Genomic DNA, 288,358 nt, shown 5'->3' on the forward strand with positions numbered 1-288,358 from the left:
TATTTGAGTTAAAACTATTATTAGAAAGCATAAGTTATAAATGGATTTTTAAAATGTAGCTAGAATCTGTTCATACAGGACAAGCTTAAAAGAAAAAAAAAGTTGCAACAAAAGAATATAAACATGTAACGATTTGAAAATGGCTCAGTAACTACTTTAAAGGATCCTGAGTTCTTGACGGCTGTAAGACCCTCCCAGCCCTAGATGGCCTACGTTTTGAAGAGAGAGAAATAAATGTGTGTCTTGCTTAAGCCACAGTTATTATCGTTTTATTTCGTTTTTATCACTGGATGCTAAATATTCTTGTAACCAATACATACTATGAGATATTAAAGCAGATAAAGTGCCTATTCCTCCCTTATAAAAGGATTGATCCACAAAGACAATAATACTCATGAATTTGGATGTAGCTAACAACAGAGTCTTAAAATAAATCAATCCAAATAATGAAAAACAAGGAGAAGTTGAAAAATTCCCAGTTCCTAGTGGGGAACTTTAACATGGTGTTCTCATATACTTACATTTCAAGCAAGCAAAAAATAAATAAGAACACATAGAACTGAAATAACCAGGTTTGTTACTAAAAAATATTTAATAGCCAAAGTAACAAAGGCACTGATTAATCATATAAAGGTGTCAACAAAGTAGAAGAGATGTTGGACTTTAACAATCAGTTTGAAGTGCAAAGTCTGAATGAGCTGAATATCAACCATGGGAATAAACAAAAAAATAAGCTGCATATCTGTACCACACAAAGAGAAAACACTTATTATCGTCAATCCCATATTAAATATTATCAATCCTATATCAATACTGACCAGCTACTAGAACATAAAATAATCTTCAATCAATATTACACAAAACACATTCCCTAACTAAAATTAAATAAAATTAGAAATCACATAAATTCATCTGTCCCACTTATCTGAGATATTGGAATACATATGTTTCTTTAATTCATGATTATATTAGTTATATATTGCTGTGTAACAAATTACCCCAATATTTAATAGCTCAAAAAATAAATACTTGTTATATTATGGTTTCTCTGGGTCCAGCATTCAGGTGCTTCTTAGCTGGGTGCCTCTGGGTTGGAGTCTCCCATAAGGCTATAATCAAGGTATCATCTGGGGTTATAGTTATCTGAAGGCTCAACTTAGGGGAGAATCTACTTCCAAGTTCATACAAGTGGTTGTTCCCAGTTCTCAGAGAATCCACTTTCAAGTCCATTCATGTGACTACGGCAATCCTTAGCTTCTCACTGTTTGCCAGAGACATCAGTTCCTGCCCCTGCCATGGGGGGTTCTATGTGGGGAAGCTCACAACATGGCAGCTAGCTTTCGCTCAGAATGAGGCAACGAGAGAGACTGAGCAAGACACAGGCCAGTCTCTTTGTAACATAATCGCAGAAGTGGCATCTATAATGTCAGAATTACTATTTATTTGAAGGATGTCACTCAATGAAAGGAGAATACACATGGGCATAACACTAGGAGGCAAGAGTCTTTAGGTCCATCTTAGAGGTTTCTTGCTACAATGGTTTAAGAGAAAATAAAAGTAGAAAATATAAATTATTTATGACTGAATGACAACAAGAGCTTTACATATCTAAAATTGTGGATGTAGCCAAAGCAGTAGCAGGGAAAAATTCTTTCAAAATGTGGAAAATTAGAATAAATCAGCTAAGTATTAAACTCAAAAAGATAGAAAAAGCAAAGCAACTAAAGAAAATTGAGGAGAAAAACTAAAAAAGGTAAAAATCAATGAAATAGGAAAAAACGTTGAGCAATTAAACAGTGGTTGAAAAGATGAACTAGACAGTAAATGGTGTTGGAAAAACATGATAAAAATAATTTTAAAAACCCTGTTTATACCTCTTCCCATATACCAAGAAGAATTCTATATGGATAAAATACATAAATAAAAAATAATCTAACTTTTAATAACCTATATGAAAACATGGGGGTATTTTTATAATCTAAAAGTGAGGCAATCTTTCTAAACTATAGCATAATTCAGAAATCTCAGCAAAATCAAATATGAAAAATTCAATCTCTTAAAACATAAAAATTATAGTAATAATAATGATAAATTCAAAAATTATGATCTAGGAAAAGTGCCTTAATTCATCTTTTAAAAAGGCTAATCTACCTAAAGTTAAAGAAAAAGATCAACTACCAAAAAAAATGGGCAAAGGATATCAACACTCTTTTCAAAGAAAGAGAAATATAAATGGCTCTGAAACATATGCAATATTTCTAATTTAACTCATAAAATAAGAAACACAATTAAACTATATATAAATTATCCTTTGCATTTATCAAATCAGCAAAATTCTTAAATCTGGTAACATAATCAAATTCCATTGGAGAATCTGTGTGCAAACAATTTCATGTATCTTTAACCCAGCTATTCCACTTGTAATAAATTCCCCTACAGACACATCCATGCTATGTGAAATGATTTATGCTCAAAGTTATTTACTGTAACATTCTTTGGAAGAGCAAAAGAATGGAAACATCTAAAAGAGAAAGAAAAAAGAATTCAGTGAAGAAATTATATTATATTCAGACAATGGAATGTTATATAGATGTAAAAGATAAGAAGTCCTTTATGAACTGACATAAAGATTTCCAAGATATATTGCTATGTGAAAACAGTGAATAATAGTATGTATATGTAACCAATTACATAAAAAAGTGGGAAAAAAAGTAACATATATTTGCATTGGTTTGAAATGAATAAAATTACCTGGAAGGATAAACAAGAAGCCAGTAGTGATAGTTATGTGCTAAGGCTATAAGAAGTGTTCACGTGAAAACAAAACCGGGAAAAGACACATTGTAGAAGATTTTAAATTTTGCAATGCTCAACTTCCAAATTAAGTGGGCAACATGATTATATTATTGAAAATTGATATGCTTTAAAAATGTTATTTTTAAAAAATAGAAATAAAGTAGGAAAAACGTTAAGGTAAAAGCAATAAATTAAACAGAAAATACAAATATGTTGGCTAAAACGTTCCACATTATCAAGAGTTGGCCAGGGCGTGAGGAAAGGCAGAATAGGCTAGTATCAATATATCATTGGTGGGAATATGTAAATTACAGCTACTCTTGAGAACAATTTGCAGTACTACTAAAACGGAAAATTACCTATTTCCCATACAGTTTTCTTCTAGATACATATATTAGAAGTATATTTACACATATGCACAATAAATTAGGCACAAATATGCTCACTGTGGCATTATTTGTTATAACAAAAAACGTGGTAGCAATCTAAATGTCCACCCGAAGAGAAACAAATAGTGGTATACCTCAAAATGGAATGATACATCAGTTAAAAAATAAATTTGAGCTACACATGTCAACCTGGAAAATGTTCCATCACTGCAATAATTCCCTTTCATCCACCTTCACCTTCCTTGCCAGGCTATCCCTCCTTAGCACTCGTATGCGAAAGCCCAACTCTCCCTCTATTCTCCTTTCACTAAGGCAACTCAACCTGACTAGAGAAAACATGTAATCTTTGTGACTAGTTAATTTAAGTTTACTTATCAATTCGCACTGCAATTCTGTTATCAATTAGTAGCAATTCTGCTATGTATCTGTATTCCAATTAATTGCTTACTCTCCTAAAGGATATTTTCACACTTTATTCCCTGTCCCCAAGCTTCAACTATTTTCACACTCAGCTGATTATTTTAGCCCCTATTTCACTGAGAAATAATAAAATCTGCAAAGAATTTTATCATATCCTTATCGCATCAACTAATTTGCCATCATTTGTACCAATACACTCTGCCTTCTCTTCTGCTACTGTATAAGTTGTCCATGTAAAGCCAACTCAACCATTCATGCACTATACCCAATCATTTTTTTCCTGCATCATTTTTTCCCATCAGCATACAGACATCTTAAAAAGAAAAGCCCTCACAACCTCTACATCTCCTTTAGCTAATGCTTTATTTTCCTGAACCCCCTTTGTATTAATTGTCTATTAAAACATAATTGCCTATTTTAAAAGTGTGCCTTAAAATATCATAAACTTAGTGGTGTAAAACAAGACAAATAATTATATCACAATTTCTGTGGGTCAGAAGTCAAGCATAGGTTAGCTGGGTTCTCTACTCAGGCGCTCAGTGGATTGAATCAAGAGGTCAGCTGGGACTGTGATTTCAAATGAGGGGTTCACAGGTATCCTCTTCTAAGCTTACTAGTTCCTGTCAGAATTCATTTCCACGGAGTTGTAGGACTGAGTTCCATGTTTTCTTGCTGGGTATTTGCTGGAGGCCCCTCTAAGCTCCTAGAAGACTCCAGCTCACAGACTCTCTCAGAACATAGCAGTTTGCTGTTTTTTCAAGGCCAGGAGACGAATTTACCTCACACATTGAATCTCTGATTTCTGGAGATGCCTTGTCCCTTTTACAGCTCATTTGATTACGCCAGGGCCACCTGAATAATTTTCTTTTTGATTATCTCAAAGTCAACTGATTTGGTACCTTAATTGCAAATGCAAAAATGTCTTCACCTTTGTAATATAAACTAATCATGGGGTGAAATTCATCATATATGCAGTTACATCTACAGTCAAGGAGAGATGACACAGGGCCTGTACACTGAGCGCGGGTGAACTCAGATGTTTCAAGGATGATTTCTGAATTTTACCTACCACACCTCTGACGTAAAATTCTTTTAAGGATTGGTCTATACCAATTGATTTGTCACCAATTCACTTAGCCTTGACTCCTCTCTAAATAGGCTTTCATCCGTACCACTCCATTAAATTGACTCCTGTAAGAGTTATCAATGATATTCATGCTACTAATTCTACTGGTCAGTTGAATCCTCATTTTACTTTACTTACCTTCAGCATTTGACATATTTTATCATGTTCTCCTTCTTGAAACACTTTCTTCATTTAGATTTCAAGGCGTCACATTCTCCTGGCTTTCCTCCTATCTCACTGAGTGCTCCTCCTCATTCTCTTGACCGGTTCTTCATTCTCTCCACAAAACCCTTAAATGTTACAGTAACTCTGGGCCTTGTCCTTCTAATCTGCACTCATGTTCTTAAATACTTCATCTGATGTCATGGTTTTAAAGAATCTCTATATGTTGATGACTCCCAAATAGATGCCTCCATTTTTGACCTTTGAAATCCAGATTCTTATATCTTGCTTCCACTTACCATTTTCATTTAGATTTCTTTCTAAAAAGCATTAATTAATAAACTGACCAAAAGCAATATCTTAGTTATCTCAGTTCTCAATATGTTTTCTCTATTCCTCAACTCAGTGAATTTTAAGTTCAGTATTCAAATTGCTTAGGTCCAAACCCATGGAATCATCACTGACACTTCTTTTTCTCTCATACCACATTCAGGACACTGAGGGATGCTTTTGGCTATATCTTAGATATGTCCTGCATCCAACCACATCTTAAAATCTCCACCACAAATGTGGGTGAAAAAAAGAGAAAAAATAATATAATTTAAGGGTTTATAAATCAATCTACCATACAAATCCTAGTCAAATACTTCCTTGTTTAAAATTATTAATACTCACATTTACTTTAGGATAAATTTAAATTATTTTTTATGACCCCTATCTGGACCTTATTTATCTTTTTAGCTTTGTCTCTGGGTACCTAACTTTATAGCTTACACATAATGACACTGAATCTCTCATATTTCCTGGAGCAGGTGGAGTTTTCTCTTCTAGAAATATCATCACCCTAATCCCTCTTTTCTATATAAATCCTAATATTCCTTCAGTACTCTGCTCATTTGCCACAAACTGAAGAACCATGGATCATACAAATATATTAGTCTTCCAACTCATTCAATGGCAAAATAAAATAGAAAAATGATAAAAGTCCATGTTCACATGTGAAGGATGTCTCAAGGCATTGTATGTGAAATAGGTTTTCATTAGTGGCCTCTTGTAACTTATCAGGGAATAAGATTTCAAAAGTACCATGAAGATCAACCAAAACTCTTCTAGAATCTATTCGATTTTCATATGTACACTGATCTAAAGGCAGTATCAAAATTCATTAAGACCAAATACAAATATTACTACTGTCAACTACATAACTTTGAGGCATTTAATTATTAGCACTCTTGTCTTAAAGAAGAGAAACTCATTTGAGATATGTAGAATAATGGCTCCCCCAAAGATGCCCATATCAATTCCTGGAACATATGATTACGTTATGCTACACAGCAAAAGGGAACTTTGTTCGCAGATAGAATTAAGGGTGTAACCATCTAACTTTAAGTAAAAAATGTTAACCTAGAATATCTGGGTATGCCCAAGGTAATCACAATGATTCTTAAAAGTGGAAGAGGGAGGCTGAAAAAGAGAACGTGATGACAGAAACAGGGAGAACAATTGCTATTTGGCATAAAGTCTATTGTTCTAATTCTTTTCTGAGGTCTGATAGTATCTCTCTTTTCTAATTTGTGATATATTGTTATATTCTTACAGTAAATCCCCCAAACTCACCTACTTTTGCTTCAGATAGCTCAAGTAGAGTTCTGTTATATGATTCCAAATAAGTCTGAACTTTTAACATGATCTAGAGAAAAAAACAAGAACATAAACATGTAAATCACTAACTGGGAGGAAAACGTTTGGAAAAAATACATCTGACAAAGAACTTGAATCAAGAATATATAAAGTACTCCTACAACTGAAAAATAAAAAAAAAACATAAAAATGGGCAAAGAATTAAATAGACAATTCAAAAGAAGACATATGAATAGTCAAAAAGCACATAAAGATGCATAATCTCTTTAGTTATCGGGGAAATGCAAATTAAACCACAGTGTGATACCATTACACATCAGAGAGAAAAGCTAAATTTAAAATGACTGTCAATTATGTATGCTGGCAAAAAAGTGTAGCAATTGGAACTCTGATACGATTGCAAATATGCAAAAAAAAAAAGTAAAATCACTTTGTCAGGGTGTTTGGCAGTTTCTTGTCATCTTAAACATACACCTACAATATGATCCCAAAATTCCATTCCTAAGAAAATTAAAAATTGTGTCCATAAAGACAAACAAATAAACAAACTCAGATTTGAATGTCCATAGAGACTATTCATAATAGCCCCAAGATGGATACAACTCAAATGTCCATGAACAGGAGAATGAATATAAAAAGTTGAGTTATTTTCTTAAAATAGAATAATATCCAAAAATAAAAAGGGAAGAATTAGTGTTATTTGCAGTAACACAGATGAATATCAAATTTATGCTGAGCAAAAGCAGACAGACAAAAAGAGTATATATTGTATGATCCCATTTTAATGAAATTAAAAGGCTGAAGAACTTTCACAGATTGGGGGAGACTAAGGTGACACAACTAAATACAATGCAGGATTTTTGATTGGATCTTAGAACAGAAAAACAGCATTATGGGATGTCATTAGTGAAACGCTAATAAGGTCTTTTAAGTTAATAATGTTGTATCAATGTTTAGTTAATAGTTAACAATATTGTATCAATGTTAATTTCCTGATTGTAATATTTGTAATGTGGTTAAGCAAGTTGTTAACATTTGGAAGAAACTGGGTGAAGGGTATATATACATGAATGCTCTGAACTATTTTTGTGACATTTCTGTAAATTTAAAATTATTTCCATCCTTAAAAAACTAAAAATATAACTACCATATGACCCAGCAATCCCACTACTGGGCATATACCCAAAGAAGACCACAATTCAAAAAGACACATGTACCCCAGTGTTCACTGCAGCACTATTTACAATAGCCAGGACACGGAACTAACCTAAATGTCCATCAAAAGAGGAATGGATAAAGAAGATGCTGTACATATATACAATGGAATATCACTCAGCCATAAAAAGGAAACAAATTGGGTCATTTTTAGAGATGTGGATGGACCTAGAGACTGTCATACAGAGTGAAGTAAGTCAGAAAGAGAAAAACAAATATCGCACATTAACATATATATGTGGAATCTAGAAAAATGGTACAGATGATCTTATTTGCAAAGCAGAAAAAGAGACACAGACATAGAGAACAAATGCATGGATACCAAGGGGGGTGGGGGTGGATGGGATGAATTGGGAGATTGGGATTGACATATATACACTATTGATACTGTGTATTAAATAGATAACTAATGAGAAGCTACTGTATAGCTCAGGGAACTCTACTCAGTGCTCTGTGGTGACCTAAATGGGAAGGAAATCCAAAAAAGAGGGGATATATGCATAGGTATAGCTTATTCACTTTGCTGTACGGTAGCAACTAAACACAACGTTGTAAAGCAATAAAAGTTAATTTAAAAAAAAGAGTAAAAACAATTATTTCCAAAAAAATTGTTTTAATAATAACAGAACGATCTAGGATCTAACAATCTCCCCTCTGGATCCTCAAAGCATTTACATCACATCTTTTTCCCAGCTCATCCTTCAATTTAGTATTTCCCTATTTCCCATTCTACAACTATGCAGCATTTGTAGAATGGAAGAATGGCCAATCTTATTTTTCTGAGAAGCAGAAAGCTTTACCTGTTGCTCTACTGCTGATTCTACTTTGGAGGAGCAAGCTGCTCCTCAGACTGATAAATACCTCAGAGTTCTACCTCTAAAACACGACACCTTTGTAACATCCTTGAGTTCCCGACCCCCTACCCTCTCCTCACTGACCCTCTCCACACACACACACAATGAAATGGCTGTAAAGTTGGTGGAATTTGTTATTCTCTACAGAACAAAAACATTTTATATTACTGGTCAAAAATTAATGCTTTCAAAATGAAACTTTAGTCTGACTAGGAAACCCCTGAAGTCAGGTGTGTCCAACTGTTCAACAAACAAAGGAGCAAGTAGATTCTGAATAAGTCGGTGAAGATCTGCCTGAGAAAGTTACTACCTTCAACGGGAGCAGCTGTGGTCCTGAAAATACATCCTGTCTCGACCAGCTGCCTCTAAGAGCAAACCTACCCTATTTCTCAATATTTTCATCATTCCCCCAAGACCTACCCATGTGAGTTAAAAATGATCACAACCTTCTCTAAACTTTGTTCATACAGTTTACCTCTACTGTACCATGTTTCAAATATTGCTTTGAAGTCTCATTACATATGAACTTATCTTCTCTAGATATCTAGAATGTAAGTTTCTTGAGAGCAGCCCCATGTCTTAATCACTTCTATTTCCTCATGATAATTAGTATCATAGCAAATGTCACATGAGAATTTGAGGAATTATTTATCTTGGTTTTCACTAATATATTAGAATCCATTTATTCGTTTTTAAAAATTCATTCAAATTATAGAGCACTAAAGACAATTTTGTGTCTAGTTTGAAAATATCCTTGAGATTTTTCTCAGTTTGAAACTTTATGAAAAAGCAGTTCTCCATACAGTTAGCGAGAACAGAAACTCTCTCCTGACATGGTTCATTGAACAAAACTGGAACGTAGGTCAACTAACCCATTCTATTCCATGAAGATAGAATGAAAAGTCATATGAACTTTCCCAGTTAGGACAACCAAAAGAGAACTGTAGATGACTCATTGTATCCAAACAGAGGACTAGCTTCAGCATAGGTTTCCTCAGATTTGTTAATTCTGAAGGCCTTGTGGTGATTTATAGGACAGATTACATTTCCATGAAAGGAAAATGATGTACATAAATCCTGAACCCAGAAAAGTATAGAGAGTCATATCACCTCTGGGCTAATATGTGGGAGGGAGGGAGGGAGAGAGGGAGGAGGGTGGGGCAGGTCCAAAGTCTTGTCTTAACATCAAATGCCTTGCAGTAAACAAGTGATTTCGTAATACCAACACACACACATTAAACATTAAATACTTGGGCTTCCCTGGTGGTGCAGTGATTTAAGAATCCGCCTGCCAATGATGCAGGGGACACAGGTTCGAGCCCTGGTCCAGGAAGATCCCACATGCCGTGGAGCAACTAAGCCCGTGCACCACAACTACTGAGCCTGTGCTCTAGAGCCCGCGAGCCACAACTACTGAGCCCGCATGCCACAACTACTGAAGCCCGTGCGCCTAGAGCCCGTGCTCTACAACAAGAGAAGCCACTGCAATGAGAAGCCCACGCACTGCAACCAAGAGGAGCCCCCGCTCGCCGCAACTAGAGAAAGCCCGCGCACAGCAGCGAAGACCCAACGCAGCCAAAAACAAATAAATAAATAAATAAAATAAATTTATTTAAAAAAAAAACATTAAATACTCATAGAATTTTTCTAGATTTCTGTGGTGCTTTATGCATATTATTCAAACACTAATGGTGTTAATGGAAAAAGCATTCCAACGCTAAAATGAGTAATAAATAATACTTATGACTTCTTCAGATAAACTACTGAGGTTTTCTTAAGTACAGAAGCAAGTTGAGAACAAGCAAATTTGTTTTAAAAAATTAAAAATCCACTAAAATGCCTGATAATTTTGGCAACTTTGCAAAACAAATACTGCATAGCACCAAGACTGGATGCTATGAAAGTGATGTTCAAGAAAAGATGATGTCCAGTGTTTAAAAAGGAATTACTCTGGTATATGGCTTCTAACTGCACTGGTAAATTATTTTTAAACTGTTATATAAATATGGCATGTCCTCAGTGCTAGGAAGTTTCTGAAACTGTTTTGATACCGTTTATTTTCTTTCTCATTTACACAGGGAATAAACCAATTTTTACTAAGCTGGATTTGAAGGACATCCAGTTCCAAGCAGAGGAGATAGTCCAATTTTTACTTAAGGGCTGTGCTTCTTACATTTACTCAAATAAATTGCTTTCAATTTTGGAATACTCCAAATTAAACTCATAGTAAGGTAGGCTTCAAATGAAAAATACATAAATAAATATAACGAGATTTACTTACATTTTTTAAAGTTACTACTTTTTCACTATTACATATGATAACTTTAAAACAATATTCTATGCACTTTTAAAGACGTGTAGAGTGAGAAAAGATGGGGTTTAACACACAACATGATTAGGAAAGAAGCACTGTGATGGTTAATTTTGTGTGTCAACTTGGCTGGGTCACAGTGCCCAGATATTTACTCAAACATTATTCTGGATAATTCTGTGAGGGTGATTTGGATAAGATTCACATTAAAATGGGTAGGCTTTGAGTAAAGCAGACTGCTCTCCATAATGTGGGCAGCCAGTCGAAGCCCTGAACCGAACAAAAGACTGGACCTCAGCGAGAAGGAATTCTCAGCTTGATAGCCTTTAGACTTGAACTGCAACATCAGCTCTTTGCTGTATCTCCATAATTTGTTGGACTTGCCAGCCTCCATAATTGTTATGAGCTACTTCCTTTAAAATAAATCTCTTTACACACACACACACACACACACACACACACACACACACGGCCTATTGGTTCTGCTTCTGAATAACCCTGAGTAATAAAAGTTATATCTGAAATGCAGCCTCAACATTAAGGGCCCTGTTATTTGAGGTTATTTGAGATATGAGGTAATCAACATTCTTCACAGGACGACAAAGATCCTGTTGAAATAAGAACAAGAAATCTGCTTGGAGATCATTGTAAATTCATCCAGAGCTGGTGAAAAGAGAAAAATCATCTAGCCTCCTTTATTTGAGAAAAACCATTCCTCTTATGACAGTTTTTCATATTCTGCACTTAAAAGATGAATAACAAATGGTGATGAATAATAAACATTCCACTAAGTTATCCAATGATACCCTACTGATAACCAAGTCCAGAGTTTTTCAACCCCAACTTGACATTTTGGACCAGATAATTCTTTGTTGTGGGTACCCCTCCCGTGCATTATAGAATGTTTAACAGCATCCCTGGCCCCTCCCCAATAGATCCCAGTAGCATTTCCAAATTGTGATAATAAAAAATGTGTTCAGATATTGACAAATTGCCTTTGGCTGAGAGGAACAGGCCTGCACCAAATCTGCTATCTTAGTCTGCTCAGGTTTCCATAAATAAATACCACAGTGTGGGTGGCAGAGACAACAGAAATGAATATTCTCATAGTTCTGGATGCTTGAAGTCCTAGATCAGGGTGCCAGCATGGTCAGTTTCTGGTTGTTCTCACATGGTGGAGAAAGAGAGAGAGAGAGAGAAAGAGAATATGAGAAAGAAAGTTCTGGTGTCTCGTCTAATGAGGAAAATAATCCCACAATGTGCCCACTCTCACAACATCATCACAACATACTTACCTTACAAAGTCCGCATCTTCGAATACTAATACTGTCACGTTGTATGTTAGGGCTTCAACATATATAAATTCGAGGGGACATAATTCAGTCCATAGCAGCTGCCCTTGGAAAGTTTGAAAGTATTTGAAACCTCATATTTCATGTCAAGTTGATATTAAAATTCTTATTATGTCAATGTTTCTTTCTAACATAAAAATGAGGATTCTTTGATAAAATCTTTAAGGAAAAGTAAGATTACCCTGGGGCTCCCTTCATATAACTCCAAGAAGAGGAGTCCCAAGTTCCAGAATCACAGGCATAAGGAGACTAAAGATGAGGATCTTACTGTGTGCTTTTTACTATTAGTATCTCCAGCATTAGTATTTTGTAGAAATGTCTTTGTAGAAAAAAAAATAGACTAGATGATTTCTAAAATTTCTTCCATTTCTTAAAAACCTGCATATCTGTGAATTTTTAAAAAATGCTTGCAGAAACTTGGAGTGATTCATTATTTTAAAAGGACCTTCTAAGTATACAGTAGATAGTTTAAAATATGTGAGAGGTTACCAAGTAAATGAGAGCTTATTGTTTCTGTGTACTTCTAGAAAGCAAAATTAGGACTAATGGGTTCAGGTTACAGACAGGTGAGGGGTACAGATTTCAACTCAATATAAAAAAAAAAAAACTTTCTTACACTCAAAGCTGCTAAAGTGGAATGAGATGTTTGATGAGGCAGTAAGTTCCAAGTCATTTAAAGTGCTTGAGCTTATAAATCATTTTAGTGGATGAAATAAAGGGATTTATGCATTAGAGAAAGACTAGATTGCTTCTGAGGTGTCTTTCAGCCTTAAAATTATATGATTCTGAAGAGATCCTTTAAAAAAATAATAAGGTGAAAATAAAACTGTGTGTGTGTGTTTTTTTTTTTTTTTTCCTAATTTGCTACACAAAAACAAGCAAAGAAAAGAAAAACACTAAGTGCCAAACATGGCAATTGTTCTCAACTAAAACAATGCCCTTGGCAAAGTAAGATTCTCTCTGTGATGTACTTTCAAGGAAGTGAGGTCAACAATCAGGGTCACTTGGAATCTCTCTCACATGAGTTTAGGCCGAAAGTCATGGTGGGGAGCTCATGCATCCGTCCTCTCTTCTGGCGCTGCACACTTGCCTGTTCTATGCCCACAGAGAAGAAGAGAGCTGCAATCAGTCACAGTGCGAGAAAGGTGACCCCAGCAACATCAATTCTGAACTTCCTATTTCACAAATGAACAATCAGGGAAGTTTCACAGGTTCATCTGATCCCTAGATAATCAGCTCACGTACAAACTCCTTCACTTTCTCAGCCATTCACCAATTTGTGACACATCAATCACACCATTTCTAAGTGGCTACAAACTTTTCAGTGACCTCTGGTTAAATTTTTTAATGTGAGAGTGTTTTAGGACTAATTAATTATAGCCAAGGAATTCCTTGGTTGTGTTCACATCAAGATCGATATGATAACGCTTTGAGACCTCTGGGAAGCTATCAATATCAAATGCGGATGAAGCATCTTCTTTCCCTGTTATAAGATAGAATCCAGTGGCTGAAGAGAAGTAGGACTTCAGTTGAATTTGAAAGTCAAAGGCAAAATCTGAATGCCTAGAAAAAAGACTGGCTCAGGGTGATATCTTACAATAGGGCAGATTTATTTTAGGGTTTTCTATTCACCCTCTCATATTCACTCAACAAATATCTATTGACTGTAGACTACATAAAAGGCCAAGTCCTCCCAGTATTCAGAACCTAATTCTGCCTTTCTCCTCCTGTCCAAAGACAAGGACCTTGAGATTTCCCTAAAGCCCTGCTGTTTAAGAAATTAATCACATAGAAATAATTAACATGGCTACTTGCAGGTTTGGATTTTTCTTAAAGGATGCTTCCAAAAGACACCAAAGGACCAAAGTTTTAGTTTGTACTACCTATACTGGGAAACTGTATCAGGTCGAGAGGGTATAAGTGTCCTTTCAGGCTCCCCTAACTGATGGCAACATACAACTCTGACTTATTCTGTATAAATAGGGTTAGTTAGCACAATTCTTTCCAAAACTGTTTTAAGAAGAGTTATTTTAATAAATTTTTGTTGAAAGAAGGAATAAATGAATAAAGAAAAACAAACAAAAACCATATAGCTTCTTCAGCAATAACTTTTTCTTAAAACCATCATTAAAACAAAAATGCAGAGGAGCTTCAAGATGGCGGAAGAGTAAGACGCGGAGATCACCTTCCTCCCCACAAATACATCAGAAATACATCTACGTGTGGAACAGCTCCTACAGAACACCCACTGAATGCTGGCAGAAGACGTCAGACCTCCCAAAAGGCAAGAAACTCCCCACGTACCTGGGTAGGGCAAAAGACAAAAGAAATAACAGAGACAAAAGAATAGGGATGGGACCTGCGCCAGTGGGAGGGAGCTGTGAAGGAGGAAAGGTTTCCACACACTAGGAAGCCCCTTCGCGGGCGGAGACTGCAGGTGGCGGAGGGGGGAAGCTTCGGAGCCCCGGAGGAGAGCGCAGCCACAGGGGTGCGGAGGGCAAAGCGGAGAGATTCCCACACAGAGGCTCGGCGCCGAGCAGCACTCACCAGCCCGAGAGCCTTGTCTGCTCACCCGCCGGGGCGGGCGGGGCTGGGAGCTGAAGCTTGGGCTTCGGTCGGATCGCAGGGAGAGGACTGGGGCTGGCGGCGTGAACACAGCCTGAAGGGGTTAGTGCACCACAGCTAGCCGGGAGGGAGTCCGGGAAAAATTCTGCGGCTGCCAAAGAGGCAAGAGACTTTTTCTTGCCTCTTTGTTTCCTGGTGCACGAGGAGAGGGGATTCAGAGCGCCGCCTAAACGAGCTCCAGAGACAGGCGTGAGCCGCGGCTATCAGCGCGGACCCCAGAGAAGGGCATGAGACGCTAAGGCTGCTGCTGCCGCCACCAAGAAGCCTGTGTGCAAGCACAGGTCACTATCCACACCGCCCCTCCCGGGAACCTGTGCAGCCCACCACTGCCAGGCTCCTGTGATCCAGGGACAACTTCCCTGGGAGAGCACATGACAGGCCTCAGGCTGTTTCAACGTCATGCTGACCTCTGCCACTGCAGGCTTGCCATGCATTCCGCACCCCTCCCTCCCCCCAGCCTGAGTGAGCCAGAGCCCCCGAATCAGCTGCTCCTTTAACCCTGTCCTGCCTGAGCAGGAACAGACGCTCTCAGGTGACCTACACGCAGAGGCGGGGCCAAATCCAAAGCCGAACCCCAGAAGCTGTGCGAACAAAGAAGAGAAAGGGAAATCTCTCCCAGCAGCCTCAGGAGCAGCGGATTAAATCTCCACCAACAACTTGATGTACCCTGCATCTGTGGTGTACCTGAATAGACAATGAATCATCCCAAATTGAGGCAGTGGACTTTGGGAGCAACGATATATATATATTTTTTTCCCTTTTTCTCTTTTTGGTCTTGGTGGTCCGGCTGGGTGTCAGGCCTGTGCTTCTGAGGTGGGAGAGCCGAGTTAAGGACATTGGTCCACCAGCCTCCCAGCTCCACATAATATCAAAAGGCGAAGATCTCCCAGAGATCTCCATCTCAACACCAAGACCCAGCTCCACTCAACGACCAGCAAGCTACAGTGCTGGACACTCTATGCCAAAAAACTAGCAAGACAGGAACACAATCCCAACCATTAACAGAGAGGCTGCCTGAAATCATAGTAAGGTCACAGACACCCAAAAACACACCACCAGACGTGGACCTGTGCACCAGAAAGACAAGATCCAGTCTCATCCACCAGAACACAGGCACCTGTCGCCCCCACCAGGAAGCCTACACAACCCACTGAACCAACCTTATCCACTAGGGGCACACCAAAAAAAACAGGAAATATGAACCTGCAGCCTGCGAAAAGGAGACCCCAAACACAGTAAGTTAAGCAAAATCAGAAGACAGAGAAACACACAGCAGATTAAGGAGCAAGGTAAAAACCCACCAGACCAAAGAGGAAATAGGCAGTCTACTTGAAAAAGAATTCAGAGTAATGATAGAAAAGATGATCCAAAATCTTAGAAATAAAATGGAGAAAATACAAGAAACGTTTAACAAGGACCTAGAAGAACTAAAGAGCAAACAAACCATGATGAACAACATAATATATGAAATTAAAAATTCTCTAGAAGGAATCAATAGCAAAATAACTGAGGCAGAAGAACGGATAAGTGACCTGGAAGATAAAATAGTGAAAATAACTACAGCAGAGCAGAATAAAGAAAAAAAAATGAAAAGAATGGAGGACAGTCTCAGAGAACACTGGGACAACATTAAACGCACCAACATTGGAATTATAGGGGTCTCAGAAGAAGAAGAGAAAAAAACAGGGACTGAGAAAATATTTGAAGAGATTATAGTTGAAAACTTCCCTAATATGGGAAAGGAAATAGCCACCCAACTCCAGCAAGCACAGAGAGTCCCATACAGGATAAATCCAAGAAGAAACATGCCAAGACACATACTAATCAAACTAACAAAAATTAAATGCAAAGAAAAAATATTAAAAGCAGCAAGGGAAAAACAACAAATAACATACAAGGGAATCCCCATAAAGTTAACAGCTGATCTTTCAGCAGAAACTCTGAAAGCCAGAAGGGAGTAGCAGGACATATTTAAAGTGATGAAAGGGAAAAACCTACAACCAAGATTACTCTACCCAGGAAGGATCTCATTCATATTCAACAGGGAAATTAAAACCTTTACAGACAAGCAAAAGCTAAGAGAATTCAGCACCACCAAAACAGCTTTACAACAAATGCTAAAGGAACTTCTCTAGGCAGGAAACACAAGAGAAGGAAAAGACCTACAATAACAAACCCAAACAATTAAGAAAATGGTAACAGGAGCACAAATATCGATAACTACCTTAAATGTAAATGGATTAAACGCTCCAACCAAAAGACATAGACTGGCTGAATGGATACAAAATCAAGACCCGTATATATGTGGTCTATAAGAAACTCACTTCAGGCCTAGGGACACATACAGACTGAAAGTGAGGGGATGGAAAAGGATATTCCACGCAAATGGAAATCAAAAGAAAGCTGGAGTAGCAATTCTCATATCAGACAAAATAGACTTTAAAACAAAGACTATTACAAGAGACAAAGAAGGACAATACATAATGATCAAGGGATCAATCCAAGAAGAAGATATAAAAATTGTAAAAATTTATGCACCCAACATAGGAGCACCTCAATACATAAGGCAAACACTAACAGCCATAAAAGGGGAAATTGACAGTAACATAATCATAGTAGGGGACTTTAACTCCCCACTTTCACCAATGGACAGATCATCCAAAATGAAAATAAATAAGGAAACACAAGCTTTAAATGATACATTAAACAAGATGGACTTAATTGATATTTATAGGACATTCCATCCAAAAATACCAGAATACATTTTCTTCTCAAGTGCTCATGGAACATTCTCCAGGATAGCTCATATCTTGGGTCACAAATCAAGCCTTGGTAAATTTAAGAAAATTGAAATCATATCAAGTATCTTTTCTGACCACAACGCTATGAGACTAGATATCAATTACAGGAAAAAATTTGTAAACAATACAAACACATGGAGGCTAAACAATACACTACTTAATAACCAAGAGATCACTGAAGAAATCAAAGAGGAAATCAAAAAATACCTAGAAACAAATGACAATGAAAACACGACAACCCAAAACCTATGGGAGGCAGCAAAAGCAGTTCTAAGAGGAAAGTTTATAGCAATACTATCTTACCTTAAGAAACAAGAAACACCTCAAATAAACAACCTAACTTTACAACTAAAGCAATTAGAGAAAGAAGAACAAACAAAACCCAGTTAGCAGAAGGAAAGAAATCATAAAGAGCAGAGCAGAAATAAATGAAATAGAAACAAAGAAAACGATAGCAAAGATCAATAAAACTAAAAGCTGGTTCTTTGAGAAGATAAACAAAATTGGTAAACCATTAGCCAGACTCATCAAGAAAAAAGGGAGAAGACTCAAATCAATAGAATTAGACATGAAAAAGGCAAAGTAACAACTGACACTGCAGAAATGCAAAGGATCATGAGAGATTACTACAAACAACTATATGCCAATAAAATGGACAACCTGGAAGAAATGGACAACTTCTTAGAAAAGCACAACCTTCCGAGACTGAATCAGGAAGAAGCAGAAAATATAAACAGACCAATCACAAGCACTGAAATTGAAACTGTGATTAAAAGTCTTCCAAAAAAGAGAAGCCCAGGACCAGATGGCTTCACAGGTGAAGTCTATCAAACATTTAGAGAAGAGTTAATACATATCTTTCTCAAACTCTTCCAAAATATAGCAGAGGGAGGAACACTCCCAAACTTATTCTATGAGGCCACCATCACCCTGATACCAAAACCAAACAAAGATGTCACAAAGAAAGAAAACTATAGGCCAATATCACTGATGAACATAGATGCAAAAATCCTCAACAAAATACTAGCAAACAGAATCCAACAGCACAGTAAAAGGGTCATACACCATGATCAAGTGGGGTTTATCCCAGGAATGCAAGAATTCTTCAATATACGGAAATCAATCAATGTGATACACCATATTAACAAATTGAAGGAGAAAAACCATATGATCCTCTCAATAGATGCAGAAAAAGCTTTTGACAAAATTCAACACCCATTTATGATAAAAACCCTGAAGAAAGTATGCATAGAGGGAACTTACCTCAACATAATAAAGGCCATATATGACAAACCCACAGCCAACATCATCCTCAATGGTGAAAAACTGAAACCATTTCCAATAAGATCAGGAACAAGACAAGGTTGCCCACTCTCACCACTATTGTTTAACATAGTTTAGGAAGTTTTAGCCACAGCAATCAGAGAAGAAAAAGAGATAAAACGAATCCAAATCAGAAAAGAAGAAGTAAAACTGTCACTGTTTGCGGATGACATGATACTATACATAGAGAATCCTAAAGATGCTACCAGAAAACTACTAGAGCTAATCAATGAATTTGGTAAAGTAGCAGGAAAGAAAATTAATGCACAGAAATCTCTTGCATTTCTCTACACTAATGATGAAAAATCTGAAAGTGAAATTACGGAAACACTCCCATTTACCATTGCAACAAAAAGAATAAAATACCTAGGAATAAACCTACCTAAGGAGACAAAAGACCTGTATGCAGAAAAGTATAAGACACTGATGAAAGAAATTAAAGATGATACAAATAGATGGAGAGATATACCATGTTCTTGGATTGTAAGAATCTAAATTGTGAAAATGACTATACTACACAAAGCAATCTACAGATTCAGTGCAAGCCCTATCAAATTACCAATGGCCTTTTTTTTACAGAACTAGAACAAAAAAATCTTAAAATTTGTATGGAGACACGAAAGACCCCAAATAGCCAAAGCAATCTTGAGGGGAAAAAATGGAGCTGGAGGAATCAGACTCCCTGACTTAAGACTATACTACAAAGCAACAGTAATCAAGACAGCATGGGACTGGCACAAAAACAGAAATATAGATCAATGGAACAGGACAGAAAGCCCAGAGATAAACCCATGCATATATGGTCACCTTATCTTTGATAAAGGAGGCAAGGATATACAATGGAGAAAAGACAGTCTGTTCAATAAGCGGTGCTGGGAAAACTGATCGCTACATGTAAAAGAATGAAATTAGAACACTCCCTAACACTATACACACAAATAAACTCAAAATGGATTAAAGACCTAAATGTAAGTCTAGACACTATCAAACTCTTAGAAGAAAACATAGGCAGAACACTCTATGACATAAATCACAGCAAGATCCTTTTTGACCCACCTCCTAGAGAAATGGAAATAAAAACAAAAATAAACAAATGGGACCTAGTAAAACTTAAAATCTTTTGCACAGCAAGGAAACCATAAAAAAGATGAAAAAACAACCCTCAGAATGGAAGAAAATATTTGCAAATGAAGCAACTGACAAAGGATTAATCTCCAAAATTTACAAGCAGCTCATGCAACTCAATATCATAAACACAAAGAACCCAATCCAAAAATAGGCGGAAGATCTAAATAGGTATTTCTCCAAAGAAGATATACGGATTGCCAACAAACACATGAAAGGATGCTCAACATCATTAATCATTAGAGAAATGCAAATCAAAACTACAATGAGATATCATCTCACACCAGTCAGAATGGCCATGATCAAAAAATCTACAAACAATAAATGCTGGAGAGGGTGTGGAGAACAGGGAACCCTCTTGCACTGTTGGTGGGAATGTAAATTGATACAGCCACTCTGGAGAACAGTATGGAGGTTCCTTAAAAAACTAAAAATAGAAGTACCATATGACCCAGCAATCCCACTACTGGGCATATACCCTGAGAAAACCATAATTCAAAAAGTGTCATGTACCACAATGTTCATTGCAGCTCTATTTACAATAGTCAGGACATGGAAGCAACCTAAGTGTCCACCAACAGATGAATGGATAAAGAAGATGTGGCACATATATACAATGGAATATTACTCAGCCATAAATAGAAACGAAATTGAGTTATTTGTAGTGAGGTGGATAGACCTAGAGACTGTCATACAGTGTGAAGTAAGTCAGAAAGAGAAAAACAAATACTGCATGCTAACACATATATATGGAATCTAAAAAAAAAAAAAAAAAAAGATCATGAAGAATCTAGGTGCAGGGAATCTAGGGAATAAAGACGCAGACTTACTAGAGAATGGACTTGAGGACTTGGGGAGGGGGAAGGGTAATCTGGGACAAAGTGAGAGACTGGCATGGACATATATACACTACCAAATGTAAAATAGATGGCTAGTGAGAAGCAGCCTCATATCACAGGGTGATCTGCTCGGTGCTTTGTGACCACCTAGAGGAGTGGGATAGGGAGGGTGGGAGGCAGGGAGACGCAAAAGGGAAGAGATATGGGGACATATGTATAACTGATTCACTTTGTTATAAAGCAGAAACTAACATACCATTGTAGAGTAATTATACTCCAATAAAGATGTTAAAAAAAAAAATGCCTCTGTCGTCTCATTAATCACACCCAAATATTACGGGAGTGACTGACAATGCTCTCCCAAGCTGTCTCTAAACTGAAGTACAAAATTAGTGGAGCTCCCCAAATATTGGGCATTTGTTTGCAGGTAAGACTATGAATCTGACAAGGAAGTCTGTAAGGAGGAAGAATAACTTATTTTCAGGGGAATTCAGATGCAATATTGTATTTTCTGGAATACTGGAAGAGCAGATGGTGAAGGATAAATTTAATTCTATAGAAAAAGCAACCCCATCTATCAAGGGAAACCAGCTACCAGCATGTAAAATGTGTTGCCCTTTTATTTTTAGTGTGAACTATAATGTAATTCCCGGAAATAGCAGTGCTGCTATCATAAATATCCTGTAACTATGGGGTTTTCTCAGTGTGTGACCAGAGAAATCTGCATGGATAGCTGGAAATAACCAAGGCATGCTTGCTGCTTTTGAAGGTCCTTTGCCATTAGAAAAAAAAAAAAAAAAAAAAAGAAAGAAAAGAAAAAAAGAAAAAGAAAGAAAGAACAAAATAAGCTAAAGTCAAATGGTACCAAAGCCATGTATTATGGAAGAGATGGTTTATATTCATGTGAAAGGTGAAAAATAAATGCATGAAGGTTGCAAGGCCTAAAAGGATGAAAGAAACATTAGGTAAAAGATTCCACTTTGAAACTGTAAAAGGCAGGCAGACATCTCCTTTATGCATCACTGACGGGATGAGAAGCTTTTCAGGCCCTTCAATAATAATTCTTAGTATATGATTTCACTGAATCTCTCATTATTTTAAATGTCCTTGGTGGTTGTTACATACAAGCTTACTGAGAATTGAAGTGTAAATTACTACCATACTAAAATGAACTATGATGTGTCACTTATATTCACTTTTACTAGTAGTAAAGGTTGCAACAGCAAGTAATGCCTACTTTAATCCAGAACATAAATTCTATTTAAGGAACATTTATTAGATTTTTAAGCAATCAATATATTGAAATATATATCCTTACATAAAGAAATTACAGAATAGATTTACTAAGTTTCATGTAGATTCCACCAGTAGAAGGTACAATCTTGCCCTCAAACAGAATACAGTCTAGACTAAATTAGCTTTAACAAATTCTGGCATACCAAGAATGTCCATATTCACAGTGGTATAACAGTGCCGGGATGGTTTTTTTTTAATGTTATTTTCCAACAAATAGTGCAATCAATAGAGAGCTAGAATTCTTGGTATTCTGATACTGAAAAGAAGCTTTTTCCAATTTACTAACTGAACAGTGTATATTTCTTCAATGTGCACCTAATCTATACTTTTACATTTAATAAACCTCCTTAAATAAACTCAGTGTTCATTATGTTTCCTTAACGTCCCTCAAGAAGTTATTTTAGTACATTAAAACCCATACAGATACTTTCATGGCAGGAAGGGAGATTTCTCTTCTTGAGCTTTCTTTTTCTCGAAATGGCTAATTTACAAATGTTTATGCCTTCAACAAATATTTATTTTGTCCTATAATGATGCCAATGACAATCGCAAGGATAGGAAAAGGGAGGAGAACAAGATGGTGAAGTTCTTGGTGTTTGTGGAGCTTAGATTTCATTGGGAAATTCAAGCCATAAACAACTACATAAACCACTTAATATAGCATTAGATACTGATACATATAATGAAGAAAATAAAACAGGGTAATCGGCTGGGGGTGGGACGGAGTAGGAGTGGGGAGGGTGGTTAAACACATGGTTAGGAAAGGTTTTCTAAGACGGTAACATTTAGACACAGACCAGGACACAGAGAAGAAGCAAAAATCTAGATAAAGAGCTTATCAAGGAGAGGAAGTATCAAGAGGAAAAGCCCTAAGTTGAAAAGACTTTGTTTTCTAAACAGCCAAGGGGGCTGGTGAGACTGGAGCTGTATAAGCAACGAAGGTGAAGGTGTTTATGAGACAGTCTGGCAGGACCAGATCTTGCAGGGTTTGGGAGGGCAGCCTGTGACGTGAAGGTTTTACTTTAAGTTCCATGGACATTTATTAGAGGATTTTAATATTATCTCTCTGGCTGCTGTGAGAAGAAGGGTATTTAAAGGTATTTAATATGCCAGGTCAAATGGACTTCTGCACCCTCTTTAATTATCTTGGCATACAAGGTTCTGTGTTTGTGATATTTCACCTTTTGTTCTATTTCCATAGAAACTGTTCTTGCTGTACCAGGTTGTAGGAATTATTTTTCATTTTTTATTTGTCTACTTTTCCTTAGGCAAATAGTCTCACTCCCCTGTGCTTTATTCTATTGAAACATAACCTCTTTATATACTTCTGTCAATGTCAATTAAATATCTTATTTTTTTTCCTCTAGGACTTAACTTAGGCTTCTTCACCTGCTGTTATCAATATATTTAATATGTATGCTCTCTATTGAATTATTAGAGCTTTTGATTAAAAAAAAACATAACCAGTTTATAAAAATAACATTTAGATAACACCACCCAATACTACTCTCACCACATATGCTGCACTCCCCCTCCTCCATAAAAACCCAAATGTCTGGAAAAGAATTCTGTCCATAATAACAAACTTTCAACAAGTTTTTTTCCACATTAAAAAGCAACATTTTTTTCCTTTTTCACAAAATGGAAACAGATCAGTCTGACATTATTCATTTGAGACATAAGTGATCTTCCAGGCAGTGTTGAAAACTGGCTTTATTATTTTTCCATACTCTATTTTGGGAGGCTTTTTAAAATACGTTTGATGACTTCATGCTTATTCTTCATGCCTCAAAAATAGCCAAAGGCATCTCAGTTTACTTATGTCCAACAGACAATTATCATATACTATGACAGAGGAATGAATAAGCCATTTTCCCTTCTCCCTAGTGTCTCACAGCTAACAATACAGTCTGAAATTCTGAAAATTAATCCAAGAATTTAAAAAGAATATGATGCCTATTCAGATACGGGGCTCAATGAACACACACAAGAACTATACGTGAATTAAATTCTAATTTCTCTTCTTTCTGATAGTGACTTTTTTCTGTGCAGATTCAGCACTTTCCATCACATTCTTATGCTCACTCCTACTCATGCTTTTCCTCTCTTTCTTCCTTTACCTCATGGACCTCTCTCCTGATTTCACAAAACATTTGCTTCTTTCCTGTACCAACTCAGATATACTTTAAAAACGAAAACACCCGAGTGATTCTTTAATGCATCTTGCTAGAAATAACAGTTCTGATAGTGGTTCTTAGAAATTATTATCCTTCTATTCAAAAGTGAGCAGAAAAAGGAATTCTGTCCTGACCTTTCGTGAGAAATGTTTGTATGAATGTCACTGATATATTTGTAGGCTCTGAAAGGTCATCCACGATTAACATGACACATGGAAGGTAAATTTTTTAAAAAAATTCTAGGCCTTCTCTGGTGGCGCAGTGGTTGAGAATCTGCCTGCCAATGCAGGGGACACGGGTTCGAGCCCTGGTCTGGGAAGATCCCACATGCCGCGGAGCAACTAGGCCCGTGAGCCACAACTACTGAGCCTGTGCGTCTGGAGCCTGTGCTCCGCAACAAGAGGCCGCGACAGTGAGAGGCCCGCGCACCGCGATGAAGAGTGGCCCCCACTTGCCGCAACTAGAGAAAGCCCTCACACAGAAACGAAGACCCAACACAGCCAAAAATAAAATAAAATTAATGAAGTGCACAGTTCAGTGACATTAAGTAGATGTATTTTTAAAAAATGTGAATATTAAAAAAAAAAAGAACAAATGGTATTACAATATTCATATGTTTAGAAGATATAATCACACAGTAGATACAGTATAGAAACAGACAAAAAAAGCAAGGTGCATATTTAAAAAAAATTCTAGAAGTCATCTTATTTTAATTTTTTTTCAGAAATGAAGGGAATTTCTGATTATATAGTTGAGAGTTGATTTTTTAAAAAAATAACAAATCCCTAACAGGTAGTAAGTGATAGTAATTTAGTTTTTTCTCCCCTTCTTTTTTAATTATTGCAAACTATTTCAAACTACAGAATACCAGCGAGACAAATGGGAACACATTTTTCTCCCTCAGAATCCACATATAGTTTCCACAAAGACATCTAAACTTCTCTTCAACCAAAATAAAACAAAATAAGATAATGTTTATTTATATTTTTAAGAGTCGGAGTTGGGAATAGAACATTCCAACGGCACAGAAGGACTGGCAATTTCTGCATGTGCTTATGTTTCTAATAAGATCTATTTTCTTTCAAGATATCTAGAAGTGCCCACCCATATTGAATCTATAATGTCAAGTTGTTTCTTCTACTAACTTCCACTATTCTCATTTCATTTTCATGGAAATAAAAAACAAACATCACCACCACACACACACACATCTGAGCTGCACACCCTAAGTAACAACCTAGAAGCAAGATGTCTTCCTTAAAGCTTAATGTAGCGGGCTTTAAGCAGTAATTTCAAAGTTCTGCCTGGGCCTTGGCTGTGCGAAAGTGGTCCTGAGCTCCATTTGTAGACAGGGGATATACAAAGTTCATACAAATTTTCTTCATAAAGAAAATTTGAGGATATTTTCCTCTTAAGAGATATGAAAGAGAGAAGAGAAGGACTGAGCAGAGAAAGAGTAAAGTAAAAGGACTCAATTCTCATAATGGATAAGATCTGAATCAGGGATAAGAGTGGACTCAGAGTCCTCTTGTACATCACCTCACTGTCTTCTGGGCCCGCATTTTATCCAGCCATGGCCATAGCAACTAGCATCACACAGGTGTACCTGGAAGCATCTCCCTTCAGCTGCACTGTGGAGCTCTTGCTTTCTGCCATGAGGTGTCTCTGACTACCTGACTAGAATGCTTGTGAAATCCTGCCAGGCTCTCATGCAAGTATGGCCTGGATATGCATGAGAGTGAACACCTCATGGAGCAACACCTGACCAATGCACCCCGTGGATAAAGTCTCTGCCCTTCTGTCTCTTGGGCAGATGATTCTGAAATGCATTCTTTGGGGTTTTGCAGAAGGTCCCAGTGGATCAAGTCCCAGGTGACTATCTGGAGAACACACTCTTATATGCTGTGTAGGCTTAGTCTTCTTCCACTTCACTCTTCCTTAGTCCAAAATGACTATTTCCCTTCAAATCTCTCCCAAATAACTGAAACCCAAGCTCCACCTGTATCAGCCTAGTGCCTAGCATAGTTATCAGGCAGATAGTGTTCAGGAAATATTTACTGAATGAACAAATCAATGTCATGAGATAGGATAATGTATATAAAATGTATGCTTAATGCATGTAACATAACAAAGGCTTTTTAAATACTTGAGTTGTAAAGAGTCCTAAAATATCCAAAGAGCACTTCTCAAAGGATGACGGTGACAGCTGATGTCAATTTAGAGTTAGAAAGGACTTTGAGTTTATCTAGGACAAAACATTTCCAAGATAGGAATTCCTCTCCAACATTCTGGACAGATAAAATCCCAAATTTAGTACTCTGTGTGTACCTATGAAAAGAAATGTAGGACTTCAGAAGGAAGCACACTCTATTTTTTAACATATCGGTTCATAAATTTTGTTTCTATCAGTATAATTTGCTTCATACAACTTCCAATTGTTAGTCTTACTTTGCCTTTCGGCTAACATGTTTCAGTTGTCTTATAGTCTTCTATTTTGACTGAAAGGAGAGAAAATTTCTACCACCATCTTCCAAGGCTTCTCTTGACTAAACTTTCCACAGAAACCTTTCTAATGCCCATCAGATGACATGGTATTCCACTGTACTCAGATGCTTTATGAACTTGTCAATATCCACTGATCATACATCAGTTTGTCAACGATCTTAAATTATGTCATCAAAACCAATATACAATATTTCGGTAGTGTTCTGGCTAGCCTGGAGTACAATGGGATTATAATCCTTATATTCTGGAAACAATTCTTCTTCTTTGGCATCTTGAAAATATTCACTTCAAAAGATCTATCCAAATTTTAGGGCTCCTTTCACTGGATTCAAAGCTACAATCATGATAAACATCCCTGATGCAGACCATTTGCCCTGATGGGGTCCTCACGTTCATATACAGGAATAATGTTAAGAGGACTAACGCAGTTTTAAATATACCTAAAACACTATTAATTAGTATTGTTATAGTATTACTAATAAAACAACTACTATTTCAGTATGGGCCTTGATTGGATTTGAGGGTTTATTAACTATCATATAGGACCTAATGTGTTATTTCTCTAGTCTTCCATTAGTTGAATCAAAATTTGAGAAGCCATAAGAAACACAAATTCTACACTAAGATTCAGACCTAATATTTGCTTTTATCAGCTTACTTACAAAATCATTTTTCTCCTTACGTTTTAAAATGTGGATTTTCATCTTACTGTATGGATTTCAGCAGGATACATTATAGATGGATATCACTTTTATAGCAAAGCATGTTGACACAGTTTTTCTAATGTTACAGTCAAAGATCTAGGGATTTGCCAACACATTTGTTCTCAAGCTTTATTTTTTTTTTTTACTCAAAAGAAAATGATGCCTAGAAGCATAAACAAATAAACTAATAGAGCAGACCTGCTCTGGTAGAATGGTATGATGCTTACCATCTCTCTCTTTTGCTGTGGGTGCTCATCATTGAGGGACCTATACAGAATTCCTAGAGCTCTTCAAAGCACAGTTTTAAAGTTATTGTCTTTAAGTAGTAGAGAGAGAATAATGATGCAGCAGCAAACTTTTGGAGACTCAAAAATGAGGATGAGAGGCAAAGAGTGGGAAACTTAAAGACATCTGAGAGACTTTCTACCGAAACTGAGAGTATTCTTTTTAAACCATGAAGTACACATTCACCTTACACACGAATTCTTTCGAGTGTCTTAACATCCTTCCCCCGAGTGTTTTATATTTGGAACACAAGGCTTTTTCTGTCAGAGGTAAAAGACGCTGTGTATGTCATAGCAATTCTAATTTTCACTTAGCTACTATTTAAGCTATCTCTTTCAGCTTCCCTAAAATTTTCAAAAACAAGTCATTCTTCCTTATCACCTTTATTTCATCTATAGCTTAACCAGTATTTCCACTGAGGAAACAGTAGATCCAAACAGGGAGATTTTCAGTAGGCCCTTACTCATATAGTACCAAGATAGAGCCATATCCTCCTTTCCCTTTAATTCTCTAGCATAAAGTATCCTGAGAGTGTTTTGAGATTTGCACTTGCAAATCTATTGAAGAGGGCCACCTAGGAAAACTTTCAATTCCTGCTGACCTTTACCTTTTTTCCTAGATGACAAATAAGGATTTAAGTGATATTTTTGATGTCCAGATAGCTAATAAGCCAGAATCCTCTAGAAAAGGTTCAGTGCTCATGATGGTGTATTCTATTTCAAAAGCTAACTAGAATTCACAAGGCTGAGTTGGAGTCAGTCACACTGGAAAGCCCTGTTTTTTCCATCTTCCCAGCATGTGTCCTGCTAGTTAACAGTACACGAGGTGTTCTGCTACTGGGAGAGGGAAGTAGGAAGGCTGGAACTGGAAGATTCCTGTGAAACTCTGCAGGATGTGACTCTATTGAATCATCAAATATACGGATTCTTTCAGCCTACTGGAATCACCCTGCTCCATAATATTAAAATTAAAATTCCTTGCTAAAACTCGTTTTTCACACTTAGATACACATACATAATGAAATCAAAATACTTGGCGATTCTCTGGTTGGTTGTCTGGTTGATTTACTCCTTCCACTGAATTGTGTGTGTGTGTGTGTGTGTGTGTGTTTTCTGACCTCTTTGTTCAGTATACTGAATGAACCCATTTATAGATTAGATTACTCTTCCTTGATCCTGCCCCTGCCCCAGACACTAGTCACTCAGTGCAGAGTAAAGGCAAGAGGCACTGGCAGGGCAGGGTGGGTGAGGGGTCAGTGGGTAGAGAGGTAGCCAGGAAACAACTTTAAATTAAGTGGAGAGCATATATTCATATACTTGCCATCATACATCCCTAACTCTGGCAACCACTGAATCTATTCTCCATGCCTATACTTTTCAACAATGCTATATTCACGTCTACATATAGCATACAACCTTTTGAGATTGGCTTTTTTCACTCAGCATAATTCCCTGGAGATACATCAAATTGTTACATGTACCAATAGTTTGTTCTTTCTAATTGATGACTAATATTTCATGATATGGATGTATCACAGCCTGTTTAACCATTTGCCTGTTGAAGAACAGTTTCCAGTTTTTGGCAAATGGAAATTATAAAACTTAAATATACAATAACCAAAATAAAAACTCAATGGACGGGCTTAATATATAGTAGAGTAGAGATTACAGAGGACAGAATCAGTGACCTGAAGGACAGATCAATAAAATTTACCCAATTTGAACAACAAAGAGAAAATAAAATAGAAAAAAAAAAAAAAAAAAAACCCACCACCACCAACAGAGTCTCAGGGACCTGTGGGACCATAACAAAAGAGCTAACATTCATATTATACTTTCTTTCTAACATCAGGACCAATGCAAGAGTAATGAGTACTCTCACTACTCTAATTCATCATAGGACTAGAATTTCTAGCTACTGCAATAAGGCAAGAAAAAGAAATAAAAGGATATTCAGCTATAAAGCATGGAACTGGAGGAATGAGGCTACTCTCACTTGGCAGAAACTGACTTTCCAGTCTTCATTTATTTTTACATTTTATTCATTTTTCATTAAAATCTGATTTTTTCCCCCAACTCACACACCTTTAAAATAAATGAAATAATTCAATCATACAGAAAAATACAGAAGACAATGTAAGGAGCACTGAGCTTTATCAAATCGTAATATGTCACATGGGCTTTTTGTCATTTGAAAAGAAATAAAACATTATAGACACAGGTAAACCACCTCTCTAATCCCATTCCTCTGCCTCCATCCCATGTAGGTTTTTATACTATAACAATAAAATGTATCTATATATAACCTACATACAATACCATTTGAAGTTTCCAAACTTTGAATAAATTGTGACGGACAATACATTTTCTCTCCTAAACTGCTTTTTTCCTTAAAAGTAGAATGGTATGGTAGTTTACTTAAAAGGCTAAATCCATGCTTATAAATGAAGTTCAGATGTAATTTATTTTCTTGAATTGTCACTATTCAATTTTAGTATTTATACTATTGAGACTTCATGTTAGGCGAATACCGGTTTTTTTCTATTTATTCAATTCTGCCTCTTGTTACTCTTATTAGCATGTTTCTGAACTGCTCTTTCATATTTCTATCTTTATTTTCTTCATTCTGGGTGATTCACTCATATTATCTTCTAATTTATTCATTCTTCAGCTGTGACTGGTCTAATGGTTATCTTATTTTATTACTTTTAATTTTAATTAGAGATTATTCCTTCATGCATGAACATCTTAAGTATGTCATTTAAGTTTTTTTTTTTTTTAACATGCTGTCTCCTAAAATTAATCTTGAGTAAATTCAAATTCAGATTGTTGATTTTGCTGGTGGTCTCTCATTTATTTATTTATTTATTTATTTATTTATTTATTTATCTATCAATCATTTACTCTATAACCTTGGTGTGCAGGTTCATTCTGAGTAGTAAGATTTCATTGTTCTCTCTTTCTTCCTTGACTTCTTCTCTTCTTCTATGTACACCTACCATTACCTAGTAACTATAGAGTTGCCTACCCCTACATTCAGCCCCCAGTGTCCCCAATTCTTATGATGGTATTTCAAAACTTCATCCTTGTGATTTCACCGAAGAAGTCATTGGTCAATCTGATGGGCCAGAGAGTGGCTTGATTTTGTTCCTGATCGCCAGAAGTGTCCTTATCCTCTGCTTTCCTAGACCTACTGCTTGTTATAAATTTGAAGATCAGGGAATCAGGTAAAAAAAAAACACTACTGTTTTTATTATTTTATACATCTGAGGAAACTGATCTTAGCTCTGGATGCAAGCAAGGAGCTTGGTCCTGTGTCAGACTTGACCTGGAGCATGTTTAGTCCCCATTTCCTACAGAGGATAGCTCCTGCCAAGCTGGGTGTGGCTTCAGCATCACACACTGCTTTGTTTCTCTTTTCCATTTCTGATCTCTGGAGACGTTTATCCTTGTTTTGAGTTCAGCTATGTTTTCTTAATTTTCCCCTTAATTTCTCTCCAAGATTGCTTTGTGTTTGCATCAGAGGAGAGCATCAAAGATGAACTTACCGCGCCACTCCAAACCGCCCTCCACTAACACCCTATTCTTGTTCTTCATAACTTAATTTAATGGCATATGTATTTAAAATGAAACCATTGCAGGAGCAATCAAAGGCTTTTTACCCACTCTGGCTCTGCAGTTCTTTTAATGACACGAGAACAATGTTTGTCATTTAAAGTTTGACAACTGTTATACATAACATTTTAAAAAATCATCTTTGTGTGTTTCATGTACACACACACTAAATTCTAGAAATCCTGCCTATATGTAGAACATATATAAATAAGAATCTTAAATTTTGGTCAGAAAAAATTTGTTGTACTTTCTTTTAAAGCCATCATTAAAAAGTTGCTAATATTTTCCTCTCAGAATTGGGCCTTTTAATCCACCACTCCATGAAAGCTGCTTTCAAGCTTAGTCTGATTAGTCTTTTGAGATAAAATTCAAACACCAATGCTAGCCACCAAAAATTTTAAATGTTTAAATGGATTTCTCCTGTTTTCATTAGTAAGTCATGCTAATTTTTTAAGATTCCATGTTTCAAACAAATTCCAACTATCTTTCTTATGCTCGTTAAGTAGGGGGGAAAAAAGTCCTAAAAAAATAGCTATTTGAGTTTATCTGAAGGAACAACTGGATGATGGTATGGCTAAAAGAGTTTACATATGAATTTTGCCCCAAGTGGAAGCCAGTAGTGCATATGTAGGAAGCCCAGAGTGTGCGTCTGAATATGCTAGGAGGGAAGAGATCACGGGGAAGTCATGAGCATATAGCCCTAATGCTTATGACCCCAGGAACCTGGGTCAGTGATGACCCTCATCATTTAAAGGTTTAAGATTCTGAAGGGCACAGATAGACACCTCCTCCTGAGAAGAGTGATTGTAATCAGAGAATATGAGATGGTATCCATCCATGTGTGCTGCTGAGAGGGCTTCAAAGACCCCCACTTTAGTGGCTGGACTATGCAGCCTCTGAATGAAGACTGAACCACTTCCATGACATGGAGAATATGAGTGCACTTAGCAAGCATAATTTTGGCAGAAACCTAGGGTTCCAAGTGGGATTGGGATATGGGTGGGGAGTAAAATTTTTTATAAACCCCCAAAGTAAAGTATGCTCTTAATCCTTTTATATGAGACAACCTACACAGCTAAGACAGATTGATGGCAAGCATTATGATTTCTATTCTAAAGGAAGAAGCAAGACTGACACAGGAAATCAAGGAACTTGTCCGAGAGATTATATCTCAAAAGCAGAAATGACCCATGGTTAAATATTCAGTAACAGAAGTATGACTTTTGTCAATAAAGAATAGAAAGATCGTCATACAGATGTGTAGGGGCTATAAGCAGAGTAAGGATTTTAAGTTACGTTTTCAGTGAGAAATGGTTTAATGATCTAAGGTTTCTATCCAGTTGTGTACATGCTGTCTCTGGTAATGAAATCAGTGGTAATCTCTTATTTATTCTCTAGGTATTCAATGAGATAAAACATGATACTGGAATGGGGTAGTTACACATTGGAAAGAAAAAACTTAATGTGCACTTACCTTTAATAAAATGCTAAGTAAAAAAGGTAAGTTTTTTAGTCCATATAATAATCATTTTAAAAAGAAATAAAACTATTTAGGTAGAATTTTATTCTTGCTCCAAATCGAAATGCAATTTGTATAAGCTGTTTATTATTTCTCATAAAATAGTTCTAGTAATGCAACATTTCACCTTTTTTAAACAAACTGTTGTAGAAAAGAAAAATAAATTGTTACAGAAAATAATTAGTAGATAACACATATACTGGCACTCAGAAACTCACACACACACTTAACTTCAGCTTACTGTATACACAACTCAATGCTGAAAACAAATTGCCCCACATAAAGTAGACACTCAACAATTCTGACTGACTGAATGAATTAAAACATATTCTGAAGGAGTACAGGAAAAGGAAGTTTGAAAATGAAGTCATTAAACGGAAGTCTCATTCAGCTCAGGCAGGAAATGCTTCTGAAGTCACAGCATTGCAGTGGTCTGCCTGTCAACCTTGCTTCTTAAACCCAAGTCCGGAAAAAAGAATGTTAATATTCGTTGTTATTTATCTTCCCCTAGAGGAACTTAACAATTTTCTTGAATATTTATTTTGTATCATGTGCTAGAAAGAAGTACTTTCAGCACAGAAACTGTACTGCTGAGTGGACATAAGTACAGTGAGATGAACTGTGCAAGACTCTGCTGTCTATAGTGGGGGACAGAGATCAAAGTCCTTCACTTAAGTCACTGGCACAAAGGCTTTTGGAAGAGTTTGTCTCATGCACTGGGCTGGGGTTCATTCTGTGGGGGAAGAGAGGGCCTTTCATTAGAATTGTGAGGCTGAAAATAAAGCTTACATTCCTTTCTTCTATGGGAATGCTCCAGCAGGCTAATACAAGTAATATCCGGTGCTAAACTCTGTAATGTTATCTGATGGATTTCTTCACAAAATGCTTACTCCCTTTCCCTTCACTGCTATAACACTTCCCCCTTTCTCTACCTCTTATCACTTTGTAATTTTTTTCTCACAAAGATTATTTATACAGGACTTATATCAGTCTGGATCTCTACTGAGACTTCCAGGACAAGTAATAAATACATCTTTAATATTTAAGCAGTTTACAAGCAACAATGAAATTGTCATTGTTGTCAAAATCTTCTAATTTTAGCACACTGTTTTGCAAATCCGAGAAAAAAAAACAACTATCAGATTTTTAAAATACTTATGTGTAAAAGTATTGTATGTATTAGTGAAAATAATGAAACCAAAACCCATTATAAAATGCTCATTATATTACTTTAAAGATAATGACTAATTAATGTTTTTAAATGTAGCAGTTATATAGAATAAAGGCTTGATAAAAACATGGTTTACTTATTTTAGTCCTATTGTTTATTTAAAACTGCAAATCAGAACATGTAACAATTGTGTTTTCACTGTTACAATGATGTGCACTTGCTCTTAGAATAACAAATTCAACGTGGCTACAGAACCCTCTAGGTTCTGATTTGGTTGTCCAAATTCATCTTTCATAACTCTCTTAACTCCCTCTTGTTCCTTTATGATACAGCCACATTGACCTTTTGCATTCCTGAATGTATGTTCTTTTCTGCCAGAAAATTTGCATTAAGATGTTTGCATATATCGTTTCCTTTGCCTAGAATGTTCCGTCCCTTAGTAGTTGGAAACTTCTTTTCTTCCAGGTCCCAAATAAATGCAATTCTTCAGAAAAACATTCTGCAGTGGTCTGCCTGTCAACCATTCTATGCTGTGCTCAGACTCAGCTGTTCTCTCTTTCATGTTGCATTGTTTTATTTTATTCTCAGACTTTACTGTTGTCTGAAATCATCTTTCTTTTTTCATTCAGTTGATTTAACTACTGATAGTTCTTGTCACTAGAAATGAAAGTTCCACAAGAGCAGGGGACATTTTCATCTTATTCACTACTATATTTTCAGAGTCTAGAATAATAAATGACTTAAGATGGCACATGTTCTATAATTAAATGAATCTTTCAATAGGAGAGTCAGGTGGGGGATTTAATAAAAAGAAAAAATGCAAAATATTGTAGCTTTAAAGATAAGGACCATGCTCTGATTTTTTTTCCCTTGAAGAAGTTAAGTAAGCTCAGTAGAAGATTAAATGTTCAAGTATTTATTACCACCATTTCACACATCCCCAAAAAGGTTAATAAAACACAAAGAAAAGTTAGAAAAATAAATGAAACTCTTGTCTTGAAATTGCTGAAGAAGCAGAGATATGTTTTGCTCTCTCTAACCCCATCTATTCCTATATTAGCACAGTAGTCACTTGCAGAGCACAAGGAAGCTGGCAAAGAATGTATGTAAATGATTGAAAAATAAACATCTGGGTAATGGAAGAAGTGATGCTGAACCTTAGATTAATCATATTTTAAGGAATTTCAGTGACCCAACCTGAGTCAAGTTTAAAGAACAAAATCTACAATGAAACGGCACTGAAGAAATTGAATGGGTTCAGAAAAATGGCTAGCTAAAAAATAGTCTTCAGCAGCCCTTGTTCCTTGAATTGTTTCTAACTATCAATGCTAGACATCATGTATATGTCCCCACCTTCTATACTTCTCCTACATGTCAGGAACTGGACCCCTTTCCTAGGCTCCTTTGCCTGATGGGTTCTATAGTTTAGTTACACCAATGAGAGGTACTCTTAAGAAATTTGAAATGTGCAAGAGGGAAAGAAGCCCTTATTCTCCTCCAGCAGTTAGATGTGCTGGTAGAGAGAGTATGATAGCTGCAGTGGCTTCCGTGAGCTCCTGCAAATGCTATATTTTGCTGATACAGGAAGCTGTAATCTCCAGCATCAAGTTTCTTTGTTTGCATATTTCGTGTTTTTGAAGGCCAGCAATAGTTCACTTTCTGAAAGTCAGCAGTAGCTCTTCCTGATCTAATTTTCTTAGTGGAAATACCTGCAGGAAAGAAAATCAGGCAGGGGCTGGAAAGGCTGAGAAAGTCATTAGACCATGACACAACTGTGATCCAGAGTTAAGGAGAGGGAACTAAGGGTGGGTGGAAGTGCCCTAGTCCAGGAAAGATTAAACATAGCCATTGGGAGTCCTCAAACCAAGCCAGCTACTCTGAGGAGTCTCCTGTTACCTAGGAATGAGGCTTCCTTCGCATTCCCATGATGGATGTCAGAGGAAGCAGCTGGGGTCCTCAGTCAATTAAGCTCCCAGCAGTTGGAAATATGCCAGGTGCATTCTCATGGTCGTCACAAATAGTCACCCAACTCCCTGGGGTCTCTTTGTTTTCATTTGACAAAGGGAAATAAAAATACCTACCCTATCTCATAGGGCCCCTGTGAGGATCCTACAAGTGAATTCACTTCAAAATATTGAAAATGGAAAATGTTCCATAGTCAATAAAGGGAAGATAAAGGGAAGACTTAATGGAAAGGGAGAACAGATACCTTTCAGATATGATCTAACGTGCTGTGGTAAAGTAATTCTCTATGGAAAAAAGAGATATGAAACCAATTAGTACTCCAGACAGTGCTCAGTTTTACCAGTATTAAGAGATACTCAGCAGGATCCGAAACAAACAAACAAACAAACAAAGACAAATACGAGCAGTACCCACAGATCTATACCTTGGTCTTGATACCAAATCTCACTTGGCTGGCTCGGCATCTCAAACCAAGAAAGAAAAACTGACATAAAAGGTCAGTTCTCAGAATATGCATATCTTTTAAAAACATCAATATTCTTCTGATTTAATAGCTAATTTAATTTAATAATTATATTATTCTGCTGCTTGTTAAAACATAAGGCCCTTTGTACTTAACTGATAACAATATTCCCATTAGTGGTATATCTTCTAGAATGTAATCCCAAACTGCCCACTGCTCCCTTTTTTAAGATTAGAAAGAAACTATGTTCATAAAAATTTGCCTTAAGAATTGATAGCCCAGGGCTTCCCTGGTGGTGCAGTGGTTGAGAATCCGCCTGCCAATGCAGGGGACACGGGTTCAAGCCCTGGTCTGGGAAGATCCCACATGCCACCGAGCAACTAGGCCCGTGAGCCACAGTTACTGAGCCTGCGCGTCTGGAGCCTGTGCTCCGCAACAAGAGAGGCCGCGATAGTGAGAGGCCCGCGCACGGCGATGAAGAGTGGCCCCCGCTCGCCACAACTAGAGAAAGCCCTCGCACAGAAACGAAGACCCAACGCAGCCAAAAATAAATAAATAAATAAATAAATAATTAAAAAACAAACTGATAGCCCATTCTCAAATCTATCAGTGAATAAAGAGAAATGATCAGTGAGCTAGTTACCCCTGGATCTCATCACACTGTCCCATCACGGAACTCCCTTGTTCTAAGGAGGCCATCAAGTACTTTGGCGAGGTTACAAAAAAGAGTCCAGTAGATCTCATCACTGACTTTGCTGTAAGGAATTAAGATGCTTTCCATAACCTTTCTATGAGAAACCTCAGAAAAGATTTCTCCCTGATCTTAATACAAGTAGTCCTCACTTTGCCTCCATGCAGGATTGTAAAAATGACTATTAAAGCTACAACTGTGCAAAGCTCTCTTAATAATCAATAGAAAATGTTTTTCTATTGTTCTGTAAACTTTAAAAATTTTTCTCAAAACATTAATATTCTCTTAGACTTAGGGATAAATGTATACAGAATTAAAAATAGCAAAACTAATATTGATTAAGTGTACTATAATTTAAACCATAAGAAACATTGAGAATTAAAGTGTTTTATCTCTTAGTTAAAAAAAAAAAAAAAAAACTTATCAAGAGTAGTTTGAACAGTGCTTGCCTTCCTCTTGCCTTATAACTTAGGATAGGGAGCAAGCACCTTTTACATGCCTTGACAAATTGTTATATATTACTTTCTAAGTTTGCATCAGCTTCCAACACATTTTCCTCTTTATGCTTTCAGTGATGTAAAATAATTTCAGAAAGTTCCATTAATGTGAAGTTTTGCCAGCATCACTTCCTCTGCATCTTTTTTAACACAACCACTTTCCTCATTTATGTCTATAAGTTGGCTTTCACTAAGTTCCCCTGACTGCATATCTAGGTTTCTCAAATGATGGCAGTGCCAACATCTTCACAATCAACTATTTCTTTTATAACTCCATATACATTTAATTAAAATTTCAGTTCCATTGTTATGATTTTTTGTTTATTTATTGCACTTTATCTTTGTTGGCCTATACTCTCTTTTGATTATTCATTTTGTAAAGTGTCACATGGGTTATCACTTGGAGACAAGAAGGCGACACAAGTACATGCTTTACTGTCTATGCATGCTGTCTGAAAACAGATATGCAGTAACCAATCATCAAGAGACTGAGAAGGAAGTGTCATGATTGGTCACTGAACATGGTGTACCAGATATTTGTGGAATGAATAGCTAGCAGTGAAATTTACACTTTATACAATAACTCATAGTTAATATGCCATGGTAATTAAAATTTGGATCATGTGTTGGAGGACTAGTGTTAGCTAACTAAACTAATAGAAACTGAAATCCATGCATATCAGAACTATGCAAAGTGAGAACTGCCTGCATTAGGAATAGTAGTGATTTCCTAGAGTAATGAAATTGTTTTACCATATGGACCAGTGGCGTCCTAAAGAAATATAATGAATTACAATTGCAAGCCACCTATGTAATTTTAAATACTTTAGTAGCCACTCTGAAAGTGAAAAGACACAGGTAAAATTAATTTTAATAATATATTTTACTTAACACAATATATCAAAAATGTTATCATTAAATATGTAACCTCTATAAAACTTATTAATGAGATATTTACATTCTTTTTTTATTCTAGGTCTGAAATTCAGAGTGCATTTTATACACAGGACTTTTCAATTCGGACTAGCCACATTTCAAGTGGCTAAGTCACATGTGGTTAGTGGCTACTTTATTGGAGAACATGAACATAGATACTAAATATTTAATAATTATTTTTTCCTCTTTCTATTGGATTTTCAAGAATGTATGTCAAACACAGGTTGCTCCTTGTAAGTGCATTTGAGTTGATGGCATGGATATTGGGAACTAGGCATGCTCTGGTTCCTGGGCCCTTGTTTAATCTAATTTATTCTTCATTCATTTTCCTACTTATTTAAACTTACTTTATGTTGTTACATTTTATACATATTTGTAAGTCATTTGTATCCTTTTTAAAATAAAGAAGGACATAAATTAGAATGAATATATAAAATAAAGTGGGATATAAACTAGAAAGTATATAAACCAAAAAATAATCTGATCTAACTTAAAATAAACATAATTAAAACCTTAAAATGTTTGCTTCTGTTGAATGGGTATGTGTACCAAAACCACACTTAAAATATCTCATTATAAAAGTATTGCATCTTGGACTTCCCTGGCCATCCAGTGGTTAAAACTTAGCTTTCCAACGCAGGGGGTGTGGGTTCGATCCCTGGTTGGGGAGCTAAGATCCCACATGCCGCGGGGCCAAAACAAACCCCAAAAACATAAAACAGAAGCAATATTGTAACAAACTCAATAAAGACTGGAAAAATGGTCGATATCAAAAACATCTTTAAAAAAAAAGTATTGCATCTTACCTGGTATATTGGTGAAAAATAAAAAGGAGAAAGAAAATATACAATATGTAATATGGGAAGAAGATAATTACTCAATTTCCACTCTCATTTTTTCAGTGCAAAATTCTGGTAAATGGGATCTAATAATTAATGCTTCTGAGGAATTACTCACATAAACAGAGAGGACATTCTTTTTCCAGTCCCTAGTTACACAGAGAGTCTAGAAGAACAGAGATTACTTTCTGGAGTTTTAAGAGTAATCAATATGTTATTCCACCAAATCTTTAAGTTTCAGAAAGAAGCCTGAAAAAAGGGATTGTTTGCCAATAAACAATTTAAATCCTGGTAATCCTGAGCTTTCTTTTCCTTCCTGAGAAAATGTACTGATGTGTTCTTATCTGGTACATCACTTTATGTACTCTATACATTTCTTGACAGCATACATGATTCTAATATTCTTTTTCATTCAAATAGGAAGCTGTCTTTTTTTATACTCTTCCAACAACAAGGTATAAAATTTTTTTGAAATCTTGAAATGTTTGATATGAATGTACCTAATTCATATCTTGAGGGTGTGTAGGTCTCAAGCTTGTCTTAGGAGTAGGTAAAGACTGTTTACAAAGGGTTAATGAAACAGTCACACAAGAAGCTATATATGTTTTGGTTGTCCAAAGTCAAACATCACAAGACCAATTGAACTATTTTAATAAAGACACATAAGTCAACTTGTAGTTCAGGACTTTTTGTTGCAAAATGTTTGAAATTAAAATGAGACAAAATTAGCCTAATGGGAGAATTATCAACTCATATAAGTAAACAATAATAAGGGCTTCAGGGACAATTGGTCATTGTAACCCCCAAACCATTGGACGGTCTTTGTGAGTCACTCTATCTGCTCTATTCCTGTTCATTGTTTTATACCAGTTTTCGCTTAAACATTAAAATCACAGCTGCTACCAAGTCTTACCTCATGTTTTCCAATTTTCAATACTAGAAAGCAATGGTCCTTTTCTTAGTACCAATTAAAAATCACTTTAGGTAAAACTCTGACTTCTGATTGGGTCTTTGTGCTAACCGCCTGGACAAATCAGGAGCAAAGGTTGCAATTACTACCCTAGTTTGGGTGAGGGGATAAAGAGTAGAGAGTGACCAGGGAGGTGAAGTCACTTAAAAGATGATGACACTCCTACCTGGAGGTGTTTGAATGAGATGGGAATGGATCTGCAAAAGCTGGTGGGAGAGGCAGGGTAAGGGTGCTATTATTAGAAGAAAGAGAGAGTTGTGCAAATGTTTTTCACTATAATGTACAAATGCAAGATTTTTTTTCACATTTTTGTCCTGTTGTTTTGTGCTATTTACAGACAGCTATAACCTCACTAAGTGACTTGTGTATGTCTAAATGGCACATCCTTTAGATATGAGGTATAGTAATAATAGGAAACTGAAGAATATATAACCTGACTGGATATGTTATAAATTTCATTCAAGTATGAACAGCAGAGCTTCCTAAAACAATAACTTAAATAAGGTAGTTTCTTTTTTACATAAAAAATAGCCAGGCATAGATAAAACAGAATGAGCATGGCAGCCCCATCTTCCTCAGGGAACCATATTCCTTTAATCTGTCTGGCTCCACCATTCTAGCTTGTCTAAAGTCCCAAACAATTTCTGCTTAAGTTATTTGCTAGAATTTGGTCACATCATGACACCTACCTGCAAAGGAACTTCAGAAATGATGATTTTTTTTAACTGGACACCCTGTTGTATTAAAAAAGATCATCATTCTGTTACTAAGAAAGTATAGTTGATGGAATTTGGTGATCTCTGCCTCAATGAGCATGCTAAGTTTGAAAGCACTTAAAATGTACAATAGACTCAGAATGTATAAAGGCTATCATTGTTTTAAAGCTAGTTTCCCTTTTAAAGGCAAAACCAAATATATCTATATCTATCTATTTGCAGTTGACCCTTGAATAACACAGGTTTGAACTGCATGGGTTCATTCATATGATCTTTTTCAATAAATACTACAGTACTACACAAAACATGGTTGGGTGAATACAAGGATGCAGAATCACAGATATGAAGGCCAACTGTAAAGTTATAGAGATTTTTGATTGCACAGAGATGGGTACCCCTAGCCCCTTCCAAGTACAAGGATCAACTGTATATATGTATATGTATATAGATAGAGATACAGATACAAATATAAATATAGATGATATATAGATTAAGACTTTGGAGTTAGAAGCAAGAGATTTTTGCTAATATTGATACTCATTTACCAAGAAATGAATACATATGAAACAGAATAATCTATTTTGTCTTTCTATTTTGGAAAGAAAATTAGTAGCTATCTGTTCATCTCACTGAGCTGTTAGACATATGGATAGCATCTTGAATAACATTTGAAACAAGTTCCTAAGTTTTAATTTTAATGATACTATTTCAAAGTTAAAAAGAAAAAGCTGACCATTTAGTTAGTCTTTCAACTAATTCATCCTTTTCTATATAATAAAATAAATTAATGAGAATATCTTCTGGAACAGGGGTAATCTAAAACTACCAAATGCTTTAATCATTGAAGATCACACGTATTTGTAATATTTCATTCAAGTTCACTCTTAAATCTATCCCATGTATTTAGAGATTTTCCTAGGGACAGTAATAATATTATATTTACTGCTTAATTTTAGTAAATGAAAATAAATAACACAGTTACTTAAAAGTAATTAGAAACCCAGTGCTAAGATAAATAAACTGCGTTACCAAGCAGAAGCTTATTTCTTTATCATGTCCAACAGACAAATTAATTAAATTTGATTTTAAATTTTTAAATGTTCTTAGCATAAATTATCGATATTATTATAAAATTTGCTATATGATATATTGAAATGCATGATGTTCCCCAGCTAAGTTGACAGAAACTTTAAGGAAAAGGTAAAACTAATTCAATAAAAATTTTAGTTTGACTAATTCCCCTTGCCAATACATTGCAAATTGTACTACTTTCATCCCATAGAAATGCATCAGGCAGCTTAATCAAGCTATATTAATTGACTATAATCATATACCTTTGTGTTGTGAAAGTAATTCTATGATTTTACCCCTCATAAAGATTTGATATTCTCTTTCCTCATTAGGTAAAAATGTTAATTGGAATAAAATTTAACGGAGAAGTAGAAGATAAACAGTGTCATGCTGACAAATGTTTAACATCCATTTCTCTGAAAATTAAAAAAAAGTACATATTGTAGGATTTGGTGAATTACATGGGGTAAATACTCCCACCATAAACAATTTCCACCTATCAAATTGATAGCTTTCAAATTTCCTTAAAATTCATCCATCAGTTCTTGTGAGCCAGTACAAGCTGGCTTCGGCAAATTAAATAGATGATTAACGCCACAGTCAGAGTCACTAAGATGTAAGAAGAAGGGATGCAGATGTAGAAGATTTAGCCTTGGTTGGGAAAAAGGAAACCTCTATGATTTTGTTAGCAGAAAGAAGTACATGATGGGTATAACTGTAATTTGGTTTATGGATTTAGTGTCCAAAAGTCAACACCTTGCTGATATCTATTTTCTTTGCAAAGTAAAAAAAAAAGTAATTAATGAGAGCAAGGTGGAAGAAGAGAAGATGTTAAGAAAAATGTAAAACATAGAAAATGAGAAAACAACCTAACTAGAGAAACACAGGAACGTAGCAGAGCAATGTTGAAACCCAACTGATGTTAGTGACCAGGAATTGTTGGCAATTCCAAATAGATAGGTGGTGTTCTGGTTAGAGCCAGAAGCCCATGTTTGGAAAAAAGAACGCAATTACCTGGTTTCATCCATAGTTGAGCATTTGCCAAAGCAGTAAGAATAAAAGTATAATATAGAAAGGGAATGCAGAAAGGGAATTTAGGATATTGGGAAAAAGTGGTCAAAATGATGTAATATGAAACTTAATCTGAGGAATGAGGGAAGTAAATACAACAGGAGACTAATGAATAGGAATAAAATAGAGGGATCAATGGACAGAAGTTCCAAGGGGGTTTCTCTCACTGAGATAATGGTTGAAATAGTACTAATAGATGTCAGCAAAATGGCAGAAGTAGGTAGCTCCACACTCCCATTATCTATTCACAGAAACGTCAAGGAAACAACCAGAAAATGTCTGAATTAATTTTGTCAAATCCAGAAACAATCAAAAGTTCACAGCAATCAAAAGGACACTGAATCAAGAAAAATCTCACTTAAAAATCTAACTTTAGGAAGTCTTTGGATATTTTATCTGTGCTTTCTCCAACCCCTCTCCATGTCTACAGAAGTCTTGAAGATGGTAGTCATGTTCCCAATATGAGACTCTAGTCCTTGGATCTGGAGGGAACAGAAAAATCTTATTTGTAAGTTATGATGTTTGTTATAAGCTGTCTGGGGACCTGAAGGATTGATGCAAGTTTCTTGTCACTGTTTCGTCTATCTCGGAATCCATTCAGTGGATACTCAGGAATATCCACTCAGGAAGGATATGTTGTGGGTATTGCACAAAAACATTGTAAGCCATCAAAATAACCACATTTGCTTGGCAAAAGATTATGGTTGAGATACACAAAAGTCCTTCTAAATCCTGGAAGAGTCCAGGAGAGAATTTCTTTGGGAAATTAGGGAGGACATTCAAAGTACTTGATTATACTGGGAAAAAAAGAGAGCCACAGTGCATGCTCAGGACAAGGTACAAGCTTAGGAAGAACTGAGAAGACCCTAAGATTTCACTACTGGCTAATCTATAGTCTTAGTGCAAAAAGAAGTGAAGGCTGAGGCAGAATCGCAAATGGCCTGGCTAAGTGTTAAAGGAGTGTCCTAGCCCAAAGCCTACTCACAAAACGTAGAAGAGGTGGTTTAGTTGTCATTGCTACTATTATTTAAGACTCCCAGGATTCAAGGAAATCTCAGTCAAAATACTGGCAAAACACAAGCTAAACATTCAGCAGTCAAGAACTGCTAACCCTGAGGAAGGGGAGAATCTGATTTGACAAGTTACCAAACTGTAATACTTGAATGCCAGTTTTCAACAAAAAAGATTACAAAGCATACAAAATAATAACAAAGTATGGTCAATTCAAAGGAAATAAGCAAATTGATAGAAACCATCTCTATGAAAGCCCAGACATTGGACTTACATGACAAAGACTTTAACTCAATTATCTTAAATATACAATATGCTCAAAGAGTTGAAGGAAACCATGGACAAAGAACTAAAATAAGTCAGGAAACAAATGTGTGAACAAAATGAGAATATCAATAAACAGAATTATAAAAAGAAACCAAGTAAAATACTGCAGCTGAAAAGTATGATAATTGAAATGAGAAATTCAGTAGAGGGGTTCAGTAGCATATTTTAGTAAGCAATTAAATAACTGTATGTCAACAAATAACCTAGATAGATTGGAGAAAATCCTAGAAACACACATGTCCTCTGAGCTGACTCAAGAAGAAATAGAAACTCTCAACAAACCTATACAAAGAGTTTGAGTCAGTAGTCAAAAACCTCCCAACAAAGAAAAAAACAGGACCAGATGGCTTCACTGGTGAATTCTAACAAATTATTAAAGAATAATGAACACTAATGCTTTTCAAACTCTTACAAAAAATAGAAGAGGAGGGAATACTCCCTAATTCATTCTATGTGGCCAGCATTACTCTGATACCAAAGTCAGACAATGACACTATTCCAAGAGAAAACTACAGACCAATATCCCTTATGAATATAGATGCAAAAATCCTCAACAGAATACTAGAAAGCCAAATCCAACAGCATATTGAAAGATAAACACCAACATAACAGGGCCACTATATGTGGTTCTGGTCCCCAAATAAATAAAAATTTGAACATTTCCTGTAAGCCTGAACTATACTAGTCACGCCACTTCATTCTCAACTTTTTCAGTACTGATGATTGAAGATAAATCACAACGTTCATAGATACAATATACTAGTAAAAAAAAACATCATTTCTTCCACTGTGAACTGATTAATATAGAGTTGGCACGCTTTGTAATAGTGTTTTTTCCTCCTTTATGTATTTATGTTTGTACTTAGTGATTCTTCTAGAATCTGACATACCTGTACTCTTTGCAAATAAGCTTTTTGTTTTTAGTCAAAAGCTATTATGGGAATCAGTTGTAAGGAAGCATATCAGGTGTATATACACATTATCTTAAATCTGGAGTCTCATTTCATTTTCTCAGAGTCTATTGAAAATAGATAGCTATATATATACTTTTCATTTTACAGATGCAAAAGAAATTGAAGAACTTGTAGAAGGGCACTAGGCATCTTTGTGCCGGATACATAAATCCTACTCCTAGTTTGTTGATTAAACGACACTGGGATTATATGTCAAACTGATGGGTGCTTGCAACTGTAAACATGCTAAAGAGACATACTTTACTTTTTATTACTTTATACTTCAGGGCTCTGGGTCATACCTTGTCCAAATGAAGACTGCAATTCTTATCACCTGTACAGACTCATTCAATATTTTCAGCCTGTATCTAAAAGAATATGACAACACACATGTGGTCAGAATTTACCTTGTGCCTATATGCTTTCAATGTAGCCAATAAGAATGCAATTCACACAAGTAAATATACTCTATTGGAAATAAACACCTTATTACAGTGATTATGATAGTCCTTTAGAATTGTTATCTTTACTCCGCCTTCCACTCTCCTTAATGATTCTTCCAAGTGTTTACACTGAGGAGAAGAGAGCGAGCATCCTCTGAGAAGAAAATGCTCATCTCTCCTGTGGCAATTCAAGTAAAATTAAGTTGCTCCATGTGAGCTCTGGCTTATTTCACACTTGGCATATACCAGTGAGGTAGCAGAGCACAGTGGCTGCAAGCTGAACTCGAGTTGCCACAACCTGGGTTCACAATCTAGTCCTGCTACTTACCAGTCTCTCTTTTTTAAAAAATTATTTATTTATTTATTTTTGGCTGCACTGGGTCTTTACTACTGCGCGTGGGCTACTCTTGTGGTGCGTGGGCTTCTCATTGCAGTGGCTTCTCTTGTTGTGGAGCACGGGCTCTAGGCGCGCAGGCTTCAGTAGTTGTGGCGCACGGGCTTAGTTGCTCTGCGGCATGTGGGATCTTCCTGGACCAGGGCTCAAACCCGTGTCCCCTGCATTGGCAGGCAGATTCTTAACCACTGTGCCACCAGGGAAGCCCTGCTTACCAGTCTTTATAGTGTAAATTTTACTTAAAATAACCTATAAAATTATAATGTTATTACCTTTCTTATGGCATTAATTTGAAAATTAAATGAGTTAGTAGTGAATCATATAGCATGTTCCATAAATATAATTGCTAAGTAAAATTAATTTTCTGTCTCATTCTTGATTATGACAGTTTGAGGCCAAAGATTCCATCTGATTCATATAAATGGGCAAATATTAAGGTGCTTACTTGTTGTTTTTATGAAATTTAATTGAATGATGCGGTCCAGAACCAGATACCTTTCAGATGTTTAGGACAGACAGATTCTGGGTCATAGGGATGATAGGGACAGAGTAACGGGACAATGTAGGTGATTAAATAGCTAATCCCACTAGGGGATTGTAAGTAGAAAAAATATGGGAGACCCCTGTAAGTTAATGATTACTCAAGAAAGCAGGTTTACTTAACCACAAAACCAAACAGGCTTGCCTAGAGCAACAAAACCATGCGACAGAAGCATGAGACACGCCCCCAAACAATAAAACAATGGTGGCATGAGACCCACATCCTGCCCAGTGAGCTCAGTAATTAATGATCCCTAGGATATGCTCTCTGCACACATAAGAAACAATAATTTATGGAAAGGTGCTCATTGTACAGAGACCTGAAATAATTTTTACAGTCCTGGCTTGACCATGTCAGGACAAAAAAACTCCCCTGCCCATGGGATGATGTTAAACTCAGTGTGTCACTGAAATGGTGACAGAAATACATCTACACCATATTTAAAGAAAGATCATATGCCATGGGGGCATGGTCTCTTAAGGAATTTTATTTCTTACTATGCTTCATTTTGATAGTATGTTTGCATGTATATTGCATAAAGCATCATTACTCTATATGTCTTACCCCTGTGGCTACAGATAAAAGAATTAATTCATTTATTGCTTTGGGGAACTATAAACACTTTAAAAGCATGCTTGGCATATATGAAAAGAATGACTATACTATTTGTTAGATTTAGACAAACTGTATAGAAAAATATGCACATGTTCATCTGTGTAATAGATAACTTATCCCCAACATGAGGGGAGATACAGCTAGATAAGAATAAAGAATTAATGTTACTATCTACATAATTCAGGCCAAAATACTACTTTGGCCTCAAGTATCCAAATAAAAAATGCTCTACATATTTTAATCACATGGATAATTTTTTAATCTCTCCATTGTGCTCAGAATAAGTATTTTAAAAAACATTAAGGAAAATCATGTTTTTGCGTCTTCTTAAAAATCTATTGGGAAAATTATTTTGAAATCTAGATAAAGTATTTATAAATAATTAAAGGCTATTATTTCCAATGCATTGAAAAGGCAACAGACCTTCAATGACTGAATTGTATATCTCACACCTAAAAAAGTGAACTTTAAAAATGAAATAAAAAATGTATTCTTAACTGGATAACTAATGCATATGGAATGCACATTTTTCTTCAAATGAAAAGTAACTGATGAAATCCTTTGTTGAATAGTTGACATGCAGTTAAGATTTGCTGAGATCTTTGATCAATGAGTAATAGTATTTCCCAGCTATCTGAGGAGAACTACTGACTGGCTCAACTGTACATGAATGTAAAAGATCACTAGATTTATAATCACTATGAAGACAAAAACAAAACAAATTTAAAAACTCTATACATTATCAAAGCTACTTCTGACTCTTCAGTAATACTGAAGATTTACTTTGCATTTGATTTTTTTTTAAGTAGCAAACTAATAGAATGATAGTGCTGCTACTTTTTAGATTCTCTAATTGTATCTTTTATTTCTCCTACCAAGAAGCAGAGTACTTACACGCTATTCACTGTATAACATTTTTGTAGAGACAACACGATTAGTAGGTACCATTAGCAAGTAAATTTTATTTGCAAAGCTGAAAATTATGAAGTACTATATAATGTTCTTGAGGTCTTTAGTATAAATAAGTAGCTTACCATATATCAAGAACTCATGGATTTTTTTAAAAGTCTGGAAATATTTTGCTTTAGGAAATAACAATGTCTACATCTGGTGTCTGTCTCATCAAAATGTATTTTCTGGAAGAATAATTTTCCTTGCATTAGCAAAATATGTGGACTGTTCTAAAGCAGTTTGAAAAAGGATGGTTCTTGTTTGAAAATAATTTTTGGCAGGAAGAACATTTGACACTTCTTTACAAAATAAAGAGTTTTTAAATGAGCAATATGTTTTATTTTTAACTAAATCAATTACCAATTGTGAAGGTTACAAAATATTATTGATTGAAATATGTAATTTAAACTGATTATAAGTTACATACTGTTTAGACTTGTAGATTCTAATATTTTACTCTTAAATAATAACTTCTGACCAGATATTTCTTGGATAAATATATGCTTTTCTATTTTTCTGAATTGTTGAGCCAAGATAACCATGAATTTAAACTCAAAGAAAGCTCTTTATGAGAATTTTTAATTCAATTTTTTGACTAGGTGTAAGTACTTTAAAGACTACATTATTTAATTTTTTCCTTCTAGTTTTATTGCAATATAATTGACATATAGCACTGTATAAGTTTAACATATACAGTACCATGATGTGAGTTACATACGTTATGAAATGATCACCACATAAGTTTAGTGAACATCCATGATCTCATACAGATATGAAGAAAAAGAAGAAAAAGAAAAAAAATGTTTTCCTTGTGATGAGAACTCCCAGGAGTCATTCTCTTAACAACTTTCATATATATATAGCAGTGTTAATTGTATTTATCATGTTGTGTATTACATCCCTAGTATTTATTTATCTTCTAACTGGAAGTTTGCATCTGTTGACTACCTTCATTCAGTTCCACCTCCCCCACCCACCACTTCTGGTAACCACAAAACTGGTCTCTTTCTCCATGATTTAGTTTGTTTGTTTATGAATTATAATTGACCTACAATTCTATGTTAGTCCTTGGTGTACAACACTGTGAATCAATATTTCTATACATATTAAAATGATCAATCACTGTAGAAATCAAAGAGGAAATTTAAAAAACACCTAGGAAAAAATGACAATGAAAACATGAGACCCAAAACCTATGGGATGCAGCAAAAGCAGTGCTAAGACGGAAGTTTATAGCAATACAATCCTACCTCAAGAAATAAGAAAAATCTCAAATAAACAACCTAACCTTACACCTAAAGCAATTAGAGAAAGAAGAACAAAAAAACCCCAAAGTTAACAGAAGGAAAGAAATCATAAAGATCAGATCAGAAATAAATGAAAAAGAAATGAAGGAAACAAAAACAAAGATCAATAAAACTAAAAGCTGGTTCTTGGGGCTTCCCTGGTAGCACAGTGGTTAAGAATCCACCTGCCAATGCAGGGGACATGGGTTCGAGCCCTGGTCTGGGAAGATCCCACATGTCATGGAGCAACTAAGCCTGTGCACCACAACTACTGAGTCTGCACTCTAGAGCTTGAGAGCCACAAAGACTGAGCCCATGTGCCCCAACTACTGAAGCCTGAGTGCCTAGAGCACATGCTCAGCAACAAGATAAGACACTGCAATGAGAAGCCCGCACACCGCAACGAAGAGTAGCCCCTGCTCGCTGCAACTAGAGAAAGCCTGCACGCAGCAATGAAGACAAAATGCAGCCAAAAATAAATAAATAAATAAATAAAATAAAAAATTCAAACCATAATTACAATTTAATATAAAAAATAAATAAATAAAATAGAAGCTGGTTCTTTGAGAAGATAAACAAAATTGATAAACCATTAGCCAGATTCATCAAGAAAAAAAGGGAGAAGACTCAAATCAACAGAATTAGAAATGAAAAAGGAGAAGTAACAACTGATACTCCAGAAATACAAAGGATCATGAGAGACTACTACAAGCAAATATATGCCAATAAAATGGACATCCTGGAAGAAACGGACAAATTCTTAGAAAAGCGCAACCTTCTAAGACTGAACCAGGAAGAAATAGAACATATGAACAGACCAATCACAAGAAATGAAATTGAAACGGTGATTAAAAATCTTCCAACAAACAAAAGCCCAGGACCAGATGGCTTCACAGGTGAATTCTATCAAACATTTAGAGAAGAGCTAACACCCATCCTTCTCAAACTATTCCAAAAAATTGCAGAGGAAGGAACACACCCAGACTCATTCTACAAGGCCACCATCACACTGATACCAAAATCAGACAAAGACGCCACAAAAAAAGAAAACTACAGGCCAATATCACAGATGAACATAGATGCAAAAATCCTCAACAAAATATTAGCAAACAGAATTCAACAGCACATTAAAAGGATCATGCACCATGATCAAGTGGGGTTTATCCCAGGAATGCAAGGATTCTTCAATATACGCAAATCAATCAATGTGATACACCGTATTAACAAACTGAAGAATAAAAACCATATGATCATCTCAATAGATGGAGAAAAAGCTTCTGACAAAATTCAACACCCATTTATGATAAAATTCTCCAGAAAGTGTGCATAGAGGGAGCCTACCTCAATATAATAAAGGCCATATATGACAAACCCACAACAAACATCGTTCTCAGTGGTGAAAAACTGAAATCATTTCCACTAAGATCAGGAACAAGACAAGGGTGCCCACTCTAACCACTATTATTCAACAGAGTTTTGGAAGTTTTAGCACGGCAGTCAGAGAAGAAAAAGAAATAAAAGGAATCCAAATTGGGAAAGAAGAAGTAAAACTGTCACTGTTTGCAGATGACATGATACTATACATAGAGATCCTAAAGATGCCACCAGAAAACTACTAGAGCTAATCAATGAATTTGGTAAAGTAGCAGAATACAAAATTATTGCACAGAAATCTCTTGCATTCCTATACACTAATGATGAAAAATCTGAAAGAGAAATTAAGGAAACACTCCCAGTTACCATTGCAACAAAAACAATAAAATACCTAGGAATAAACCTACCTAAGGAGACAAAAGACCTGTATGCAGAAGACTATAAGACACTGATGAAAGAAATTAAAGATGATACAACCAGATGGAGAGACATACCATGTTCTTGCATTGGAAGAATCAACATTGTGAAAATGACTATATTACTCAAAGCAATCTACAGGTTCAGTGCAATCCCTATCAAACTACCAATGATATTTTCATGGAACTAGAACAAAAAATTTTACAATTTGTGTGGAAACACAAAAGATCCCAAATAGCCAAAGGCATCTTGAGAAAGAAAAACAGAGCTGGAGGAATCAGGCTCCCGGACTTCAGACTATACTATAAAGCTACAGTAATCAGGACAGTATGGTACTGGCACAAAAAAACAGAAATATAGATGAATGGAACAGGATAGAAAGCCCAGAGATAAACCCACGCACATATGGTCACCTTATCTTTGATAAAGGAGGGAAGAATATACAATGGAGAAAAGACAGTCTCTTCAATAAGTGGTGCTGGGAAAACTGGACAGCTACATGGAAAAGAATGAAATTAGGACACTTCCTAACACTGTACACAACAATACACTCAAAATGGATTAAAGACATAAATCTAAGGCCAGACACTGTAAAATGCTTAGAGGAAGACATAGGCAGAACACTCTATGACATAAATCACTGCAAGATACTTTCTGACCCACCTCCTTGAGAAATGGAAATAAACACAAAAATAAACAAATGGAACCTAATGAAACTTAAAAGCTTTTACACAGCAAGGGAAACCATAAACAAGACAAAAAGACAACTCTCAGAATGGGAGAAAATATTTGCAAATGAAGCAACTGACAAAGGATTAATATCCAAAATATACAAGCAGCTCATGCAGCTCAATATGAAAAAAACAAACAACCCAATCCAAAAATGGACCGAAGACCTAAATAGACATTTCTCCAAAGAAGATATACAGACTGCCAACAAACACATGAAAGGATGCTCAACATCACTAACTATTAGAGAAATGCAAATCAAAACCACAATGAGGTATCACCTCACGCCAGTCAGGATGGCCATCATCAAAATATCTACAAACAATAAATGCTGAGAGGGTGTGGAGAAAAGGATACCCTCTTGCACTGTTGGTGGGAATGTAAATTGATACAGCCACTATGGAGAACATTATGGAGGTTCCTTAAAAAAATTAAAAATAGAATTACCATATGACCCAGCAATCCCATTACTGGGTATATACCCTGAGAAAACCATAATTCAAAAAGAGTCATCTACCACATTGTTCACTGCAGCACTATTTACAATAGCCAGGACATGGAAGCAACCTAAGTGTCCATCAACAGATGAATGGATCAAGAAGATGTGGCACATATATACAATGGAATATTACTCAGCTCATAATTGTTGGAGGAGTCTGAGAAGATGGAAATTACGCACAAAAAGAGCAAGTGCAAAGCCAAACTTAAACATATATTCATTTTGTGGAGGCCTAGGTCTTAACTGACATAACTGAGGAAACCTTAGATTGTGTAAACAATAACAGGCCAATTTCTGTAGAGAAATAAAATGCACACAAGAATATATTTAGAAGGCAATAAAAGACTTTATCTGGTTTCAACTTTATTTTACTAGACTTATTTCTGCCTATCAAGTGCAACGTATCTGGGAAAAATAAGTCATTGTCTTACCTATTGTACAACTCCCTGTATAATACAATTCATAATATGTTTGGCAAATGAGGTTATCAAGGCTTTTGAACATTTCATGTTCTGTTCCCTTAATAGACACTCAATAAATAGCTGTTGAATTGAGTTGAACTGAATTGTTCCAGTGAATGGAGTTCTCTTAGTTATTCCTTTTATAGTTTTTTTTTTTTTTTTGCAGATTATTATAAAAATCTTCTAAGACAAACATTGATCATTAGTCTACTCCAAAGTTGGTTCAGAAAAGTTTTCTATACTTGTCATTTAAAACTTAGATGATGTTGAGAGTAAATGAATCCACAAATATCACTGCAAGTAGTAGTCTTATTTCTGGTTGCTTACTGTCTTGCCTTCAAATATCTAGTCACTCCAGAATACTCTTTCCAATCCATTATATAATTTATTACATTTATATTATATGCTATATTATATTATAATTAATATATAATATGTTATCATATAATACTTAAATCTATGTCTCTCTAGATAAATTTAATAAGCTCCATTTAAACTGGATCCCTGTTAAAACCAAGGATCTGTAAGGTGCTGAGTTTATTGATCCTCCAAAAAGTCAATGATGCAGTGGTTTCATACTAGAAAGAAGATGAAGTAAGTTGGAAACATACTCTTTGGAATTAAGCCAAGGAATACAATAACCCTATCACCTTGACTGTGCCAATTTGTGTTGTTCATAGTGCCTCTGATATCCTCAAAATTAAACTTTATTAGTGCTTCCCAATTTTTTTCTTGTCATGGCACACAGAAAGTGATAATATTCTTATGGTAAACTGATGCAAACTGAAGGGAATTTGGAGGCTTCTATAGGGACACCAGTGGGGGAAAAATAGTATATTTTCTTACACACACACACACACACACATTTAACATGCATGAAGTGAGATTAAAGTTGGCTGCTGCCAAGATCTGTACCTGCCAGGAGCTCCGCCTGCCTCACTGTCACCTCCTCCATCAGCCTTAGCTTGGCTTGCTCACAGTGTTACCTGGGTTCTTGGATTGCTATTCCAGCATCTCATCAGGCCCCTTATACTCACTGGGCAGTTGAGCCCTAGGTAGTTGCAGCTATATTAGATGTTCAGATGGGAGAGCTTCTCTTTCGCCTCACTAATAGTACAGGAGGGCAGCAAATTCATTCATTCTCTTTGTACCTGTTGTTGACCATGGGTTTTGTTTTTAGACTTCTCTGATCAGACTGTCTTTGAAAGAAATTCAAAGTTATTTACAGACAGAGATATAAGACAAGGCATCTCTAGGCACCTAAGCTCGACCTTGTCTCTAAGGGAACAGAGGGGATCAATGTCTTGTCACATACCTGCAACCCCTTCCTGGTACCCCCATAAGGAAGATTTGAATTATTCAGTGGCAGAAATTACATTGCATCCTAAATAAACTATTTTTCTGGACTCCATAGATTATAAGAGTGAGGAAAACCTTGTGGGTAATCCAGACATATGATACTTGTAAGATATCATCAAACCACTGTAATTCAATTAAATACAACTATTACAGTAGGGTAGCAAAGTCAACAAATTATATAAAGTTTAGTTGCTTAGAGTCAAATATACCCTCATCCATTCAGATGTTCAAAAAAACCAAGTCACATGAAGGAGCACAGCACAGCATAACAAACCAAATGAAATGCACTATTAAGCAATGTCAAATTTACTAATGACCAAAGTGTACATCTCATACCATGAATCAGTGTGATATCACTTTTGGCCAATGGTCTCAAAGGTGTTTTTTAGCTTTTGTTGCACATTGCAATCATTTACATAGATTTTTAAAAGACTAATTTCAGGGACTCACCCCAGAAATTATAACTGAATTGGTCTGGTGTGAGACTTGGGAATCTGTATAAAGTTTCCCAGGTGATGCTAACAGGTAACAATGTTTGAGAACCACTGCCTCTGACTTTTCTGTTCTCCTCTCTTTCTGTCTCTACCAGGAAACAACTGGATAGTCTCATATCTCTTTTTTCCTGCAATGTTCCAGCCACTGTGGCTTCAGGATACCTTCTTCATGTTCAGTGACATGCTTCGTAACTGTGCAGTATGGTGGCTTCTCTTTTTCTCAATATCCTAAGTATTGTCAGACATATAATTCCTCCAGGCCAAGTAGTTTGTTAGGGTGCTGCAGGGTACTACATCCTACCAAAGGAAGGCCCCTGTCCCAATCCACACACCTTGCCCTGGATAAGAAAATATTTGTTGAATTATTGACATACACAACAAAATTAATTTGCACCAATGAGCTTTTATTCTTTCTGTTTCCTTAACTTGACCTGTAGTACCAGACTGGCCACTCAGCTCCTGAGGTACTGGCAACAGTAAAACACCATTTATTCCATACTAATTTAGGTGCTCTTTTCTTTTTCTTCAAGCATATACGCATAAATCTCTGAGAATATACATGAAAAAAAAGAGAAGACTGGAAATGATCTCAGGGCAGAATAGAGTTTTTCATACACAAGTGCTAAATGGTTCTGTAATAAACAGACCAGATCTATAACAGAAATACTGTTACCACACTTTCAAGACATCAGTTGTAGAAACCAAGCATTTAAAGTCTGACTTTCCCCAACATTTCACAATTCAACTGCCAGATGGAAGGAAGGAAGGAAGGAAGGAAGGAAGGAAGGAAGGAAGGAAGGAAGGAAGGAAGGAAGGAAGGACGGACGGGAGGGAGGGAAGGAGGGAGGGAGGGAGGGAGGGAGGAAGGAAGGGGGGAAGGAAGGAAGGAGAAAAGAAAGGAAAAGAAAAAGAAAGAAAAATTTTACAGATTTTAAAGTATCCAAAAGGATATGATACCTGGATTACATGGACTTATTAAACAATGTCCTGTTAAACATTGAGAGTATAGTCCTTGGTAATTCAAGTCAAATAAATAATGTGCATAAAAGTCAGCAACTGAAATTTTCTAGATTATGGTAAATCTACACCAGTAAAGTGTTTTGTATCGCCATGGAAACCATGCTCAAGCTCTCAAAATTATTTTCACTCAATTTTTTTACAGTTTATAAAAACACTTACACTAGTTGAAAAATGGAGAAATGAATCTGTCATGTAGAGTGGAAGAAATAATAACAAATGCAGTGCTCTATACATATACATGTACTACATATTACAGCTGTGAAATGCATTCCAACGATGAAATCATGAAAAAAAAATGGGGACACCAATGATCTACTTCTAAGGTTTGTATGATCTTACTTTTTCATTTAGAATAATAGTTTCAGAGCACAGCAACTGATTTAAGAAAATTAAATTATTGCCCTGGAAAGAACTATGTCTTCTGAATAACATTTTATAACACTCTATTTTTTGTTTTATGATTTGGGAGAAGTATTACGATACAAAAAACTATTATGTGGGGCTTAAATGATTGACCAGTTATTTTATTTTATAGAGTGTATAGTTCTCTATGCTTTAGACAGATTTTGTACTCCTCAAATTAGTAAATAGCGATTTTTCACGAGGTAAACAGCATGATCTGCAAACATATAGTCGGAGAGGGCTTCTTTACCTATTGCACTTTTGCACATGTTCATTTTTATTGCCAATATTCTTTGAACCTTTGACTTATTGAAGATGCTACATTTGTAACAGTATTAATTTTTGTGCTCTATCCTATAAGTTAAATTGAAAAGTAGAGGAAAAAAATTAACTATAATGAATTATTTCTAATATTGTAACTGTTGTCTGGCATATATAACTCTCAAAAACCTTAGAATTCAAATAGCCCCAGATATCTGCCTTGAATAAAATGTCTGAATTCTTCTGATGTAGTCATATATCTGTGCAATAAAATTGATAATTATGTAGAATTACTCCTTATTGGATAAAAAAAATTAACCTCTTCAATAACAACTGAATGGCATAAACCTTTCTGGAGCCATTCAGAATTGTATCTCCTTTTTTTAAGGAAGAAAAGACAAAATGCCACTCTGAAAAGTAATTGTCTGAAATGCACTGTAGAAAAAAAAAACAAACATGTTCAATGTATTCCATGCCATTGCTTCTATGTATGCAGGTATTTACTCTTTCTAAGCTGTCATTGTTACTTCTGTAGTTCCCTGTCATATATAATGAAGACATTGCTTTATTTTTCTGATACTGGTATCCTACCTGGGAAATGTTACAGTATGAAACTGTAACTTGGATCTGTAGAGACAGCTAATTAAAGATCACTGGAAATACCCTAGTTTCCCTGAGAATGTTCACATCTATTTGGACAAGGAAGACAATTAGGGGATCTGTGTCCCCCATGGGAAGCTAAATACTTACTAAGACTCCATAAAGCAGCAGTTTCAGGACAGGACACTAGAGAGCTGATATGTTGTCCAACTTGTGAAATCTGTCTGAACCTCTATTTCCTTCTTCCCATAATTAGAGATTTTGATTAGGTAATCGTTGAGACCCCTTTCATCCATATTTTTCTTTATTGATTAAAAAAAAAGGGGGCTTCAATCCTAAATTGCTTCAGATAATGTTGTCCTATATCTATATCCCTTCTGGAAGCCTGAGGCACATTGACAGACGTCTTTTATCACAATGTTGAATCTTGAAGAAAATCGCATAGTAATTTCTACTGTCAACATTTTAAGTTCATTTGATATGTGTTGATTATAGAAATTCAGAAAGGCAAAATGTCTGAATAGAAAGAATCCTAGACAGAAAACAGAAGTTAATTATAGTCTGGTTAAAAAGGCCAAAAATACTTTGCCAAGTCTCATTTGAAAAGAACAAAGTAGAAAACAGAATAGGGTCCCAGAATTTACCAGTTTGAAAGAAGGAAGACACCTGTCTTAAAGAGTTGAATTATAAAGGATAATTTGTATATCTAAGAAGACAGCTACAGCTATAAATTCCCTAAATATCCACACAGGAAGGTTTTAGGAGAGAAGATGCCTCAAATGGTGATAAAGAGAATAAGAGAGTCAATGGCAGATTTTAATCATATTTTACTAATCTAGTTTCTTTGTGCCTGGTGGTATTTTTCCAATAATATTATAAAAATAAAGCCAGAAATTAGAGACTTAGTTTTTAAAAATCTTAGTGTATGGAGTCATCTAATTATGTATAAAATATGAATAAATGTAACTCAATAAAAACATGTTTTCAAAGACATTTTTCCCTCTATCTCATGCTAGTGAGTATATTGTAAGTTTAAGTTGGCATGAACATATTGATAAAAAATAGGAAGTTTGTACCTTTCACACTTCTGTTTTTTTTCAAAAATTTATCTGCCTGAACAGAAAGGGATACAGTTGAGAACAGAAGGAGTAATTAAATAATTCCTGTCCAAATTTGCTGGTCAAAATCATCAGACATTAATTTCTCATTAAAAAGGATTTTTAATTGCAAATTAACATGTGGCTTTGGTGTGTTAAAATCTATTGACTCAGCAATTAATACCATATTTCCTTTTGTGTACTGATTTTTCTCCATCTGCATTCTGAATAATGCAGCTCAAAGTAAGCAACTTATGCAATAAATATAAAATTATCTAAGTTACTAAAACCTGCTAAATTTACATGGCCAAGTTTTTGTATTAACAAAACAACAAGAACAAAACATTTTCAATAAAAACTCTCAAACTCTCAAACATATTTTAATATGTCCTAGGCTGGATAAGAGCTTGGGAGAAACAAATTAAAGCAGTTGGCCTATGGTTCATTTGTCTCTTTATAACTGGTGGGTGCTCCACATTTTCAAGACAATTAATCATATGGAAACATTAAAAGGTAAAGAAGTAAAATATAGTCTCTGACTCTGAATTATAGTATTAGAAAATCTTTTGACCTAATATCAAAGTGTTAAAATAGTTAAGAACATTTTCATTGGGTTAATCTATATTATTGAATTAGGACTTAAAAGCAAATTAAATGCCCAGTAAATGAAAGCCATTGCCAGAAAAAAAATTCATATATTTAGAAGTTATCTTATTATTTTTGGAAAAAATTTCCATGAAAGGATTAAAAAGGAAAAATAGTCATGGCAAGGCAACTACTTTTATAATTCCCTTCTCCATGAAATTAGCTAAAGTATTATTTTCTACCCATCTCATTCCAATGCTTTTCCCTCATCCTCTATCTTTCACCCCTACTGCCCACCTCTCATCACTCCTCCTCTGAATATGTAACCAGACTAAGTCCTTGCTGGCTGACTTGTCCCATAAGAGACTTTTCATGTATAATTACTAGACTCAAAAATATTGAATTCTTGGACTTCCCTGGTGGTGCAGTGGTTAAGAATCTGCCTGCCAATGCAGGGGACACGGGTTCTATCCCTTGTCCGGGAAGATCCCACATGCCGCGGAGCAACTAAGTCTGGGCACTACAACTACTGAGCCTGTGCTCTAGAGCCCGTGAGCCACAACTACTGAGCCTGCGCGCCACAACTACTGAACCCTGAGTGCCCTAGAGCCCACGTGCTGCAACTACTGAAGCCCGTGTGCCTAGAGCCCGTGCTCTGCAACAAGAGAAGCCACCACAATGAGAAGCCCTCACACCGCAAAAAGAGTAGCCCCTGCTCGCCACAACTAGAGAAAGCCCACGCACAGCAACGAAGACCCAACGCAGTCAAAAAATTAAATAAATAAATAAATAAATAAATAAATAGTTTTAAAAAATGCAGGAGAAACACTCATTTGGGACAGTAGTCCATATTGAAAAAAAATATATTGAATTCTTCATTTAAGAAATCCATATTCCAGAAACATATTTTATATTTTTCCTGTGAATTCTTAACATACTTTGAGGAAGTTCCTTTTTAGATCAGATGAGTGAAATTTTAGGAAAAAAAATAAGTGGAAGAATAAATGATACACATTTTTTCAATTCATTAAAATATGTTCCTGAGTATGACATAACTGGAATTTTCGCTACAAAGTTTATTCCTCTACAAACTAGTAAGCAGTTTTAAGTTCTCTTAATACCTGCTGAGAAGCAGTATTTCTCTGTGATTTCTCAGCCAAACATGGCATACTTCAGAAAAAAAAAAAAATAGGCCTCTCAAATTTTTCTAGCTAGAGGTTTAAAATATTCCCTTAACTAGAAGTTGAACTAACTACCGTGAAATAAGAAAAAGGCAAAAAGGATATGGAAAATTTCTTCTCTGGAGTTGTTATAAAGATTTGAATATCTGTTTCTTTCTCATTTCCAGAAACTGTTCTGAGGATACCAAGGTACTTGGAAATTTACAGCTTTCTGGACTAGTACTGCTTTCACAGTAGAAAGATGGTGGTCTCACTAACTGCTATCTCTGACAACAAACTGACTCAGAGACTGTCCAAGGCAAAGCAGTCTTTGGATAATTCCTGTTTTACACCCACATGTACAAATATCAGGTATCCTTCTGCCATTTCTGGAACTTCCATTAATTACTCCAAACCAACCGATCTATAAATCAGGATTTTAGCATATTCCCTGATCTTATTATGTGTCTAGTGGAATTTAATTTGAAATTTACTTGCTTTCTGACCAATCCATCCAGGCACTGTTCTTGCTTTTAATCTTTTAAATTATATTTTCATAAAAATTCTTATAATTACTCTGGAAATATTTAAATTTCAAAATAAGTTTTACCACTAAAAATTTACCCAGAATTCCACGACATAAGCATATTTTATTTAATCCCAAACTTCTGGGACTATTTGTAAATAGTCAAATCAAGCATAATCAAAATACTATTTGAAAAAATATCATCCATCATTGAATAATGTTAGTAAGCTAATTGTTCTTTTTTAGTTTATTCTAATTTTTAACTTAAATTTATTTAATCAAATTTATTTAAATACTTTAATTTTATTAAAATTCTAACTTACCATTGCTGATATGTAGAAAAATCCTATAATTGTGTGTTAATTTTATATCAGCTAATTTAGTAAGCTCTCTTGGAAACGATCTGAGTTTCTCAGTTGATCTTGTAGACTTTCCAGGCAGATGATCATACAATGTGCTTGCCTATAGAAATGACCTATTCTTTTAACTAGTGATGTACTTACTCTGAGCCTGAAATTAATGAGAGTGCTTCTAGTATAGTCTATTTAATATTTGGTTGTTATTATTCTAGATAAATATGATTTATCATTTCAATAAGCTTATTTTACTTAGATGAATTTGTAAATACCTTTTAAACATCTAAATAGATGTAAAGGTTTTATTTTGTTTTTTTTTATATCTTAAGACTACTTGATATAGATGCAATTACTATGTTGCACCATTTTTATTTTTTAATATAAAGCAGAATTTGGGTTACATTTTATTTAGGATTTCTGCACCTGCCTTTGTGAGCTTGATCTCTGTTGTTGTGTTGTTTTTATTCTTGTAATTAATTCTTTTGGTTTTTACTATTAATGCTGTGAAATAATTTTTAAAAGAACTGGAAAGTTTTCCATCATTTTATATTGGTAACAGAGTATATGGAATGTAAATCATCTCATCTTTAAAAAGAGAAATATTTAATGTGTGTGTGTGTGTGTGTGTGTGTGTGTGTGTGTGTGTAGAGGGGTGAATACCAGAAGTTTCTTACCCAACATTTAAAACTAGATATGTCTCATAATACTTGTGAATTACTGAATACATCAAGAGATAGCAGTAGTAAGAATGTACTGCAAATGTAAATTTTGTGGAGTTATAAAAATAACTGAGATAAATAATGGGAAATAACTCACCATATTACTGTCTGGATCCACTGTCTTTTGTTAGGAATAAGGGATGATTGTCTTCTACATTATTATGCAATGACTATAACTCTGCTACATTTTATACTTCATTTTTTAGTTATATTTGTTTTAATAAATGTATTTGAGCTTCTACTTCTAAATGTTTTAATTATTTTTCTTATATTTTTAAAATTTTTATCAAAATATATATACTTCATTAAATGGCATGCCATTATCACATACCTTAATAACTACTATATCTATACTACATTACCTTTTCTATTATTATTTTTCAATTTGTGTTTTTATGTATTAAACTATTTATATCTTTCCTATTACTTTACCCTCCAAATAACCAGATCTTGTATTCATTCATATTATGGGCTGAACTATATCCTCCAAAAAAGGTATGTTGAAATCCTAACCTGAAGTAACTCAGAATATGACCTTATTTGCAAACTGAATCTTTATAGAGGTTAATAAAGTTAAAATGAGGTCATTAGAGTGAGCCCTAATCCAATATGACTGTTGTCCTTATACAAAGGGGAAATTTGGCTACAGACAGACAAACACAGAGGGAAAACAACATGAATACAGAGGGGAGAATGCCATGTGGAGATAAGGTAGAGATTGCAGTGATGCATCTACAAACCAAGGAATAGCAGAGACTGCCAACAAATTTTCAGAAGCTACAAGAGAGGTATGGAACAGATTCTCCCTCCCAGCCCTCAAAAGTAACCAACCATGCTGACACCTTAATTTGGGGCTTCTAGCATCCAGATCTGTGAGAAAATAAATTTATATTGTTTAAGTCACCTGTTTGTGTTACTTAGTTGTAGTAGTCCTAGAAAACTAATACTATTCATGTATTGTTTTTTTCTGTTTTCCAGTTTATTAATTTATGCTCTTACATTTGCTAATTAACTTTGTTCTGCTCTTCCTAAATTTGTTTTCTTCTTGAGTAAAAACATTTTTCTCAATATAGGAATATGTAAGTCTAAGAAAATATCTTGAATCTAGTTTTGGTTATATTCTGTAACTTTAATGTGTCATACTTTCATTTTCATTTTATTTTTCTTCTAAAATTCTGTTTTGATTTCTTTGATGACACTGGAGATGTTTTAAGTTTTTTTCTTTTTTTTTTTTTAATTAAAGGAAGGAGCTAGAATGTCTTCTCTAAACTCTTATTATTGTTTTCTATTCTTTTTGTAATGTGTCAAGAGTTCTGTATCTGTGATGTTTTCCTTTTGTGATGTACTACAGCTTATATTTTGACCGTAAGTATGATTATCTATTTAAGAGTATATTTTAAAATGCTATTTCAAAAAAATACATATATATACACACATATGTATATGTATATATGCATATACAGAGATATTTGAATACTTCTACTATATATATAATTGATGTATTTTACATTTTTTGTTTTTTTTAATTTTGCTTGATCTGCTAAATGTATAAAATGTTATTGTTCCTCTCCACTTCTTTTATGTAACAGATTTGTTTCAGCAATTACTCTGTTATGTGGTTTATGTGCTATTCCTTTTATATCTGTAAGAACTTGAAGTAATCTTAGCTTAAATTTGATTATTGTTTATTTTTCAGTTTAAAAATGCAGTTGAGCTTAATCCTATAATTTTCAAATTCAAAAATACATATTTTTGAGTGCAAGATTGAGATAAATAATTTAGTTCGCTTATACCGTATTTGACAAATTTAATGAGATTATAAAGCTCAATTGTTATATTAAATTTGTTTTAACTAATGCCTTCTCTTTAAGAATCATTTTAGTAGATTTGCCAAATTACGTATCAATATTTAATATAAAATTGGCATAAGTACACATATTTGACTTGGTTCAATATTGGCCATTATTTTTATGTTAGATCTTCCCCTTTCTTGATATTTTAATTTTAATTCAGTTCAGCTGTAGTACTTCAACTAAACTTTTTCATAAAGTTATGAGTCATGTATTCTCAAAAATTACAAGTCATGTATTTTCAAGTTATGAGTCATGTATTTTCAGAATTTTGCTATATCTGAGAAGTATTTCCTAGCACATGTTCCCAATAAGGTGCTATCATGTGGTTAAAAATATATAACTTCGATCAAACTTCAACCACCAAAACTGTTCATGCTGCTTCATTGTCACCTCGTACTAAATGAACTGGAGAAGCAGATTGAGGAAAACTCTAAGTGTGTAAGATTTTACTTTGCCTTTGAAATTCAAAAATGTCACAGGGATTTTTCTAAAAATGGGTTCTCTTTCTATTAATTATGCCTGCAAATCATGAAGGTTTTTAATCTATAGAATCTGATTTTCACTTCAGAAAGCTTTTTGCTCTTTTTTTTTTAACCATAAATTATCCCTATGTTTTTTGTTTGTTTGTTTTGTTTTTTATCCCTATGTTTAACTTGTTCCAGCTTCTTTGGAAGTACCTCAAATAGTGTCTTACTTCAGGCTGCTTTTAACAAATACACCATGACTGGGTGGCTTAAACAACAAATATTTATTTTTCACAGTTCTGGAGACTGGGAAGTCCAAAATGTAGGTGCCTGCAGATTTGATGTCTGGTGAGAGCCCACTTTCTGGTTTGTAGATGACTGTCTTCTTGTATCCTCACATGGCAGAGAGAAGAGAAAGAGCAAACACTTTGTGTCTCTTATAAAGGCACTAATCCCATTAATCAGGGCTTTACCCTCATGACCTAATTACCTCCCAAAGGCCACACCTCCAAATACCCTCACATTGGGGGTTAGGATTTCAACATGAGATTTGGGGAGACACAAATATTCACTCAATTGCAAATAGTATCTATTCTGCTGTCTATTCCTTTCAATCTAGTTTTAAATTCCTCTATATTGTATTTGTTTCATTTTCTTGTAGACTTTTCTTCTTTTACTGAGTTTCCATTACATATAAACCTGAATTCACATATATTTGCCTTTTAACCCATCCAAATCTTTTCTCCTTATTTTGAAAACGAGGCATTATTTATATACAATAAAGTGCATAACTCTTAGTAATACAGCAAGATAAACTTTTATATTTTATTCACCCATGTAAACATGCTTTCTTTCATTGAGACAAGATTTGTTTATATCATGACATGATAGGTCTAAAATTTTCTGTCATGCTCATAAGCAAATCATTTCCATGCTCTGTTTACATAATAACCTCCCCTCTTTTGTTATCAACTTTTTTCTTCTTTTTAGGTCTAGTCATTTAGAAATGCCAAACTCATTCCTATAATTTCAGTCATCATTTACTTTAGTAAAGATAGAGCCTCCTCAGATCTAAACCAGTGTTGTTTTTTGTTAAACATTTTTTAAAAAATTATACAATTTTTAAAGGTTACTTTTGTTTACAGTTATTACAAATTATTGGCTATGTTCCCCATGTTTTACAAATACATCCTTGAGCCTATCTTACACCCAATAGTTTGTGCCTCCCACCCCCACCCCAATAGTGCCCCTTCTCTCCGTCTTATTAGTTTCAGGTGTATAACATAGTGATTCAATATTTTTATAGATTATATTCCATTAAAAGTTATTGCAAAACAATGGCTATATTTCTCTGTGCTCAACAATATATCCCTGTTGCTTATCTATTTTACGCATAGTAGTTTGTGTCTCTTAATCCCATACACCTATCTTGTCCCTTCCCCCATCCCTCTCCCGACTGGTAACCACTAGTTTGTTCTCTATATCTATGAGTCTGTTTCTGTTTTGTTATGTATATTTGTTTGTTTTATTTCTCAGATCCTACATATAATTGATAACATAGAGTATTTGTCTTTCTCTGTCTGACTTATTTCACTAAGAATAATACTCTCTGCATCCTTGCCAACATTTGTTGTTTGTGTTCTTTATGATGATAGACATTTTTCATTAGGTGCGAGGTGTTACGTCATTGTGGTTTTGATTTGCATTTCCCTGATGATTAGCAATGTTGAGCATCTTTTCATGTGCCTATTAGCCATCTGCATTTCCTCTTTGGAAAAATGTCTATTCAGTTCTTCTGCCTATTTTTTAATTGAGTTGTTTGTTGTTGTTGTTGTTGTTGTTTTTGATGTTGAGTTGTATGAGCTATTTAAATATGTTGGATATTAATCCCTTATCGGTCATATCATTTACAAATATTTTCTCCCATTCAGTCGGTTGTCTTTTTATTTTGTCAATGGTTACTTTTGCTATGCAAAAGCTTTTGGGTTTAATTAGGTCCCATTTATTTATTTTTGCTTTTATTTGCTTTAGGAGACAGATCAAAAAGAAATATTGCTACAATTTATGTCAGAGAGTGTTCTGCCTATGTTTTCCTCTAGGAGTTTTATGGTTTCCAGTCTTACATTTAGGTCTTTAACCCATTTTGAGTTTATTTTTGTATATGGTGTGAGAAAATGTTCTAATTTCATTCTTTTACATGTAGCTGTCTGGTTTTCCCTGCACCACTTATTGAAGAGACTGTCTTTTCTCCATTGTATATTCTTGTCTCCTTTGTCATAGATTAATTGACCATAAGTGCATGGGTTTATTTCCAGGCTCTCTATCCTGTTCTATTGATCTATGTGTCTGTTTTTCTCCCAGTACCATATTGTTTTGATTACTATAGCTTTGTAGTATAGTGTGAAGTCAGGGAGCATGATTCCTCCAGCTCTGTGCTTCTTTCTCAAGGTTGTTTTGGCTATTTGGGGTCCTATGTGTTTCTGTAAAAGTTTTTAAATTATTTGTTTCAGTTCTGTGAAAAATGACATTGGTATTTTGATAGGGATTGCACTGAATCTGTAGATTGCCTTTAAAACAGTGTTAAGAGTTGATCCACAAGTACTTTTGCTCAATTTTTCATTTTTTTGTATTAGCAATCACTTACCTACTGATAATCTACCATTTATTTAATATTTTATAACTTTTCCACATCTCATATTATGGAGTAATCTGAACTATAACCCACTAATAAAGTGTCTCAAAATTAATCTCTGACCAAAGGGACAGCAATAAATTATAGGCTGATCTTTACATGAAGTTTATTAACTGATTTTCTTTAAAATAAAATATAAAAATGAATAAAGTTATTTCTAATGAGCTTATATAAAAATCTTCAAGGTACAATGGTAGTTTGTGTATATTTTAAAAATCATGATTTTTTTTTAGTTTTGTAAGCTCATCTGAAGAACAACAGAATGACACCTAGAGAGATCTTAAATACAAGAGTAATTTATAGCTATGTGCATGTCATTAAATATCAGCTTTCACTGAAGTATAAAATCCTTAATTATAGTTTTCTATGAAGAGTTTGCAATAATATTTTTATGGTTTTATTACAAATTGGAGGTATATCTTATTCAGTATTTTTCATATTTATTTCTGGCTTTGTTTTAATTTCAATTTTAGGAAAAATACCATTTTTTCTCTGTTATTTCAGGAAGAAAGTTATTCTAGCTTTTAGAGTTATTAGCACCAAAATGTGATGTTGTAAGTTTATTCCTGGTCTTTAAAACTTAACCTCATAATCATTATTTGAAAATTTAATATAATAGTCTTCTTACAATTACATCGTTAATTAAGCCATGTTAGATTTGCCATGGTTTCCTAACGTGATTAAAGAAAAATTAGATGAAAACATTAGGATAAACACTAGTCCTATTGAAAGGGCAGTCTTACATATGCAAATGTGTACATGGAAACACTTTTATGTAAAGTCAGAGCTGATTTTGGAAATACAGAGCAAAAGAAAGCCAAATTAAAAGTACATTCATGGATGTTGTTGTGGGCCAAATGCTAAACATTTCCTCACGAAATAGCTGTTCAAAAGTGATCTTGAACAAAATTATGTTGTGACTTTCTTCTTTTTAAGTATAAGTATCGCACTAGAAATCAGAAACTTAAGATGTAAGACATAACTCTATCATTTTCCCAGGGTCATAAACCATAAACTTGGAAAATCACTCTATGACTTTTCTTTTCGTAGCCTTTATTCTTTCACCTGTCAAAACTGTTATCATTATACTTAACTTGGAGGTGTAGGGGTAGGTTCATATATAAAAGTAACTTGTGGGTTTTTAAGCCTATACAAGCATTTATTATTGTTGATAACATCCCTCTCTATCGACTAGTATACAAAAATGTAAGCTTTCTTTTTTTCAAACAGAAAAATGCTTGCTATTAGAATGTCTACAAATAATACAAAAAGAGCCAATTAATTAGTGAAAACGTAATGAATTTAGCAGATGGGGGCAGAATGGGAAGCTATTTAAAACTATTTGGTACTGTGTTTGCCAGAAGATCAACAATTTTTTAAGCTGAAAGCTTGGGATTAATGAAGATTAAAAATATATACACATTTTATGAACAAAATTTTCTTTAGAAATGCACAGAAATATCTAAATGAAAATTAAAATTTATATTGCTTTTTCTGGTTAACCTCATCTGTTTTATCTTATTCTGATTATATAAATAGCGCATTGATTTTACTATGCAGAATAGATTTCATAAGAGTTTAAAGGAGAAACTACCATCCAAGAGTTTCCTATGACTTAGGAAATACACGATATCACTAAGGAAACAAAGGTTACACAAATAGTATAAAATGTCATTCTTTATTAGTCTGTAGATGATTTAAAATATAACTAAAGATCACATTTTCTAAAATATTAAAATTTATATTATATATTTTTAGAAACTCTTCATTCAAGCTGTTCTCCAAATGTCTACTTTTATTCTTTTGTATGTATTATCAATTATCCTAAAAAGATAGTCCTCTCTAGGAATGCAATCTATGGACATATCAAATTATTCTTTAAGTTTTTCCCAGAACCAAACGACAAAAAGATAGGTTCCTGGATTATGGTACTATTCTTAGGAACTACAAATGACTTCTTGAAGACTGTATTCTGTCTTGTGATTATTAAGTGAGTTCAACTTCATGGTTCCAGTCAGTGATCATTGAAATCTCTTCACTGATCTTCGATGTCCAATGTTTCATTGTTTGAGATTGCATGCACAGTGGCTCTACAATCTCTATCAAAATTATACTCCAATAAAGATGTTAAAAAAAAAAAAAAAGAATCACCCCAAAACAAACAAACAAACAAAAAAACCCAAAGCATCAACAATATCCACTTCTGGGCAAGATGGAGTAAGAGGGACCAAATTTACCTTCCTTCTTGAAATAAATTAAAAACAGATAAAACATATGATACCACAGTTTTCAAGGCATAATAAAGCACAATCCAACTATATGCTGACTATAAGAAATCCACTATAATTATAAAGACACAAATAGGTCAGAATTAAAATGGTAAGAAAAGATATACCAAGCCAGTGCTAATCAAGAGAAGACTTAAGTGGCTACATTAATATCACATAAAGTAGATTTCAGAATAAAGAGTATTATTGTGGTAGGTGATATATATTGTAGTAGACACAAACTATCAAAACTCACTCAAGAAGATAGATAATCTGAATAGTTCTATATCTATTACCGCCCTCAAAGTAAACACAAGCCCAATGGCTTCACTGGGAAATTCTAATATATATATACATGGGAAAAATAATACCAATTCTACAAAAGTTCTCCAGGAAATTGAGAAGTAGATAATATTTTTAGTTAAAAAGCTGTCCACAGATGTTTACAGCAGCTTTATTTGTAATAGACCCAAACTAAAAACAACCCAAATGTCCATGGAGAAACAAATTATGTTATATGCATAGAATGGAATATTATTCATCAATTTAAATAAATACTCTACTGATAGATGAAACAATGTGGATGAACCTCAAAATAATAATGTGAGCTGAAAGAATACATACAGAAAGTTTGTTTACATAAGGTTTTAAAGAATGCAAACTAATCTCAATGGTTGCATAGGAATGGGGGAGGGGAAAACCAGTAAGGGGAGAGAAGGATGGAATGAAAATGGGGGCATGAGGAAACTCTGGGGGCAATGGTTAGATTCATTATATTGATGGTGATGATGATATTTACATATATACATAGATGGCCAGATAGACAAATACACACAAATATATGTCAAAACTTATCAAAGTTTGTACTTTACTATATGTTAATTATACTATAATAAAGCTAATTCCTTGCTCTTTAGGACAATTTCAACGATCAGTCACAATATATTACATATTATATCATATCATATATTTATATAATTCTATATAATTTATATCAATATATAATATACAAATATATATTATAGGGTATGCAAATGATTTTTAAATAATGAAAAAAATCCAAAAAGAAAAATGAAGTTTTGAAGCAATTCATTAAAAAATTCTCATCTGAATAATTATCTGAAAACAATTCTTTGAATAATATTCAGTACCTATCTGAGTATCTGAAAATATTAAAAATTAATTCCTAAATTATATCTGATTTTTTTGGGTACTGCCCAGAGACTCCAGACTCTTTTCCATACCATTAACTAAGGACATCTAACCAGTTTCAAAGATTCCTTCTCCTGAGTAGTTTTTGAGCCTAGAGTAGTGGAGGAAGAGAAGTGCATTGGTCTCCAAGGGCAAGTTACCTCTCACTGCTTTGTTAGCTTCATGCAAAATCTGTCTCTAGTTGAGATAATAGTTTACCATAGGTGCATCTGGGATAATGCCTGTACATAATAAATATTCACTATATACTTGTAGAATGAATAAATCTGTTTTATAAGTGGTAATGTCATTATCCAAGAATGGAACACAAGAAGAGAATAGGCTATGAGGCGAGATTATGAGTTTAGTTTGAATCTACTGAATTTCTCTTACCTGTAAGAAACAAGATTAATATATCTGTCACATACCTGGAAACGTGGATCTAAAGATGGATCTCTAAGATAGCATTTATAATACATTAGCACAGAAGGAGTAATTAAAGTTGCTTGAGAGGATGGCATCTCCAGGGGAGAAAGGGCCCCAGGAACAAAGCCCAAAGGACACAGAGGAAGAAAAGTCCATGCTGGAGATAAATTGTGGAGGTCCAAAAAATATCATTTCACAAATGTTGAAAGAATAATTTTTTAAAAAAATTAAAGAAATTAATGCCCAAAGAAGGATGAATAAGGAAACAAGTGAATTGCATCCAATCCAATATTTCATCAATAAAATCTAGGCAAACTGATACTTAGTTTAGGTCTATCATATGTAAATCACACGGATAAGTGAAGTATCAGTTACTCTTAATGGGTTCTTGTTCACAGTTGAAAGAATAAGATGGGGCTTCCTTCCACAGTTCAAAAGCATGCAGATTTTAGTGACCTGGCCATAATTTGCAGTGAGCAATGAGGCTCGAATAAATGTTATCCTATTTGCTACATGTCAGAGGATTAATTAATCAGTGAATAAAAACAAATGTACTTAAATTGCTGTTTGGAGGACTATAAGATTTGTTGTCATATAATGAAATGTTAATTACCACTTTTAGGAATCTGAGTTTGTGTTAGAAATAGCGTACTTTTCAACACAGCCTCCCTCTCTATATGCCTTGTATTATATATGTTTGCTTTCCACCTCTCTCCATCCTCTCCCCTGAAAAAAGATTTTCATCTCTGAAAATAATTTCCATGGCAGTCTTCTACTATATATAGATACAAAAACACACAGACACATTTACATACACATGTACCTATGTATTTCACTTTATCTCATTCTAAATAACACTCTGTTATGTGCTACTGGATTTCCTAAAGCAAAAAAAAAAAAGATTGTTTCTCCTTTCAAGGAAAGTAAACTGAGAATTGAAAGTAACTAAGGGAAGTAGAGGTTATGTTTTCCTTTTGGTGGTGAGACATTTTATCACCTCATATTCCCTTAACATCAGTTAAGGATCCTGCCACAGAACTTGATTCAAGGTTATAAGTAAACAACCTGGTCTCTTACTTAGGACAGAAAGAGATTCATAAGAGAAGTTTACTGGACCTTTATTAAATGTTCCGTCATTCTAAAGATAAAGATCATGATGTCAAGAATGCACTGTCTGAAGATACATCTCCTCCTTTTGATGTGGAATAGTGACCAGTGAAGCATTTGGGATTTCATTTCATAAAGACATTTGTAATGAATGGCAATATGATTTTACTTCTATGATATTTTCTTTAGGTATCAAAACATAAATTCAAAATTCCACAACACTGGTATTGTCATATCTTTTAAATTAATTTTGAAAAATTTGAGAGCATTTGGTTTCAAATTTGCACATGTTCCCATATCATTTATTTTTAAACTTCAGAATATTATTTGATTTGCTCATTAGAAGTCCTCTCCAAGGTTGATAGTGAGGCTTGTGAAAACAATTCTAAGCCAACCAGCTGTATCCAAATTTAAAAAACAACAACAACAATTACAACATCAAGTAAGGAACTTATTTTTAGGAAGATTGGCTGAATTTTTTTTTTTTAACTTTTCAGGTAGGTGTTTTAGTGTTTTGTAGACATAAAATAATTTAGGACCAAGCTGTCCATTATGAATTAAACTTATTACCCAGGTTATTTCACCTAAGCGTATTGTAGCATCAAGCAGTAATAACTTCCCCACAATCTCTTCAGCACCTAGAGTCCTGTTTCTCGTCCTTATGTAAGACCCAACAACATCTGCACAGAATTATCGACAATGCCTACTCCCCCAAAGCCAGTTTTAAAGAACTGCCTTAGATTACCTGATAAAATTTATTTTGGAATCTTTCATCCTGTTAATTCTATGAATGAATGGTAGGCCACGTTTTTCTTGATGATGGTCCTAATGTAAGCCTTCTTCTTTACCCCCAAGCCCCAGCTCTCTCATCCATCCTGTCACCTGCATGCTTATGGGTACTTCTGCTCTGTTGTTCCATCCCCAACTGCTGATCATTCTCTGCAATCCCCATTTCATCTTACCCTCTTCTACATGCTCAAATGTTTACATAAATTCCCCACACCCACCCTTGCTTCAGCAGGATTCTTTCTTAAGAATAATTTTCCTCTGTACATCTCTTGAGCACAAAATTTGGAAAAGAGACTTAGATACACAAATATTTCCTTCATCACTTTTAGACCTTTTCACTCCACTAATATGCACTGTTCACTCATTCTTTTAGGCACAAAGCATCCATCTTTACTATTCCATATGCATTCTTGCCCATATTATCTACAGACCTCCTGGGTACTCACATCTAGCCAAGTTTTAAACATCCATCTCAGCAGCTCCCCACCATCCTAAATGTCATTGTCACCTGAGCATTTTAGTAGGACCCATTCTACACCTGGAGCTGCTTGATTTCAATGACTGTCATTCATTGTCCATTTTAGGAACCATGAACACACTTTTGACCTAGTCATCATCTGAGACTGTTTCCCATCTAAAAATCTCAGGTACTGGTGTTACATGTTACATGTATTTGCATCCCACCCAACCCCTTTTCCCATCATTGTAGAGGAAAAAGAGTCTTTCTTCCCATCAAAGATTAACACATCCAACTGTTCTTAGTATCTTAGCCACTGCCATCATCTCTGAAACCTGAGGCTATCAATTACCCCTATTTCTGGAGTCATCTTTCCTTCTGCATATAATCATGGTGAAGCAATTCACAATTAGAAGAAAAATCTTCCAGCTACCTATCACTTCCTCTTTGTCCTTTCACAGCTGAAATTTCAAAATCAGCCAGCATGCTCCATATTGAATTACTCACTTGAATTTATTACTTAAACTGCTTCTAAAATCATTCTCAATTATTGTTGTACTCTGCTTCATCTGACAATCTTGACTGTCCAAATAAGTGAACTGGGCTTGAGGCTAAAAACTAGTATAAGATGTGGATACAAAGTGATATGGAGAGGAAAAAGTCAGAAAATACAATTCCAAGATGAGTCTACAGAGAGCCGAGACCACATGTCAGAGAGATCAATTTCCAACACCTCATGCCAGAGAGAAACCAATTTCAAACAACAAGCTTGAAAGGTCAGATAAAGGATTTTAAGTCAGTTATATTCAACAGAGCCAAAAGTTTATCATTTTAAGATCAGACACCAGAGTATCTGTCCCCCAGACTACCTTAGGAGAGCTGCAGCAAGATTATAGGATTTCACATATTCATGGCCACTCTCCAATAATCTTCTGGTGTTTCTCTCTCTTGGTATTTCTCTTCCATGCCCCTCTCTCATCTCATCTCCTCTCAATGACAGATAGGTTAGTAGGTCAGTAGATGGAAGGAGGGAAGGAGGGAAGAAGAAAGGGAGGAAGGAAGGAAGGGAGGGAGGGGGGGAGAGAGAGAGAGAGAAGGAGAGAGAGAGAGGGAGAGAAGAAAAGAAAAGAAAAGAAAAGAAAAGAAAAGAAAAGAAAAGAAAGAAAGAAAGAAAAAGAATTAGGGTTCTCCAGAGAAAAAAAACAATAGGATGTATCTATATCTATGTCTGTATTTTATATCTGTCTATATAGAGAGATTTCAAGAAAATGGCTCATGCAATTGTGGGTACTGGCAAGTCTGAAATCTGCGGGGCTGGTAAGCAGCCTGGAAATCCTGGGAGGAATTGTTGCAATCTTGAGTGTCAAAGCCTCTGGAGGCAGAATTCCTTCCTCAGGAGACCTCAGTGTCTTCTCAAGGCTTTTGACTAATTGCATGAAACCCAACCACATTAAGTAAGGTAGTCTGCTTTACTAAAAGTTTACTAATTTAAATATTAAACACATATAAAAAAATACCTTCATGACAACATCTAGACTGATGTTTGACCAAGCTGTTGGGCACGACAGCCTAGGCAAGTTGACATATGAAAATAACCATCATAGATAGCTAGATATAGTAAAGTAAGATCAAGATACTTTAGCATGAGTTACACAATTATTTACCATCTTTCTCCTGCTTAACCATCTTCTGATATTCTCCCCTATGAAGCTTAAACTCAAATTATAACAAACAGAAAACATCATGTTCTCTCCTGCCTCTATACCCCAGGTACCTTTTGTCCTCTCTGTCAATACTCCCCTATTTTCTTTAATTATCAATTTTAACTACTAAGTCTCATCTTGATTACTGCTTCTTCTGTGAAACTTTTCTAGAATTTCCAAGGAAATTTCAGATATTCCTCATTCTAGCCCCTCATCTGATTTAACATACATTTCCAATTACCATATGATTTTGTATTTTTTGTTTCTTTGTTTACCTTCCTACTAGCCACACACAGGACAGGGTTAGCCATAGGCTTTACTTAGGGTCTTAACTGTAGGGTCAGCGTTGCAGCCCTGGTATCCAATATAGTACTTGGTTGAGGATATACATAAAATACTTCTTGATTAAAAGAATAAGTGATGGAACATTTAAAAAATGGTGCTTTTTGTTTAAAACAAACTCACCTTACAAACAGACAGTGTGGAATCAAATGTTTGCTAATAAAATTATTCGAAACACTGAGTTCATGTGTGAAATTAACTCTACTACCTGGTATTAAGATAGTTAACAATGTAATTCCATTGTTACCTTTGACATTTCCTAGTCAAAATATGTACACTAATGAATAATAAGACCTTTTAAATTTGTTTATCACCCTAATGTTTCTGCTTGTTATGCGTATTACATATTAGCTTTGGTCCTTATGAGCTTAATTACCATACAAGTAGCAATGATACTTAAACTGAATGATCTTTCATTACTAACCCATGCTACAAACTGCTACATTAAAATATGAGAATCTATAGTATCTAATTTTCATAGAGGCAATGACAATAAATAATACTAATGATTTTTGTTAATCCTTTATACTTCTAACTAGCCTAATTATTAAAATAATTTTATTGGTTTATGCAGTCAGAGAAAAGCCACAGACATTACTCTGCTTCTCCCTTTATATATTCTAAAATCAGAATATCATTACTACAATATTACTATTGAATGGTCAAAATTGGAATATTTGTGTATGGGGAAGGCATAACTCACTTGAAATGGGACCATAAAATTACCTGTTGCTTTATTAAATATGTTATCATATAGATTTAGCTCTTTTAATTTAAAAATTATGGAATTGGCATAGAAATATCCATGTTAGAAAGACTAACATTGAATGAGTTTTCAATACGAGCTAGCACTTTTCCTGGGTGCTTTACATTTTTTATCTAAAACTGTTAAAACAAACTTTGAGAAAAGAATAACTACCTTCTTTTTAGAGGTGAGTACAGTGATGTTAAACTTGTTCAAAGGCATATGAAATAAAAAATCAAGTTACTGTTAAAAGCAAGACCTAAGCTGTTTTCTTCTTGTTATTAGTCAAGAAATAAAACTGATTGAACCAGAAAAGAACTACCAATACTGGCAGCTAAATTTAGTGTGTTATGGAGCCCATTTTCAATGATAATTGGGACATATCATAGGTGTTCAAACACCGCATCATAGAAAACAAACAATGGTTTCACATATAAGGCCCAAATCATTTATACTCAGAAGTCTAATCTCATTAAGTTAATGTCTAAAACTTGCCACTTACCACTCTTGTTGAGCTCTGAATTGGAAAAGTGAGAAAAAATATATATTCTGTTCCAGTAAAGGTCACATAGGAGCCAGTTACTGAGCATCCAGGGTCACTGACATTTCTTCTAATTGAGCAACATTCAGAAACCAGACTTTTAAAAAATGGTCTAAAACACTACTTTTCCAAGCCACTTCACTACCTCTGTGTTCTCAACACACACATTCTTTTAACTATACATACTTAAGTTAAAAAATAAAGATGGATCTTACCAGGCATGTTTATCTTTAAAGCCTAGAATGCATATTTTAACAGAATCTCTGAATGCCTAATGTTTACATACCAAGGCTAAATTACAGTCTACAGGCAAGTAAAACATGGGAGTTACCTGCTGTATCACCGTATGCTGTAGATAAGAGAGGAGAATATTGCCTACTCCAAACTCTCACATCCCTGAGCTAAGCTTTTGGGACTGTAATGCATTATATTTCTATTGTCTTTTCAAAGATTATCAAAATGCTTTTCATTAAGCCTAATGTCCTTATTCTCCTCAGTTACTCTACAGAATCTCTGGCTATCCAGCCAACCCTTATCTTTGCATTCTCCTTCCCTTACTTCCTTAGATTGGCCCTAATTTTCCTTAGCTCTCTTTCACAAACATTTCACTCTGGTTTCCTCTAGAACTTTCACCTTGTAAACTGTACATGTCTATATACTCAAGTTGTTCTCAAAAACCTTATTCTCCTCTTTTCTGAACTGACACAGGATTCTCTGTTTTATTCCTGACAGCCTTCTCAATTGGCAGGATTACTTTCCTCTCCCATCCTAAAACATCTCTGGTTCAAGAGGTATTATGGGTATTCTCTCTGCTCCCTTTTGCTTATTCCAGATGTTTTCTCCACCCGTCTTCTGGAAAATATCTTTCTCTTTAATGTTTAAAGTATTTGGCTATATCAATTGCTCCTCTTGCTATTACTTTTGGGTAAATTTTCATTTATTGAAGACTTGGCTTCTGGTTTATAGATTTCCAATCCTTCTCCACTTTGTTATCTTCCTTGTTATCTTCAGCATCTAAAATATATCTTCTTCCAACACTCTAGCTACTACATTTCTTGACCTTCTCATCTTTACCAAAATGTTTTCTCTACTTCAGACAGTCAATTCCATTGTCACTTATTGGAATTTCTAATGGCCTCTGAGATTATTAATTTGGTCATCCTTCTGTCTACACACAATCTTCTCTTCATCAGTCTTTCTGGTTCTATTCCACCTACTAGGAGTATGCTTTAATTGTTTTAGACTATTCAGTCAATTAATATCCCTACTTTTCCCAATGAACCGGACTCTTATTCTTCACACTTTTTTCTTAAAATTCATGGTCCATTAATTCATAAATTATTTTATTAATAACATAAAATCCCTGGTCCTTTTGGCTTTTTTGCCCATTCCACATGGAAAAACTACAATCAGATTAGAAATTATGGAAACTGTCACCCAAGAGGCCAAAATAGCTTTCACTAATTACAAACCCCAAATGAGTACAAAAAGCATTATCAAAGTTATTCAAAATATATGGCCATGGCCGTCAACCACTGGATGTGTTCTCACTCTCAGCAGATGATCTAATCTTTTACTTCAACCACTGACTGCATCTTTTCATCTTTCTGCTATGAAATCACAAAATTACTCACATCTGTACTCATTCTAAGTCCTTTAACCCTCATAAATAAAAAAGCTTTCTACCTTTCATCTAAGACTAATCTTTCCACCTATATATTAGGTCCTGTTCTTTCCTATAGTTAAAAAAAAAATTCTATACTAATTCTCTTGTATAATCAACCTCTAATACATTCCCACTGACTTTTAAACATGTTTAAGTTCAACTTCCTCTCTCTCAAAAATAATAACAGATAAAACTAAACAAACCAGTAATAATTTGATGTCACATTTTCCTAGCTATGATGTAACATGTTGACTTTCATATGAAAATACCTTGAAAGAAGTAACCTACATTCTATTTCCTCACCTCCCTGTTTCCAAATCTTACCCTCATTCGAAGGCCTACTCCAGTGAGGCTTCAGCCCTGTCATTCCTCCAATATAGCTCTTGCTGCTGTCCACAACTATCTCTACAGAGCTAAACCCAGTGGACATTTTCATCCTGATATTTCTTGAACTCTCAACAGCATTTTACCCTGTTGATGCTTCTGCCCTGAAATTCTTACTTCCTAAAGTTTTCCTGGGAATGCAAGTTGGATATCTTCCTGCAAATTCACTTATGGCTTGTCACTGTTCTCTTCTACAGAGTCAACTACCTTTGCACCTGTTTTTCACTCTTCCTGGAATTTCTTAGCCAATCCCTCTACTACACACACACACACACACACACACACACACATACACACACACAAACACACTCTTTTTCTGGTTGGCAGCCATTCTTCTTTAAATTCTCATATTTTTTCAGGAATTTTTTTTTTTTTTATATCTGACCAAGTAGCTTTGAAATTCCCCTCAGCTTGACTAAACTTTAGACAGGTTTCTTCCTGACTATAAGCCTCTGACCTCCCTTTTCTTGGAGCATTTACTTTAGACAACTTACAATTGAAGATTCTTTTTCTTTCCCTTTGAAATGTAAATCTTCTCTCAGCCTTTTGTCAATTTTAAAACCTAGAAATGTCTGTCTCAAGGACCTAGGAGCCATTCCTTTGAAATGTAATCATCAAGAAAAATAGTGCCCCTATCGCCCAGGCTCTGTGGGAGGGTAGAAGCCTAACTTCTGATAAGTGACAATTAGCAAAAAAGGACGGCATAATCACATTCACCAAACTTTCACCTAACATCTTCCAGTACTTTTCCACCTGCTCACTTCAGTGCTTAAAAACTCTCCTGTCTTTTATTTCAGAGGGGTTGAGTTCTCTTTTCCCTATTGCAAGAGTCTTGAATAATGACTTCCTTGCCTGTTTAATTCTGTCCAGTTCAATTTTTTTTCTTTGACACTCCCTATGTGGATCAAATTCCCCTGCTATAATGTTTTCAGTGTATCACAAAACACTCCTGTTTAACTTAGGTGTCTTTTTGTTTGGTGTGTTTGTGTATTTCTCAGATCACCATCTGCTTAGACTGTAGGTTCCAAAGCCAGTCTTTTTTTTTTTTTCTCCTTTCCCTATTTTCTGGAAGGGTATCTCACCCATAATAAAAATTCAATAAACGTTAGTTGAATGAGTGAAGGAATTGACTACACCTATTTCTCAGTATCTGTCCACCTTTACCCTGTCTTCCTTCAGATTTATTTTAAATTGAATGGTCTGCAATAGTTTCCTCCTTAAAAATATCCTTAATTTTTTGGCTCTTCTGTCCTGTCATCACACTCACCTAGCCAGACACTGAGCCCAGTTCATTCCAACCATTTTCTATCTGTGTTAGAATCTGAGCATATGAACACTGACGATGAAACTCATACAACTATGGCTTTATTTCAGAAAGTGATCACAAAACTTAATAGTGTGTACTGGTTGATGGTTTATAATTGTCTGTAAATACTAGGGTTTTCAAGATTTATTTTTGAAATACTTTCCCTTCTTTGTCCAACACTCTCACTAGACAGCCACATAAAAACATAAGCCTTTAAATACCATTTATATTCTTCGGTTCTCAAATTGAGATCAAGTAATCATTCACCTATTTTCTTATACTTCTGCTTTGGTTTTTAGTTTCTTGTTTGTTAGGTTTTTCTTCCTTTTAATTATTTGACTCCTACAATACAGATTATGTTGCAATTTTGGTATGTGACTTATCCCAAGAATTTAAACTATTGTACCATCATGAATCAGTAAATATTGGTAATTATCCACTATACTGAGATTTTAAACTTACTTGTGTATAGATGAACAGTCTTCCTTTATAATACATTTTATTGCTTCCTCTCTAATGAAATAACCTGAAATAATTTCTACATTTCTAAATTTATGTCCCTAGATTTTTTTCTTGTTTCCTTGACTGCATTGGCCATATATTGTCAAAATTATTACCCTCAAAAATTCAGTTCTTGGATTTATCAACTATATTGTTTTTAATATTTTTAATATATTAGCTTATGCTTTATGTACTATTCATAATTGCTGGGTAACCTCAGGGATATTTTTTGTTTTATATATTATAGTATTTTGATTTAAATACTTCATTTGGTAATTTTTATTCTTCATTTTTCTACAAGAATTCAAAACTACTGAATTTCTTTACAATATCTACTAAGTTAAAAATTATAAAAGTTTTAGTCAAAGCAATTAAGATTTGAGAACTTGTGCTTCCTCTTAAAAAAATGTAAAAACTCATAATCCCATTTAAAAGCATTTCAAAATGAATTAAATATTGTGATTAAATACAAATAAAAATAATAAAGTGAAATGATCATTTTCATGTGGCAAGTTATTTCTTTAAATATCAATCATATGATAATAATGTCTTGATATTATTGTGACCCAAGTTTTCTCTCCTAGTTTCATATTAAATGGGTCAATTTCTCTGTTAACTTTCTAGGTCTGCTTTGTTTTCAAAGTGAAAAATCCATAAAAGAAGTTTTGTTATTTCATGTTACCATAAACAAGGTATGGGGGGGAATAATAGCCAAAACAAACAAACAAACACCATGTGCATTTATTGGGGATAAAAGGAATATACTCTATGGTGCAAAGTGATATATTTTGCAACTTACATTTGGCTACTGAGTCACATTTTAGTTCCTAAATTCCTCTTGAGACTCTTCTGTTAAATATCATTAAAAAAAAAGATTTCTTCCAAGCTTCCAAGGATATTTTCAAACATGAGGTCAAACTAAAGCTTGAATACATATTCTACACAAGAATGTAATACTTGATTTGCCTTGTGAAATCGATTAAAAAGAGTACTTTTCCTTAAGAGCATAATTGGGTAAAAATTAGATAACTTATCTTTATAGCTACAATTCATAATATCTATAGGAAGATTTGTGCTCAAACTATTCAGAAGATAAGAAATATTAGAATTTGTCCTTTGAAACCTCAGACTTTTTACTCAGATGTTCAAATTTATCTGCCGAATATGCTGGGTTTAGCATAAAGTTAAGATAATTTAATTTTTGCAGTATTTTCTATTTCTATATAGAGCAGCAGCAGTCTTTGACTTATAAATTTGGCCAAGCATTTTTTTTCCTAACAAAGCCAACAAATTTCAGCAAAAAACACTTTAACTACTTGAGCAACATCATCCTAGTCTTCAAAATATTTAAACAAACATTCCTCTCAAACCTAATAAACAGTACAAAACCAAAGAAAAAGACATGAGAAGAAAAAACACTATGACTCAAATAGCAAAAACAACAGACAAACACATACATAGCACTTCACATACTAAAATTATCAGACACGACTATAAACTAACTACATACACCTCCTTGTTGAGATCCTGAGATTCCTCACTGCCCCGCATATACCCTAGACAGGGCACTAGAGACGCCTTTGACACAGAACAGCCAAGAGATACAGATAAAAAAAGCTCCATGAAAAGCCTGTTCTACCCACCGCCTGCGCCCCCCCACAAAAAACAAAACAAAACTGGAAAAGACTTGCTATACTGCTGTGAAACACCAATGGGAAAACTGCAGACACACACACACACACACACACACACACACACACACACACCCTGCCGTGGTTCATGGTTTCATTAGGGGCAAAGAGTCATCTGCTGAGTGGTGTCTAGCAGTTCTGAACATGGAGTTAATCTTTCAGGAAATAGTAAAGTTTTTAAAATAACTCTCTGATGATGAGACTATGTCAGTGGGACACAGAGAACTGACAGAGTTCCCAATATGCAAAGCTAGAAAAATCTGAGCAATAAAATAAAGTAGTAGCCTAGAGGGGATCCTAGAACAGAAACATGAAATTAGGTAAAGAGTAAGGAATTCTGAATGAGGTATAGCATTTAGTTAATAGTAATGTATCAATATTGGTTCATTAAGTGGTTCATTTTTTATGTACCACACTAATGTTTAATGTTAATATTAGGAGAGACTGGATGTGGGGTATATAGGACTCTCCGTGCTATTTTCACACTTTTTTTGGGTAAATCTAAGTCCATTCTAAAATATGAAGTGTAATTGAAATTATAGAACTGAAAAATATAATAACCTAAATGAAAAACTTACTGAATTGTTTCAAGAGTCAAGTGGAGATGAGAAAGGATGGAATCAGTAAACTTGAGGAGAGATTAATATATAATTTATAGAATCTGAAAAAGAGAAATAATAGGCTGGAAAAAATGAACAGAATTCCTTAGATAAGTTTAATACTGTATTAAAAATAGCTGAGAGAAAAGTAGTAAACTGAGATATAGATAAGAAACTACTTACAATGAAGTTCAGAGAGATTAAAAGTTAAAAATTAGAAAAGAGAGACTAGCAGACAGTGAATAAAGTGAGAATATATAACATTTATTTAATTGAAGATGAAGAGAAAAGAAATGAAGCAAAGGAAGGCTTGAAGAGGTAATTAATGCCTTAGGGATTTCCAAAACAAATGAAATACATTAATACATCCAAATGAGTTTAGTTAAACAGGAATCTACTCTTACAAATGTCACGGGAGAGCTATAAAGAAAGAAAAGAGAAAAAAAGAGAAAATCAAAAGAGTGAAAGACTGACTGCAGGCTTGTTAACTGTAATATTGGAAGGTAGTAGTAGTTAGAGGAATGACATCATAAATGGTTTGAAAGAAAGTAACTGTGAAATCATAATTCTATAAGTCTCAAAAATACTTCTAAAGAATGAAGGTAAATAAAGCCATAAAACTGGGAGAATTTCCAGTCAGCAGATATGCACTAAAAGAAATTATAAAATGTGTACTTTAGGCTGAAGGTAATATGATATCAGATAGAAGGTTAAAGAAGTAAGAAGGTAAGAAGAGCAAATTAATGGTAAATATATAGATAAATATAAATATGTATTGTATAAAACAATGATTTGGGGTAAATATGCATATGCACACATACATTTATATATGTGAATGCACAAAAACAAAAGCATATAAGTCAGTAGGAGGTTAAAAATAAATTTTCTAAGTTCCTTGCATTTCCCATGAGGAGAGTTAGGTAACAATAATCAAATGACATTAGATTTTGATAAATCAATGATGCACATTGTAAAAGCCCTCCAATGTGAACACTAGAGGAAAAGAAAAAGGGTGTATGGCTTTAAAACTAGTAAAGGGGGGGGAAATCAGTGAAAAAGGAATCATAACCAGTTCAAATAAAGACAAAAATGAAGAAAAATAAATATAATACAGGTAGGGCAAAAATAAACTTACACAAATGGTAGAAACGCAAATATGTCAATAACTACAGTAAATGAAATGGAGTAAATATTATATTTAAAATTCAGAGTCGTATTTACCACATAAAGATACAAAATAATTGAAAGTAAAGCAATGGAAAAAAGATAGAGCAAGAAACCATGACTGAAAGTTGGTTTGATAGATAAAGTAGAAATTAAGGAAAAAATCATTACAAGAGATAAAGGAAGGTAACTCAGAATGATCAACATTTTAATTCACCAGAAATATAGAAGTATAATTGTTAATATAAGTACATAAAACATGATCTCAAAATACAGAAAGCAAAATTGAAAGCAAACCAAGGAAAACATTAAGAATTATAAAATAATAAAAAATACTACATATTAGAATTGTGGGGTATAACTAAAATAATAATTCAAACTAAATTCATTTCAAATTAAAGATAAAATACTAAAGTCATCCATCTGAGCATCCAAATAATCCAATTAAAATATGGGCTAAGGACTTGACATTTCTCCAAAGAAATAGCCAACAGGTATATGAAAAAATGCTCATAACTAATCATCAGGGAACTGTACATCAAAACCACTGCAAAATATTACCTCACACCTGTCAGGATGGATATTATCAAAAAATAAAAGATAACAAATGCTGGTGAGGATGTGGAAGATTTAGAACCCTTGTACATTGTGGTAGGAATGCAAAATGGTACAGTTGCAATGGAAAACAGTATGAAGGTCCTCAAGAAATTAAAAATAGAACTACTATATGATCCAGCAATCCTACTTCTAAGTATTTATCTAAAAGTACTGAGATCAAGATCTCAAAGAGATATTTGCACACCCATGTTCATTGCAGCACTATTCACAATAGCCAAGATATGGAAACAACCTAAAAGTCCATGGACAGATGAATAAAGAAAATGATAAAATGGAATATTATTCAGCCTTATAAAAAGAAGAAAGTTTTGCAATATGTGACAACACGGATGAACCTTGAGGACATTATACGAAGTGAAATAAACCATCACAGAAAGACAAATACTGCATGATTCCACTTATATGAGGTATCTAAAATAGTCAAATTCATAGAATCAAAGAGTTAAATGTTAGCTGTCTGGGGTTGTGAGGGAAGGGTAAATGGGGAGTTACTAATCAACGGGCATAAGTTTCAGTTAAGCAAGATAAATAAGTTTTAGAGATCTGCTGTACAACATTATACTTACATTCAACATTACTGTGTTGTACACGTAAACATTTGTTAAGAGGGTAGATCTCACACTGTCTTTTTACCACAATAAAATAATTTTTAAAAAAAATTTACAAAAATCCTAGATAGTTCTAGAGTCACTAGAATTATTGAAAAAGTAGTTAAAACATCTTATCTTTAAAAAAAAAAAAAAACTCCAGTCCCAGACAGTTTAATAGTCAATTTTAACAAACATGGAGGAAATAACGCTAATTTTTTTTTTAATTAATTTAAAAAATTAGTGGTCTCTGTTACAACTGTTCAAATCTGTATCATGGAGGCAGCCACACACAATATATAAACAAATGAGCATGGCTGGGTTTCAATAAAACTTCACTTATGAAAAAAAAAGCAGGCCAAATTTGTTCCACAGGCTGGAGTCTGTAACCCTTGCTCTACACAGGTGGACCCCCCAAATTTTACAGATGTATTATTAGAATTAGTAAGAGAGATTAACAAATTTTGAATACAAAATGAAAATACAAAAATAATTGTATCTCTCTACACTAGGAATAAATAGAAAATATAACTTTAGCAACCAAAATATAACATACCTAGAAATAAATCTGGAAAAAAAAATACTCAAGGACTTTATAGATCAAATGATTAAATTTTATTGAAAACCATTAAAGAACACCTAAATCAATGCATCTAGGTATTTTATATGTGGATTAGAAGACTTATGATTACAAAGATACCACTCCCTCAAAAATGGATCTACAAATTAGTGATTATTCTAATTTTTCAACAAATCACTTTTGGGGGAGGAATTTTAAAAGCTGGTTGTATAATTAATGTGAGAAATCAACTCTTCTAAAGGAGTCTGAGTGTTTAACAGGAAGCAAAGCAAGTAGGGTTCTTGTCTTATCAGATGTCAATTATTATTACACTGTATTAACTTAGTATTGTATTGACGCAAGAATTGACTAAAGGAACAGAAAAGTCTGGAAGCAAGCCCACAGATATACAAAAAACATAATTTGTAACTAATCTAACATTGTATGTGATGGATTCAATGATGTCCTGTTATAATATAGCAGTATTTAGATTTAATATTAACAAATATAGGATAGTAGTAAAAGAGCTTTTCCTCTGTTTTTCCATCAAGATCAATATTTATGGGAAGCTACATAAAACTGGGCCTGAACTAAACACAAATGATGAATTACGGGAAAAATTAGACTTTTCATAGAAAACCATGTCTGCTGTTAACGGGCATTACCAATGACAATTGCTGAATATATTGATAATATATCCAAAATTAAGATGGATCATTTGTGAAAATCAGCAAATGTGCTCCAAAATCAATCAACTATACATCACATCTCATTAATCAAATGGTGTCTCTCCTGTCAAGGACTCTATAGGCCACATGCTTTGTGCTTTATCATCCCTTCAAAATGCTTAGACAGAAAAGTTTTGTGTCAAAATAACAGACACCTCTGCATCTGACTAACAATCCCATGTCTCTGCAGGATCTCATCCCATTTCAAGGCTGGCATTTTTATTTTACTCTATCTACTTCTCTGTCCAAGCAAATTAATCACAATACACTAAAATACCTAGTAGACAACCAGGACCATTCTATTAGAAAGCTGACCTACTAATAGTTACCTAAGGATGACAAACAACATTAGGTGGAAAAATCTCTTCCCTAATCCACCACTAAAATCATTCAGAAAGCAAATGTTGCTAACATACTTCTGCAACTCTACATTGTTTATTTTAGTGATACAAATATTTAACACTCAACTGTAAATACTCTGCTTTATAATTTTAATATTAGAATTACCATTGCTATTTTTATTAGTACATAATAAAGTTTTATAGACCTTTCTATGTCTTGAATTTTATATCTTTAGCCTCACCTCCATATGCAAATATTGCTTTGTTTAATCATTACTAAAGGTGTGTGGGTTTTTTTAATTTAACTATAAAATTTGAGAGCCTCTGTTGGATAAGAAGAGTTTTCTGTGAAAATGCTGATTAGATTTACAAACCAAAAACTGTCATGGTTCCTTCATGTACACATATGAGCACTCCTATCACTGAGGATTTAGTATGATTATATACAAAAGAAAACCTGAATAACACCAAATTAGCAAATAGGAATGTATTTCTCTCTTAAATAAAAGCCCAACGACGAGTATTCTGGAATTAGACATGGCTACACAGTTTTCAGGGTCCCAGGCATCTTTCGGGTCACCACTCTCCCTGACATCACCAAGGTGGCCTAGAACTCAGGATCCAAGGTGCTGCCAGATTCAGGCAGCAGGATGGAGGAAGGGCAAAGAAAAAGGGGCAAAGGAGTGAATTAAACATTGAACACACAATAGATATTCAATGTTTGCAGATGGATGGAAGATAACCCATGAAATTAGACAAAGAAGTGCATTTAGTCCATGACTCCCCTCTTCTCTCTTCCTCCCATTCCCCCCCCCCCCCACTTCTTTCCTCTCCCTCTCCCTTCCCCTCCCCCCATGTCTGGAAAAGTGAAACTCCAAAACTTTCCACAGTTGTTACCAAAACTGTGCTTCAGTAAACCAGTAACTCAATTGGTAGCTTTATCTTCTTGACACAAATGATGAAAATGACTTGTCTTCCCACGGACTCTTCTGACTCAGGAAGTTGTTTTGGCATTAGCTTTATAAGTGGGAGACAGTCATGTTCCCTGTGCTCAAGGACTTTGAAGTCACATTTGCTTATAGCAGTCAATAGCATCATTTCTGAACATAAAGAAACATGCCTGACAATTCTTGGGGGGGGGGGAGTAATTCCAACTAGTATTTTCACAGAAATTATTTATTATCTAACCGAGACATAGACATAAATTTTATACTTATTTTCTTCCTTTTTTTCCCCACTGGCTGCCTAAATAAGCTAAAGCAATGTTCTGTTTTAGAGCTGGAATTGGCCATATTGATGATCACACTCATTGATTCACAATTAGGGACGTCTATCACGATCATCAGGGGAGTGTTTAAAATTCAGGAACCACCCACACATACTCCGCCCTAGATACAGACCCAAAAGAATGCTGTGGGTTTGGAGAAGTAAGGAGGTATAAGTCTGTCATGTGTACTTTGGTAAAAGTCCCAAATTATGCTTAAATACTCCTATTTCCCCTACTTGAGAACCACTGATCTGGTCAAATTCCTCTTTTGAGAAATATAACCACTTTGAGAAGTATACTTTGAGAAGTATAACAGAAAAAACAGCCTGCTCCATCGAGGACTATAAACACCATGAGGTAATACATATTTCATTAAATATCATATCCTCAGCATTCGGCACAATGCCTTTCACAAAGCAGATAGTCAATTAAAAAAATTATGTTAAAGCAGTATGTTCAAGTGGCTGAGAGAAGCAGACATTTGTCTCAAAAATTTGGGTGAAGGCAGAATGAAGCTCCTCTGAGCAGGAAGCAAACTGGGTGGTTTCTTAAGTGTTTAAATATATTAATCACTATATGAAACTCCATTTGTCATTCATTTTTCTTAACCGTTGTTCACTGTCTCTCCCTTACTAGACTATTAGTTCCTTAATATGGATGCAGTGGCAACATCCAGAACACTTCCTGGTACAGAGTGATCAGGCACTGAAAATTTGCTAAATGATCGTTAAAGGAATATATTAAAAGGTTCCCCATTTGTGGATTTAGATTAAGAAGATGTCCTTAAAAAATAAAAGTAGCTTTTCACTAGAAGGATAAGACATGCTACTTGAAAAATTAAAAAAAGAAAAACATGATATATGAAAATAAATATAAATACCATGTGACATTTCATTAAAACTGCTTTTAATAATTTGGTGAACAACCTTCCAGCTTTTTCTATGTGCATATGTCTTTGTGTGTATAATTTTGTAGAAAAAGGCTGATAGTTAAATAATGTTGTGTTCACTCACAGCTTTACTAAGTAATATGCCATGCACACTTTGCTTCTTTATGGTCATTTGTAATTATGCATGGTAAAACATCAACAGTATAAACATTAACATAATAAAATGGAAACTATTTCCAACTTCAGACATCTTGTACTATTCAAATCGAAATTCTTTTTTAAAACACAAAAAAAATACAGAAAACAATATATAGATTCACTTCATTTTTTCAATGCTTGTAAAATATACTAAATGAATGCACCATAAATTATGTAAAAATACGCATATTGATGGGTATTTGAATTGTTTCAAGTGTTTTGCTCTTAGACAATTAATGTTCCCTTTCATGTATCTATTCATATAGACATGTATATTCAGAGGTCATGTTAGTAGAAGTAAAACTGTTTTTTAAAAAAATACACTCATTTCATATTATGATGGCTATTGCCAAATTATCTTTCAGTGAAGTCTAAACAATTAGGTTTCTACAAAGAGGAATGTGTACGCACCTTCACACCCTGACCACTGTAATCTACTACCAAAATTTTAAACTTTGTCAGTCTCTTGGATGGAAGAAAAAGTATTTCACTATCTTAATATGTATTATTTTAATTATAAATGAGGTTGAGATTTATTAATGAAGTTTATATGTTTATAAGACTTTTGTATTCCTTTTTGTGTGAACTATATTTTCTTATTCTTTGCACATTTTTTCCTTTTGAATAATTAATCCTTGATTGATGTGTAAGAACTCTCCATACATTAAAAAAATGTGTAATTTATTAAATGGGTATTTTCATAGATTATATATTAAGAACCCTTTATCTTCACCCTTTATCCATGCCCTTCATCCTGTAACTCTGCAATTCCTATATTATTTCCTCATTTCCTAAATCTGAGCAGCCTTTGTGACTTGCTTTGGCTGTTAGTAAGTGGCCGAAGCTATGGTGTGCAAATTCTGCATCTTGGTCTCAAAAGGACTTCTGTGTTTCTGTTGTTGTACTGTTCTCTATCATTGTCACAAGAAGGACATGGCCAGACTAGCCCACCAGTCCCAGCAGAGGATGGATGTCAGGTGGAACACACCCAAACCAACCCAGTTGTCTCAGATGAGGTCAGTCTAGATAATTCTAGAACCATCCAACCTACAGTCTCTTTAGAGAGACCGTGGAGACGAGCCCATTTTCATGACCCAAGAGCCATAATAAATGATTGTGGTTTTAACCCTCCAAGTCTCGGGGTGGTTTGTTATGCAGCAACATGAAACTAACTCAATAGTCAAATAAGTCCTCAATGTTTCAGCTCTCTTTTGTTCCCTTCCCTTCCCTTCTTCCTTTTTTTCTCTTTTTTCTTTCTTTCTTCCCTCCCTTCCTCTTTCCCTTCCTTCTCTCCTTCCTTTTTCTTCCTTCCTTCCCCTCTCCCTCATTCTTCCTTCCTTTCTGTCTCTTTCTTTCCTGTACTTACCTATGGCAAAATTAGTACCCTCTAATTATTCTTCATTTAAAAAAAATTAGCTCACTTCATATTTTTACTTTTGTTGGCATTTTTGGTTGGAAATCCCATTAAATTTATTCATAAATGTAGATAAAACACTTAGCACCTTTCTATTCTAATAAATATTGAACTATATCATCTTTAACTGTATCATAGTATTTTATTACATGGGTTATTTTCAGTTCTTCATGCTTATAAGCCATGCTTTCTTGAACATCTTCCCTATATTTTTCATACTCAGTTTCCAATTACCACTCCAGGAATCTCTGGAGGTGAAACCGCATGGTACATGCATTTTTAAACCTTTATAAGTATTAAACTTATTCCCAGGAAAATTTGTATAGAGTTAGACTCACACTAGCAACTTATAATGATGCACGTTTCCTATACCCACTGAACACTTTGAATATTAGCAATATTTTACATATTTATCCACATGAAAAGTAAGGAATGATAGAAGTGGGTAGTATAAATTCACTGTGTGCACCTATACTTAGGGAATACCAACAAAGAAGTCATGTCATATGTGATTAATTGTACTCCAAGGAATGTTTGCTTCTCTGGACTTTCATGTAGTCCTTGCAAAAAGTAAGTATTTTGGGAATGTCTGTGATCTACATGGTAACAGCACATTCATGTTTTCCTCATAATTATTATGGTCTCCCATTTTGTTTGCCAGAAATCACACTTTTCTTTTCACATTTATCCCCTGTTCTCTATGTGTTGCAGAGTCTTAAATAGGATCAAATGCTATAATTTTAATAGTTTTCCATAACCTTTAATTAATTTTCTTTTAAATGCCTCTGAAGATTTGTTTCTAGCATACTCACAACATGAAAGTTTAAAAGTGCATAAAAAATTTAAAAGACCTTATTTTTCAAGGCAAGATAAAATAAATTCCAAAAATACAATGAGAAAGTTATGCCACTTTAATACTAGGACGGGTTTGCTTTCCAGCAAACAAATACTTCTGGCTCTTCCCTCTGCACTCCCCTGAGGAACAAGAACATAGGCTTCTAAAAATTTCCAAAGTTTCATTCAACATCTGATTTCCTTTAAACTTCTCTTACTTTATAAAGAGGAAAGATGTATATCTTTGGTGTTATGATATCATTCTTCAACCTGAAAGCCACACAAACTGTGTACCTTGAAAAGTAATAAGGTTAGTGAAGTTTAGGGGATACCAGACTAATCTGGAGGCTCTGTGCAGGTTAGGATTTATACTAAAATTACTTTCAACATTATGGGCAGAAGTCTAGCAATGCTATTATAAGAACTGAATGTATCAAATTCAGGACTAGCAAGAAAAAAGAAGCACTTGTTAGATAGTTTGCTTGTCTTCTTGACATTCTACTCAGTCTAGCCCCTCTTTTACCATTTAAGAACTGATCACCCAGAACTCAAGGTGACCCAATTACTCCTCTTAACAGTTACTGCTTTAGGGATGGATAATAAATCGGAGCCTACATTCATGGCAGTTTCTTAATTTGGTCCAAATTGGGTGGTTGAGTGAAAGAACCCCTCTTTCTCTCCCAGTGAATATAAACACAAAATCCTGTTGCCCTAAAACTAGCAGTAGCCATCTAGGTACTTTGAGACAAACCCCCTATAGGACAAAGCCAGTACCCCTAGGAGGAAAGAGCATAGAAAAACGGGGTCTCAGACTTGCAAACATGTTAAACAAATTAAATCCGATGATTTATCTCTGGGTGGTTCAGTTATGTGAGCCAATAAAATAGTTATTGTTTATGCCACCTTGGGTAGGGTTTTTTTTTTATTATTTACAAGATAAAGAATCATATTCATATAGAATATTCCTTAGAAGGACAGTAAATCAAATTCTTGATATTTGGTACAACAAAGGAAGTTCATCTGGCGTTGCAGTTGCAGGAAAGATTTAATATACTGTGATAGAAAAAGATAGTCAGTCATTCCAGAGGAAAATATGTTTTTTAAATCTCTTGAACGATGGGTTATTCATGCTCTACCCCAAAACACAGTGGGTGAAGCAGATTTTTCTAATCTCTGTGTTTGATGTTAAATTTGCTGAATGGAACATCTTTGACTTTGAAGGTTTTAAAAACACTGCTTGGAATGTGGGTCACAGCTATCCTGTCAAACAAAATACTGCAATGACTTGTGAATAATTTTAAAGAAAGATCCCTTCAACAACCAAAAAAAAAAAAAAAAAAATCCCCAAACAAAACAAAATTTAAAAAATTTGGAAACATTTTCACCATGCTAATGTCTAGGATAAAGACAAAATGTCAGCTAGAATGCAAGTAGGGACCAAATTAAATTCATGAATTACACTGTGTTTACACTTCAAACATGGATTAAAATTGTTTATTTAGCTAACAGGCTCAGCCTTGATTACATATCATTAGTGTCCATTATAACTTCAACTGTGCTTGAATTTCATAATTCATAAGCCTGCTAGAAAATTACATTCTTATATTTCAGAGCTAAAAATAAAATTAATGTGGTATTTTGGCTATTAATACCTTAATCAAGTTAATCATTGCTTGAAGAATCTAAATTTTTAATTTTCTAGGAATAAAACAAAAATTAAAAGTAATTCTTCAAATTGCTAATCAATACTTGACTTCCAGTTGGCATCAATATAGCCAGCTCCACACCAATTGGCTATAGCTCTCCTGAAACATAATTATAATTTTCTCTGTGAAGTGCTGGCCTTGGTTACTATAGGATTGATGTACTTAATCCGCAGTTTATTTCCTTCTTCATTGTTTGAAGCACCTTAGGACACTTAAATGAACACATACCCATTTATTTCTAGAATGATCTCATAGTTGAATGTCAATAGAACTACATCACTGTTTCACTCACGCCATTTCTTATAAAAATGGATAAGTTTTATTTAGGAATGAATAGAAAGGGGCACTAGAGATTTACGTCATCAGAAAAGCCACAGGGAAGCCCAACCTAAAAGGATTTAACTTTCTGATCAAGACAGTAAAAGTGTTAGACGCAGAGGAGAAAAAAAAAATTCCTATTCAACAACAGAGATTTTTTCTCTCCCCAGAGACTTCAGAGAGGGGTCATATGATTTTCTCCATCCTGTGAAATTGGTAGAAAATCTAGACACACAATTGCTATTGCAGGGTCTGTGGCTTCTCAGAAGGTTATAAGTGGAGGTGCCATTTGTACTGGGAATGGGAATGAGGAGAGTATTGCCTCTAAAGAGAAATATCTGTGTGTGTGTGTATATGTGTGTATGTGTATATACTCTCTTCAGCCTTAATTCTTAGTACATAGTAGACACTGAACACATACTTCTGAAAAAAATGAATGAGTACATGACACAGAGACAGTATCACTGGACAGATCTGTCACTTTCTCTGAGACAGAGATGAAAGAGGATCCCTGAAGAATTCTGAACCTCAGTCTTGAAGTGAATTTCAGGGAATGATGAAAGGTTGAACATAGATGCAAATTCTCCCCCATACCTGCTCAGATTATGTGAGAAATGAAGTATCAGAGGACTGGGGGATATGAGATATTAGAATTGGGGTATATGGATTTTTTACAGATCAGAAGCCCAGGATTTCTGCATGCCCATATACACCCTAGAAAACTTATTTTTGATCTTCATTTTAGGTATTATTTTCTGATAATCAAGCCTCTTAAATTAACAATGGGGCAAAAGTGTGGCAGAGACACTATTTTTTATTCACAGAATCATCCTATTTTCCAACTGGGAACACAGTTAATGTACATTTTCCAACCCCGGTGCATTTATTTCAGGGTCATGCAACTACATTCCAACAAATGGTATGTGGATAAAAAGTGGCCCCATAAAAATCTTTTTTGCGTCATCCTTTCTCCTCATTCAGGTTTAATCTTATGGGTCATGTATAGAAGATAACACCACAAATAGAAAGACACTGAGTCCCTGAGTGATTGAAGCAGAGTGTTTCCCATGCTCTCCTCTCCCCATAACCCCCTCAACTTGTTTTACATGTGCCACAAGTAAGAAAGGAATTTGTATTGTGTTGAGTTAAACCACAATAGTTTGGAGTTGTTTGTTACAACAGTTAGCCACCCTGACTAATCAAGTACTGTACTTGGTTATTGCCAACAAAACTAAAAAAATTAGGGGCTAGTGGAAAGAGGTGAGATGGATCTCTTAACATTCTGGGAAACAATCATCAGGAAGATATCAAAAGCAGTTGGGTATCACTGGTAAATAAAATAGGCACCTGTTTACTTATATTTCATTGCTCCTTCTATTTTTGTAAATATCTTGGAGATAGGTCCTCATTGTCTTATTTTGTGATTTCCCCAAAATCACCCAGCATAGTGCTAAGCTTTGGGGGAATAATTCATGAATGTTTGATAAATAAATGAATTATTTGCTCTTTCATACCAAATGTATTACAATATAATTGAAAGATGTGGTATAGAGGAAAAAGCATGGATTCTGGAAGCAAAAAATTCCGGCCATGAGGCCTCATCCACCACACCTGGGCAGAAAAGGGTATGTCTACACAGCTACATAACTAGCTGTGTAAAAAGGGGGAATTTACTGGGTATCTCTTGTCTTTGATTTTCTTACCTTTAAGAGGAATATTATAAGTATTCACTTAACATAGGATTAAATGGGATAACATACATTTAGTTCAACGCCTTGTAACTCACATAAGCAGGTGGTTGAAGTATGCTTAATTGATATTTAAGTGAAAAAAATAGTATTCTTCTCAAGTCATTTACAAGCTAAAAATAAATAACTCAGAGTGGTCTTTTTCTTTGGTTTTGCTTTTGTTTTATAATGTTTCTAAAAACATAAGTAGAGACCATCTTTATGCAGGGATAGAAGTGAACTGTTAACAGAACTCTTATCTTCAGATTACTTTTATTTCATTGTTTTTCTTTCAAACATATTCTGGCACCAATTTTTTCCTCAGGCAAAGTCTGGAATTAAGAATATTGTTCACTTTATCTTCTGATAAGGTGATAGAATTGGAGTAAAAATAAAATATATCTATTAATTATGTGATTAAATGCCTCAGCATTTATTCATTATCGAATTATGACAAGAGACAAGTATAAAGCAGAACATTTGGTGGGTAGTCAGCATATTTAACCCATTTTTTAGAAGAGGTAAAATCTTTTCTAGGAAATTTGATAATATATCAACAACAAAAAAAATTTACCTTAAAATATTCTCTCTTAACGATTCATTTCCTATTTTCCAACTAAAATTTTAAAAGTTAAAACTTGATTTGGATTGTTTATCTTATAGAAATATATGAAACTCTCCAAATGTTCACTATTATATTTTACAGTGAAATATCTCATTGTAGTGCATGGGCAGAAAAATAAGACATAGTGCTGCCCAGAGACAAGAGCCAAAAGACCATATAGTACCTTCACTTCAAAGTTTAGTTGATGAATTTGCAAAACTGGTGTGTTTTATGAATGTGAGACCCCCAGGAATTTCAATGGCCAACTCGGCCATGTTTTTTCCCCTTTTTTCATTATGTTTGACATTTCTAAGGCAGGGCTTCATTACAGACAAACAATCTATGGCAACAGACTGGGGAAATGAGACTTAGCAGTAGATGTGGAGAAAGAGGAAGAGGGCAACAAAAATGAGCACTGAATTGGAATAGGGCTTCGGAGGTCCATCACAGCTTGTGATGTGTCTCTGTGAAATATTACAGACTACCAGAGAAGGCTCTTAAGATTCAAGAGCAAACTAATCTGTTTTGATTTGTTACTCAGGATCAATAATCTGGCCCAGTGGCTAATACAAAAAGGAGATGACAAAATTGATAAAATATGCTACTTTTTACTGCATTCTATATACTTTGGTGCTTATGTACAGCTACAAAGAACAAAAGGCCAAGGTGTGCCTAATCAACAATTAGGAAAAATCTGTAATAATAATAATAATAATAATAATAATAATAATAATAACTGCTCAAATAATAGAAATAATTTTTCCAATTATTATTACTTTTTCCTCAAATTTCTTCATCTTATTCTGCTTTTCAGGGAACCCAAGCTGTGACAGGATATCTAGGAGAGGGCAGCAGACAAAGGATTAAGATGGGGTGAGGGGGCTGAAATTTCTCCTCCCCTCACGATTGAGCAGGAGAAAATCCAACATCTACCCCCAAAGTGTCACTTTCTTGATGGATTTGTTATCACCCAGGGTTAGGCTCTCTGATTTTGCAGGGTTCTATTGTTGACAGGCCTAGAGTTGATGAATCAAGTTAATCAAGTTTATTAATCTGTAATGGATAATATGACTTTAACTAAAAGTACTAAATCATAGTACTCATGTGAAAAGCAGAATGAAACTTTCCTGTTTTCTGACAATTTAGTATATTGAATTAGTAAACTGAAGTCTTTAATAAAGGAGAGGTGAGTTCTCTGGCAACTTGATTGATTATTCCCGACCCACACAGATTATTATTTTCTTGTGACCGTACCCATGTTCACCAGATTCATGGTCTCTCCTCCAGTTACTGATAGAATAATGCTGCTCACTTCTGGCTCTTTGGGCTTTCATACTCTACATCAGTGGCTCCAAATGCAGGTTCATTAACAAGGCACAAGGCTGGCTACATAAGGATCCATTAAGGATCTGTTTAAAAATATAAATTTGGGGGACCCATTCCAAACCTACTAAAATAGAATCTCCAAATGTGGGGCACTGGTATTTTTAACTTTCATAATCTTCCCAGAACACTCTGATAAGTAGTTTACTGTGGGCCACTCTCTAGGCTAAAACCCAAATGTACTATATGGAAAAATATCCAATTTCTCACCAGAGAAACTGGTGAGAAATTGGATATTTTTCCATATAGTACATTTAAATGGTATGCCAGTGTGTCTTTACTGAGGTTATAACTAGGTCACCTCATGTTGGTACTGGTGGTAATAAAAAGTATTGCTAGTTTCTAGACACTTTGATCACTTATTTAAGTTTTCCTATTTCCCTCTCATATACAGCTGATAACATCACTTGTGGATAGATTTTAATAGTTGAACTTCAGAATCCCTTTTCCCAAATTTGGAGTGTAAAAGATTAGATAGAGCTCCCCATAATAGTATTAATAATGCATCTGCTATTGTTTCAGTTAAAAATTATCATAAACTTACATTTTTCAAGCTTTTAGGATATTGGTGATGACACTAAAATCCCCCTTTTGTAGAAGAAAAGGGCAAACCAATTATGTTGAATTGGACATCATTTCTAAAGCTAATAGCCTCTTCCTGAGAGAATGCTTATAATGTTCCACCCTCTGTGAGTTTATTTTTTGTCAGTTGAGAATGCCAACTCTTGTGAAAATTTCTGGAAACATTAGGGTATAATATATGTTACATTTCATAAGCCAGGTTTCTATTATGATTCATAATTTCTTAAACAGAAGTACAGAACAAATCAGTTAAAAAAAAAGTGATTTGGGAACTATTCTATTTGTATTATGATTTAGAAGAAGAAAACTTCCCTGGGACATTACTACTCAGAATTACAGATAGAAAATTGTCAAAGATAATTCATTATAACGTAGAAATGGTACAACAGTTAAGTGACATCTGCATTAATTGTCTGAATATTCTAGATGAACATTTTCCAAAGTGCATCCATGGTACACTCATCCTGCAGAATGCTCTTCCAAAAAGAAAAATGACGCTGCCGTAAAATACATTGTACTACTCTGGCTTGGAGATTCATTTTGCACATTAGCAAATTAAAGGATCTGAAAAATTCTGCAAAAAAGAAACCTACCTAATTCAGCATTTCCTAGATATATTTGATGACAAAATATTTCCATATACTATCTATTAACATCTGAGGCCCACAGAACACACTTCAGGACACACTAATGTTTAGGAGATAAAACCTGATTGTTAATGATTAATCATCTTGGATGGATTTAGGGTGAGTTATGGAGGAGAAATTCTTAATGGAATGACATGAACAAGACATTATGTTTCTTCCAAAGTGACCATTGTATACTGTAAAAATATTTATAATTTCCTAACGATAGCTTGATGAGAACTTGGTAACCAATTAAGTCAAAGAATTCATCTATAGATCAAAGATAGTAGAAAGTATTTAAGTGTTTTATTCATTATCATGAAAATCCGTCTCACTGACAGTGAAAAATGTACACATTTTTCTTTAACTACAATCATGCTTGTACTTTTGCTTAAGTACAATCATGGAAATTTAAAACCTATATTTAATTAACTAAAACAGTTTGGATGAATCAGAAAAGGCAATGGCCATTGAGACTATAAAGTCTCTCTAGGAAATTCAACTGAAATACAAATATAAATTGAAGAAAATAAGCATAACAGTTCTGGGCAAATTGAGCTCTTCAGATAATAGTAAGACAATATACCCATATTTATAGCATATGAATTATAAAATAATAATGGAAATTTTGTGTTAACTGATCTATAACTATACATAGGTGTATAGCTATTTTTGGAAATAGTATTCATTTCTACATAAATGGCTTATTAAGTTATAAATAATGTAACAATGTTTTTTCTTTGTCCATAAATGAGTTCACAAATGAGGAAACAATTCTTTGATGAACCACAGGTCCAGACAATTGTTTCTAAAAATATAATCAATGTAACTATGCCTAGTTTTCTTAAGTATAACAATATTAACTGATTATGTATATTTTTTTCTTTTAGACTTCATTTTTTAGAACAGCTTTAGGTTCCCAGAAAAATTGAGCAGAAAGTACAGAGAGTTCCCATATACTCCCTGACCCTGCACATGCATAGCACACCCCACTATCAACATAACCCACAAGAAATGTACATCTGCTGCAATTGATGAACCTACACTGATACATCATTATCACTCAAAATCCATAGTTTACATTAAGGTTCACTCCTGGTGTACACTCTATAGCTTTAGACAAAAGTAAAATGACATTAACCTACCATTGTCATATCATGCAGAATAGTTTCACTGCTCTAAAAATCCTCTGTGCTATGTCTATTCATCTCTCCCTCCTTCCTGACCTCTGTCAACCTCGGATCTTTTTACTGTCTCCAGAGTTTTGCCTTTTGCAGAATGTCCTATAGTTGGAATCACACAGTATGCAGCCTATAAAGATTGACTTCTTTCACTTAATAATATGCATTTAAGATTCTTCCATGCCTTTTCATGGCTTTTTATTTAGCTCATTTTCTTTTAGTGCAAATAATATTCCGTTGCCTGGAAATACCACAGTTTATCTATCCATTCATCTACTGAAAGACACCTTGGTTGCTTAACAGGTTACATTTTAACCTTGTTAGAATCCTAATAAGCAGAGAGAGCCGAAAAAATGGGTATGTTTAGGTTACTAAGAGCCATGATATTATTTTCCACTTCTTTTGAAACTACTGTTCTTTTTCCATAAAAATAAGTAATGAAAAGAACAAAAGTTCCTGTAAATAGGCTCAATTAGAGCCTTATATGTAACTAAATAATGCATAACATGAACATATACATACACAAACATTACATCAGTGGCATAATACAAGTAGTAAATTTATACAATGCAGTTTTAACCTGCTAAAATTGTTATTGCCACAAGAAAAAGTTATTCTACTTCCCAACCTTGTTTCTGCCTTCTTTTGCTTCTTAATGAGTGATGTGTTTCTTTTGTGATTAAAGAGACACCAGAATGTTTGTTCAATAATTTAATCAAGTGATTAAGGAGTAGCCTTCATCTGATACTTTTAGCATTCTTAGATTTGATCAAAGTCAAATTAGTCTTTGTTTATACACTATAAATAAAATGATAGAATGAAACAAAAAACAGACTTGAGTTCCTGTAACCTAAATCATAACCTATGTACACCATTTTTAAAGTCACTTAATGAAAAAAGAATTTAGATAATTTTTACTTGATAAATAACATATCTGTTTATGTAAAAGCCATTAGATTTGAAATAGGCATACATTTTTATAGTGTTTCTTTCAAGCAAATTTTCACATGTCTGAAGTCTAAGATCCAATCATTTTGGTTTGACTGGTTTTGAGCCTAACTTTGAGAAACATTTTCTAATGCACAAATTAAAGTCATTGAAACAGAAAGAATCTGCCAGGAGGAGTGCACAACAATATGTACTTCTAAAAGATCACAACAAAATAGGTTTTTTTTTCCATTTGACTTTTCATCCAAACAGCCAAGACATGAAACATCATTGAGATAGTATCTTTTTCTAAGGAAATTTCAGTCCTAAAAAAATACGTTGAAAGATTCAGTGAAAGACTTCTTTTGATTTCCTTTGTATCTATGAAAACAAGAAATATTGAAAGTAAAGTTTAGGCAAGATAGATATTTGGGGGCCTAATTTCATAGTGAGAAGATTTGGATAGAATGCCTGAGCCTATTTATTTGAGCGAAACAGTGAAAACAATCAGAGAGTAACTTACTAAAGGAAATTTAAATCTTTTTATTACTTGAGCCTTTACACTCTCTCTCCTAACCATTTCTTCCAGTGAGATATAGAGGGAATAAAGCTACTTGGGAAAAAGTTTATTGTTTAATGGAAGATTCTTTTTGGTGAGGGATTAATTATACTATATAATAATTATTATTTTATGAATAAAAGAAAGAAGACACATTAGCAATAGCCCATCATGGCATTCTCATTCATTTTTCTCTTGATTAGCTTTGATGTTCACTCTTATTTTGCTCTCATTCTAAATTCATGAAATATCTTTTTCTCTTTCATTTTATTTATAGTTTTAGTCACACTATGAGTTGATGAAAATGATATTTTTACTATAATATCTATTTAGTCCGGGAGACATGTGTAGTGGTTACTAGACCTCTGATTACAACTCCAGATAATTGGGAGAAAGGGGCCTGGCCACTGAAATCCACTTGATGAAGGGTATAGCAGGAGTCTGGAAGGGACACGAGATGGAGCTGCCACAAGTGAAACAGAAGAGCTAGACCGAGATAGCAAAACTGAAATAAAGACCAAGGCAGACAGCCACATCTATGTCGTCGATCTAAGACAGCAAGCAATGGCAAGGAGGTTTCATCTTACATGCTAATGCCTATCACTTGCTAGAAGTGATAGATGAAGAATGTGAGGTGGTGAAGAATGAGAGGTTACAGCCAAGTTCAGGGTGATACAGTACTACGATTGATTACCCATCACCCTCATGGATATAAGAAGAGAGAGCCATGACAAATGTGCCAAATGTTTGTGTTCTCTTACCTCAACAAGGAGAGAATATGTGATGGAGACAAAGGAACCGTCAGCTTTCTACGTGGGTGGGCAGTATTTGCGCCTACATTAAAAACAGAGAGAGTCTCTACTTGGTTGCAGAGCATCCCACTGAGAAGCCATGGACGCAAGTCATCTTACCCGCTAGTTTACACTTTCAGCTTCCTCTTTGCATACTGGAAATAACTTCTGATCAAGCAATAGTTTCCCACATACTAACAGGCTGATGAGGTATCAATCCAGGGATACCAGGAATAAAAGGTTGAATTTCTTTGAAAGTAAGTTCTCTGAATGGAGGCACAGTGAGAAATAATGAGTAAATCTTATAGAAACTCCATGCTATTACCCAAGGCTCTCTCATTAGCAAGTGCCCAGTTTGTATACTTCCAGTCACTGATCACTCAGAATGTCAAAACCAGAGTAACTGAATCTAGATACCTGATACCTTGACAGCATGTGGTGAGAGAAGGTCTTATTGATCAATAGAATGACAGAGTTTGGTGGGTCAATGTCGAAGATAAAATGTGCTATATTCAGTGGAGTGCCAACCATCACTAGGGCAACGTTGCCAATATTTGAGCCAGGTAGCTTGGAGATTAGGTTTGGATGAAGAATATTCCAGGAACACGTAAAGGATGAAAGGATGGGCCACAGCCTCTCAAGTTACCTGAAACTGTGACTAAGGACCAACACCATAGGTGACGGTATATTGTCACCAGAAATCTCTGAAGGTAGTCTTCAATGTTTTAAACATGTTCTAAAGGATAACTGAAATACTTCGATGCCAGCTTTTGCAAGTGAGCTCTTGTTTTTCACATGTCATTTTAGAGGAGGCCTCCCTAGCTCTTCCTGGTGTACAGAATCACACAGTGGTTAAGAACCTGGCCTCTGAAGTCAGACAACCCTTGGATCAAATACTAGTTCCATCAGGTAATACTTAGATGAACTTTTAACTGGTTATGTGACATTTCTAAGCCCGGATCTCCTCATATGTAAAGAGGATAAAGCAAACATAGCAACTCAGCTGTAAAGATTAAACATGATAATATATGCAAAGAGACTAAGACAGTACCTGTCATAGTTAAGTGCTCAGTTAAATATTAGATTTAAAACAAACAAATGAAAATTGCCCTCAGGTGCTCTGAATTTTTAGGTCCTATAATTATTACTGATGTACCTGCTAACCACATGAAGTGCTTCTGCTGGCTTCAGCCTAGGCAGCAGGACCCGGTGTGAGCTAAGCTTTTGGCTCACCACAATTATTCTAGGCCAGATCTCACTCTCATGAGGTATCTGGCTTTTTTGGAGGTAGCATCTCCAAAATTAAAAGTGGGTGTGATAGTAAGAATTCCCTTTCCCACTGTCGCTTCCAGAGCCAGCTTCCAAGTAGACATGACTTTGAGACCCACTAGGTTCACACACTTGAATAGGAACACCCTATATCCCTGCCCCTAGCTCTAAGTCTGGACTGGGGCAGGGTGAGATAGTAAACTAAGACTTTAGCAACTAGAAAAGAGCAGCTACCTACAAAATTTAAAAACAGTTCTCTCTTTTAAAGTAAATGTTTATTGGGAAAGTCAAGTCTGGTGAATTTACAATGATTTGCTATTAAATCATCATGAAGCTTAAAATCCCCAGAGGTCATGCTCATCTTTTCATCACACACATTGCTTTTCATTTTCAGGAGGCCTAGACAGGCTCTGAAAAGTAGTTCATCTCACTGGGTTTCACATCAGTAGGGCCAGGAATGCAACCTAAAGCTCCTGGTAGAGCTCTACCTAAACAGGAGATCATACCAAGATCAAATGTAAGTGCTTCATTTCTTGAGCTTTAGCCATTAACTTAAGACAAGCAAAAGGTCAAAAGTCTCTAGAGATCAGATTGTGTCCAATTCCTCCTCCAAGAATAACAGGAATCTGAGGTCAAGAAGTTCTAGCCTGGGGGATTCATTACAGTCAGGAGTTGTAATGCAACACGCTGACTTAGATAAACTGAATGCCAAAATTTAAAAGCCTAGGTCCAACATCCAAATGCATCACCAGTCCAGAGAGGCCAGGCAGAGAGCAAGAATCCATGCGTGACTTAAAGGGTGGAAATGAGAAGAGAGTGAAGGTTCCAAAGTATGATAAAGAAGGGAGTTGTTAAAAGCGTTGGGCAGCATGAACACCATGTTTCACAAATCATGAAACTGAGTGAGGGTTTTGTTTCCAGTGTGGCATAACATAGGCAGGAAATGTGGTATTGTGTTATACAGTTATGTGAAAAATCCCTTCTAATGAGGGGATTCGATCCTTACTCACGTCCATGCTGACTAGTCAATCTTACCATGTCCATGCAGACTTTATTTCACACTAAAAAAGCTTAGTGTGAAAGTCAAAACAAGTTTCCCACTTCTGCCAAAAGTTTCCCTTTTCCAAAAGGTCCCTGTGTCTCCTTACCATGCATGGCAAATTTGAATTACATAAAATAATTTCCACTAGCACTACATTATAAAAAATACAACTTAGCGATGAACCAACTGTTGCAAAATATCACAAGAAAAACACATGGTTGGGAACTCGACGCCACATCATCATTCCTGATGATGAACCAATTCATTTTTGTCATTGTAGCATACCAGGCAAGCTCATTCCCCGTTATTCTGATCAATTCACACTAAGGAGTAGAGTCATAGTATTCTGTCAAGGGAAGGGAGTGGAGTAGATGAAATGCCAACTTAGATGGGGATCAGTACTAATAACAAGTGCTGATTCAGTGCACAAGAAACTGCTGTATGATCAATTCAGGATCAAAGAGACAGAACTACTCTTTCCTGTAGTAAACGTATTTCTAGCCCATTAAACTATAATTTATAATGCCGGATAAAGCAGCATCACAATGGTTCCACTACAGGATTAACTTCAATAACAAAATCATCCACTTAGCCAGATGCAAATTTCCCTATTTCTATAACAGAAGGGTAACTGAAAGCTCCAAAGCATTCTTCACAGGTAACATTGAGCTCTTAGAGAATGTTCTTTGTCATAAGTTCAAAACAAGATAAAATATTAGAAGCATTCAAAAGCATCTTATCTATTAAACATCAGTCTTCAGAACAAAAAGTTATTGAATTTCTAAAATATTTTTCAGCAAAGAAACGGACCAGAATGATCCAATACTCGCCAGCAGGGCAACTATGCCTAATAAAAACCAGTAGGTATTTAAAAAAATTACACATAAAAGGATATTTTTTTCATAATTAGAAGTGTATTTCCACATTCAAAGAAATTAAGAATACGCAGAGTGGACATGAATTTCTGACGTAGAAGCTTCCAGTTTGGGGGACTTAATACTGTACAAATGATCAGCTAGTTTTGGAAAAAGAGAATGGCCATCCATTCCAGTGATATCTGATGTCCATTTAATAGCACAAGACAAGCAGGCTGGGAAAACACCGGAAGGAGCAAAGCAAAAGAAAAATAAGTGTGCTATAAACACACATTTCTCAAACTTTAATGTTCATTTTAAACACTTGAGCGTCATATTAGAATGCAGATTCTGATTTGGTAGGTCTGAGAGTCTACATTTCTAAATGTTACCATGTGATATCTATGCTGCTAGTCTGGGGAACACTCCTTGAAAAATGGCTATGAAGAAATAAAAAGGTAAATCAGCATCACACAGAGAGGAGCTTGCTTTTTCAGATTTCTCTAAAGTTCCTCTTAGTCTGAACTATCCTACATCAATGGTTTTTAACTTGGCTGCACATTAGAATCACCTGGGGAGTTTTCAAAACTCCTGCTGCCCAGGTCACATCCCAAATCAATTAAGTCAGAATCTTGAGGGGTAGTGCCCAGCACCCGTGGTTGTTGAAGGTCCCCAGGTGATTCCAATGTGTAACCAAGAGTGAGAAACATTGGCCTAGATTGACTTTTAATGACTTAACAAACAAAATTTAAGCTCAGCTCTTCCTAACTTTAGCTCAGTAAGCAAGCACTTGAACAGATGTCATGACTGCTAAAAACATCAACACAGGAAGATCAAGCAAAACCCTTAGCTGTTTTGATTATTTTCCACTGGGGTTCTTTAGGCAAATTTGTGAGGACTTTTTAGAATAAGGTCCATAGATGCCCTCTCATCTTTTCTCTTAGTTGGATGCACATTTTGCTGGTCCTATTTCACTACAGTCTTAAAGAAGGAAAAACACAACTTTCTGAATATAAATTTTCTTTAATTCACACATGCACACATTGATTGATAATTCATAGTGAATCCCAACTTCAGCTTCATGCTGAATATGGAAACAGCTTCAATCTCCCCATTATTACAGAAAAGTAATACTTTATATAACATCCATATCTGTAAAGGAAAAAGATTCTGATAGCAGCTGCAGCAAATGAAAACAAGATTAAGTTTTAATTATGATACTGGTTGTCAATATCTTAATCTGCAAGTAATGCAGTACTATGGAAATAAACTTCAGTTGGGCTTAAATTCTCCATACCATTATCACAATAAAAACTCATTATGGATCTGAAACATTTTACATACTAATGCACATTCCTCTATAAATGTGCATGATAATTAATAAAGTAAAGATAATCTTGACCAGTGGCATCTCCAACACAAATTTTTAAATGTTTACATATCAACCACAGGTCAAAATCCCTTCTTTCAAAATTCCTCCTAATATTGATTGTACCAAAAGAAATCCTCCCATATCCTAAGTATTTGGTCTCTTATTCTTTCAAATTAAAATTTCATTCATGTCTTTATTCCTTCATTCAATATCCCTTTATTCAACTAATTAAATGCTAGTGTACTATGCTACACTGTGGGTATAAGGTGATGAGCAAAACCACATATAGTCCCTGTCTTGTTAGAGTTTATAACATAGAAGGGCAGATAGACATCCCTTAAAAAACTACAGTATCACAAACCACTGTGTATAAAATAGATAAGCAACATGGATTTACTGTATAACATAGGGAATTATACCCATTATCTTGTAAGAACCTATAATGGAACAGAATCTGCAAAAATACTGAATCACTATGTTGTACACCTTAAACTAACACAATATTGCAAAGCAACTATACTTCAATTTTTTTTTTTTAAAAAAGGTATGAAGCATACAGGTTCATGAAAAAGAAAAAAAATACAGAATCAAGTATAAAATCATAAAACTGCAGCTATGACAAATGCTTTTAAAAAAGCAAGGAACACTGTGATATGGGACTCTAAAATAGAGAGTTTGACCTATTTAGGGAGGTCAGGGAAGAATGTCCTGAAGAAGCAATATTTGAACTGTAATCTGAAAGATGGTCAGTTTTTTATCTTTTTTGAAAAAGCTATATTGAGGTGTAATTGATAACATAAAACTGTACAAATGTAATGTGTACAATTTGATGCATTTGAACATGGGCAAACATTTATGATACTATCACCACAATCAAGGTAACAGACGTATCCAACACCCAAAGAGTTTCCTTTGTCCCTTTGTTTTGTCATTTTGTTTTGTTTGGTGGTAAGAGCACTTAACATGAGATCTACCCTCTTAACAAATTCTGAAGTGCACAATATGGTATTGTTAACTATAGGCACTGTGTTGTACAGGCCATCTCAAGAACTTATCTGACATAACTGAAACTTTGTACCCTTTGAATAACAACCCCTCAATTCCTCGTCCTCCAGCCCTTGGAACCACTATTACATTCTCTGCTTCTATGAGTGTGACTATTTTAGGTACCTCATATAAGTGGAATCTTATATGGAATCATACTGTATTTGTCTTACTGTGACTGGCTTATTTCACTTAGCATAATAACCTCAAGGTTCATCCAGATTGTTACAAAGACAGGATTTCCATTTTTAAGGCTGAATAATATTCCATTGTATGTATATACCACTTTTTTTCTTTATCCATACATGTGTAAATGTACACTTAGGTTATTTCCACATCTTGACTATTATGATTAGTGCTGCAGAAAATCTTTGAGATTTTTATTTCAATTATTTTGGATATATACCCAGAAGTAAGATTGCTTGATCGTATGATAATACTGTTTTTAATTTTTTGAGGAACTCCCATACTGTTTTCCATAGCTGCTACACCATTTTGCATCCCCATCAGCAGTGTACAAGGGTTCCGATTTTTCCGTAACTTTACCAACACTTGTTATCTAACAGGTGTGAGGTGATATCTTATTGCAGTTTTGATTTGCATTTCCCTGATGATTAATGACACTGAGCATCTTTTCATATACTTGTTGGCCATTTGTATGCCTTCTTTGGAGAAATGTCTGTTCAAGTCCTTTGCCATTTTATCTACCTGTCTGTCTGTCTATTTATTTATTTATTGCTATTGAGTTGTAGTAGTTCCTTATATATGTTGGAAATTTAACTTGTTATCAGATATATGATTTACAAATACATTCTTGCATTCCAGAGGTTGCCTTTTCACTCTGTTCATTGTTTCCTTTGCCTACCAAGATTGAGTCATGAAGAAACAGAAAATCTGAACAGATATTTCAATAATGAGTAAGGATATTAAAGGCATGCTTACAGAAATAGAAAAAAAACAATTCTAAAACTCATATGGAACCACAAAAGACCCTAAATAGTCAAAGCAATTTTGAGAAAGAAAAACAAAGCTGGAGGCATCACATATCCTGATTTTGAAATATATAACTATATTAATAACTATAATAATTAAAACAGTGTAGTACTAGCATAAAGACAGATCTAATGATTAATGGAATAGAATAGAGAGCCCAGAAATAAACCCACACATATATGCTCAATTGATCTTTGACAAGAGTAGCAAGAAGACAACCAATGGGTAGGGGATAGCCTCTTCAACAAAATGGTAATGGGAAAACTGGATAGCCACACACAGAAACAATGAAATTGGACCCTACCTTACACCATACAAAAAAATCAACTCAATAAGCTGTGAAACTGTGACATTTTTAAAAGAAAACCTAACAAATAGTTTTTGACATTGGTCTTGGCGATGATTTATTGGTTATGACGCTAAAGGCATAAATAGACAAGTGGGACTACATCAAGGATGGTCCATGTTAACTTGATGAAAAGGAACTAGAAGAACATTCCAAGTAGAGGGAAGAGCTTGGACAAAGAAAATATGGCAGAAGGAAGCACTGCAGGTAGGAGGAACAGAATGGGACCACCGAGGCTCTGGCTGGAGCAAAGAGGGAAGGAAGTATGGTGTGCAGCTAAGCTGTTCTTCTAAATGGTGCCACTACCTGCTTCTTGGATTTGGGAAATGTCTCTCACGATGATTATGTACACTTTGATTAGGGAGGTGATAGTTACAGAGTACAATTAAAACAGTCAAACGCTATAAACTATATAGAAGTACAGCTGTTCCTACAGGGAATAGGAACACTGACCCTCCATGAAGTGGAAAATCCAAGTAAAACTTATAGTTGGCCTTCAATATATGCAGTTCCTCTGTAGCCATGTTTCCTCCATATACGTGGTTCTGCATCTGCGGATTCAATCAACTGCAGATCATGTAGTACCATAGTATTTACTATTGAAAAAAATTCACGTATAAGTGGACCCATGCAGTTCAAACTCATGTTGTTCAAAGGTCAACTGTATATTGTAAATATAGCCTCCAATTTACAGTTCTTCCTTCTCACACTTCTACATCAATAAATATATTAGAATATTATAAGAGGTGACGTTAAAATTATCCTAGGGATTAGACTAGTACAATAAGAATAATATCCTAGGGATTAGACTAGTACAATATATTTTAAATATACTAACTCTATGTTCTACACTTTCCTATACTTTGCAATAATTTAAATTCCATGACACATCTTCTATAAATAGATAGGAAAAACCTTGTGATAAAACTTGTGAACCAAATGGTAACATTTGTTTGTATATACCTAAATATATATGACCATAAATGGAGACTATAGAAAACAATTTTAAAATAAGAAAAGTTTGGTTCCAGGGTAAGCAAACTATAGCCAGTTGGCCCAATCCAGCCATGGCCTATTTTTGTAAATAAAGTTTTCTTTGAACAGAGCCACATGCATTAATTTAATTGTCTATGGCTGCTTTCATACCACCTTGTCAGAGTTGAGTGGTTGCAATAAAAACCATATTGCCCTCAAAGTCCTTTATAGAAAAAGTTGATCCCTAGTGTGACTACAGCCAGAGTCAGTTAGACTCCACGCTAAAACATCCTCTATATTACATTTTCCCAAGGATTTTAGAACCTCCTTTTGCAGAAAGTTTTCAAGAAAGTAAACAAATCTCTCCAGTAGGGTGACCAACTGTTTCTGTTTCCCTGGGACTCCTGGTTTTACCATTGAAAGTCCATGTCCTAGGAAATCCTTCAGTCCTGGGAAAACCAGGACAGTTATTTGCTTTATGACAGCCCACCTAGAATTCCAACCAGGCGGCAACTTACCCTGAGACCTTTGTGAGTGAAGACTGTGTTTTCTGCATACTTTTAGTTGCATCCCCACACCTATCTCTAGCACAGGTGCTAATAATTAGGAGAACTCCAGCAATGCCTTCATATTAATTATGGAATGATATATCATCTGCCGATCTGGCCCCGAATATAAGTCCCCATGGAACCTCCATGGGGACTGAACCTCCATGGGGACTGAACCTCCATGGTCTGAACGGCTCTTCAGACTATGAGGATCGTATCCATAAATGTAAAAGCGTTTTATTTAACAGTATTATTTCTACTTCTCAAACAGCCTGCCTGGAAGAAAACTCATTTACAACGGCAACAATTAACAGCTTTGTTAGAGGTGATATGAGATGAAGAGGACAGAAGCAATGCCGCTTTCCCGACTCCCTTAAAAAATAAAACAAAACAAAACCAACCAATTAAACAAACAAAACACTACTTGGGGTTTAAAAAAAACACACAAAAAAAACTCTAGGCCTGTGATTCAGCTCAGGTCTGTGGGCCCAAGTGTGAGGGCAGCTAACAATTACTGGAAGCAGCATCCCAGGGAACAACCCCAGATAAAGCCTGTAAATCCAGGACAACCCATGCAAAGCCAGGCCGCTGAAAAGTTAGGAGGGATTAAGAGAGGACAAGTTCTTAATAAATAGTATGTGTTGGGGGAGGGAGTTGTGGAGGAGGGAAAAGGCAGAGCTACCTGGAGCAATTCCTGACCAAGGGTCAGTGAAGGTTCAGGATCCAATTTCCACAGGGTAAAGTTTGGGTGAACCAGGAGATGCTTGAGGGAGACAGCGTCGGAGTGAACAGTTATCATTTTAAGTGAACCAGAGTACTTGGGTTTGTTTCTTTGTCACGGTAATTTAATTTCCATTTTTTTATTGGTAGCAGCTGGAAAACGATCTCAGTTTAAACTGTGGACATAGTTGCCAAGTGTTGCTTTCATCGGTGTGTATGCTTTTAAGTAACTAATTTACACCCAAACACAGTGGTACTTGTTAAAAATGGTTTTAGGTACTGTACCCTAGAATAGGTACCTGCCTAGAATAACTTTTCTATAAGCTACCTAGGCACAGGTTCGCACCCAAAGCAAGAAGCATGCATCATAAAAGATGGAATGTTGATTCCTAAATTTGTGTTAGCACTCCGCTGACCATTTTTCAAAAGATCTGTGAGCGTCTCATGAGGAGTAAACTGGTATTTTAAAGCTGTCAAAGTGTGCATTAGACAATAAATGCTCAGGGCATGGATGAGAAATCGTCATAAAGATAAGCAACACTCTTGCTTTTTTCTTTCCTGGGGTGGGGGGAAGCGCTTTTATAGGCATTTTAGTTATTTCATGGTAAAGGTAAATTTTATTCAGAATGGACATTCAAGACAAACAGATAATTCTGCATAATGCTGCGAGAGGCTGACTTCATTGTGATTACCCTTGTATCATTATAGGGATTATTATGAGGTTGAATGGAGGTGAAAACATTTCTTCCTTTCTTTGGAAAAAGCAGGGAGTGAGGAGTCTGGATGTGAGTAAAGGAAAGATGCATGGGAGCATCTGTACAGTTGAGTGAGGCTCCCAGCTCTAAGCTAAGGAGAATGAGAAAGAAGGACATCTCAGACAGAGCAGCATGGCCTGTGCCTAAGGAGATTATTATATCGGCAAAACCAAACTTAAGTTAATAAAATTTTTAATATGCCAAGTTTAAAAAGGTGCCTCTGAGTAAAAAAGTAGCAGGGGCATCCAAACCAGAAATGCATGGCCCATGACTAAGTGAAATAGAACCCTACTTGAAATTTGTATTTCTGTCAGTTCTATGATTCTTCACCTTATGCACAAGCTCTCAATACATGGTTTTTACTTTTTGTTAAATTGTGATATGTATCTTATAATTGTGCAACTCAATGAATTCTCACAAACCAAACATACCTCTGTAGCCAACACTCAGATCAGGGAAGAGAACATTAGCTGCCACCACTGTCCTTCCTGTAAGCCACCATCCTAAGCTTGGCTTCGTGCATCCTTGTTGAATATCACTATTTGGTCTTAGCCATATTTCTGGGTCTTGGGTCTGGGGATCATGCTTCCAATGGGGTGAAGTCCAGGGACAACTGCTCAGTTCTGGAGGATCCGGTGAGGGGACAACACCAGAGGCAAAGCAGGGGGGCCTGGAGCCACTGTATAGACCATAGGTCAGCAAACTTGTTCTGTAAAGGGCCAGATAGGGAACATTACTGGCTTTCTGGGTCATAATGTCTTTGTTAAAACTCTAAATGAATATCAGTGGCTGTGTTCCAATAAAACTTTATTTATAAAAACAGGCAATGTTTTTGTACTTTGTTGACCCCTGGTATAGAGAAGCAATATCTGTGGAATGTGGGATATTTTGTGAAAACATCAGAAATACTTCAGGAGGGGAACCTTTAAAATCTTGTACCTCACTCTAAATAAAAGGCAGTTAACTCAGACATTTGTTATCTGGACTCCTCAAAGCAGGATAACTTGAGCCTTATAGCTTATTTTTGCTTATTTCTATCATTAGTCTAGTTTCTAACTTTCAAAATAATGCTGTAGTCAGCAGGAAGACTGCAAATGTCTAGAAGCAAGACTATTTGTTATACTTAGCAACATTGCTTAAGGAAAGCACTCCGGATTTCGCACTTATTTTTAAATTTCAAATTCATTAAAAGCAAAGTTTTGTTCCAGTAAAATAGTCCATGAACAATGGAATTTGTATAAATCTTGAAGGTTTTTATATTTGACAATTTAACCATTAGTTAAAAGTTCATTATATTATAAACTGAAAAGAGGGACACAGTTACACGTAATAGCACATTTCTTTCACTTTTAAAAAACCACGGGTCATTTTAAGATACTTCCGTTCAATTCTGTTTCCAGAAAGCTATTGTTCTGGGATGTAATGAAATGGTTTCCAACATCTTGAACTCAATGTGTTGGATCCTTTGTGGTCTTGGCAGAGGGTGTTCTAATGTCTACTACAGAAATACCAAACATGAGAGAGAATAGTAGAATTTCTACAAAGTTCCTGCTTAATCTGCTTTCTATTTTCCCTTCAGAAAACTATGAAAACATATAGGGAAATGTGAAAATTAATGTGCTTTGACAACAATCATATAACCATTGGCCATCACTTGATATTTATCACATACCCATTGAATTAATTTTTGTGATTATGTTTTACAACTGGGAAATTACCCATATTCTTTTCTCGGTCCACATAGTAGATATAGCATCAGATTTTTGGTTTTGTTTTGTTTTGTTTGCCCTCACACTAAAACTCGTAACATCACCCCACCAACGTGTAGACCATCTTTGACTCCTCATTTTCTCTTTTCCTATATCCAAAATATACTATTCTGTATATTGTTCCCATTAACCCTACTGCCTACATTCCAGTCCCGAACACCATCATTTCTCAATTGGATTATTGCAATAGCCTCCTAGCAGTCATCTTGCTTCCACAATTACCCCCACCACAGTCTATGTTGCACACAGCAGCTACAGCGATACCTTTCAAACACAGACTAGAGGTTGTTATTAATCAGTTCAAAATCCTCCCACAGCCTTCACACCCTTCCTTATTTTATCTATAAGTTCATATTTATTTGTTATGTATTTTAATGACCTTTTCTATCAACTAGAATAAACTCAATAGGAATAAGGAAAGTTGGGATGCAGGAAAGGAAAGGGAAGGTGGGGTAGAAAAATTGCCTTTAATTTATTAGATATCTACACATAAGACCACACAGCAGAATTTCTCATTCATTTGCAATGTCAATTACATTAAAATATTCTAATATGCCTCAACTATAATTCAAATACTGTGGATGAAATTACTAAGGTGATTTTAAAGAGGAAGTAAAATAAACGACGTGTAAAGTTTTTCTGTGGTCATTTTGATGTTAATTATTATCAGTAAATATTGAACTTTAGTGGAAAGCATATTTTTCTTGTTACTGTGGGAGTTGTATCACATAAAGAAGTTCTCTCTTAAGTAGTTTACGATCATTGTCAGAAGAAAAGAGAAAAAGACAATACATATTTCCTGTGCATGCTACAGAAAATAGTTTAAGGTAAATAGTTGTTTTAATTGATTATAAAATATCACTAGCATTTGAAATTTGTCATCCTTTTGATAAACATGAAGTATAAAAGAAAAAATACCAATTTATTTCCTCCTTAGAAACTGTCAGACTTTTTATTATCAATCTTCACTGGAATTCTTCACTAAAATTTATTTTTATATTATCATAAAAGAGTTGGACCTGGGATTGCAGCCTGTTGTTGAAATCCCTCTTCTAAACCTACGCCTCTCCTTATTTGACAATTTGTTATTGTTAGGAAGCAATCTGACCTCCTTATTGCCTTATGAAAGAAACTGGTCTCCTCTCACCTTCAAAGGGCATGTACTTGAATGGATAAAAAAGGGTTCTAAGCAGAATGTGTTACAATAGATACATTTATTTATTCTTGGGGATAATTCCTAACAACAAGAAAATACTCACCCTGTCCTTACCCCTAGACACACATATACAAGTCTTTCTCCAGGTAAAGTTCTGTCTTTAAGTCCACTGTTATTTTTAGACTTTAAGGAGATTCTAAAATTCTAAAATGGGTAAAATCTTACCCATTGTCAAATTGAGATCCACTTCACAGTTGGTTCAGGCTGCTATAAAAAAATATCAACAACTGGGTGGCTTAAACACATAAATTTATTTCTCACAGTTCTGGAGGCTGGGAAATTCAAGATCAAGGAGTCAGGTGATTTGGTTCCTGGGGAGAGCTCTCTTCCAGGCTATGTCCTCACATGGTGGGGAGGGAGGGAGAGAGGGAGAGAAAGAGAGAGAGACAGAGAGAGCTCTCTGGTGTCTCTTCTTATAAAGGCTCTAATCCAATTATGAGGGGTCCACCATTATGACCTAATTACCTCCCAAAGATCCCATCTCTAAATATGATCATACTGGGGATCAGGGTTTCAACATATGAGTTTGGGGTGTACACAAACATGCAATTCATAGTAGAAGTCCACTGAAGATTCCCCATAATAGGATAAAGCAAAAAATATTTACACAAACATTTTAAAAAAATTAGTCTCTAAACTCACAGCACTAGTTAAAAATAAAAATAAAAATAAGAAAAAATACTATAGGATTGTATTTAATATTTAAGACTTTAACTTTGACCCAAATTAGAATAAGCAGGGTCATATATACAATCAAAAATAATGATTGCCTTCACACCTACCAGAATGGCTCTAATCAAAAATACAGATAATATAACGTGTTATCTGGGGAGGAAGTGGAGAAATTGAAGACTGTGACCCTCCTAACAGGAATGTAAAATGTTGCAGCCACTTTGGAAAATAGTCTGGCAGTTCCTCAAACAATTAAACCTAAAGCTACCATATGATCCAGCAATCCCACTTTCAGGTATATATATTCAAGAGAAATGAAAACATACGTCCATGTAAAATCTTATATGTGAATGGTCATAGCTGCATTTTTCATAATAGCCAAAAGATGAGAAAAACTTAAATGTCCATCAACTGATGAACGAATAAATAAAATGTGGTTTATCCATACAGTAGAATGTTTTTCAGCCATCAAAAGGAATGAAATACTAATAAGAGCTACAACATGAATGAACCTTGAAAACATTATGCTAAGTGAAAGAAGCCAGTCATAAAACACCAGACCACATATAGTATGATTCCATTTATATGAAATATCTAGAACTGGAAAATCTATAGGATATAAAGAAGATTAGTGGTTGTCAGGACACTGGGAAGATGGAGGGAGAGGGGATCGCTAAGGACACAGGGTTTCTTTCTGGAGTAATGAAATGTTTTAAAAATGGTTGTGGTGACAGATGTACAACTCTATGCAATAAGCTGCACACTCGATTATTTATTTGGCCGCACTGCGCCACTTGTAGGATCTTAGTTCCCTGACCAGGGACTGAACCCTTGCCCTCAACAGTGAAAGCTCAGAGTCTTAACCACTGGACTGCCAGGGAATTCCCTAAGCTGCACACTTTAAAAGGTGTGTTTTAAATAAACTATCTATGTATTTAAATTTTACATAAGTTTATTGATGTATGTTTTATATAATTTTATATACATTTATATTTATAGTAGATATATTTATATATGTTCATATTATATATTTTATATATTCATATTATATTATATATTTATATTATTTATATTTTTGATATATACTTTTATAAACTTTTTAGATATATACATATATTTGATATGAAATATATCAATAGAGCTGCTAAAAATATTGCTTATGCTATTCCTGAAGAAAATGCCATCTTTGTTTCCATGGGGCTTATGTGGGGAGAGGGTAAAGACCAAAAATAAATCCAAATATAACCTCACATAGCAAAACATAATATGTTTTTAGATAATAAAAATGCTAGAGAGCAAATGAATCAGAGTAAAGGTACAGAGTTTGGTGGGTGGTAGACAGATATTTTAGAGATGATAGAGGAAGCCCCTAGAAAGGTCACAATTGCATTAAGACCTGAGTAACGTGAAGGAGTAAAACATAGAAAGGTGTAGGAGGAAGGTGGTCCATACACGTATAAAGGCCCTGAGTACAAAATAAGCTTGGCATACACTCAAAGAACCACAGGGAACCACTGGGGGTTAAGGGAAGGAATGAAGCCGTGGACATCACAAACGGAGGTAGGCAGAGGAGCCATACCTTGTTCATCTCCAACATTTTTATTAGAGATATCCAAGAGGGAAAAGTCATATTAAATGCTTAACAGTATCATTTTATAGTATGGTAGTTCAGCTGAAATCATGTCTTGTTTGCTTCTTTAAGTTAACTGTGAAATCTCTCAAAGAGTTTTGATTTTGGTTGGCATTAGGGAATGGGTTTTTATAAAAGCATCACTCTCTAGTGGGAATAAAAGTTACAATTCCATGAATAACATTAAAATAATAGTTAAAAATTATATCAACATGATTTGGCAATGTCAAGAACATTTTCTATTTTCAGAATTTATTCCACTGAGATTAGTGTATCAGATAAGGCACGAGCAGGAAAGAGAAGGCACATCAGATTGAATAATTTAAGGGACATTTAGTAAAGGAACTGTTTTTAAAAGTGTGGGCAGGGTTAAGGGAGACCTCAAGAGATTGAAGGATCCCAGCCTAGTCATATCAGGGAGCTGGACACCATCGTCATCTTCAGTCCTGATGAGGGGGAGGAGAGACCTGCTATTGGAACCTGGGCAGTGGGGGAGAGATGGGGAGTGACAGAATAAGCTCTTTGTGTAGATGGCCACCCGACAGAGCTGTGATCTTCACTTAAGGATTCAGCCAATGACAGAGCTACTAGAGTGAGCTGGGGGAATAAATGTCCTGACCTCACTCTCCTCCCTTCTTTCTTCAGATCTCTTGCCAGAGTTACCCACAGACCAAAGCTGATGTAGTCCAGAGAGCTCAACCTCTTGGAGCATAGCACAGAGGGGAGAAAGGTGGAGACTGAGTTTGGAAGAACAAATGGGGGACTTCTCTGGTGGCGCAGTGGTTAAGAATCCGCCTGCCAATGTAGGGAACACCGGTTTGAGCCCTGGTCCGAGAAGATCCCACATGCCACGGAGCAACTAAGCCCATGTGCCACAACTACTGAGCCTGCACTCTACAGCCCACGAGCCACAACTAGTGAGCCTGCAAGCCACAACTACTGAAGCCCGCGTGCCTAGAGCCCGTGCTCTCTTGTTGCAAGAGAAGCCACCACAATAAGAAGCCCGCGCACCGCAATGAGAGAAAGCCCATGCGCAGCAATGAAGACCCAATGCAGGCAAAAATAAATAAATAAAAAAAAATTAAAACAAACAAAAAAGAACAAATGGAATAGTTGTGTGATATACAAGCAATCAAATACAATTAGAATTTGCATTATCTGCTTATGGTACTGAGCAAATAAATACCTAAGTGTCAAATCATTATTCATTTACTTAAACAAGTCTGCAAAATGCCAGCCACTCCACAAGTCACTGAAAACTTATGCATAGCCCTTACTTTCGAGCTGATTACTTATACTAATAAGAAGTTCATTAAGTTAACAGAAGACTTATACAGTGTGTCAGTAGTGTCAGTAGTGAAAGTACTATGATCAAGAGAAATGTTGATTTTTCTATTTTTTCTGTGATATATACATACATATACACACACATATATATAATTTTAGAATTATTGACCCATAACCTGTATCAGTGATTCTATAATTTTACACCAGAACACACACATATGATATTAACTATACAACACTTTTGCTCAAGTGCTTACCCAGGATTACGACCAATTCCTTGTGTTTGCACTAATATTTCAATACTATGTTTCCCACTCAAAAACTGATATCGGAATGCAAGGGAAAATGGTATAATTAGAAAAATAATCTAGTAAATTATTACAGTTTGATTTGATTGTGCATTTTTAGTAGTTTATATGTTATAAGTAATTTATTTCTTGTAATACAGAGTTGGACAGCGAGTCTCAATTCCATTATTGGGAACAGCTAACTTACACTGCCCTATGACCTATATTCCATTAGATTATAACCAGCAAAGTAGACACAAACAGACTGTCAATCTTCCTGACATGCAAATGGCAAGAGTCCCCTTTTGTTCCTTTGTCTTCAAACTCTTTTCCTAGTTGCCAAAATTGAAACTTGAGTTAACATAATTATTAAAATGATTCAGAAGCATAAAACTTGCTGTGAAGTGTTGAATCCAGGAAGAGGAAAAGCCAAGCAAAACATTAAAATAATGGTTTTCCAGCTATTTCAAAACATCTTCATGATTGAAAACCTGCCTATGGAGAATATGTGCAAAAAATGTTTGCTGGGTGGAGAGTAACCCTTTCATCCACCCTATCAAGAGCCTCACATTCATGTTCCATAATGTAATTAGAATTATAAAAATTAATACCATTATATTGCCTTGTGGATTAAAGCATGTACATTTTATCAAATGATTCAATTTATCAAATATATTTCATTCTGCTTTGCCTAATTATAGACCATGAAGAAATATAAAAAGAAAACACACAAGATGAACAAGGTTCTACCTCTTCTCTCTTCAGTTGCTATTGTTAGTTCCAAGCATTCTAACATTTGTTTATTCTGTACATGAAAGGGTGTAGCAAAAATACTTTGTGTTAATTTGTCCAAATTGGTGGTAGAATAAAACTCAAAGAATTTATGGTACACATGCACAGTGCCTGTGTATGTGTGTGTGTGTGTGTGTATGTGACAGAGAGAAAGAGAGAGAGACAGAGAGAAAGAGATACTTCACAACCAAAAAACTTTCCCCAAGTCATGATGTTGTGAGTTTTTGGTTTGTGTTAACAGCATACTTTGAAACAGTGGAATGTAATGAAATAAAGGAGTAGCTATTAAGGCTGGCTGGCCATCTTCACAGTCTTCCAGAAACACTGAAACCCCTCCCTGGTAGAATTTGCAAACTATTAACATCTTACAGTATTTGTCTTTCTTTGTCTGACTTATTTCACATAGCATAATGCCCTCCAAGTCCATCCATGTTGCTGCAAATAGCAAATTTTCATTCTTTTTTATGGCTGAGTAGTATTCCATTATATATATATATCACATATTCTTTATTCATTCACCTGTTGATGGACCTTTAGGTTCCTTTCATACCTTGACAATTGTAAATAATGGTGCAATGAAAATTGGGGTACATGTATCTTCTCAAATTAGTGTTTTTGTTCTTTTCAGGTATACTGCATGATATCACTTATATGTGGAATCTAAAAAACACAACAAACTAGTGAATAAAACAAAAATGGTAGATAGCCTCATCCACCGGAGGGCAGACAGGAGAAGGAAGAACTACAATCCTGCAGACTGTGGAACAAAAACCACATTCACAGAAAGATAGACAAGATGAAAAGGCAGAGGGCTATGTACCAGATGAAGGAACAAGATAAAACCCCAGAAAAACAACTAAATGAAATGGAGATAGGCAATCTTACAGAAAAAGAATTCAGAATAATGATAGTGAATATGACCCAGGACCTTGGAAAAAGAATGGAGGAAAAGATCAAGAAGATGCAAGAAACGTTTAAGAAAGATCTAGAAGAATTAAAGAACAAACAAACAGAGATGAACAATACAATACCTGAAAGGAAAAATACACTAGAAGGAATCAATAGCAGAATAACTGAGGCAGAAGAACGGATAAGTGACCTGGAAGACAGAATGCTGGAATTCACTGCTGCGGAAAAGAATAAAGAAAAAAGAATGAAGAGAAATGAAGAGAGCCTAAGAGACCTCTGGGACAACACTAAATGCAACAACATTCGCATTATAGGGGTCCCAGAAGGAGAAGAGAGAGAGAAAGGACCCGAGAAAATATCTGAAGAGATTACAGTCGAAAACTTCCCTAACATGGGACAGGAAACAGCCACCCAAGTCCAGGAAGCGCAGAGAGTCAACGGCAGGATAAACCCAAGGAGAAACACACCAAGACACATAGTAATCAAAGTGGCAAAAATTAAAGACAAAGAAAAATTATTGAAAGCAGCAAGGGAAAAACGACAAATAACATACAAGGGAACTCCCATAAGATTAACAGCTGATTTCTCAGCAGAAACTCTACAAGCCAGAAAGGAGTGGCATGATATACTTAAAGTGATGAAAGGGAAGAACCTACAACCAAGATTACTCTACCCAGCAAGGATCTCATTCAGATTCGATGGAGAAATCAAAAGCTCTAAAGACAAGCAAAAGCTAAGAGAATTCAGCACCACCAAACCAGCTCTACAACAAATGCTAAAGGAACTTCTCCAAGTGGGAAACACAAGAGAAGAAAAGGACCTACAAAAACAAACCCAAAACAATTAAGAAAATGGTCATAGGAACATACATATCGATACTTACCTTAAACGTGAATGGATTAAATGCTTCAACCAAAAGACACAGGCTTGCTGAATGGATACAAAAACAAGACCCGCATATATGCTGTCTACAGGAGACCCACTTCAGACCTAGGGACACATACAGACTGAAAGTGAGGGGATGAAAAAAGATATTCCATGCAAATGGAAATCAAAAGAAAGCTGGAATAGCAATACTCATATCAGATAAAATAGACTTTAAAATAAAGACTGTTACAAGGGACAACGAAGGACACTACATAATGATCAAGAGATCAATCCAGGAAGAATATATAAAAATTATAAATATAAATGCACCCAACATAGGAGCACCTCAATACATAAGGCAACTGTTAACAGCTCTAAAAGAGGAAATCAACAGCAACACAATAATAGTGGGGGACTTTAACACCTCACTTACACCAATGGACAGATCATCCAAACAGAAAATTAATAAGGAAACACAAGCTTTAAATGACACAATAGACCAGATAGATTTAATTGATGTTTATAGAACATTCCATCCAAAAAGAGCAGATTACACTTTCTTCTCAAGTGCTCATGGAACATTCTACAGGATAGATCACATCTTAGGTCACAAATCAAGCCTCAGTAAATTTAAGAAAATTGAAATCATATCAAGCATCTTTTCTGACCACAATGCTATGAGATTAGAAATGAATTACAGGGAAAAAATGTAAAAAACACAAACACATGGAGGCTAAACAATACGTTACTAAATAACCAAGAGATCACTGAAGAAATCAAAGAGGAAATCAAAAAATACCTAGAGACAAGTGACAATGAAAACACGATGATCCAAAACCTATGGGATGCAGCAAAAGCAGTTCTAAGGGGGAAGTTTATAGCTATACAAGCCTACCTCAAGAAACAAGAAAAACCTCAAATAAACAATCTAACCTTACACCTAAAGGAACTAGAGAAAGAAGAACAAACAAAACCCAAAGTGAGCAGAAGGAAAGAAATCATAAGGATCAGAGCAGAAATAAATGAAATAGAAACAAAGAAAACAATAGCAAAGATCAATAAAACTAAAAGCTGGTTCTTTCAGAAGACAAACAAAATTGATAAACCATTAGCCAGACTCATCAAGAAAAAGAGGGAGAGGACTCAAGTCAATAAAATTAGAAATGAAAAAGGAGAAGTTACAACAGACACCGAGAAATACAAAGCATCCTAAGAGACTACTTAAAGCAATTCTATGCCAATAAAATGGACAACCTGGAAGAAATGGACAAGTTCTTAGAAAGATATAACCCTCCAAGACTGAACCAGGAAGAAATAGAAAATATGAACAGACCAATCACAAGCACTGAAATTGAAACTGTGATTAAAAATCTTCCAACAAACAAAAGTCCAGGACCAGATGGCTTCACAGGTGAATTCTATCAAACATTTAGAGAAGATCTAACACCCATTCTTCTCAAACTCTTCCAAAAATTTGCAGAGGATGGAAAACTCCCAAACTCATTTTATGAGGCCACCGTCACCCTGATACCAAAACCAGACAAAGATAGTACAAAAAAAATTAGAGACCAATATCACTGATGAATATAGATGCAAAAATCCTCAACAAAATACTAGCAAACAGAATCCAACAACACATTAAAAGGATCATACACCATGATCAAGTGGGATTTATCCCAGAGATGCAAGGATTCTTCAATATATGCAAATCAATCAATGTGATACACCATATTAACAAACTGAGGAATAAAAAGCATATGATCATCTCAATAGATGCAGAAAAAGCTTTTGACAACATTCAACACTCATTTATGATAAAAACACTCCAGAAAGTGGGCATAGAGGGAACCTACTTCAACATAATAAAGGCCATATGACAAACCCACAGCAAACATCATTCTCAATGGTGAAAAACTGAAAGCATTTCCTCTAAGATCAGGAACAAGACAAGGATGTCCACTCTCACCATGAGTATTCAACACAGATTTGAAAGTCCTAGCCATGGCAATCAGAGAAGAAAAAGAAATAAAAGGAATACAGATTGGAAAAGAAGAAGGAAAACTGTCACTATTTGCAGATGACATGATATTATACATAGAGAATCCTAAAGATGCCACCAGAAAACTACTAGAGCTAATCAATGAATTTGGTAAAGTTGCAGGATACAAAATTAATGCACAGAAATCTCTTGCATTCCTATACACTAATGATGAAAAATCTGAAATAGAAATTAAGGAAACACTCCCATTTACCATTGCAACAAGAAGAATAAAATACCTAGGAATAAACTTACCAAGGGAGACAAAAGACCTGTATGCAGAAAACTATAAGACACTGATGAAAGAAATTAAAGATGATACCAACAGATGGAGATATACCATGTTCTTGGATTGGAAGAATCAGTATTGTGAAAATGACTATATTACCTAAGGCAATCTACAGATTCAATGCAATCCCTATCAAATTACCAATGGCATTTTTTACGGAACTAGAACAAATCATCTTAAAATTTGTATGGAGACACAAAAGACCCCGAATAGCCAAAGCAGCGTTGAGGGAAAAAAACGGAGCTGGAGGAATCAGACTCCCTGACTTCAGATTATACTACAAAGCGACAGTAATCAAGAGAATATGGTACTAGCACAAAACCAGAAATACAGATCAATGGAACAGGACAGAAAGCCCAGAGATAAACCCACGCACCTATGGTCAACTAATCTATGACAAAGGAGGCAAGGATATACAATGGAGAAAAGAGAGTCTCTTCAATAAGTGGTGCTGGGAAAACTGGACAGCTACATGTAAAAGAAGGAAATTACAACACTTCCTAACACCATGCACAAAAATAAACTCAAAATGGATTCGAGACCTAAATTTAAGACTGGGCACTATAAAACTCTTAGAGGAAAACATAGGAAGAATACTCTTTGACATAAATCACAGCAAGATCTTTTTTGATCCACCTCCTAGAGTAATGGAAATAAAAACAAAAATAAACAAATGGGACCTAATGAAACTTAAAAGCTTGTGCACAGCAAAGGAAACCATAAACAAGACAAAAAGACAACCCTTAGAATGGGAGAAAATGTTTGCAAATGAATCATCAGACAAAGGATTAATCTCTAAAATATATAAACAGCTCAGGCAGCTCTGTATTTAAAAAGCAAACAACCCAATCCAAAAATGGGCAGAAGACCTAAATAGACATTCCTCCAAAGAAGACATACAGATGGCCAAGAAGCACATGAAAAGCTCCTCAACATCACTAATTATTAGAGAAATGCAAATCAAAACCACAATGAGGTCTCACCTCACACCAGTTAGAATGGGCATCATCAGAAAATCTACAAACAACAAATGCTGGAGAGGATGTGGACAAAAGGGAACCCTCTCGCACTGTTGGCGGGAATGTAAATTGATACAGCCACCATGGAGAACAGTATGGAGGTTCCTTAAAGAACTAAAAATAGAATTACCATATGACCCAGCAATCCCACTACTGGGCATATACCCAGAGAAAACCATAATTCAAAAAGACACATGCACACCAATGTTCATTGCAGCACTATTTACAATAGCCAGGTCATGGAAGCAACCTAAATGCCCATCGACAGATGAATGGATAAAGAAGTTGTGGTACATATATACAATGGAATATTACTCAGCAATATAAAGGAACAAAACTGCATCATTTGTAGAGACGTGGATGCATCTAGAGACTGTCATACAGAGTGAAGTAAGTCAGAAAGAGAAAAACAAATATCGTATATTAACGCATATATGTGGAACCCAGAAAATGGTACAGATGAACCGGTTTCTAAAGCAGAAATTGAGACATAGAAGTAGAGAAAAAACGTATGGACACCAAGGGGGGAAAGCAGCGGGGGTGGTGGTGGGATGAATTGGGAGATTGAGATTGACATGTATACACTGATGTGTACAAAATGGATGACTAATATGAAAAAATAAATAAATAAAAAATAAACATTAAAAAAAAATTTGAAGCCGACTCACAGATACTGAGAACAAACTAGTGGTTACCAGTGGGGAGAGGGGAGGGGGAGGGGAAATATAGAGGTAGAGGGAAAAGGGGTTATTGTGGGATTATAGAAATCATGTGTGTGAAACTTTTGAAAATTGTAAAGCACTACAGAACTTAATGAATCTTTCATTCAATAAAATTTTATATACCAAAAAAAAAATATAAACATCTTTCATGGGTCAAGTGTTTGGGCCTCCCTAAAACTTAGAGCACTGTTGTCCCAAGTGGAATTCATTAGCTTAAAATAGAAATTTTGTGCCAAATTGCTTGCTTCTGTGAGCAAGCAATCCTACCTTGTTTAGTCATAAATGCTAGAAGAGCAGTTAAACATCTGCAAATTCAGATGATGCTTACAACAAGTGATCCACAATAATCAGTAGCTCAGGACACAGATAAATCCAAATTGTATAATCTTTCCCAGAAATCAACATAAGCTAATCAAAGGAAACCCTGAACTGAAGTAAATATTTAATGAATAATTAGGCTTTAATTATTTTTCAGTTTTGTGATGTATTAATTGCATGTGATTTCTAAAGGTTGTAATTTCAGCCTGTTTTTTTTCTTGAGACTTAAAATTAAACTGAGTTTTTGAAATTGACATTTTTATTTTCATTTCAAATAGAAGTATAAACGATGTCAAAAAGGCATTTTTTTCCAACTATAAATTAACAACTTTTGGACCCTTACAATTATTTCGTACCTAGAATTCAAAACCAAATCATTTTAATACTCAGCCCAAATTGTTGGCACGTGAATAGTGACAGCAAAAAATATGTCTCACGTCACAGAACACAAAGCAAAGAACATGGGCTAAAAGGACCTGTGCCAGTTTATAGTGCCCTATTATAGGCTTGCATGAACAATCATGTAATTTGCATCTCCATTGTTTAAAGTCACTTTAGGAAAACCACCTCCACTTTGTCAGTCAAAGTATTATTTCGGGATTTTTTTCTTAAGTATTAGGTAGTACATGTGAAGATTAAAATCAATGCACTACTATCTTTCATAAATAAAAAAATCATGTTTATATTTTGAGTTTAATGATTCACTGATTATTTTATATCTACCGTCTTCAATAAGAAAAATAAACTTAGAAGAGTGTGCTGAGCTTCAAAAAGTCATGTATTTTACTTCTAATTATTATTTGATTTGTAAAGCTTTTTAATCGAGCCCTTTGTATTCTCCAGCAGGATATAATATGTTTTTATGCTTAAAATTCATTATATTCTTCTATTCAAAACTTGATCCCTAATTTATCTATAGTGAAAATTGTTCGTCATTTAAATTTAGTTTTAAGATATATTTTTTTCCTTGCTTGCAAAAGAACTTTTAAAAGCTTTGAATTGAAACAATTACAAGAAGTTTGGCCAAATCTTAATAGGCTCCCAAACAAAATTGGGCTTTCTAATGTGACAAATAAGAGTAATAAGACAAATGGCTATAATTGTATTGACCTGTTCACCTAACAGAACCATTTAAACTTGGTTGCCATGGAAAACCATGCTGAGAAAGAAACAGCAGGAGAAATCTAATTTAGTGCTAGGGCCAGTCAGTACCTCCATGGCTACTTTCTAGTCGCTTTTCCTTGGAATTGTTTCTCAGGGTCACCAGTTGTATCCCCACATTTGCCCCAGAAAATTGATGACGCTTCAGAATGTTCTGCACACAAATATATTTTCCCTCTCTTCACCATTAAACAAGTGTGGAATAAAGCACCCTAACACTTTGACATGAACAACAGATCATTTTGGCTGCCTGCTTAATTACATACACTATTTGCAGGAAGTTGCCATTTTACAGTCTTTATTTTTCTTGACTTCTCAGTAGGATTCAATACTGCTAACCTCTGTCACTTACAAGATTCTCTTTCACTGATATAGATAATGTTATGCTCTCCTTTATCAGTTTTACAGACTCGTCCCCTTGTACTCTCTGGGTAATTAAAAACTCAGACTTAGCCCTCCTCTTTTACCATTCAAAACTTTTCTCTCCATGGGATCTCATCCTCACTGAAGGCTTTGATTACCACTCATGTACTGATGAGTCTCAAAATTTTATCTCCATGCTAGACCATTCTTCAGAACTCTAGGACTATACATTCCAATCTCTGGGATAAGTTAATGACCCATATCCAAAACTGCTCTTCTCTTTCTTAGTGTTCTCTACATCAGTGAATACTATCAACTTCAATCAACAACTATCAATTATACAAGTCAGAAACCCACGAAGTATTTTGGAGTCCTTTTTCCCCTTCAAGTCCAATCCAGTAGCCCATCCCATTGGCTCTTGCTCCAGAATTTATGCTACCTCTGTTCCTTTCTTCTTCCATTTCTACCACCCTATTGAAAGCCACCACAATCCCTCACCTACCCTACTGCACAGCCTTTTAATTTTTTTTATTTTTATTTTTTTAATTTAAACATTTTTTTTTGACCAATTTACTTTTAACTGGCCTTCCTATGTCTACTCTTATCCCCTTCCAGAAACTGTTCCACCTATAGACAGTTATTTAAAAATTATGAACCTAACTTTATGAGATCTTACAATCATCTCTTTATTAAAATAATCCACTAGCTTCCTACTGAGTTTCCAAGGAAGACCAAAAGTCTTTCCATGGTCTTCCAGGTCCTATAAGGTCATGCTACCATTCCTCATCTTAACATCATGGTCCTCTCAGTTCTCTGCATTCTAGTCACTCTGGCTACTTTAAGTTCTTAAATAATTGATGTCCCTTACACCAGGGGTCCCCAACCCCCAGGCCGCAGGCCGGTAGTGGTCCGCAGGCTGTTAGGAACCGGGCCGCACAGCAGGAGGCGAGCAAGCCAAGCTTCATCTGCTGCTCCCATCACTCCCCATCGCTCGCATTACCGCCTGAAGCATCCCCCCCATCGCTCGCATTACTGCTTGAATCGTCACCCACCCTCCCCCCTCCCCGGCCGTGGAAAAACTGTCTTCCACAAAACCGGTCCCTGATGCCAAAAAGGTTGGGGACCGCTGCCTTACACCACAGAATCTTTGCACAGGCTCTTGCCTTTGTTCACTTTTCCTAGAATCCTCCTCCCACCCAGCCCACCATGTTCTTCCTTCATATATCAACTCATTAATAATCCTATCAGAGAAGTCTTTCTTTTCATAAGGGAGAAACACCATCAAATTCTTTGCTGAAACAAGGGTGAGAAATAAAGATTGCAAGACTTATATTCAACACATTGCCATTATGAGTTTAGTTTTTCCAGTTTCGAAAATTAAGCTTAGGAAATGTGTCTGCTCTTGCGCATAACTGCACATCTTATTAGATACAAATACTTCGACTCTAGCGGTTTGTTAATAAGTATTTTAATATAGATGAAAAGCTTACATTTGTAATAATACAGTTACACACTGGGTATAGATGAGTCATGTATTTTTTGCATTTGTTTTCTAAGCAGGACTTGGTGTTAGCATAGAAAAGAAAAATAAAATAAAAATAAAAATAAAATAAAATAAAATGGAATTGAAATGATTTATGGTCTCACTTGGAAGAAGAATATAGTGGATGGTGGAATCCTTCTGAAAGAGAGCTAGGTGACTTATAGAGGAGGCCGTAAAATAATACTTGGCTGCAAGTCAGAAGATCATTTTATTAATAGTTTCTACTACTAACTTGGTAGGACTTCGGCTAAGTCACAGTCTTTATAAACCTGGTTTTCCACTTAAAATAAGGGATACAGATTGACTAAAATGACATGTATAAAAACACATATTACTGAACAGCCTTGACTACAATTCCCTTCCCCTTCCTTATCCAGCTAGAAATTCTTCTTAAAGCTTTGCCCCAGCCAGGCATGAGTGGCTCAAAAGGACACAGCAACCTGAAGCAATATTTGCCAGAGTTATTCCTAGCCACCACATTTCAGGCCTAAATGTAATTCTCTGCTTTTCTTCTAGGCCTCACTTCTTCATTTTTTAAATTTTGGTTTATTTGTATTTTCAGCTAAAAAGCTTGGCAATTTATTTCTCATTTCATGACTGTTTTTCTGACTTGCTGTAGTGGGTCTCCTTTGGAGACAACTTAGATACTAATCCCATGTTATAATGGTCTTGTCCCCATAGGATCCTTCATAGTAATGCTGGACCTTCACAGAATCTAACCCCTCCTCCTCACCTTTGGCTCTAGGGTTTCAGGGTTGGAGACTGGAAAATCTTTCTACCTCTTACCATTATTTCAAGCAGTGCCCCCTAAAAAGCTTTGCTCTTTCTCCCACCTACTTTTTTGTAAACAATACACCTTCAATGTCAATGCAGCCTGATTGGACAGATTTATTTTCTGTTTGTTTATCCAGTGCTGTGCTGAACAGAACCAAAGTGATACATTTATATAATTCTTTTCTGATGCTAGAAATGTTAGTTTAATAAAAAGGCAAGTCAATGGCCAAATTTAAAATACTTGTAGTAGGTTTGAGCTTAGATTCCATGAGTCTTATGTGAGTAAGTTTTCTATTCACACTATCTCCAACTACTGGAATTTAATCTCTCAAAAATCAGGGACTTGGCTCTTTTATTGACTACTATACTCTCCAGAAACAAGAACAGTGCCTGAGACATAGTACCCATTTAATGAGTATTTGTCAAATGAATGAACACCATTACAAATCTAGGTATGTTTTTTAGAAGAATTCAAGAAAGTGCTACCATTGTACGGATAATCTGATAGAAACTCAAGATACATTAACACAAGTATTTTATTAGCTTATAGAAAGACATTGTAAACAGTTATGCACCACTAATTAAATACTAAACACAGTGTCACCAGGCAACCTGTCATGCAAAGAGGGTACTGAGAAGTAAAAGAAGTATGATGCTAATCATCCTTTTAATAAAATGTCACCTAAGAAAGTAAAACACTTAGTGTATGACTTCTGTGAAGCTAAAACTGAGTATGCACATACATACATACACTCACACAGACACACACACACAGACACACACAGACACACACACACCCCACACCCCTCAAATAAAGTTCACACAAAGTCTGGCAATATTCTTGTTTAATACATTAGTAAAAACGATGCTTACGATATTAAATAATTTCCCAAAGCTAAAAAATAGATGAGATAATACCCAAGTCCAATGCCTCTCGCTTCATTTCCAGCGTTTTTAATTTTGACTGTAAACTTGAACTTGGAAAAGTCATATATAATAAAAATTCTGAGAGAAATGAAGAAGGGCAGGTTAATACTAATACCCGATAATCATTTGAATCAAGCTAGTTTGTTAAACACTCTTTATACATAAATGGGATTTGCCTTAAGGCTTTAGATAAGGTAAGTATATTAAATTCCCCAAACTTTGTTAGGAAATAAAATACCTAATTTCTGTGAACTAAAGTTTCTACCAATAACTTTCAAAGCTTTATGATCACCAAAACAAACCACCTAAGCATTCAAAAAACATCTTCTCCAGATGCCATCTATAGAAATTCTGATTTACTATACCTGGGTTTGGGGTGAGAATTGGTGATTTTGATGATAAGCTAGGTTTGGCTGACAAAATTAAAAGGGAAGCATGCTGATGGTATGAGCACTACTTAATGAAAATGCAAAAGATTATGTAAGGTACCAAGAAGCACCTGTATTTCGTGAGGCGAAGCTGAGTTTTTAAAATTATCCTTACAATTTCTTTCTGATTTCAGTTGGTCAGTGATATATCTCCTTAATACTATATTTTGAGCAAACTCTGTCCGTTTTCCAACTGTTGCATCCATTACTCACTTTTCCAAAATTGTCTCTATGTATTTCTCAAAATCCCAGCATATAAAATGGTATTTAATAGTTCTATTTTAATCACTGTAAAAGGGCAGTGTGGCATAGAAAATAGACCTGCCTAGACTTATCTACTTTCATTAACCCATCACACAACTGTTTATTCCTCCTTGTATATCTCCTCTTTCTCTGCCATTTTTTCTCTGTAAATATCTTTCTTTATTAATCAATTAACTCCCAGCATCATATGTTATTTCTCCTTGATATCAGCAGGATTCTTAGCTGCAAACAAAAGAATACACTTTAAATAGTTTAAGTATAAATTAAACATATTCATGATATTTGCTCATTCTCAAAATCTCTGGTATATCCAGAGAATTAGGTTTGAAGTACCTAGGCAGTTGTGAAGTCTAATTTCACTATGGCATTTCTCTAAATTAATATCACAATATCATGCCACCACATACCCACTGGAATGACTAACATAAAAAAGATTGACAACAGTACTGCTGAAGATGTAGAGCAATCAGAAATTTCATACATTGCTGATAGAATAGTGAGTTTAATAACTGGGAGGAAGTATGTTAGGGGCTCTTGGAGTATTTGCAATGTTCACTTTACTGCCAACAGTGGTGATCACACAGGCATTTTCACATGATAATTTATTGAGCTGTATACTTACTGTGTTGTTTTTCTTTATGTATCATATCCAATAAAAGAAAAAGATTTGGGGTGGTCAAAGAGCATGACAAACACCGCTACACCTTCTCTCCAGCTTTAATATAGAAGGCTTTGAGTTGGGGTGGTGAGGGGACCGATATAGACTTAACAGCACTCTACAGGTAGAACTAGAGACTAAAGGCACACTGCTGATCTATGGTCAAGCAATTTGAGAAACCAATTATATTTTGCCATTGCCAAACTTATATCAATATAATGAGGCCATCACTATATACTATTTGGTTATAATATTTTCACTTCTATATATGGTTACTGTAAAATGACCCTCCAGTGGACGAGAAGAGGAAACTACTACCCAAAAGGTAGCCAACAAGAAAAATGAAAAAGTCAAGCAGTCTTAATTCTGAGCCACATTCATGAACATGCATTTAATCACATTATAAAAATAGAATTTTCAGCAATGATTCTCCAGAAAAAGTACTGCAGAGTGACTATTCCCAAGAGATATCCCTGTTTTCTCAGTCTGATGTCCATATTCTCCTTAAATGTTTAAAAATAAAATGACTTTTGAACATCGGACCTGAAATTGTATTTTAATTTTATGATTCAAATTGATATTAAGTATACTATATTATTATTGATGTAATTAGTCTTGATATGCCATATCATTAACAAATAAATTCAAAAGCATTGGAGAGATTATAGCCTGTGAACCAGATTTAAGGTCATTTTTTCCTTAAATTACATTGCAAATTTTAACTTTGAAAGCTCCCTGTTTGACTAACGAGAATTCTTAATTCTAGATCTAGTTTTCAGCTGCCAAAAGACTTCAAAGGATTGCTGGGGCACTGTTGTTTCATATACAGAGCCTACCCTTGGTCCTGCCTACCAGGGTAAAGGATGGTTGGAAAACATCACCTGAAACTGAACTCCTTGATCTTGGCACTTTCCAACAATGTTGAATCAAGGTCAAGGTCACCACTACTATTTCTAAATTCAACACCTAGCAGCAGCACAGGAGCTCAGCACCAGGAATTTCCCCCAAGATATCTAATAAACCAAGTGAAAATGCTCAGGAAAAAAGCTGCATCTGTAATTGCAATATACATATCCATAGTCATCTGTACCTTAAATCATCAGCTCTAGAGGTTCTTTGTAAAGTACATAGTCCAGTGAACCAAGATGGACTCACTCTGGCAGTTAGCTCATACTGTTAGAACTCTCTGCTACTGAGGAACAAATGGCAGCTAGAGGCAATTAGATTGTCTCTATTTCATGGCTATAGGGTTCACTGGAACCACAACCAGCTCCTTTCCAAGGGTATGCAAAGTGGAAGCAGCAAGGTTCCAAGTGTACATTAGCCCAAGTCCATATTTCAACACAAAGTCTGTGTCTTGATAAATGGGAGCATTAACTTCACATGGAAGGATGAGCACAATTGATATCTGTCTCTTCTTTTTATGTGATTTCTATAGTTCTCCTGGGTTTACATGTCTCACTCCCTAAGGGCAGTATTTCATGGGCCCATCACTATAATTTTGGTTTCTTGGTGGCTCTCAATCTTACCAAACATGTGTTGTTCCAGGAAAACTTTCCTATCAGATGAATTTGATCCACTGGCTAAGGTTTGCTCAACCTTGCTTCAGGGAAATCAGTACTTTTAAAAAAATTTAGAAGTAAAGACAGTGTAGTTTTGATGTAAAGATATATAAAAAGACAAATGGAAAAGAATAGAAAGCCTATATACACAAATGGTTAATTTATGAAAAAGAAGGTACAACAAACATATGATAAAGCTGTTTCTGGGTAATTGGACATTAGATATGGGGAAAAAATGTTGTATGACTTCATATCATACCAAGAATTATATTCCAAGTGATGTGAGAGTCAAAACAATAACAATTTCTAGAAGATAACACAGGAGAATAACTTCATAAAATTGAATTAGGAAAAGAGTTCTTAGATATACTAAAAATGCCCTAGCCATATGGCAAAAATAGATAAATAGGGCTACATTGAAAGTCCATGAAAATATACCTTTGGAGATGTGAAGAGGTAAGCCACACATTGGAAGAGGATATTTGCAATAAACAACTGACAAAGAATTTGTAACCAGAATACATAATTTTGAGAAACTCTTACAAATCCAAAGGAAAATACAGAAAACTCAATGTAAAAATGGGCTGAAGACTTGAACATACACTTCCCCAAAGATATATACAAATGGTCAATAAAAATATGGAAAACAAGCTCAAAATCATTAAAGGAATGTAAGTTAAAACTATATGAGGTATTACTACTACACACAAGAATTATGAGAAATAGACAGATGGCCAAAAACAAGTCTTTGAAACAATGTGGATCAATATATACAATTAAACATTAATCTGGGGAGTATAAATTGATACAATCACTTTGAAAAGCTGATTGGCGTTATTCTGTAAAATTCAACTGTCTTACAACTTTTGAATCAGCAATACCACCCCAAGGTATTACCCCAGAGAAACTTTTGCACATGTGTACCATAATACATGTACAAGGATGTTCATAATATCATGCTTCATTTTATATATATATAACGAACATAAACTACCCAACAATATGAATGAAGGATGACAGCATAATATTGAGAGAGAAAAACATGGTCCAAAACACTGCACATAGTATGATACTACTTATAAAGTACTAGTCAACCACACTAAGCAATATAGTGTTTACTCATATACAAATATGTGATAGAATAATTTTAAGCACAAAAGGAATTGTGTTTATAGAATGTAGGAGAAAGATTAATTCTAAAGAGGAGAGAGGGTTCATTTGGGAGACAGCCACAAAGGAAGATGAAGTAGATGGTAATGTTTTATTTTCTGGGTTGGGTGTTGATTTACTGTTCATAGTATTATTTTGCTCTAGAATCTACACTATATATTATATATGTTATACATATAATCTTTTATGTTTTAGATGGTATACCAAAAAGAGTTAATGAAGAAGAGTAAAGAAATAGCATTGCAGGCAGAAGGAAGAACATGTAAGACAGCCCCCAAGGCAAGAAGCAATATGAAATGATAAAAGAATTAAAAGAAGGCAACTGGACAGCCAGGAGCAGAGAGAGGAGGGGACCAGAATGGGCTGAAGAGGTTAGAAGATGTTTTCAAGTTCATTATGTTATTTCATGTCCATAACCCTCCTGGGAAGAATTCCAGTTGGGTGTTATTCTTCACGTATTGCAGATGAAGAAATAGAAGTAAAAGAAGGGGAAAAGGTGGATGGAATCTTTAGCAGAGCTGAGAAAATTTAAAAATGCTTGCTTAGAAGGAATCCAGCCAGAAGCAAGCTGCATCTCGCTGCAGAATCTCTTGAGGATGAACTTCTGAGCTTAAAAGATGCTGGTGAACAAAGTGCACGCAAGAAGTTAAACCAGTCAGACCTTTTCCTCTACATTTGTTGGCCAGGTGATCATCCTTAAGAGACTATAAATGTATTCTTTGGAGAAATTAATCTATAGGCTCCAGACTCAGGAAGAGGAAAGGGAAGAGTGAGGGAGATATGCTCTATTAAAAACAGTGGGAATAAGTGGAAGTCTGTGTACTGAACATGTAGGCTTCTTGCCCCTTTACGTAACTCTGACCCAAGAGGGTTGTCATTCAGGCATATATCCCCCTAGGCAGGAGAGCAGAAGTTTCCTCTCTGAACAAATAAAGAAGTCACAGAAAAAAATACTTGTAAATTCTAATATTTGGGACTGTCCCAGTCAAAAGCCCTGATCCTAATGTGGTCAGTCTAGACAAATAATTTATCAGTTGACATAACTTCCATTTAGCTTTTAATGCCTTGGTCTGAAATAGAAACAGATAATGTTCAAGAAGACACTGCAAAATGAAAGACAAAAGGAAGTGAGATTAAAATATATGCAATGCAAGAAAGATAAGAAATCTTTAAAAGATACAAGTAATATTCTCAGAGAGGAGAAGATATTGTACACATGAAATAAGAATAGAATATCAGGTAAACGGAACATTTCTTGAAAGAGTTCTTAGAAACAATAGGACATTATGACAGAAAGAAGAAGTCCAAAGAAATATGGGGTGTTAAAAGTTGTGAAATTAACCTATAAGTAAATGAAAAAAAAAAAACAAAGAGAAAGATAATAGAAATGCTCCTCCTTGAGAAATACACATCAGAAAGCTCAATCCTTTACACTCTCATGCCTTTATGAAATGGTACATGATTAATGAGTCCTTCTCTGATGAATCTACTTAAAATTGCAACCTACCCTCTTCCCTCTGGCACACTGTATTACTCAAACTTACTTTTGCTTCCCCCCATAGGTCTTACGGCATTATATGTACATAACATTTTTATATTGCCTGTACCCTCCCACTAGACTATAAACTCTATGACATGTTTGTTTATTTGTTTGCTTTGCTTTGTTCACTGCTGTACCTCCAGCAACTAGAACATGGAGATTCTAGGCGAGGAGGGGAAGGCAAACAAAATCTAAGAATACAAGCTATTAAAGTTAGATTTGGAAGGGAAGGAATGGTGGTGAGAAAAAGTGGATGAATGCGTCATCATTCATATCAAAGTCTCATGCTATTAAAAGAAATAGAAATGTGAATGTATTTCACAAAGGACTCGATAAAGATAAGCAGAATAACTACAAACCTTAAAATTATCAGTAAGAAAACCCCCAAATACAAATGGAACTGTAATGGTTTTATTATGGTTAGTTTTATACTGATAGGTAATAATCTCCAAGATGCATTTTAGTTGAAAACAGCAAAATTTAGAGTGTATATAATATGCTATACGGCTGTTTTAAAAAATCCATATATACATGCTCATTAGATGCAAAGAATATTTCTATAAATACACGCAAGTGTTGATAAGAGAGGATCCTTCTGGGTAAAAATCTTCATAATCTTTTGAATTTAGTACTATAGGCATGCGTTCCAATATGCATGTGTTAGCTTTTTAAAAATTTTTAGGTAAATGAGAACCTATTTTGTTCTACAAAACAGCCGCTTCCCTTCTTGAAAAGCTTATTTCTGGTCATATCTTTTTTTCTTTTTAACATCTTTATTGGAGTATAATTGCTTTACAATGTTGTGTTAGTTTCTGCTGTATCACAGAGTGAATCAGCTATATGCATACATATATCTCCATATCCCCTCCCTCTTGCGTCTCCCTCCCACCCTCCTTATCCCACCCCTCTAGGTGGTCACAAAGCACCGAGCTGATCTCCCTGTGCTATGCAGCTGCTTCCCACTAGCTATCTGTTCATATCTTTGATGATTTCTCTTCCAGGCAGTCTTTTGCCCTATCACCTATGTCTGCTCATCTGTCCCACTTGCAGGACCCAAGAATATCTTACATTGGCTCTCTCATAGCTCTTACCACATTATTTCATGGCTGTCAGTTAAAAGGATTGTTCCCCTCAGTAAACCATGGGCTCGTTAAGGGTAGAAATATATTTATTTTAGAATCCCCAATAGTTAACACATAGCTTTACTTTTATATCTATATTGGCTCGCCACATTTTACCATCCCTCCAAACTACAGGCACCTAATAAATAACTTGTTGCCTGAATGTATGAGCATTTTAGAGATTCTCTCTATTCTAGCTTCCCATTTGTCCTCAGAAATTTTCCCATTCTCTCTTTTTATCATAATTTTATTCAAGTATAAGTTATATGCTACAGTAAAAATCACCCTTTTTTGGTATGCAATTCTGTGAGTTTGGCAATCACATAACCATCACATAACAACATCACCACCAACAAAGAGACGATGAATATCATCATCAACTCCCTAAAACCCTCTCGCATGTCACTGTAGACAACACCTTCCACCACCATAAACCCCTGGAATTTGATTTGTTTCTTTCCCTTTAGTTTTGCCTTTTCCTTCACAGAATGTCATAAAAATAGAGCATACACATGTAGCCTTTTAGATGTGGCTTTTTTCAGTTTCTAAACATGAATTTTAGATTCATTAATGTTCTTGTCTGTATGGGTAGTTCATTCCTTTTTAATTGTTGAGTATTATTCAATCATATGGATGTGTTACATTTTGTTTATCCATTCACCTGTTGAAGGACATTTGTGTTATTTCTAGTTTTTCGTTATTATAAATGAGGTCATATGTTCATATAATGATTCTTGTGTGAACATAAGTTTTCAATTCACTTGTACAAATACCTAGGAGTAGGATAGCTGGATTGGAATGTAAGTGCATGTTCAACTATAAGAGAAACTGAAAACTGATTTTCAAAGTAGCCAAACCATATTTTAATTTTCACCAGCAATGTCTGAGATTTCCAGTTGCTCTGCATTCTCAACACTTTACATTGTCAGTTTTTTAAAGCCATTCTAATAGGTATATATCTTTGTGATTGTAGTTTATATTTATTTAATGACTAAAGATGTTGAGAATGATTTCATGTGCTTATTTGCCTTCCATATAGTTCATTCAGTAAAGTGTTCATATCTTCAGGCCATTAGTCATTTCTTAATAAAAGATATCTTTACTTGAATAAAATTCTAGGTTGGTAGTTTTTTCTTTCAGTAATTTCAATATATGGTCATTCTCATTAACACTATTTCTGATGAGTTATCTTTCTTTTGCTTCCTCTCTATATATTGTGTCCTTTTCCTCTGGCTGCATCTAAGATATTCTCTTTATCACTGCATTTGCCTTGGTGCAGTTTTCTTCATGTTTCTAGTTGTTGTTGAAACTTCCTGAGCCTCTAAGAACCTCTGGGTTTGGAGTTGCCATCAAATTTGGAAAACTATCAGTCATAATTTCTTAAAATATTGTAACTGCTCTCCCCCACTTCCTTCAGGGGATCCAATTACACATATAATAGGTCACTTAAAAATGTCCCACAAGTCATTAGTGCTTCTTTAAAAAAAAAAAATCCTGTTTTCCCTTAGTGTTTCATTTTAGATAGTTTCTATTGCTACATCTTTAAGTTCACTAATCTTTTCTCTAAGTTGTCTAATCTGTAATTAATCAAATTTAGTGTATTATACATTTCATACATTCTATTTCTCATCTCTAGAAGTCTGATTTGGGTCTTTTTTATATCTTCCATATCTTTAGTTTATAAACACATTTATAATAAGTGTTTTAATGCCCTTGTCTCCTGTCAGTCTAGGATTGTTTTCCATTGGTTTATTTTTCTCTTCATTTTTGGTCATATTTGCTGCTTCTTTTCATACTGGTAACCTTTTTGTTGTATGGTGATATTAAAGATTTCATGTTGTTTATTGACAGATATTTTGTATTTCTATAAATATTCTTATGCTTTTATCAGAGATGCAGTTAAGTTACTTATAGTTTGATCATTTAGGGTCTTACTTTTTAGTTTTGTGAAGCAGGCTGTATTAGTCGGTTCTCCAGAGAAATAGAATCAATAGGATATATGTGTGTATATGTCTGTGTGAGTCTGTGTGTGTGTGTGTGTGTGTGTGTGTGTGTGTGTGTGTGTGTGTGTGTGTGTGTGTGGAGAGAGAGAGAGAGAGAGACAGAGAGGTACTTAGTATAAGGAATTGGCTCATGCAATCATGGAGGCTAAGGAGTCCCACAGCCTGCCACCTGTGAGCTGGAGACACAGGAAAGCTAGTGATGTAATTCAGTGAGAGTCCAAAGGCCTGAGAACCAGGAGTTCCAAAGGCAGGATATCAACGTTAAGCAATCAGGCAGGAAAGGTCAAATTCTTCCTTCCTCTGTTTTTCTGTTCTATTCAGGCCCACGATTGATTGGACTGGGAGATACCCACCCATGCTGAAGAGGGCAAACTGCTTTACTGGGTCCACCAATGCAAATGCTGATTTCATCCAGAAGTACCCTCATGGAACACCCAGAAATAATGTTTAGCCAAATATCTGGGCACCCTGTGATCCAGTCAAGATGAGGCATAAAATTAACAATTATACAGGCCCACAGCCATGTTTGACCTAGGACAAATTAGTCACTACTAAAGAGGCAAAACCCTTCTGAGTACCAAATGTCTTTTGAATCACGAGGTTTTTCCAGTCTGGTTGCAGGAACAGACATTATTCCTGGTCCTGCATAAGCACGAGGTCATTCCCCTAAGAGCTCTCAGTATCCCCTTGGGTAGGTTATTCACACACAAGTGCTAATCAGTACTCAGCTGAATACTCCACAGGAACCCTCTGCATAGATACAGAGTTACCTCTTTGTAAAGATCTCTCCTCTCTGGGACTCTGTCTTATGAAGTCAAGCCTTGAATATTCCCAAATTATCAGAGAGTTTGCCAAGGTACACTTGAGTCCGTCCCCTCTGTCACAGCCAGGATATTCTCTCAAGGTATAAGGGGGCAACAAAAGCCATCACTTCATCATTTCCTGTATCTCAGGGAATACTGTCTTTCTCACCTGAAGTCATGTGTCTCGACAACTACTGTTTCATATATTTTGTCCATTTTTTTTCAGTTGTTTCAGGCAGAAGTGTAAATCCAATCCCTGTTACTCCATCTTGGCAGACAATGGAAATCTCCTCTCAACCTCTCAACTACCTTTTAAATATTAGATCCAGCAATAAAAAGAACATTCTGATACATTTATCCATGTAGTAACTATTTTGGTGCTTTTCATTCCATTGTTTAAATGCAGATTTCTATATGCTCTCATATTCCTTCTGACTGAAGAACTGCCTTTAAAATGCCTTTAAATGAATGTCTACTAATAATGAATTCTTGCCATTTTTTTATGCCTTTAGAAGTTGATTTTGACTTCAATTTTTAAAATTGAGATATAATTCACATATCATAAAAATTACCTCTTAAGGCATAAAATTGAATGGTTTTTAGTACAACCTTTGCCACTATCTAATTCTAGAACATTTTCATCACACCCAAAAGAAACTCATATTTATTGGCAGTTATTCCCCATTCTTTACTCCCAGCCCTATAACCACTAACCTACTTTTTGCCACTATGATTTTGTCTATTTGGACATTTCATATAAATAGAATCATACAATATGTGGCATTTTGTGTTTGACTTCTTTCACTCAGCATAACAGTCTCAAGTTTCATCCTTTTTGTAGCATTTATCATTAACTTTCATTGTCAAATGTTATTCCAGTGTATGGATACACCACATATTGTTTATCCATTCACCGATAAACGGGCATTTGGGTTATTTCCACTTTTTGGCTATTATGAAGAATGCTATTATGGACACTCCTGTAAAAGTATTTGTGAGGACATGTTTTCAATTCTTCTGAGTATACAACTAGGCGTGAAAGTGCTGGGTCATATGGTAATTCTAAGTATTACATTTGAGAGAACTCTTTAACTATTATTCAAAGCAGTTGTATCATTGTTTATTTCCATCAGCAGTGTATGAGCAATTTCTCTATAAAGTCACCAATACTTGTTATTGTCTATCATTTTTATTATAGTCATCCTAGTGGGTGTGAAGTAGTATTTCATTGGGGTTTTGATTTGCATTTCCCTAATGACAAATCACACTTTTTATTTTGTGTGCTTACTGGACATTTTTTACCTTATTTGGAGAAATAGCTACTCAAATCCTTTGTCCATTTTTAAATTGGGTTATTTCTGTTTTTATTGTTGAATTTTAAGAGTTTGTTAAATATTTTTGAGACTAGTCCCTTACCATATGTGTGCTATTTTCTCCCATTCTGTGGGTTGTCTTTTCACTCTTTTGATGGTATCCTTTGAAGCACAAAAACTTTTAATTTTTGTATTTCTTGTAGGTCAGCATCAAAGGTCTTCTAGCATCAAAGTCTCTCAGTTGTCATTAGCCTGGGAATGTGTTAATTTCTCCTTCATATTTGAAGGATAGTTTGCTGCTTAAAACATCTTTCATTGACATCTTTAAAGCATCTTTTTTTCCTAGCACTTTGAATATGCCCATCCACTGCTTTCAGTCTTCCATGGATTCTGATGAGAAATTAGCAGTTAGTCTTATGGAAAATCCCTTATACATGTTGAGCCACTCCTCTCTTGCTGCTTTCAAGATTCTCTCTTTGTATTTATCTTCAAAAGTTTTATTTTGATGTTTCTAGTGTAGATTTACTTGAAGTTTTTGAGCATAGAGTGTGTTAAGCCTCTGGGATATGTATATCAGTATTTTTCATGAAAGTTGAAAAGCTTGCAGGCATTATTTCTTCAAATATTCTTTCTGCCTGTTTTCCCTCTTCTTCTCATATACATACTCTTAATTATGTGTATGTTGGGACACTTGGTGTCCCACAGGTCATTGTTCATTTTCCTCACTTTTTTATTCTTTCTGTTCCTCAGATTAGATCATCTCAATTGACCAAATTTAAAGTTTGCTGATTTTTTTTTCCTGCCAGATCAAATGTTGAGCCTCCCTGGTAAGTCTTTTCTTTCAGTTACTATACCTTTTAAATCTAGAATTTTTATTTGGTTATTTTTCATAAATTTTATCTCTTTATTAAAATTCTATTTTTTGAGACATCAATCTCATACTTTCCTTTAGTTTTTATGTTTTTTAAAATATTTATTTATTTAATATTTATTTATTTATTTTTTGGGGCTGCTTTGGGTCTTAGTTGCGGTACGCGGGATCTTCATTGCGGCATGTGGGATCTTTCATTGCAGTACGCAGGCTTCTCTCTAGTTGTGACGTGCAGGCTCCAGAGCGCATGGACTCTGCAGTTGTGGCGTGCCGGCTTAGTTGCCTCACGGCATGTGGGATCTTAGTTCCCCAACCAGGGATGGAACCCATGTCCCCTGCATTGGAAGGCAGACTCTTTACCACTGGACCACTGGGGAAGTCTCTCCTTTAGTTTTTAAATATGGCTTCCTTTACTTGCTTAGTCATATTTAGAATAGCTAATTTAAGTGATTTCTCTAGTAATTTCAACTTCTGGGTTTCCTTAAGGACAGTTTCTATTGATTATAGTTTTTCCTGTGAATGGGGTATATTTCTTGTGTCTCTGCACGTGGCCTAATCCTTGCTGAAAACTGGACACTTTAAATAATAAAATGGGCAGTTCTGGAAATCAGACTGCCTCCCCACAACCACCAAGGTCTTTTGTTGTTGCTGTGTGTTGCATCGACTTTGCTGCACTTTTGTTTGTTTGTTTTGTTTTAATGACTTTCTTGAAGCAATTCTATAAAGTCTGTATTTTTTGTTGTTGTGTGTGGCCACTGAGGTTTCTTCTAGCTTTGCTCAGGGGTCAGCTAATCATTGCAAATAGCTTTTTTTAAATGACTGGAACTAGCAGGTCTCAGAGCCTTTGCTGATAGACTGTGTGTGTGTGTGTGTGTGTGTTGGGGTACAACTTCTGTGCTCAGATAAGCCGTCTACAGCTCTGCCTTAGTCTTTACTTTCTGCTTCTGCAGGAAATCTCAAGGTCAGCCAGAGAGGTGTTTAGGGTCTTCTCCAGTTTTCTCTAGGCAAACATACAGCCCTGGCCAGGCGTGCTGCCCTGTTTATGTTTGTGGTCTTCTAGATTCCCATTGTCCAGGTCTTCTTTCAAAGGTTTTTTTGTTTTGTTTTTGTTTTTTTGGTTTCTTTTGAGCTACCATTTGCCCCAACTAGTGTCACTACCTCAGGCAGCTGTGATATTCAACAACTGTCACTGACAAATACCCCCAGGGAAAAGACTCTTCACTCAGAGCACATCTAAATATGGTCAAAAAGAGATAAATCTTGTACATGAATGCTTCCAGAGAACTGTCTGACAGCATAACTAATGACAGTTCTCTAAGAAAGGTGATTTTGGAAGCTCCAAACCTTCTCTGACCTCTCTAGTGCCTGGTAGGCTTCTGCTTTTATCCAAGACCACGGGACTGTTGCTTTTCAAAACTGCTTTGGAGCAGGGAGAGGGATATGATAATAGGGAAGTTTAAGTACCACAAATCTAACTGTTCTTACCAAGATTTAGCCATTTTTCTTGAATAAACACTTCTCAGATTGTTCAAAGACTTAGATTAATCTCCAGAGATCTGAAAAAGTTGCTTTTGACAAATTTTGCTAATATTCTCATTTCTTTTATGAGAGGTGGATTTTTGGAAGTCCTTCCTCTGCCATCCCTGATAAAATCACTCACCTCAGTTTTAAGAGTAATATTACTTCATATAAAAGCATGATGTCGGGATTATTTCTTTTGATACATACAGATGTTGCGCCACTGTCCTTTCCCTTGCATTGTTTCCGATGAGAAGTCTACAGTCATTCATCTCTTTGTTCCTTTGTATATAATTATCTTTTTCCCTCTCTGGTTTCTGTTAAGATTTTCTGTTTATAACTGGTTTTAATTAATGTAATTATGAATAGTCTTATGTAATTTTATTCATGTTTCTAGTGTTTGTAAATCTTGGATCTGTGGTTTTATAATTTGCATCAAATTTAGAAAAAAATCTAGCCATTTTTTCTTCAAATAAGTTTTGTCCCCCATCCCAACCTCCTTTGAAGCTCCAATTATACATTTTTTAGGTTTCTTTAAGTTGTCCCACAACTCACTGATGCTTTCATCATTTTTTTCCCAGTCACCTCTTCCTGTCTATTTTATTTTCTATCATTTCCATTGCTTCCTTTGTTATTCTCTATATAATTTGATTTTTCCCTGGATACCTTCAAGGTTTTCTCTTTATTGTCGGTCTTTAGCAGTTTGACTATGATGCACTTGGTTGTGGGTTTTGATTTTTTTTTCCCTTATTTCTTTTTTTGTTTGCCTTTGTTTTAGTATTTATCCTGTACAAAGCTCACTGAGCCTCTTGGATTTTTTGATTAATGTCTTCCATTATTCTCCTGCTTTACACATCTTAAGCAGTAGCCACACTTGCTATTTAAACAACCATGAAACAAAAGTGATTGCTTTTTATCCAAAAAGTAATGTTGAAGTATAATTTCAAGGGGGAAGATGGAAGAACAAACAAGTGTTACTTATTTTAAGATATTCTACAACCAGCTTATTCCAAATTGTGGATCAACTCTCTTTAGTAATGCCTTAAAAATAAAAAGGATATAACCCAATGTGTTAAAGCCATGCTCAGCTTTCATCATCTCTAGGAGTGAAAATGTGATGCAGGGGAAATTTTTCATTTTTCACATTAGCCAGTTACATCCCTAGCAAGATAGAAACAAAATTCATGCTTCAATTTCCCATTAAAACTATAAAACAAAAGTTAATTACCATTTAATGTCACTGAATTACACATCATTCCACTTGGTAATCTAAAATTATCGTATACTACTCATCAGGGTAAAACTTCCTCACAAAGTAATTCCATTATAAGTTAAAAAGTCTTTGTAAGGGTAACACTGAAAACTAACCAACAATTTTAGGATTATTTGCACCCTTCCTTCAAGTAACATATGAGATAAAGAAAAGAGAACTTTGGAAAGTATAAAATGGCATATACATTTAAGATGATAACTTTGCTGTTTCAAATTCTAAATAATGCATACACATCCTGTTTCATACATCATACACATTAATTTCAAGTAACAACTGTTAGGAAAATACCCAAGGTTACACAAAGTGAATTTCTACAAGGAAAGTAGGTTTCATTTTATTTTATAGGTACTCTACATAGACTGAATTAGTGAGAAGATTGCTAAATCTCTTCTTTACTTTGTGCAGTTTAGGTGGAACTACATTACTAATTCATACCAAAAAATCACTTATTGAAGGAGAGGAGAATTAGCCTCAAATGTCACACGTAACAGCATTAGTTCTCAAAATACCACAGTTGGTTATGAAGATGAAATATATCACAGATGTCCGCAAAACTTACCTAACCATACAAACATTACAGTTCAAAAGAGAGAACAATTGATTTTCTGAAGTAAAAGGCTTTTGAGAACAGGACGAACCTATTGAAATGCAAAATCTTTACTAATAATTAATAGCCCAGAGGTTCTCAACTCAGCTATAGCTAAGAAGCAAGTAAAGGTCAGTCTTAACAGAGTATCTGCCAACTGCCTAATAGTTCCCACCAAGAGTTAGTAAAAAAACAATAAATATTGTTTTATTTGTAAAATGTAAAGAACTTCAGTGCACTTGAGATATGAGATTTTCTTCTTGTGGTGGCATTTTATTAAAAGTATTCTATAGCAGGTAAAAATCAAAATACACCAAAAAAAATGTATTCCCTCATTTTCATATAGATATGCAGCATTCCTATGGGAGCAGCAGTTTGTGTAATTTTCAATTAGGTGGCCTACTCTGACCATTACACAATTAAGTCAATAACTAAAAATGAAGAAAGTACCTCTACTTCACATTTTCTTTGGGGTGTATCTGCTGTCTCCACGGGCAACATGAAATACTTTTTTATGTGTTAAGTTTGTATTATGTAATGTTGATACATACACACAGAAACACACACACACATATACGTTATATACTATAGGATAAAAACTGGTCATTACTTAGCTGAACAGCTAGAATATTAAAAATACTATTGAAACTCCTGTGTGCTTTCTCCAAATTCAGTTCATCTACTCTCCCAGAGCTCCATTTCTACTAGAGGCAATTGGTTTTCACTTTTTAAGAGATTTACCTTCAGTGTATTTATCTGTAAACTATGTATTCTTTTATTTTACTGTTTTTGCAGTTAACAAAAGTAGTAATACTGTATGTAGTTATCTGAAATCACTCATTTCACAAAATATATTTCTAAGATTCATACAGGTTAATATACATAGGAGTAGTCTGTTCATTTTTACTGATGAATTTATTTCACAATGCTGTACAACAATGTATTTATCTATTCTCCTGTCAATAAACATATGAATTGTTTCCAAAATTTTGTTTTTATAATACTTGCTTCAGCGAATTTCTTTGGAAAAATTTTTTATTCCTACTGATGTGTATGTGCAAGAGTTTCTTCAGGGTGAGGCTTTTCATACTGTGAGTCACATCGTAATGAAATCAACATAGTTACTATAAACAGGTTTTCATGTTTTTAAAAAGAATAGAATAGAAATATTGTTTCATGAAAGCTGGTTCCAGTTATTTCTATATACCTATACACATGTATACTTATATATTTATGACAGTAGTGGGATCAAAGTGTACAATGTAATGTAATGTGGGTCTGGTTCCTAAAAGTTTGAAAAAGCCATATAATAACAAGTGAAATTGCTGTGTTACAATATATGTTCATATTTAGTTTTACACATTAAGGCCAACATGTTTTCAAATTGCTTATGGCAATATACAGACTTACTTGCTCTGTCCAAGAATGTACACATTTTCTGTATCCTCACTAACACTTAGTTGAAATGGTCTCTTATTTTGGTTTTTAATTTGTATTTTCTGATAACCATGAGATTTATTATATATTTATTAGGCATTTGCTGTACTCCTGTAAAAGACATTGCTTCATGATTCTGTATACTTTCTATTAGGTTTTCTCTGATTGATTAGTAGGAGTTTTTTAATTTTGACATGAGTACTTCACGTATTATATGTGTTGCCATAGTTTATGACTTATTTTCACTTTCATTATGGTGTATTTTGATTAACAGAAGTGCCAAATTTTAAGGTAGTCAACTTCATCAATCATGTTTCATACCTTGTTTATGGTTAATCATTTCTTTTATGCTTAATACCTTGATTAAGAAAGTATTTCCCAACCAGAAGACATAAAATTATGATCTAATGATTTTATCTAAATGTTTTAAAGTTTTACTTTCACATTTAGTTCTTCAATCTATATTGGATGAACTTTGTGTATGGTACATGGAGTGGAATGAATTTTACTTATTTCCAGAGAAAACTCTGTCCCACTACCACTTACTGAATAGACCATCCTTCTCCCGTTGCTCCTGGTCTCTAATGCTTTCCCTTTTATCAAGTCTACAAATATTTGTGGTTTTGATTCTAGGTTTGCTACTTGGTTCTATTGTTGAATATTTTCCCCAGAACTGATAAGACAATGTTATGTCTACTTGAGGTTTAGAAGATGTTCTTACACCCAGAAGGGCAAGTATCCCCATCTGATTTTTCCCTTCTTAAGTGATTTGGTTAATGAGTTTCTGTTCTTCAGGTAAATTTCAGAATCAGGATAACCCAGAAAAATGTAGTAAGTAGTCACTCAAATTTCTCAAAAACCTATGGTGAAATTCTGGTTAGAATTCCACTAATGTTAAAATCAGATTGATTCATATAGATGTAATAAATTATTTTTCAAATCTCTTAAAATCTATGTCAGCAACTTATCAGAATTCTATTGAACCTATGAATCAATTTGGAGAGAATCAACTTTAGAATATTGAGTCCTCTAATCTAGAACCATATGTGACTCATTATATTGAAGCCTCTGTAATTCTTTGTAATCAAGTTTTTTGACAGATATGGCACACATTTTGTTATATGTATTTCTTGTTACCTCACTTCTTATTGATGTAGTAAATATTTTCCATTTTAATTATGTTTATAACTTATTTTGGTGGCATATATAAATTGATATTTTATATGTTTATCTTATGACTAGCCAATTAAAATTTTTCTCTTATTTATTCTAAAGACTTGTCAGCATATTACTTCTTGGTAGACAATGATATTATTTTTAAGTAAGAGTTTTGTTCCTTCTATTTACATTCTTGCACTATCATTTATTTATTTACTTACTTATTTTCTGCTTGCTGTGCTGGCTAGAACAATATGGTACTCAATGTTGAATAGAAATAATGACAGTGGATAATCTTGCCTTGCTCCATATTTAATGAATAATACTTTGACATTTCATATTTTTACAGGTGTTTGCCATATGTTTTGTATAGTTACTCTTGATCACATTAAGGAAATTTTTTTGATTGACAATTTGTCATGAGTTTTTTTTAACCCAAGAATGATTGTTAAATATCTTCCATATCTATTAAAATAATCATTCATTTTGCTCTTTTAAATATTAATGTACTGAATAACATTTATAGATTTTCTAATGTTAAACTATCCTTGAATTTTATGATAAATTTTGTTCATGATGTAACACCTTTTTTTAAATACTGGATTTGGTTGTTTACTATTTGGTTTAATATACTTACATCAATGTTCCTGACTAATACTGGCCTATCAATTTTTGTTCTTTTATTGTTCCTTTGCCTATATTAGACTTGGGTATTCTGGTTATTATCGCTATGAGGAATATGTTGGGTAGTATTTACACATTTCAATTCTACAAAAGAGTATTTATTAGATTAAAGGATTTTTTAACTGAAAGTTTTATATGAATAATTTCTAAAACACATGGGCCTATAATTTTTGTAGAAGATTTTATGCCATTTATTTAATTTACTTAATATGCATAGGGCTATTCACAGGCTATTTATTTCTTGTTTGCAAATTACATTTTTCTAAGAATTTGTCTATTTAAGTTAAAGTTTTATGCTTCTTCCCATAAAGACTGAAAATTGAACAGGTTGAAGACCATAGATTTTGAGACAAATTTCTAGAGTTCAAATTCCATCCCTATTGTACACTGTCCAAGTGATCTTGAGTAGGTTACTTATTTCTTTGTTGTTCTTGTTGTTTTTTGGTTTTGGCTGTGCTGTGCAGCTTATGGGATCTTTGTTCCCTGGTCAGGGTTTGAACTCGGTCCCTTGGCAGTGAGAGCTTGGAGTCCTAACCACTGGATGGCCAGGGAATTCCCAGTTACTTATTTAATTTTATGTGATTTTTTGGTAAGTTATTAAACCTCTTTAAATTCAGTTTTCCCACTTATAAAATAATATTTAAATCATAGGATATTTGGGAGGCACAGAATGTAAGTAAAGCTCTCAGAACTGTGCTTGGCACACAACAGATATTATGTATATTTGATTTTGTTTTCATCACTATTTCATTCCATTAATTTCTACATTTTTATTTATTTTCTTTTTGAGTTCCTTTTTCCTTGAGTCTATTCCTTCTCCCCTCTATTTTAAGTAAGATACTTAGCTTATTACTTTCACCTTTTCTTCTCTTCTATTTAAGGTAAAAAATAATATTCTTCCCCCTTTACTTTTAAGTTAAATACTCATCTTAACTTTTCACCTTTTCTTCTTTTCTAGTATAAGCATTATGGGTCTCCTAGACTTCTATTTTTCACTCTGTTTCTCGCACAAATATTTTTTTTAATAGAGGTTAGAGTTACGTGCAAAGAGATGCTCAGATATTGAATATGATATTCAATAAGTTTTGACAAACGCATCATCAAACCACAGAACATTTTAATCACTACAGAATATTCGCTCATGGCCTTTCTTAGTCAGTAACCCCTCCTGAAATAGTCACTAATTTCATTTCTATTTCTATAGGTTTATTTAATTATTCTAGAATTCCATGTCAATGGAATCATATAGCATGATTGAGTCTGGCTTCTTTTACCAACATACCATTGCTGGATCCATCAGTTCATTTTATTTTAATACTGAGTAGTCCATTATATACATAGACTATCATTTATTTACACATTTCCCTATTGATAGAATTTAGGTTGTCTCCTGCTTTTGGCTATATTGAATAAAGCTGCTATAAACATTCTTTGTAGGGTGCCTTTTGAGGCATTTTTTCTTTTGGCTTAAAATCTAGAAGTGGAATTGTTGGGTCATATGATAAGTAGGTGTTTATTTTTAAAGAAACTACCCAACTATTTTCCAAAGTAGTTGTACCCTTTTGCACTTCAAAGAGCAATGTATGAAAGTTCTGTTTGCTTTATAGCCTGTACAACATTTGGTGTTGACAACCTTTTGTTATATTGACCATTCTTTCAGATTTATAGTGATATCTCATTGTGGTTTTGATTTATATTTCCATGACAGTGAATAAGATTTGGCACTTTTTCCTCTGATTTTTAGATGTTTTGTGTATTTTATTTTGTGAGATGTTTAAGTCTTTTCCACATTTCATATCTCCTTACTGAGTTGTGAGAGTTTCAAAATATTCTTAATAGAAGTCCTTTGTCAGATACATGTGTTGTAAATATATTATTCCTTTCTGTTTAATCTTACTGGCTGTATAATTTCTGGATGGTGTGTTTTGATGAGCAAGTTTTTAACTTTCAGGAAATTTATATTATTAATTTATATTTTATGGTTCATTCCGCGTCTTCTCTAAGAAAACTTGTCACCCTCAAAGTTGGACAGATATTCTCCTATGATGTTTCCTAGTAGCTTCATAATTTCAGTTTTTATACTTAGATCTCTGATCTGCCTTTAATTCCTATTTGGTATGACATGAGGTAGAACTCAAGTTTCTTTTTCCATATGAATATTTGGAAAATATTTTCCTTCCATACTGAATTGCTCTATCAGGCTTTTCATCTATTCCTAGTTCACTGAGAGATTTTTTAAAATCATAAATAGATATTATATTGTGTCAAATATGTATGCATTTATTAAAAATGATTTTTCTTTAGTATATAAATGTGATGAATTACATTGACTGACTTTTGTATGTTAAAAAATACCTTGGCTTCCTAGATTAAATCACACATCATGGTGTAGTATTCTTTTTATATATTCCTAACTTTAATTCCATAAAGTTTTACATAGGATTTTTGTATCAATGTTCAGCAGGATTATTGGTCTGGAATTTCATATTCTCTTAAAGAAGATCAGTCTGATTTTTGTTTCACAGTTAAGTGGCCTCATAAAACGAGTTGAGAAATTGTTCCCTCATATCCTATTTCTGAAAAAAAAAGAAAAGTTTGTACAGGATTAGTATTATCTCTTTACTAAATGTTTGGTAGAACTCACAAGTGAAAGCATCTAGTCTGAGGGTTTTTTTTTGTGGAAATGTAATTTTGTTCAATTATAAATTATATTCTTTAGTTGATAAGTATATCTAAACTTTCTATTTTCTCATTTCAACTGTGGTAAGTTGTATGTCTCAAGAAATTTGTCCACTTCATCAAATTTATTGACATAAAGCTGTTCATAATGTTCCTGATTGAGCTTATTAATCTCTGTGGGATCTGTAGGTTGTCCCCTTTTTCTCCTGATATTTTTGATGTGTATTTTATACTTCTTTTTCTAAATTAGTCTTAGAATCAACAAATTCTATATCTGTTGATTTTCTCCATTGTTTCTATCTTTTCTTTTTTATTGATTTCTGTTATTTTTATTATTTCCTTTATTTCACTTATTTTGGGTTTAATTTGCTCTTAATGTTCTAGCTCTAAAAGTGGGAACAGTCCACTGCTTCCTTTCTCCTTTTCTAATATATGCATTTAAAACTACAATTTTTTTTCTGAGAGATACATTTCTTTTGCCTGAATTTTTGCTATTGAGCAGGCTAATTTCAATCTCATTACCTTCCATTAAAATTACTTGCCATTTTCCTTGGATGCTTTTAGGATATTTTCTTTGTATTTTGGCATTGTGTGGGATCATTATAGTGTATATTTGTATATATTACTTTTTGTTTATTTTATTATATACTATATTGCCTCCTATATCTCTTGTCAGTCTGAAATATTCTCATCCATTATCTCTCTGACCACTGTCTTCTTCCATTCTATCTATTTCAGCTTCTGGTAACAGAATAAACATGTTTTAGATATTCTCATATTATTCTTTGCCTCTTCAAATGTCTAGTAATTTTTTACCTCTACGAAGAAAACTTCTTTTCCCCTTTTCTCTAGTTTCTATGAAGTGGGACCTCTATTAATATAACACTTCTGGCCTCTATCTCCTCACTCAAGTCTCCTCAAGGGAAGGAGAAAATAATCTGAGTGGTAATTTGGAGCAGGATCAGATACAAAGGTTCAGCACTTTTTAATCTCTCTTTTTATGCTCTGTCTTGCTCTGGACCACCCATAAAGCTCAGGGATACAGATTCTTTACCTGCAAGGAGCGGCTTAAAAGTGTCCAGTGTTGCCTGTGCTGAGGTGTATAGGTCTTTAATTCTGGACTTTGGTAAGACACCCCCTTACCTAGATGTTGTTGACAATAAAGCACATATTTTCATTTCCATCTGTTTTTATACCTCTTTGCTGTTTCATATTTAGACCCGAAACAAGGAATTTATTTATTATTCCGATAAATTCCCATCACCTTTCAGGTGGTTGTTTAAATATTACCCCTTCTGAGAGCCCTTGCCAGATCATCCATTTATTTAGCACCTACATATTATCTTTATTTTATTTTTTTTTTCATTGTGCCCTGTTTGTCTCTATTATAGTGATTAAACAAACTGTAATTATCTATTAGGCTGTAGCATGCATTAGTATATTTTTATGGCTGAATGATATTCCATTGTATGAATATATCATATTTTGTTCATTTATTCATCAGTTGATTTCCACTTGTTTTGGCTGCTGTGAAAAATGCCGCTATGAATATTGGGTACAAATTTTTGTGTGAATAGATGTTTTCACTTCACTTGGGTATCTACCTAAAAATGGAATCACTGGGTCATACAATAACTTTGTTTTACTTTTTGAGAAACCACCAAACTGTTTTTCCCAGCAATTAAGCCATTTTATATTCCCATCCTCAGTATGTCTCCATCATATTTTAAACTTCATGTGGACAAGGACTCTATTTTGTTCACCACTATATACCCAGTACTTAGGGCATAAAGCCTGATACACAGAATATTCTTGACATAGATATAGAGGATTAAACATAGGAATAAATAAATGAAATGGTTTAGATGCTTTTCAAAGGTATATTCCTAGTACATATAGACAGGTTTGGTAAATGTTAAAATTACATTATTATTACCTTTTGAATTTGCACTAATTTGAGCCCCTGTCTGTACCATAGAGTTAAAACTGGTTTGAGTTATGTAAGTGTCTGCTGATTTCAGGGAAGAATGACTGATAAAATTGACCTGACTCTTACTGGCAACTACTCAGCTTGCAATAAGAAATATTGGAGTATTGAATGATTTGCCAGTCCTCCAAACTGCTTACACTTACATGAAATGAACAGCAGCATAAAATTGTGGCTCAGAGGAAATAACTCTAGGCCTCAGCACCTTCTTGGATAGACAGTGGAGGTGAATGATCAGCTGATCTCAAAGTTCCCATCCAGTTAGGTGATGCGGAAATTTAAGCATGTGTTAGATAGCACAGTATTCTACCCACTCCAATAGGCTGCCAGTCAGTGGCATTTTCCAATCCATCCTCCGTCCACCAGCCCAAATTATCTTTTATCCCACTTTGCTATTAATATCTCTCAGTGTACTTACCATTGCTTTTAGGATTAAGTTTAAAACCTTAATATAGTCTGCAGGAACTATATAAAGGCATTTTGTGACACAGGTTTATGGAAATAGCCTATGGAGTTAAATAGCCCTGATTCGTATTTTGGTTTTACCCCTTCCTAGCTGGTGAGTTAAGGAGATAAGTTATCTGAGTCTCAGATGTTTCATCTGGAAACTGGGATAACAGTAGCAATATCTGCCTTACGGATTTGGCTCCTGTTTACCTTTCTAATCTTTTCTCATGCCACTCACTTAACTCTTGCTATGTTCCAGTGATACCAGACTTCTCTTTGCTCCTCAGATATACCAAGGTTTTTCCTGTTTCCTTTGCCTGAGGTGCACCCTCCATCCTACAGGTGGTTAATATCTCACCACCAGTCTCATCTGATTCTTCCCCATGGAAGTCTTTTCCTTCACAGAAGTTTTCAAAATTATAATTACTCAACTACTTGTATAATTATTTGATTTCTGTCTGTATTACTTAACTGAAAACTCCCTTTTGAACCGGCACTGTATCCCTTCTGCTAAATGGATGAATGATTGAATGGAAGTCATCACATGGATATGTTTTGAATGAATAAATACAACATTTAAAATCAACTATACTCCAATAAATTTTTTTAAAAAAAATTTTAATAAAGCAAGCTTTGCCTATGGCATCATCTTACTGACCTCAGAACATGTCCTGAGCCCCCGAAGATCATTCTTGCATTGATCCTCCCAGGGTCTCGTCCTATTCTCCTAGTCATGGACTTCTCTGACTCAGTGCTTCTCATCCACTTACTCCTTTGCTTTAGATCATTTAGCACCAACTCTGACTTCTATATCCTAGAACTCTTTTTTCATCCTATTTGTTTGGTAAAATGTTTTCGGCAACATTTTTGTTCTAATACAACTTGGCTGCTTACATCCTTGGTAAATCTTGGCACTGTGCTTTAGTTTGCACTTCCCATGTCCACATCTAAACTCTCTCCCTAGGAAAATCAGTTCCAGATGTACCAAGACATAGCCTGACAACAAAAGGAACATGGAAATAATTTCAGAGTTAGCAATCACAACCCAGTTACCAGATCTAAGACAGGTGACATGATTCTAAGCCCCAGAAGGCCAGCTTTGATTGACACTGGCTCAGAAATTGGATCTAAACATGGGCTGTCAGTGGAGCATATAAGGCAGACTGAGAAATTTTGGAGGGACTCATGTAGGTCAGGCTATGCCCCCAGCAAATGACACACAAGCATATATAACACAACTTTTTCTCCCTCACAAATTGGTTTACAGCTGACCCTAAATATATCAGCTTCAAGCAGAATAGTGAACACGGAATCTCATTGTCTGAAGCATAACTCAAATCTGACAGTAAACATAGTACATGCATACAATCTGTGATAAGGGATTTTTCCTGAAATGTTTCAATCTCTGGATATTTCTCATACTCATGTTGTCTTAGGAGCTTGGAGGGCTCTTGTCTCACAAACCAGCCTGACACGCTTTGCACAAATGATTTTGCCTTTGTTTTTGTTTTTAATATTAGAATCCTTGCCTCAGCCTTACTGGGATGATGTTCCTTGAGTAAAATAAACCTGTTCAAAAACTCTGCCGCAGACACTTTGATTCTATGGTCTTGGCAAGTCACTTCATTTTTTTCTTGGATCTTAGTTTGATTCGCCTTTTTAAAAAATTAATAGTAAAGGTAGTTATCTTGCAATATAATTGTGAAGATTTATTAACTTAATAAAAGTATATATTTAAAATTTCTGTGGCAGGGCCTGCAACACTAACCATAGTAGTGTGATAAACTGTCAGGTATCTTCGAGCAAATACATATTTGAGTGCAGACTAGGAATATGATCTTGTGAGGATGATAAGGCTGGCTGATCCATAAACTCTGTCCTGTGGAACTTTTGGTGCAGTGACAGATGTAAGACACATATAAAAACAATAACAACACTAACAACAGAGGTTATACCTAAGGGTAGTACTGAACTGTCCCAAATATAGGTGCTACTCCCCCCCCCCCCCCCCCCCCCGCCCAGGATGGCTAAAAAAGAGGGATTTTAACATGGCCTACAATTCTGGTGGAAGGAAAAACAGAGGCTAGGAAACAGCAAAAATATAGGACATGGAATATTAAACAACAGGTTAAATAAGCACTGAGTAGAATAGTTTGTGTAGAATACCAGTTCAACCAAGGGAAAAATCAGATTTATGGCTAGGAAGCAGGTTAGGGTCATATCATGGAAGGTTTTGGACGTTAGGCTAAGATGTCTGGATTTTATGTGCAGGTAGTGGATGTCAGTGATAGTTTTTGACAAGTTGTTTTAAAAGATTAGGCTTCTCACTGGAAGGAAAAGTTGGAGGAGGGAAACATAGTGAGGGGTGCTGTTAGAAAGCCAGGAGGCACTGAGACCACCTAAACCGTAAATACCTACATCATAGTTGAGATAACAAGAATGGTGACAGCAAAATTGCCTGTTTCCCTTTTCACCTGGCTGAACTCAGGTTAGCAAAGCATGTGAGAAACTTTACATTCTATTCCAAAGAGCCCCAGAGGAAAATGGTTAGGCTGACCATTAGCAAGGACCTCCATGTCACTGATAGAGTAAAGGAGCATCTGAGCTCTGACAGGAGAATGCCATTGATTCCTGTGAACTGCTGCTTTGTATGACTTCATCTTCTAGAGAGTGTTGTATTGTTTCCCTATTATGCTTTCAGAGACAACATCTTAGATATTTGCCCTTTATTGAGAATAAGGTCAATATTTCAACAAATTTAGATGCTTATCTCGCTCTGGAGCCCGCAAGCAACAACTACTGAGTCTGCGTGCCACCAACTACTGAAGCCCACACACCACAACGAAGAGTAGCCCCTGCTCGCCACAACTAGAGAAAGCCAGCACATAAACAACAAAGACTCAACACAGCCAAAAGTAAATAAATAAAATAAATTTTAAAAAAGAGCATAGGGGCTTGATAACATGGTACTGAAAACTTTTCTGCCAGTTTATAATACTATCTTCAAGAATTCCAAAGAGAAAATATTAACTTTTAAGATGAGCATTGAAATTTAGGAAGAGAAAATGCCAGTATATATTTGGGGTGTCTCTTTCTTATTGGCCTCAGAATACTTTGCAAAGATAATTTCAAAGGTTCTTACAAGAAGGCAGATACGTGGTAACTACTGTCATTCTATTTAGTGGGTGTGGGTGATCAGGTGTAGAGAGATGAAGACCAAGATTAGTTCATAAATTCAACAACAGAGACATTTCAACACTTGGGCAATACACAGTAAGAACTGAGAGCTGCTGACGAGTTACACCTTCAGGAGTAGAGGGAGGAAAGGTTTCCAATAATCAACCCATTCTTTGACTGCTTCTTTTTTTTTTTTTTTTTTTTAAGAAAGATAGTAAAACTTGGTGGATGCAGAGATGACTAAGCCTAGGATGCAGAAGTGACTAAGTGACCTCTCCCACATTTTTTTAGGAGTGGGGTTTTAAGTAATTGGTCAGCCAATTTATTGCCTCTTTACAACACGCTATACAATGATAGCTACAGAGCAGTGTAGACGTCCTTGGTTTGGAAGCAACAAGATTATTCACTGAATAGGCAATGAGCAGGTACTTTCTGGGAGTTGCAAAAATGAATAATGATCAGTATTGTAATTAACATGCTACAGGGGGTAGAAAAAGAAGAGAAAGGCAGCGTTTCCATTGGTCTGAGAGAAATGGACTGGCTCTTTATGGAAGTATTGATGTGTTAGATGATATGGAGTGGGTACTGTAGAATTTGGGAGTTGGAAATGAAACTAGATATCATTTCATCAAATTGCTTCCTTAACAGTATACAGTCATAAATATATGCCTATGTATTTTGAAAACATATACAGTGTTTTCAAGTATATAGTATTTTTTTTTAATCTAAAACTCCAGAGATGTTGGAACTATCACCATCTCCATGTTATAGATGTGAAAACTAAGACTCAAAGAGGTGAAACCATATCACAATTATAAAATCAAATTGTGAAATAGAAACACTAATTTGTATATAAAACGAAACTCATTCCATTAAAGAACTTGAATATGAATATTTAAAGGACTAGTTCTAAAGCAAGTTTTTCACATTAGTTTATATTTCCATTCTACATTCTTTTCTTTACAGCCAAGTCTCTAACTAATTTCTTTATTTTCATATCCTTGCAACTTTCAACAAAAATGCATAAGGTGAATATACTACAAGGTGGCATGTGCTAAAAATGCAAACTGAAGAGGCTGTGATTTTTATCTGCATCTAAGTTCTCTTCAGTTTACTAGAATTGTACTAAGCGCCTCTTGAAAGAACACAGCCACCAGGTGGATGGTTTCTGCTGTTAGCAAACATTATGAAACAATGACAATTAAACTGTTTAATTATACAGGAGGATTACAACATGGTACCTATGTCAACTGTAATTGATTTTAAGTCTTAGGTGATTCTGGTATTTGGGGAGGTCCAGGCAGAGGACATCAAGAAGGTTAGAATAAAGCCACTTTATTTCTCATTGGCTAAAATGAGCTCTCCATAGAATGATGCCAGTGAGGAAACTGAATCTCTGTCTGGAATTTTAAAAAGAGGTGTAAGAAGTGAGATTTGTTGGGTCATCTCTATATATAAAAAGGAAAATAAAATATCTTTTCTGTAAGTAATTAAGATGAAAGAACCTAATATTGGTATCTGATGATTCTGTAATTGTGTATCAATTACATTCATTGTGAATCTGCACCAGATCAATGAGTTGACATTGAGCTATCACTATCTCTCAGCCTTGTAATCCTCACATAATTAGATTTCTAAGGAAGTTCTTCTGGGCAAAAGGCCTGTTTTCAAAGAGAGTGGTGCATTATGCATCATACAATGAAAAAGAAACATCAAGAGATATGGCTATGACTCATTTGACCAATAACTAGTTACATAACCTGCACCTTCACCTTCACCTTTTTGAGTCTCACCTTCATCATTTGTGATACCGGGAGTTAAAATAAATGATCTGTAGGTTATTCTAACCCTACTAACCCATGATGTTTAGACATGACTGCTATAACTGCAGAAAAGTATATTTATTATCATAAGCTCAGCAACTACCTAAAAAAAAACCTCTACTTTTCCACTATTTCCACTCTGTTTCCAGCTTTTCTACTTTTACAGTTTTGGCGAATATTGCACTGCTATTAAATCTGCAGAATCTCAAATATTCCTAGTTGAGCACTTGAGCTTTAAAAATATTTTAGCTTCCTTCAAAGCACTGGTCATCAGGAGAAACATACAGCTGAGTACCCATTGCGCACACTGAGAGAGACTTTGGAACCAGCTGTTTCTTAAAATAAGTTTGCTAAGAAGCTAGAACTATAAACCTCATAGCCCATAAATGGAGACAAGCCAAAACAATGGAAATCATATTGTAAGTATCCCTTCCAACTAGTTATGTAGGAAGACAAATCTATTTCAAGAAAAAAATTTTCTTCTTTCTAGTTCCCATAGAACACTAATCAGGCATGAACAAAAGTGATCACTTTTCTAATAACTTTAGAGATAGACACCGTCTTCTTGAAACCTAAAGAACGTGTACAAATCTCATCTCAATGTTTTTCAATGTATCTGTACCACAGATACCCAGGAAAAAGGTAGCCAGTATATCTACACAAAACATATTTGGTAAGGGTAATGAAGTTATATAAAGCTATTGTTATATTTTTTAAAATTCCTTTTAAGATCATTAAGTATGCTTCTACATCAGTACTGCCTTGGGTCTTCCAAGAAATATCAAATCAGGGAGTGTGCACAGGCAGATCACATGCCCACACTTCCTCTCTGCATGGTGAGCTTCACTCTTTCCATTAAGTTGGTGTGTTTCTTAGAATACCCTGGGCATATCCATGGCCTTGGCCAATCCACATGCCCACATATTTCTCTTGTTATTGTTTTCTCTGTTTGACCTTTGTAAGGTCCTACCATCTTCCCATTGATTATATATTTTTATCTAGTAACTTCTACTCCCTGCCAACCCCCTTTGATACATGGCAGAGAAAGGACAATAAAACTTATGAATTAGTATAAGATATGCAAGATACGATGAAATTTGTGGAGATCATAACATCTCTGAAAGGATCAAACGTTTTATCAAGTACAAAAAAGCTGATCTGTGGATAGGAAACAATAGATATATACTATTTTCTTCTATCAGACAAAGTAACCTTTACCAAATCAAAGGGAGCATAGGGATGCAAAATCTCTGGGGAAAAACTGTAATAAGAACTGGTAAGTCTTTAGCATAGGCTAAAAAGCATAGGCTTGAAATTAAGATGTTCTTTATGGTAAGCCTTCAGACTACTAAGCACACATGATAACCCCAACAGTGTGGCATAATGAACAGAGCTTTGATCTTGTTTAGGAGGCCTAGGACCTGGTCCCAATCAAAGGCTTCAGTTTCCTCATCTGCAAAAGGATAATGAGAGGAGCACACATTTATTGCTCACCTACTATAGGAAGTAAGTGACCATCCTACAACATGTCATTTCCTATAAATCTCAAATCAGCACTAAAAGGCATGTTATTATCCTCATTATACAACTGAGGAAACTGAGGTGCAGAGATCTTTAAATCTTCAACTTAAGAGGCAGAACAGGATTTAGAACCAGCTCTGCTTGAAACCAAATTTGTGCTCTTTCACCACACCTTGTAGTTTTCACAGTATCCTAAGAGATCTTAAGAGATATCATATATGAGGACAGATTGTACATTTCAAAGTGTTATACAAATACAGAGTTTAATAACATTAGCCCTTTTGATGTCTAGGCATGGAAATTCAGGATTGGGTGCCGCTTTTTAATGAATTCTATCTTCCCATTAGATGAACAGTTTGCAAGGAAGCCTGCATCTGAACTTCTATCTCTTTTGTACCGTGCACCTCACAGAATGAAAGCTCAATTAACATTAATAACTAACCATGCAATGCTATCTCTGCGGTCTCACATTTAACCTCAGGATCCATTCTATATAATTAAAAGCATCCAGTATAAGTTCAATATGGAGTACATTCCTTGTAAAATATGAACATTTGGAAGAACATGTAGAGTATCTTTGCTAAAATAGCAAGATTTTATCTATATCTCAGTGTTGTTTTTATCTAATTTATTATTAGAGCTCAAATTTCCTACTGCACGGGTTTAATGAAATATGAGGCCAAGCGACTATTTAAAAAGAGGAAAACTAAGGCATTGAGCTACTTTCCTGGTCAACTATACATTAAGCAGATAGATATTCTATAGATAAAGGATTGTTAATTTACTGTCATTATCTACATTTGACTTACTTAGAGCCAATATGACTTCTCTCTTCCAAAATATATCATTTAAATTCAAATAACACATTTTAGTTTTAAAAGTCAACAATAAAAAAAAAAAAAACACACCTTAAAAGTACTGTATAACCATATTCTTAGCACGTCACCTTGAAGGGATTATTTTCAGTACTGTCTTCTAAGGTGAAATGACTGAACAGAATGTAAGAGATGAAAATTATAAAATTATTAAAATTTAAGTCTGGGGCCAAAGAGCTACATGTTATATAATTATTGCGAGAGGTGGAAGGGAGAAGAGTTAGGATAAAAGAAAAGGCACCATGTACAGAGGAAAGATGGAGTTCTAGGTATAGGGAAAATAACAGAGTAAAAAGAAGGAATGAATTCTGATAGTCAAGCTCTTCGATCTGATTTTCACACTGCCTCATTTCAAAGCACTTAAGAATATTGATGTAATTTTGCTTACAAATCTCTGTAGATGTCATCTCACAAACACATTGGAATGAACCAGGTAAATATCAAAACCCTGATAATTTAATAGTAAAACTGGAGGAAACATTGATTTAATTCTTCATGAATATTGTACCCCATTGTTTTCAGAATATTCAACCTAGAGATAATTCCTTTCCTCCAAAAACATGAGAGCATGACTTTAACCTGGAATATCTGCCTGAATAGCACAGAAAAATGTTTACTTTCTAGGGCAGACATAGCCTTTTACCAGAAATATACTGAACATGAGAAAATTCCTCAACTTCAAGCATCTCAAATACCTATAAAAAGAAAATTAAGCAAAATAGTAGGCAGAACCATAGAAATATAGCTGAGAAACTACAAAAAGAGACTGCATACAATCTGCAACAGCTCGCTTAACCTAACCTCTATCAGGGTGAAACTCAGAATAACTTTCTTGAGATGACATCAAATCAGGACATCAAAATATGATACAATCAGGACCACGACAGAAACACTCTCTGGACCTGATACATCGAAGGGTATCACCAATTCCTTAGTAAGGAGAGACTGAATATATTATCCAAACAATTATTTTCACTATTAAATAAAATTCTAATTTATCTATCTATCTATTCAAACACACACACAGAAGTTAACTAGCAAAGCATGTGTTAGTCACACCATAAGTTCAGCCATCAAGTAATTCATTTGTAGGTGTGACAATTCTACATTAAAATAATCCTTCCAAAATGACTGTCTGTACAAGCCCATGATCTTTGTGTACACCATGAGTTACATAAGTACAGCCTCAATCAGTTTTCAAAGATTCCAGGCAGGATTTGCAATACTGTTTTTCAGATCAAACAAAAATATTTTGGGTCTAAAAGCTTTATTTAAACTTGATATAAAGGGTGAGAGCTTCATGTCTAACTGATGGATCAGTATATATCATTTGGGAGGGAGATACAAGAGGGAGGAGATATGGGGATATATGTTTATGTATAGCCGATTCACTTTGTTATACAGCAGAAACTAACCCACCATTGTAAAGCAATTATACTCCAATAACGATGTTAAAAAAAAAAGTTGATGATTAAATATTCCCAGATCTTTCTTCTAAATAAGTAAACAGAAAATCCTAACCAAAACCAAATTAGTAAACTTTTCTACAAAATCTTTACAACTTTATTTTCCTTGTGTTACTATCTTAATAAATCAAAGCACAAGTATAAATTTTGAAATTCACCACTATAAGAATCTTTATGAGGACTGAAGGCATAAGTCAAAAACTAAAAAACAAATTCCAGGCAAAGGATTTGCTATTGTTCTTACATGATTCTCCTCTTCACCCACAATATATCCCCTACAACTCAATGACTCAGCAATCAAATGCAAAGGAAAGAGAATATAACTCATTTTTTAAAATGAACACCTAATGAGCAGACAATTATCTTTCTAAGGGACAGTTTTGCTTTTTCCTATTATATGGGCCAAGTTGCTTTAATAAAAAACATATCTGTGAATAAACTGGAGATTTCAGGAAAGTACCAAGAGACTTTGGGTTGATAAATACTTCTCTGGGCCCTGTTGCCTTTAGAAACTAAACTTCTCCTCCTTCTGGATTTGACTCTCATGATGGCTGAAGATTCTGTTGTGTTTATTTGCTTTTTTGCTTGCTTATTTATTTTGGCTCTGGTTTGCTAGCTTATTGGTTTTTTCCTTTGTTTTTACCATACTTGGAACTAGTATCTGAGATTAAAGAACAACAACTAAAATATGGGGAGAGCAATATCAGCAAAAATGGTGGCATAGGAATTTCAGAGCTTGTCCCCTCCCCAGAAACATCAATTTGAACAACTATCCACATGCAAAAATAATTTTACAAGAGCCAAGAATTCCAGGTAAAGAATTATAGCACCTGGGTGAAGCACTGAAATTAGAAAAGATGCATGAAGGCAGTAGGAAAGACAGATTCGTACTACTTTCATCACTCCTCCCCAAGCCCAGGCAGCCCAACACACAGAGAGATACCCTCTCCCCATGGGAGAAGGAGAGTGAGGTGAGCTCAAATGCCAGGCCCACCCCAGTGGTCCCTGGGTCCTGATTGGCCCTCTGGACCCCTGATCCAAGCCTGCCCATGCAGACCCAGGTCCCAGGCCCATCACTGCAGACTCCAGCGCTAGGCCTATCCACATGGACCCAGGCACCAGCATGGCCCCTATGTACATAAACAACAGGCCTGCCCACTTGCTGACTCAGATACCAAACCTGCCCACCCAAGGACACCAGCAGCAAGCCCACCTGTGGATACCACCAGACAGCCCATCCAGAATCTCAGGACAGGCTGACTTGGTAAAGGACTTTGCCTTCTTATATCTGGGGAGAGATCTGTATGTACAAGTTCATGAAGCTAAAAGGCCACACCAGAATTTCAACCCAAAGCAATCTTCTCCAAACACATTATAATAAAACTGTCTAAAATCAAAGACATTCTCTACGTCTGCGTCTTTATTCCTGTCCTGCCCCTAGGTTCTTCAGAACCATTTTTTTTTTTTTTTAGATTCCATATATATGTGTTAGCATACGGTATTTGTTTTTCTCTTTCTGACTTATTTCACTCTGTATGACAGACTCTAGGTCCATCCACCTCACTACAAATAACTCAATTTCGTTTCTTTCTATGGCTGAGTAATATTCCATTGTATATATGTGCCACATCTTCTTTATCCATTCATCTGTCAACGGACACTTAGGTTGCTTCCATGTCCTGGCTATTGTAAACAGACCTGCAATGAACATTGTGGTACATGACTCTTTTTGAATTATGCCCAGTAGTAGGACTGCTGGGTCGTATGGTAGTTCTATTTTTAGTTTTTTAAGGAACCTCCATACTGTTCTCCATAGTGGCTGTATCAAGTTACATTCCCACCAACAGTGCAAGAGGGTTCCCTTTTCTCCACACCCTTGAGGACACGGGGAGTGGGAAGGGTAAGCTGGGACAAAGTGAGAGAGTGGCATGGACATATATACACTACCAAATGTAAAATAGATAGCTAGTGGGAAGCAGCCACATAACAGAGGGAGATCAGCTCGGTGCTTTGTGACCACCTAGAGGGGTGGGATAGGGAGGGTGGGAGGGAGACGCAAGAGGGAGGAGATATGGGGGTATATGTATATGTATAGCTGATTCACTTTGTTATAAAGCAGAAACTAACACACCATTGTAAAGCAATTATACTCCAATAAAGATGTTAAAAAAAATAAAATAAAATAAAAGACGATGAGAAAAATTTTAACAACAAGAAAAAACAACAAGAGAAAAATTAATTCATATATAAGGGAATCCCCATAAAGCTATCAGTGGATTTCGCAGCAGAAACCTTGCAGGCCAGGAGAGAGTGAGATGATAGAGTCAAACTCTTGAAAGAGAAAATTGCCAAACAAGAATATTTTACCTGGCAAAGTTGTCTTTCAGGAATGAAGGAGTTCATCACCATTAGACCTGTCTTACAAGATGCTGAAAGGTGTTCTTCAAGCTGAAATGAAAGGACTCTAATTAGTAACATGAAATGACGTGAAAATACAAAACGTACTGGTAAAGGTAAATATATAGTCAAATTCAAATACTCTAATACAGTAATTTGGTGGTGTGTAAATCACTTAACTCAAATAAAAAAGGTTTAAAGGACAAAAGTATTAAAAATAAATATAGCTATAATAATTTTAATGTATAGATAATATAAGAAGAGGTAAAATAAGACATCAAACAAAATATGGGGAGAGAGTATAAGGGTAGAATTTTTATATGTGATTAAAGTTGAGTAGTTATCAGCTTAAAAGAGACTATTATATCTCTATATGAGATGTTTTATGTAAGTCTTGTGGTAAGCACCAGGCAAAAACTTACAGTTGATAGATAAAAGATAAAGAGATGGGAATCAAAGCATTTCACTCTGGAAAATCATCAATTCACAAAGAAAGATGACAAAAGAAGAAAGGAACAAGAAAACTGCAAAACAGCATAAAATAATTAATAAGACGGAATTAGTAAGTTCTTACCTATCAATAATTACTTTAAATGTAAATGTATTAAATGCTCAAATCAAAAGGCATAGAGTGGCCAAATGGATTAAAAAACAAGAAGACAAAACCCAACTAAGTGCTGCCTACAAGACACTCACTTCAGCTTTAAGGACACACATAGGTTCAAAGTGAAGGGATAGTAAAAGCAAAAGTGAGTAGGGGAAGCTAAATTTATATCACACAAAATAGACTTTAAGTTAAAACTGTCATGAGAGGCAAATATGGTGATTATATAATGATAAAGGGGTACATTCATCAAGAGGATATATCAAGAATAAATAAACAGGCACCCAACATCAGAGCACCTAAATATATTAAGCAAATACTAACAGATCTGAAGGTACAAGTAGACAGCAATACAAAAACAGCAGGGTACTTCAATACCTCACTTTTAGCCCTGGATAGATCATCCAGACAGAAAACCAGTAAGAAAACACTGGACTTGAACTATATCTTAGACCAAATAGATGTAATAGACACATACAGAACATTCCACCCAACAGCAGCAGAATATAGATTCTTCTCAAGAGCATGCAGAACATTCTCCAGTATAGATATTATGCTAGGTCACAAAACAAGCCTTAGCAAATGTAAAAGACTGAAATAATATCAAGTATCTTTTCTGAACACAGTGGTATGAAACTATAAATTCAATAACAGAAGGAAAAGTGGGAAATTCATAAATGTGTGGAAATTAAACAACACACTCCTAAACAACAGGTCAAAGAAGAAATCAAAAGGGAAAATCAAAAGATATCTTGAAACAAATGAAAAGGGAAACACAACATACCAAAACTAATGGTATAAGCAAAAGCAGTTCTAAGAAGGAAGTTCATGGTGATAACTGCCTACACATTAAGAAAAAAAGAAAAATCTCATATACACAACCTAACTTTTACACTTCAAGAAGAAATAAATGAAATAGAGAATAGAAAATCAGTAGAAAAGACCAGCAAAACTAAGATCTGATTTTTTGAAAAGATAACCAAAATTGACAAACCTTTAGCTAGACCAGCCAAGAGAAAAGGAGAGAACACTGAAATAAATAATCAGAAATGAAAGTGGAGACATTACAACTGACACCACAGAAATACAAAGGATCATAAGAGACTACTATAAACAGTTACAAACATCCAACAAATTGGGTAACCTAGAACAAACAGATAAATTCCTAGAAACATACAATCAGCCAAGACTGAATCATGAAGAAACAGAAAATTTGAACAGACCAATAATGAGTAAGAAGATTGAAACAGTAAACAAAAACCAGCCAACTAAAAGAGCCCAGAAGCAGATGGCTTCACTGGTGAATTCTACCAAACATTTAAAGAACTGACACCAATTCTTCTCAAACTCTTCCGAAAAACTAAAGATGAGAACAATCCCAAACTCATTTTACAAGGCCAAAATTACCCTGATACAAAGACAGAGAAAGACACTACAATAAAAGAAAACTACAGGCTAATATCCTTAATAAATATAGATGCAAAAATTCTCAACATAATACTAGCAAACTGAATTCAACAGCACATTAAAAGGACCATACACCATGATTAATTGGGATTCATTCCTGGGATGCAAAGATAGTTCAACACAGGCAAGACAATAAATGTGATATATCATACTAATAGAATTAATGATAAAAATCATGTGATTATCTCAACAGATGCAGAAAAAGCATTTGACAAAATTCAACATCCATTCAAGATAAAAACTCTCAAGAAACTGAGTATACAAGGAATGTACTTCAATATAATAAAGTCCATATATGCTCAGCCTGCAGGTAACATACTTAATAGTGAAAACTTGAAAGGTTTTCTTATAAGATCAGTAACAAGACAATGTTACCCATTCTCACTATTTTAACCCAGTTCAGTACTGGAAGTCCTAGCCATAGCAATTAGGCAAGAAAAAAAGAATCTTAATCAGACCAAAAGAAGTAAAATTATCTTTTTACAGATGATATGACCTTGTATATAGAAAGCTCTAAAGACTACCAAAACAGTGTTAGAACTAATACACAAATTCAGTAAAGTTGCAGGATATAAAATCAACATCCAAAAATCAGCCGTGTTTCTATATACTAACAATGGACTATCTGAAAAAGAAATAAAGAAAACATTTATAATAGCATCAAAAATAAAAATATACTTAAGCCTAAATTTAACAAAGGTGGTGAAAGATGTGTGCACTGAGAATTACAAGACTTTGCTGAAAGGAACTGAAGAAGAAACAAATAAATGGAAAGGTATCTCATGCTCATGGAGTGGAAAAATTAATATTGTTAAAATGTCCATACCACCAAAGCCATTTATAGATTCAATGCAATCCCTATCAATATTCCAATAGCAATTTTTCACAGAAATAGAAAAATCAATTTTAAAATTTGTTTGGAACCACAAAAGACTGCAAATAGCCAATGTAATTCTGACTTTCGAGACATCACAATTTCTGATTTCAAAACTTTATTACAAAGCTATAGAACCAAAACAGTATAGTACTGGCATCAAAACAGAAACACAGACCAATAAAACAGAAATGAGAGTCCAGAAATAAATGCATGCATATATAGTCAACTAATATTTGATAAGGGAGTCAAGAATATTAAATGGGGAAAGGATAATCCCTTCAATAAATGGTGTTGGGAAAACTGAATTGTCACATGCAAAAGAATGAAATTGCACCCCTTTCTAACACTACTCACAAAAATTAACTCACTATGGATTAAAGATTTAAATATAAGATTCAAAACTAAAATTCCTGGAAGAAAACATAGAGAAAATCTCCTTGGCATTGGTATTGGTAATGATTTCTTTGCTATGATACCAAATGTGCAAGCAAAAAAGAACAAAAATAAACTGGGACTATACCAAACAAAAAGCTTCTGCACAACAAAAGAAACAATCAGCAGAATGAAAAGGCAAAGTATAGAATGGGAAAAAAATATTTTCAATCCATCTATCTAATAAGGGGTTAATATAAAAAAGAAACTCAACAGCAAAAAAGCAAACAATCTGATTGAAAAATGAACAAGGATTTATTAAATAGACATTTTTCAAAAGAAGACATATGAATGGCCATAAAATACATGAAAAGATGCTCAAAATCACTAATCAGGAGGGAAATGCAGATCAAACCCACCATGAGAAATCACCTCACACCTGTTAGAATGGTTATTATCAAAAAGACAAAAGAAAACAAGTGTTGGTGAGGATGGGAGAAGAGAAAACTTTTGTGCACTGTTGGTGTAAATGTAAATTGGTACAACCACTATGGAAAACTGTATGGAGGTTCCTCAGAAAATTACAAAATAGAACTACTATATGACCCAGCAATCCCACTTCTAGGTATATATCCAAAGGAAATGAAATCATTATCTTGAAAAGATATCTGCATCTCAATATCCATTGCAGCAATATCTACAACAGCCAAGAAATAGAAACAACCTAAGTCTCCACGGAAGGATGAATGAGTAAAAAAAAAATGTGGTATATACATACAGTGGAATATTATTCGGCTATAAAAAAAGGAAAACCTGCCATTTATACAACATGGATGGACCTTGAGAGCATTATGCTACATGAAATAGGTCAAACAGAGGAAGAAAAATACTGCATGCTCCCATTTATATGTGGAATCTGAAAAAGCCATAATCATAGAAATAGAAAGTACAATGGTGATTGCCAGAGACAATGGGGGAAAAGGGGAGATATTGGTCAAAGGGTACAAATTTCCAGTGATAAGACAAATAAGTTCTGGGGATCTAATTTATAGTATGGTGACTCCAATTAACAATACTGTATTATATACTTGAAATTTGTTAAGAAAATAGATCTTAAATGTTATCATCAAAAAAATAAAAATAAAAAGGCAATTATGTGACGGGGTGGGTATGTTAACTAACCTTATTGTGGTACTCATTTCACAATACATATGTGTATCAAAACATCACACTGTACACCTTAAACTTACATACATGTCAATAATATCTCAATAAAGTTGGAAAAAATAGAGCAGATATTTCATCATAGAGTACATTTTGCCATAGTAGGACGTTGGTAACAGCATTAAATCCTCATTAACCAAAGTTAATATGTTGAGAAGAGATTTGGAAAACAAGAAATTAAACTACAGTAAAATTTTCACCATGAGCCAATTCGTCTATTCCTGTAACAGACATACTTTAAGTGGCCCCATGATCTCTGCCTTCTGGGGTTCATATCCTTGTAAATTCCCTCCCCTTGAGAGCAGGAACTATTCCTCATTTCTAACCAACAGAATATAGCAGAGGTGATAGGTTTTCACTCCCATGATCATGTTACATTATAAAAGACTAAATCATGTTAGCTTACTTCTCCCTTTGTGGGCTTTGAGAAAGCAAGCTTCCATGAAACTTAAAATCACAAGGGACTGAATGTTGCCAACAACAATGCTAGAGGGAAGTGCATATTTCCCCACCTGAGTCTCCAGCTGAGAACCCAGCCCTGGACGACACCTTGATTGTAAGCTATGATACCCTAAGCAGAGGACCCAGTTAAGCTGTGCCCAGACACCCGACCCACAAAACTTCTGAGATAATAAATGCAGGTTATTTTACGCTGTGGTAATTTGCTGTACACACTAATACAATTCCACAATCAAAAAGTTGGTTTAAAATATAAATGCCCATAAGAAAAGTATGCCAGTCTAAATTATTTTTATGAGAGATTTTCCTTTAATAGATACTGATAGTGGGATGGGGACTGGAAATTATTTAGAAAGTATGACAGAACTAGAAGAAACTTGCTTTAATTGCTTGAAATAAGAATAATCATCTTAAAAATGAACAAAATAAACAGACAAAACTATTGTGTAATTGTACTCAAATGTTCAAAGCTTCGATCAATTCCAGCACCCCCGTGAAAATTCTCATCCTTCTGTACCAATGCAACATCACTATTCTCCTGGTGGCTTTTGAAGTTCCAGAGCTCTCCTGGACACTTCCTTTTATCACCAAATTCTGATCACTTTATCTCTATGGGCACGCAACATCTGACCTCTCCTTTTCATATGAATTCCACTCTCTCTGAGTTCTCATCTCTCCTGATCTATATAACAGCATATCAAGTAGTCTTTAAACCTTATTTATTGAACAAAAATTTAGGGAATACCTGCCATGTGGTAGAATATCCAATAAAACATCATATAAACTGTTGTCAGAGTATCTTTCTAAATGACAGGCCTAATCAAGGAAAAGAATCTATCAAAGCCATCCCACAATCAAACAGAGGTTGTCTACTTTGCATTTCAGCTAACTTTCAATCAATCAACACATTAGAATTACTCTAGAAGAGCCAAATATTTTACTTAGCCAACTAAGAAAAATAGACTATTTTCATAAAAAGAATATACATTTTATTATAAAAAGTAAACCTTTAAATACTATATGCTTAACTTCACAATGCAGATACTAATAATACTCACCTGATATGGTTATTTTGAGAATAAATGAAAGAATATGCATAAAGCCCTGGGAACACCACATGAGCCATCAGAACCATTCAATAAATTGTAGTAATTATTATTTGTATTCTTATTTAAATTGATTCATAATCAAGCATTTTTCAAATGAACAATAATAAAATGTAGTTAAAATGAGAAGGACAGACCTTTCAAGAAAAGATAATTGATAACTTTATACTTATAGACATGTATACAGAATTTAGGAGACTATTTTAGTAATTCAGGAACAATAATTATGTCCTTAGACATGAGAATATAAACTCAGTTTAAGACATATTGAAGAGATATATTTGAAAGAACTTGATAACTGATTGAGTGTGAAGGGTAAATAAAGAGAGGCTTCAAGAATGTCTTCTATATTTCAGGCTGTATTTCACCACTAACATTAACCAAGGTGAGAATTAAATTCAGCTTAGGGGATGAATCTAAGATGATACAGAAATTTCAGATAGTGATACCAATGGGCAATAAAAAGATGCCTGTAACCCTAGATTGAATAGCTTAAGGGCAGGGACCTTTTTTCACTCATTTTTCTTCAAGTACAAGCCTTGCACTGGAAAGTATTCAATACAAGATTTAATTCAATTGACAGTTCTATTTTGGAAAGGTCAGAAAGCCCAAGAAAAAGAACATAGTAAGTATCAAAATACCTATTCTTCTCTTTTCAATCAAAATTCAGTAGGGACCAGAAACATTCACAAATGTTTACTGTCTCACCAATCCAGAACAGAAATAGAATGCTTTGCAAAGAATAGAACTGATTCAAGCCCTATAGTTTTGGTAAAGTTGCTTGAAACAGTTTTGTAAATAATTTAATACAATTTTATTTCAATAAAAAATTCTCGATATCAAATATTTAGCATCTCCTATTCATCTGTCATTAAAATAAACTGAAATACCCAGTGTTTTCAAACCCTTCCAAAATAAAATCTCTAAGCACTGTCAGATCCTTCCCCTGTTGGATAGATTGCTTTGTGTGATTCACATTATATCTGTGAAATCCAATTTCTGCATAAATCCTGTGATCAGACTCTACAATCTATTTCCCACATTGATTGGGCTCTTTAACACGGCTTTCAGTCAGAATTATTTGATCTCTTTAACTTTAAGCCTCTGAAGATAGGCGCAGGGATCCAACCTGTCTTTCTTAAGCTGTCAATTGTCATTTAAATATGAGAACTTTTTTTAGTAGTCATTATCAAACCTTGGATACAGAAAATTCCCTGAGCTACTTCCCCACCTAAAAGAGTCTAATTGCATTTCTCAGACCATTTCTAAAAAGAAACTTCCCTGAGCTACTTCCCCACCTAAAAAATTCTAATTGCATCTCTCAGACCATTTCTAAAAAGAAACTTCCCATGCGGAAATTTGAGGTGAATGTGATAGTTTAGGTTCTGGGAAAACATCTAAAGCCAAAAAATTGCTTTGAAAAAAATCTTCCGTATGAAAAAAAAGTCAGACAAATTTAGTCAATGTGACCTATTTTTAAATGTATGTTTCCCTGAGAGAATAATCTGAAGCACACTTTACACTACAAAAAAACTTAGTTTTCCTGGACTAAGCATACTTATGAGATTGCAAAAAGAAGTCAAATTAAGTTAGGCCAGTAACTACAATTCACTGGCATTTCTCATAAGATGTTCATTTGCAAATACTGAAAAATAAAGGTGTAGAGCAATTTTAAGCAATATTCTGAATCATATGCTGCTTTCTACCTTAAAGTTCTCTCTCCAAGTGCTTCAGAATGGTAGAGATTAGGACAGGACATTCTACATAGCTTTCCGGCTAGTCTAGATTTCCAAATGGGGGTAAGGAGTCAGATTTTTCACATTTGCTTGCTCACTGATATCATCTATGAAATGTGAGCACACAACATTTATTAACTTCTATGCCAAGCGCTAAGAACAGATACAAAAGAGAGGAATTGTCATTGCTTCCCAAGGCAGATGGGCTTTCCTCCAAACTAAGGGTGCCAGGATAGCCTTTTGAGATAGAGGACCCATTAGAATCTCTCTCACCAACAAATTTCTCATCTTGGGTAAGACTGGGTGATCTTGCTATCTGCTCTCGGTCCTAGTTGTCCAGACCTTTGTTGGAAGCCCTTAAAGTAATTTTTTTGTGAAATATCCTTAAAGAGTTGCTTCCACCCAGTTTCTTTGTGCTTCCTGCACTCTCTTTTCACATACCCTCAGTCAAATTTGCCTCTCTTGTCATTTAAAATTAAAAAATATTCAAAGGCATTGACCAACTAACTGTTCCTTAAAAATGCCTAACGCTCCCACATTAAACACCTTTGCATGAGGAATACATGCTGCTTGGCACAATCTCTTACCCCATCTGTAATCTGCAGGTAACTTTAAAAAATGTACACTTCATACTATTTGACTACCCAATCCACAGTAACCACCAGGTCTCCTATTCGGTTTTAATGTTCGGAACATATAACTGATGTGTTCCTTGTTTATTCGTCTTTTTGGAGGTCCTATTATGAGACCATAAAGTGACAGCAGAGAACCTTGTCTGTCTGCCCCACTTGTTTATCCCTATATCCACAGTACCTAGAACAGTGCCTGACATATACTGGATGCTCAATAAATATGTTAGATGAAAAAAATTGCAGAAATCGTCTACAATGCAGTCTGCTGAAGGAATATGTCGCTATATAATTCCATGAAGGGACCTTATTTTTGACGTCAGTCTGGTCACAATTCAGACTATATCTTATGGTTGGCAAGGATTTGTAAACAGCAGTGAAACAACAGCAAATATGCCAAAAGATAACTGGCATTTTGCAATTGTGAGCATCAGCATTTGCTCAGTCTTCAGAAACAACAATATTCTTCTGGTCGGCATGTAACTTTAAGAAAGACTGTCAACTTGATTACTGGAAAGTGTTCCCTGAACTGAAAAGAACATCACAGCATAAAATTCTGCCCCTGCAGCTGAAATGGCCTGGATGTTTCCTCACCAGCAGCCGATGCCAGACAACTTTTCACTCTACTGAACAGGCAGCCAGCTGGGGAAGATGTGACTTCTGTCCCAAACCATATAAAATGTACAAGATAAAAGGATTAGGTGTTCTGTTTGAAAAGAGAAAGGAGAGTCCACCATATTCCTGGAATATCTGGAAAGGTTTTTTCAAACTTTGTGCGGTTGGATGGGGAAGCAATTAGTTGGAGATGCATAGATTTCAAAGCAGGAAAAAAGGAGGATGGAGAGCAACTGAGCCTACCTTTATGAAAATCCTTTCATTGGGGCTTCCCTGGTGGCGCAGTGGTTGAGAAACTGCCTGCCGATGCAGCGGACACGGGTTCGAGCCCTGGTCTGGGAAGATCCCACATGCCGCGGAGCAACTATGCCCGTGAGCCACAACTACTGAGCCTGCGCATCTGGAGCCTGTGCTCCGCAACAAGAGAGGCCGCGATAGTGAGAGGCCCGCACACCGCGATGAAGAGCGGCCCCTGCTTGCCGCAACTAGAGAAAGCCCTCGCACAGAAACGAAGACCCAACACAGCCATAAATAAATAAATAAATAAATAAATAAATAAATAAATAAATAAATAAATAATAAAATAAAATTTAAAAAAAAAAGTTTCTTTAAAAAAAAAAATCCTTTCATCTATACCTCTCATGGCTTCCCAGGCATCCTGCCGGTTCAGGGTGAGCACATCAATATTTATAGCACACCACACCAGGGGGCCCATGCTCCCCAGCAGGGGCGATTAATATGTGATATCAACATCTATGACAAGACACATTTTATTTCTGTCAACAAACAAAGAGGTTTCTACTTTCTCTGTCAGCTGAATACCCAAGCCTTTTATTTTGCACAATAAACCATCTATGTCTGGAGCTGAAAGATAGATGTTGAACCACAGTCAATTCTTTAAATAGGTTTCTTCAACTGGCAGGTGGCCTGTCTGAGGCCTGTATCGAACATGAGGAATGTGCGGATAAGCAAATATGATGGGGAGGGGTCCGAGGAAAGATTTGCCTGCCCTGGTTTTCATAGCATGTATTTCGCACTGGGCTGTATACAGTGGAGAAAACGGCAGTGTTTCTGTCCTCAAGGAACTTTCAAATGAGTCTAATACATATGACACAGGAGAAATGTGGGACAACTTATCTTTAGACAGTGCTGTCTTTTTAAGACTTTCAGGTGCTATGCAAGCGTTCATTTCTAGAGTTATGATGAGGTAGTAAAATGGACCCCATTTATAATAAAAAGAGCTTTTGTAACTCTTCCCTCAAAACATAGAAAACAAGGACTAGTTCTTAGATAAGAGAGGAGTAAGGTTTTCTTTTTCATAGTATGAAAATGAACTCACTCAAGAACAATAAGTGCATGGCCCAGTGCTGCAGATAATGCCTCTGAGTGTTGCCGAATATTTTCTCTGCAAAACCAAGTGGGCTGAGCAGAAGTAGTGGCTATGAAGCTCCTGTTCACGCCAGCTCAGCCCCCCTGGGACCCATGCCCACTACATCCAGAAATGAATATGCGTCAGCTCTTCATGATCCACTGGACTCTCTGTAACATATCCTTGGTATCTACTAAGTTTTTATTGCTGATGTTCATGAAGAAATAGATCCAATGGAGCTGTAAACCTCATTAAAATATTCATGGAGTTAATGGGACAGCTGGTTGCTAACACATTTACCAGTCTTAAAGTGGGTTCTTGTCCCTGATTATTAAGTAAATGGACTCCTTAGTAAAATGGCAAAATGTTATCTGCCATGTGATTTCTGAAATTTTATTAGAAAATGATGATGAGGATTAAGCTAGACAGTATATTTATTAAGAGTGTATTATGTTCCCTGTGCTTTACCTATGTTATATGATTGAATTATCATCATCATTCCATTAGGTAAATTTTTTTTAACATGCCCATTTTACAGATGAAGAAACAAAGTCTTAGATTAAGCAATTTGTCCAAGATCTCACGAATAGTAAGTGGTATTGCAGAGACTTGAATTAGGTTTTCCTGTCTCTGAAGACTTTTTTGTCTTTGATAGAGCACATTATTATCCCAAAGACCAAGCTTATGCTATCCAATAATTTATTTGGAGCATCTACTATTTTCTCAGCATTATCCTATAGTGCCCTGGCAACATTTGACTTTGCCTTCAGATGTTTACAGTCTTAAGAGACAAGGAAAATAAACATGAATAAAACAATAAGAGAACAATTCAAAAGGAAGTAATTAAGTGCTGATAAAATGAAACCAAGTGCCAGCTTGGTAACACATACAGAGCCCTAGATTTGAAATCAGAAACACAGATTTAAGCATAGTTCTGTCACTTATTTCTGTACATCATTAGGCAAATTACTTAACTTTGATCTCCTCACAGGATAATATTCTCTGTCATGGGACTATGTCTCTTATCTTTACTGGACTCATATCTGAGTCCTGTGAAGTCTGTATATAAAAACAGAAAGATGTATTTTACTTAGTGTCTCTTTCAAAACAAGAGCACATGCAGTACAGTCTGGGTTCACTTCTGAGAGAGGGTAACATTAAAGACAAACCTGGAGCAAAGTGTGCTTCCCAAACAGCTTTCGTACCAGGAGGGTTCTCACACCTCCTAAGAGGAACAGCAGTAAAGGCCCTGGTGCCAGAGAAGCAGCGGCAGAGCAGCTGGGGAGGAGCAGTGCCAGGGGAGCTGGTGAGAGGCAGGGATGCCCAGCAGGGCGGGCGCAGAGCAGAGGCAGCGGGTGGGAAGGAGTGATCAGGCCTATCCTAAACCTCTGCAGGGCTGGGGGCAGGAGAATAAATGGAGTCAACATAATGTATATATAAATATTTAAAAGTTGTAAATAGAGCTACTAGAATGACAAATAAGATCTCTTCTATCCCCCTACCTTCATATGATCCTCTACTTGACAGCACTGGGAGCTCTTGGTCACCCCTGGCTGGAGGCCTGTAGCTCATACCCTTTTACTTCCTGACCAGGCTCTGTCCAGCCCTGCCGGTGGTGTCTCAGATGCCTTAGGCTGGTGGACACCCCAGCCTAAGTGCCCAAGCTCCCTCTATAACCACCCCAAACAGTTCTGCTTACGCTCAGGCCTATGGGTGTGCTTTGTGACAATGTGATTCAGCCTCAGAAGGACAGAATTCTGTAGGTAAGAGACGACAGAAGGACGTTGCTTCTATAGCAGGCAGCATCTTGCAGGGAGGGTTAAGTTATGACTGCGAAAAGGTAGACAGCAGTTCCTTGCAGAAATCTTTGCAGAACTAAAAGGAAGGTAAGGGACTTCCCTGGTGGCGCACTGGTTGAGAGTCTGCCTGCTAGTGCAGGGGACACGGGTTCGAGCCCTGGTCTGGGAAGATCCCACATGCCACGGAGCAGCTAGGCCCGTGAGCCACAACTACTGAGCCTGCGTGTCTGGAGCCTGTGCTCCGCGACAAGAGAGGCCGCGATGGTGAGAGGCCTGCGCACCGCGACGAAGAGTGGCCCCCGCTTGCCACAACTAGAGAAAGCCCTCGCACAGAAACGAAGATCCAACACAGCCAAAAATAAATATAAAAATAAATAAATAAATAAAAGATTACTATTAAAAAAAAAGCCATCAGAGGTAAACATTAATTATGTCATGGTTTGTTATAGCTTTGGCAGTTGGCGTAAATATTTTTCAAAGAAACAACTCCTACAAACTTCATCCCATCTAGTGCCAAATTATGATTGTATTCCCAGCACCTAACTCCACACACCATATATAACATGATGAATAAGCATTCGTTAAATACATAGACAGAAAACTATGTGCTACAGCCAAAAGCCATTGAATCCAGAAAGAATTCTTTTAATCAAATCAGAATAAAAGAATGAATGAATGAATGAATAAAATATTATGCAAGGGAAAATCAGGGTATTGTCACTATCACCACTGCATTGTGAGTGAATAAATAAGCAAGCTCAAGTGAAGAATCAAAATTCTTGTGATTCAAGCCAGAAATTCAAGACTAAATTAAAAAATATAAAGTGTCCTAGTTGTCCATGGAATTTGGAATAAATTCTCAGGTCATTGTCCTTTGCAAGCACAGGCGAAGCCTAAGGAACTGCATACATAAGGTGTCTATTAGATTTTTCCAGCACTGAGGCAACTCACAATAAATAGTATGAAATTTTACGTAAATTATGTGAATCTATGAATGTTATGGTCAGTCAGTTTATTAGACTTATTATTTTTTCCCATCCATAGCAGGATGAAAGCTCTATGATAGTTGATATATCTAAGCAATCCTTTCTTTTATCACATAAAAAAAAGATAAAATGGAACCAGGTTTGTCTTTCTTTTATATATTAAAAAAAAAAAAATCCTAGGTATCTCTCTCAGGGACTTAGTCTACCTTATCTGGGAAAGAATTCATGTAAGAAAGGCTCTGGGAAAATTTGGAACAGGGAACTTAACACATTTTTAACAAGTTGTTCCCTCAACTAAGTGTTTCCCTTTGGCAGCCTCAGAGTCTGGAGGCAGATATGCTTTGTGCCTGTATCAGTTTAAGATAAATTTTTATTGATATTTCCACTCAGTAGGATTTTAAATGAGACACTTGAGGAAACTAAGGGGTTCTTTCATATCCCAAAATGACTTCTCTCGCAAACATTCTTTGTCATCAAGGAGACTGACTCTGGGAAGCCATGGAGAAGGATGGCCATTAGGTGATGTTCTCAGAAAAAAAGAGCAAATGGAGGTAATTCCCTGGCTCCCTTCTTGGTGTTCAAAATAAACTGCCCATCCTTATCCTTTAGTCCTATGAGATTTCTGCTATATAAATACTGCTTGAAATCCTGGCTTGTTCCATATTGAATAATCTACGCCTACTCTATATTGTTCATGGGTAGTAGAACTTGGCTTCCCTTTGCCAACTGCACGTCTAGCTTTACTTTGTACTTTCCATCCCATATAAAAATATAACTGAATTGATAACGAATGCTGATTGACCAAGAACATCTCAATTTATCCACTCCCAGTGCTTAAAATATTAATTTAAAAACATGTTATTTCCATGAGTTACCACTAGGTGGAGATACAAATTTTGAAGTGCTTAATAAATGTCCCTGTTTGCGTTTACTGAAGGGTAATTGTACAAAATAATGTATATGATTGCTGTATTTTCACATCTTTAAATTCCACTGCCTTGGGTAATGCTGAATCCAATACTGTTTTAACTCATGTTAAGAAATAGACACACACACATACAAATATATATATATGACAAGTCTAAAACGTGCATTTTTATATTAATTCTGTAATATATGCATACTTTAATAATGAAGTCAATACTTATCTGGCTTGGCAATAATCAGAGAAAATTCACTGCCTATTACTTTATTTGGAATGCCTTCAATACCTGACAAAATGTAACAATGTTAGTTGAAATTGGGACTGAGGTAAGGGAAGCATGGAAGCAAAAGTAGATGTTTATACTGAGAGCCAAGTGTCCCCTTTCTGCTCTCCCCTGGGCTTAATTCGGGGTCCTCATGTTTTTTCGCCCCCTACTCGTTATAGAAATCTACTTTCAAAATGCATCTGGTGATCTTATTCAAACTGAAATGTCAATGATTAACAATGTACTATGTGTTATCTCACACAGGGAAATTGTTTTAAACAGGGCCTATAATATTAAGCTTAAGTTAAGTCTTTAACAAAGGAATTTCAAACATTAGCAAATTAGTGGACAGGACCTAAATAGTTTTCTCTTGTTCCCTGAAATCACTCACAAAGGAGGAAGGTCAGCCCATACTGAAATGCAGGAAGATTCTGATTGATTTTTTCTTCATTGTGGCATTTGGTGCAATGCAGAAAGAGCATCTCTGGGCTTGTGATGACTTGGAGAAGGGTGGTTATCTGCATGATTTCTCAGCATGAGGTGGCAGCTGGCAAGAGAAACTGCACTGACTGCAGTCCTTCAAGAAGAGAAAGAGATGAGTCCTTGGGGCTGGGGTATTTTGTTCCATGAAGAGAAAAACTGAAATGGGGTGGGGACTGTGAATGGATGAAATGAGGAATGCAAATTAAACACAGGCTGATGTGGATCTGTAGGGGTACCTTACTTATTCACATCTGTGTCCCCCAAAGACTTAGGCTACAAAGAAACTGAAATCCACACAGGATGAGGCATTGGAATGGAGAAAACAAATTATGAAGAGTTCTCACTAGTTACTCTATCTCCAAATATTTGGAGTGATTAAAATTTTTTTTCTCTTCATCTAATCCAGGCTACTTATTTAGGAAATGTAACTAAGTTCTCAGAAAGAGAATGCAGTAAATGAAAACCTGCTGCTTTGTCAAATTTACTACCTAAAAATTTCTGTCACTTTGATTCTCTAAGGAGAAGCCTTTTATTATAAGTAGATGTCTGCTAGTGTCTCTGATTAGAAATACTCTGGAGAGAAGGAAAGGAGAGTGTGGGGATCCAGTGGGTCTTTTTCCCATTTGTTAGGAAAAGGTAAATTAAATGCCCACTCACCGAGTTTAACCTAGCACCAGTCCTACACTTACCACGCAGTTGTTCTTGCTTTGTATGATTTGTTGTTACTTTATCAAGTACTGACAATTTGTTTGATAGGTTTCTGCCTCCTTTCTTACAGCAAATGTTTCATAAAATAGACAAGTTTCTGGGAAACAAGTAGAACCATTCACCTGAGATTTAGAGTTCTGTGTGGGCAATGGCATAATTGGTCCCTATTATTGGGTTTATGGAAGTACAGAAAATAGCATGCTATATAGGTATGGTTTATATATGTCATAGTTTTTCCCAGGGGAAAAGGATAACAGTGAAATTGGCTAGGATAGATATATTTTATTCATGCACATATTCAACAAAAACTGAATGAGCACTTGCAAAGGGCAGGTGTTAAACACAAAATAGTCAGAACCCTCCTAGAGATCACAGTCTAGTGTGAGAGATGCCCAAAGATAATATAAGATAAATGACTTACAATATGCATAAGAACAATTAAGGAAAATATAAAGCATATTATGAGAAGGTATAGCAGGGGCAACTAATTTAGTTTGGTGGAACCATTTGAGGAATTTCTTAGAAGCTGACATTCAAGGTGAGACTTTTTAAATGACCAGGAGTTAGCCAGATAAAGATGTGGAGAGAAGAGGGTCTTAGGCAGGATAATAGTACATGTGAGGTCTCTTGTCATGTTTGATGAACTACAACTTTGCTCACCAAAGATATGATGCCCCCTTTCCTTTTGGATTCCACCTGTAGACATTTGGTTGCTGTTTCAGTAGGGTCCAAACAGGAAACAGATGTGAGAGTCAAATTAGAATAATTCAAAGAGTGTTTAAATATACATAAACATGTGGGCAGGTTGTAGAAATGTAAAGGATTTTGTAGTTAACCTGGGGTTTGCAACCTTGGAGCTATTACTGCCCTCAGACCCAAAGGGACAAGGCAAAAGCATGTAACAGAACCTGGCAGTGGAGTATTATGTAGAAAAGGCCATCTTGAACAGAGCGATGACTATCAGTCCAAAGAGACAGGTAGCCAGATTGGTTCCACAGTGAGGGGGCCTCACCCCCTCTCTCTGATCTCCTTCTTGGGCACCCCACTGATGACCCCAACTAGAAGCCACATGGCAGGGGAGTCCATACAGTTTAGCACCCCCAGACAGAGAACAGGGTAGATGGAAAAGGATGGAGAGTGGATCTGAAAGAGCAAACATAAATGCCTGGGACACTTGGTCATTTCTAGGATGAAGAAAGGATGCCAAGAAGGGAACTGGCGCTTAGACCAATCATATTCTGATAAGCAGAAAAAACTAGCAGCAATCCATCCCAGCTTTCATTCTTTTAATGTTTCCTCATTTCTATTATTTCTCTGTCCACTTGGATGAATCTGCTTCTTACTAGCAAGATGGTTTCCCTATTTGCTTTCAATCATACACCCCGGGAATACAGAATCCTGATATTCCTCCACTTCTCTGCAGGAATCTCTACACCCTGCTTGCTGCTCCTCTAAATCTATGTTCCTAGTATAACTGTCAATAGAATCACCCATGATGTAGCATGGGTTTTTCACTCTACAAGATACATGAGATTCACCTTGGGAGCTTGGAGAAAGGCAGAATCCTGCCCTCAGAGGTTCTGAATCAGTAGATCTGGTCTGAGACCCTAGAATCTGTATTTAAAACAAGCATCCTAGATGATTCTGATGCATGTGATCCAAGGAACACATTTTGAGAGACTCTGGTACAGTTGCTACAGCAAAGATTGCATATTACTGAATTAGTACATTTCTGAAAACACTGATGTATATACCAGTATTTTAAAAAGTAGAAATTTTGGAAAAAGAAACTTAGTGCAAAAATAGAAACAGAATCATGAAGTGATCTACTTAATTTACAAGGAAAGCTAAAAATAAATGGAGTTATTACAATTAATCCTGAGTTGCTAGTGACATCATTTGTAAGGGTTTTTACCTTTTTCTGTGACTAATCTTCTGTGAATAATGGTTCATGGTGCTTTTGCTTTACATTTACATAATCATCAACTCCCAGGGGCACCTAATGCTTTTTATTTTATTTATTTATTTATTTATTTTTAAACATCTTTATTGAAGTATAATTGCTTCACAATGGCGTGTTAGTTTCTGCTTTATAACAAAGTGAATCAGCTACACATATACACACGTTCCCATATCTCCTCCCTCCTGCATCTCCCTCCCTCCCACCCTCCCCATCCCACCCCCCCAGGCGGTCACAAAGCATTGAGCTGATTTCCCTGTGCTATGCGGCTGCTTCCCACTAGCTATCTATTTTACATTTGGTAGTGTGTATATGTCCATGACACTCTCTCACCCTGTCACATCTCACCCCTCCCCCTCCCCATATCCTCAAGTCCATTCTCTAGTAGGTCTGTGTCTTTATTCCCATCTTGCCACTAGGTTCTTCATGACCTTTTTTTTTTTTTTTTCCTTAGATTCCATATATATGTGTTAGCATATGGTATTTGTTTTTCTCTTTCTGACTTACTTCACTCTGTATGACAGACTCTAACTCCATCCACCTCATTACAAATACCTCCATTTCATTTCTTTTTATGGCTGAGTAATATTCCATTGTATATATGTGCCACATCTTCTTTATCCATTCATCCGATGATGGACACTTAGGTTGCTTCCATGTCCTGGCTATTGTAAATAGAGCTGCAATGAACATTTTGGTACATGACTCTTTTTGAATTATGGTTTTCTCAGGGTATATGCCCAGTAGTGGGATTGCTGGGTCGTATGGTAGTTCTATTTTTAGTTTTTTAAGGAACCTCCATACTGTTCTCCATAGTGGCTGTATCAATTTACATTGCCACCAACAGTGCAAGAGTGTTCCCTTTTCTCCACACCCTCTCCAGCATTTATTGTTTCTAGATTTTTTGATGATGGCCATTCTGACCGGTGTGAGATGATACCTCATTGTAGTTTTGATTTGCATTTCTCTAATGATTAAGGATGTTGAGCATTCTTTCATGTGTCTGTTGGCCATCTGTATATCTTCTTTGGAGAAATGTCTATTTAGGTCTTCTACCCATTTTTGGATTGGGTTGTTTGTTTTTTTGTTATTGAGCTGCATGAGCTGCTTGTAAATCTTGGAGATTAATCCTTTGTCAGTTGCTTCATTTGCAAATATTTTCTCCCATTCTGAGGGTTGTCTTTTGGTCTTGTTTATGGTTTCCTTTGCTGTGCAAAAGCTTTTAAGTTTCATTAGGTCCCATTTGTTTATTTGTGTTTTTATTTCCATTTCTCTAGGAGCTGGGTCAAAAAGGATCTTGCTGCGATTTATGTCATAGAGTGTCCATCATCGGATGAATGGATAAAGAAGATATGGCACATATATACAATGGAATATTACTCAGCCATAAAAAGAAATGAAATGGAGGTATTTGTAATGAGGTGGATGGAGTTAAAGTCTGTCATACAGAGTGAAGTAAGTCAGAAAGAGAAAAACAAATACAGTATGCTAACACATATATATGGAATCTAAGGGAAAAAAAAAAAAAAAGGTCATGAAGAACCTAGTGGCAAGATGGGAATAAAGACACAGACCTACTAGAGAATGGACTTGAGGATATGGGGAGGGGGAGGGGTGAGATGTGACAGGGTAAGAGAGTGTCATGGACATATATACACTACCAAATGTAAAATAGATAGCAAGTGGGAAGCAGCCGCATAGTACAGGGAGATCAGCTCGGTGCTTTGTGACCACCTAGAGGGGTGGGATAGGGAGGGTGGGAGGGAGGGAGATGCAAGAGGGAAGAGATATGGGAACATATGTATATGTATAACTGATTCATTTTGTTTTAAAGCAGAAACTAACACACCATTGTAAAGCAATTATACTTCAATAAAGATGTTAAAAAAAAAAATGAACCTGTTTCCCTTTGGTTAAAATAAAGGTAACAGCTGCACGTTCCATTTATGGATTTAATACTGATTTTCAAAATCCTAGCATTCACTTATAACTGCAGTTCTTAACACTGGCTGCATGTTGGAACTCTCTTGGTAAGATTTTTAAACTTTTGATGAGAAAGCCACACCCTAGAACAATTCAATCAGTATCTCTGGTGGGGGAGTGCGGGGTGTGACCCAAGCCTCAGTATTTTAAAAAATAAACTTCCCAATGTGCAGCCAAGATTGAAAACCACTACCTTTTACCTTTCTATTTTTAAAAACTGAAACACTGGTACTTTCGTTGTGGTCATGCAAATGTTAGAGACACTGGTCAGTAGCTTAGTTGGCCATTTTTATCTCTGTTTCTAATAGCCTCCTCTTCCACTTCCTGCCCAATCCCCTTTCCTGACATCCTTACTGCAAGCCATTCCTCCCGTTCTTTGTCACTGATCTCCTGCTGCCTCTGATATCCTTCCCCCAACTTTATCGCAGACCCACACAAAAAGCCCAGGATTGACCTGGCTGGAGTGCACGGCACAGGCAGATGCCTCAGCTGAGAATGAAGTGACTACGGCACGACCACTTCTTTGGAGATGGCAAGCAAAGAAACCAAACTGCTAAAGTAAAACTGCTTTGGCCCACGCAGAGGAGCTACCCAGAGGCGGTATTAGTGACAACTCCACTCAGGGGAGCTACGTGACAGGAAGATGACTGAAGGCCAATCGGGCTGACGCCATCGGAGGTCACAGCTCTGAGTGATCTCACTGGTCCCAGGATGGAGAGGAATGGAGTCCAAGCAAATGGCAGAGCCTAGAGACGTCACTTAGTAGCTAGTAATTTATATTTAATGATATTTTTCTCTAACTTTTATATTTGTTCATAACTTTACATTGGATACATTTTGTTCAAATATATTTGATAACACTGAGTAATTAGATTTGATTATTTTGTTAAATAAATTATGCTTACTTTTCTCATAAAATGCTAATACTCCACTATCACCCACTCTCCTCAAAAAAGCTGTTCTGTCATTCTCCCCAGCATTGTAATCACTACTTCTATCCTCTCCTGACGTGAGTCCTGCTTTAGAGGATCTCCTTCTGGCCACATCCACTCTCTCTGTAGGTAAAGCACCATGACCTAGAAGCTCCATGACCTAGAACTCTCTCAATTAGCACTAATGCTCCACCCAAACTGACCCCAGATAAACCTTTCCTCTCTCACTTGCTAGGCCTTCACACACATTCACCAGTGTTAACAGTGTCCTGTCTTGCAGGGGCTACAGACAGTTAGGTGAGGCAAGGTACTCAGAAAATAAAGCATATTTGATTGACACCAGATCAATAAATCTTGAATTCAGAGACTCTGAAGGCAAGATGAAGAAATGGACTCTGTTAAATATAAAATTAGTAGTGGCAGAGCACTGCCATGAAATGAAAGTTAATATTATCTCAGAATCCTGACAGCCATCTGACACGTCATGATTTTTAATATTAGATAAAATCTGGGCATCTTTCATGTGCTTAAGGAAAGACACTTTTTTCCCCTTCAGAATTATTTCTTCTAAGACAAATGCACTGACTACAGAAAGCAACCTCTCATTTTTCCCCTTCTACTTCTCCCTATCCTGTCTTTCATAGCTCAATACTTTCCCTACTTCCCAAGTTGTTTTCTTTTCACATTTCTAAAAGAATTGGCAAGGCTTTTTTCAAAACAATCCATGGATTTAAAAATTCATGGTTGAGCATGTCTCTAGTAACAGTAAGCCAAGTAACAAATTTAAAATGAATATTCAATTTCCTTTTCAGCTTACTCAGAAACTGAGAATGATTGTGCAAAGGTAAAAACTGGTTGAGTAGGAATTCTTGGCCTGCTGCCGAGAATGAGGCTTCTATAAGCATGTAAACAACTTAACAAATGAAGATACATTTGCTCAGACATGACCTCTACAGGGGTCCCACAATTCTGCTGTTCCTATTAAATTTTCTTGAGGATAAAAAATTACTTTAAAAGCTATAGATAAATCCTCATCTTAGGAAAACTGCTTGATTTTTGCTCTCCATATCCCACAGAAATATTACATTCCTAGGATGATTATGAAAACCTTAGTAACTATATTTTCAAATGTACTGCATTATTAAGAAATGTCACTTAGAAAAAAGTTCAAGCATCTTGGGTCTAGCTATTTTTGAGCTGCTATGAAGCTTGATATATGCCTGCTTGATACTGAATCTGCCAAGATAAGCAAAACCCTCACAGAACTCTAAAAACAGCTGTTTGAAACAATGACAAAAGTATTAAAAACTCACAAATAAAACTTCTGAAACCAAGAAAAGGGCTAAGATCTGCTCCCCTGTCTAGGTCCAGAGTGATGCTACCCATGAAAAGGGAAAGAAAATGCTTTCTTACTTTGCCCTTGTATCCTAAATCAGAGGGCACTGAGAAACAAAATATGTACCCAAATTTTCAGTATGCATACTTTCACCCACCTCAGTTTCTCTGGAAGAGCCTGAGGGAACACCCAGCTGATTAGTCACAGCTGTGGCTCCTTGGCCTTGTACCAACATGGAATGTTCTGTCTCTCAAGAGCGACTTGTGGAGGCGGCTCTGCAAGTGAGCTGGTAGGTCTGCCAGGCCCCCCAGCTTATCCTAGTACAAGTAGCACCTCAGAGACTCAACACTCACAGGCCTGTGCCCCATCAGAGGTCAGGGAGAGCCACATCCTCCAAACAGCGATAGCTGCTGATGGAAACCAAAGCTAATGGACAATAAAAATACTGCTTCATACACAGGCAAAACATTGTTAATTTCATGGCCGCTCAAAGGGGAACTTAAAGGACTGCAAATCCCAGTGTTTTAGATAATCAAGAGTGAAAAAAGAAAATCAACAAACACATTTCCTACCATCTTATTACAGAAAGAGAGGGAAAAGCTGAAGCTTGCACATTGCTCATTTGAATATCAAAGTGGAAAGAAAATTGCCTTTTTAAGTCTTCTCCTAGCAAATTTTATTAGAAAATTTGTTCCTGGTCTAGGAAAGTAGCCACTTCGAATTCTGATGGCACCATCATTTCACACTAGGAAAGATGGCAAAGCAGTGAACAGGCCCGCCTTCTCACCTAGTAAAATCGTCCTTCCAGACAGCTGTTCTTTCACAGCATGGGCCAATGTATGCATTTCTATAGGAGTAGGAGATGATGTTTGAAAATGTATAAGCTCCATGTGCCTTTTATAAATCCTTTGATTGGGGTATCCTACATGTTAGTTTCCTCTAACTTTGGTTAGCTTCTGTCAGTCTCTCTAAATGTGACCAAACTGTGTGCCGTGGCAAAACTAAATTTCTGGGACGGTAAAGCTAAAAATAAGATTCTCCCTGTGTTCCAAAACTGTTAGGTTCTGCCAAGAGGCTGACTCGCCCTGAGCATCAATCTCTTCCCTTCTGAATACCAATAAAGCCTACGTGAGAGAAGGTTACCAAGCTTTGTTTAATGTGATCCTTAACTTGTTGGGACGTGCTTCGACACATCCCTGTATGTTAATCCAGCACTGCCTACACCCTTTTGCCTCCATAGTCATGATTTGTTCCTATTCTGAAGAACTTTTCCAGTCCCCATGGTTTTTTTTTTGAAAATTACTGCTTAGCAAAATCACCTTTGTGTCAGTAGCCAGTACTTTATTTGTCCGTAAAACCCATAAATGACTGCTGATTTAGTACAACTCGTTTTGTAGACCAAACCTCAAAGAGGTGAGATGTCTCACCTAAAATTATGAAACCTGAGATTATAATCCAGGTCTCTTTGACTCTGGAATCAGTGCTGTTTTCTATTATGCTCACTCGGCTTTTATTTTTTTGGGTGGAGAGTACAGCCTCTGGAATCAGTGCTCTTTTCTATTATGCTCACTCTGCTTTTATTTATTTATTTTTTAAAATTTATTTATTTATTTATTTATGGCTGTGTTGGGTCTTCGTTTCTGTGTGAGGGCTTTCTCCAGTTGCGGCGAGCGGGGGCCACTCTTCATCGCGGTGCGCGGGCCTCTCACTGTCGCGGCCTCTCCCGTTGCGGAGCACAGGCTCCAGACGCGCAGGCTCAGCAATTGTGGCTCACGGGCCCAGCTGCTCCGCGGCACGTGGGATCCTCCCAGACCAGGGCTCGAACCCGTGTCCCCTGCATTGGCAGGCAGATTCCCAACCACTGCGCCACCAGGGAAGCCCCCCCATGGTTTTTATTTTTGTTTTATTAACTTTTCTTCTAAAACTTGTTTGTGTTTGGGAAGAAAAAGCATGAAGCTACAGTCCCTAAGGTTACTGATCAATCTAGCAAGTATTAGAGCTCTAGTTTTATACTTTTCTCAATTTTGAGGTCTCATAGCAATCGTTGATCAATGTAAACTGCCACCCAGAAATTGTTAGAAATGTCCTGGGAGCTGTTGGATTGTACTGGTGAGAACTCATTTGAAGGATTAGAACTCCCCAGAGAATAGGCAGTCTCCATCCCATAATTCCTCCTTTTTTATTTTTTTGGAGGGTTATGGCTATAACACTCCAGATGGCTTTCTGAATAAGTACTAATGATAAAGAAGGCTATTACCTTGCTTATTCCCTTGCTTGAAACCATCTCATACTGATTCTCTCCAGAGTAATTTCTTCCTCAGAGAGCAATGAGGTCTGAATGCTCAAATAAGTAAACCAGTCATGTGGGAATAAGTATTCCCAAAGAGAAATCCTTTCTATGTCTAGGAGAGGGAATGTTCTAAATGCTGTTTAACCATCTTGGAGGTGAGTTAATTCATACAGAGCTCCACCACCTTAAAAGTATGTACATGATGAAGAGCCTAAGTTCAATCATAAAATGGCAAAAATGCCTCAGGAACACAGAATGTGCTTGCAAGTTTTCAATACAGTGATTACTTATTTCTCTGGAAGTGTTTGGAGGACAGGAAGAAGGAAAAGAAAAGATGATCATTTCTGCTACATCATTCACTTCTGCTGTACCACCAACCAGTTCTCAAGGTATGACAATGTTATGTGTCTCTCTTGAGGAATCAGCATTTATAAACTCCTGCCCCTTTACTCTCCCCACCCACAGAAGTCGCTCAACAGAATCTGCTATGTGACTCAAAGACTTTTTTGCCAGGATATTATACATATGGATATTTGTAACATATACATTTGTGGTTTGGTGTCATTCACCTTTAGCCACACAAGGGTTTAACTTAAATAGGGACTAGAGTGCATTATGCATATACAAAGGTTCAGTGACTAATTCTATTAAAAAATTGTGATGTACTGATGGCGTTAAGAATATAGTATACTGAATTAACTTAGAAGGTAAAATTAAGAGTTAGGTCTTGAACAGGATTTAAATTAAGAAACATCTCACAGAAACCCAGATCCACTGTATCTTGCGGGAAATATCTGAGAGAAAAAGGAGCAAACAAACACTAAATGGTAAGAAAACAAAATTACAAGTTTCTGTTACCATTAAATTCCTGTCTGTGAAAGTTGTGAAGTTTCAACCTAGACAAGGTATGGATCACAGCAGAGAAAAAGCCATGTTTATAGACTGATATAGATTGGAAAGGCCACTTGTGGAACTGAATAGCAGTTTCTGGGACAAAATTTCCCAGACAGCCCCAGCTAAAAGTACAAAATTTAGAGGGACTCAAATATGCAGCTTCCAAATATAAACTCAAATATGTGCTTAGGTATAAACCAAAAATTTATGTCTGCTGTAATCATACCTAAGTATTTACATTATGCAAATATATTTAAAATCAAGAAAATGCATTAGTTAGAATGTGGTTGGGAGTTACAATTGGTCTAGTTAGTGGGAGCCCATGGTATGACAAGGGAATAATACAAGCTGAGGCTGAAGAGGCAGGATGGGACTATATTATTTGTAGAAATTAGAAAACTTATTCTTAACTCAGTGGGTAAGGAAGAGTCATTGATGGTACAGAGAGTACCATATAGTAAAGATGCTATAAGATAAGGATAGTACCAGTAATAATAGGATAAAACCAAAGATAGTTTCAATAATAAGGACAGTAGCAATAATTATAGTTTCAGTGTTGCCTACTTGTAATAACTATACAGATATAAAATATATTGTTGGAATAAATCCCATAATAAAACATTAAATCTTTAATAAGTTAATAACCTCCCCTGAGACCTATGAAAACTTCTGTTCTTACATGAACACAGACCATTTGCAGTTCCTTTTCCTCCTGACACTGGTTGGAAAGTAGCATGTGTTAGGGCTGAGCTGAAAAAAATTCTCCAGTCCTCAAGCAAGCATTGAACTTGAACAGTACATATTGGTAAGGCCAGAAAAACTCAAAGAATACGAGCAAGATGAGTAATTAGTATTAATTACTGTCAATTGCTGTTTTTCCTGAAAACAGCTCATGCTGAGGAAGCAATGGCATGGTGTAGCCTGAACGTATGCCAACAGTTTTTTTTTTTTTTTTAAACTTTTCTCATCTTACATTCAGTGCTCTAATTTCTATTTATTTATTTATTTATTTATTTATTATTTCTGGCTGTGTTGGGTCTTCGTTTCCGTGCGAGGGCTTTCTCTAGTTGCAGCGAGTGGGGGCTGCTCTTCATCGCGGTGCGCGGGCCTCTCACTGTCGCGGCCTCTCCTGCTGCGGAGCACAGGCTCAGTAGTTGTGGCTCATGGGCCCAGTCGCTTCGCGGCATGTGGGACCTTCCCAGACCAGGGCTCGAACCCGTGTCCCCCGCATTGGCAGGCAGATTCTCAACCACTGCGCCACCAGCGAAGCCCCAACAGCTTTCTTGAATTTCACCAATCTTATATTTTTTTAAAAAAAATTGAACATCATTTTATTTTATTCAAGAAGATTGATCGGGGGAAACAGCTTTGCTTTATGAGATAATGTTGCATTGGATTGTTGGCTTCTGTTTGGCTGTCTGGATTTGGAAGGGGCTGTTCTCACTTGGCTCTGTTTTCTGACATGAAATGAGCCTTGAAGATTAACCAGCCATGTGGTATGTGTACCCCCAATATCATATGTTGTCTGGTACTTACTGTCAACAGGAGTCTCTTATTTTTTTATCTACTCATATCATTTGCCTCACATTCATATTGGAATTTCATATCATCACAGAGCCAGAAAATTGCAGCAACTGACTATGAAACAATGTCTACTACGTCTGAAAAATTCCTATTGGCCAGTTTAATACCTGTCTGTGCAATCTTGTCACAGCTAATGCACTGGACGACCTTTCACATCCAAAATAATATATCTCCCTCCCTGGGGCAAAGCCCAAAAATAGTATGAAATTCAGGAATTTGCCACAGGCCATAGCTAATTTTCAGGTTTTTTTTTTTTTTCTCATTTAACATGATAAAATTACATGCATATCATTAGCTCTTCTTCTTGGAGTAAAAGAAAAAATGTACATGCTATTAAAACACTGTCAAGATGTTTTTATTTTTATTGATACCCACCAAAATCAGCCTGTTTTGTAAAATATTCAATAAATATTTATTCTTAGAGCCGCTGCATAGAGCCATTCTCCCTGCATCCCTCCTTTAATGCACTTACAAGGAGTTTCACCTTAAGTGGGCTGTGACTTCATTCTTAATCTCATAGCCTCTGACAATTTTCACTCTCAAAAAGACCACTGAGACATGTGAATTGAGGAATATATCAGCTCAGAGAGCCGAGCATTACTTCTGTAGTTTCATGATTGCTGTTTGTGATTGTGTTAGTTTAATTTCAATCCCTAATTCCATGTCTCTTCTTCTTGTTTTGTCAAACAGAATTTTAGTTACATCATCCATTTAAATATTCTTCCATTCTTCCATGGACAGTGCACAAAGTTTGCAAAAATGCATCTGAAGAAGACGCTGTGCTCTTCTGGTTTTTATGAGTTTACGTAAAAAGGTACAGTCTGAAGAAATGTACAGTCTATTCTCAGTTACCAGTTTACATGGATTTAGTAAGCTAGACTGTGTTCAACTTGCAAATTATTTTTAAAAGATCTTTTTCACTCAGTTTATTGGAATTCTAGATGTGGTCCTGTCACCAAACAATCCCACTTCAAGTGCAGCATTTATGGTTGGAGAGAAGGGCTCTGAAAAATTGGGGCCTGAGGCCATTACCAGGGCCGTAGAAGCTTCTGGGAGGTATGGACATTCTGGTAGGAGGACGGAAACTTAGAAGGGTGTGTGAGTCTTGGGGGGATGATCCCACAGGTTCATATATGCAGACCTATGGGGCAATGGGCCAATGACAGCAGGGGTGTAGCCCTAGCAGAAGGGATGCAGGGGGGCAGGCATTTAGGGGTACAGCAGGGGATCCATACTTAACAGTTGGAGTTTCTTGTGAGAGTTGATGGGCTCTATGTGTTAGCGAACAGAAAATGTAAATTATGGATTTTTTTTTAACTAAGCTACCCAACAGAACACTCTTCGTGTTTTTTCACCATTATAGGCACTTAACTTGAAAATTTAATCATACTTTGATGTTTGCCTTAACATGGTACATGTTAAAATCTAAACAATATCAAGTCTAACTCTTCTTAAGTCACCTCTAATGAATTTTTCTTGTGTTTTCTTTCCCATGATAGGATGATATTGCCACATATTTAAACAGAATTTTGTTTTTTTTGACATACTTCATACTCACTGTCTACTATGTTCCTGGCTTTATAGGAATTTTTGAAGATATAAAAATGAATAGATTAACCAAGATGGCGGAGTAGAAGGACGTGCTCTCACTCCCTCTTGCGAGAGCACCAGAATCACAACTGGCTGCTGGACAATCATTGACAGGAAGACCCTGGATTTCACCAAGGAGGATACCCCACGTCCAAGGACAGAGGAGAAGCCACAGTGAGACGGTAGGAGGGGCGCAATCAGAGTAAAATCAAATCCCATAACTGCTGGGTGGGTGACTCACAGACTGGCGAACACTTATACCACAGAAGTCCACCCACTGCAGTGAAGGTTCTGAGCCCCATGTCAGGCTTCCCAACCTGGGGGTCCGGCAACAGGAGGAGGAATTCCTAGAGAATCAGACTTTGAATCCTAGTGGGAATTGATTGCAGGACTTAGACAGGACTGGGGGAAACAGAGACCCCACTCTTGGAGGGCACACACAAAGTAGTGTGCACATCAGGACCCAGGGGACGGAGCAGTGACCCTGGGGGAGTCTGAAACAGACCTACCTGCTGGTGTTGGGGGGTCTCCTGCAGAGGCGAGTGGTGGCTCTGTTTCACCGTGGGGATAAGGACACTGGGAGCAGAGGTTCTGGGAAGTTCTCCTTGGCGTGAGCCCTCCCAGAGTCTGCCATTAACCCCACCAAAGAGCACGGGTAGGCTCCAGTGTTGGGTTGCCTCAGGCAAAACAACCAACAGGGAGGGAACCCAGACCCACCCATCAACAGTCAAGTGGATTAAGGTTTTACTGAGCTCTGACCACCACAGCAACAGGGAGGGAACCCAGCCCCACCCATCAACAGTCAAGTGGATTAAGGTTTTACTGAGCTCTGACCGCCACAGCAACAGTCAGCTCTACCCACCACCAGAGCCTACCATCAAGCCTCTTAGATAGCCTCAATCACCAGAGGGCAGACAGCAGAAGCAAGAAAAACTACAATCCTGCAGCCTGTGGACCAAAAACCACAGTTACAGAAAGATAGAGAAGATGAAAAGGCAGAGGGCTATGTACCAGATGAAGGAACAAGAAAAAACCCCAGAAAAACAACTAAATGAAGTGGAGATAGGCAACCTTCCAGAAAAAGAATTCAGAATAATGATAGTGAAGATGATCCAGGACCTCGGAATAAGAATGGAGGCAAAGATTGAGAAGATGCAAGAAATGATTAACAAAGACCTAGAAGAATTAAAGAACAAACAAACAGAGATGACCAATACAATAACTGAAATGGAAACTACACTAGAAGGAATCAATAGCAGAATAACTGAGGCAGAAGAACGGATAAGTGACCTGGAAGACAGAATGGTGGAATTCACTGCTGTGGAACAGAATAAAGAAAAAACAATGAAAAGAAATGAAGACAGCCTAAGAGACCTCTGGGACAACATTAAACGCAACAACATTCGCATTATAGGGGTCCCAGAAGGAGAAGAGAGAGAGAAAGGACCAGAGAAAATATTTGAAGAGATTATAGTCGAAAACTTCCCTAACATGGGAAAGGAAATAGCCACCCAAGTCCAGGAAGTGCAGAGAGACCCATACAGAATAAACCCAAGGAGAAACACGCCGAGACACATAGTAATCAAAGTGGCAAAAATTAAAGACAAAGAAAAATTATTGAAAGCAGCAAGTAAAAATGACAAATAACATACAAGGGAACTCCCATAAGGTTAACAGCTGATTTCTCAGCAGAAACTCTGCAAGCCAGAAGGGAGTGGCATGATATACTTAAAGTGATGAAAGGGAAGAACCTACAACCAAGATTACTCTACCCGGCAAGGATCTCATTTAGATTTGATGGAGAAATCAAAAGCTTTACAGACAAGCAAAAGCTAAGAGAATTCAGCACCACCAAACCAGCTCTACAACAAATGCTAAAGGAACTTCTCTAAGTGGGAAACACAAGAGAAGAAAAGGACCTACAAAAACAAACCCAAAACAATTAAGAAAATGGTCATAGGAACATACATATCGATAATTACCTTAAACGTGAATGGATTAAATGCCCCAACCAAAAGACATAGACTGGCTGAATGGATACAAAAACAAGACCCATATATATGCTGTCTACAAGAGACCCACTTTAGACCTAGGGACACATACAGACTGAAAGTGAGGGGATGGAAAAAGATATTCCATGCAAATGGAAATCAAAAGAAAGCTGGAGTAGCTATACTCATATCAGATAAAATAGACTTTAAAATAAAGAATGTTACAAGAGACAAGGAAGGACACTACATAATGATCCAGGGATCAATCCAAGAAGAAGATATAACAATTATAAATATATATGCACCCAACATAGGAGCACCTCAATACATAAGGCAACTGCTAACAGCTCTAAAAGAGGAAATCGACAGTAACACAATAATAGTGGGGGACTTTAACACCTCACTTACACCAATGGACAGATCATCCAAAATGAAAATAAATAAGGAAACAGAAGCTTTAAATGACACAATAGACCAGATAGATTTAATTGATATATATAGGACATTCCATCCAAAAACAGCAGATTACACGTTCTTCTCAAGTGCGCACGGAACATTCTCCAGGATAGATCACATCTTGGGTCACAAATCAAGCCTCAGTAAATTTAAGAAAATTGAAATCATATCAAGCATCTTCTCTGACCACAATGCTATGAGATTAGAAATGAATTACAGGGAAAAAAACGTAAAAAAGACAAACACATGGAGGCTAAACAATACGTTACTAAATAACCAAGAGATCACTGAAGAAATCAAAGAGGAAATCAAAAAATACCTAGAGACAAATGACAATGAAAACACGACGACCCAAAACCTATGGGATGCAGCAAAAGCGGTTCTAAGAGGGAATTTTATAGCTATACAAGCCTACCTAAAGAAACAAGAAAAATCTCAAGTAAACAATCTAACCTTACACCTAAAGAAACTAGAGAAAGAAGAACAAACAAAACCCAAAGTTAGCAGAAGGAAAGAAATCATAAAGATCAGAGCAGAAATAAATGAAATATAAACAAAGAAAACAATAGCAAAGATCAATAAAACTAAAAGTTGGTTCTTTGAGAAGATAAACAAAATTGATAAGCCATTAGCCAGACTCATCAAGAAAAAGAGGGAGAGGACTCAAATCAATAAAATCAGAAATGAAAAAGGAGAAGTTACAACAGACACCGCAGAACAAAGCATCCTAAGAGACTACTACAAGCAACTTTATGCCAATAAAATGGACAACCTGGAAGAAATGGACAAATTCTTAGAAAGGTATAACCTTCCAAGACTGAACCAGGAAGAAACAGAAAATATGAACAGAACAATCACAAGTAATGAAATTGAAACTGTGATTAAAAATCTTCCAACAAACAAAAGTCCAGGACCAGATGGCTTCACAGGTCAATTCTATCAAACATTTAGAGAAGAGCTAACACCCATCCTTCTCAAACTCTTCCAAAAAGTTGCAGAGGAAGGAACACTCCCAAACTCATTCTATGAGGCCACCATCACCCTGATACCAAAACCAGACAAAGATACTACAAAAAAAGAAAATTACAGACCAATATCACTGATGAATATAGATGCAAAAATCCTCAACAAAATACTAGCAAACAGAATCCAACAACACATTAAAAGGATCATACACCATGATCAAGTGGGATTTATCCCAGGGATGCAAGGATTCTTCAATATACGCAAATCAATCAATGTGATACACCATATTAACAAACTGAAGTATAAAAACCATATGATCATCTCAATAGATGCAGAAAAAGCTTTTGACAAAATTCAACACCCATTTCTGATAAAAACTCTCCAGAAAGTGGGCATAGAGGGAACCTACCTCAACATAATAAAGGCCATATATGACAAACCCACAGCAAACATCATTCTCAATGGTGAAAAACTGAAAGCATTTCCTCTAAGATCAGGAACGAGACAAGGATGTCCACTCTCACCACTATTATTCAACATAGTTCTGGAAGTCCTAGCCACGGCAATCAGAGAAGAAAAAGAAATAAAAGGAATACAAATTGGAAAAGAAGAAGTAAAACTGTCACTGTTTACGGATGACATGATACTATACATAGAGAATCCTAAAACTGCCACCAGAAAACTGCTAGAGCTAATTAATGAATATGGTAAAGTTGCAGGATACAAAATTAATGCACAGAAATCTCTTGCATTCCTATACACTAATGATGAAAAATCTGAAAGAGAAATTATGGAAACACTCCCATTTACCATTGCAACAAAAAGAATAAAATACCTAGGAATAAACCTACCTAGGGAGACAAAAGACCTGTATGCAGAAAACTATAAGACACTGATGAAAGAAATTAAAGATGATACCAACAGATGGAGAGATATACCATGTTCTTGGATTGGAAGAATCAACAATGTGAAAATGACTACACTACCCAAAGCAATCTACAGATTCAATGCAATCCCTATCAAATTACCAATGGCATTTTTTACGGAGCTAGAACAAATCATCTTAAAATTTGTATGGAGACACAAAAGACCCCGAATAGCCAAGGCAGTCTTGAGGGAATAAAACGGAGCTGGAGGAATCAGACTCCCTGACTTCAGACTATACTACAAAGCGACAGTAATCAAGACAATATGGTACTGGCACAAAAACAGAAACAAAGATCAATGGAACAAGATAGAAAGCCCAGAGATTAACCCACGCACCTATGGTCAACTAATCTATGACAAAGGAGGCAAAGATATACAATGGAGAAAAGACAGTCTCTTCAATAAGTGGTGCTGGGAAAACTGGACAGCTACATGTAAAAGAATGAAATTAGAATACTCCCTAACACCATACACAAAAAAATAAACTCAAAATGGATTAGAGACCTAAATATAAGACTGGACACTATAAAACTCTTAGAGGAAAACATAGGAAGAACACTCTTTGACATAAATCACAGCAAGATCTTTTTTGATCCACCTCCTAGAGTAATGGAAATAACAACAAAAATAAACGAATGAGACCTAATGAAACTTCACAGCTTTTGCACAGCAAAGGAAACCATAAACAAGACGAAAAGACAACCCTCAGAATGGGAGAAAATATTTGCAAATGAATCAACGGACAAAGGATTAATCTCCAAAATATATAAACAGCTCATTCAGCTCAATATTAAAGAAACAAACACCCCAATCCAAAAATGGGCAGAAGACCTAAATAGACATTTCTCCAAAGAAGACATACAGACGGCCACGAAGCACATGAAAAGATGCTCAACATCACTAATTATTAGAGAAATGCAAATCAAAACTACAATGAGGTATCACCTCACTCCTGTTAGAATGGGCATTATCAGAAAATCTACAAACAACAAATGCTGGAGAGGGTGTGGAGAAAAGGGAAACCTGTTGCACTGTTGGTGGGAATGTAAATTGATACAGCCACTATGGAGAACAATATGCAGGTTCCTTAAAAAACTAAAAATAGAATTACCATATGACCCAGCAATCCCACTACTGGGCATATACCCAGAGAAAACCGTAATTCAAAAAGACACATGCACCCGAATGTTCATTGCAGCACTATTTACAATAGCCAGGTCATGGAAGCAACCTAAATGCCCATCGACAGACGAATGGATAAAGAAGATGTGGTACATATATACAATGGAATATTACTCAGCCATAAAAAGGAACGAAATTGAGTCATTTGTTGAGACGTGGATGGATCTAGAGACTGTCATACAGAGTGAAGTAAGTCAGAAAGAGAAAAACAAATATCGTATATTAATGCATGTATGTGGAACCTAGAAAAATGGTACAGATGAGCCAGTGTGCAGGGCAGAAGTTGAGACACAGATGTAGAGAATGGACATATGGACACCAAGGGGGGAAAACTGCGGTGGGGTGGGGATGGTGGTGTGCTGAATTGGGCGATTGGGATTGACATGTATACACTGATGTGTATAAAATTGATGCCTAATAAGAACCTGCAGTATAAAACAACAAACAAACAAAACAACTAATACTAAACTTTCATTGGGTTATTTGTATGGAAATATGTTAATATAAATGTTTCAGACATTACATGAAATTTCTAAAAATCTTATATTTGTATTTGTATGGAAATATGTATGGAAATATGTTAATATAAATGTTTCAGACATTACACGAAATTTCTAAAAATCTTATATGTTCTGGTATAATGTTATAAGTAATAATCCTAGTTATTAATTTAAAATGTATATCTCAGAAATAACTAATTTTCTTGTCAACTGCATTATTATGAACTTTCATCAAATCTTTAACCGTGGTCATTTTTAAGTCTTTTGTCATTTACAGACAGTTCTGGGTGTACTCTGATGATTTTGCAAATATGTTCCTATAAAAGGGTTTCATCTTCAAGAAATTCATGGAAAAGACTCTGACAAGTACAGGTTTCTGGTAACTGACTGTACTGCTGAACTGAATGAATAAGCATTTTCAGAACTCTAATGAAAAACTGATGAACTCATAAAAGTGCTAATAAAAGATCAAGATGAAAAAAAAAATTAATTACATGGGACTGAGTGAACTGATGAGGATGAGTATAATTTTTGTGACTTTCTGTCTGAATTTAAAAAAAAAAAAATCCCACAAGGACTCAGAGGCAAAGAATATACAAATCAATTTTCACTGCAAAGTAAAGGAGCTGTTACAGTGGAGGATTACTGGACTGAATGTCAATATTATGACATAGTATGAGTGTGTTTCATGTTTGGTAATTGCAATCATTGTTGCTTTTGTTGTGGTCATCCATGTACAATGCTTGGTGTCAGTCTATTTATCTCTTGTAAAAATGAAATACAGTGTGTGTGTGTGTGAAAAAAAAAATGAATAAAATGCTGTGTTTGCTTTCAAAGTCCTTATTAAAGGTAAGTATGTGAGATATTGAAGTATCATGAAATAATTATAATGCAGTGTGAAATGTGATAATAATTGAATATACAAGTAATAATCATAATAGTTATACTTATATTAGCCTTTACTGTATAACAAGCACTCTTATATTTTATTTTTTAATTGAATCCTGACAACTACCCAATGATGGAGGCATTATTATTTCAAATATGAGGCCTTGGCTGTGGCACAGGGAAAGAAAATGACTTATCCAAGGTAACGCAGCTACTAAAAGATGGTATTAAGCAGTCTGGTTCCAGAGCACCAAGTTAGAGGGCCTCAGTTCAGAAGAGGGAGTGATTCAGCTCTTCCCTGGGGATAGTTTTGAAAGATGAATAGAAGTTAGCAAGGTCAATGGGGGCATGAAACCAAGGGGCTGGAGAAGAGTGTTTCAGGAAGAGGGAACAGCCTGAGAAAAGGCACAGAAACTGGATAGAATCTTGCAACTATAAGTAGTTCAAAAACTCTAAATCTAAAAGTAGGAAGGAATAAATAGTGAAAGATGCAAGTGGAGAGCTGAGATACTGACTGAAGATTGAATGGCATTCCAGAAGCTTAGGCTTCAGATTGATGGCTACAGGGAGAAGGGGAGGTTTGTATGGGGAAGAGTGAAGGGCTGGTACAGGGAACAAATGGGAGTGTGGGCAGATCCAAGACAAGGAGATAGTGATGGGCTGCTGCACTGCCCAGCCGAGAGAAGATGAGGGAATGGAGAACACGGGTGCAGTGATGATAGAGGGAAGGGGACAGATACAGAACAAATCTCAGAGGAGGTAACAGACTTGGACAGTAATTTGAGCGTGAGAGAGCTGAATCAGACTAGACTGGCTCTAGGAGTTCGCTCGGGTGGCTGTGAGGATGGTGGTACAATTGTAAATAATTAACTGCTGGTGAAATCATTTCCACCGGAGACATAGAAATTGGAGGTTTCTTCTGAAAATGGAACAAAAATAATGAACTACTTTAAGTTTTTTGAAAAGTCAAATCCAATACAACTTTGCTGACATAGTTATCTAATAGCTTGGAAACTGTTAAAAAAACTGCAAGGGGAAAACACATCACCATTGTGCCAAAATAACTCTTTTTACATTGCATTAGTTATCATTATATAAGAGCTTCCCCCCCCCCCACCTCCTTTCAAGGGCTTACATTAAATAACACTAATTCTTAGTTTCTTTATCCACAAAATAAAGACACAGTGTCTATAACAGCACAGTCATATATTGCACAGTTTTGCAACCTTGGCTCTAGAAGAGATACCTTTTTCTGTCTGCGGATCCCCAGTCTTTCCTGAGGACAGGGCCAGCTTCAAATAAAACACCCAACATGTTCATATCAGCTTTCAAGGGGCTCTTCTATGGAGGTTTGTGGAATGAAATATAGAAATCAGTACTCCAAAATGCAAATCAAAACTATAATGAAGTATCACCTCACACCGGTCAGAATGGCCATCATAAACAAGTCTACAAATACAGAATGCTGGAGAGGACGTGGAGAAAAGGGAACCCTCTTACACTGTTGGTGGGAATGTAAATTGATACAGCCACTATGGAGAAGAGTATGGAGGTTCCTTAAAAAACTAAAAATAGAGTTGGCATATGACCCAGCAATCCCACTCCGGGGCATACATCTGGAGAAAACTCTAATTTGAAAAAATACATGCACCCCAATGTTCACTGCAGCGCTAGTTACAATAGCCAAGACATGGAAGCAACCTAAATGTTGCAGAGGAATGGTTGAAGATGATGTGGTACATATATACAATGGAATACTACTCAGCCATAAAAAAGAACAAAATAATGCCATTTGCAGCAACATGGATGGACCTAGAGATTATCATACTAAGTGAAGTAAGTTGGACAGAGGAAGACAAATATCATATGATATCACTTACATGTGGAATCTAAAATATGACACAAATGAACTTATTTACAAAACAGAAACAGACTCACAGACATAGAAAACAAACTTACGGCTATCAAAGGGGAAAAGGGATGGGGGAGGGATAAATTAGATTTAGGATTAGCAGATACAAACTACTCTATATAAAATAGATAAACAACAAGGTCCTACTGTATAGCACAGGGAACTATATTCAATATCCTGTAATAAACCATAATGGAAAAAATATATATATATATAAATATTATATATATATATATATATCTGAATCACTTTGATGTATACCAGAAACAAACACAATATTATAATTCAACTATACTTCAATAAAAATTCTTTTCAGAAAAGCAGTACTCCATGAAACTCAGAAATTCTCCATGGGACTCTGTTAAATGCTTGTTGATTATAAGCTAATTTTAGTTCATTTTCTTCTGAAAAAAATCTGGGATGAATGCTTATAAGTCCTGAGAATAATCAATCATGAGAAAACTTACCTCTTACCTTATTCAGAGACATGATAAGGAATGGATTTTTTTTTTTAATTTGCTTAATTGATTTTAGGGGTGTGGACCCTGAATGGAGAAGGAAGTTTAATCAGAACAATCTTGTAATGATCCAGGTAGAAGAGGGGTCAAAATGTCAAAAAAACAAAACAAAACAGAAGTCCCATTCACACAGTTTTTAAAAGGTGAATGAATATCTTACCCCTTCCCAATAAATTTTTAATCTGCATACTTTCACAAGTTCCCAAAGCACTAATACTAATACTAATTCTAGCCCACAAACTCAAGAGTTCATAGAGCCTCCAAGGTATCAGACTGAAATAAAAGGCTGGTGTAATCAATCAATCAAGCAAGCGTTTCATCAGTTCAAATAATGTTACTCAGTACAGTAATTAGCACACAAGAGGTGTTCACAGCCATAAACCCAAAGCGACATAGCCCGAAACTGTTTCTGTACCATATTGAAGCCTAGAGATTTGTCCGTGTATATATACACGGGTGTTCTTTATCCAAGTGTTTTTAAAAACAGATTTTTCCTCTAAAGGGCAAAACACACCCTACAGGGAAACTTACTATAATATATTAATCAAAGATGCTAAACTGGACAGTTCTGCTTAAAGCCTTTGTCCCTGCCACCAGTAAGAGGCAAGGAGTATACTATCTCAAACCTCATCAGTACAGCTCAGAAATCTAGGAGCACCTTCCTAACAAGATACTTGGGTTCAGAAAAGTAAACCCTTAACAGTCACTGTCAACTGGGTTTGGTTAAGAAAAAAAGAATAGAATAGAATAGAAAAGAAAAGAAGAAAAGAGGAGAGAAGAGAAGAGAAAAAAAAGAAAAGAAAGACATGCATATCATTTAATTTGTAAATTAAAAGCTCTTCTGCTGTTGTTATAAGGTAAAGAAAAGCAATATCTAATGTTCTTGATAATTCTAAAGACCTAGATACCACTTAAAGGCAACGCAGATGAAAACTACATTCTAGACTTCTGTGGAAGAACAAAATATTTTGTTATGTGCAAGAGAACACAAGGTAATTGAGTTTTAAAAAATCTAAAAGAAATGAAGAATTTTTGGACAGTGTTAAGTCTCTGTGAGAATATTCATGGTATTTATGGAAGACATATAATTTTGGGCCAAACAATAAGTACTCAGGAGGAAAGATCTTTTTATTTCTAAAATAATTTGTCGGATTAAAAGTTTTACATATCTTAAAATATTTCCATTCTAATTTCCTTGACCAAAATTTCATTTACATATATAATAAAACATTTAGCAATATAAAAATAAACCCAACTCCCACTGAATCATTTATGAAGAGGAAATCTTAAACACATTCAAAAGACAATGAACCAGTTGTACCACCAGTAGTTATATATCTCAGTATAAGATTAAAACTCTTATTCCCAAACTCTTAATTGAGCCAAAATAAGACAATTACAGGAAAGAGAGGGTATAGTCCTTGGCAATGACACAAAGCAGCAGCAACCAAAGAGGCTCAGATCTCTCCCCGCTATGGAGGTGCCTCTAAAGAGTTCTTAGACTTTGGATCTTAAACATTACTTTCGATATCTATTTCCATGCTCAAATCAGCTCCTCCTTTATCTAAATGTTTCTTTAGCATTAACTGCCTGGACAGGAATATTATTTCACCTCATTTCCACACTCCCACCACAACTGCTTATTAACACTGGTGGAAAAATCCAGGCATCTGTGAGGTATCAGACTGTCACTGCCACAGTGACAGAGCAGCTATAAATGTTGTCAGGGATGTGACTTGCCTTGCAATAAGAATCCATCTCCCACGAGGCAGACAGCAGCATACAAGTTATACATCTAGCCTGACTTGTCAACAATGAAATGCAAAAGGCTGGCTGGTGTGCATCTAAGGATGTTTACCTTTATCAAACAGCTTTGGTTGGTTTCCCATGGGGCCAGATTTTAAAAGATCTAGAATTGTAACTTGTTTTGATAACTTTGTTTTTAATTTATCAGTTGTGCTTTCTAGCGACAACTCCAAAAAATTAAGACTTTGGACTTCTGAAGTGCTGATAACCCAAACATTTTTCCAGACAGAGAATTGTGAATCAGCATAATTAGGGAGGTGATTTCCATGCTCTGATATCAGCCTAGAAACAGTTCTCCTATACATTTATATTTTACATATTAAAATTTGCAAATCACTTTACTGTGCATTATCTCTTACGGTCTTTGAAGATAGAAGATGACAGAGCAGTAGAGAGAGAAAAAGCATTGAACTGAGCAGCAAGATATCCAGATTCCAGGAATGGTCATATTATCACAGGTAGAAATGTGGGTTCTTTTAAAAGTCACCTTATTTTTTTAGGCCTGCTTCTTCTTCTGTAAAAATAACAGCCTTAGATAGAAGATAACTATGGTCCCATGTAGTTCTAACATTTTGCCATTCAAGGTAGGACAGACATAGCTCTCACTGAGTGAATTTCCTTGCTCCACACTAATGAGAACAGAAGGCAAAGAGAGTTTTAGTGATGTGGCCAAAAGCATATGTCTAATAAGTGTCAACCTAGCCTGATTCCAGACATTTGGATGAAGTCTCCGTTAAGCTACCCCACCCTTTCATGGAAGGTCAGCAGGCTGTGTCAATGGCCCTTCCTAGGGTTACCAGATTTAGCAAATAAAAATATAGGATGCCTAGTTAAACTTGAATTTTGGATAAATAATAAATATATTTTCAGTGTAAGTATGTCCCATATAATACTTTAGATATACTTTTTTAAAAAGTATTTGTTATTTATCTGAAATTCAAATTTAACCGGGTATACTGTATTTCATCTGGCAACCCTATCCTAGCTCCATGAATGAATGGGACAGAGGTTTCAAGGCACCTGCTGCTCCCACCCACTTCTAAATCCATGTGTGTATCCTATGCCTATCGCTTAGGCACTAAAACCTGTCCAATCCATAGCACCTCCTCCCACCAGAATACTGGTGCTCTGGAAAGATGGGACACTTCCCTATACGTTAGCTGCCTTGACAGGCCTATTTGTCCATCTTTTTTCTGCCAGCCCTATTTCTGAAGATATGGATCATATTTCTGGCTTTTTTCTACCACAGACAGATTCCTCCACTTGATTCATCCTTTGTCTCACACTACAATTGTCTATGCGCTGCAGTCTAAACACTGACTTCCTCCAGATCGGATCTCTAATTCTGGATTCTTAGCATATGTTTTGGAAATAGATGGATTCTGGCCACCTCAGTTAGAACTCAGACTGTATCCCTAGCATGGGAACTCTCCATAGGGTTGTCCTGCCATATCCCCCTGCCAAGACTTTTCAGCCTTCCAAATATTACCCCTCACTCTCAGTTTGGTGCCCTGTCACTCCCAGCTTGTTTCAGAGCTAACACCATACAGAGCAGTCAACCTGAGGTATGGAATAGGAATTAGTCTAGAACTTTTGCTTTTATATAAAATGGTCCATACATTCACAACTGGCTAGGACTGTGCTGTCCAATAGCGTAGCCACCAGCCACCTGTGGCTATTTACCTTTAAAGTAATTAAAATTAAGTAAATTAAAACCTCAGTTCCTCAGTCACACTGGCCACATTTCAAGTGCTAAGTTGTCACAAGTGGCTCCTGACCACTGCGTTGATCAGAACAGAGATGGGATATTTCCGTGTCACAGAAAGTTTGAAGAGGGTTACTATAGACAAAGGGTCAACAAACTTGTTCAGTAAAGGGCCAGATAATACATATTTTAGGCTCTGGGCCATAGGGTCTCTATCTCATATACCTCTTTGTATTTTTACAATGCTTTGAAAAGTAAAAACTAACCTTAACCAGTGGCCGTATAAAAATTGTCCATTTGCCAGATTTAGCCCACAGGTCACAATCTGCCAATCTCTCCTCTAGACCATTCCCCTCACTGGAAAAGCCAATGTGTCCACCTTCCTATTTTTCTTTTTATCAGCAAGTTTACCTCTTCAGTGACCCCTCAGTTTGCTCCCCTGTAATCACTCCACCTCAAGTCCTCAACTTGCCTCAACTTTAAATCTATTCTTTTAGAATCCCACAGAATAATCTTTCATATAGTTTTCCCCTGTGAAAGGATTGAAGGGTTTACCATTATTTTTAACTTGGCAAGTTTTATCTTTCAAAAACCAGACAACAAGTCACATGAAAGCCCTCCCTGAGACTTCTCTTCCACTTGTCTCCCCTCTGAATTACCGAACATGGCCCTGAGACCACGTGACAAAGTATTTGGTAAGTGACTGAGCACTTATCTTACATTTCATGATATTATGGAATATGAGAAAACAAACAAAGAAAACCTCATAAAGCTTTTTAGTTCAGCCTGGTTGAATGAGCATATGAATTATATACATGATGTTTTTCATATATCCTATAATCTGTAAGCTATATAATACATAATCATGTGACTTATTGCCACACTAAAATAGAAGACGGGGGTGGGGATTATTCTATTCTTTCACACTGCTTAAGGTTTTTCTTACTCTCTGTTTTCTCTACATGGTAAAGAAGATTGGAGAAAGAGAGGAGAAATAGGGGATCTGAAGTGAAAACCTACTTTTTAGGATGCAATAGACAAATGTGGGTTTAATAGAAGAATACAGCATTCAGTATTGTTAAAATGGTATACGAACCCTGTCAATCCAGTTATAGCTAGAGCCACCTAATTAAAGTGTAAAAATTGCTTTTGAGACATTACTTACTCCAACCCCATTTTTCTCTCCTGGTTGGAAGAAATGAATGAGGAATCGAGCTTTATTCGACTCTAGACCAATACAGATGTTCTTTTAAAGCAAAAACAACCGGCTGACAGTCAGACAAAAACTATCATATTCTCAAAATCTGTATCTTTGTCCTCCATGTTTAAAGTCATATTAAATATAGTTTACTTTTTAAGGCTCTTTGAGAAGGATAGGATTGTTGCATCATAAGACAACTCTTCTGTAGACAATTCAGTTTATGTCCCCAAGATCTGATTATATATGCAACTCTCTTACGATTTCTTCCTTCATGTGGAAAGATACACCCACCTTCATTCAGGGATTTAATTTACTTTGAAAACTGATTTCATTTAACATGCAGCATGATCTCAATATTTAACAGCTGTATTAACAGCAATTAACTTACGGAACAATTCTGTTAAAAGCTAGAAATCGGATATCTCTACAAAATGTGAGAGGGTACAAAAATATACTGAGGTGTAAAGTGTAATGGAGCTGAAAAGTAAAAACTTAAAGATTAGTTGGCATCTAATGTTTAAAAGAATGACTGCCTGGGATATATTTTGAATTTCTTTTAAAAGAATCTTACCTCTGTCATTTGATACAATCTCTAAGTAGAATGTAGAGAGATGTGGGATAATAATTCGCTACAACGGGGTACCCCATTTTTCATGGTATAAGGAAATCATGATGTACCAATAGCTGGATTGTTTTCATTAATTGGTTTTTGTTGTGTGAATTATGATGGTAGAACTTGTACTAGTTACTGACAGACTAAAATACCCAGGACTTGGCAATCTCATTTTCTAAAAGTCAATCATGAGAGGGAAGGCACTGGGTAGATCATAAATTCTGCAAGAGTGAGCAAAGTGGCCCAATTCAGCAGCTTCTTTTCAGGCAGGGACCCAGCCCTCTGCAACTGCAGGACACAGGACACCATGTTGACAGCCCGGGCTATGCCGCCAAGAGGGAGAAACAACAAGTCGCTATTAGATTTCCACATGAGTAAGGCCACTTTCCAATTCTTTTGCAAAGAGCTGACAGATCTGATTATAGCAACAAGCTGCCCATCCGCAAGGAGAAATTGATGTGCACAAGGAAATTGCTATCGTTTTTGGAGACCTGCTGGAAACAGGGAATGCTGATTTCTGCCACACAGGGCAGGACTGCCAAAGGTTATCAGGGCAGGTGAGACTGATCTTTATTTACAGAATTCAGTAACTTCCTCTATCTGAAGACTGTTTTAAAAAAGAAAACCACCAAAATCCATTTCATACAATCCCTGGGTAGAATGTAAGATAGAACTTCAAAAGTAAGAGCTTGGTGACACTTTACGTTATAGATGAACAATGTGGTCAGGTGCCAAAAGGTTTTATACCTCCCTACAAGGTGTTATAAACTTACAAACCTAAGTACTGGTTTACGGAATGCCTCTGAGATCTAAGTTAGCAGAAACTCACCACCTCGGTAAGAATTAACTGTTGTTATCTTACATTGTGATTTAGAGAGAACTGGCTGATTAGATTAAGGTAACTCCTTGAGTGTGCATGAAGCAGTTAAATCAAGAAGAAAAGCAATGAGGAATGATTTGGCAACTTGAAAATTTTATGGTTATAAAAAATGTTGGAATGGAAAAGAATGATATAATGTCAAATGCGCACAGAAGGCTGGTAGTCTGCATGGAATCTAAAATAAGAAAGAGGAATGGGAGAAAGGGGATTTATAAATATGGTTCTGCAATATCCAGGAGGAATGGTGCTCTGACTCTATCAGCTGGTACTGATTCAGTGTGCAGAAAAAGCTTCCAAGGCGGAAAAGAGCAATTCAATATGTTTCTCAGCGTTCCCCAAACTGTGTTCCCTGGAGCACAAGTCATTTGATTAAAACCAACCAAACAAACAAACAAAGGTTCATCATCTCGTAACTTTAGGAAACACTGTTCACTACATACTCCACTTATGGACTGATACTGGACATTACCAGATTATGACCTCTAGGAGAGTTTCTGACTAAGAAAACTTGTTAACTTTGTTTAACCAAGAATTTTTCAAATTTATTTAACCATGTGGGTGTCCGGACTCCTCAACACCAAACAGCTTTAGCATTCCACGAAACTATGATCAGTGACATATGTTACATATGAAAAGATTCTTTATATAAACCAATTACTATTCCCTAACTGTATTCTTAACATGGACTCCTATGATCATTATGTGGGATTTGGTATGAATCTACCTACCTGCAAAGCAAAGCCCACACAGAAGGCCTGTCCCAGATTTCAGCCTAGGTATATGTCTGACTCTTTTTCCAGGGCCTTCTTACTGCCAGATTAATTGCTAACATGAATTCTGAAAACAACACCTGAGATCTTAAAGCACAGTTCTTGATTTATTTTCAGATTTCCTCTATCTGCACAATCCTTTCCTATTTCCTTAGGAAAAACTGGATACATTTAGGAAGGTGTAAAGAGAGAAGGAGAAATTTTATCAATTCATTCTAATAGTTAAAAAACAAATACAACCTATTAAGACCTTATTTATGAGGGAGGAAGAGATGGGCAGGAGAAGCAATAAAAGCTACAAATTGCCTGTTTACGCTGTCTGGACTCCATGGTATAAACTAGTGCAGCATTTCTCAACTACAGGTCTCAACCTGCTAACAGTGAGCTATGCCCAACTAATTGTAACTCAGAATAAAATACAGGAGTGTGTGAATTAGAGCCTGATGGTTAGACTTGCTGGAGTTGGCACACATTTTTTTAAAGGGCCAGAGAGCAAATGATTCAGGCTTTGTGGGGCGAAGAAGCAGAATTGAAGATATTACATAGGCATTTATATAACCACTTAAAATGTAATCAATTAAAAAGTGTAAAATTTAGGGACTTCCCTGGTGGCACAGTGGTTAAGAATCCGCCTGCCAATGCAGGTGACACGGGTTCGAGCCCTGGACCGGGAAGATCCCACATGCCGCGAAGCAACTAAGCCCGTGAGCCACAACTACTGAGCCTGCGCTCTAGAGCCCGCAAGCCACAACTACTGAGCCTGTGCGCCACAACTACTAAGGCCCGCATGCCCTAGAGCCCGAGCACAGCAACTACTGAGCCCGCGTGCTACAACTACTGAAGCCCACGTGCCTAGAGCCTGTGCTCTGCAACAAGAGAAGCCACCACAATGGAAGAGGCGCACTGCAACGAAGTATAGCCCCTGCTCGCCGCAACTAGAGAAAGCCCGCACACAGCAATGAAGACCCAACACAGCCCCCCCGAGAAAAAGAAAGTAAAATCTATTCTTAGTTCATGGCCAGTAAAAAAAAAAAAAGGCAGCTGATCAAATTTAGCCCACAGGCTTTAGTTTGCTAGTCTCTGGTTTAGAGCATGGGCTCCGGAGTCAGATGGTCAGGATCCTGGCATCACCTGTAATCAGCTGTGAGACTGACATTGGGAAGTACTTAATCTCTTTCTCAGTTTTTTCATCTATAAAATAAAGATGATGATAATAACATCCCCCATCTCAACTGATAGCTGTGAGGATGACTTAGTTAATATATGTGAAGCACTATAACTCTGCCTGAGTGAGTGCTCAATAAATGTTTACTATTGTTTTTTAAATAGAGTAATTCATATTAGTCCAAGTAGCAACAGACCTTGAGATGCACCCAGCTCTTTAAATGATAAAATGAGAGTGGAGTTTGGGTTTAGTGCACCGGAAACCTGAGGAATGTGGTGAATATGTGAGCTTTCTCTGTCATCTGTGTTGCTCTGCAAAAGCAGTAAGAGCCACTGGCCTACTAGACTAGGATATTTGGGTTCTAATTATAGTCCTGTCCAGGTTCTTAGACATGCAAGATGACTAGTCACTTTGTATCTCATTTTCCCCAGCCAAAAAATAGACTTAGTGATACTTTACAGTTCAGGAAGTATGTGGGTGAAATAAGATAGTAAGGATAACTGCATTATGGAAAAGCACTGCTAAGTTCCAAACTGTAAGAAAGGATTTAGTGTAACTTGGATATTTCTCTGTTTAGTCTAGGAGAGCTACCAAGTTTTGTAGTAGATCTGAGAAGGGAGCTCCTAGGAGAGAGATTGTCCTTGATTGTGTTGGGGGCAAACCCTCAACTGTGGCTGAAAAACCTCATTGAGCATTCAGCCTGTTGTCTTGGAATTTCTATGGTCTGAATAGTGAACTGAGCCCAAATGTCTATATCCCCTCCAACTTAAAATCTCTTTAAAATAAATATATATGTTCCTGTAACATCACAGGAAAATGTCATTCACATTTTTGAAATTTTAGAAATTCCTTTAAGGATAGAAAGCAAATGAAACAAGATTGATAGGGAAAAGCAGAGGAAAAAAAATAGACCTAAAACATCAGAGGCCCAGTGAAGTATTAGAAATTCCAAGCCTGGCAGGCATCATGGTAACAAGGTGAAGAAGAGCTACATTGAGCACAGGGCTGGCTTTTCAATCTGTAGAGCAGATGAGAGCAATGTCTCCTGCCCCCCAGACTGATGCCCTGGAAACTGCTGCCTGAACGCCTGTGGACCATCTATCCAGGGAGTGCTCACAGTATACACGGCACTGAGACAAGAGTAGTCTCTAAAAATACAGAAAATCAAAAAGGATGGCTGCCTGCTAACTAAGGCTGTTCTGTGAAGTATCAATTCAGCCGAGGCACCAAAGAAGCAACACTGTGGCCCCAGGTAGTTTACAGTTTCTGGAGGGACAGAGAGCTCTCACACTAGGAAGACAAATCAATCCCCTGCACTACATCCCTCCCCACGACAAGCAGAGGCAGGCACTGTAAGACGATAAATACAAGAGAAAAGCTGAGACACAGAAAGGTTAGATCCAGAAGTTTCAAGGCCCATCAATTATGTGTTGCAGAATGAAAAATTCAGAGGAAATGGACAGGAAGGAATAATAATGAATAAAGTCAAATAAAAACCCAAGTCTGATGACTGAATATAGTGTTAGTACAAAGGAAACCTGCAGTGACACATGTTGTGGTAAACTTTCCAAAAGTTAAATGGAAGAGAAGAAGTCAACAGCTTCCCTGGAGAAAAATAAAAACTTATTTACTGGCATGTGAACATCAAACTGCCATCAGAATTTTTGTCAGTAACAGCCTCCAGAAAACTATGGAATCATGTATTCAATCTTCTAAGAAAAATAACTTAAAGCTACTATTCAAGTATGAGAACAGAATGAAAAAATGCATAAGGATGTATAGGACTAAGAATATTTAGACTTTTTGTAAAAAAAAAATTACTAAAGGGCACCCCTGTAAAACAAAACAAAAAAAACAACAGAAATTCAAGAGAGGAAGGCATGGGAATAAAATAATTTTTAAATAAAGAAAGACTGGTCTTTACACAAGAAAAGGGGGAGAAGGTGGGGCCTCTAGATAGGCATAAACTTGGTTTGCACAATATATGAGAAAAAATCAAAATATGGAATAAAATCACAAATGATGTTAATATGAGAGCTGATGGAAGGAGTGGGACTGGTCAAAAATCGATTGGCTTTTGATTTTCCACCTCAGTTGAAGCAAATCATCATTCAAATTTCTATGATTCAGTGAGTATAAAACTCTCCATCCTGACCCATTTTTCATCTGCTTCCTGAAAATATCTAAACGTCAGTGAGATGGTAACTTCAGAGACCACATCAGCATTTAAAGCATGTAAGATGATACACACCCTCCCAAAATCCTGACTGGAGTCACAGGGGAGACAAACTCAACACCCAACACTCACTGTGAGCTGAGCTGGACCGAATGGAAAGGAGATGACTTTTTTTTCTAGCTTACAGGTGAGCAGTAACTAAGACGAGAGAGAAGGATCTCCTTGTATACTGTCTCAGAGATTGCCTTTATTTTTATATGTTTTAAAAACATAATAATGGAATGTGGATAAAAAGGAGAGACAGAGCACCTCCATTAATTACTATCACACCACTCACCTTTATCATTAGAGATTTAACAGTGTACAAGACCACTGTGTGTAGGACTGATCTGCTAAAAAATCATTAGATCTACTCATCGTTGTTAGCCTTTGCATTAACAAGAAGACATTTTGATTTTTAAAATCAATCCAGCTGCAGCAAGAAAGTCAATAAGAATCATAACTTTCTGGAAATAAGGAGTCCAGCAATGAGTTCTTAATAATACCAAATGCTTCTCACAGAGAAGATCTTTGAGAAATACATGCATACCCTGCCTACCAAGAGAAGACAAAATAATTCTTTAAAGAATTAGAAATGACTAGAAAAGAAATTTCAGGTCTCCCTAAGGAGTTAAGGCTAAAGGAGTCTAGAATCAGTGCCAAGGGTGGTAGATATCACCCCCTCTCATCTCCATTTTCATGAAGTAATGCTTCTACCATGGGTCAGATCTCCATTTCACCCAATTGCAAAACAGTGACACACCCACTCACCCACAGTGAGATCATCTACTTCACCCTTGTGTTCTTCCCATTTTCATCATTAGGGCAGAATACAGCTCTCTTCCCTTTATCCCCCTCATACCTCTCCATCCTCAACCCTATTCTGAAGAGGCTTTCTGACATCATGGTGAGCACAAGTTATACGATGAGATTTATCTCTTCAGTAAGAGAGACATCTCCTCCTTTTATGGTCTCATTAGGCCTTTAGTATATGCTGAAGAATTTGAACAATCGGGGAATTTGACTTGGTGATGCAGATTCAAAAGACAAAGCATGAAACTTAATTTTTCAGATTGTGAGCAAGTGTAGGATAAAGTATGACTCATGGGAGAGGAATAGGAAAAGGAAAGTCCACGGGAGAGAATCTATCATGGCCCACAGCACCAAACTCTGGATGCCAGGAAGATTCCTGGCTCTCTGCTGGAAAGATTTGGTTCTTGTTGGTGATGGACTACGCCCTATTCTTTTCCAGATTTTAATCAGAACGCTAGATCGCATGAGTGTGACTCATATTGATCACTAAAGTTCCTATATCTTTCCAGGTATTTTAGGGGTTAAAATGATACAATAGCATTTGCCTTGTAAACATTTTGTACTCTTTGCTTCATTTCTGTTTCTTCAAGACTCAGAATAAATGGTTTTACGTATTGTAAAGGATCCATGGTTCCATGAAACCACATGAAGAAATCTGAGTAATTTAAGCAGATTTCTTCTTATTTTCAGCAAATGGCAATGACGGGGTGGGGGGGGGGCAGTTATTGTTATCTGATTTTAGAAATTTCTTTTTTGTAATAATGATGTTTTAAATTCTGACTACAAAAATAGACATGACCATTATAGAAATTTGAAAACCACAGAAAAAACTAAAGAAGAAAATTAAAATCACTCATATTCCTATTGCTCAAATCTTTTTATGCGTTCGTAATACACAAATACACATAACATACATTTATAAAATTAGGGTTGGTGTGCCTATATAATTTTAACTCCATCATTTTTCACTAAATATTATATCCTAATTATTATTTCCTTTTTCTTAAATTTTATTTAAATTTATTTTATGATTCATAATGTTTCATTTGTATGCACTGTTTATTGAACTAGGCATTTAGTATACAAAATTTTTATTTTCATTATAAACAACACGGCAGAAGGCACCCTTCATTTTCTTCACCTTAAACAAACACCATTTACACGTCTTAAACTGCTCTTACCAAGCTACTAAGGAGCTAGAGTGCTGCCATTGCCACCTCCTGGCAACAACATACCAGGTGAACAATTGTACAGGGAGAATATCAAATGGTTCCTTCTAGAACTGGAGATGCTATTATGCAGTTTGGGAAGAGGGACAAATATATCGGCTCTGTTTGCAAAGTGATAGTTAGTAATCAGATTTTGGGAAAGTGCCCAGCCACTGTAGTGGATAGCTGAATAGCAGCACAGGCAAGTCTGAATAATCTTTATAATGAAGGCAAACTTTGAGTGAGATAGGAAAGGAAAGATGTCAGATGAGTAATCCAAACAGCAATCCAATAAAAATGAAAACTCATTGATATTTGATTTGAGGCTAGATAAGGTTTCCTTAGGCCATAGGAGTAATTCCCTAAATTCAGGCTTTAAGTAATACCAACATAAATTAGCATTGCCTGAACTCACACAATCCTGGACACTGTTATGGAAAATTGACCAAACAAAGGAAGTTGGCTCAGGATTCAATCTGGGCCTCCAGGTAAGTATGCATAGTGAACCATCAGCATGCAGATAGCCTAAAGTCACTGTTGCAATGTTGATAAATCACCATACCTCATTTTAATTGAAGCTGTGGAAAGAAAATGATGCTCTAACAAGTACACTCTTAAAAAGTAGTCAGCACTGAAGATAATAATAACAAAAGAAAGTAAAAGTGCAATCTCCAAAGCATGCTATGCATGAGAGTTTGTTTTAATCATTTAAAATCCAGATTGTTTTTATGAAAGATATGTTTCCCCAAAATATATAAGTTGTTTGTTAGACGTGTGGGGTATTTTTCCCATTGAAATCACGTTGAAAACTCTGGCATAGCACACATATTGGATTTCAACTTCTACTCAACATACAAGTTACCTCAAGGCAAAGTGTGGCATTAGGTGCTTTCATTGTATGTTAACATACTTACAGTAATAATTTCACCTTGGCCTGCTAAGAGCACAATGGTCCCATCCCCCACTCCAAATCTAGAGGAATCCTGAGTCCTCGTCTAAAAAACTAGCCAAACTCATATTCTCCTAAGCACCCTCTTCCTTTCTCTCTGAGTGTTCCAGAGGTGAACCCACCTTCTTCCTTTTCCACGGCTACTTCCAATTACCCCCATATGTGATTTCTTTCCCTCAATGGTAAACTGATAAATGTTTAACAACAGACTCTTCAGGATAAAAAAATATATATACCCATATGTGTACATAAAATCCTTTACCAATCTAAAGGATGGGTAGCATGCAATTTACAAATAATAATAAAAATAATACAACATACAAATTCCATATAACCAGTTGACTCTCACAGAATGTTTTGGTTGATTTTTGCCAAATTCTGGTGTCCATATCCAATCTATTATTGCAGTTGACAAACAAGTGTAGTTCTTACCTAAATACCGGATGATATTTTCATTTACATTAATGAGTAATATGAAAGTGAAACATAGAAGACATATGCCAGAATGGCACTCATTCCTCAGCGATGCTAGTGGCTTTCTTGCCAAATGGGATAACAGTTTTCAAATACTGGAATATTTCCTGAATTTTTTGTGCGATTCACAATGTAATGCATACAGTTATAATACACTGTTACTTTAAATGCATTATAAGCATTTCAGCATCATCTTCTTAACTTTAGACTAAAGATCAGCAAACCTTGGCTGATGGGCCAAATCTGGGCAATCTCCTGTTTTGGTAAATCGTTTTATTGATACACAGGTACAGAAAAAATTTGCCAATTTCTGGATAATCAATAAAACAATAAAATGAGCCTTGCTGTGTAATATTTGCTGATTTTTATGGCATGAAAATTCCCCCAATGGCCAAATTCAAGTTACAAACCTGACCAGGGAATTGGGAGAAGGTGCACAATAGCACATTATTGTATACTATTTCCACAAGGCAAATACAATGGATATAAATAACCTTGATCATACATAATAGTAACATGTAATAAAATAATTAGGAAGTGGTGAGTTTTGAGTACATATTACCTTTGTTTTTAATGTAAATTATTTAAATATAAGTTTATATAATTTACTTCTTAATAATGGCTGTGTTTAATGGCCAGCTTTCACAGATCGTGGAAATCTAACCACTGGCTCTGCTGAGCCACCAGGAAACATAGCTGCAGCACAGCTCTGGTTTTACTCCCCCTGTCCTCACCCCACAGCTATTCACCTGCATTCCTGTCCCTCAACTAAATCCATCACTTTGGGGGTTTACTAGAATGGGGAAGAGTGGGCTTTTGATATGCTTATCAGAAAATATAGGCAGTGATTTACAGGACTTTTTCTACTTCATTCTCTATCTTTTATTCTTTGCAGTTAAATTCAACAGGGGACTTAAAGTGCACATGAAAGGTGGATTTTTAAACTTTAACAGTAGAAGATCCCTCTACATTACAAAGAAAAGTAACGCAGCCTTAAATATGAACATTTGATCTGATGAAGCTGGGACTAAGGCGAGTGGACTAAGGTGAAAGAATTGGTGATAAAGAACCAAGGAACAAGATGTCAAAAGTTTCTATGTCTGGGGTAGTAGAGGGACTGGACAGGGGTGGGCAGAATGCATGTCTGAGACAGGGAGTGTCTACTGGGGCTAACACTCCCCATCCTTCTAGACCAGAAGCAAAGTGAGAAGCTGGGCAAATCAAGGGAAATGGATTGGAAGTTCACGTTTTAAAACATCAGCAATAAGGAAGTAAAGGAAGTTACAGTAGTAGCTGGCCTTGAGTCCATAAGTAACATGGCAAATGTGAAAAAAACAAACATTTAAAAACGGCTATGTTGCTATTTACCATTATTTTACCAAAGCAATCATGGTGGTTGAAGTGATGATAGTTTATTTTCATTTTCACACTCAATGAGATAGTAAAATATTTAGGCAAAACCAAGATCCTCAGTAGAGGCTCTACTGCACTTTGTCTCTACCTTCCTCCCTCCTAATTTAATAGGGATTTTCTCCAGGTTTTCAAATAGTCATATTAGTGTTTTCTGGAATGCCTTGTATAAAGCCTTGGAGCCATGAGTTATTTTGTATCTCTGTGAAAAAAAGATATTCTATGATTAAATAAATTCGGGCAATGTTGAAAAGTATGTCTTTTTTCCCTTGTAGACTCACAAATGTACATTAGTAATAATAAATGTTCTGAGAAATCTAGTAGTAAAAACAATAACAACAAAACTAGTTTTGTTCTCCAAAATACATATTGGAAAACACTGAGCTACACCCTTAAACAAAGGTGGTCTATGGAACCAACTTCACCTGAATAGACGTGCTGTACTCTACGACATCACAGGGCCACTGGCAAGCACTCCCCCACCACAAAACATCTCCATCTTACATGGTTTTATACATATATATGTAAAACAATGAGTATTTTATAAATTAATATCTGAGAGGAGAGTCACATTTGAGGCAAAGTGGGATAATGGAACGCTAGCTAAGTGGCATGGTGGACAGTGCATGAATCATAATTATATGTGGCCCCTAACACTTGACTCAAGGTTATAATGAGGATTGAATGAGATATGAATCTGAGTCAGCAATACCTTCAAATAGGAAAGGTGACACTGTTAATCAAAGCGGTTACTTAAGTTGTCTTTACTAGAAATGCCTTGAAAATTGAGATATGGTCCCTGAAGAAGTTTCCTGATCAAAAATTTAATATTGGTGAGCTTCTTACTTAATATACACTCCTGACATAGGACCTTTGATATGTAAATTACTCATACTCCCTTTGAGAATCATTATGAATGATCATGCCCGAACAACCCATATGCAGACATTCCACCTGTCAGGTCCTGCAAGGCCTCTCTTTGACAGGTACAAGTATTCTGGACATATGGTGTTTGTCACAAACAAATGCTTCACCATTTAAATATGGGACTTAAACACTTCTGAGTCAAGAACAGCAGGAAGTCAGTTACAAAGTGAGGGGTGCTGGGGGAGGGGGCAATTCTGAAAATCTAGACAGTAATCATGGTGAGAATAGCCAAGAGGAATATACATACGTATAAATGATAAGCAATTCAGATGCTTATATGGAAGGTCTTCTCTAGTGATCAGAGCCTAAAATTAGTAGAGGTAATTTCTGCCCTGAAGATATGCAAGAGTCACTTTAGTGATTCATCTGGATCCAATAAGAATTAAATGAGATATATAGTTACATCATCTCACTAAGAAAAGAGACCTGAAAAGTGGTGATTATCATATCATGGGTACCTAGTGATTCATCTGGATCCAATGAGAATTAAATGAGATATATAGTTACATCACTTCACTAAGAAAAGAGACCTGAAAAGTGGTGATTATCATATCATGGGTACCAAGAAAGGTAGCTCTCTCTAAAATACTCCCTCTACTGACTTCCTAATGCTTGAAGAAAGATCAAATGACTTCATTATTAGAGATAAGATTTAATATCCATATGTCCCTCAAAAATTAACAAGTTAATATCATAGTAACTTGTAAAAGATGAACATAATAATAGTAATGGCTATATTCATTGAATACTTATTAATGACAGTCCCTAAAATGGATAATTGGTTTAACCATTACAGGATCCTATGCGCTGGTCAGTAATAAACAGTCCAAAAAGGACTGAAGAGTAAACAGAGAGGTTAATGGACTTGCCCAGGGTACGTAGCAGGTAAGTGATAGCATCAGAATTTGATCCCAAACTGTCTCTCTTTAAACCCCACACTCTTAACCACTATCTATACAACCTCTTCTACACTTTACTTTCTGAAAGGAAAGTTTGCTATACTAGTTTTGGCCAAAAGGGAAGGTTTCTGAGCACAACACGAGGATGAAAAAAATAGAGAAGCCAAGAAGTGAGGGGAAGAACAGGCACAGAATGCTGTTGGCCACCGAGACACAGCTTCTCCACTTCATACAATTCCTTTCACTATGTGGTTGGACATTCTTAGGTTCTTTTTAGTCTCCTTTGACACTTTAGGAATTAGCCAGCTAGACAACATTGGGCCATGTCTAAGAAGGCTTCTTTATTGGAGTTAAGATAAGCAAGTGAATTACTGCTTACTACTGAAAGATACTTCTGATCAGACCAGACCTGCCAGACCACTCAAAACTGATTTTTTTAATGTAGGCGACTATGTGAAAATTATGCTTTTATTCAGAGTAGTTTACAAAGTGATTAAATTTAAACTCGCTAATAAATAAGGTTTCAAGTAGCCAGGAAAGGTAGGTAATCAAAGTATACACTGAGGGTTGAAAAAGTCTTGACTATCAGTATCACTTATATATGAAATCTAAAAAAAAAAAGTGAAACGCATAAAAACAGAAAAGTGGTTGCCAGGGGTTGGGGGCTGGAGGAAAGAGGGAAAGGTGGATAAAAAGGCACAAACTTTCAGCTGTAAGATGAATAAGGTCTGAGGACTGAATGTATAACATGGTGACTATAGTTGATAACACTGTATTGTACAACTAAAATTTGCTAAGAGAGTAGAACTAAAACGTTCTCAAAAAAGAGATAAATATGTGAGGTAATAGATGTGTTTTAACTAGATGGGGGGAATTCTTTCAAATGTATATGCATATCAAATTGTCCCAATATATACTTCAATTACCTTAAAATTTTATTTGTCAACTATGGCTCAATAAAGCTGAAATTAAAAAAAAAAAAAGAAAAAGTCTGAGTATCATATTGTAGAAGTACAGAAGCCCCACTGCTTTAAAGAGACAGTAACACATTTGCTGACTTTGTAAGGACCAGCAGTGCAAAGGCTGCCCTTGGAAAGTAATCTGCTTGATGGCCAAGCTATTTTCAATTATATCTTCGGGAAATCTTAGGGCATCTTAGACTATGACCTTATGCTACTGGAAAAAAATTAACAGGTGCTTTATGGAATAAATAAAAACTAAGTGCCTTATTTATTCAAAAACATGACCCAATCTGATAAAATATGCTTTGGAATAAATATCCACAATGAAAGGTGGCTGCTATCGTTTTTCCAAGGGCTGAAGAACGAAATTATTAAATCTGGGGAAAATGTCTTCTGAGATTTTGATGCCAACTCTCCCATTTGAAAAACATACATGGAAAATAGAGAATATTGTCAATATGCTTCCCTCTGACTGAAAGCAGCAACAGTGTCACCTATCTAACAGAGAACTTTTTAAATTGATATTTCATGACCCCATTTAAAAAGCTTCTATTATCATCTTTCCATATTGGAGCCCTGACTTCTAACAATGCAGCTTGTTACACTTATTTATATCACTGACCCTGTGGCTCAGAGATGAGTTTATATGGCACATCAACTTAACATTTGCATACCCAGACACAATATTAGCAGTGAACTCAACACAGAATCATGATCAAGATTTGATAATAAAAGAAATGCAATTCATTCTAGGCATACTTAAGAAGTGAATCACATTCATTCAAATTCTCCAGGTTTATATAGAGCAAAATTGAGAAAAAAAGAAGAGCTCAAGGCTTTATCCCCCAGATCATAAAGAGAAATAGACTAACGAATCAAATAAAAATAGACATATCAATGACCAATTGACCATTTAGAGGTCATAAGAGATTGTCACCTGACCCCTCAGGGCCAGGCCTGTGTTGTGAAATAAAAGATAAGATGTACAATATGGGGCTTCCCTGGTGGCGCAGTGGTTGAGAATCTGCCTGCCGATGCAGGGGACACGGGTTCGAGCCCTGGTCTGGGAAGATCCCACATGCCACGGAGCAACTAGGCCCGTGAGCCACAACTACTGAGCCTGCGCGTCTGGAGCCTGTGCTCCGCAACAAGAGAGGCCGCGATAGTGAGAGGCCTGCGCACCGCGATGAAGAGTGGCCCCTGCTCGCCGCAACTAGAGAAAGCCCTTGCACAGAAACGAAGACCCAACACAGCCAAAAATAAATAAATAAATAAATAAATAATTTTAAAAAAACAAAAAAAAGATGTACAATATGGAACAGAAAATAAGACATAAACTCATAAAACGATAGAAAACAAAACTGTATGTACAAATCCAAAAATGCTTAGGTAAACAAATATGAAAACAAGAGTCCCACAAACCCACATTTAAATTATGAAATACATTCACAATTAAAAGCAATATATATAAATATATATATGACAATATATACAAAATATTGACTGTTTCCTATTGTAGTAGCAAGACATGTAAGAATTTATATATAAGATTATTGGTAATATTAACTCAAAGGGAATCAGAAAGAGGTTTATTAGCTTGGAGGAGTTCATAGGCACACTCACTTTGTACAGCACCACAGGAGAGAAGGTAATTATAAATGTCCAAATTGCTTAGACAGCAAATGAGGTTTTTCAAATTTTTAATGGGGTTGTGGTGTAATTCTGCATTTACTCCATAGAGGTATATATGTGCTTGATAACTTCTTGTTGAATGAATGAATGAATGAATCAAAGAAATTCAACACATGTCGTGGATATTGTCAGGGAGTTTCAGGGTAGGAAGGAGCAACAGAGTAGTCACTCTACTCAGTAATATTATTACAGAGTCCAGAGAAGCTATCAATACTAGGTTCCTTAGATCCTATCTTGTTTTGTTGCCCTCATTTAAAACAGACAAAATCAAAGCCTACCTAACATGTTACAATGTCTGCCCAGTTTGTTGGTATCAATATAATAGTAACAGGAGATGAAATTTTGAGGGACCATCTAGTTATCCTTTTACCTTAGAGGCTAACTGTAGCTGTGATTTCAGTCCTAACCCCACAGCCACACATTGTCTTAATAGGATGTACTGATCTAACAAAAAATACACTAGACTGGTTCCAGAAATTCTAATTATTTAAAAAAAAATTACATGAAATTTCTTTTTTATTTGCTACTAAGATTTATGTTTGAATTATAAATATACCAGTTGTTTTTAGAAGAATCTCTCTTTTCTGTATGAGGTGTTTGAACCCCTGGAGAAAGGTATTGCATGAACAGAAATTATAATGAGCTTTAAAGAAAGACTGGCATATTTCTAGGTCCATATACTCCCAGAGTTATTATCTTTTATTTTCTTCTTTCCTTTTTGTTATTCTTTGCACAGTTGGGGGTATTATTCTTATATGGGTGTAAATTAGGATGTTTAGAAGGAAGAAATAGGGTTCCATTAACAATAATATAAATAAAGTGGGATTAAAATTGATTGAAATTTAGAGCAGAAGAAAGTGTGAGTTGGGTTTAGAGACTCATTTCTAACAGCTGGGTTCCTGGAATTCTGATTATTATTTAAGAAGGTCCATCTTCATTTCCATTTCTCTCAGAAGCTGTGTGAACCTAGAGGCTTCACATCTGCTTTATCTTCTTTCTCAGAATAGGGCTCTGCAAGTTTCTCAGTTGCTGTTTCCTCAAACTGTTAGCCACATGATTGGGCTGCTACAAAGCTAAGTCCGGCACTAAATCTTTACAGAGTTAGCACTCAGACTATCTTAATCATAATTTCTGTGTTTCAGGTCCTTGTAATCCAATGTATGGTCCATGGATGGACAATATTAACATCACCTGCGAGCTTGTTAGACAAGCAGAATCTCTTATTCCACACTAATTTACTGAATATGAATCTGCATTGTAACAAGATACCCAGGTAATTTATATGCATATTACAGTTTGAGGAGCACTGCCCTAACCTAAAGTATAAAGAGGGAAAACTGAATCAGTAGAAGGCAGATGTTTATCCCGGGTATAATTCACTGCATTCAAGAGGTCACCTGCTAGATGAATAACAATAAATGACAACTAAATGCAATGTGGTATCTTGGATTGGTCCCAGGACACCAAAAGAACATTAGGGGAAAAATTGATGAAATCCAAATAAAGTTTGTGCCAATGATAATTTCCCAATTTTGGTAAATGTAACATGGTTATTTGAGATGTTAACATTAGGAGAAGCTTACTGAAGAGTATACAGGAACTCTGTACAATCTTTATAATTCTTCAGTAAATTGAAAATTTATTTTTCAAAATAAAAAGTTTAAAAATTATAGCTGTGTAGCAAACTCACAAAAGTCATTGTGTCATACAACACATAACTTTTCTTTATCTCAAAGTTCAACTGATCTCAGCTGGGCTCACTCAGGAGCTAGAGAGTTCTGCTGATCTTAGCTTGACTCATTCATACGTCTGGGGATGGACTATCTACTAGCTTATCTATATAATGGCCTTGTCCAAGGCAACAAGGTCAACATGAAACTGTCCTACATTTCTTTCATCATCATGCCATTTTATCATGGTCACAGAAGAGATCAATAACAGGCAAGTGAAAATACATAGTTTGTTTTGATGCTGGGAATATTGTAATTATGAGCCAAATAAAGTTACAAAGCCCACTCAATTCAAGGGGTGGAAAATTGGTGCTACCTGTTTTTAAAGGAATAGCAAAACCAATTGGCAAAGGGTGTGGATTTATAGAAGTTTAAATAAATGAGGTTTCTGTTGTAATCTATCACATATGCTGATGATGTATGTATTAGCAATGGCTTCCATTTTAGCATATCAGATAATTTAGGCACTGCAACTCTCATCTCACCGCCTAGTGTTGATCAAAATAAATTCAGTGCTAACAGCAACAGCAACAACAACAAAAATCAGTGCTGGGGGAAGGAGACAAGATGGCAGAGTAGAAGGACATGAGCTCACCTCTTCCACTAAAAACGCCAAAATCACAACTAACTGATGAACAACCATCAACAAAAAAATGCTGGAACCTACCAAAAAAGATACCCTACATCCAAAGACAGGGAAGAAGCCACAACAAGACGGTAGAGGGGCACAATCACAATAAACTCAAATCCCATACACACTGAGTGGGTGACCCACAAACAGGAAAATAATTATACCACAGAAGTTCTCCCACAGGATTGAAAGTTCTGAGCACCAGGTCAGAATCCCAAGCCTGGAGATCTGGCAACAGGAGGAGGAACCTCCATAGAATCTGGCTTTGATGGCCAGCAGGCTTTGATTGCAGGAATTCCATAGGACTGGGGGAAACAGAAACTCCACTCTTGGAGGGTGGACACAGGGTTTCATGCACACCAGGACCCAGGGCCAGACTTACCTGCTAGTATTAGAGGGTCTCCTGTGGAGGCGGGGGCGGCAGTTGCTGTGACTCACTGCGGGGACATGTACACTAGCTGTGGTAGTTCTTGGGAGTACTCACTGGCATAAGCTCTCCTGGAGTCCACCATTTTCCCACCAACAACTGGCCTCATCCAACAGGTGCCAGTGCTGGGATGCCACAGACCAAACAACCAACAGGACAGGAACATGGCCCTACCCATCATCAGACAAGCTGCTTAAAGTCTTCTTAAGCACACAGCTGCCTAATAAACACAACCCCTGACATGGCCCTCCCCACCAAAGAGACAAGACCCAGCTCCACCCACCAGGGGCAGGTACCAGTCCCTCCCATCAGGAAGCCTACACGTTCCTCTTAGACAGCTTCATCCACCAGGGGGCAAACAGCAGAAGCAAGAAGACTACAACCTACAACACTGCAGCCTGTGGAATGGAAACCACAATCACAGAAAGTTAGACAAAATGAGACAGCAGAAGAATCTGTCCCAGACAAAGGAACAAGATAAAATCCCAGAAGAATAACTAACTGAAGTGGAGATAGGCAATCTACCTGAAAAAGAATTCAAAGTAATGAAAATAAAGATGATTCAAGATCTTGGAAAAAAAATGGAGGCACAGATTGAGAAGATACAAGAAATGTTTGACAAAGACCTAGAAGAACTAAAGAACAAACAAACAGAAATGAACAATACAATAACTGAAATGAAAAATACACTAGAAGGAATCAACAGCAGAAAAACTGAGGCAGAAGAACGGATTAGTGAGCTGGAAGACAGAATGGTGGAAATCACTGCTGTGGAACATAATAAAGAAAAAAGAACAAAAAGAAATGAGGACAGTCTAAGAGACCTCTGGGACAACATTAAATACACCAACATTTGCATAAGGGGTCCCAGCAGGAGAAGAGAGAGATAAAGGATGTGAAGAAATATTTCAAGATGTAATAACTGAAAACTTCCTTAACAAGGGAAAGGAAACAGTCACCCAAGTCTAGGAAGCACAGAGAGTCTCAGGCAGGATAAACCCAAGGAGGAACACGCTGAGACACATCGTAATCAAATTGACAAAAAATAAAGACAAGAAAAACTATTAAAAGAAACGAGGGAAAAGCAACAAATAAATACAAGGGAATTTCAATAAAGTTATCAGCTGATTTATCAGCAGACTCTGCAGGCCAGAAGGGATTGGCAAGATATATTTAAAATAATGAAAGGGAAGAACCTACAACCAAGAATGTGCTACCCAGCAAGGCTCTCATTCAGATTCTACGCAGAAATCCAAAGCTTACAGATAGGAAAAAGCTAAGAGAATTTAGTACCACCAGAGGAGCTCTGCAACAAATGCTGAAGGAATTCTCTAGGCAGAAAAGAAAAGGCCACAAATGGAAACAAGAAAATTATGAATGGAAAAGCTCATCAGTAAGGGCATACAGTAAAGGTAAGAAATCAACCACACACAAATATGATATCTAAATCAGCAACTGTGAGAAGAGGAGAGCATAAATGCAGGGTGTTGGAAATGCATTTGAAATTAAAAGACCAGCAACTTAAAACAATCTTGTTTATATATAGAATGCTGTATCAAAACCTCATGGTAACGACAAACTGAAAATCTACAATAGATACACACAAGCAAAAGAAAAAGGAATTCAAACACAACATAAAAGTTAGTTATCAAATCACAAGAGAAGAGGACAAAAGAGGAAGAGAAGAAAAAAGACCTACAAAAACAAATCCAAAACAATTAACAAACTGGCAATAAGAGCATAAATATTGATAATTACCTTGAATGTAAACTAACTGAATGCTCCAACCAAAAGATATAGACTAGATGAATGAATACAAAAACAAGTTCTGTATATATGCTGTCTACAAGAGACCCACTTCAGATCTAGGGACACATACAGACTGAAAGTGAGGGGATGTAAAAGGTATGCCATGCAAATGGAAATCAAAAGAAAACTGGAGTAGCAATTCTCATATCAGACAAAATAGACTTTAAAATAAAGACTGTTATAATTGATAAAGAAGGATACTACATAATGATCAAGGAATCAATCCAAGAAGAAGATATAACAATTATAAATATATATGCACCCAACATAGAAGCACCTCAAAATATAAGGCAAATGCTAATAAGAGCCATAAAAGAAGAAATTGACAGTAACACAATAATAGTGGAGAAATATACCACCCCACATTCATCGACTGACAGATCATCCAGACAGAAAAATCAATAAAGAAAAAAAGGTCTTAAATGACACATTAGACCAGATGTATTTAATTGATATTTATAGAACATTCCATCCAAAAGCAGCAGAATACACGTTCTTCTCAAGTGCACATGGAACATTCTCCAGGACTGATTGCATGCTGGGTCACAGAGCAAGCCTCAGGAAATTTAAGAAAACTGAAACCATATCAAGTATCTTTTCTGACCACAATGCTATGATATTAGAAATCAACTGCAAGAAAAAAATGTAAAGAACACAAACACTGGGAGGCTAAACAATATGCTACCAAACAACCAATGGATCACCAAATAAATAAAAGAGGAAATTAAAAAATACCTAGAGACAAGTGAAAATGAAAGCAAGACAATCCAAAATCTATGGGACACAGCAAAAGCAGTTCTAAGAGGGAAGTTTATACCAATACAATCTTACCTCAGGAAACAAGAAAAATCTCAAACAACCTACCCTTACACCTAAAGCAACTAGAGAAAGAAGAACAAACCAAACCCAAAGTTAGTAGAAGGAAAGAAATCATAATGATCAGAGCAGAAATAAATGAAATAGAGATGAAGAAAACAATAGCAAAGATCAATGAAACTAAAAACTGGTTCTTTGAAAAGATTAATAAAACTGATAAACCTTTAGCCAGATTCACCAAGAAAAAGAGGGAGAGGGCTCAAATCAAAAAATTTAGAAATGAAATAGAAGAAGTTACAACAGACACCACGGAAATACAAAGGATCATAAGAGACTACTATAAACAACTATATACCAATAAAATGGACAACCTAGAAGAAATGGACAAATTCTTAGAAATGTACAACCTTCCAAGACTGAACCACGAAGAAATAGAAAATATGAACAAACCAATCACAAGTACTGAAATTGAAACTGTGATTTAAAAACCCCCAACAAACAAAAGCCCAGGACCAGATGGTTTCACAGGTGAATTCTATCAAATATTTAGAGAATACTTAACACCTATCCCTCTGAAACTGTTCCAAAAAAAAAAAAAAATCCCAGAGAAATGAACACTCGCAAACACATTCTAAGAGGCCACTATCACCATGATACCAAAACCAGACAGAGATACCATGAAAAAAGAAAACTACAAGCCAATATCACTGAGGAACACAGACATAAAAATCCTCAACAAAATGGCAAACTGAATCCAACAACACTTAAAAAGGATCATACACCATGATCAAGTGGGATTTATTCCAGGGATGCAAGGATTTTTCAGTATCTGCAAATCATTCATTGTGATACACCGCATCAACAAATCGAAGAATAAAAACCATATGATCATCTCAATAGATGCAGAAAAAGCTTGTGACAAAATTCAACACCCATTTATGATAAAAACTCTCTAGAAAGTGGGCATAGATGGAATACATCTCAACATAATAAAGACCATGTACAACAAACCTACAGTTAATATCATACTCAACAATACAAAGCTGAAAACATTTCCTCTAAGGTCAGGAACAAAACAAGGATGTCCATTCTCACCACTTTTTTTTCAGCATAGTTTTGGAAGTCTTAGCCACGGCAATCAGAGAAGAAAAAGAAAAGAATCCAAATTGGGAAAGAAGAAGTAAAACTGTCACTGTTTGCAGATGACATGATACTATACATACTAAATCCTAAAGATGCTTCCAGAAAACCACTAGAGCTAATCAATGAATTTGGTAAAGTTGTAGGATACAAGCTTAATACAGAAATCTCTTGCATTCCTATACACTAACAACAAAAGATCAGAAAGAGAATTAAAGGAAACAATCCCATTTACCATCACAACAAAAAGAATAAAATACCTAGGAATAAAACTACTTAAGGAGGCAAAAGACCTGTACTCAGAAAAGTATAAGATACTGATGAAAGAAATCAAAGATGACACAAACAGATGGAGAGATATACCATGTTCTTGGATTGGAAGAATCAGTATTGTGAAAATGACTATACTACCCAAAGCAATCTACAGATTCAATGCAATCCCTATCAAATTACCAATGGCATTTTTCACAGAATTAGAACAAAAAATTTTACAATTTGTATGGAAACCCAAAAGACCCCAAATAGCAAAAGCAATCTTGAGAAAGAAAAACGGAGCCGGGGGAATCAGGCTCCCTTACTTCAGACTATACTACAAAGCTATAGTAATCAAGAAAGTATGGTACTGGCACAAAAACAGAAATATAGATCAATGGAACAGGATAGAAAGCTCAGAGATAAACCCACGTATCTATGCTCACCTAATCAATGACAAAGGAGGTAAGAATAATCAATGAAGAAAAGACAGTATCTTCAATAACTGGTGCTGGGAAAACTGGACAGATACATGTAAAAGAATGAAATTAGAACATTCTCTAACACCATACAGAAAAATGAACTTAAAATGGATCAAAGATCTAAATGTAAGGCCAGACACTATAAAACTCTTAGAGGAAAACATAGGCAGAACACTCTTTGATATAAATTGCAGCAAGATCTTTTTTGATCCACCTCCTAGAGTAATGAAAATTAAAACAAAAATAAACAAATAGGACCTAATTAAACTTAAAAGCTTCTGCACAGCAAAGGAAACCTTAAACAAAACAAAAAGACAACCCTCAGAATGGGAGAAAATATTTGCAAATGAAGCAACCGACAAGGCATTAATATCCAAAATATACAAACAGCTCATGCAGCTCAATATCAAAAAACCCAAATAACCCAATCACAAAATGGGGGGAAGATCTAAATAGACATTTCTCCAAAGAAGACATATAGATGGCCAACAAACACATGAAAAGATGCTCAACATCACTAATTATTAGAGAAATGCAAATCACAACTACAATGGGGTATCATTTCACACTGGTCAGAATGGCCATCATCAAAAAATCTACAAACAGTAAATGCTGCAGAGGGTGTGGAGAAAATGGAACCCTTCTACACCATTGGTGGGAATGTAAATTGGTACAGCCACTAGGGAGAACAATATGGGGGTTCCATAAAAAACTAAAAATAGAACTACCATATGAGCCATCAATCCCACTCCTGGGCATATACCCAGAGAAAACCATAATTCAAAAAGATACCTGCACCCCAATGTTCACTGCAGCACTATTTACAACAGCCAGGACATGGAAGCAACCTAAATGTCCATTAACAGAGGAACGGATAAAGAAGATGTGGTACATATATACAATGGAATATTACTCAGCCATAAAAAGGAACAAAATAGTGCCATTTGCAGAGACATGGACAGACCTAGAGACTGTCATACTGAGTGAAGTTAGTCAGAAAGGGAAAAATATATATCATATAATATTGCTCATATGTGGAATCTAGAAAAATGATACAGATGAACTAATTTGCAAAGCAGAAATAGAGACACAGATGTAGAAAACAAACTTATCTATACCAAGGGGGCAAATGGGGTGGGATGAATTGGGAGACTGGGATTGACATATATACACTACTATGTATAATACAGATAACTAATGAGAACCTACTGTATAGCACAGGAAACTCTACTCAGTGCTCTGTGGTGACCTAAATGGGAAGGAAATCTTAAAAAGAGGAGATATATGTATACATATAACTGATTCATTTTGCTGTGCAGCAGAAACTAACACAACATTGTAAAGCAACTATACTCCAATGAAAACAAACAAACAAAAAAGAATAACATACTTAGGAATAAACCTACCTAATGATGCAAAAGACCTGTACTCTGAAAATTATAAGAGGCTGATGAAAGAAATCGAAGATGACACAAACAGATGGAAAGATGTACCATGTTCTTGGATTGGAAGAATCAGTATTCTCAAAATGACTATATTATCTAAGGCAATCTACATATTCAATGCAATCCCTATCAAATTACCAATGGCATTTTTCACAGAACTAGAACAAAATTTTTTTTTTTAATTTGTATGAAGACAAAAAAGACCCTGAATAGCCAAAGCAATCTTGAGAAAGTAAAACAGAGCTGGAGGAATCAGGCTCCCTCTCTTCAGATTATACTACAAAGCTACAGTAATCAAAACAGTATGCTACTGGCACAGAAACAAAGGTACATCAATGGAACAGGATAGAAAGCCCAGAAATAAGCCTATGCACTTATGGTCAATTAATCAATGACAAAGGAAGCAAGACTATCTAATGGAGAAAAGACAGTCTCTGCAATAAATGGTGCTGGGAAAACTGGACAGCTACATGTAAAAAAAAAAAAATGCAACTAGAACATTCTTTAACACCATACACAAAAATAAACTCAAAATGGATTTAAGACCTAAATGTAAGACCGGAAACTATAAAAATCTTAGAGGAAAACATAGGCAGAATACTCTTTGACATAAAATGCAGCAATATATTTTTTGATCCATCTCCTAGAGTAATGGAAATAAAAACAAAAATAAACAGATGTGACCTAATTAAACTCTAAAAACTTTTTGACAGCAAAGGAAACCATAAACAGAATGAAAAGACAACCCACAGAAAGGGGGAAAATATTTGCAAACGAAGCGACAGACAAGGCATTAATCTCAAAAATTTACAAACAGTCATGCTGCTCAGTAACAAAAAAAAAAAACAACCCAATCAAAAAACAGGCAGAAGACCTAAACAGACATTTCTCTAAAGAAGACATACAGATGGCCAACAGGTACATGAAAAGATGCTCAACATCACTAATCATTAGAGAAATGCAAATCAAGACTACAATGAGGTATCACCTCACACCAGTCAGAATGGCCATCATCAAAAATTCTACAAACAATAAATGCTGGAGACGGTGTGGAGAAAAAGGAGTCCTCCTACACTGTTGGTGGGAATGTAAATTGGTACAACCATGATGGAGAACAGTATAAAGTTTCCTTAAGAAACTAAACATTGAGCTACCATATGATCCAGCAATCCCACTCCTGGGCATATATCTGGAGAAAAACATGGTTCGAAAGGATACACATACTCCAGTGTTCACTGCAGTGCTGTTTACAATAGCCAAGACATGGAAGCAACCTTAATGTCTATTGACAGATGAATGGATAAAGAAGATGTGGTACATAAATACAATGGAATATTACTCTGCCATAAAGAGGAATGAAATAATGCAACAACATGAAATTTGCCACAACATGGATGGACCTAGAGATTATCATATTCAGTGAAGTAGGTCAGACAAAGACAAATATCATATGATATTGCTTATAGGCGGAATCTAAAAAAATGATAAATTGAACTTACTCACAAAACAGAAACAGACTCACAGACTTAGAGAACAAACTTATGGTTACCAGGGGGGAGAAGTAGGGTGGGGGAGGGATAGATTGGAAGTTTGGGATTGACATATACACACTGCTATATATAAAATAAGATAACCAACAATGACCTACTGTATAGCACAGGGAACTCTGCTCAATACTCTGTAATAACCTAAATGGGAAAAGAATTTGAAGAAGAATAGATACATGTATACATATAACTGAATTACTTTGCTATACACATGAAACTAACACAACATTGTTCATCAACTACACTCCAATATAAAAATAAAAAAGAAATTTAAGTTTTTCTTGGATAAAATATCAGTGCCAATATTCCTATCATTTCATTCTTTAAAGGTTTTATTAGAATGAAAAGATACCTGATTTTTCTGATAAACTTTATATCGTTATACAGTTCTCTTCTTGAAAGTAAAGCTTAAAAAATTTGAGCATAAAGCAAAAGCAAATAGAAGTCAAGTTCAATTTGAAGACTATCATTTCCTATTCTCTTCTTAACCAAATCAATACAATTAAAAAACATAAAGATCCAATTTTACACTTATTACAATTTTGAATCTAAATTATTGAAATTTGGAAAGGATACACATAAAAGGTTTTTTAATTTTAAAATTACATTAAAAATAAAAACAGGTAAATATTGGACATCTCCCAAGATAGGACTCCTGAAATTTCCATCCACAAACCCCCTGCCATCTCACACTTTGCTCTCATTTATTTTAAATGAATAAATATTTTTTACTTAGGTGTGTGGCTTTTAGAATCAGTAAAAGTCAGTGAACATTTATAATTGATTTCTTAGATATAACCTGAGAACTTATCCTTGCTCTATTAAAATTGACATCTGTTTAAATAACCTTACAAGAGTTACTTTGAAAAGGAAACAGAAGAGAAAAGAAAGTTTCAGAAACTGTCACACCAAGTCAGTTGCTATTACATAGATAAACTTTGAGGCAGAGCATGACTGGGGTAAAAAGCAAAATAATCAAATCCCCCAAATTATTTATGAGAGTATCATTATATCTCCTTTGCTGGAGTCCAAAAATATACCAGGGTGATAAAATTGGTTTTGTCAAATGTGCCATGCAATTGGGTCAATGTTCCTATTTCGGTCAGATGTGACTCTAGTTGGTAAGAATACTGCAAAGTCATATGGTTTATTGTAACGAATAAAAACGGTTTTTATATAGACACATATACATGTCATATACACACATATAACAAATGATTATTTTTGTAGTACAGTGATGAATGTAGGGCAGTTTCATAATATACAGAGAGCAAAGTGGGATGCTAACTATGTAATCTCCCTTTTTTGAAATTCAAAAGTTCACACTCTGTAGGTGTGTATTTTAGTAACAAACCTAAGGTATTCCCCTTTTGCATCTGCAGAAATTTCTAACTAAATACTGGCCCCTAAATTAAAACTATATGAAGCACGCATACACAGTTTTGTGCTTATAAATATTTGAAGAGAGAGATATTAAAAACAGGTTTATCAATTAAATTAATATTTATTACATAATTTCCATGTGCCAAATGTTCTAGGTGCTAGTATTGTTGATACTGTCTCTTCCTTTAATGTTTGGTAGAATGCATCAGTGAAGCCATTTGACTGGAGATTTTCTGTGTGGAAATGTTTTTAACCACAAATTCAATTCCTTTAATAGGTATAGGGCTTTTCAGGTTATCTGTTTCTTCTTGCGAGAGTTGGTAGTTCCTGTCTTTCAGACAATCTGTCTGTATCACCTAACTTTTCAAATTGTTGGTATAAAGTTGATTAAAGATTTCCCTTTTTATCCTCTTCAGACTTATAAGATCTATAGCGTTGTTCCTTTTCTCACGTTAGGATCAGTAACATATTCTTTTTCCTGATCACTCTGGCTAATAGGTTTTTCAAGTTTATTGATATTCTCAAAAAACCAGCTTTCAATTTCATTGATTTTTCATGCTTGTTTTTCAGTTTTCTATCTTATTTATTTCTGTTTTTATCTTTCTGATTTCTTTTCTTCTGCTTACTTTGGGTTAAATTTAGTTTTCTTTTCCTAATGTCTTAGAAAGCATAGGTCACAATGTAGACTCATTTTTTTTTAAAGTAATGTAACTGTTTAAGCTCTAAATTTCCTTTACGTACTACTTTAACTGCATCCCAAGAATTCTGATATATCTTGTTTTCAATTTCATTCAGTCCCAAATATGTTCTATTTTTCTTCAGCTGGAAAGATATACTGTATTCTTGGACTGGAAGAATCAGTATTCTTAAAATGACCATACTATCCAAGTCAATCTACAGATTCAATGCATTCTGTTTCAAAAAACCAATGGCATTTTTCACAGAACTAGAACAAATAATTATAAAATTTATATAGAAACACAAAAGATGCCAAATAGCCAAAACAATCCTGAGAAAGAAGAACAGAGCTGATTTGCAAATGATGCAACTGACAAAGGATTATTCTCCAAAATTTACAAATAGCCCATGTGGCTCAATATCATAAAAACAAACAACCCAATGAAAAAATGGGCAGAAGACCTAAACAGACATTTCTCCAAAGAAGACATACAGATGGCCAAGAGGTACATGAAAGGATGTTCAACATTGCTAATTATTACAGAAATGCAAATCAAAACTAAAATGAGGCATTTCACACCATTCTGACAGCCATCATCAAAAAATCTACAAACAGTAACTGCTGGAGAGGGTGTGGAGAAAGGGAACCCTCCTACACTGTTGGTGGGAATGTAAATTGGTACAGCCTCTAGGGAGAGCAGTATGGAGGTTCCTTAAAAAACTAAAAATTGAGCTACCATATGATCCAGCAATCCCACTCCTGGGCATATATCTGCAAAAAAACATGGTTCGAAAGGATACATGCACCCCAATGTCCATTTCAGCACTGTTTACAATAGCCAAGACATGGAAGCAACCTAAATGTCCATCAACAGAGGAATGGATAAAGAAGATGTGGTACATAAATACAATGGAATATTATTCAGCCATTAAAAAGAATTAAATAATGCCATTTGCAGCAACATGGATGGCCCTGGAGATTATCATACTAAGTGAAGTAAGTCAGACAGAGACAGACAAATATCATATGATATCACTTATATTCGGAATCTAAAGAAAATGATACAAATGAATTTATTTACAAAACAGAAACAGATTCACAGACTTAGCAAATGAATGTACGGTTACTAGAGGTGAACGGTTAGGGGGAGGGATAGATTGGAAGTTTGGGAATGACATGTACACATTGCTATATTTAAAACAGATAACCAACAAGGACATACTGTATAGCACAGGGAACTCTGTTTAATATCCTATAATAACCTAAATGGGAAAAGAATTTGAAAAAGAATAGATACATGTATACATATAACTGAATCACTTTGCTGTACACCTGAAAGTAACACAACATTGTTAATCAACTATTCTCCAATATAAAATAAAGATTAAAAAATTAAAATAGTTATCTGAAAGAAATTTGCTCAAAAAAAAAAAAAAAAAAAGCTGGAGGAATCAAGCTCCTTGACTTGAGACTATACTACAAAGCTACAGTAATCACAACAGTATGGTACTGGCACAAAAACAGATACAAAGATCAATGGAACAGAATAGAGAGCCCAGAAATCAATTCACACACTTATGTTCAATTAATCTACAACAAAGGAGGCAAGAATATACAATGGAGAAAAGACAGTCACTTCAGTAAGTGGTTCTGGGAAAACTGAACAGCTACATGTAAAAGAATGAAATTAGAACGTTCTCTAACACCATGTACAAAAATAAACTCTTTGATCCAAGTCTTATTTACAGATGTTGGTTTATTTTCTTTGGGAATTTTCCAGATTTCTTTCCCTTATGGTTTTCTAATTTAATCCCATGTTTGTTATAGAGTATAATTTGTAATATTTGAATGCTTTTAAATTTATTCAGATATGCATTATGACCATGATATGATCTATCTTGGTAAAACTTCTATGTGCAATTAAGAGGAATGTATATTTTGCTACTATTGAGTAGAAGGTTCTAAAAATATTTATTAGGTAAAGTTTGTTTATAGTGTTATTCAAGTCTTTTTTTTTTTAACATCTTTATTGGAGTATAATTGGTTTACAATGGTGTGTTAGTTTCTGTTTTATAACAGGGAGGAGATATTTGAGTCTTCTTGATTCTTACTTATTTTTGTTTTGTTTCTATCCAGTATAAAATCTTTCACTATAATTGGGTATCTGTCCAATTGGGTATCTGCTTTCAATTCTATTAATATTTGTTTAATTTATCTGTAAACTTTGGTATTAGGAACATAAACATCTAGGAATGTTTTATGCTCTTTATCATTAAAAAATGGCCCACTTTATTGATGGCAATATTCTTTGCTTTAAATTTATTTCATCTCATATTAATATAGCCATTGCAGCTTTCTTTATATTAGCTTAGCACTGCATATATTTTCCCATTATTTGCCTTTGAACCATTTATGTCTCTATGTTTCAGGAGGGCTTACTGTATACCACATATGTTTATTTGCATCTTGCTTTTTTATGCAATCTGACTTATCTGTCATTTAATGGGGTACATGACCATTTATATTTAATATGATTTACTACTATTTTAAGGTTTAGTTCTACCATCTTGCTTATCATTTTTATTTGTCCCCTCTGATCTTTGTATCCTTTTTCATCTTTACTCCCATCTTCTGGAATAACTGGTTATTTTTCAATCCATTGTATCTTCTTTATTGGCTTATTAACTATTCATCTTTTTAAGTTATTACTTTATCATTAACTATCATTAACTTATATAATTAACTTTTCACAATCTAACTTTAAGTAGTATTGTATCACTTAAAAGATAGTAGAAAAATCTTGTGACATTATTAGTCCATCTTCCCTCCACTGGACTTTGTCCTATTGTTTTCACACATTTCGCTTTTCTAAATGGTGTAAATGTCACAACATTAGTATTTTTGCTTTAAACTGAGGATATTTTTCTGGGGCCAGACATTAAATGTTTTAAACACTGCAGGTCACATGAGATCTGTTGCACATGGTTACTTGGTTTTTGTTTTTGCTTGTGTCTTATTATAGTTAAGTATGAAAAAATTATTCTTAGGTCTCAAGCCATATAAAATAGGTTGTAGGTCCACAGGCCGTATTTTGCCAACTACTGTATTAAACAGTCCATTACCTTTCAAATAGAATTAAAAGTAAGAAAAAAAAAGGCTTTTTATATTTACTCACATATTTACTATTTCCAGTGTTATTTATTCCGTGTCAATACTGATTTCTATCTCTTTTCCTTCTGATGGAATGATTTTCTTTAACATTGCTTACAGCATTGATTTGCTAGTGGTAATTTTTTTCACCTTTTATATGCCTGAAAACATCCTTTGATATTGAATAATGTTTTTGCCAATTATTCAATTATAAGTTGGCAGGGATTTCTTTTTTTTAATATGTTAAAACTGTTCAAAAAATATCTCTTCATTTGTATTATTTCTCACAAGAAGTCGGTTATCAGTCTTATCTTTGTTTTTCTATATATAACATTTTGAGATGTAATTTTAAGAGAAAGACAAATATCATATAATTTTACTTATATGTGGAATTTAAAAAACAAACAAACAAAACAAAACAAAATAGAAATAGACCCATAGGTACAGAGAAAAATCTTGTGGTCACCAGAGAAGAGGAGGGTGAAAGGCAAGCAAAATGGGTGAAAGGGACTAAGGGATACAAACTTTCAGTTATAACAAATAAGCCACAATGATGTAATGTAAAACCTAGAGAATACAGTCAATAATATTATAATAATTTTACATGGTAACAGATGGTTATTAGACTTATGGTGATCAATTTGTTATGTATATAAATGCTGAATCACTGTATTATATGCCTGAAATAAATATACTATTGTGTGTCAACTATTCTTCAATTAAAAAAAAAAAAAACTTAAAGAGCTTTAAGGGATATAACAACAAAATGCAATGCGTAGAATCTGAATACTGAGTCAAAAAACAACAGCAAACTAAAGACATTTGAGATGCAACCCAGGATATTTCAATATGGACTACCTGTTAAATAAGTTAGGAATTATGTTTAATATTGGTATTATAATGACCATGAATATATGAGAAAATTTCTCACTTTTTGAAAGTATGTGCGGAAGCAAATAGCATGAATTTTGTGTATAATAGAAAGTTATTTTAAAAAATGCATTGAGAGGGGAAAAAAAAAGCAATGAAAGTTTTATGGCTATTAAAACATACCATTAGCCCTCTTTAAATAAAATACTATCATTTTAATTTTTTATGTTGCTTAAGCAATAAAGAAGAGCAAGGGTGATTTTGAGATTAATAACATATAGTATCCGTATAAAGTGGAGTCAAGATACTTTGGCCATCAGGAAAATGAGGTTTATTCCAGAATCTATCACTTAAGAGGTGAAATAAAATTGAAGATTATAGCTCAGATCTTGCTGTGAAGGGCTACAAAGATCTAGCCTGTGGATGGCTATTCAGAAGTTTAGCTTCACCTCTAATTCAAAGCTGTGTGTTTATGGCTCTTGACAAGCTCTAGGCAAAACGCAAATCTTCTTTGCTCCATAGAGCATGCCAAATGACAGTAAGGCTTGGGCTCTTAAGTCTGACAACGGGGATTACCCTCTGGTTCCACATAACAGCAGATTAGGATAGAAATCCAAGGTGAGGTGAAACAGAGTCAACAGTTAGGACTAGTCCAATGTTGGGGATTATGGCCACAAATATTTCAATCACAAAATAATTGATACTATGTACAAAGCCATATATGATTGAATTTTTCTAAAATTTTAGGGGCACTTAAATTTTGTTTCTGCCATTTAAACCCACAGACAAAAATCTGAATGAAAAATACAGTTCAGTTCCCATCAAATATACAAATGAACCCTCGGGAGTATAAAAGACGTAATACTTTTCACATCTTTAGTGTTTGAATTTGAATAAAATGTTCTAGAAGATAATTCTCAAAATCATATAGTTCTGGGTAAGAGCGACATATGACAGCACTGACATCATGGCTCACAGATTCTATCAGGGCATAAATAATATACTTCTTTATTTCCAGTTTTATGATCATCCAAGGTGGAATTCATAATGAAGCAATTTCAAAAGATATACCCATTGCCTTGATGCTCTGGATTATCATTTAAATGAATCTAGAGGGTATTTTAAATTTAGTGTTTATAACGTTTACAGTGTTTCTTCTTGTTCTAACTTGGATTTCAACATCCACAAAAATCAATACTTCAATCTAGGCTACTTTTTTATGACCTTCTAGACATCTCCCTCTTGCATCTCACAGGGATGTCAAAAACTAGTTTCACTACATTTATCCATACAGCTGTTCTTTCTCCTTTCTTCTTCCATATAGAGATGGCATTATTTCCCTGTCATTCAAACAGAAACCTGAAAGCTGTAGGCAAACTTCCTTTTCCTTTGCTCTCCATCCTGATAGCACCAAATGAGCTTTTAGCTCGTCTATATCTCTGCAATCTGTCCCCTCTTCTCTGTTATTATTTTTTTTTTTCCTAAGGTAGGGAATTCATAACCCCAGATCATTGCAGTAGTCTCCTTACTGGTTTCTTGTCTCCCTTCACCATTCATCCTGCATTCTACTCCCCTCACACTCTGGGCAATGCCACTCTGTCACCCCACTGACTAAGAGAAAGCCATTCAGAATCTCTCCTTGCTGCCTCATCTCCCAGACAACTTACATGTAGGTCCTAAGCTCCAGGGGCAAACCCATGAGCTCCTTGAACGTCCATAATTTCTGAATCCTCCCGGCATACAGTTATTTGTCCTTATTACTCAACTCCAACATCAGTTTCCTCTTAGAAGTCTCTACAGACATGCCTTCTTCTCTCCACTTCCTCTAGCTGGGAGCTGGGAAGGCAGCCTCTTTATTGTGTGCCTGTGCCACCCTGATTCTACTTCAGTACTGATGCTAAATTTTTATTGTTTTAAACATTTGTCTCCTTCCTTCAAAAGTGACGTATCTCTAGGCATGGGTGTTTTTTTTGTTTGTTTGTTTGTCTTAAAATTCATATTGCCTAATGCGGGGTTTGCTATATAATAAGATTCAAAAGTATTGCTGAATAAACTGAATTTGGTGTGAAATTGGAGAGTAAAAATTAATTGTGAAATTAAAATCTACCTAAAATTAAAATGTTTTCCCTGCTTTATACATTTCTCTTGTGAGATTCATAAGCTTGTTACTTTAGAAAGGAAAAATTTTTTATACAAGTAAACAACAAGTAGTGTTATCACAACTTGCATATGAAAAGTAAAAACTTCAATTCATGAGCCAGATGTTTTATCTATCTGACGCCAAACATCTGGATGTTTATATAATCAGCAATGATTGGTTAATTTTGTTCTAATTTTTCATCTGGTGTTCAGTATCATGTAGCAACAACTTATATTTCTAATATCATATAACATGTTTTATACACACAACAAAAGAAAAATGTGCTTATGTTTAGTAAAATATCAGATGGTCCCAATTTTCCCTTTTATAGTTTTGCTTCTATAATTTTGACTTTTGAGGTGTTTTACACAGAAGATATTCACGTCCTCCCACATATCAATAATCTAGGCATTCTCATCCATATTTCATAAGTGAGGGGGCTCTGTATGTTGTCCTGGCACATACAACATTGTGGAGAGCTATGATTTGAAACTAGGTCTTTCTGACTTTAACATCTGAGGTATTAACATCCAAATCACACTAAATTTTAGACTTATGACCTCAGCCCATCTCAATACAGATCACTTTTTAATACTGCATTTACTCATACAGCATGCACTGAAAGTCCTTGGTATCATGTCATGATGATCTCTCTGATCCCCCTTTATATTTTAAAATGTTTCATTCATACACTCCCCAAATAAAACCTTCACTAAGATGCAGTCTTACTGTTGGCATAACAGGTCCTAAGGAGCCTCTTTTCCATCAAGACATGACAAATCTGAAAAGCTACCAGGATGGCCTCTCACAATTACTTTTTATTCTCCAATTCCACACCCAATTCAATTTATTCAACAATAATTTTGAATCTTATTATATAGCAAACCCTGCACTAGGCAATATGGATATACAAACAAACAAAAGGAATTTAAAATTTGGAACTAAAGATATTTTACTTAATCATCCACAAGATCCTCCACTATTCCTTGTTTAACTTTTGCCTATGCAAATTCCAAGTTCCCTAGGAAAATTTTAGGGCATATATGCTGGTCTTATTCAATGTTCCATATCTCCATGTCCATTTCTTCTAATTTGTGGCTAAGTCCAATATTTCTGTTAATACAACAGACCAGATAAGATGAAGCTATTCTGACTATCTTTCAAGTATTTCAGTTAATTGTATTTTTTCCATAAAATATTTCCTATTCATTTCCACTATTTTAGAGTCTCTACAAAAAGCAATATTTGTTTTCTTTAAAATTTGTATCTACAGAGTATTCAAGTAAAGGCTCTGTAGTCATACAGAAGAGGGGTTGGATTCTGTCTATCACTTACTAATTATTGTCAACTTGGGAAAGCTCCTCAGTTCTCTAGGCCTGTTTCTTTTTACTTATAAAGGCTTATATGATTCTAATTTATAGGATTGTTGTGAAGATTAAAGAAGATAAAGCATGAAAAGCACAGTGCCCTGAAGAGTAAATTCTCAATAAATCCTAGCAATTATGATGCTGATGAGAATGATGATGATGTAACCAATGTAAATCAATATTGCTAGAAGGACTATTAGATTAGAATCAGTGATTTGCAAACTCAGTAAGGAGGAGGGGGATTCTGCCAGGGAGGCCTCAGACAACACTGTGAGAAACGCTGGACTAGTGAACTCCAAGTCCATTACATATCTATCCCATTATGATTTTGAATTTACCCTCCCATGTTTTTACATAACCCCTGTCCCTTGCTCACCCTGCCCCTGCTCTTGAGGCTTGGCAGACAGGGGAACTGCAGCTTTGGAGAGGAAAGTGGGGCAGCCACTGTCTCTAATGCCTGCCCTAGGAGCTGCAGGGTCTCAGAGCAGCACTCCTTGTCTCCCTCATTTTTTAGCATCAATTAGCTTATCTGTAATCAGAGTGGCTCTGGCTGCTTGCTAAAGAATATATTCCTTTAAGCCTGACTTATAAAGGGAATAGAACAAAGGAATGAACAAAAACTTCTTTCCAGCTGGTAACAAATCACTAGTAAATAATAAGACATGAGCAAAGCAAAACCAGAAATGCATTAAAATAGCAGCTCTCACCTTAATTATTTAAAAGGCCAAAATTAAGTTGTTGATCTAAGTGGACGTAAAGTGGGTACAAAGAAATAATTATAGCTACACATATATACATTATATAGGAATACATTTTAGAAATACATATATACAATATACAATATTGTATATACAATAAAACAGTTTGTGTGTGTGTCTTATAAAACTCCAATTGATATCACTACATATGATATGTAAACAATTGTTTCAATTTTCCACTTTTGGTTAAGGTATGTTGTACCAGTGAAAGAAAACAGCACTTTACAAATTTGTCTGGAAAGAAAAAACTGAGGTACTTTTTCATTTTGCAAATAAACTCTTATCCTAGATTTCCTTTTTTTTTTTTTGACAAACTACCTTTCCTGACAACTACCTTTGAATTTGATGAATTCATTTAGGATCAACTGTATTTTTTCCCTCCTATGCATTCAGAAGAGGTAAAATGTAGACTTTGACAAAATGGCTGGCTCAGGCAAAGGCCTGCAGGTGGATTCAAGACCTGGCTGTGCTTACCTCCTGCAATTTGTTCTGTGAATCTCAAGTGAGAGTCCAGCTGAGAGAAGAATGGCAGAAAACCTGGCCTCACTTTTAAAAGCTACACGCCAAGAAAATGTAAAGTCAACAGAGGCCACAGTCCCCTCAGTCAGGAATAGCAATGTGACTTTTTCTCCACGTCTCTTATACCAGTTCTCCAGCCAGGAGGATGTTACAGCCCAGACTGGGAAGAGACCGTCACTCTACCAAGAGGAAAACCAAAGCCTGTAAAGAAAAAAGCATCTCTGAAACATACCCCCTTGAAGAATAAATGTCTTAATATCAGCATTTGTTATTATGAGTTATGATTTCTTTAATGCTTTGTCTCAGGATCTGCTTTGAGTAGTAGTAACTGTTCCTGCTTTCCACGGGATTGAGTGCCTTGTAAATAAAAACACTAACTGACCAGGTCTTGAGGGCCCAGTCATTCCATCGATAATTCCAAGGGGATGAGCTATCATGACTGTGCAAACATGGAACATAGGAAGCTTATCAAATTTTTTATGTGACAGAAATTATTTCTGATCAAAGCCGACTCCCAGGATAAATTCAAATTATACAGCTGCTTTTATGGATTATGTAAAGCAGTCTGGCAATGAGAGCTGTAGGGTATTTGTACTAATATTAGCTCAAATTGGGTCCATGTTTGACTCTAAAAGCCAGTTGCAGCTTAAGTTTAAGAATTTCAGTATTAATGGTGATTTTCCTAAATGAATCAGCTGTCAAGCACGTCCCTAGTGATATATACATCAAAGAAAGTGAGTCTTTCTGGTACAGTGGTTACTTTCTTCAATAGATCATCACTGTGTAGCAAAACAATGTTTCCCTATGCACTTACAAAACTGATATATTTCACATTCACATGCTAACTTCAAATCTGTCAGATCTCAATGTTCACTGCTGAGAGGTCAAATAAAAGTGATTTATTGGGAGAGATCCTTTATTTCTAAGTTTTATTATATTTCAGGCACATACTCTAAGAGACTGCTCAGAATCACTCACAACATCCCAGATTGTCCCTATGACTCAAATCAAAAGGTCTATATCCATATTAAGAAAGAAAGTACATTTCATGATCATTGCAAAATTCATTTTAAATTAATACTTTATGAAAAGGGCTTTATTTTTATTTTACTTTGTATCTTCGCTGAATATTTTTCAGACAACTCGGCATATTGAGCAATCAGCAAAGCCTATTTTCACTTGTAAAAAAAAAAATCTGTTTCCCTACATGACTATGTGGTCTGAGGTTGGATTAAGCCATCTATCAAAATGTTATTCAGGGCCCAGACAGACTGCTGATGTGCTTACAGTAATATTTGTACAAAAGGCAGATTCCTGTACATCATTTATCACAGACTTTTAAAATAGACTCAATTTTAAAATTTGTATGGAAACACAAAAGACCCTGAAAAGCCAAAGCTATCCTGAGAAACAAAAACAGACCTGGGGGAATCAGGCTCCCTGACTTCAGACTATACTACAAAGCCACAATAATCAAAACAGTATGGTACTGGTGCAAGGACAGAAATATCAATCAATGGAACAGGATAGAAAGCCCAGAAATAAACTCACCCACCTATGGTCAATTAATCTATGACAAAGGAGGCAAGAATATACAATGGAGAAAAGACAGTCTCTTCAATAAGCAGTGCTGGGAAAACTACACAGCTCCATGTAAAAGAATGAAATGAGAACATTCCCTAAAACCATACACAAAAATAAACTCAAAAGAGATAAAAGACCAAAATGTAAGGCCAGACACTATAAAATTTTTAGAGGAAAACATAGGCTGAACACACTTTGACATAAATTGCAGCAATATCTTCTTTGATCCACCTCCTAGACTAATGAAAATAAAAACAAAAATAAACAAATAGGACCTAATTAAACTTAAAAGCTTCTGCACAGCAAAGGAAACCTTAAACAAAACAAAAAGACAACCCACAGAATGGGAGAAAATATTTGCAAATGAAGCAACTGACAAGGGATTAATCTCCAAAATATACAAACAGCTCATGCAGCTCTGTATCAAAAAAACCAGACAACCCAAATCAAAATCTGGGCAGAAGATCTAAATAGACATTTCTCCAAAGAAGACATACAGATGGCCAAAAGCACATGAAAAGCTGCTCAACATCATTAATTATCAGAGAAATGTAAATCAAAACTACAATGAGGTATCAACTCACACCGGTCAGAATGGCTATCATCAAAAACTCTATACACAATAAATGCTGGAGAGGGTGTGAAGAAAAGGGAACCCTCCTACACTGCTGATGGGAATGTAAATTAGTACAGCCACTATGGAAAACAGTATGGAGGTTCCTTAGAAAACTAAAAATAGAGCTACCATATGATCCAGCAATCCTACTCCTGGGCATATACCGGGAGAAAACCATAATTCAAAAAGATACATGCAACCTAATGTTCATTGCAGCACTATTTACAATAGCCAGGACATGAAAGCAACCTAAATGTCCATCGACAGAGGAATGGATAAAGAAGATGTGGTACATATATACAATGATATATTACTCAGCCTTAAAAAAAGAACAAAATAATGCCATTTGTAGCAACACCAATGGACCTAGAGATTATCATGCTAAGTGAAGTAAATCAGACAGAGAAAAACAAATATCATATGATATCACTCATATGTGGAATCTAATTTTTTTAAATGACAGAAATGAAATTATTTACAAAACAGAAACAGACTTAAAGATATCAAAGACAAACTTATGGTCATCAAAGGGGAAATGTGGGTGGGGAGGGATAAATCAGGAGCTTGGGATTAACATACACACACTACTCTATATAAGACAGATAACCAACAAGGACCTACTCTATAGCACAGGGAACTCTACTCAATATTCTTGTGATAACCTATATGAGAAAAGAATCTGAAGAAGAATGAATATATGCATATGCATAACTGAATCACTGTACTGTACACCTAAAACTAACACAACATTGTAAATAAAAATAAAAGAGTCAGAAAACTCCAGTATATTTACTTTGCACATTTAATATAGAATATTTAAAAATCAAAACCTTCTAAATTAAGAAAAGAGCTTAATAAATGAGGCCAAGACATCTTTCAGCCCTTTACTTTGAATAAAAGTGTTAATTCAAAATGACAGCATTCTTTAGAAATTGACCTAGAAAGATACTGTACTTTCTATTTTAAATGCCAAATTTTCTTCTCAAGGTATTCTTTACACTTACATCAACTATTACCTTGGGGTAAAGTTATAGGTAAAAGCAACAGCAGTATCTGATATTTTTACGTGACCCACAGGGGGACAAATGACAGCAAAAGGGATGGGGCTTCACGAACTAACAGCACCAGGCACATGGGAATGCTGAAATGATGATATCCTCAGTAGGTAAAGGTGTGTGTATGCAGAAGTTCCAGAAAGAAATAAGTGGAGGCCTAAATAGTTTTGGCACCTCTACTTGAAGGAACTGACAGAAATCAGTTTTTATGCTTTTCCAATTACAAATACAATAAACTTTTCTTATATAAATCTTGATCTTCACTGGGAAGAACATTCTCAGGAATGTAAAGAAACCTTATGGACAATCCAGAATTTTGAAATGCATTTCCTGTAAAAACATACTTAAGGTAAAGATAAACTCATAAATATTAATCCATCTCTAATGAAAAGATGAGGATCCACTTTACTAAGATCATTTTTTTCTGTCCACATATGTTTGCATTTGGATGACATTTTGTGAGAGAGAAAAAACATAAAGACATAAAATTTTTTAAAAAATCTCAACTCAAAGCACAAGAAAATCTTTTGGAAAGCCTCATAGACAACTTGCATCTGCATTATAATAATATTGAAGTTTATTTTTTAAACTTCAGCTGGAGATAAAGTTAATGCCACCACATTTTACAATGGTGTAGGGTACTTTTTTTCCTAAAGGAAATGCATAGATTTACACATATATGGTTAATAATTTAGCTTGTGCAATGTCAACAGTTGCTACCCAATTTCTCAGTGTTTTTAACCCTAAAGAAATGGGTCCTCACTTTCAATCATTGTGGAAGTCACTGACATAGAATTTCCTACGATAAAGGGCTGATGTCATTGATAGCCTTGGTCATATTCTGAAGGTGAAGGTGCCATTATAATAATGAACTCATATTGACGATAACCCAACAACAAATTTTCAACACCCAGAACTACACTTGATGCTTGGAGGAAAAATGGATATTTTTATAGTTGATGAAACTGAGCCAGAGATAAATTGACTTACCCAAGAACCCACAATCAGTGAGCAACAGAAATAGAATTAAATTGCATACCTCCTGATTCTCAGGGCCAAACAGAGATAGACCTCCATAGAGATTTTTTCTTAAGCATAAAAAAGTGATGATATCTGCCAAGCAATTACTCTGTTGAAGAAGTATGTTATAAATTTCTACTTGCACTTCAAGATTTTCTCTGCTAAAATGGCTTTAAAAATTGTATGAGCTGTATCATAAAGTGTTTGAAATAGCACAAATAAAATGATGTTTGAAAAATAGAAGTGTGTTCATAAAAATATGAAAATCTACTAAGTAATATAGTATATGCTGGGTTTATTTTTTTGATTAATGCATCTGCCAAAATAATGAATTTTGTTTTAACTGTCTTAATCCTTCCAAATTTTCTCTCAGATGCTGCCTCTGATATGCCATCTTATCTAGGTTACTAACCAGCACTTGCTGATCAATCCAAGGAAACTCAGTTTATCTTACATGTCTCAATATTCCAAGCTTTAACAGGGTTAAACTATATAATTTCTGAAAGCCCCTTCTGCTTCATATAAATGCAAATATAAATGATCGTACCTAATATTTTAGAGTATCTACTACGTGCCCATCAGTGGGCTAAGTACTTTATAAGCATTATCTCATGAAATCAACATAAGAATTCCATGATGTAGGACCAGAGATTATCTACTTTTTATATAATGGGACACTGAGGCTTAGAAACATTTAACAATTTAGTCACAGTTAAGTAAAGGTGAAAGCTGGAAGTCAAACTCAGATCACCTGACACTAGAGCCCATGGTCTTAATCACCACATTTCACCATCCCTATTGGTCCTGAAATAGGAAGGTCAAATAGCTTACTATAATAGCTACTTCTACGATGTAATAGCTAATAGCTATTACATAATAGAAATTAGAATTATGGTCTGCAGACCAGCAGCACTGGCATTACCTGGGTGCTTGTTAGAAATGCAGAATCTCAGTCTCCACTACAAACCTACTATCACATTCCGCATTTTAACAAGATGCATAAATGATTCACATGCACATTAAAGTTTGGGAGCACTGTCCTAAAGAACATTTAAGAAAGAACACAGACATGCAGAAAAGAAAATGACCACGTGTTACCCAACTTAAAGTGGACAATGCCATTCTTTAACGATTTTTTTTCTTAGGCCTTCAACTAATTGTATATGGGGTAAACAATAAAATTGCCAAATGTGAAATGAAAGCATTCACAAAACTCAAAGCATATAATCAACAATACAGGACTACTGTCAAACTAGACTAACCACCCTAGGGCCTGGATATGGTTTTTTTCTTTAAGCTGATTCCTCTGTTTAAATCACTGAAAATGAGGCCAAAATCTTAATAAATTTTTATCTGTGTTCATATGATATCCAATATAGAAAAGGTAAAAGTAAAAGCAATAATTGCCAATGAATATTTTTGTTACCCCTTCCCATCTTCAAATGCCATGGGTTCTAGCCACATAAAAAGGAATGTAAGTAGAGAAATTCTGCTATATTTATCAGACTTTATGTGTATGTATATATATATATATATATATATATGTGTATGTATGTGTGTATATATATATATATATATATATATATATATATATATATATATATATACATGCCATGGGAAATTTACCAAGGGGAAATAGACACGTGTTTCTAAATGTTGCACTGTTTAGTCGTGGTACTACTGTGTTAGTCTAATGAAACACAGATTAAAATATCTATATTTTATATTCATTAAGAGATCTAAAAACCACGTACATTTTTATATCATTGTTTGGAAAAAAAGTCAACCAGATGCAATGAAAATACAGTGTCTCAGGTAAATCATTATCCTGCCAGTTCATCCATTTTTCCTTACCTTGAGAGTACCTGATTTAATCAAAATTAATTCTTATGAAAGTTAAAGCTCCTTGCACCCTATTTTTTTTTTTTTAAGGAATCCCCCTAGTCTTCTTGCTGCTGGATTTGATTCTAATTGAGTAGCAAACGTGCACTTTCCAGTTAGTGCCAATGCCACAATTCTCCCTGATCAATACTCCTCAAGTTGGCTTATTTGTGCCCTTGGCTGTTAAAACTCAGTCTTTAATAGGAATCAACTCTGCAAAATACTGTTCTTCTAAGTACAGGTAATGTGTTTCAGCTGCTTGGCATAAATAATTCACTTCATATTCTTAAAAGTCATTGAAGAGAAAAATCAAACTTCAAGGCCAAAACAGACCTCCCATCTTTCCTTTACTTATTACCAGAGTAGGGCATTTACATGACAATGGAATCCTGTGAGATAACATAATAAGTATCAAAGTTGCCCATGTGATTTCATCATCTGTTAAAAATATTATTTGAGTCTTTTGGGATTCCTGGCTGAGATAAGAAGAAACCTGAACAATCAGCAGAAGTATTAATTTACAACCAAATCACTGCTCACATAACATATCAAACTATTCCTAACATTTATCTGTGTTCTAAAATCAGGTTCTTCTCAGGTACTTAAAAATGTCACAAACCATAAGAATTAGTTTGACTTACACTATAGTTATTGAATGCCTTATGAAAGTAATTCTCCAGCCATTGGCTATATGCACAAAATATGCATTTTTTGTTGTGTAATTAATCCAGTTTGAAACCAGAATGTAGGTCTGGGGCATATCTGGGGAATGTGAAGATCAGGTTAGGTATCGATTAACTTGGGCAGCACTGTAACTCATTAACTTATTAAGGTTAATGGAAGTTAGACTGGAAACCATTCAAGGTATAAGAATGGTTTCACAGATCAGTTTTGGTCTAGAGCACAGTAATGTTAAGGGTAGTTACAATCAGGAGGACAAGGTTCAAGGCAAATATTGTACCAAGAATAAGGATATTGGCCCTTTGACGCAGAAAGGTCAGAAATAGAGTATCAGAACAATGGATAGCTCCTTTGAGAGCCTTGTAACAGATATTATTATTATTTACTTATTTAATTTTTTGGTCTTTGGAAAGGTATCTATGCTAATTTCAACCTCCTGGTTTATGCCTCACCCAACCCCACCTTTCCTCCTTAGCAGCCATAAGTGTGTTCTTTTTTTTTAAATTTATTTTTATTTATTTTTTTATACAGCAGGTCCATATTAGTCATCCATTTTATACACATCAGTGTATACATGTGAATCTCAATCGCCCAATTCATCACACCAACATCCCCACCCCCCACCACTTTCCCCACTTGGTGTCCATATGTTTGTTCTCTACATCTGTGTCTCAATTTCTGCCCTGCAAACCGGTTCATCTGTACCATTTTTCTAGGTTCCACATACATACGTTAATGTACGATATTTGCTTTTCTCTTTCTGACTTACTTCACTCTGTATGACCGTCTCTAGATCCATCCACATCTCAACAAATGACCCAATTTCATTCCTTTTTATGGCTGAGTAATATTCCGTTGTACATATGTACCATATTTTCTCTATCCATTCGTCTGTCAATGGGCATTGAGGTTGCTTCCATGACCTGGCTATTGTAAAAAGTGCTGCAATGAACATTGGGGTGCATGTGCCTTTTTGAATTATGGTTTTCTCTGGGTATACGCCCAGTAGTGGGATTGCTGGATCATATGGTAATTCAATTTTTAGTTTTTTAAGGAACCTCCATACTGTTCTCCATAGTGGCTGTATCAATTTACATTCCCACCAACAGTGCAAGAGGGTTCCCTTTTCTCCACACCCTCTCCAGCATTTGTTCTTTGTAGATTTTCTGATCATGCCCATTCTAACTGGTGTGAGGTGATACCTCATTGTAGTTTTGATTTGCATTTCTCTGATAATTAGTGATGTTGAGCAGCTTTTCATGTACTTCTTGGCCATCTGTATGTCTTCTTTGGAGAAATGTCTATTTAGATCTTCTGCCCACTTTTGGATTGGGTTGTTTGTTTTTTTAATATTGAGCTGCATGAGCTGTTTATATATTTTGGAGATTAATCCTTTGTCCATTGATTTGTTTACAAATATTTTCTCCCATTCTGAGGGTTGTCTTTTCATCTTGCTTATGGTTTCCTTTGCTGTGCAAAAGCTGTGAAGTTTCATTAGGTCTCATTCGTTTATTTTTGTTGTTATTTCCATTACTCTAGGAGGTGGATCAAAAAAGATCTTGCTGTGATTTATGTCAAAGAGTGTTCTTCCTATGTTTTCCTCTAAGAGTTTTATAGTGTCCAGTCTTACATTTAGGTCTCTAATCCATTTTGAGTTTATTTTTGTATAGAGTGTTAGGGAGTGTTCTAATTTCATTTTTTAACATGTAGCTGTCCAGTTTTCCCAGCACCACTTATTGAAGAGACTGTCTTTTCTCCATTGTATACCCTTGCCTCCTCTGTCATAGATTAGTTGACCATAGGTGCGTGGGTTTATCTCTGGGCTTTCTCTCTTGTTCTATTGATCTATATTTCTGTTTTTCTGCCAGTACCATATTGTCTTGATAACTGTAGCTTTGTAGTATAGTCTGAAGTCCGGGAATCTGATTCTTCCAGCTCTGCTTTTTTCCCTCAAGACTACTTTGGCTATTCGGGGTCTTTTGTGTCTCCATACAAATTTTAAGATTTTTTGCTCTAGTTCTGTAAAAAATGCCATTGGATATTTCATAGGGATTGCATTGAATCTGTAGATTGCTTTGGGTAGTATAGTCATTTTCACAATATTGATTCTTCCAATCCAAGAACATGGTATATCCCTCCATCAGTTGGTAACATCTTTAATTTCTTTCATCAGGATCTTATAGTTTTCTGCATACAAGTCTTCTGTCTCCCTAGGTAGGTTTATTCCTAGGTATTTTATTCTTTTTGTTACAATGATAAATGGGAGTGTTTCCTTAATTTCTCTTTCAGATTTTTCATCATTAGTATATAGGAATGCAAGAGATTTCTGTGCATTAATTTGTATCCTGCAACTTTACCAAATTCACTGATTAGCTCTAGTAGTTTTCTGGTGGCATCTTTAGGATTCTCTATGTATAGTAATCATGTCATCTTCAAACAGTGACAGTTTTACTTCTTCTTTTCCAGTGTGGATTCCTTTTATTCTTTTTCTTCTCTGATTGCCGTGGCTAGGACTTCAAAAACTATGTTGAATAATAGTGGTGAGAGTGGACATCCTTGTCTTGTTCCTGATCTTAGAGGAAATGCTTTCAGTTTTTCACCATTGAGAATGATGTTTGCTGTGGGTTTGTCATATATGGCCTCTATTATGTTGAGGTAGGTTCCCTCTATGCCCACTTTCTGGAGAGTTTTTATCATAAATGGGTGTTGAATGTTGTCAAAAGTTTTTTCTGCATCTATTGAGATGATCATACGGTTTTTCTTCTTCAATTTGTTCATATGGTGTATCACATTGATTGATTTGCATATATTGAAGAATCCTTGCATCCCTGGGATAAATCCCACTTGATAATGATGTATGATCCTTTTAATGTGGTGTTGGATTCTGTTTGCTAGTATTTTGTTGAGGATTTTTGCATCTATATTCATCAGTGATATTGGTCTCTAATTTTCTTTTTTTGTAGTATCTTTGCCTGATTTTGGTATCAGGGAGATGGTGGCCTCATAGAGTGAGTTTGGGAGTATTCCTTCCTCTGCAATCTTTGGGAAGAGTTTGAGAAGGATGGGTGTTGGCTCTTCTCTAAATGTTTGATAGAATTCACCTGTGAAGCCATCTGGTCCTGGACTTTTGTTTGTTGGAAGATTTTAAATCACAGTTTCAATTTCATTACTTGTGACTGGTCTGTTCATATTTTCTATTTCTTCCTGGTTCAGTCTTAGGAGGTTATACCTTTCTAAGAATTTGTGCATTTCTTCCAGGTTGTCCATTTTATTGGCATAGAGTTGCTTGTAGTAGTCTCTTAGGATGCTTTGTATTTCTCGGTGTCTGTTGTAACTTCTCCTTTTTCATTTCTAATTTTATTGATTTGAGTCCTCTCCCTCTTTTTCTTGATGAGTCTGGCTAATGGTTTATCAATTTTATTTGACTTCTGAAAGAACCAGCTTTTAGTTTTATTGATCTTTGCTACTGTTTTCTTTGTCTCTATTTCATTTATTTCTGCTCTGATCTTTATGATTTCTTTCCTTCTGCTCACTTTGGGTTTTGTTTGGTCTTCTTTCTCTAGTTTCTTTAGGTGTAAGGTTAGATTGTTTATTTGAGATTTTTCTTGGTTCTTGAGGTAGGCTTTTATAGCTCTAAACTTCCCTCTTAGAATTGCTTTTGCTGCATCCCATAGGTTTTGGATCGTCGTGTTTTCATTGTCATTTGTCTCTAGGCATTTTATTTATTTCCTCTTTGATTTCTTCAGTGATCTCTTGGTTATTTAGTAACGTATTGTTTAGCCTCCATGTGTTTGTGTTTTTTACGTTTTTTGCCCTGTAATTCATTTCTAATATCACAGCATTGTGGTCAGAAAAGCAGCTTGATATGATTTCAATTTTCTTAAATTTACTGAGGCTTGATTTGTGACCCAAGATGTGATCTATCCTAGAGAATGTTTAATGCACGCTTGAGAAGAAAGTGTAGTCTGCTGTTTTTGGATGGAATGTCCTATAAATAACAATTAAATCTCTCTGGTCTATTGTGTCATTTAAAGCTTGTGTATCCTTATTAATTTTCTGTTTGGATGATCTGTCCATTGGTGTAAGTGAGGCGTTAAAAGCCCCCACTATTACTGTGTTAGTGTTGATTTCCTCTTTTAGAGCTGTTAGCAGTTGCCTTTATGTATTGAGGTGCTCCTATGTTGGGTGCATAAACATTTATAGTTGTTATATCTTCTTCTTGGATTGATCCCCTTATCATTATGCAGTGTCTCTCCTTATCTTTTGTAACAGTATTTTAAAGTCTATTTTATCTGATATGAGTATTGCTACTCCAGCTTTCTTTTCATTTCCATTTACATGGAGTATCTTTCTCCATCCCCTCAGTTTCAGTCTGTATGTGTCCCTAGGTCTGAAGTGGGTCTCCTGTAGAAAGCATATAGATGGGTCTTGTTGTTGTATCCATTCAGCAAACCTGTGTCTTTTGGTTGGAGCATTTAATCCATTCACGTTTAAGGTAATTATCGATATGTATGTTCCTATTACCATTTTCTTAATTGTTTTGGGTTTGTTTTTGTAGGTCCTTTTCTTCTCTTGTGTTTCCCACTTAGAGAAGTTCCTTTAGCATTTGTTGTAGAGCTCGTTTGGTGGTGCTGAATTCTCTTAGCTTTTGCTTGTCTGTAAAGCTTTTGATTTCTCCATCGAATCTGAATGAGATCCTTGTCAGGTAGAGTAATCTTGGTTGTAGTTCTTCCCTTTCATCACTTTAAGTATATCATGCCACTCCCTTCTGGCTTGCAGAGTTTCTGCTGAGAAATCAGCTGTTAACCTTATGGGAGTTCCCTTGTATGTTATTTGTCATTTTTCCCTTGCTGCTTTCAATAATTTTTCTTTGTTTTTAATTTTTGCCAATTTGATTACTATGTGTCTCCACGTGTTTCTCCTTAGGTTTCTCCTGCCTGGGACTCTTTGCGCTTCCTGGACTTGGGTGGCTATCCTTTCCCATGTTAGGGAAGTTTTCGAGTATAATCTCTTCAAATATTTTCTCTGCTCGTTTCTCTCTCTCTTCTCCTTCTGGGACCCCTATAATGCGAATGTTGTTGCGTTTAATGTTGTCCCAGAGGTCTCTTAGGCTGTCTTCATTTGTTTTCATTCTTTTTTCTTTATTCTGTTCCACAGCAGTGAATTCCACCATTCTGTCTCCCAGATCACTTATCCGTTCTTCTGTCTCAGTTATTCTGCTATTGATTGCTTCTAGTGTAGTTTTCATTTCAGTTATTGTATTGTTCATCCCTGTTTGTTCTTTAATTCTTCTAGGTCTTTGTTAAACATTTCTTACATCCTCTCGATCTTTGCCTCCATTCTGTTTCCGAGGTCCTGGATCATCTTCACTATCATTATTCTGAATTCTTTTTCTGGAAGGTTGCCTATCTCCACTTCATTTAGTTGTTTTTCTGGGGTTTTATCTTGTTCCTTCATCTGGTACATAGTCCTCTGCCTTTTCATCTTGTCTCTCTTTCTGTGAATGTGGTTTTTTTCCACAGGCTGCAGGATTGTAGTTCTTGTTGCTTCTGCTCCAGATATTATTGAGGCATCCAATATTCAAAAATTAAGACCTAACTTGGTGGCTACTGCCCATCAGAGAATGCTCTGGCTTATAAATTCATCTTCCTTATTGTTCAACTACTGTCACAGAGACCTTTATAGTACCTACAACATAAAGGAGATTCCTTTTATATAGCCTGAGGTCTCCATGACTATGTCCAAATGCTCACTGGGCTCACAAGATTGCCATGCAGCCTCTCAGCCTTCTTTTCTTCAGATAATTCAGAATCCCTCTCTCTACTAGACAGTGAACTAGTATGTGATCAGTTACCAGCTCCACACAGTAACCCATAATAAGTAGTGTGATATAAATATAATACTTTGAAGTTAGCTAGAATGAAGAATTTTTCAAATAAAGTTACAACATAACTCTCCTTTGAATCCCCTGTAAGAACATTAAGTGGTTTTATGTCTATTTTACACATGCAGAACAAACATGCTGGAATATTCAATGACTTGTGCAAATCACAAGCCAGTAAGGACAGACTCAAAATCTAATATCAGACTTCTGTTCTTTTAAACCCACTATATTGTAGGGTATAGTTTATTTAAATGAGTATTCATTTAATTATTTGTAGATGAATATGTAATATGGTAAATATTTAAGTGTCTCAAAAATTATGTTTATCATTCGTCTACTTGTGGAACTATAGTGTTCGTAGGTTTCTAAGATTTTTTACTTCTGTTCAGGGTAAATATCTTAAAATATCTTCTGTCCAGTGGCACCTCAGTTTAGTTCCTCTCCCAGATACCTATCAGCAGCCCCAACTTAGGGGGTCCATGGAGAAAAAAAAAATATTCTAGGGTTATGCAGCAAAGAAGGATAAGTGACATACCACTTCTTCCTCCAAAGACTTCTGTTTTGTTCTTTTTGGAGTGGAATAATTGCTTGGAAATGGTTGCCGATCTAGGAACTAGATTTTCCAGTTCATATTCATCTATGTGATGCCAATGACTACTTTTCTCAATGGAATGTAAGCAAATACAATATGCATCTCAATTCCTATCCAAAGTAGTTAAGAATTGGGCAGTTTTTTTCCTGCTCTCTTTTTCCATTCACTGGATAGAAAAGACTCAAAGCCCCTGAGAAGGGTAGATCTGTGAAATATAAGGGGCTTATATTCCTTCATTACATTATGGAAGGCCATCTAACCAGGAATATCTGCACATAATGGTAAAGTGAGGAGAACATAAACTTTTACTGTGTTGAGTAACTGAGATTTGAGGAGAGCAGCTAGAGCACCATATTTAATGCAGTTTTTAAAATTATTCTTTTAGTACAGTGGTTCTCAACAAGGGGTGACTTGGGGAGATATTTTGCAAATATCTCAAGGGATATTTGGTAATGTCTAGAGATATTTTTGGTTGTCATAACTAGGGCAGGGGAGGGTTGTGTTACTCAAATCTAGCAGATAAAAATCAGAGTTGCTGTTTAACAGCTTATAAAGCCAAAGGCAGCCCAGCTTTCACTCCCCAAAAAAGAATCAACTCACCCCAAAATGTCAATGGTGCCACCTTTGAGAAGCTCCATTTTAGTATAAAGGAACAAATGGCAGAACAGGGTGTGTAGGAAGATATACAAGAGAAAAAGGTAAGAAAACCATCAAGATCTAGTGAGCACATCAGATCTTGATGGTTTTTAATTGGTTTCATCCTATCTGTGAAATGGGGGAGATGTACAATACTAAACCTAAGATCAGAAGTAGCATGCTTTCCTTAAGGCTGTGTGCTCCTTTTCCTCTTCTTGCCACTGAATTTTACCAACTCAACCCCCACATCCTCATCCTCTCATTTCACCACAAGTATCAGATTTGAGCCTAAGAGCAATAATAGAATGGACGGCTCACAAACAAGCCAGCCAATTCCAAAACTTTTTTCATTGCTTGCCCATGCACTTCCCTTCTGGGGCCTAATCTGTCTGACAAGCACACAGAAGCCTTGTACCTGTGTAGATAGAAAAACAATGTAAAAAATAAAACAAGGTTAGGTCATGTTTGGCAAGTAGATTACTTTAACAAACGTTTCTTGTTCACTGCCATCAAGTGTGTTATTGTTTCAGCATCTGAGAGCATGGGAAATGCAGACAAAAATCTGTAGGATTTCAAATGAAATTCTGAGGTTTGTTTTCCTAAACTTACCTGGCCCCTTTTAAAATCATTTTAATTAATAAAGTGATCATATTCATTGATTTGCTGTTTCCATCTATTTATATTTCTTTTGTTTAAAGTGTCATGATTGAATGGAAAACTGGAAATGACAAAGGGGCTTACAAGCCTGAAGTAAATAACTATTTCATCATAAATGAGGATCACTTCTCTTTGACAGTATGGAAACTGCCCACACTCTCCTAGAGTTGTTTTGTGACATTTTACATCAAACTCAGAACAAGAAATAATAAATACCTTGAAAGGAACTGAGAAATCTCTTAAATGCATGATAAAGAAAGAATATAATAGAGTCTTCAAGAGCTTTAATTCATTCCAAATAAATGTCCTAACCAGAGTGCAGATATTTTCCAGGATGCATTACCTCAAAGTGCTGTCCCCAAAAAACAAGAACAAAAACAAAAACAAAACAGAACAAAAAAGTAATAAATTAAGTAGTCTGGATAAATCATAAAGAGGTAAATTGAACAAATAAGGAATGATTTTCTCCCCTTATTCTCAACCATAAATAATATATTCAGATCAGAAATAAATTCAATAGGAAATAATTACATGCTAATAATGTATTTTCAACTGGATACAAATTATCATTGCATATTTTCTGAATATTTATAATAATATAATATAGTAAGTGGTAAGGGTTTTCTAGAACACAGATACTAAAGTTCTTATACTACTGAAGCACTCAGGATTTGATGCCATTTTTGGTAATTTTGGAGGCAAAAGCCTAAAGGCTAAATTTGAAAGAAAGCTGATTAATTAGAAGCATAATATGCCAACAATAATGAAGCTCTGGAAGTGGGTGGACATTTCTCTACCTCTTTGGGAGTTATGAAATGACTGGCTTTGGATGAGCAAGTAGCCTGTGGCATAGAAATGAGAGGCGACACCTATAAATCAGAACTATAACAATTATACTAGGCGGTTATGGAGGTTGGAGTAGAGAGATATGTTAGAGAGGGATCTGCAAATAAATTAATATGTGCTCGGGGATCCAGTATTGACTTGAAGCTCCAAGTATCTGAAGCTGCAAATGAAATTTCGTTATTTTCACCTCAGTTATTGGTGAAAATTATGTCAATTCTTAGGCTTACTATTTCTAGTTTAAGTACTGCATTGAGACCATTATAACAGCAAAATCTCTGTCACAACCAAAACACACCAGGCCCAAACAAAGCAGCAATGTAGGCTCACTTCTGAACTAAAGCAATAAAAATCATTTCTCCAAAGCATATAGAGTTTTGACTTTGAACAAGTAACCTCGTGGTCTATTGCTTTATCAATGGCACTTGTCTCTTCTCTTTCTCATCCTCAGAGGGATAGTACACACTGACAATAGAGAGATAGGTAGGGGGGAGAGAGATAGCTAGACAGGAAGATAAAATATATAGGTAAATAAAATACTTTTGGATATTCAATATATGTACATAATTACATAATAGGTACCTATAGTTACATACTAGGTGCTTAGGTATAATAGTATAAATCTTCAGCTATTAGACATTTCTCTTCATTCACACAGGCCACAAAACTACAACATGGTCTTAATATTAAATTTTAATTAACACATTAATTCATTCCATAAAAAATGATGATTAGGGAGACCTTCAAGATGGTGGAGGAGTAAGACATGGAGATCACCTTCCTCCCCACAAATACATCAAAACTACATCTACATGTGGAAGAACTCCTACAGAACACCTACTGAATGCTGGCAGAAGACCTCAGACTTCCCAAAAGGCAAGAAAATCCGCATGTATCTGGGTAGGGCAAAAGAAAAAAGAAAAAACAGAGACAAAAGAATAGGGACAGGACCTGCACCTCTGGGAGGGAGCTGTGAAGGAGGAAAAGTTTCCACACACTAGGAAGCCCCTTCACTGGCGGAGATGGGGGTGGTGGGAGGGAAGCTTCAGAGCCATGGAGTAGAGCGTAGCAACAGGGGTGCAGAGGGCAAAGCGGAGAGAGTCCTGCACAGAGGATCGGTGCCGACCAGCACTCACCAGCCTGAGAGGCTTGTCTGCTCACCCGCCAGGGCAGGCGTGGGCTGGGAGCTGAGGCTCTGGCTTCAGAGGTCAGACATGAGGGAGAGGACTGGGGTTGGTTGTGTGAAGACAGCCTGAAGGGGGCTAGTGCACCACAGCTAGCTGGGAGGGAGTCCAGGAAAAAGTCTGGACCTGCTGGAGAGGCAAGAGACCATTGTTTCCGGGTGCATGAGGAGAAGGGCTTCCTGCTCTGCATGCCCACAGATGGAAGAGCACCGCCTAAGTGAGCTCCATAGATGGGCGCCAGCTGCGGCTATCAGCTCGGACCCCTGAGGCAGGTATGGACCGCTATCGCTGCTGCCACTGCCAACAAGAACCCTGTGTGCAGGCACAGGTCACTACCCACATGCCCCCAGGAGCCTGTGCAGCCCACCACTGCCGGGGTCCCATGATCCAGGGACAACATCCCCGGGAGAACACATGGCGTACCTCAGGCTGCTGCAACGTCATGCCGGCCTCTGCCAACGCAGGCACGCCCCGCATTCAAATTATGACTACCGTACCCCTCCCTCTCCCCAGCCTGAGTGAGCAAGAGAGCCCTAATCAACTGCTGCTTTAACCCCCTCCTGTCTGGGAGGGGAACAGGGGCCTGAGGGTGGCCTACATGCAGAGGCGGGCCAAAACCAAAGCTGAACCCCAGGAGCTGTGCAAACAAAGTTAAGAGAATTCAGCACCACCAAACCAGCTTTACGACAAAGGCTAAAGGAACTTCTCTAGGTGGGAAACACAAGAGAAGGAAAAGACCTGAAAAAACAAACCCAAAACAATTAAGAAAATGGGACTGGAACATACATATCGATAATTACCTTAAATGTAAATGAATTAAATGCTCCAACCAAAAGACGTAGACTGGCTGAATGGATACAAAAACAAGACCCGTATATATGCTGTCTATAAGAGACGCACTTCAGACCTAGGGACACATACACACTGAAAGTGAGGGGATGGAAAAAGATATTCCACGCAAATGGGAATCAAAAGAAAGCTGGAGTAGCAATACTCATATCAGACAAAATAGACTTTAAAATAAAGACTATTACAAGGGACAAAGAAGGACACTACATAATGATCAAGGGATCAATCCAAGAAGAAGATATAACACTTGTAAATATTTATGCACCCAAGATAGGCGCACCTTAACACATAAGGCAAATGCTAACAGACATAAAAGGGGAAATCGACAGTAACACAATCATAGTGGGGGACATTAACACCCCAATTTCACCAATGGAAAGATCATCTAAAATGAAAATAAATAAGGAAACACAAGCTTTAAATGACACATTAGAACAGATGGACTTAATTGATATTTATAAGACATTGCATCCAAAAACAACAGAATACACTTTCTTCTCAAGTGCACATGGAACATTCTCCAGGATAGAGCATATCTGTGTCACAAATCAAGCCTTGATAAATTTAAGATAATTGAAATCATATCAAGTATCTTTTATGACCACAACACTATGAGACTAGATATCACTTACAGGAAAAAAACTGTAAAAATTACAAACACATGGAAGCTAAACAATACGCTACTAAATAACCAAGAGATCACGGAAGAAATCAAAGAGGAAATTAAAAAAATACCTAGAAACAAATGACAATGAAAACACGACAACCCAAATACTATTGGATACAGCAAAAACAGTTTTAAGAGGGAAGTTTATAGCAATACAATCCTACCTCAAGAAACAAGAAAAATCTCAAATTAACTTTACACCTAAAGCAATTAGAGAAAGAACAACAACAACAACAAAAAACCCCAAAGTTAGCAGAAGGAAGAAATCATAAATATCAGATCAGAAACAAATGAAAAAGAAATGAAGGAAACAATAGCAAAGATGAATAAAACTAAAAGCTGGTTCTTTGAGAAGATAAACAAAATGAAAAACATTAGCCACACTCATCAAGAAAAAAAAGGAGAAGACTCAAATCAACAGAAGTAGAAATGAAAAAGGAGAAGTAACAATTGCCGCTGCAGAAATACAAAGGATCACGAGAGACTACTATAAGCAGCTATATGCCAATAAAAGGGACAACCTGAAAGAAATGGAAATATTCTTAGAAAAGTACAACCTTCCAAGACTGAACCAGGAAGAAATAGAAAATATGAACAGACCAATCACAAGCACTGAAATTGAAAATGTGATTAAAAATCTTTCAACAAACAAAAGCCCAGGACCAGATGGCTTCACAGGTGAATTCTATCAAACATTTAGAGAAGAGCTAACAAGTATCCTTCTCAAACTCTTCCAAAATATAGCCGAGGGAGGAACACTCCTAAACCCATTCTACAAGGCCACCATCACCCTGATACTAAAACCAGACAAAGATGTCACAAAAAAGGAAGCTATAAGCCAATATCACTGACGAACATAGATGCAAAGATCCTCAACAAAATACTAGCAAACAGAATCCAACAGCACATTAAAAGGATCATACACCATGGTCAAGTGGGGTTTACCCCAGGAATGCAAGGATTCTTCAATATATGCAAATCATTCAATGTGATAAACCATATTAACAAACTGAAGGAGAAAAACCATATGATCATCTCAATAGATGCAGAAAAAGCTTTTGACAAAATTCAACACCAATTTATGATAAGAACAGTCCAGAAAGTAGGTATAGAGGGAACTTACCTCAACATAATAAAGGCCATATATGACAAACCCACAGCCAACACCTTTCTCAATGGTGAAAAACTGAAACCATTTCCACTAAGATCAGGAACAACACAAGGTTGCCCAGTCTCACCGCTATGATTCAACATAGTTTTGGAAGGTTTAGCCACAGCAAACAGAGAAGAAAAAGAAATAAAAGAAATCCAAATTGGAAAAGAAGAAGTAAAACTGTTACTGTTTGCAGATGACATGATAGTATACATAGAGAATCCTAAAGATGCTACCAGAAAACTAGAACTCATCAATGACTTGGTAAAGTAGCAGGATACAAAATTAATGCACAGAAATCTCTTGCATTCTTATACACTAATGATGAAAAATCTGAAAGAGAAATTAAGGAAACACTCCCATTTACCACTGCAACCAAAACAATAAAATACCTAGGAATAAACCTACCTAAGGAGACAAAAGACCTGTATGCAGAAAACTATAAGACACTGATGAAAGAAATCAAAGACGCTACAAACTGATGAAGAGATATACCATGTTCTTGGATTGGAAGAATCAACATTGTGAAAATGACTATACTACCCAAAGCAATCTACAGATTCAATGCAATCACTATCAAACTACCAATGGCATTTTTCACAGAACTAGAACAAAAAAATTTCACAAGTTGTATGGAAACACAAAAGACCCCGAATAGCCAAAGCAATTTTGAGAAAAAATAAAACGGAGCTGGAGGAATCTGGCTCCCTGACTTCAGACTATACTACAAAGCTACAGTAATCAAGACACTATGGTACTGGCACAAAAACAGAAATATAGATCAATGGAACAGGATAGAAAACTCAGAGCTAAACCCATGCACATATGGTCACGTTATCTTTGACAAAGAAGGCAACACAATACGATGCAGAAAAGAAAGCCTCTTCAATAACTGGTGCTAGGAAAACTGGACAGCTACATGTAAAATAATGAAATTAGAATACTCCCTGACACCATACACAAAAATAAACTCAAAATGGATTAAAGACCTAAATGTAAGGTCAGACACTATAAAACTCTTAGAGGAAAACATAGGCAGAACTATCTATGACATAAATCACAGCAAGATCATTTTTGACTCACCTCCTAGAGTAATGGAAATAAAAATAAAAATAAACAAAGAGGACCTAATGAAACTTAAAAGCTTTCACACAGCAAAGGAAACCAAAGACAAGATGAAAAAACAACCCTCAGAATAGGAGAAAATATTTGCAAATGAAGCAACTGACAAAGGATTAATCTCCAAAATATACAAGCAGCTCAAACAGCTCAATATCAAAAAAACAATCAACCCAGTCCTAAATGGGTGGAAGACCTAAATAGACACTTCTGCAAAGACGATATATGGATTGCCAACAAACACATGAAAGGATGCTCAACATCCCTAATCATTAGAGAAACGCAAATCAAAACCACAATGAGGTATCACCTCACACAAGTCAGAATGGTCATCATCAAGAAATCTATCTACAAACAATAAATGCTGGAGAGGGTGTGGAGAAGAGGGAACCCTCTTGCACTGTTGGTGGGAATGTAAATTGATAAAGCCACTATGGAGAACAGTATGGAGGTTCCTCAAAAAACTAAAAATAGAACTACCCTATGACCCAGCAACCCCACTACTGTTCATATACCCTGAGAAAACAATAATTCAAAAAGAACCATGTACCACAATATTCATTGCAGCCCTATTTACAATAGCTAGGACGTGGAAGCAACTTAAGTGTCCACTGACAGATGAATGGATCAAGAAGATGTGGCACATATATACAATGGAATATTACTCAGCCATAAAAAGGAAGTTGAGTTATTTGTAGTGAGGTGGATGGACCTAGAGGCTGTCATACAGCATGAAGTAAGTCATAAAGAGAAAAACAAATACCGTGTGCTAACACGTTTATATGGAATCTAAAAAAAAAAATGGTTCTGATGAACCTAGGGGCAGGACAGGAATGAAGACGCAGATGTAGAGAATGGACTTGAGGACATGGGCTCAGGGAGGGTAAGCTGGGATGAAGTGAGAGTGTAGCACTGACCAATATACACTACCAAATGTAAAATAGACAGCTAGTGGGAAGCAGCTGCATAGCACAGGGAGATCAGCTGTGTGCTTTGTGACCACCTAGAGGGTTGGGATAGGGAGGGTGGGAGGGAGGCTCAAGAGGGAGGGCATATGTGCACATATGTATACATATAGCTGACTCAGTTTGTTATACAGCAGAAAGTAACACAGCATTGTAAAGCAATTTTACTCCAATAAAGATGTAAACAAAAAAAAAAAATGATGATTATACACTATGTCCCAGAGACTATTAATGATGTTGAAAATCCAAAGAAGTATAAGACATGACTCTTAAGGAGTTCATGGTTTAATCAGCAATACAAACCACTATAAAACATTATGGTAAATACAATGATAGATGTATGTGCTAGGAAGTTAATAGTAACACAATGGAGAAAATGATTAATTCTGCTTGAGTAGATCAAACTTTATTCAACACACTGAAATAAAAGTTGAAGAATGATCAGGAGTTTGCAACTCAAGTAAGGAAAAAAAATTAGTGCAGGTATAAGAAGTAAATACATATGTCTGAGACATGTGATATTATATTAGCTTTTTTTTTCTAGAAACAAAGCTTAAGGCAAAAATATATATGTTAATACTTTATTGGTGAGAAAAATCCCAAGGAATCAGGAGGGAAGGAAATGGGGAGTGAGGTATTGAAAGAAGAAGAGTAAATAGGAAAGAAAGTACCATGGAGCTGGTCACTGCTTAAAATCCAGCACAACTAATTTTGCTTGATCTAGTAGGTCTATCTTCTGAGAGGGCATATTTACTACTGCATTTTAAGAGAGCCCTTCCAGGTGGAGAAGAATTAAGAATACAGTCACCAACTTCCACTTCCCCTCAGTCAAAAGTTCAACTTCAGGGCTGTATAAGCATAGGTGCCAAGTGTATTCTATGGCATTTCACACCTCAGTGGAAACCAGGAAACCTCAGGTAAGAGACAAGAGATATAGACTACAGGCATGAGACAAGGTGCTCTCATGTGAAGTCAGTCATCACAGCACCTGGGGTAAAACGAGTGGCCAGAGACTAGGGAAGATGAGGTCACAAGCATTTGAAGTGGTACTTAGAATGTGTCTGATATGGCCCATTCGTTGCATTACTCAGATCCATTCATGCCCTCCCATTTTTTCCAGTTCTCATACTGCAAAATGACCCACCATTTTTATGAAGATAAAATGCCCTCACTTTTCCAAAAGAGGAAGTAAAAGTCACAGAAACAATACCTGAAAAGACTTCAAGCAAGGAAGTTAGTGAAACAAGCTATGGTACTCACTGCTACAACTGGTCCACCATTGGCCTCTGTAACTGGAAGACCATGATACTGTCTCAGATATTCTGTGTCAGCATCAGTTCAGACCCCCTGTTGAAAAGTCTAGGTAAGGGGCCTTTCCAGGGCACTGCAACCCTGACAAATCCCACAGATCTTTTGGGGAATAAAACAATGGACTGTTTAATACATATATTTGTGGTGATGTTGGGGACTTAGGATCTCCTTCAATCAAAGAACCCGGAGGCTGTGAACTGATGTAGATCTGGAAGTTGGCAGGACATGATTTTTCATTTTGCCATAGTCTACTGTCAATCTATCTCACACCTGGGATTCTCATGATCTCTTAGCCTTTGTCACAGATCCCTACGACCTGGGCATCCTGATTGCCATTCTGGCCTTCAATGCCTATTATGGCAATTACATCCACCTTACAGCTGATGAATGAGTGCTGTCACTGACCCTCTGCATTTCTGGAATTTATCTTCCCCATATATATTAAGGAATCTAGTTTCATGAGAGCATTTCTCACCATCCTAGCCTGCAGATAATAACCACATTTAACTTTCTCAAAAATCCCACTACCACCCCTCCCCGTGACTGACCAGAATGTGTGTCCTTTAAGGAACTTCTGGGAAGCCTATCAGATAGTGGCTTCTCAGATCTTTCCAAGTAAGTCCATTCTGACTTTCTCACCTCTCTTTACCTCTGACATCTGCCTCAGCTCTATACGTAATTTATATTAGATCATCATCATGTCTAAGCTTCAGAGTCATCACAGCAGATCATTAGGGCCACCTGCTTGCCAGGACATTTAAATCTGAGTCATGGGAGAGAACCACCATGTAAATAAATTATATTTTCCAGTCTAATATCCTGCTTCCCAGGTCTGACATCCTCAATAATCACTTATACACCTGTTTTCTATGTTCCTGCCAATATATATGGCCACATCCGCAATTCCTTTCATTGATAAGAATATTTTCTTAAAGACTGGGGACCTTATCTCTCTCCTGAGCATACACTGAGAAACTTATCCCTGATAACTGTCCTAAAAGGAATGAGTCTTAGTGGGAGCAGATCTCAAGGAGAACAAGTATCATCTTGTAAGGCACCTGTCTAGGCTGAAGTCAATACAGTGTCTCTAGGCAAGGCAAGGCTGAGCAATTTTGGCAAAAAGGAAAGGGCTGCTTTTAGTGCTCTTGAGTATTCAGGAGAATTTGGGGATTTAATATTCTCAGGCTTGTTCTCGTAAATGTTCCCAGTCTGGTTTTGAGAGTCCTACTTACTATAATCATGGCTTTGAATTTAACACAGGAGACCTGTTGAGCCTGTGAATCCAGTTTTCCTTTGCAGCTTTGCCACCCTATTATCAGATCCAGGGCCTGATTTTCAGCAGAAGGGTTAGGAATGCCATAACTCGTATTTTAAAGCCTTTCTTCCAGTCACAGCAGGGTTATTATAATAATTTGTTTTATACCTACCAAAGAACACTCCCACTGAATCTGCCTGGGACATGTCCAGGGGTACCAGTAAACTCTAATTCAGGACCGGGATGGGCCTCTTCACTGAATTAGAGAAGGAAATCCCAGGGTTCCAATTAATAAGAGAATGGCCAAGAAGGGGAAGCATAAGCTCTTGTGGAGAGGAGAATGCCTGGAAGAAATCCAGCACAGTGCCCTCTAGAGCGGAACCCAGGGCAGAGAGCCTCTCTTGCCTGGATCTAAGGATTTTATTGTTTGAGAGCAGTAATCATTATTTATATAATTTTGTATCTATGGATGCCTGACAAGGTGATGCAGTACTCCAATGCGTATTTTTTTAAATATCTTTATTGGAGTATAATTGCTTTACAATGTTCTGTTAGTTTCTGCTGTATAACAAAGTGAATCAGCTATATGTATACATATATCCCCATATCCCCTCCCTCTTGCGTCTCCCTCCCACCCTCTGATGAAGATAATAAGCACAGATGGCCACAGGAATGTTAAAATACAGAAAGAGATAGAGACTGGGTACAGAAGACTTGGGCTCTAACACAGGTATTTACATTAATATGATTCTTTCACTAGGTTAACTTGGGACACCAAAAGCCTTGCTAGCTAAAGAAGCAAAGCAATTGAACAATTTCTAAGGTCCTATTTCTAAAATTTCACAGCTTATTTCAACTCATCCCCACCACTAAAAAAGCAATTCAAAAGTAATACTGTATAAATCTTTATCTTTTTGTATAAAAAGTGGTAATAATATGAAGCCCATGAAAATAAATCACAAAACCTATAACTGCATGTTTTATTGGCTTGGGGTGGATATGTTTTCTAAAGAAGTGTCAGGTTTCACCTGAAATCATACACTGAAAGATCTTCAACAAACGTATACCTGCTGAGAATGAACAAAAGGTAAGTAAATAAATGTCACCTGTTAAAAAGAAAATCAAATTTATCCTGTCCAGGAACTAGGACATAAAATCTGTTAAGAATTGAGAGCCCCCCTAACCCTGCCCTACCTCTCCCCCAGTAGAATCAGTTTAGGGAACAGAAAGACTAGAAAATTCATAATCATCAGTCTGGGCAATGCAGACCATGGAAACACTCTAGAACTGTCATACTAATAAAATGGTTTTTCCATGCCCTAGTCTTACCAAGGGCCACTCCCATTAATCACAGAGATCCCAGAACTGTATGATAAGGCAGATATTCCTAAGATAACACCAAGAGCTAAGGTCCTAAGATTTTTAGATTTTTTTTTTTTTTTTTTTTTTGGGACAGACCTAGAATTGCCAACTTTGTATTTTGCTGTGTAAAAACATTTTTATAAGCTCTTCCATTTACCTTCATCATCTCACATGGGAGAGATCATTTAGTATCCAATATTTAAGATGAACATAAATACAAAAGAAAGTTCAGTCCTTTAATAAATCTGGCTTTGTGGAAAAATTAATAAATCATTAAGTTCTTATTTTCTGCCTTGAAACATCAACATTTGGAAATTTTCAGGACTGTACAAAGGAATTATGTTTAAGAATTATTTCTATAGATGTTATTGTTCTATTAGAGATTAATATACTCTCCAGTCTAGTCTTCTTAAAGATTTTCAAGAGGACTTTACCTTTCTATTAATTTAAATTAAAATTCTTATATTTCCATGATTGATCTCAGGGTTGGGGTGGCAAGCAGCACAAACAGGTGTGTCTGATGGTCTTGCCAAGGAAGATGAGTGACTTTAAACTTCTAAATCTTTAAAAATGTATTTATACATATTAAAATAATTTTTTTTTAAATGGGCCTTCATATGCACTACTGCACACAATTCTGAGGGCTATGAATTCCTGAAGTTAATTTATAAAATTCATGCCAAGAATCCCTGATGCTAACTTAAACTTCTAATGGAAAGAAACAGAGGTTAAGTAAGGATGTAGATAGTATTTTGTAACAGCCTTTGTAAAGTGTGAAATCCATCAGCCCAGAACCAACTGAGGGCTTGGTGGCTCCTCTACTGTACTAGGATTCCAAGAGAGTTACAGGAGGTCATGACTGAATGGCCCCTGCAAGACTGGGAGAGTGGCCTTTGTTGCTGGCGATGGTCAAAGGAATGGGATATTTTTCAGGTGCCCAGAAAACTCGTTGACTTGGAGGCTGTGGGCAGGTACTGGAAACTGTCCATTGAGCAGTGACGATAGGGTGATGGTCATCTTCCCTCCACCTCTCAACCTCCCCCAGGTCTCTTAGAAATAGGTGGCTTAGAAGCAAGCTATTATAAATAGGATGGATAAACAACAAGGTCTTACTGTATAGCACAGGGAACTATATTCAATATCCTGTGATAAACCATAATGGAAAATAATATGAAAAAGAATATATACATGTATAACTGAATCACTTTGCTATACAGCAGAAATTAATACAACTTTGTAAATCAACTATACTTCAATAAAATTTAAAAAAAAGAAAAAAATGAAATAAAATAAAATAATGATTTTTAAATTATACACCTTAAACACTAAGACTGACTCAGGAACTAACCTAATGTCTTATTAAAAATGTCAGAGACTTTTTCATTCCCACCAGCAGTGTACAAGGGTTCCAATTTTTCCACATCCTCACCAACATTTATCACCTTTTAAAAAAAATAACTGCCATCCTAGTTCATTGTAGTTTTGATTTACATCTCCCTGAAAATTAATGATATTGAGCATCTTTATATACCTGTTGGCCATTTGTATGTCTTTTTGGAGAAATGTCTAAGTTCTTCACCCATTTTTAAATCAAGTTATTCGGGATTTTCTGCTATTGAGTTTGAGGAGTTCCTTACATATTTTGGAAATTAACTCATCAGATATATGGTTTGCAACTATTTTCTCCCACTCTGTAGGTTGCCTTTTAACTCTGTTGATTATTTTCTTTTTTGGTGCAGATGCTTTTTAGTTTGACATATTCCCACTTGCCTATTTTTTCTTTTGTTGCCTGTGCTTTTGGTGTCACATCCAAGGAAATCATTGCCAAGACCAATGTCAAGAAGCTTTTACCCTATGTTATCTTTTAGGAGTTTTACTGTTTCAAGACATATGTTTATCTTTAATCCATTCTGAGTTAATTTTTGGGTATGGTATAAGACATGGGTCCAATTTCTTTTTCTTCTTTTCACATATGAATATGCAGTATTCCCAAAACCATTTGTTAAATTTCCCCATTGTGTGTTCTTGCCACCCATGACAAAGGTAAATTGACTGTATATGTGTGGGTTTATTCTGGGTTCTCTATTTTATTTCATTGTTCTTTATGTCTGTATTTATGCTCATACCATACTGTTTTAATTACTGTAGCTTCATAATATATTTTAAAATCAGGAACTGTGATGCCTCTAGATATGTTCTTCTTTGTCAAGATCACTTTGGCTATTCTATGTCTTTTGTGGTTCCACATGAATTTTAGGATTGTATTTTTTCTATTTCTGTAAGAAAAAAATGCAATTTGGATTTTGATGGGGATAGCTTGAATCTGTACATTGCTTTGGGTAGTCTGGACCATTTTAACAATATTAAGTCTTCATTCCATGAATGCATGATGTCTTCTAATTATTTGTGACCCCTTTTATTTCTTTCATCAATGTTTTATAGTTTTAAGTGTACAAATCTTTCACTTCCTTGGTTAAATTTATTCCTAAGTATTTTATTCTTTTTGATGCTATTGTAAGTGGGATTATTTTCTTAAGAATTGAGACATGGGTCATTGTTAGTGTATAGAAACACAACTGATTTTTCCACGTTGATTTTATATCTGCAACTCTACTTTGCATATTTGTTCTAAAAGAAATGGAAAATGGTACAGCAGCTGTGGAAAACAATATGGAGGATCATTAAAAATATATTGAAAGTATAACTACCATATGATCCAGCAATCCCACTTCTGGGTATAAACCAAGAGAACTGAAATCAAGATCTTAAAGAGATATCTATACTCCCATATTCATTTGTGACAACATAGATAAAGGACATTATACTAAATGAAGTAAGTCAATCACAGAGTGGAATACTGCATGATTCCATTTATACGAGGTATCTAAAATAGTCAAATTCATAGAAGCAGAGAATATAATAATGGTCACCAGGGGCTGAGGGTTGGGGGAAATGGGGTGTTGTTTTTCAAAGGGTATAAAGTTTCAGTTATCCTAGATGAATAAGTTCTAGATATCTTCTGACAACATCGTGTCCATAGTTAATAATATAGTATTTACACTTCAAATCTCTTAAGAGAATAGATCTCATGTTAAGTGTTCTTACCACAAAAGAATAAACAAATGAAAACAGGAGAAAGAAAACAAAGGGACACAAGGAAACTTTGGGAGGTGCTGGATATATCTATTCTCTGATCATCATGATGATATCATGGGTGTTTGCAAATATCAAACTCATCAAATTGTACACATAAATACATGCAGTTTTTATATATCAAATATACCTCAATAAAGCTGTTTAAAAAAATTAAAAAGATACCAGAAACTAAGATCTAGGGAAGACCTAGGTTCTTACTTTCTACTCTCCTCTACCGGCCCCACTTTCTAAATATCCTCTTCTTTCTTGAAATCCACTCATTTCTCTGTGCCAAATATAATATCCTTGGTTGACCATACAATTCATACTCTCCACAAAATGATACATGAGGCCAATTTGTTTACTAGCCAACCTTCAATCAAGTTTCACCTCCACTTCATTTGAAACAAAAAGGTAAAAAAAGCATCAACAACTACTTGGATTGAAATTTGAATTTGCAATTTTTATTTGCTTTCCTTTATCCTTTAATTGTGGATTGTGGTCATACAAAGGTTTTTCTTTTTTCTTTTTTTTTTTTGCCCATGCCACATGGCTTGTGGGATCTTATTTCCTTGACCAGGGATCAATCCGGGCCCAAGGCAGTGAAAGTGCTGAGTCTTAGCCACTAGACCACCAGAGAATTCCCACACACCAGTTCAATTATCCATTTGTATTCTCAGTTAAACATGACTTACTGTCCAATTTTACTATGTCTTTCCATATTATGTTTTGAAATTGGGGTTTCCACTAACAATTTCTTTTTAACAAGGCATGTTGCTAAATATACTCTCATCCTCTGTTTTATTTTTTTTTAATTCAAGGCACATTTAATTGATTCAAAGTTATTTTCTGAGTAATGTGATCAGTTCTAAACACAACCACAAGAATGGTAGAATGAAAAGACAAGGATTCTGATGGCGTGAGACAGAGTGAAAATGAACTGGATTAGAAGAAGAAGCAAACAAGGAACTGCCTGAGTGTCACAGGAGCAAACATTTAAACCTATTGCAAAATTTCCAGAAACAGCTGATACAAACACAGTAACTAGCACTTCCAACCTGGTATTAAACATATTGCCTCCTGATATTTTCCTTTAATACTTATAATAAAAGATAAGTACCCCTCATATGTCACTATATTTTGTAGATGTTAAGTTTGTTGAAACTTTTTCTTCTTCCCAAGAGAAGAGAATTGTGATTTTTGAATATTTTATTGAAGATCTGAAATATTAAGTTACATCTTCTGACACGAGTCTTTGCCAAGTGAGGTAAGATCTATAGAATTTAATTTTTAATGTATATTTGCCACATTTCAATTTATAATTTGTTTTTCTGTCTGCATGTCCAGCACTATGGTGCAATATGCTGTTGGTAATGAGGATATTTGAAAACAGTACAAATTTAATTAAGTATCCTCAAGAATTATGGCAAAAATGACTTTGGAACGTCAAAGTCTCTGAGAAAATAAAAGGAGAGTTCACCTTATGTCTACAGACATGGGTTTAATTAACTAGTGTGTGAAAGTATAGATCACACATTTAATTAAGCATGTTCAATGACAGCAGAGATGTTAGCCATCAAACAACAACAAAAACTCAAAAGCAATACCTGACACTACCACATTCACCACGTCATAATTACTCAACACTAAAGAAAATGCCCGGAGATTGAAGGTCCCAGTTTTAAAATTAATCTAGTTTTCTTGACTCTTAAGAGGTATTTTTTGTTCTTTTTAGGTAGTATTTATTGAAATATGTATATAGAATATTCATTTATAAAGATACAAAACGGAGAGAGGACAAGATGGCAGAGAAGAAGGATGTGAGCTCACCTCCTCTTACGAAAACACCAAAATCACAACTAACTGCTGAACAACCATCGACAAAAAAAAGACTGGAACCTCCCCAAAAAAGATATTCTACATCCAAAGACAAAGAAGAAGCCACAATGAGATGGCAGGAGGGGCACAATCATGATAAAATCAAGTCCCATACCCGCCAGGTGGGTGACCCACAGACTGGAAAATAATCATATCACAGAGGTTCTCCTGTAGGAATGAGAGTTCTGAGCCCCATGTCAGGCTTCCCAGCCTAGGGGTCTGGCATCAGGAGGAAGTGCTCCCTGAGCATTTGGCTTTGAAGGTCATCAGAGCTTGATCACAGGAACTCCACAAGACTGGGTGTAACAGAAACTCCACTCTTGGAGGGTGCCCACAAGGTCTCAGATGCTCTGGAACCCAGAGAAAAAGCAGTGATTTCATAGGAGCCTGGGCCAGACCTACCTGCTGGTTTGGAGGGTCTCCTGGGGAGGTGGGCAGCTGTGGCTCACTGTGGGGTCAAAGACACTTTGGGGACAGACGTACTGGGAAGTACTGATTGGTGTGAGCTCCCCTGGAGGCCGCCAATTTGACCTGGCCCCACCCAACATCCTGTAGGCTCCAGTGCTGGGACACTTCAGGCCAAACAACCCAACAGGTTGGGAACCCAGCCCCACCTGAACCTACAGCCACCTCTAAACACATCCCTTGACACGACCCTGCCCATCAGAGGGACAAGATAAAGCTCCAGCCACCAGTGAGCAGGAAGAAGCCCCTCCCACCAGGAAGCCTGCATAAACCTCTTAGACTGGCCTCATCCACCAGGGGGCAGACACCAGAAGCAAGAGGAACTACAACCCTGCAGCCTGTGGAATGGAAACCACAGTCACAGAAAGTTAGACAAAATGAGAAGGAATATGTTCCAGAAGAAGGAACAAGATAAAACCCTAGAAAAACAACAAAGTGAAGTGGAGACAGGACTTCCACCTAAAAAGACTACTGATAGTAAAGATGATCCAAGATCTTGGAAAAAGAATGGAGGCACAGACTGAGAAGATGCAAGAAATGTTTAACAAAAAACTAGAAGATTTACAGAACAAACAAACTGAGATGAACAATACAGTAACTGAAATGAAAAATACACTAGAGGGAATCAATAGCAGCATAAATGAGGCAGAAGAATGAATAAGTGAGCTGCAAGACAGAATGGTGGAAATCACTGCTGTGGAACAGAATAAAGAAAAAAGAATGAAAAGAAATGAAGACAGTTTAAGAGACCTCTGGGACAACATTAAACACACCAACATTCACATTATCGAGGTCCCAAAAGAAGAGAGAGAGAAAGGGCCTGAAAAATATTTGAAGAGCTAATAGCTGGAAACTTCCCTAACATGGGAAAGGCAATAGTCACCCAAGTCCAGGAAGCACAGAGAGTCCCATACAGGATAAACCCAAGGAGGAACACACCAAGACATATATTAATCAAACTGACAACAATTAAAGAAAAGAGAAAATATTAAAAGCAACAAGGGAAAAGCAACAAATAGCTTACAAGGGAATATCCATAAGGTTATCAGCTGATTTTTCAGGAGAAACTCTGCAGGCCAGAAGGGAGTGGCACAATATATTTAGAGTGACGAAAGAAAAAGCTACAACCAAAAATACTCTACCAGCAAGGCTCTCATTCAGATTCGACGGAGAAATCAAAAGCTTTACAGACAAGCAAAAGCTAAAAGAATTCAACACCACCAAATGAGCTTTACAACAAATGCTTAAGGAACTGCTCTAGGCAGGAAAGGCCATAATTGAAAACAAGAAAATTACGGATGGGAAAGCTCACTAGTAAAGGCAAACATACAGTAAAGTTAGGAAATCATCCACACACAAATATGATATCAAAACCAGCAATAGTGAGAAGAGGAGAGCACAAACGCAAGATGTTGGAAATGCATTTGAAATTAAAAGACCAGCAACTTAAAACACTCTTGTTTATACACAGAATGCTATATCAAAACCTCATGGTAGGGCTTCCCTGGTGGCGCAGTGGTTGAGAATCTGCCTGCTAATGCAGGGGACACGGGTTCAAGCCCTGGTCTGGGAAGATCCCACATGCCGCGGACCAACTAGGCCCGTGAGCCACAACTACCGAGCCTGCGCGTCTGGAGCCTGTGCTCCGCAACAAGAGTAGGCCACGATAGTGAGAGGCCCATGCACCGTGATGAAGAGTGGCCCCCACTTGCCGCAGCTAGAGAAAGCCCTAGCACAGAAACGAAGACCTAACATAGCAATCAATCAATCAATCAATCAATCAATCTTTAAAAAAAAAAAAAAAACCTCATGGTAACCACAAACCGAAAATCTACAATAGAAACACACACACAAAAGAAAAAGGAATCCAAACACAACATTAAAGTTAGTCATCAAATCACAAAAGAAGAGATGAAAGGAGGAAGGGAAGAAAAAAGATCTACAAAAACAAGTCCAAAACAATTAACAAAATGGCAATAAGTACATAAATATCAATAATTACCTTAAATGTAAACTGATTAAATGCTCCAACCAAAAGACATAGACTGGCTGAATGGATACAAAAACAAGACCCATATATATGCTGTCTACAAGAGACCCACTTCAGGCCTAGGGACACATACACACTGAAAGTGAGGGGATGGAAAAAGGTATGCCATGCAAATGGAAATCAAAAGAAAGCTGGAGTAACAGTACTCACATTAGACAAAACAGACTTTAAAATAAAGACTGTTACAAGAGACAAAAGATGGACATGACATAATGAACAAGGGATCAATCCAAGAAGATATAACAACTGTAAATATATATGTACCCAACATAGGAGCACCTCAATATATAAGGCAAATGCTAACAGCCATATAAGGAGAAATTGACAGCAACATATTAGTGGGGGACTTTAACACCCCACTTTCATCAGTGGACAGATCATCGAGGTAGAAAATCAATAAGAAAACAGCGGCCTTAAATGACACATTAGACCAGATGGACTTAAATATACAACGAGGATATTTCACTCATGTATTCAATTGACAAATATTTATTAACTACAAAATAGATGCAAGGCATTGCATTATTTATTGCTGCATAACAAATTGCCATAAACCTATCAGCCTTAAACATAAACCTATCAGCCTCACACATTTATTATTTCACAATTTCTGTAGATCAGGAATCCCACCATGGCTTAGCTGGGTCCTCTACTTCAGTGTTTCTCACAAGGCTGCAATTGAGGCATTGACCAGAGCTAGGGTCTCATCTGAGGCTTGACTGGGGAAGGATCTGCTACTTCCAAGCATATGTGGCTATCAGCAGGATTCAGATGCTTATAAGCTATCAGATAAAGTCCTTAGGGACTTGTTGGCTGTCAGCCAGAGATCACCTTTATTTCCTTGCCATGTGGGTCTATCCATGTGGCAGCCTACTTCATAAAAGCCAGCAAGGAAAAGAGTCAATAAGTCAAAGTCTGCTAGCAAGATGGAAGTTACAATCTTCTATAATGTAGTTGTGGAAATGATATTCTGCCACTCTTCCATATTATTGAATATATTGGTTAGAAGCAGGTCACAAGTCCTATCTATAATCATGGGGAGCAGATCAAAATATCACGAGACAGGAGAGCCATCTTAGAGTCTGTCTACAAGAGCATTATTCCAGGTGTTGGGGATAAAGTAGTGAATAAGACAGACAAAATACCTGTTCTTAAGACAAATATAAAATACAACAAAAAATGCCATTGACACATTAATAACCTTTCTTTATCCTGTATCTTTTTTGGTTGACAATAATTTTATATTTATACTGACTCTGCTGTCTTGAGTTTGCATGATGAACTGAAAGGGATGGAGAAAATCAATTAAAAAATTATTAAAGTCATCTAAACAATGAAGTAATAAAATTCTGTTTTAGCTTGGGAACAGTGGAATGGAAAGGAATTAGCAATTGCAGAAAATACTGGTGACTGGCTGCTCTTAGAAAAGGGAGAGTAAAAAAGAGGCAGGCAGCAAGGATGGCTTCGAAGTTTTCATCCTTAGCTACTGGGATAATAACGTCTATAAACATACCTTGAAAGGAAATTTATTTGGAAAGAGATATAACAAATTTGTTTTACACATAATAGCTTGAAGGTAAAATAAAAACTTCAGGTGAAACTGTTCTTCAAAAAGTAAGAGAGGCAGCATGTAAGGTTCAAAGAAAGATCAGAGTTGCAGAAATAGAAAACTGCTCACCAAAAATAGTTATGCTTTTGTTGAGTGGAAAAATCTGTTCCATCAAACTTTAAGAGTATGTAATGGAAATGATATTTCTTTAAAAAGGAATAATGTATTTTTGATGTTAGAAGATTCTTTAAGAATGATCTTGGTTTCATCTGCTTCAGATCTGAAACATGAAAAACCTGAGATCTTGAGACTTGATCTTGAGACTCCTTTAATACTCTGTATCTTCCCAGCTCTGTGCCTTTGTCACCGCTGTCTCCCTTGGCAAAAATTCCCCTCCCCTCCCCTCCCCCTGGAGGCAGTATGGGTCCAACACCTTGATTCTAGCTCTGGTACTACTTATCAGTCATAAAACACAGGCAAGTTGCTTTACCCCGTCTTGTCTCATATTCTTCCTACAAATGGGGATAATCGTATGTGTCCCCCAACCTTACTGAGTTTTCATTAATGCAAATGGCCTAGTGATGTGTGTCGTTATAATAAATTTAAATGTAATAAATTAAATTAAATTATTATTATTAAAGATTCTGGTGGCTATGCTCTTCTCTTCATTCCTTTTATATTTGTTATAAATGTTACCAATTGTATTGGTTTTCTAATTGCTTCACATTTAGCTTAAGTTTAGTTAAGACAGACTTTGAGTTTTAAGGAAAAGACCATGGGTATACTAACTTTTAAGTATCATGGCACTTCACGAACACTGGGATATAGTAAATACTTGGTAAATATTTAATAATTTGATTTCACATGACAAACCTGTTTTTTTTTTTTTTTTTGGTCTGTATTTGCCTCCACTATAATATAAGCTCCGTAAGGGCAAAGATTGTTGTCTTTTGTTCATTTTTGCATCCAGTTAGTAGTAGGTAGGCCTTGCTCATATAATGCAGATACCCAGTTAGCTGCTCTGCAGCTGAGTTGCGCAAACGTTTGCCTTCAGACTTGAAGCTAACTGTCGAAACAAAAAACTACCAGGACAAGACTCAGAAACTGTGAAAAGTTTAATGGCTAAAGTGAAAAGGAAATGAAAAGGCACTGGATTTGGTTTCAACTGCCAAAAGCATGTTTCTTTTCACCAAAGAGAAGTCGGGGTAGAAGAAAAAAAAAAGAACAAAATAAGCCACAAGAAATGCCCAATAGTAAAAGAATATCAAATGGAGTTTGAAAGCCTCGGAAAATGTTATATCAAAGCAGTTGCTATGTTTCACATGTTTCCTGTTTGGATATTATCACAGACCTTGGCCAATATAGACTTGAGCACAGGTTATCATGAATTAATTATCTCAACAAATATTTAATGAGGGCCTATTACAAAGCAAACTCTGTGCTGACCATATTTCATCACAATCCGTGTTCTCCATGAGGATATGTACTAACAGTGAAAATGACATTAACATACTGATATAATATGTGATTGGTTCATTTTTCAAAATTAATTTGCACACACAGTGGAAAAGCCATTGAACTTTTCAGACCAAAGACATAATAGGTAATAGAGATACTTTTTTTGTAACTATGTTAAGTGCATTTTAACTTCCCCTTTTATCATGGTCACACTGCATCCTTCCACTTAAATGAGTTATATTGTTCTCAAGAAGTAAAGAATCAGTACTTCACCTCTTTGGCACATCAACAGGCAGAAAAGCCAGGCTTCTTAAAGAGAAATTACTTCATTCTTTTAGTGATCATTTAACATGTCAAAGGCTAAAGTAAGAACACATTATAGAATTGTCCCTGTAAAGTGGATGAAATACTCATCATCACTGAGGTTCAGTAATGAGACTGGAGTTTGAAGTAAAGAAAAGCCTGCACAGTTAGGTCCTGGGGTTATGGGAGGAAAAAGGGAGAAGAAAGGCAGGAGAGAAAATAGAGGCACATGCTCAGTTTACCCTCTTCAGTCTTCAACTCAGAAAGGGAGCATTAATGAGACAAATGGTAGTGATACCGAGGGTATCCACTCTTCTTTTGGAATGATGAGAAGAGAAAGCCTCACAGCCACAGCTGTAAAAAGTAAACCCGGCGGCTCAGGATGGTCAGTCACTAAAAGGCATTGAGGTTCCGTGATCACGAGCCCGCTGATCCCGACAAGGCATAGACAGGACCCAGAAATGGCTGGGAATCTGACTAGGGTACTTAGAGAGGGGATCCCAAGAGTGAGACACAATGGCTTGGATGAGAACTGCAGTTCAGATTCCTGGCACCTGGCTGAAGGGGAGTTACAGTCAGATCTGCCAAGGGGTCTATAGACCAAGAGGGGCTCAGGTAAAGGTCAAGGAGTCAGGCCCTGGAAGGGAGACAGGACTGTGACGTACGTCAGCTACACCCTCCAGCCAGGGATACCAGATGAGCAAGCCTCAACCAGGCAGGAAAAAAGACATTGTGCCTGAGACACAAAAAGGAGACCACATTATCCCCAAGTTCTCTAAGCCTTTCCCTCCTACATGACATTATGCAAGTCATATTTCTACCCCCATATGCTCAGCCGCCATCTTGGAGAGAAGCTGCAGCTGTAATGAAGAACTAAAATCTGAAAGCCTGAGCATTCTTTCTGTAGGCACTGCATGTATAAATTGCAGGAACAGATGAAATTTGAAATAGGAAATGACTAAAAGAGTCCCTCCCCGATCCTACCACCCTCCAACTGAAAAACAAATAGTTGTTGAGAGGGAAAACAAGTTATTGATAAAGAAAAGAAAATACATTTTTTCCAAATGTTGTAGCTATACTGTTAGTCAAATTTGGAGATCTAGGTATATAGGTTTTAGCTAACAAAATAAAGAATGTCAAGAGGTTGCCTGTTTGTTCTCTGCCCAGACACATTTTGAGACACTAAATGAAAGAAAAACTGCCTTTCTGAAATCTTCCACTAGCGGAACAGAGCTTAATTCAAAGTGGATTTAAGGTCACAGCTGGTTTGATTTGAAGAGTCTCAGAAAGTTCCTACCACTTTTCTTCTTTTCCTCCTCTTTCCTTTGAGCCAAATTTGCATCTACTTCTCCCAGTTACAGGCACAGAAATTCTACCCCTAGATTCAGGTCTTGAATATTAAAGGGAAGAGAAATGAAATAAGAATTACAGTGATTTTAATATATTCTAAGCTCTGTTCTGGGTGATTTAAATAGAAGAGCACAGCAGTTAGGGTTATTTATGGAGCACTTACTTGGTGCTGTGCATTGTGTACGATACATACATTATCTCATTTAATCTTCACATTTCACACCAACCCAGAAGGTATTTATCTCCATTTTATAGATAGAGACACTGGGGATTAGAGAAGATAAATGACTTATCAAAAAACAGAAGTATATTAAGTGGTAAAGCAGAGATAAAAATGCATGTCTGTCTTATTCCAAACCTAGTGCCCTTCCTATCTATCCAACTGGTCTTATAGGATTATTTAAAATTGCAATTTCTTACCAATAATAACTTAGAAAATTCTGGATAAACACAACAAAATCAAAATTCTTGAAGCAAACCATCTGAGAGGAAGGGGACCAGTAAGGGGAAAATTGGGGTACTAAAGAAAACCCAGGGACTTTCCTGGTAACACAGTGGTTAAGAATCTGCCTGCCAACGCAGGGGACATGGGTTTGATCCCCGGTCCGGGAAGGTCCCACATGCCACGGAGCAACTAAGCCTGTGTGTTACAACTATGGAGCCTGTGCTCTAGAGCCTGCGAACCACAACTACTGAGCCCGCGTGCTGCAACTACTGAAGCCCGCACACCTAGAGCCCGTGCTCCTCAACAATAGAAGCCACAGCAATAAGAAGCCCGCACACCACAATGAAGAGCAGCCCCCGCTCGCCACAACTAGAGAAAGCCTGCGCGCAGCACTGAAGACCCAGCACAGCCAAAATAAATAAATAAATAAAATTAAAAAAAGAAAACTCGAAGTTATTACAAAATATCCCCTAGCTTAAGTTCAATCTACACTTCCAGTACCAGGAGTACAGTAAATATTGAATAAATTCTTATTAATTCAATAGATTTCACTTCTCTGGTGTTCCCATCCTCACTTGCCCAACTCCATATTTTCCATGCAATTTAACCTAACCATATTTCAAACATGGTTTTGCTCTCTTACCAGGAATGATTGTAAGAGAACCGACACCAGTGCAACACCAACTTATATAAGTGAAAAGAGGTTCTGGAATTTACATTCCAGTTCCTACTCTTGGACCCTGGCCCATTTGGTTCTGTATTTTACTAGATGAATATCTCCTAGGGGTTATATCTCCCACCTACCCTCAGTCACTATGATAAAAATTAGGATAATTAAATGGACACTCACCTTGTATAGACACTGTGAAATACTTTCCCTGGAAGAATTTAACTTCAAACAATTTTATTCTATTGAAAATTGCCATGTGTAAAAGCTTGTGCAGGATGCCTACAAGACTGCAAGGCAAGTTCAAACACTAGCCTCAAGTAACTAAACTGATGAAAGGCGGCATATAAACTGCAAACAGTTAAAAGAATAAAGGAAAGATAAAGGAAGCCATTACAATAAACCTGTAGCGAGGACCTGTGAGGTTTTCTTGGTGGAACAGTTCTGATTAGACACAAGGTAGACGAGGAATTGTTCTTTAAATTATGAAGCACCAAGGACTTGTCTCGGATTCCTCCAGCTTTCTTTGCGATGATTCTCTCCATCATTGAGCCAAGTACATAATCGCAATCACGTGCCCGTAGTCGCTTTGCCTGCATCCCACTGTCCCAGGGCCTGGCTCAAGTCTCATCCTCCTGCACTTTGAGCCAAGAAAGGCTTAAGGGATTAGCCTCTCAGGAGCATTTGTGCACTGAAGAATCACTTAAACAGTTGAGTGTTTTAATGATCTAAATGGGTAAATCAGTTTTAGAATTTAATCATCCAGGGAGAGATATCATGATAAGAGTGGTACGAATCAAGGGAAGGCCAAATTACCCTATTTGGTCAGGCAGCATTGGCTGAGAAATACTAGAGGAGCAGCTGTGGAGCTACACAAAATGAAGAGCAAATCTTGTCTCCAGCACTCACTGACCGCATAGCTTGGGGCAACATCAATAAAGGAGCAAAAATTGTCTGGCATATAGTTGGCAATTATACATTGTAGCTACAGTTATCACACTGTGTGATTAAACAGTATCATTAAAATATGTGGCAGTGTCTGGCATGCAGTTTTTACTCAGTAAATGTTAGCTTAATCAGTATCTGCATTCCACTAAACCAACTCACTGAAGCATCCCTAGTGCCTGAAAGAGAAAATACACCATTTGTGCAACATGATAGAGTAAGATTTTGCTCTTTTTCCTCTGTGAAAGAAGTTTGATTAAATTTTTCATAAGTTGCTCCATTTAGTGCTGCAATGATGGAATTTTTTTGTGAAAGGCAAGTCTAGGAAAAGGCGAATACCAAATCTCAACCACTAAACCCTCTTCTTGTTGTTTAAGATAAGTGTCAACATGAGAAACTAAAAACATTAATTTTGTAAACCCATATACAAAGGCCAGGTAGAATGCAAGAAAACAGAGCATTTTTTTTCTCCAGTTTTGACTTTTACTAAATCTAGTGACTTTTTATCTTTTAAAGACAGAGTGATGCCCCGGGAGTCATATCACATAGTATTCCAATTTATTACAAGAACGCTTGTAGTTTTGGTAGTGGGAACAGCTGATAAATCTTCCAAAGGTCTTGGTATCTCTACACATTCTTTCAGATACCGAAGACGTGACAAGAGGAATCACACTCAGCAGAGGGGAATTCCTTACCACATTACAGTAGATCATGGAAGAATATTTCAAACCACAAGCATTTGAGAGGACTGGTCAGTTCAAACCAAATAAATAAATATACTGAAACTACTAAAAAATAACTCTATGGGAAGAGAGCAGTTTTCCCTGTTATGCCTCTAAGATGAAAAAAAAAAAAAAAGAGAGACATAAATAATCAGGCAAAAAGTAAAACCAGCCTCACAAGACACAGCACTGAATCCTTGTGGGAAAGCAAACCTCAAATACTTAGTAGCTTGAATGGCAACAGATGGTTATATGATCAATGGGTTTTTAAAACTATGAACCTCACTGAAGAAGATAAAAATTCCCAATATTTCTCACTTAAGCATATTTATTTATGTATTTTCCTCACGGTGGAAGAGGCATGTAACTTCTTAGGGAGTATGGAACCCAAACCATCAAATGCAGAAGATTACCTTGTCAGATGTGCATCCACAATTTTCCTTAACACCATAACCATGTGAATACCGTCACTACCACTGTAAGTACAGTAATAATAGTAATAGCAATGATCAATGCTCTAACACATCCAGTTAAAGACAAGAGGCCCCAGTATGTACCCCAAAGCTGCTGTTTGCTTCTCAGCCAGCTGGATGATATGAAATTCCTTAACACTTAAATCTCCCATCTCTTTCAAGAGTTCAAATTCTTCCTGTACTGTCTTGAGGTTCCTTTACTTGGACAAATCTATCAATATAATTAGAGATAAAAGTAATAATACTGGGGGTATTACATCATGGGGTCGATACTAAATATGTTTCAGGTGAATGTGGATTGACGCTATCAGAGTTTTTATTTTTAGATTGGGGTTGGAGAGATGGTAGCATTTGAAAGAATGACTGGAAATAATACCTGTAGATAATAAGTCCAGTAGAGGAGAGGGATGTCCCTGAGAGAGAAAAGGAGGCAGCATGGTTCCTGTAAGTACAATGGACACCATAGGGGTTGAAATCAAGAACAAATGATTTCATAATTCAATTTTAGATTGGCTGCCCTTGTGCTGGGATAAAGAGGGATGTATACAAGGTTGCTTCAGGGCCTCCACACCCCAAAGATGTGGTCTTGATTGTTTCTATATGTGTATGTGTGTGTGTGTGTGTGACAGAGAGAGAGAGGAGGGGGGAGAGAGAGAGAGAAAGAGAGAGAGATTGAGAGGGAGAGAGATGGAACCATCAATCTACCAGGTTGGAGATAATACCCTGTGTACCTTCAGTGACCTCCTACTTGTGTTTCAAATAGTAGTATATATTCCAGTTTGACATTAATAACCTGATTTCTTTGTCTTCAGAACCTTCAGTCCTTATACCTGGGCAGGCTTGTTGTTGTTCTGGAGCTCCTGGAGCTTCCCAGTCTTTCTCAGCATGAACACTTAAGGGGATTATCCCCCTAAGTAAGATTTGCCATTTCAAGTACTATTTTTTTTTTAATTAATGAGTTTGTTGCTGTCTTGATGATAGGAGATGTAGATGTTGATATTTGGGGAAATGGGATTGAATTCTTAATTTACTCCATGTAGCCCCCAAAGGATAAGAAGTATGTGGATGGTGTTTTGAATGTTTTTGGCTTTAAAGCTGCATACTTTCTAATTTTGAATTTTAGTTGGGATTTTGGCTGACAATTGCAAAACTGGACCCACAGGAGGACCGAGGCACTGACTCAGGCCAGTTGATGCCTACCCTGTCATTCCTGAATGGAGCTCAGATTTTGGAGGTTTCTGGGGGGTGGGGGCGTTTAAGTCATACAGCCTCAGACACAGCTCAGTCCTGGCTGCGGGGGGGCGGCGGCTGGGGGGTTCCCTGCGGTTCAGGCAGTAGTTTCACTAGCCCCGTGCTCTACCAGCCCCACCTACTGTACGCTTGTGGTGTATTTGTAAACGTAAAACCCCTTCCAGCGCTGTAGAGACCGTGTCTGTTTGTGCTGGTCTTACTGACTTATGATTATCACAAATAAATATTTTCATGGTGATTGTTAAAAAATAGATAAATTAATGAGTTTGTGACATTCTTAAAAATATATATTCTCTACCTCTCTAATCTCTTAAAGAGATTAATATACTGAACATAAGCTAAGTCTGTTTTGATGATTGAGTCATTATAATGAGCACCCATTATAATACTGTAGATTATTGAGGGATGTGGAATGATTAGCCCCTGCATTACATGGCTCCTGTCTGTTGTACATTACATTTTTTGTATCTATTTTATAACTTGCGTTTTTCTCAGTATTAGTCTGTAACTTGTCACTGTGTCAAGTCATTGCACGTGAGTCATTGCCACTAGTTATTTAAATGCCTCATGAGCTGAGAAAAAAGACAATCATATTTTCTAAAAGTATATGTTGAAAGAGAGTCAATAAAATCTAATGAGAATCTGAAGACCTCTTTGTAGAATACAGTGCCAGGAATTCAATGTATACGTTTTGTGGCATGATGGTTAAAGCATGATACAACTTAACTCCGAAATTATGGGTGAGGTTGTAGAAAGTCTAAGAAAATAAACTTGGCAGTAGCTCAACAATATACTGATCAAAGCAATCTGCTTTAATATACCAGGAAAAAAGCCCCCGTTTTTCCCAAAGATGTGATTATTTCAATATGATCCAGAGATGCTTTTTACTCTTACTCCTTTCAGGATATTCTGATTTGAAAGAGGGGTGGCAGAATCTAGTGACAACTTGGGATTAGGGTAGGGGTGACCAAGTCAATTCCATGGTTGTGTTTCTTTTGGGTAAGTAGTAATCAGCAATCTCAACATGATTCACCAAGGAAGAAGGGTGAACTTGAACGTCACCAAGATTAGCATTAATACTGAAAGTGGACGTGGCAGGAGAAAGAAGTTTGGCAAGGCCCAGGGGAAGGACCCAGCAGCATTAATTAAATTTAATATTAAATTAAATTAATTTTTAAATTAAATTAATTTATTAATTTAATTTAATATGTATTTAAAACTAAATGTATGGTGGGTATTCTTCTAGGTGCTGGAAATACCGTAGTGAACAGGCTAGACAAATATCCCTTCTCTTGCGGAACTTACAGTTGAATGGACAATATGCAAAGATAAGATGGATACGTTCCATCTGTGTTGCAGAAGAACCCTACTTAACACTTGGAGGTAGAACAAATAGGGTCTAGCATCCCTGATATCTAGGTCGGCTACCCAAGGGACAACACAGAAGGCTGGGTTTAAGGCAGTGTTCTGTTAGTAGAACTGGAATAAAATATCTTACTATATACATTAATTTCCTATAACTGTCATAACAAACTACCACAAATTTGATGGCTTAAAACAAATTAAATATATTATTTCACAGTTCTGGAGGCCAGAAGTCTAAAAGCAAAGTATTGGCAGGGCCATGCTCCCTCCAAATCTTCTAGGGGACAACCATCCTGGCCTCTTCTAGCTTCTGGTGGCTCCAGACATTCCTTAGCTTGTGGCAGTATAATTCCATTCTCTTCCTCCACCTTCAAATACCTTCCCCTTGTCTCCCTGCGTCTCTCCTCTGGGTGTCCTTTATAAGTACACTGTCATTGGATTTAGGGTCCACTCTGCATCCAAGATAATCTCATCTCAAAAATCTTTACTTACATCTGTAAAGACGCTATTTACTTATTAGGTCATGTTCACAGGTTCCAGATGGACTTATCTTTTTTGGGGGAGCATTATTTAACCCACTGCACTGTATTAATGAAATATCCACTGGGATCCCAGAATTCTTTGTAAATATCTGATTTCTCTCATTGCATTATTGCTGTTTATGTTTCTATCTTCTTCATTAGTCTCAGCTCCTGAAAGGTAAGGATGATATCTGTTTATAACTTTTCATCCCCAAAGACCAGCTCAGACACATATAGATACTTAACTTATTGATATGTCAATAAATTAGTGAGTTTCCCCACTGAAGCTCTTCAGTTAGAGTTCTTTGGTTGCAAGCAAATAAAATTGATTCTAGCTACTAGGAAAAGGAGGAAATTATCATAACAAACTGGATTGAGGTAGCTCAGAGAGTCAAAGAAATAGCTAAAGAAAGAGGTTCAAAAAGAGAAAGAGCCGTACTATCTGGGAATCCATGTGCACACATACTGTGTGCCAGTGCATGATTTCTCCAGGGAGCTCTGCTGGAGCTGTGCTGTCCGAAACAGAAGTTACCATAAAAATGTGGTTATTTAAATTTTAATTAATTAAAATTAAATAAAACTAAAAATTCAGTTATTGAGCTACACTAGCCACGCTTCAGTGCTCAGTAGTCTCACGTGGCTAGTGGCTATTGTATTAGATAGCACAAAGGTATCATATTTCCCTGATTGCAGAAATATCTATTGGATAACACTATGCTAGAATGAATCAGCCTCTTACACGAATCAACTCCATTTTTCCACCCTGCGTCATGCCACTGAAGATTAAAAATCTGGAGAGAGTTTCAAAGAAACTGAGCCTCAGGTATGCATTGACCATTTACCAGGATTGTACAGAGCACACCAATGGAGAACAATATCCACACTATATATAATCCATAGGATATAATTTCCCCAAAGGGGATTACAGTTCTAATATTAGAAGAAGCAGGAGCAGAATCTGGGTGGATGGAGAAATACAAATGTTTACTACATATACCTATTCTTGCATGTTCATATATTCACTGTAATTTTAACATGAGAATGAAGATGGCATTGCCAGAT

This window comes from Eschrichtius robustus, chromosome 15 (genome assembly GCF_028021215.1).
Source record: "Eschrichtius robustus isolate mEscRob2 chromosome 15, mEscRob2.pri, whole genome shotgun sequence".
NCBI classification, from domain to species: domain Eukaryota; kingdom Metazoa; phylum Chordata; class Mammalia; order Artiodactyla; family Eschrichtiidae; genus Eschrichtius; species Eschrichtius robustus.